This window comes from Gymnogyps californianus, chromosome 2 (assembly GCF_018139145.2).
Source record: "Gymnogyps californianus isolate 813 chromosome 2, ASM1813914v2, whole genome shotgun sequence".
In the NCBI taxonomy this organism is placed as follows: Eukaryota; Metazoa; Chordata; class Aves; order Accipitriformes; family Cathartidae; genus Gymnogyps; species Gymnogyps californianus.
Genome location: NC_059472.1, coordinates 149015662 through 149304019, shown reverse-complemented (window position 1 = coordinate 149304019; position 288358 = coordinate 149015662). Strand labels below are relative to the sequence as shown.

The window sequence follows — 288358 nt, the reverse complement described above, 5'->3', positions numbered from 1 at the left end:
AGCAGTCAAAGACAAAATTCTGTGAGAATCATTAATCAATTATATGGAATGGAAGGATATAAGACAAATCAAAAAGCACAGAATAATGACTTTGACACTTTATCACATAAGACTGGTATATCACTTAATAGAAAAAATGAAAAAAAAAAGAAAAAACAAAGAGAAGGGTCATACTAGCACAGTTGACTCCCTCTGTCACAAACTGTGAGGACTGAACAAGGACTGTTCCTGCAACAGGAAAATGGGGCTGTTACAGCTGTCTGGGTGGGCAACAGTGGAAAGCTCTCAGCACATGCAGGTTTCATCAGTGGTGCAATACCCACAACAGACGGTGAAAGTCAAGGCTTTGCAAAGTTGTGCAAGGGAATTAAAATGAACGAAAGGTGTGTGTCAGAATCCTCCGACGCCTGTGAAGAAGTTTCCAACAAATTGATATTTCTGCCGAGATGACAGATTGCTAATAGAATTATGTGTTTTAAAGGCAGAAAGGGACCATTATCTTCCTTTGGTTATGACTTCCTGCATAATATAGCTGCAAACTTTCATCCAAGAGAATTTTTTTTAGAAAAACATGCAGTCTTAAAATTTCAAATAATGGAGAAACCACTACCTTTCTAATGCATTAATTTGAATCATTAACTGCCACATACCATGAAGGATACTTATCTTATCAAGTCAATATTCTCCAGTTTTAATTTCTCACTATTAGATTGTATTGTCTGTCTGTAATATGACATTTTGACTAAATATCTTTACTTCCTGAAAAAAATGAACCTTGTACTGTGAGAAATCTTCCTCCCCTCCAGCTGCTTACAGACAGCAGCCAAGTCACAGTCAGTGATCTATAAAAGGTAACAAAAAACATTTCTAATATATTACTGTTCCACATTGCTTATCTGATAACTTAATTGACAGTGTTCAATTCCCAGATATAAAAAAGCTTTTCTGTCTTATTTCTTCTTTCTCTTATAAAAGTTCTCTTTTTGCCTCCTATACAGAATTTCCCTATAGAAAAAAAGGTAAAGCTAGATTATTAGTGCATCATCTTGTCAGCAGACATTGAAAATTGCCTTTTGTCAAGAAGTTTCTGGGTGACATTTCTCTCGCAGTCTGTAACAGTCCACTAGCAAAGCCTTCCTACCTAGGATGCATGTTATGAGAACACTTTCTATGCAGAGAGGGTAAAGGCAGGGATGTCTTTATAAAGTGAAGTAAACTCGTATGTTATCTAACACTATTCTTTTTGCTTTTCCTAGAAAAATCCCCTTCTCCCCAGCTTGTTGCATCCATTAGAGACACAAACAAGCCAGGAAGCATCTTTGCTCACTGATTACCTTGTTCTTAAATCATCTTTGAAATAGATTCTCTGCCTTAAGCTGTCTCTGTCTCCTTAGAAGCATCAACCACAGAAACTTATTTAATTATATTATATAGGAGGACCCTATACGAACCTCCCCTGCCTGCCCTGTCTCGCATGGGGCACAAGTGTGTCCCTGTCATGCCTCTCAAATATGCCTGCCCTGCTATCGCACCCTCCCAGTGGTACCCGAGTGCTGAAACATCCCTTCCTTCACAGCCAGCATCACCCTTCTCCTTCCCACTTTCTCGCCCGTCTCCCGGTGCCCTGCACCAACAGCCAGCCCTGGCCCCAGCCCCTGCCACACCTCGGCGCAGGCTGCTCCTGGGCCGCTTGCTACTGAAATCTCCCTTGAAAGTACTGGTTCTGCAACCAAAGAGGAGTTTGGTTGATTAATGATAGGTACAAACATAACTAAGTGGGTTAAAATAATATCTTCCCCCTAATAATTTTGTCTTATTTATCTTTCGAAAATGCCTAGAACAATCAGAAAAGAAAACCTGCCAGTGATATACCCTTAGCTGTCAAGGCTAACCCTCTGTGTATCCTCAGGGACAGAAGGCAATTCCATAGAGGAGGAGCTCAGACAAATCCTATCCTTCAAACAGGAATTACATTGAAGGTCTAAAGACCAAACAGATTTCTTTAGAACACAGTCTCAGATTGAATCTCAAAATACCTAAGGAAGACCTTTCAAAAAGTGTATGAGAAACCAAATGTCTGCATTTGGATTACAAGTTAAGAATGCAGTTTATTCCTCAGGGTAATTTAATTGCTTTGTTACTAGGGGACACCCAGTCATACAAATGCCCTAAAGCAGCTCTTTACAGGAGGAAGGAGTAAATATGATCGTGCAGCTGAACTTCTCCGTTTGCTGCTGCATGCCCAGAAACTAGAAAAGAGAACAGCAAACCCTATGTGACATACAAGCCCCTTTTGGTAAAGGAAAGCCCTTGTTTATGTAAATACCCATGTCTAGCAATTTAGAAGCAGCTGCTAACCGCAAGTGTTTTAATTGCCACTGCACTATTTCAATTACCAATCTCTGCTTTGTTCCTATCTCTCTATGGACATGCTGTAAATTATTATAATTTGTTATGATGGACAGCATTAGAATGGCATCTATTAGCACTTTTATAGTTGAGAGACCCTCATGTCTATTAGCAACCCTTGCAGGTGATGGCAATGATGGAGGGGCGGGACACCATCATATGTCTACTGTGAGCAGAAATTCAGGCAACTGAGTTCTGAATAATTACTTCTTTTTTGGGGGGCAGGGGGGCGGTCGGTCGGTCGGTCGGTCGGTCGGTCTCTCGGTCTCTCTCTCTCTCTCTCTCTCTCTCTTCCCTGCCCCCCCTTTCTTTGTCTCTTTTCCAGACATAAATACTGAAATATGTAAGTAAACTCAGTGATGCTAAAATCCCTATAATAAGATTCTGCAATATTTTACTACATTCAAAACTATTTAAAAATCTAGCATTTTACAGACAATTAGTTCCTTATATGCTTAATGCTGATTTTTGGTACTTTGCTTCAAATATTAAAAGCGAGTAAGTTAGCATTTTAAAAAGTAGCAGGAGGCTTATTATGCAGTGGGTGGCAACACAGAGTGGGCTAAGGAGAGAGACAGCTTCACTGTAACCTTGCTGCCCCCTGCAAGCTGTAAAAATCAATAAGAGAATCAAACCAATTAAGGGGTACCAAGAAGTTTACAGAGGCTGAAAATGGAACTAAGGGATGCAGTCATTGATTTATTGTCATGGAGTGATCCCAAATAATAGATTTATAATTCCATTGTTTGCCATTGGATTCTTTTTCTTCTTTAAAGCAATCAAATATGAGGCCCTCTTCTGATGCAGGTGCATTGGGTAATTATCCTTGTGAAAGGTGTTTTTGTCCTCCTTGCTCTTTAAAATACTTGAAGATTCACTGAGACAAAAAATAAATGACTGAAAATGGTTTATGGCTCAGTAGGTGAGAGCATCATTCTAACTCTTTCTGTTTAAGTGGGAGGAAATGTAAATATTAAAAAAAAAAAACTGTAAGAAATGGGCTTCCTGCTATCACTCCTTCCCTAGTGATAAATACTTTAGAGAGCAGTCTGCTGAGAGATGTCCTGGTCTTGAATCCACGCAGAGAAGAGTACAAAACCTTGCTCACCTCCACTGCATGTCCGTTCTCCTAACAACCCAGCAAGGTGTCACACCTCTTCCCTCAGCTGCTCTGTGCTGCTGCCCCTTCACAAAGCTCCTTTTTTCTCATATGTACTCAAACAAGATGGTTTCACTCTGAACTAAAGGGAACATTTTGCAGCAAAGCAGGTGCAAGGTTTTCAGGACTCCCTAGTTACAATGGTACAAGGCCAAACACTTGGTGAAGGTGTACTGGTCCAGGGCGCTGGCTGAATGTTCAGTTCAATAGCACTGGTACAAGGTGGTCCCCTTCGCTGCATGTTTGGACTGGCTTCACACTGCAGAAATTTAATCTCTTGAATTTTGCTGTTAAATAGATACACCCTATCTATTCTCCCTATTGGAGAAGCGATAGCTGCTTGCAGTCAAGATACCACAGCCGTTACACAAGGCAGCTGCCTCAGTTTGCTTTGAAATATCTCCAGATTTTGGGGAAATTTTCCAGAATTATCTCATGTTTCAGCCTCTCTGACATCCCTCCTGGGTAATGTACTGGCTGCCCTTTCTCATTTCTTGGAAAATGGGACACTCTAGCCCAGTGCAGGTACCCTCCCTAGGTGTGAGTTGCTCATGTGTAGTCCTCCTCGGACCTCCAAACTTGGAGACGCTGTGGGATACAACTGAGCAATTCAGGAGCACTTTGGGAATTGAATGGCTACATCCTTTGCAAAAAGCCCTTTCTTCACTTTGGATTACATTAAAAATGTATAGTTCTAACAAAGAGGTAAGGCACAGATGTGTGATCCATGTCTCACTGCCTTCATTGCTCTGGTATATGACCAGGGGACTCTATACCTGGAGTCCTACACCAAAAGGCAATTTCTCCTCTGAACTTTTTCTGTGCTCCATTCCTGCTACTGCCCTGCTGATGTCCTTTTTCTTCCCAAACAAGATCTATTTATTTGTGGTATGCAATTTCTCTGTCTTGTTAACACAAGCACAGAGGGTGTGTAGAATAAAATACAGCATAGCTGACAATCGCAGTACAGGCAAATTTAATTATTTAATCCCCCTCTAAGGGAGAGAGGCTAGGGAAGGTGTTGGAGAAGCAGCTGAACTAGGATGAAGGATTGGCTGGGTTTGGGAATGAGGAAAGAGGAAGAGTGAAAAGTCATTAATGCAATTGCTCTGCTGCTGCTGGTATGTGAAAGAGGGTAGTAAGTGCTTTTGGGAAAATGTATCAAAACTCTTCCGAAAGTAATTGCTTCTCTGCCAGTCTTCACCCCTTCCTTCCTCTGTGCCAGCAGTTACCAGGCTGGGTCCTAGGGCCCGGCATGGGCAGGGCAGGCAGCAGGGCCACGGCTGTGCGGCAGCCTCACACTGACCCAGGCAGTTACTTACCTGGTCTTTGGGGGTCCTGAAAGTTACTCCTAAGGACACAGACAGTTCACAAGATCAAACTGGAACTTGTATGTACAGAGAAATCCCTCGTCTTAATACAGTTTTTAAAAAAATCTGTCTGAGCTGCTTGCAGAGACTCTGAAATCTTGCCAAAATACATGGAAATTCTGCCTTGAAGGTCTAGAAAACATTTTCAATTACTTTGGCTATGCATGATGGGAAGTTATGAAGATTATTTAGTTAATCTTTGCAAACACTTTAAAGATTAAAAGTGTCAATTATATGTTACTAGTAGCATTAGTTATACTCCTATGTTGTTCTCTTTAGTAGAGAAACAGGTACTTTAGTTAAAACTGAGAAAGAGAAGGGAAGTAAGCACTGACAAACGGATTGCTATTGATCGCACCCCACCACTTTGTGTTTACAGTCAGCCAAGATTCATTGTCTCATCTGTTTAGTGATTCAACTATGTGACTCCTCCAAAGCCAGACATCATCACAATAAAATTCTGGTGCACATCCCTGACAAACTTCTCCTTAAATAACTTCTTTACCATTTACTAAAATACAACCATTCAAAAAGAGTCAATTCATCGATCCCAGTGACACTGCGCAGCTTCAGCCTTGCTAGCAGCTAAGTGGCACTAATGTCATATTGAATTTTGGAAGCAGCTTATTTGCATGGAAAAGCCTCGTTGCTCAGCTATATTCTGTAGACTGTGGAAATCAGGCAGCAGCTACAGGACGTGGAGGCCTATGAGCTTTGTATTTTGCAAAGCTTTCACTCTGAATGTGCTAGGGCGATACAAGAGCTAAAATAGATGCCATGTACCAGGTGGTTTCACAGAGCCCTTGTCCAGCAACTGACATCATCCTGTTTGTAAAAAGACAAATATATTTGGTCTCTTGTAACAAACAAATGAACTAGATAAAATAAAATATCCCACATCCTCCCAAACACACAAAAAGGATTAAAACCACCTCTTGAAAATAAATATCTTACAAAAATGGGGTTATGTCTTGTTAAAATAGTTCAGAATTATGACTTCATTCAGTCATATTATACAAAATCGATAGGCATAGCATATTCCTGGTGATGAACTATTTACTGTTTCGTGCTAGATACTAATAATGGTATGCATTTTCTTCTAATTAAAACAACAATAGCTATTACTTTAAAACTACCTTAACATGACTGATGCAGTTTCATATTGGCTAATAATATTCCTCCATTTGTTTCTCATCCATTTATATGCTACCACTTAGTGTTAGTGAAGCGTGACACTGCCAGATGTGCCTGCAGAACTGAAAGGAGGGCACATAAGCAGTGAAAGCCTTGCGAGCCCTTCAGCGAGTTGACGTTATTGTGTGTCCAGGAGGATGGAGGGGGAACAGCAGAACAGTAGTTTGCTTCTTGGCCAGACTTCCACTGCAAAGCCACAGTCACAGCATCCTGCTGAACTGAAGGGCCTTTGTCAGGAGACATTCCCTCTGGTTTAGTGTGAACTTTTAAAGATTCAAGTTCTTTATTGACAGGAGGATTTTAATCTTTACTATATTTACTTGTTTTATTAGAATCCAAGTAATTGTCCTGGGTGAGATTATTAAATTTTCCCTTATCTGGATAACAAGTTTTTTGAAAGAGTGAGCATAAGAAAGACAGTCTCCTCCCTCCACACACCCCCCCCCTCATCCAAAGGCCACCTTATGGGAGAAAATGCCAAATAAGACACACTTTTTAAAAACCAGTATGACACATAATTGTCTAACTTCTTGTGTTTTCTTTTTTTTTACTTCTTAAATACACAGCTGGCATCTGCTTTACATTAGAAATATGTGTGGGTACTGATACTGAAGTCCAGAGGGGTTATTCATGTTAGGTAGGAGCTCCTCACACAGGCAGTCCCCAGCTCCAAGGGTGAGAGATGGGTCTGCATCTACACCCGTGTCTCAGAGCATTGTGCTGGTACCACCTGGAAAACCACTTTCTCGGCTACATGCATTGCTTTGCTCTGGGCATCTAGCCAGACGATGCCACAAGGATGCCCTGCTGGCGAACCAGCCACGAAACCACCTAGTTGCTTGCAGAGATAACGCGCTGCCTTTGCTCTTGCTGTGGTGTTCAGGGAAAGGACCTTACTCCTCAGACTACTTTCTTCCTTCCCCAAAACTTCATGTGTTGCATGTGGCAGGGATGGCAAAGGCCAGGGGTGCAGCGACAGCCCATGCGTGAGCTGTACAGACACGGCTGGGGGCCATGGAGAGGAGCTGGATGGGGCAGCAGTGGGACATGGATGGGGGACCCTCACCAAGACGGCCCTGCAGCAATCCAGCACTAGCTGGCTGCTACAGGGATGCAAAGGTGAGCAGCTGAAGCTCAGCAAACTGAACAGATTTCAAATGAGGCCTTTTTAAAATAGGGAGAGTAATAAGCCATGGGAACAAATTGTTGCAGATGAAGTGTCCTTGCTGCCACCACTTGAAAATGTAAGCAAATCTTGAGTTTCTTTTTTAAATATTTGCCCTGCTTCCTCCAGCTATTGCAGGTGTTATAACTGGGTAGTACAGATATTAATGATGGGGGGGATCTTTCTGCTTTGTGATATCCACAGTCATACAACAGTGAGCACAGCAGCCTCTTTCTGCCCTTACAATAGACTGATCTGTCAGTCCCATGACACCCATCAGTTACCAGCCACGTCTCAAACAGACCTGTCAGTTGCTCATCTAACATAATTTTTTTTGCTGAGATGAGGAACGAGCGGATAACCGCTGTCTGCGTTGGCAGGAAGAGCGGCATGGCAGCGGCAGAGCTGATGAGCAAAGCAGTTGGTGCTGAGGGCCAGATAGCCACACTGCCTGCAGCTGGAGGCCTCTTTGGGCCACCTCCAAACACCCAGGGCTGGCCAAAGCACCCAATGTGTGCCTGCAGAGCCCAGCTTCTGCTTGGCTTCACCCAAAAGGGAGATGCTTTGCACGCTCTTGGATTACATCGCATGATAGGTGGTGATTGTGTGCTGAAACAGCACTCTCCTGATCAGAACCATGGTGGTGATGTGGACACACACCCACTAACATGTCACAGAAATGCCCCAGTCAAGGAGAAGGCCTGCCTATAATAATAATCAGCTCTGGGTCCTCAGGAAGCAGGAAAAATCACATCTTAGGATTCCCATGGCCAATAGTGTAACACTTTAATATGGACTTGGGCTTAATCAGCCTTGACACGGTAGCAGGATCTGGCTATCTGAATGAGGGACATGTGTCTTTTTGGATCTCTAGGACATACGGTTTAAGTAAGTCAGTTATGTAAAAAGAAAAATACTTACATCAGCAAAACTAGAAATGCTGAAATATATGGAACATTATTTCTAACAACCTGAGAGAAAATGTTGCCTAATAGCAGTTCTTGTCTTCTCTTTAGCAAGGCTAATCTTAGTCTTCATTTGTTTTCCAAATGACATTATTATTCAGTAAATAGAATATGAAGCCAAGGAACAGAAATTGCTCAGTTCCTGGCAAACTTTCTTCTCATCTTGCTCAATAATCATGATTATAATGATTTTATTCATAAGTCACATTAAGTTTTTCCCTATGGTAAAATTAAATGCAATGGGAAGTGAATGATCTGTTCCCTAAATGCAAAGCTAAAAGCAATACATCTTGCTCCTACATAAAACAACCATATTTATGCCCCAGATAGTCAATGACTGAATCAGAAATAACTATTCTGATGAACCCTGGCATTCAACTCTTCCTTTTCTTTTTGTTTAATAGCAGAACAAAATGTCAGTCTAATAAATTAAAGCATCGAGATCTCTATCTATGGAGACCCCAGAATGTCAGAAAGATTGATACTAAATTGCTGGATGCAGAGTAATCAATGTCATCTGAGAGATCAGGATCCAAGAGTCAAACACGACACTGAACAGATGGATTTGTGCCCTGTTTTATTCTAAAACATGTGCCATCAACTCTTTACATTTCCACCAGACTGAAGGAGACCAGCTTTAGGACTAAAAAAATACTTTGGTGTGAACATTTTGCTCAATTGGGGTATCCTATAAAAGCAGAGGCCGGACATAATTTGCTGAGATTTTGTTTTAGTAGAAAGTAAGTTCTTACAATGGGAGGGAATGCTCTGAAAACCACACACCCAAGGACACTGCCTGGGGTCTGAGGTTAGCAAGCAAAATGTAAAAAAAATGCACCCTCATAGTTCACTATTGCCTAGTGAAGGTATGTTGGGCTGCACCAGGACACATTCTGAGGGAAGCAGGATAACTGTACAAAAGCCAAATAATCTTTTTCCTTTGGAAGTGAACCAGGTCATTTTTGGAGGAGGAGGGCAAGCAGCAGCACACTCAGTCGGGGCTTGACACAATCCTGAACCCGACAAAGGACACAGAGAACAAGAAGTAAGAAAGGCTGCAATGACTCAGATCAAAAACTTGCAGCCTTGGGAGGTGAGTGACTGATGTGCTGAGAGATGAGTGACTGATGTGTTTGTAAAAGGCACGGCAATTGTTTTATATTTGCTTGGCATTTGTGGAGGGGCAGTCTTCTGGGTTTATACCTGTCACCTACAACAAACTGAGGAGATTTGAGGGAAGAAAACGTAATAATAAATCTGCTAAGGCTGTATAAGTATAAAACGTTCTGTAATAACAGTGGCAGCATTTACCTGAGCTATCTGCATTATTTTGGAGAAATGTTCACATCCAATTTATGGTTGTGATGTTCAGCAACTCACCAAACCTAGAACATGTTTGATTATGCTTGAATAATATATATTACTTTAATCAAGGCTATGGCATGTCCATGACACAACTCTTGGAGAACAAATGTCCCCACCAGTATTTTGAAGGCAAAATTAGTTAAATGCATGGGATTGTTAAGCATAAAGAGGATGTGTAGTCCTATTCAGGTTACCATAATACAGTAATAAAAGGAGTCTATTGGAGAGCAAAGCAATACACCTAGGCAGGCTACGTTGTGTCTGTCTCACGAAGCATATTTTCCATAGTATGCTGCGTTTTCCTGAAGTTTTGCCAGTGAGGTCCTTTTTAGGATTACCTTTTGTTAGCTTGGGAAAATTGATGGTAATTCCCTGGGGTAGTGTGAGACAGGGAGACTTACGAAGGCAGCGCAGAAGCGTACCACTGTGTCACCCTACCCTCCTATTAGTGAACACGGCGGACAAAAGCAGCTCTGATGAGGCAGATGTAGGCTAGCCTGATCTGAAACGCATAGGCTAGGAAGCCACGCTTAGTCCCTAAGGGCTGAAATGCCTTAGGTAGGCAAAAGGAAATTAGAGACCAAAACCATCAAAACCGTGCTGGGCCCTGAGCAGTACTGCAAAAATGTTCACTTGGCTTGCTCAGGACTCTGCTGCCTGAGAATAAACGTAAGCAAATAATGATATCTATTTCTTTATTCATTTCTCTGTCTTGTTTCCAGCGGACTAGACGTCAGGAATCCATGTCTGTCTAGTTTATGCTGAATTATTTCATTTTTATTGGTGGTGGCCAAAGGAAAATGCGATCAATGTTGAAGCCACATTCCCCCAAATAAAGGAGTTAATCACTTAGTTCAACATAGAGCACCATGGAAGCAGCACGTTTAAAAGAAATAACAGGTTTTGAATAACTTACTTTCATGTATGTGTATGCATATGTGTGTGTAGTACGTGTAAAAGCTTGTATTTATTTATACCTGGTATGCCTGTGGAGTACCAGATACTTCCCTGAAGGAAAGAATATGTCCTCTTTTTGTGCCATGAATTTACCTCTTGAACTACACATGGAAGAACATTAAGATTTACAAAGCTATTAAAACTGACAGATTAAATTTCATGGGGATATGTATTTTAATTGATAGCCATAAAGGCACTGCAGTAAAGGTTATCTTGCAACTATATTTGGAAATCACTTTCATAACATCACTTAATTCCTCTAGAAGTTATCTTTAATCAAAGAAACTCTTTGCTGATATTATTACATATATTTTATCTGAAAATGACCCTATTTTTTCTTGCTGTGACCTTATCTTATGCGTGATCCAGCAAGAATGGGAACTCACTTACTTCCCACAGATCCTTTTACTTCATATATCTTGTGTAGATTTTCTGTCCCCAAATAGACTAACCCAAACATATAACCACTTGCTACGATATACTGAAATCCCTGGTCAAAAAATGGCTGGCAAGTAATGGTGTCCTCAAGCAGCTGACTACAAAATGTTAGAAAATTGTGACATAAAGCTGTTTTTTTTTTCCCTCCTGCTTTTGGAAAATAAAGATTTTGTGGGGGGAGGTATGTTGACAGAAAACCAAAACAATATTGTAGTGTCGCTTACTACATATAACATAGAATCGTTTTCATCATTAAAAATAGAATAAAATAAAGACTCTAGTTTTTGTCTTGCAACACCGGGTCACGTCTCTCCCCAGCCGCAGGTGGACAGCCCATATTCCTCCATCAGCGGCACAGTTTGCCTCCCCTCGCACTATCGGGTATCCACAACCTGAATGACGGTATTGTGAGAAACAGCAATTTAAAAATCTCCCTAGGCTGTATAAGAGCATCACCATTTCAGGGAAACATAACATCTTGGAAGGTGATTTGACTGGCAGCTTTGGCGCTTCAGTCTGTGTTTTCCCTCCTCCCTTATTAAAACATACCGGCTGTTCAGCTCTGCGGGGCCGCGGGGGAGGCAGGAGCATATGGGGGCTGTAGGGGTGGCTGTAGGGGTGGCTGTGTGAGCACCAGGGAAGTCGGGGGAGCCCATTTCCAGCTACAGGACAGACAGGGGATCCTGTGGTTTGCCTTTGCTGGGGCTGTTGTTATCACACAGCTCCTGCTCTGACACGCGGCACTGAAGAAGAGCAGTGAGCAATAAAGACAGAGCGCCAGCACCCTCTCATAATGCTGCTGAAGAGGGGACAGAGAGGCAGACACCTGGGGGGTGTCAGAGGCATGATGGGCAACAAGACTGTGGAAGAGGTCTCCAAACCAGGAGTAAGACACGGCCCTGGGGTCCATGGGACGTACATGATTGTGTCCCAGCAGCTGGTGGGGTTCAGCCTGGTGGGTCTCAGCAGCAGCCAGGAGACCACCACTGACGTGCTCTCAGTAAGGCACTGCCAAACTTCACTTCGGCATTTCACAGCTTTTGAATGGTTTTTCCATCCCACCAATGTTCTGTCAAACAGACTTATTTGTGTGGGTATCAGCAGACACACCGCATTGTTGGATGTTTTTCTGCCCTGTTCAAAGGAGGACAGCAGAATTTGTACCATTTTCCTCACACTGTTTTTTTTTTCTTTTTTCAACATGACAGTTACTGTATTCATTAAATAACATATCAAATTGTTAACAAAGAACAAGTGTGCATTAGGGAGTGTATCCATATTGTGCATGAAAGGACAAGTGTAAGAATTACTTTCAGAAGTGAGAAGATGTGAAACGAGAGCCCTGGTAATGCTCAGGTTGTTTTACCTTCAGTGCTCCTGTACAGCATGTGTCCCATACAGCCTGTGCTCCCAGTGCTGGTTATGAACCATCAGACTGTACTAGAGACATCTAGTACCAAATACATGTGGAAAAAACATCCTGAAGGGTCAGTGGGAAAAGTTATGGAGCAAATATGAACAAACCGAACTGCAGCAACTTGCTGAGACCAGATGATTTCCAGCCAGCATCAACAGATCTAGACATCAACATACATGATGTCATCTATTTAGATATCCAAAAGTTATTTGACAAGGGGCTTGTAAAGTAGTTCAGCTGTCAGGGAGGAAGAGAGATGGCCCTGGCCTGAAAAAATTAATTGGTTAAAAGATAGGAAAAAGGGGATGAGAAAAATGGTCAGTTTTAACAGTCGAGGTGGTTACCAGTGGGGCCTGAGTGGTGCAGCATAGTCATAGACGATCTGGAAAAGGTGTGAGCAGGGAGGTGACATGGCCTGCTGGTGACACAGAGTTATTCAGGGAGAAAAAGACAAGGGCTGATTGTTAAGAGCAGCAGAAGAACCTGCAGGTGCTGAGGGACTGGGCAAAAAAATAGGAAATAAGGTTGAATCTAGATAAATGTAAAGCACAAAGAAAAAAGTTTGAATTGACTTGAGCAAAAACTTGGGCTATAAGTATCCCATTAAAACTGTCAGCTCAAAGTTCAATAGCAGTCAAAGAAATGCACCAAACATGAGGAGTTATAGGAAAGGAACAGAGAACAAATCAGAGAACATGGTTGTGCCTCTGTATAAATGCATGATGCGTTTGCATCTTGACTTGTTTATGTAGTTCTGGTCCTCAGAGTCCACCCCATAAGGGACATACTGGAACTGGAGGAAGTTCAGAGAAAGGGAGTAGGATGGTTATTGGTATAGTGCAGCTTCCATTTAAGCACTGATTAAGTACACTAGGATGCTTTTGCTTGAAGTAGCAATAAATGAAAAAAGTACTCTATAAAAGCATGAGTGACCTGGACAGGGTGAACGTAACAGTGAGGAAAGACTAGATGGACTTGAGGTGAAAAAAATCATAGGCTCAAAGTAAATCAAATGAGGTTGTTTTTCCCATGATGTACAGTAAAAATGTGTTACTCCTTGCTGCAGAATTGTGGCTTCTAACTGTTGTTTCCGTAGTACCAAGGAGACAAATTCCAGGAAGAAAAATCCACTGGCAGATATTAAATATAAAGTTATTTCTGTCTCAAAAGTGTCTGAGGTGCAAATTTTTGGAGGATGGAATGGTAGAGCCAGGATGCCTCATTCCAAGCTTGCCCTATGGTTTTACTGCTCTCTAGCTGCTAGGCACTGCTCAGGGCAAAGTCCTGGGCTGCCTGTGGTTGTGGTCTGGCCGCTATTACCACTCTTGTGAGAAAAAGTACTGAACAATAAATACACTTTTCCACATTTTACAATAATTATTTAAATACAAATAGAAGAAAAGAATTGAAAAAGTGGCAAACTGACAAATATCTTACAGTGCAGTAATGGGCCCTGTGGTAGTTGCTGTCCTGCTAGGGTCTATCTGGGAGATACATTTCTCTATATTTCTATATGTTTTGTCCATCTATGGTAGGCTTGAACATGTTCACCTTGACATGGTAGACATGATCAGACTGAAAAAACAGGGACTTTCTGTGGAGTAAACCTGCACTGTTCAGCCTGGCAAAGGAGTCCAAACTTGTATTTTATAACTGACCCAGCTCCACGACTCTGCTTTGCTGGTACAGAACTGATCGGAGGCCGGAGGACCACCATGCTCATATTAATTTACCAGCTAGGATAAATAAAAAAATTTTGCTTATATAAGATTACCAAATTAAATCATTGCTGGCCTTTATGCTACTGTTTGCAGAAAGTACACTGGGGCTTCACTATTCTTCTGTTATTTCTTAGCGTTGATTCAGATTAATCAGAAAGCTCCTGAAACCTTTACATAGTTTTAGAGAGATTATGCCAGTTCATCAGCATCTTTAGTCCAAGTTTTCTGACTGCATAACAAGTATATATCCTTTCACTTTCCCCTCCAGGAACTGCACTTTCAGTGAATTAAACGCAGGGAGACTGAAAAGTTCAGAAAAGTAGAGATGTATTAGGGGAAAAAAGAAAACAATCAGAAATGAGTACCTGCTAAGTGACTTCAGAAGCATTTAATCTCCCTTTGGTCCCTGGTTAAAGACCGGGCAGCCTTGGTGAAAACACATCTGACTTGAAAGAGGAACCTGCACACTGAGAAAAATCTGTTGTAAAGAAAGAAAGGAGGTGTTGCAACATGCCTTTTGGGGGAAAAAATGTGTGTTTTAGATACGAAGAAACAAGTGTTCTCCCTAGGCTGATATTTTTACTTATCTTTTGGCACCACGTACCATGTGGTATATTTAGCATATATCTTATCTCACAGATGTTGTGGGTTCAAAAACCCTATAGAAACACATCCTACTAAATTCTGAGGAGCTTTTCCATAAAATAAATATCTTCCTTTCCTAGTTGTTTTCTTTGTATATGTCTTCTTTAAAGGTTTGTGTTTGACTTGACTAAAGCTTTCTCCTTCGAAAACCAGGCATTGAGAAAACAGCACTGCCAAGAAATCCTAATCAAGATTTAGAAGAGCCTGTTGCTATGGAAATAGCCGTGGCATCGCATGTTCAATAGGACTTCTGCTGCATTAAAAACCAGGCTGAAAAAACCAGAAAGCTCTGGCCTGGGTAAAATAAATCAACAGAGTAAACCAATTGAGTAAATTATATCAACAATACATTAATGGTGAAAATTTAACCTTTATTAATTATGCTTTCATTGGCTCTTTTTACCTGCAGGCAGAGGGATTGCCTCCCCCCCAGGCAGGGGGATTGCAGCAGAAAGGAATTACTTGCACCCAAGCACCCAAAATGAGTTCACTATTTTTCTGAGTATATGTTTAGTTGGGGTGTTTGTATCTGCTCTCACTCAGCAGTGCTGACACCAAGGGTTAAGAAAACATGACTTAACTCTGCAAAAATGATGTAGTTTTTGGAGAGCAAAGGCACCCTGCTCCAGGGGAGCGTATGCATGCGGGCTGCAGTCAGGGCTGCCAAATATTCTCACGAACTGGTGGGGCCCCACAAAATCTCAGTCCCACAGAATCTCAGCTGCACAGAAAGCCTATGGCAGTTTATTCTACATCCCAAATTAATCCTGATGCACTGTCCAGGTATCATTTCTGTCCCATCAAAGTCCAAGACACAGTAGCCTGCATCTCCAGCCTGCCCATCTGACAAGCCCCCTGCACCAGTTTTGTCCTTTCAGCTCCCCCACATCCCATCCATTCACTTAATTTTGGCCTTCTAATATTCAACTGCTATGCCACTTAAATTGAGGCAAAAGCATCATGCTGTACTGCAAAAATTGACCACAAGTTCAGGAGTAACAGGATCTAATCCTAAGTCTATAGCAACATCAATTCTTGAGACTATAATGGCCCTCCTTTTGTTTAGTTTGATCCCTAGTTAAAAGATTACTGAAGTTGAAGATACAAATAGTCATTTGTGCCTGGAGAGTTAATGGCCTTGCAGGTGAATCAGGGTGATTTGCACCTCTCTCTGGTCCTGGCTCAGGGTGTTTTCCATTTCAGGTAGATCTCACCACTTTGGCAATGCTCAAGAATGTGGAGTCAATTTAAAGATGAAAGCTCAGATTGTGGAACAAGAGCAGAGTGGCTCCTGCCAAGTAAGATGAGTAGATGCACATCCATTTTAAGGCTGTTCATGGACGTATGGAGATTGTGGGTACAACAGTAACTGAGATCTTTACAGAAGTGGTTTTACAGCACTTCCACATGCTATGCAGGATTGCCCTGTGCATGCATAGCTCAACTGTATGTACAATGTGCAAACGTTGCTTTTCTGGGTACCCTGCGCCTGAATATCTGTTTTTAGATCTGACTGCTGCAAAACCTTGCTGCAAAACTATATACTTTTGGAGAAGGATGTGGTATTTGATGTACAACATGGAAAAGCCCATATTATACATGATGCCTAAATCTAGTGTTGGCAGATGGATCTTGAAAGTCTTTGGCCTGTGTGCTATGAATCCATGCCTTAACACCAAGCTGATCCAATGCAGCTCCTTGTAAGCCGTCTCATGCCAGTGATGACTGCAGTGAAACTACTTTTAAAAACTAGAACAAAATTGTTTAGTTATCTCAACCGAAATTCTGCACCTTTTAATTTAACCTGATATGGCCTCAGGAGAAAAAAAGAAACAGAAAGAGTTAAGTCCAATGTTGGTAGAAGGACATGTTCTAAAAGCCTGATTATCCAGATGGAACAGATAAATCTGTTACTCTTTCTCTAAATATCAACACTGCATAATTAGCAGCTGCTAAAATAATGGAAGCCAATTGAAGAAAAACATGGTATGCTCTACATTTGTTTATTAAATACCTTATGTTTCCAAACAGAGCTTTCCATATTTGCTGCAAAACTATGTAGCTTCGTGCTCTACACAACTGAGCAAAGATGACAGCACTGAAATGAGCTATTACTATTTCCATCAGGAAGATATGGGGAACTAGTCTGTGTCTTTGAGGTGAAAATATATATTCATCAAATGGAAAAGCTTTAAAAGGCAGCACTATCTAAGATATCAGCATCCCGTCTCCCTTGGAGACAGCTAAACCCCACATTTATCTAAATTATCTTGGTAATATGACAGAGTGATTGCTCACTAATGGTCAGTAACAGTTTTCTTTGTCATTTTCCTAGTCATTACCTCCTCAGAATGAACTCCAGAATAAACTGCTGATGCATCGTGACTAGAATGTAAAGCGTACCGTTACAACAGAGACCATTTCTATTAAACTCACAAACTCATACACTGGACTTCTGACATTTTCATTTATGAAAAATAATACCCCTCTATTACAAACCCCGATAAGCTTAGAGATATTTTATGCTTAAAACAGCAGTAAAGTAATATTTATTTTGCACAGCTGTCTTCTATTTTCTTCCTTTTTTCCCCACAGCTACTCATGCACAGGAGCCGCATTCTCTGCAAAGCAAAGAGCACCGTTCAAAGAAGGCTAGTTTTGTAGATACTGTATTTCATGGCCCATTCAGCTGCATTTTTAAATTTGGATGTTTAAGTCTATTTGCCCTCTTTCAGGAGCTGGAGAGAATCACTGATTACACAGTCTGCCTGAATCTCATTTCCCCTGCTGAGTCTGAGAAAAGCCCTCACAGAAGGCTTGTGTGTGTGGCAGCTGCTTATTGACTCCTTCTTCTCCTCTTGCAGAGTGGAAATTTTCAGTGCTAAGATCCATTGTCTTTATTTCAAATTAAATGGAGCTGATCTGTTGAGCTGCAAAGATGGAGGAAGCAAAAAACTCAAGCAGAAGTAGTAAAGGAGCCATGTGAAGCTGCATGATTTTGAAATACTGCATCAGCCTAGAAAAACAACATTAGGGTGACCATAAAGGAGGATCGTATCTTCCCCACTGTCACACCAAATAGATGCATACTGATCCTTCAGGCAGTCCTAAAGGCTGAAGGGTTGGGGAAATGCTGTGGAGCTCCTATGCTGCGTCGTCTGACCTTCTTTTCTGCAAGAGGGGATCCTGCCCGTTTGCTGTGCAAATGGGCATTGACAACATGGGCAGCCATAGAGTGACAGAGGTACTTCATCCTGTGAGCTGTCAAATGCTCTTCCAACCTTGCAAAAAACACGTGCACGAATAAGCTATACATACAAATAGCTATCAATACTTTTTTTTTTTAATCTCTGTTGTAATTAGGAGGGAGCAGAAGATCACAGCACGCTCTGACTCTGAAGAAAGAGGGACCCACCTGAAAAGGCTGATATTTCTAAATCATTAGGGCACAAGGACTCGAAGAGTTAGATCAAATTTCTCTTTCTCTTAAAACAGGCCACCAAGCCACATAATTTCCGTTGTTTTACAGAAAATGCCATGTATCTTTGCTAGCCTAGCTTGATCATGGAGTTCAGGTCAGGACCATGGAGGAGTTCAGGTCAGCTTGACCATGGAGTTCAGGTCAGGACCGTGGAGTTCATGACCATGGAGTTCAGGTCAGGTCCTCAGTTTAGCTAATCCAGAGGTGCGCAGCTTACAAAAGAAAAACAAGGCATAAGTTATGTAAAAGTGTGCAGAGCCTTGTGAGGTGCCTTTCATAGCTGACCCCCAAGAATAGGCAGTGGTTATTTAAATGTGTTCAAGTTCTTCCAAAAAGTGCCATCCGGCAGCATCAGGAACCCTCCTACCCCCGGAGCACCGGAGCAGAGAGCCCGGGGAGGAGCCGCCCTGAGCTGGGCTTCTGTGCTGAGCCACGTCCCAGGGCTGTGCAGCGCCCTGGGTTTTGGCTTGCTTGTGGCAGTGGATGACACAAAAAGCTCGTTGCCAGCAGCTTTCAGGCACAACTTTCCAAGCAATACAGACGTATTCTTTCTCTTTTAAAGAGAGAGAAAAAGACATGGAGCTGAAGTCTGACCACGATTAGACTTTTTGAGTCCAGGCTGCCTCATTCCTCTTGCCTTCCCTGAAACACAGTGTTGAAGATTTGCATATTCCTGTGTATATGCAAAGAGTAGATCTCCTTGGCAGGCAATGTATTTACCTGAGAGGACAATGAAGGACTGGCACAGAAAGGAAACATTTTTCTCTGCCAGTGTCAGTGCATCACAGCTTGTCATGTCTATTCAAATTCTGTTTTCTTATTTTCAAAAAGCCATCTACCATCTGAATGTGATCAGTCTCCTTGAGGGCTAAGAAACAAAACGATGCATCTGTTCCACATGCTGAATGGGCCATGAGGCTAGGGCTGGGAAGTTGTCCTGAACCATGAGTCCTGCCCCCATGGGGTGAGGGAGTTATGCCTTCAGTGTATACTGTAAGAATTCCCACTACATCCATGGATTAGCATGGATGTACTTGTTGTCTAATATTCTGAAATTAGATTAATTTCTAAATTTTCTAGATGCAGGGTAAGAAACACAACAAGAACCTGAGAGTGTAAGACCCAGCAGGCTGAGCTGGACAAAAGCTCAGGTTAGCTCGTTATCATATCTCCAGTGCCCAGCATTGCGTGGGTATCCACATTTGGCATTCTGTGGCAGCAACTGAGTTCCACAGTTTAATTACGCATTCTGTGTCAAATTGCTTCATTTTCTGAGGCTTGCTGGAAATGTCATTTAATGCCCTTTAGTTGCTGCATGTGGGAAACAGTCACTAATTTTTCACCTTCTCTATACTTCTCTTATCTTCTCTCTCCCAAGTCAAGTTTTTTTAAGCTGATTTTATATGGAATGTATTCCCATAGACAAGATTTGAGTGTTAAATGACTGATTTGCAAATCAAGTAACTTAATGAAATGTTTTTAAATAAAGCTAATATGCTTAAGAAGAATAACTATTTGAAGATGGAGATCAGTTCAGATAGCACTGAGATGGGTAAGATTATTTTCACTGCTTAGTCCTCTGCTCTTGGAACACATTCAAACACTCGAAGATTTGAAAATATATATATTGCAGTAAAGAAGCAGTAAAAATATCAGCAGGAACCACCTAAGTATGTGTGGGAGAGGTGAGAGGAGGCAGGAAGAAAGGCAGGAGTTTAAGCTAGCATAGAAAATTCCCTCCCCCAAATCATTTGAATGCAATAAGAAATTAATCTATTCTATATATTTCCCACTATAATGAGCTATTTTTGCCTCAGGCTGCCAATCAGTTCTGCTGACAAAGACCCCAAACCTTCAAAAGTCTTGCATCACACTCTCACACGAACTAAAAATTTGCACTTAAATGTAACAGAGGGTTAGGAAAAGATATTGTAAAATGTTGCTAAATTTATCGACTAGAAAAGTGGCAATGGCTAATTTATAAGAAAATAATTTAGTTCTCCAAGGTGATTTAGTCTCTCTGCCTTTTATCACTGTGTCTAAGAACTTAGCAGGCTACGTAAGCAAAATAGCTCTTTTCAAAATGCGCAGTAGATCTGCAGACAGATGTTTTGACCCTTAAGGAGATTTTAATCCATGTTTGCCCAATCCTGAACCCAAGATTCCTGGTGGCCTTGCCTGAGGGGGAAAATAAGGTAAGGGAAATAGTAATACTACAAAGAAACACCACTATCCCAACTCGGCAAAAGCAGAAGTCTAATAAGAAACCAGCCACATGCCTGGGGTATGCCCCGCTGGTGTGAGACCAGGGTGCCAAAGGGGATTTTCACTCACGAGCTGAAGGCTGGGGGTACCTCAGGACATCCCCTCTGGAAGTGAGAGCACAGAGTAATCACTGCTGATTGCATGCGGGATGCTTCTCTTACCAGCCTGGCCTCTGAAGTGGACAAAAGATATCTTAATTTTCAGCATTACACATATGGTTGTATTTGCAGGGAAACTGAATTTTTAGGAAAAGAAGTTTTGGTATTTTGAAAATGAATGGGAGGCCTTTTTGACCTTAAATGACATGCACAATTCTCTAATCCTCTCAGAAGCACCCTCGTCACGCCACACGAACAATTTAGAGGAACTCCAGGCCACTCTAAAATCAGGGGGCATATGATTAGCATTAAACCAAAAAGCATTTTAATCCTGCTGCAAGATTAAAAGGGTGCTGAAAAACAAAGTGGTGTTCCTGTTTCCCTCTGAATGAAATATTTCATTTGATAACAACAGGAAGCTCTAGAGAAGAAATGTCTGCACACTGGGGTGCATGAGAGTGTGGCTGGAGGGCTTTTCAACATTTATACATCCAGCTATTGACTTCAGGGAGGTTGCTTCAAATCTGCATCGGTGTCACTGAGAGCAGACCCTGGTCTCCGGCCCTCAGACCTTGCTCAGTTCACGAATGGCTTATCTGTAGCTCCCTAATAGAGAGGCTTACAAATAAGTGGCTCAGCTTGGTGAAAGCCACTTTACAAGCTGCCTGCTACTATACAAAGCTTCCTTCTTTGATTAAAAGGTACTAGATTTATAGGAAGACAGCAGTGGTAGGCCTTCCTGTCGCTTAATGAGAGCACACTGTTTTATGAGAGCAGAGAAGCCCATAAAAAAGCATAGATTGAGTCAAAAGTACTTTGATGGAGCTGAAAAATATGATTTTATATATTTGTAAATGATGAACTACATCCTGGACCTGGAGACACAAATTGAGCACTTTTAAAAATCTCTCCATACTCAGAAACTGTGAACATGGTGCTGAAGTTATCCTGTTTAATTATGACCACTGGCTGACCGTCATCAGCCTGGGCTATCTCTTGGAGCAATGGCATCAAAAGTGCTCTGAAGGTGACTATTTCTTTAGGCAGGACTGAGGGATCCTGGGTGATGTGGCTTCTAATTTTTGCAACCCAGAAAAGTACCTGAAGTTCCTAAATCCAGGCCATAGGCTGAAAATATGAGGAGGTATTACTGCCATCCTGCCATTCCTTCGTTATTTTATCTGTTTAATTGGGTCTTCAACCAAGACTGGACAGGGATTTTCCCTTACTATCTATGTTTGTGCAGTATCTATAATACATGTAACAATAAGAAACAAAATCCAGAGTGCTGTGCTAAGATGGAGTACCTACATTTATTCTCCCATCCATTTTCCATAGTTCATGGCAAATTTCCATTCCAGCTAATGGAAATTATAGTATGTTGATGGAAGATGATAATTCAACATCTTGCAGAAGAGGAGACAGAAAAATAAAAGGGAAACTTGCAGATTCAGCATCCTTATTACAATATAATAATAGCAGAGCATGTCTTTTCTTTTTAAGGCATTTCATTAACATGTTACTTGCTTTGGATTCTTGGATTTAAGAAAAAAAAAACTTAACTAGCACTTGATGGGAAATGTGCTGCAAGAGGAGCCCTGATGCTATGGTAACAGAGCTGCACGCCTGTGTGAGCCGTACTGATGCAAGAGCCATGAAACACTGGCTTTGCTCCCATGAGTTCAATGGGAAGAGCCTCCATGATTTCAGGTGTCATGAAATCACTCCTTTTGTTTCTACGTCAATGCAGGATAGTCTTTCTCCAGATAATTTCCCTTCAAGGTGAAATTTTTAAAGGAGCATGTATACAAATGATATATGTTAAATTGACTTCTTTGAAAAGACCTCCTTTATTCAGGGTTGAGCACCCAGATACCTACTTCTGCTTCAGCTGCATCTTAGATTTACTCATGATTCTATTACCCTACTTTGCAAATAGTTCATGAAAAGTAGGGAACTAAATATATATGCCTAAGACCTGAAAAAGACATACACACCTTGCCCTGTATTTGCCAAGTGGCCAGTGGCCTCCTGAGTTTGCATTTTCAAGGTCTGATTTCAGGCACCATAATAGGTGTGTACAGGCAGATAGCAATTCCTTCATATTAAGCTTCAATGATCACTAGTCATTTCTGAAAATGTCAGCTGCTGACTGTGTGCATGGAAGTGCTGGTGGGATGAGGGTCCGGTGGTGACTGACAACAGGTATCTTGTGAACAGCCCCCAAATCCTTAAGGAGATTGCCTGACTTGAACTATAAATCTCTTCAATTATATCTCAATCTGCACTTACTTTCAGACCCCGAGATAGTTTTACTGAAAACAAACAAAGAAACAAACAAACTGAGGATGATAATTTTAAATTGATTTGAAATGCAGCAGTACAACTAATCATGCCTAATGTCATAACTCGATAAATGGGTCACGGCAGAGAAGGGGAAGTGTGTCTGGCAGCTCAGTGTTTCTAGGGTAAGTGGGAGGTAGACTTAGCCTTTACTTTAGGAGTTTAATTTGGGAGCTGTGTCACCAGAATTTTAGGGGAGGGATTGCCAACTCTTCCTAACTTCTGTATAACCATGGAGAAAGGTGCTGTAGGTAGAGACCCAGCCCACCCTGTGTGGGAGCCTCGCTCCCTGCACCGGCTGGTTGGGAAGGTCTGAGGGACCGCAGGGGTCCTCCAGGCCATTGCAGTGGGGGGATTACCCCTTCCACCAACATAAATAGACAGCGGGGTATGGTAGGTGCCATAACCCCCCATGGGTTTAGTCTGCCTGGACCTCTTGTGAGGGCTGTGCACTAGTTAGAGTGTTTCTCCAGGGCTGCAGGACTTGCTCAGCTTGGGAGGGATGAAACTCTGTCTCCCACATTTTAGGAGAGTGTTGAACCCACCAGAACAAGGGATGCACTGATGAAATGACTTTTCTTTTGAGTGTGATCCCCTACATGGGAACCCATGAGCCACCTAGCCCGGTGAAGCCTGCAGGGGAGGATGCCTGACTGAGGACGTCTACTGCCTGAGGCAGGCGGCTGGGGCCCTGTTCCCAGCTGTGCTGGTTTTGGCTGGGATAGAGTTAATTTTCTTCACAGTAGCTGGTATGGGGCTATGTTTTGGATTTGTGCTGAAAACAGTGCTGATAATACAGGGATGTTTTTGTTACTGCTGAGCAGTGCTTACACAGACTCAAGGCCTTTTCTGCTTCTCACACCGCCCCACCAGCGAGTAGGCTGGGGGTGCACAAGAAGTTGGGAGGGGACACAGCTGGGACAGCTGACCCCAACTGACCAAAGGGATATTCCATACCATATGATGTCATGCTCAGCATATAAAGCTGGGGGAAGAAGAAGGAAGGGGGGGGATGTTCGCAGTTATGGCATTTGTTTTCCCAAGTAACCATTATGTGTGATGGAGCCCTGCTTTCCTGGAGATGGCTGAACACCTGCCTGCCACATGGGAAGTGGTGAATGAATTCCTTGTTTTGTTTTGCCTATGTGCGTGACTTTTGCTTTCCCTATTAAACTGTCTTTATCTCAACCCACGAGTTTTCTCACTTTTACTCTTCCAATTCTCTCCCCCATCCCACTGCGGGGGGAGGGAGCGAGCGGCTGTGTGGTGCTTAGTTGTCAGCTGGGGTTAAACCATGACACCAGCCTGGCTTGCTTTTCATTCATTCACAGTCCCACACAGTCTAGGAAGCTGGGACCAGAAGCTCAGCAGAGGTGAGCAGGGGATAAAGTGTAACTTTATTGTTGCTTTAACACACCTTGTTAAAGAGAAACTTACAGCCTCATGATTTTAAAATTGCTGTAGAGTAAGCCTTCTTTCATCTTTGGCCAGACAAGATAATGATTGTGGTGCTCGTTTTTCCCCTTTAAAAGAAGAAGCCAAATGGAGACTGTGCAAATAACACTATGGCCCTTAAAAAAATGAAGGCATAAATATTGAACAGATGTAACAGCACTTCAGTAAAGATCTCCAAGTACATGAAAACCAGCCCCAGCATAATATTGGGGACAGTAAAGAAACAAGATTAATCTTTTTCAGAGAAGTTCTTTGAAGGAAATTAATATTTTTTTGTTTGCAAATTGATCCTTGGAAAGTTTGACTAGGCCTGCATGCAGCAGTAGTGCTCAGGGTATCATCGGAGCATTTTCCTCAGAATGAAACATAGTTTGAAAGCAATTCAATTTGAAAGCAAAACATTCAATCCACAACACAGCAAGTATCAATGCAGAGATGCAAGACGATAATAGGGTGTTGCTTGTGCAACTCCCTTCAAGTGTTTTTGCACGTTATTAGAGAACAAAATTTGAGCTCCAAGATCTTGGTGGGACTTTTCACTTGCTAAAAGTTAAGCAAGTGCAAGGAGTGTAGCAAGAAGTGGTCCCACGTCAAGATAAGAATATTATAGGGCATCTTGAAGATATGTGTAATGACTTCCAACCCTGCCCATGTTTACAGCTAGGTGCTACCCTCGCTGTCTTCAGTACCCCTCTTGTACCTCCCTCGTTTCCTCCTGTAGTGCTCAAGCAGCCATCCCTCTCCTGCCTCTCAGGAGTGAGAAGCCTAGAGCAGGCATTGTGGGGAGGAGTACTGAGCTACTTCAAAAAGTGACTTTTTGAAGGAGCAGCTGAGAGCAAGTTCCCATCACTCAAACGCGTGTCTGATGTACTGATCTAAAAATAAACCCATGCAGTCTGCGAGATATGACAGTCCATTACAGCCTCCACCTTGCCTTTGCTTTGTCCTCACAAGTTATGGAGGAGCACAGCTTCAGAGGATCACCTGAGCTGATCAGAGTAATCCTGCCTATGTCCCAACAAATAAAACAAGTAGCCACTGAAAAATGAAGGCAGATCTTTGTGTGTGTGTGTGTGCGTGCGCACACGATGGTTCAATGCAAATAGTTGTCTAGACAGCAGCCTAAGACAAATCAATACCTGTAATAAGGCTCATCATGCTCCAATAACTGCTGCAATCTGCATAGAAAGACTTGTGCTGGACAAAGAGGAAGCCTGCGCTCCTGAGGGAGAAGGCATTTAAGAGTAAGTTCTCATTAACTGAAAATTATTTGCTGATGAAAGATTAAGCCAGTTGGCAGGTGGACAAAAGATGGGTGTATGGCAGGGAAGGAGCACATAATGTTTCCTAATAGATGCAGCCAAGTTTGTGGTGGTGGTGTTCAATGTAAGCAGCAGAAAATACTGCAGATTTGCTCCTTTTCTGTCAAGCACAGCTACTTTTAAATTCCTTTTTAAGAGTTTGCCCACTATTCCTACAGAAGAAATGAAAGACAGATCTATCAGAAAATAACTGGAAAGATTACTTTTCTATCTTTAATTAAATATTATAAAGAAGTACATTTCTGAGAGAAAAATGTGCTCGTATTATCGTGTGGGGTTTTTTTCCCCAAATGTGTGGTTAGGCTATTAGAGATAAGAGCATTGATGATTTTCTATATAGATCTGATGGAATAGATTTTTCATTTACATTTCAAAGAAGGAATTGGATGGGTGAATCATGCAAGAAAAGAAAATAAGACAGGAGAAACAGAAAGAAACCAAGGAAAGAAGAGCATCATACAGCTACAAATACCTCCTAGAGTTACCCTGGAAAGAAGAGTGTTCACAGCTCACTGTGGCTTCATGCCTGACAAAGGGCAATTAAAATGCAACAAATTTTGACCATTTTACTGCAGGAACAAGAGCACGCATCGTGTGTTCAGGGTGTGAGGGAGAGGGTTTCAAATGCTTTAATTACTGTTGGCTTCGTGCCGCCAGTTAATGCCTCTACGTGTGCCCCTGGCAAACAATTCTTCCTCGCCAAACCCAGGCAGCGGTAGACCTGTGCCAGACGGAGCCCGACTCTCATCGATGTCCATGGGTCCCATCGATGTCCTTGGGAAGCTGGACCTGACATCCCCTGGGACCTTGCAGAGCTGATCACCTCTGGCACTGCACTTCTGCATTCAGCGGAACTCTGTGCCGTGATTGCTGGGGGAGCTGGTGCAGAGGAAATATTTGCATTCCCTCTGCTTGCTCTTGCCACAACTAAATAACTGAAACCCACGGTGGGGAGGGTGTCTGTCTCCGATGCTCTGCCTCCTGCCACCTGATCTCCCAGCCATTCAGTCCCTCACTCTGCTTTCCAGCCAGCAGCAGGCGAGAGCCAGCACACCCCAGCCAGAAAGGGAACAGCCTGGCTGAGACAGAGTGAGTACGATGATTTAAATGGAGAAAGTTGGACAGTTGTCAATGGAAAGGAAATTAGTTGGAATCTAAATCTAACTAAAAGAAGCTACCCAGATTACCAACACTGTAAATTGGATTAAAATTAAGTCCTACAAGAAAATCAATGGAAAGCGATAAGGAAGTAAGTCAAAATGACAGCAGAATGAGACAGACACTCTCTGAGAGCTTATTCATGAGAACCGGTCAGAAGTAGAAAAGAAAATTTAACTGAGCCAATCCAAATATAAATGGTAGAAAAATAACGGGAAATTGGAAGAGACTAGAGAGAAAGCCCAAGGAAAATATTTTTGAGAAGGTTATAAATAAGTATGCAAAACAGAAAATGGGGAAAAAAATAAAAGAAAAGAAAGAGGCAATTTTAATTATGTCTTAGAGCAAATGAAATTAAGTGCCTGGGAATAATTTCTTATACCATGCATTTGTTTACATAGAAGTAGACTTTGATTGACATGCAGATGTTGTTTTTCAGAAAACTGGCTGATTTCTTTTTGCCCTGTATGTGCAGTTACAAAGCCTCTGAAATGCATGTGTTCTCACTCCATGGTGTGAAAAACGCCTTTTTTTTTCCCCTCTACTGTTTTACAGGTTCATCCAGCACATTACAGAAGTGCTGCCCAAGGCTGTGGGCAGCTGGAGCTGCCTGAGCCCTGCCGGTCTTCTCCAAGGGGCCAGGGCGCAGGGAGCCTGTCCCAGGGTGAGGGAGCCTGTCCCAGGGAAGGCTTTACCTTTCCTCGGCTACACCTACAGTACCACTGGATGTCACTGTTGTTTCATGAAAGACAAAATCTTACTGACAGCTTTTTTTACAGATAATATTTTGTAAATAAATATATATGTATTTATATTCCCTTCCCCGCAACTGTTCTGCACAAGGATTGAAATCACAGAACGACTGTGCAACCCCCTGGCTCTCACTCACATATTTGATAACTATTTTACAGTGATTGTGTTTATGGGTCCTTTTGTGGCACCCTAAGAGGCATCTTTTCCGTAAAGGATTGCTTTCTGCTGCGGTAGATGTAGAGTGTGGCAGAGCTGCCATAATGCATTTCAGTTGTATTTTTGATTTTTTGCTTCCATTTGTATTATTTCCTGGGAAATTTTTTAACTCGCCTCAGCTGGACTGATTGCAGCTGTGTTCGGGTGGAGCAGTGAGCTGCCTGCAGGAGCAGCAACATCCACTGGCGTCCGTCTGCAGCCCTGGAGAGCCAGGTGTTGCCGGGGGGCCGCGCTGCCCGTAAATCAGGGTTACCCTGGAGGTGTCTGCTTCTCTCCACCATTACAGAGGAGTGTGCAGAGACTCTGCCCCTAAATCAGGCACCTCCTGTACTAAGAGGCAGTGAGAAACTCAGACCTCATTTCTTACAAAGGGAAAAGCTTTTTTTTCCCTGCCAGTTGCCTGAGGTGGTATTCAGCCAGCCAAATGAAGATATATAACTCTCTTTAAAGTCAGTGGAGAGGAACAGGCAATTCCAGGAAAGTGATTCATCCCATCTGAAAGAACACTTCTAGCAGATAGGTCAGGTAGGTAAAGGCTTACAGGCACCTATTTCTGCCGACTGACACTGCAGGAGCCTTCGGTGACCAGCTGAAGGGTAGACCAGTCAGACAAGAAGAATCCTACCCATTTTACCTGGTATAGGCGCCTCTACAGCAGGGTTTCTTTGAAGCAGTATGTAGATCCTTCCTACATAAACTTCACGCCACTATTAATGATCTTTGAGCCAGCTTTCTACGTATTTCCCTAATGCTAAACATGCCAGAAAAGGCACGGGATGCCGAGTGACCCACCCCCAACTGCCCTCCAGGAACGGTGCTATCCCCCAGCCCCAGGACTGAGAGTGGTTCAAGAGGGCCCTTGTCAGCCCCCATTCAAAACACACCAGGAGCTGATCTGACAATTTGGCAGCATGGACAGTGGCATTCCCGTGCCCAGCAAGGCTCCCAGCGCCATTTCATTATCAGTGCTGCAGCCTAGGTGTAAAAAAATATTTCCTGTTGGCGGCAGGTACATAAAACCCAGTTTCAGCACAGTCCCCAGCTCCCAGAGGCTTATCTGGTATATTGAGGACAACAAAACTGTTGTTACCTACAACAGGACATGAAATACAATGCTAAGGATGTGGTCCTCTATTTGCATGAAAATAGACTGGCTCTGTTAGCTGTTCTCCATCTCACACCTACATGAATTTCAAGCAACGCTGTTATAGACTTCTTTAAGACTTCAGTGACCTCACCGAGCACGAATGGTCCATGCAATGAGATAGCAGCTGTGGACTTCTGTATAGACACAGAGTATCAGAGTCCAGCTCCTCTTAAGAGGCCAGGCAAGTATGAACAGCGTAAATAAGGACAATAAGAAATTTCTGACAGTTGCCTGAATCACTTCATGGGAGAGAACTAAAAGAAGAGGCAAACCTTGAGAATTAAAGCCTAATTATTCCAGCGAGGAGTTAACAAATTTGGGGCTAAAGGTCATGAATGCAGGATAGCCTAAGAGATTTGCCAATTTTAATTAAGAATGATGCCAAAACCACTACATGGAATAATGTGTGCTGTGCAAATTGAATAGGAGCAGTCTTCAGTCCCTGCTGTTTTTAGCAGTGCTCTTTTCATTCTGTATCCGTAAATAAAGGATTGTGGAATGACTGCCGTCATTTAATAGGGCACAGCAAAATGTGTGAATCATGCAAAGTTAGTTTCAGGGAATGAAAACAATAAGACATTTCCAAAGATGAGGCTTCCAGGAGTAAATGCTTGGAGTGGGGCTCCTCTGGGGTGTGACAGGCGTCTCCTCCATTTCTCCACAGCACAAACCTCTGCCATCACCTACGTCTTTGGGCTACCAGTACCTACAGAGACAGAGGAAGAAAACTTGTCTCCTCAGTGTGTGCACAGACACCCTAGTTCCATCTCCTGGGTCTTTTTTTGATTGCTATTGGTAGGCTTGTATCTGCCAGGCGGCCTAGAGCACTCCTTGGAGGTGTGCAGTGCTCAGGGGCTCCAGCTCGTGTTCCCCATAGCCGTGGGCAGGCCGGGCAGCTGAGTGTGCCCTGCTTGCCCGGCAGACGCTTTGCCAATCAGTGGCTGCCATCAAGCCGAGACTGCTGTGCTGCCTGCCCAGCCGCAGCCCATGCGCCTGACAGGCAGAGCTGCATGTAAATTATGTGTATAAAATTAAGCAGCATGCAGAGTGCTCAGAGAGATGCTGCGAGGTGTGGGGCAGGGTGAGATTACAGCCCTCTGCCTCCTCCAGTGCCACGGTGGTTGCATGAGACCCCACGGGTGCAGGGAGCTGAGTAACATCCCCGCACCCTCACTTCTTCCCCAGGTCTGGGGCTCCTCAGGGCAGAAGGCAAGGCTAAAAATGTCAGTTTTTCCATATGCATCATTGTATGCATTTTTCCCTAATTTGTTGCCATTATTCCCATCACCCAAAGCGTGACTAGTGATTTACAGAAGATGGAGCAAGCCTGATCCTGCCCGGGAGAGCTCGCATGTGTATGCTTCCTGAGCTGTTTCATGGTACGCGTCCCCGTGGCAGCCGTGGAGATCTGATCGGCTTCACACTCGTGGCTCGGGCACTTGGAGATTGTCAGGGGCAGGGAGCTGAGAAACGTTGTTCTTTCACGCTGCGCAGCACAGGGAGGCTTGGAGACAGACACAGCCCATCCCGGTGTGAGGGCTCACGCCGACACGGGAGCTCCTCCTCGCGGCCCCGAGCACGCCGAGAGCCAAGCGCCAGGGAGCCCCGACCCTGCTGGGAGCGTTTCAAGGGGGAGTGACACCCCAAGCGGGAGTGGGAAGCTAGCAGCATCGCTGTGTGGCATCCTTTCAGAAAGCTTTTTTGCATTTGCTGTTATCTCCACGAGTTAAATGTATGCAAATTAAACATGGCTGGTAGCCGCTAAATAGGTATTTCTTGCCAAAAATATCTGCTCTCTGGGGTCTCCACCTCTCTTGTGTTTGCAGACTGCATCAGATGCCACATAAGTCATTCTCCAAAATGTGCTGACACTGATACCAATATCAGGCAAGAAGTTCCCAGCCCTCCCCGCTTTTTCCCTTTAATCTTTTTTTTCATGATTTTAGGCTTTTGCTTGTACATTTCTAAGCAATTAATTTTTTGGCTCCCACATAGGAGCAACAGGTGTGGAATGACTGGCATGGCCATGATACGCTCCATCTGGTTGCTGCTGATAAGGTAATCCTGTGGGCTGAGGGGCAATATCTCCAATAAGCTTAAGAGGCAGCAGCCTAATCTATTTGCAAGAGAGAACAAGCCCTGCAGCCAACATTGTTATTCCACAGGAACAATTGGGCACAGATAGCACTTTCATAGGTGCCGTGGGGAGGCTTTCACCCAGCTATTTTTCCCCTGGGAGTGATGATTCACCTGGTGCAGTTTTACCCCCTTTCAGAAGAAGGAAAAGCTTTGCTTTCTGAGTAACTTGCCCCCCAAACCCATGATTTCTGAATCAAACCAATTATCACTTTACTTTACCTCCATAAACTCTTGGGTCCTTATTTAATCTTCCCCAAAGCAATGGGAAAAGATGACTGTTGGCTTTGTGTTGATAATAAATATTTTTCTTCTGTAACTTTCATAAAACTATTGCAGCTGTTGGGTTCTGAATGTGGCGTGTGATGAGAGCAGTGGGTGTGTGCTTGGGGTGCCCTCTGCAGATGAAGGGCTCTGTCATCTCCTCCATGCAGGTTTGGGTCTGTGGTCACAGCCAGGACAGCCGTGCAGGCACGCTGAGAGCTGCTGTGCCTCCCCTTGATGTGTTGTCCTGGCTTGTGGCATGAACTACGGAGTGCCGTGTCAGGAGCATCACAAACCCACGCCTGCACCTTTCAGGGTGCCCATTTTGTGGGATTTCAGCCAACAGCTTTGGGGTTTATTTTATTGATGATTACTGTTCTTAGCTTTCACTGTGTACTTACCCTGTTTAAATACATCCTGTAGCTTCCCCCCAGCAAAACATGCAAACGTGTGGCGCGGGTTCAGCAGGCGAGCCGCCCCACCGAAGGCACCCAGGCACCCAGACAGCTCCGCTGTAGCTCCTTGGGGAGCCACGGGAAATAACAGCTCGTGCCCTCTCCCCTGGGCTGGGGAAAGTGCGGAGGGCATTTTTAAGCCGGTCACCACCTAGAAAAACAAGTGGGCAGTGCTCTGGCAGACATGTTTCCCCGTGCGCAGGACGGGGTTATCCCACTGCCATCACCCGAGGGCAGTGGCATGACGGAGGCACCTGGCTGCAGAGCCGCCTCCCTGCGCTGGACTTTACGCTCCAGTAATGAGCACAAGCAGCGTCACTGGCAAACACGGCGCTGCTTGCAGCGACGGGAGTTACCGCATCATTGCATCAGACTTTCTACCTTTGCTTCTGTCAGCTACAGTCATTTCTGCTACATGTGTGCACAACGAATACGCTTGCCTGTGCCCGAGAGGGCAGCAGCCAGCAGCAATCCTTCAAAGCGGGGGGGAAGCGGGGAGCATACGGGCTCTTTTGCAGAAATAATCGAGCTTTTCCTCTTTTATACCTTAAGCGGCTGCTGGTGTCAGAGACTACACCATCTGCTGGTGAGCTAAGCAAAGGAGCTCACAGCAGCAAGGGAAGATTTCTGCCATCAAATCCCCTCCCATGGGAAGGAGGTGTTGCGGGGGTGTCTCGGCCATTTCTGGTGCCTGGGGCTCCCTGGGGGCGCTGGGAGCCCCTCGCCCTGCCAGCCTGCTGCAGGGGATCCCTGTGCCTCCACCCGCTGCACTGGAGAGGGGCCAAACCCAAATGCACCCCAGAACATGCTGGGGGGACCACCGCTGTCCCATACAATGAAGGGACCATGATGCCAAGGTGATGGCCTTGCTGCGAGATCCCAAAGTGAAGAGTCGGGGAAGACACCACAGGAGGAGGGTGGGCAGGTGATGCGTGGTGGGAGATGAGTCTGCTCTTTGTGAGGTGTCGTAGCAGCAATACTGGGCTGCAGCTGGTGTTCAGCCCTTGGCTGGGGGCGGGGACGAGGCCAGGAGCTTCAATTTTAACCAAATACACTTTTCCTGCCCCCATGGTTTATGGCATTCATGGATTTACCAGATGAAAAACTAAGATTATCAGATTAAATATACATAGTTGATTCTCCACTCAGAGAGAGCTTTCTCTCTGGTGCCTCCCTTCTAGTTCCCCCAAGGACATCTGGGCACTGAGACAAGACTTCCAGCTTCGAGTTAAGAAACAGGTAGTGCCTCTGCCAGCACTTTTAAAACTGACAGCTTGGAGATGACAAGTGGCTCTTCCCCCTCCCAGCTCTCCCCCTGCCCAGCCCCAGGCAGCCCCAGGGAGAGGGGCTCCAGCTGCACCCACCTCAGCACCCCATTTTTCCAGGCCCCTGCAGACCCTCTGCAGCCACTGAGCCTGCGGTCACACTGGGTGCTCAGCTGAGGGGCTCCTGTTTGCACCAGAGACAGCAAGTGAGGAAGGAGTGACCGTCAGTAATTACATGGAACAGTTTACGCGAGGCTCACGTACATACCATTTGGGACAAGCACAGGGCACAGAGGTGATGGGAGAGGTCTGCGTGCTGTCATCCCATCTCAGACAGAATGGATTAGGCCAAAATTCTGATTACTTTTGCACCTGGGTAGCTTCACTGGTGTTAATGAAGTGGTGGAAATGGAGGATCCGTGTAAGCAAGATTCAAATCAGACACTGGTATTTAGCTCTGCTTCAGGTCCTCTCTATAGGGTTGCTTCTGTCAAAGTGAAGAATGAAACAAAGAGGGAAAAACCTAAATAGTGATTAATGAAGAACAGTCCGTATTTAATCACAGCTTTCAATTCAGACTTTATAATTTAAACTTCAGTAATTGTCTTCATGATTTTGGCATCTGCTCGTCCCAGCCTACACACTAGCTTTGAACTAACAGCATGGCTTATCTTTGCAATTAGGCATTCAGTGTAGCAACAAATCTTTAATTTGGTGTGAGTCACTCAGCTGCTAAATCAAACAATGTGTCACTAAACAAACCAGTTTCCTCCTGACCTCATACGATGATAATAACGACTTGTGAAACCATCTTGAGATTTCTTTGGTATAATTTGCTGGTACTTTCTGACACACTCGTTTTCATAAATATAATTGGGTTCTGCGTTAGAAATGGGATTCAGCAGTACACAAACAATTGATAGTAGTTATTATCACGGAAATGCAGGCAACCCACCTCGAAACCAGCTGCTAAAAAAGCAAAATAACTTTCTAAAAGTAAGAGCTGTAAGTACAGAGTGAGCCACAGTTGCAACTGCATCAGCTCTGACGGGTGGGTGGGGATCTGGACTACGGCTATGGGGATGGGCAACACTGGGAGCCCTGTGCCTCCATACGCGAGCTGCATGCCCGCTGCTCTGCATCACCAGTGTCTGTATGTGCAGTCATTATTAGAAGTAATCCATAACCTTTAGCTTAATGTAGCCAAGGAGACATTTGGTGCCAAAAGGTTACAGTACCTAGAAACTCCATCTCTGCACTCAACCAGAGAAGAGCAGTGCTGGGGTGGAAGTTGTGGTGTGCAGTCCCGGGGCAGACTGGGCTCCCAAAACACACACTACTATTTCACACAGCTGAAGTTTCTCAGAAGCTGGATTTGGAGTCTTGGTGGACGCAGGCAGTTGTTTACGCAGGCAGCACTGCCTCATTGCAGCCACGCATCCCTGAAGTCCATAACACACAGAAATTGGTAGTGTCCTTTTGGGTGCTTAGACTTTTAGTGCTCTGTCTCCTAGGCTCTGGAAGCCACCAGAGTTCCACCACAGCTGTTTCTCAACTGTAGCTGAAAACACCTGAGGGGGCTTTTACTTCAAAGGTCCAGCTGTGGGACATGAAAGCAGCTCTGTGTGGGTTTTGCTGTTAGCTGCTGACACAACATGGTCAGTGGTCATGCTCAATTCAGACAGCAGCACAGGCTGCAGCATCGAGCTGACACTGCTGCCTGCCACCTGGGTTTGTGTCTTCAGGGCTTCCTGGACCTCGTAGAGGCTTATCTAGCAGATACTCTATTGCAAAGTCTTTAGTGGCATACTCTCTCCTTAGCTGAAGGGACCCAGGTAGAAAGTCACTCACCTTCTTTCCCATTCCTACCTCTGATACAGCTCTTTGTCCCTTGGCATAAGCTCGTTCCCCTCCTGTAGTGAACCTAACGCACGCAGGCAAGTTGTCGTGTCCACATGTCAGCTGGTGTCAGATGAATTTTGCACCTTTTAAGCAGCACAAAATGAACTTGGCAATTTGAAAAACGTGGCCCAGAAGCTGTGCAGCAGTCAAGATGTCATAGTCATGGTGGCCTCCTGCATTCAGGCGAACATATTAATCTAATCATGGTATTTAATTAGCTTAATTGGATTTTTCATTGTACTGCACTGCTTTACTTCAGTTCTCAAAATGATTTCTAAGGGTAAAAATCCTCCTTTTGTCAAAGGAGGAGCTTGTATGAAGCAACAGAGGATTCAGCATTAGATATGGGCCATCGCCTGTCTGAATGAACAAATGAACCCTAATAAGTAGGCAGGAGAGCGCCACTTACTAACACAATTTCACATTTCAATCAATGCAACTAAGGTGAAATAAAATAAAGTCACTCAATTTTGATAGCAGTGCCAAGAGAAATAGGCTTCATGCTCTGTATTCTCTTTAATTATTGTCTTTGTCTAGCTCAGAAACTACATGAGGTGCAGTGAATGCTATTACCTACAGCAGAGCTGCCGATCTGTAAAAAAAGCAGTATGATCAGATGCCAGCAGGGAAAAGGCAAGAGTTAAAAAATCAGCTGTTTCTCATAGAAAGAAAACATTTCAGGATAGATGACATTCACCACAGAAAAGGCAACCACTTAGAGACACCCTGAAGAGATGACAAATCTCACTTGTTTTGATTATATGCATTTTAAAAGTTTGATTTTGCAAACCTTCACCTTCACTCGTACCACTGAGTTCACCAGCATCACTCCAGCAGCCCAGGCTTTCCTGGAACAAAGTCCCCTCCCAACCATTCCAAGCCTAGAAATGAGGCTACTGCCAAACCATATCATTAACAGACAAAAATTAAAATGAACCACCTTATTCCCTTTACAATGGAAGCATGATGGGTATTTTCAATTTTGTACCTACAGACTGCTCTTGCATCATGTTTTCATGTCTGTCTTCACAACTGTAGTAATTTTTTAAAAGGTGAAAGCTGAGATGTTTGTATATCCTACAGCTCCAAGAGCTGGAAAAAGCACACTGCATGTCACAAGGCTCATGGTAAAGACAGGTCACACAGCTATAGGAAAGTTCATGCCATTACATGTAGTCCTAAGGAAGCAGTGCTAAATAGATCATACCTCTCCCAGACATTTCAAAGAGATGATTGAAAGATACAGTTCCCTCCAAACTCATGTCAGGGGGTGTTGAATAGTATTAGCAGAAAACAAAGACATTTCATGCAACGCCCTCCAGCCAAAATCAGCTCAGCTTTGTGAGTGGTAGATTTGGGGTGGGAGGATGCTCCGAGCTTCACTGTTTACTCATCCAGGCCACCACATCTGGTGTGGGACAGGGGATCACAAGCAGGTGGGTGGCCGGGCAGTGCACACCCTGCCACCAAAGTCACATCCCACCTCATGTTTTCTCCATCCCAGCACATGTTTTCTCCATCACTTTGTTTGCCTGAATGCCTCCAGGAACTACCCCTGGTGGGAGAGCCAGCCTCGGGAAGTTTGCGTTCCATCCACACCAGAGACTGCATGGGCACCCTCTCTACTCATCCATAGCTGTAGCTCTGTGAGGAAATCTGCCTCTGTGTCCCCCACCTCTGGTATTCACTTACGATTTACTTATCGTAAATACCCCCTAGGAAAAATTCAGTGGCAGGCAGATTTCCTCGCAGAGCTATGGCTGTAAGCAAATGGCAGGCCCAGTGCAAGTAAGTCTTCAAAGTATCCCTTCAGTGTTCTTAGAAGAAAACTGGGTCAGACCTTGCAGCTTAAGTCTTCTGGGACTTCGACTTTAATTGAAGTGTAAGGTATCAGCACATGACCCTCACCCAGGCATACAACGGAGGGGATATGCTGCTATTACCGCTTACAGATGCAAAAGCCTGGGATGGGAGCTCCTCTTCCCTGTCCACCTGCCTCAAAACACACAGAAACAGCACTTTTGACATTATGAATCTGTTCAACTGATATGCAAATGATGTACCAGGCGGAATGACACCAACAGGGCTTTTCTTCACACCGCTGACCAGAAGGAAGCTTCCCAGAGGGAGATGCCATGTTATCCAAGCAGCTTTGCCTCCACAAAGTACTTGGCTTTGGCAGTGCATGAGCCTGGGAGGTCCCTATGGGGGCTACCAGGCCACTGCAGACCAGGGGGACAAACCGAACCCCCAACCTCTTCAAGCAGAAACTGGTGTTTCAGCACAAATTTCCATGGCAACTATGTAATAAATTGACAGTTATGAGAAACGTTGTCAAGAGTGAAGTGACTGAGGGCAGTGAAAGGCTGACAGGGAGACATGTGTGATACTGAAGCTGGTGGCAGGGACTGGAAACTGATGTCACAGTGTGTGGTGAGCTAATAGATTACCTTATTTTTACATTTCCAGGATGTGAGAGTGATATGGTAGCCTAAAAGAAAAGATTTTCAACTGCTCTGTGCAATTTATTTTAACTTCTTATCTTGTCAAAACAGCACTTTGCTCAGCCTGACAAAGTCAGTAAAACTTTATGCGGTTGTTTATATGGTGTCCTACCTGTACACTGTCAACTCTCACAAGTTTTTCAATTTTCTTTTAATATTTTCTGTTCTTCTAAAATCTCAGTTACTGGAGATAAGGAGCATCCTCAGCATTTTAGTTTCTGCTTTATTTTATAAATCTTAGCCAAAAATAATTCCAAAAATCCTCAACTCCAATATTTGAAATGCATTCTTATAATTTGGAGGATGACACTGTATTTTCCAATACTTAACTTTCAAAATATTACATTGATGCTGCAGAAAGGACTGAAATGCTCAGATGCTGTGACTTTCATGCCAAGTATGAGTTTTATGTTCTGGATGGCATGTACAGCCCTGCGCAAGTATTAGTCTGTATCGAACTGGTTTGCTCTAAACATTTGCGATACCATGGATAACTTTCCTCCCTTTGCAGTTTTTAATTATCCTAAAGTTCTGTTCATTTTGAAGACATCCATTAAGTCTATTCAGCATTCAAATGAAGCCGTACCTGAGAGTACCCTCAAGTACGCCAATAACTGATAATTTTTATTTCTTAGCCAGAGTGAAATGAAGTTTTCAGTAAGTCAGGACCAGCCTGTAGCAGTAGCTGAAAGGAAATCCACAACTTATAAAAACTGTATCATTAGGTGACTGTAAGTTACCCCATAACTATAAGTGCCCCCGTGCTGGCTGGACGGTTTCACTGCTGCCCAGAGGCAGTGCTGCCCCTCGCCCTGGGCACACAGACACAGCTCGGGGGGACGGTGTCACTCTGCCAGCTCTGCTGGGTGCTGCAGCGGGTGGGACAGCAGGTCCTGCTTCCCTGCCCTGCGCCATCACCCGCTGCCTCGCTCCTCCCCACCCAGGGCCACCTTTCAGAAGCACACACCAGTTTACACAGAGAGGCTTGGGTAACTCTAACTCAATTGCGGCAGATATGGTTGAACAAAAGAACGTACGCTATCCAACTTCAAACAGGTGACAAAAAATATAACGCTTATATCAAGCCATCTAGGTCTGAGGCACAGGAACTGCCCGTTGGGTCTGGTCTTTCAAACCTCACAGTTCACATCTCTTCCCCAGCCAGAGGGGAAGGGGAACTGGCATCTTCATGAGTGGTTACATCTGCTGATGGCTCTGCTTTCCTCCTTTCCCATGCATAAGCCTGAAGCAAAATGCCCTGGATATGGTGGACAGGTAGATGCTGCTTAAATATCAGCAGATGCTGCCTGGTGTACTGTATTGGGTTTGCGTGGCAAGGTTTTGGTAGCAGGGGGGCTACAGGGGTGGCTTCTGTGGGAAGCTGCTAGAAGCTTCCCCTATGTCCGATAAAGTTAATGCCAGCCGGCTCCAAGACGGACCCGCCGCTGGCCAAGGCCGAGCCCATCAGTAACAGTGGCAGCACCTCTGTGATAACATATTTAAGAAGGGAAAAGAAGTTACAGGGGAGTTGCAGTTGCAGCCAGAGAGAGCGGAGTGAGAATATGTGAGAGGAACAACTCTGCAGACACCAAGGTCAGTGAAGAAGGAGGGGGAGGAGGTGCTCCAGGCGCCGGAGCAGAGATTCCCCTGCAGCCCGTGGTGAAGACCATGGTGAGGCAGGCTGTCCCCCTGCAGCCCACGGAGGTCCACGGTGGAGCAGCTATCCACCTGCAGCCCGTGGAGGACCCCATGCTGGAGCAGGGGGATGCCCGAAGGAGGCTGTGACCCCATGGGAAGCCTGCGCTGGAGCAGGCTCCTGGCAGGACCTGCGGACCCATGGCCCCATGGAGAGAGGAGCCCAGGCTGAAGCAGGTTTGCTGGCAGGACTTGTGACCCTGCGGGGGACCCACGCTGGAGCAGTCTGTTCCTGAAGGACTGCACCCCGTGGACTGGACCCATGCTGGAGCAGTTCGTGAAGAACTGCAGCCCATGGGAAGGACTCACGTTGGAGAAGTTCGTGAAGGACTGTCTCCTGTGGGAGGGACCCCACGCTGGAGCAGGGGAAGAGTGTGAGTCCTCCTCCCCCTGAGGAGGAAGGAGCGGCAGAAACAACGTGTGATGAACTGACCCAAACCCCCATTCCCCGTCCCCCTGCGCCGCTTGGGGAGGGAAGGAGGCAGAGAAAATAGGGAGTAAAGTTAAGCCTGGGAAGAAGGGAGGGGTGGGGGGAAGGTGTTTTAAGATTTGGTTTTATTTCTCATTATCCTGCTCTGATTTGACTAGTAATAAATTAAACTAATTTTTCCCCAAGTCGAGTCTGGTTTGCCCGTGACGGTAATTAGTGAGTGATCTCCCTGTCCTTATCTCGACCCATGAGCCTTTCGTTTTATTTTTTCTCCCCTGTCTGGTTGAGGAGGGGGAGTGATAGAGCGGCTTTGGTGGGCACCTGGCATCCAGCCAGGGTCACCCCACTACATGTACAAACAGGAGGTTCATGAGCTTTGCAATTTTGTCACCAATTTCACCTGCTTGGGAATCCAAACACACATGTATAATCTGACAGAGCTCTGACATGTTTGCTGTGGTTTATCTTCAGCCAAAGAGTAAACGGGTAAATGGTATCAGAATACTGAGAGGGCAGCCAGCAAGGGCAGTGCTTATACACCTGGGTGGTATAATACAGGAAGGAAACACAAATGCATCATAAATCCATGTTTTAGAGCTGCAAGGCACCCATGCTCACAGCTGGCACATTTCAGGATGTTGAATCGCTTATATTGAATACCCATAAGGATAAGCAAATTGGTGATTACAGCGTCTGATTTACACTGTCACCATGCCACATGTCCTAGAACATTTAGTCACCTACTTTACATTTGTACAGAGATGCACCAGTTTTAGGAGCAAACATTTAAGGTGGAGCTTTTTTTAATTATTATTTTTATATGAGGCACAGCACAGCAGACTGTATTTGTGTTTTGGGCATTGCAGGAAAGGTCATGGGCTGTCAAAAGGAAAAGCTAACGAGGCTGGCTCCATCTTATTGGTAGCACAGAAAATATTTAAGATATGAGATGGAATTTAATATCTCTGGGGGCTACTTTAAAATACTTAACAGCTAGCACAATCCCCTTTTGAAGCCAAAGTACATCAGGCCTGAGGACTCCCTCTCTGTCCCATTAGCCCTGTGCAGCCCTTCACAATCCAGCCTTGTTGTTTGTTGAGCATTTGGTGCCATAGTGTATTTTGCAGCTGGGATCACTTACACTCGCTTGGCAACAGTGTTCTGGCACCGTCTATGATTCTATGATTCTCCTACATATTATGAAATGAGGGATGCATGGCTAGACCAGTGGGTGCTGCAGGTACCCATGGTGTCAGGGTATTGACACAAGGAAATGTGTGCATGTCCCACACGCAACGGGACAGGCATCTCTACCTGAGCACTCAACTTTAACTGGGCGTCAAAATCCGTGCCAGACAAGAAGATGACAACAGAGGACTCCAAAGGAAGCAACCTGAAACCAGCAGGAGCCTGGGACCTCAGCATTCACAGTGAACTGGGAACAGGCAGGACACGAAGCTCTGGCACAGCAGAGCAAAGCTGAGGTGTTTTCTCAGGTGACTCTGCCTCTGCACATTCAATTCACTGAGGTTTGGTGGAGTATACCAAATGACACGTAAGCAAATACAGACAAAATAAGCTCCACAGAGAGCTTCTTGGTCTTAATCAGCTGTAATTACAATATCCATGAGGCTGTGGCTGTCCCAGCAATCTCCAGGAGGAGCCTGATATACAGTTCCTAACGAAGAGCAAACATGACTGGCAGGCAGAGGGAGCTAGCCCTGAGCTGTGGGCAAACCTATATATCAAAGTGTGAAGCCCACAAACCACCTCCTATAGCAAACCTTAATGAAAAAACAGAGGAAAATGCATACCCAAAGGAGAAAAGTGCTTTACACACAAGGAAATAGAGAGGGCCCATGTCAGTATTTTCTGCAATAGGCACCCAGCAAGGGGGAAGGCAGCGGCTGTGGTGCAGTCAAGTATCCTGCAGCATGTGGGCTGGCAAGAGGTAGGCTTGTGGGCAGGCTAGAGGGAAACGAGTGAAGGGAAGGAGGAAAGTCCTGGGAGGTGGGTAAATCCACTGTCACTACTGCCCATGTCAAGGCAGATAAAACTGCCTGGAAGAAGTGAATGAACAGCATAAACCACAGTTGACACTACTGCTCCTTTTTACTAACTCAGACAGAAACTATGCCAAAAATCTGGGTTTTTTTTCAACAGCGCTCTTCCAGAGGTAACTTTTTAAATTTAACTTTTCTGTTTTTCTTAGCTGTAAACAAACACTTCTGACTCAACGGTGGAAGTTTCTGAGTTTATTCTGTCCCTTTCCGATTGTATCCATCATAGCAAAGTCAGACTCCATTAATCTAATACCCTTGCACTTCCCCAAACAGGACCACGTCAACCGTATTAGTGCCAGGAGCTTCCCCCTAGTGCTTGGCCAAAGATGCCCCAGAGCGCTCGGACTCACCGTAGCACCCCACATTACTGAGAGCAGCCTGCAGGAGGGCATGGAGGCTAAAGCAGACGTCTTCCTTGATGTGCACTTCAGCTCAAGAGTCATGCCAGTTTTCAGCAGAAAGGGGACTAAATTCTGGTCTCATTTACTCCACTGGGAAATTGGAGTCATTTTACCAGTCTCCTTGAAAATTTTTAACGTTTAATAAGAGATTTTGGCTTTGAGATCTAGGTCTCAGGTGTGGAAATTGCTGGTCTGATCAAAAAAGAAAGAGAGAGATGTGATATGTATCTCAGATGGATGAACTCACAAAGGTCTGCTTTTCAAACAAAAAGATAACCTTGCATCTCCATCCACATTTACACCTCAAAAAGATTAAGTTAGAAAATGCACAGAAGCTTGAGATCTTTAACCTTGCTGACAACAGTGTGGGTGCAGGAAGGATTTCTGTGCTGGGGCTACCAGCGAGCTCAAGCAGTGATAGCAAATGTCATGTTGTACAGTGGCTCGTGGACGCATCATGATCCACTTGTTTCTATGTCTTTCAAAGCTTATGTTGCCATCAGTTTGTTAGCTCCTGTGAAAAAGCCCGGGAGCTGGATTTGATGGGGTTTGCTATGCAGGTGAGAGAACTGGCTGTGTTCTCCTTCAAATCCCTGGGATTTGAAGCTCTGTGAATTGGCAGCACGGGCAGCCATGGCAGGCAGAACGGCCTGAGCCCTGGTCCCCCTCCATGGCCGCCCAGGCTCCTCCGCCTTCCCTCCTCGCTCTGCCTCTGCCTCTCAGATAAAAGATTATTCATGTTTTGTCAAATCTTAGGATGGGTCTTTCTTTGAGTAGACTGAAATGTGAATGGTTGCATCATTTTGAGAAAGTCTAGTTTCCAATGGGCCCAGTGTCAATCTTTTCAGGAATTTAAAAAAAAAAAAAATAGAATTGAGTCAGTGTCAGTAAAGAGTATTCCTGCACTACTACGGTTACAGTAATACTGTAACCTGTTTTAAAAAACCTATATTAGAGGAAGGCAGGAAATATTCTAGACTCATGTACTTTAAGATGTTGTCTGTATCTGTCCAGTCATCCTTGGTATTTCTGCTGTGTCCGTGTCTGTGCTGTTCTCCGCCTATCCCTGAGATTTCTCTTGTCTAACTTAGGCAAATCAAAATGCAAAGATTTCATCTGAAATAATCACCTAAGTGAAAATCAGTGGATCAAAACAGGACTTATAAAAAGGCAGTTCACTCCCACCTAAGGTAGGCATTTGCAGAGCTATAGAGCTCACTACAGAGGTTTCATTTTTTGAGGACTAGCATCAGGTGAGATGCTGCTCACTGTTCAAATGAGGTTCACCCTCTCCTCCGTGACTTTCTCTGCTAACCCACTCGCAAGGAAAACATCCTCCCTCTGCAAAAAGAAGAAACCAGAGAGTGCAACTGCACCTGAATTTTAGTTCCTTAGGAGCAGCTCTGGGGAGGGAAGGGGGGCAGGGGGCTGCTGCCCACTGGTCCCCCTTGGCTGCTGGGAGACCTGCGGCTGCGTGCCACCTTGGGGTGGTGAGCCCAGAGCCACAGCATGTCTGGGGGCCCGGACAGCCACTTTGTCATTTAAACTGCTTCATTCACAGCAGCAGGAGACAAAGTTAATGTTCCCCCGGGGAGAAAGAAGGTGGCAGATGTGCTACCACAGCTCATTGCCATCACCTTATGAGGGTGACGTCCACCTGTGATGACAAGACTGAATGAGGCAAGTTCACGTGTTATTATGCCAAAATCACATCACATTTGGCCAGACTTCACCTTCTAAAGTAGAATTTGTGGCTATTTGACTTTTGTCATTTCTTCACTACTGTATTGGGAAGGGGCAGAAGATGGGCACTTAACTGTGGGGGGCATAATTTTCCCCAGATCCAGATCAGAGACAATCCAAATGTCAAATGTAAACTAAAGGGGGAACAGGGAGAGGCAGCGGCTACCAAAGCAGAGCCGGCCCTGGCATCCACGCTCCTTCCCCTCAGGGACACCCTGCGATGCTCTCCCATGCCAGAGGAGAGAGGAAACCTGCACCGGGCACCCCAGCCAGCATTTGCTGTCTGGCATATGCTTCAGAGCATGACTTGTTTTGCTCACCTCACCCCATGGACCGATGGAGACTGGCTTTAGGGAAACACCTCACACCTGGGCACTCACACACGTTTCCAGCGCTTGCCCTGTCATGTAACTGCTTGTCTCTGCGGCTGTTATGACCTGGAGGTTTGGTGGTCTTTTAAAACTGCTTTCTTCCAGGTATTCTTGTTTGGCATCAGAATTTATAAGGGTGAAAGATGAAGATGAGAAATTGGGTTTTGGGTTATTCTCATTCTGGCCTCTCACTGAACTTCTCAGCTGAACGTCTCTTAGCAAAATCTTTATTTAAACTTCTTAAAGATGCTGTGATCTGCCTTGGCAACACCTTATTAGAATGCCAGGAACAAGACAGAAACAATTAAGACCAACGGCTGTGCTGCGATTTCCATTTCTGTGCTGCAAGCATATGACATTTGCTCGCTCCAGCCCTCCTGCCACCACACGTTGGACCTCTGGAGGTCCCTTCCAGCCTAAGTGAGGCTCTGATTTTATGGCTGCTCAAGCACAGGCTTTTATGGATGGTTCTGCAGCTTGAACTGAGTTACATGTAATGAGGGCATTTGTTAAACAACATGTCCTTTTGAGGTATGTTAATGCTTTTAGATTTCTCTTCCTAGATGTTTCCTTGAATAAAATATCCCACAACCTTTATTCTAGTTGCATAAAAGATTTATGCCTCTCTTTTTCTGAGATGAGTGAAGAGATGCAGTCTGTACAGGAAAAGGGCAAGCAATGCTTAATGTGTTTCCTCTTATGTATATTGAAATTAAATCTAAAAAGTATTTTACATTTAATTTATCACCATGTTACCTTCTAAATTATATGCGCATGGAAAATTTAGAGACTTCCTTTGCCCCTCTTAGTGTCTTCTTTCCTTTCTTCCTGGAAACTAACGTATCTTGGGTATTTCCATTGCTCTTTCCCCAATATAAGAAAATAACTAATGTAATTTTAACTACATTTTTGGTGCCTCTTTTTCATTATATGGTTTACAACAACTCGGGGGGGGGGGGGGGGGAATTTTCCATAGGGAGGCACTTCCACTGGAGGAAGCAGGCTCCAGCAAATGCCCATTTCCTGAAAGAAAAGTTCACACATTTATAGATAAACAAGAAATTAGTCATGACTAATTTGGTGGCCTCAGTCACTGTGGTACCTGGTGGGAGTGACGTGGGTGCGGGTGTCCCATGGCAGCCGCTGCCCTGCCAAGCAGCCGGCCCCATAGTGAACCAGGACTACACATCCCAGGAGACAACGGGCTGACACCACACGCTTTTGGGTCATCTCAACAAATAAAGACATTTTAATTCAGAAGTTTGATTTCAGTAGCAAATAATGACATGCAGGTTATTCAACATACATGTTGAAAAAATCTGTTCAAAAACTTGTTCTTGTGGGAAAACTGTTCCAAATTTTTCTCTCTTCTAAAGAGCATTTTCCAAGTATTAGTCCTTCAGGGAATATTTTTTATCTCAATGAAGAAAGGCAGTGACCTCCATGAAGAACTACTACCTGCAAGCTGGACTGGAGTCCCCGTGGACCCCACGGCATCTCAGAGCCGAGAAGGGAACCTGCTGGCTCTGTCTGGCCCAGGCATCTCCCAAAGGTATACATTTCCCTTGGAGGCAGGGGTTCTGCAGAAAATATGCTCTAGCCCCTCTTCACATACCTGTGCCTTCTTGCTTCCTCCTCTGACCTGTGGGAGAAGGAACGAGGCCGACCCCATGTCTCCATCCCGCTGTCACACAGCAACGGAAACGTTCCCAGAGTAAATATCAGCCTTTGCATAGCCACAAATTTCTAAAACTCTCTGTACTGTGTGGCCTTTGCTGGTTAATAAACCAGTTTTACAGGAAGAGCACACATTTTTTAAGCCTGTTCTCAGAAAGGAATAGAAAGTAATGCACAATTAATTGCAAGTCATAATAATTTAGATACTTAGGGATAATCAACAAAACAAACCGTACTGCGAATGCTATTCAATAAACCACAGACACTGAAGTAAATCAAACGAACTGGAGCTGTTCATAAATAGAGAGTTGAAGAAATTAAAAATTAGGACAGTGTCACAGAGCAACTAGCTCTTTGCAAGCATTTGGCTGGGAATAAACATTTTTTATGCACAGCAGAGGGCAGTTTTCACTGTGCCAGCATTAAGTAATAGTCTTCCCTCAGTGATCCCACCGAGAAAGGAGAATTGATCTGCTGAGAACGTTTTGCTTTGCAACAAAGCACATTTGGAGTATGACTTTGAGGGCAGACTGAAGGAAAGTGAATATTCTCCATGAATTTTCTGTGGAAACCTAACTTCAGAGGTGACTGGATGTGCTCATCCTAAGCCCACATCTCTCAAAACATGACTGAAATGCACATGGTCTCACGCCCTTCGCTCAAAGATAAAACCTTGAAGTCTAAACCAATATCCTCCCCTGGTCATCTGAAACCTTGCTGACCCCTGTGGCTCCCTTCTTCTCCCTGGGGGGACCAAAACCCCCACTGCCGGGGTTGTGGGCTTCCCCTTCACCTCCTACACCATCCTCATTCACCGCGCTTTTCAGTTGCTCCTTGTGCACGGCTCAGCAGCCAGCATCCCCGTGGCTCTGCCAGGGCCACCTCTGCCACCCAAACCTGCCCTTCTGCATCTTATATAGCATTAAAAATATTCTCATTTTGCTAATTTCATATAGAGTGCAGTTTTTAAAACTAATACGGAAAGAGGATGTAATAGCTATGAGAGAAACAGCAGCCACTGTGGAAGACACGGCACTGAATCCACGGGTTGAATTTCAAATATGAAGAAAATGTGTGTGGCTCTGAGGGCTTTGGCCATGGGAAGGAACGAGGGCTGCTCCTCCGCTCACCTGCACTGCCATTCCTGCAGTGGGGGAATAAAAATTTTTTTAAAAGCCTTCATTTTATTTTAAGTCCTTTGTGCACAAATTTTGCAGGGTGACTCCCAGCTCTTGTAGGGGGAGCCATGCCGAGTAACTGATTGCCTTGTAAAAACTGTAATTTAAAATAATTTCTAGTGTATCTCCCTTTGGTCATCATTTTTTTCAGGCTGTTTACTCTTTCTTCAAACAGCAGCTGTTAGATACACTGATCATCTTAAACATTACTTTTTTAGGCCTATTTTATGCTTTTATAGTGTGGGGAAAGAAGATGGCTCCAAATAATAACTCTGTAGTACTTACACCATGGCACGTGGCATTGCCTGCGTTAGTCACTACTCTCCCGCTGTTAATTCCCGAATATTCAGTTTTCCTCTTTGGCTGCTATTAAGAACAGGGCTGAGGTTTTTCTAGGACTCTGGGACCTTTTTCTCATTTATCCAGGGGCAATTTTACATTTGCAACTTGTATTTTGTCTCCTGCTCATCTTCCATCCCTGCTGCACAAGTAGCGCGTGACCACCTGCACCATCCGAGAGGATTATGTGGGCCCCTGCAAGGTCTGGCACCTTACTGCTATTGGCAACTTGGCATCACAAGTCAGCTATTTGTTGAAAATTAAATCCTCCATTTTTCAATGGCACACTTGCCCTCACTAACTTGTAGGCTAAATGCCCTCTGGGCGTAAGAGGATGACGTGGTATTGAAGTCATGAGGAGCTGATGTGTTCCAGGTGTGACATCCCCACTGTCTCTGCTCTACTTTTCATTCCTTTATCCTGTGCGTTTTGCCGAAGGCCAGCTTTTGCTTTTATGATGAGACCCCCAGAGCTGTATGTGATGCTCAGATAGATGCTTTTCCTTTTCTCTCTGCATCTGCCCCTGTTTGGGAAGATGGTTTTATGGGGGTGGGATACGTGATGCTCGTTAGCCTGTACTTTAGACAGATGTGGTTGAATTGTCCCTTCCTCCCACTGCCTACAACAAATGTGACTTTATGTCTGTTTGCAGACACGTTATCATGGATGTCTAACTTTTTTGCTAGCATTCTTTACTTGAAGGGACTCAAGAAGCACCGGGACATGAGCTGTAGATGCTGCTGTTTTGTTCTGTGTGATGAGCTCCCTTGAGCTTCACATGTCTCGCACCCAAGCAGGGCCCAGGAAGTCCACGGAGTTGCTCACAGGAGCAAAAGAAGCAGCAGGCAGCACCTGCAACAAAGCATGCTGAAGTTAATAAGAGCCTTTTAAGGCCCCACCTTCATTTTTTGCCCTGTTCTTTATCCTTTGCTCTTCAGTGCTTACAAACCCAGAAGTATCCAGTGGCGATTTGCTCTTCCCCTCCCATGCCTGCTCGGAGGAGGCTGCCACATGGGTGTGACGAAGTGCCTGTCCACGCAGTGCTCTGCACCGGGGCTGAGTGCTCGGCTCTCGGTGCCCATGCCTACCCGCTGCAGCCTGGGCCAAGGGGCCGCCCCCCCCTGCAGTGCGTTTCCCTTGCATGCTCATCTCCTAAAACCAAGGTGTAAAACACCTTGCTGGAAGCACAGGCAGTTCCTTTTATTCTGATTATCAAAACACTACCTAGAAATAAGAAACTGGACAGTATAGTAAAGAAGAGAGGCATAAATACTGCGTAGCATCCTTATATATTCACTCACCTTGCACCTCTCTTCTCTATTATTTTGTAACCATCATATAAATAAAGGCATTTTTCCTTCCACAGCCATCCACATCTTTTACTTTATGTTGCAATGGGCTTAGAAACCACTTGGGGGAACTTTTTCCATTGCAGTTAATTATAGATAAAGAAATTGTGTTGTCACAAATACCTACTGATCTGACTCAGCTGCTTTTATGAGCACTGATTATCATAGAAATCCAGCAGATTTCACTAAGAAATGTCAAATGCTTAGGACACTTGCAAATAAAGTGCTCTTTAGATTCCCCACTCTGATCGTATTGTTTGGGAAAGTTTGGATTTGAGTTGGTGCCTAATTAAGCATTGAACCAGCACTGAAAGACCTTTTTTTAAGTCTTGAACTGTATTGTGACCTACAAAAATGGGGAAATGTTATTTAGTTGCTAAATAGGATTTTGTAGTGCTGTAAGATAACTATTGTGAACAGTTAGATTGATGTCATGCTAGGAATGTCTCAACACATACCAGTGTTAATCTTGTAGGGCTTTTTCCCCTTAAAACTCCTTCATTTAAAATATTGTTTGGGCCCTCATAAGCAGAAGCTACGAGTGGAAGCTGGAATGAGCACCAAGAGCCTTCATCAACAGCAAAGAACTGCAAAACACTTGTGTCCTAGTCCCATCCCGGCGTGGCAGAGACGCAGCAGCATCACCAGGTGGAGCTCTGCCCCTCTGTTCGCCTTGAAAATCCTCCCTATAAATGTAAAGCCATACATCTTCCATATGCAAGGCCATACGTTTTCCAAAATACAGTTTTTAAGGAATGTCCTTTGAATGCAATTTTCAATGCTAAATAACATTGTGCTGCTGTGCGGTGCTGTTGTGCCCGTAGAGGGGATGCACAGTGAGTGGTACGGGGCGTGCGAGAGGGAGAATTTGCAGGGAGGCTTTTTGGGGAAGGGGCACTGGGGAAGGCTTACAGGTGGGAGGCATGGGGACATCTGTGATGGGCTTCAGGGGTTTGCAGGTGGGTCTCCCTTTCCCTGAAGGAGCCATAGATTTCATTAGACATTTTCAATATCTGCAGTGGATGTTTTCAGCGGGCTGATCCAGCTGTCGCGTCCCAGTGTGGGCACACGGCAGCCCCAGCCATGGGGGAGCCGCCAACACTGGTGGTTTCCTGGGGGCTGGGAGACACAGCACCCCATCCAGACAGCTCCAAGAGAGGTGACAAGGCCCCGGGGAAGGGCCCTGTGCCTCTCTCACTTATGGCCCTGTGACTCTGCCGACTGCTACTGGTTTCACCGCTGAACCTGTTTGCAGCCCGGCTGCCAGGCACCCAGCACTGCCCTGACGCCTTTTGCCCATTAGTCAGTTTTGCCCCTTGGATGCTCTCCTCCTTCCCGCCTGCCCTGCCGGTGTGTGCAGCCTTCTCCAGCCAGGCTGCCCAGAGCACTTCAGACACCAGGATTACAGCATTTCTCATGCTGTGATTTTTCACAGAACACCAACACAGTAATCCAATATGCTTCTAAGAACGGCAGAAATGAAAAATTACCCAGTATGGGGCCCAGTCACATCCCTTAATGCCTCAAACTACATCTAACTCCAGGAGCAGCTTTACTTAAAACAAATGGACTATTAAGGCCTTAATTTATGCATTTGAACAAATATCTAAATCCCTTTACCTGTGGCAAATGATAAAAAAATCCATGTATTTTCCAGTGAAATCAATGGAGCTAAGGTCCATGGCTGAGGTTCAGCATGCAGCTGGTTGCTGTCCAGAACTGAGGCCAGTGAACACTGCCCTGTCCCCCTCCACCTTCTCCTCCTCCTCCTCCTCCTCCTCCTCTTCCTCTTCCTCCTCACCTAGTAGGGCCAAGGGGAAATGCTCTAAGCAGAAGCATTTTCTTTGTGAGGCTGTTGAATTCTGTGGCAGAGGCCCCAGTGTCGGTCCCTGGGGCCAGTGCCCAAAGTGCAAGTGGCTGGAAGAAACAAATGGACTGTGTGAGAAAGAAAAAAGAAGAGAGAAGGGAAGGGAAGGGAAGGGAAGGGAAGGGAAGGGAAGGGAAGGGAAGGGAAGGGAAGGGAAGGGAAGGGAAGGGAAGGGAAGGGAAAAGAAAAGAGAAGAGAAGAGAAGAGAAGAGAAGAGAAGAGAAGAGAAGAGAAGAGAAGAGAAGAGAAGAGAAGAGAAGAGAAGAGAAGAGAAGAGAAGAGAAGAGAGATCCTGAGAATGTCCTCAAAGAGCCTTGTCAGAGGAAGTCAGAGGAACCAGCAAAGCTGAGGTCTGCTGCTCCCCGCTGCTGCAGCCCCCGAGGAGAGAACAGGGAAGCAAATACGTGCGAGGAGCAATAGTCCCAGAGGATTTTGTTAGAACTATGTGCCATAAGGCAACTCTCTAGCATTGAAAACAGGAGAATAAATGCAACACATACATGCAAAGATAATTCCAGAATTTAGATTTCATTTTTCTTCCTAGTTAAACACCAGGAAGTCCTGATATTAACCTGCAGAAATCATTGCTCCCCTGGGAACTGTGTACCCGCAGTGTAGCTGGGACCTTCATGGTCTTGTGTAATTGAACCTCAGGCACCTCATGGTGGCTGAGTGCTGCTGAATAATCTGGGGGTGTCATGTCAGCTTTTTAAAGGCAGGAGAGCATCCCTTTGGACTGTGATGAAAGTCTCTAAACCACAGCCACCGATGGAAAAGAGACCCACTAGCCACTAGGTCACCCACTAACAACCACAAGTGGGGCAAAAGCTCCACAAAGTGAGCAGGGAGGAGGCTGGGCATCAGCAGACATGTCCTTTGAAAGAAGGGAAGGTTAGAGAGCTCAGAGGAGGAGTATCTGTCACTTTGCTGCTATTTTAGCACTCTGCATCCAGAAGCCAAGCTGACCAAAAGCAATTAGGACACGGAATTGATGACCTAAACTGCTACTTCTGTGGAAAGTGGATTTCATCTATGCCTCCTGACTGCCTAGCTGTGGGAGATGCCTACCTCCGAGAGAGGGACAAACACATAATCACCATTGAGTATTTGGCCCTCCAGCCTGCTGCTTTCCTTGCTGAAGCCATGGCAGCACTCCTCCTCGGCACTGCCTACAACACAGGGCAGCACTCCCCAGGATGTGGGAGCACCCCAAGACATGCCCTGAGTCCCCATTTTAGCCACCTCCCAAATCATGACCGGTGCTGATGGCCTTTTCCTCTGTCCTCTTCTTTATTTTTTTGGCATCACTGACTCTTTTAACATTCAGTTTCTCACCTCTACCCTTTCACGTGGTAGTTTAGACAGGAATTACGCCTAACTTAATGTTTTATCTATTTTTTAGCTGCCATGTTTTACCATGGGAACCATGCTTTTGGAGAATCATGGAACAGATACAATGCCATGGAAAGGTGGCTTTCTCAGAGTCCACAGCATACATCCTCGTGGGCTCGATAGCAGATGTGTTCCCAGCTCCTCTGCAGAGGAAATCCAGTCTGGTCTGGCCTGGTAGGGCAAAGGGTTTCTGGAACAATGCATTTGATAGTTGTAGTAAATGTTACGCACTAAGCTGAGAACAGAGCGAGTCCCAGGAGAAGATGTGACAAACAAGAGACCTGGGAGATTTGCTTTTTCAGATGACAGAGAACAAACAGAGCACTTGGAGTTCCAAGACATGTATAAATAGTTATTTGTAAGGTGTTTTTTTTGTAATAAATATGATTTTGTGGTCTTTGTCAGGTCATCGGATAAACCTTAGAGACTCAAAGTACAGCTGGGCTTATGCAGCTGCCCATGGTGGAAGGTCATCATTGGGATTTGCGGGAATTTGCACTATAAAGGTTTGGCTTTGACCAGACCATCAGGGGATTTCTCCCCAGGAAAAGCAACAGATTGGCGCTTGGTATCTCCCTGGTATGACTTTACAGAGTTAGCAGGAATCAAAAGGTATTACCATGGGAGAGCTCAGAGGCCCAGCGCTGCCCGACCAGCTCTCGCCAGGGCTCTGGTTTGTCCATCACCGATACATTGGGAGAACTGGCAAGAAACCCCTCAGCTTCTGGCTGGGACATCTTGGGAGCCTGAGGATTTATATCACCCTTTAAAATGTTTGACTCAGAGCAAACATTATATCTATTATGACAAATTTCTGAATAGAGATTGAAATGATCAGTTTTCTTCTTACTGTAGGAGTACATGTTTTTCTTTGCCTCCTAGTCTAGAGGCTTAGGGTTGCCTGGTTACTCTGACTCAGAAGCTCTGTAAGGTGTCTCTTGATGAAGGAGCAGATACAATTTGGCAATTAGAGAAGCTTGATTTGTCATCTAAATGTAGAAATCCTTAGGAAAAAATAACCATTTGAAGAGCAGTTGTACAGAAACCGCAGTGAGAAACTCTCAGAATGTGCATTGGAACTGAACGTTGCTGTTTTGCTTATTGTAGAGGCATGAAGGTCATTAATAATATATGCAATAATTAGGATTTTTTTTCAGTGTTCAATTAATAGAATCCTGTTCATAGCATATATGAATTGCAAATGTGATCAGAAAAGCATTTTTGTTGAAGAATTTCCCCACGGACTAGTGCTATAAAAAGACTCCATTCAGCCAGCAATCTATTCATCTCGGGCTGGATTTAAAGGAACATGATGTATTCAGGTGAGGGCCACAGTACAGCTCTCACAGCAAGCTAAAAAGTGTCTTACCTGCTTAAGTGTGTGTATGTACATATATATTTATATATATTATATATGTGTATAAACACGTGCAGATGTTCTTACAACTGTACATTCATGCTGATTTGGGAAATCTGTGATTGCAGAAATAGTTTTATTTTGCAAAATATTTCCTTTAGAACCAAAGCCATGTTGTTTTAACAGTTGCTTCATAGATGCCCTTTAGTTGTTTGCATTTTGATGAATGGCAGCAAACACTTTAAGAACAAGGAGGGGCATTTAATGGTCGGGAAGGTGAGGAATGTTTGTGGAAAAGTGAGATCTGTGGACGGATGGTTTTGCTTGGAGGTCCAGGGAGCAGAAAGGCTCAGCCAGTGTAAACTCTAAAAGGTCAGAATTTGATTTAATGAACTTAGCCTTCAAGAAAACAAGCCTTTTTCATGTAGGATATCCCCTTAAGCTCAGTTTATTCAACTAGCAATAAATGCAGAGCAAACAGAATGATGAAAAAGTCCCGTTTTGTAAATCTTGCCATGTTTTTAATCAAGTGTTGCCAACTCATTTTATATAGCCGAAGATTAAATTTTGGCTACCTAATGCTGTATCTAGTAGGGGTAAGGTAAATCTATGACATTGTGATGGTTCCTTTACACTCTTGTGTTATGCCCACTACTGTAACCTACATCACCAAGGTCTGAATCATCATCTGTAACCTCTGCACCAGATGTGCTCTCATAGACTCACTTTGGACACTGCTCAGTTGCAGTGGGCTATCGGCTTAAATATCTCCATGCTGTTGGGATTTCCTACTTCTCACAGTCTGCTTTTTTCAGCTCTTAAAATGCAATGGCTGTAAGAGAGAAACAGAAAGCAATAGGTGTTTGTCCTCTTGTTATTAAAAAATAGGGATAACTCAGGAAAAACGTACATCACCCAGGATTATTTTCAGTAGTATGTAACTGGCTGTAACAATCATTTTAAGTGTGAAACAGTGAAACTGTTAGGTAGTCATGATATCATGAGGTTCTTCCCAGAACTTTGCCAAAGAAAAATTGTGCCTCACTAATCTCTTACCTAAGGTGTTAGGTTTTTTACCAGAATCAATTGCAGTTAATGAAGCGAACAATCAGAATAAATACATTTTCAGCATGGCACAAGGTGAGCCTGCAATATCCACTACAGGAATGATATGTAATCTGCTTACTAATTACTGTGGGAAAAGTCCAGTGAAATGAGATAATTTGCAGCTAACACTGCCTCCCCCCAAAAATTTGCATTAACATGTGAGAAATGGAGAAGAGTTCAGGAAGCTGGGTGAGCAGTGAGGTGGGAGATGGCATGCAGAGTGGTGGCTGGCAGGAATAATTAGAGATAATGGCAGTCTAAATTAGTACTGCCAGTAAAAAATAGGTATGATGTAGTTCAGGTGCCTGAGGTGGATGGTCAGCGGCCTGTGGTAGCTCCTCTCCTATGTGCTCCAAGTGGCCCTCAGAGCTCCACAACCTCCCAGGACCGGCAGGGCCCCAGCCTTGGCATCGTGGGGTTGAACCGCCACCCGCGCCCTCCCCACCGCTCAGCACGCATCGGCAGCAGGGAAAGGAGCAGGGAGAATCCGATTAAGAAGAAATGGCATAAGAGACTACACTGAGGGTTCGCTGCTGAAGGTCACAAATCAGCAATCTGTCTGTGACCGGAAAAAGGATTTAAAATCTGGTCACCACAACAAAGTAGGATTTCACAACAGGAGAGCGAACATCAGTGATACAGTTATTCTGAGTGAGTGGGCTACCTCCCAACAGGCTGCTTATTCTATAATGACCTATTAAAGCAATATTTGCATCTCCCTTGAGGATCCTCTACTCGCTTCTTTACTGAGCCAGTCTACTGGGTGAGAGGTGTATCGGAGCCAGAGATATATGGAAGCCAGTATGACAATACTCAGGATTCTAGATTAAGATTCACTCACATGTTTAACAACATTATTCCAACCACTGTTATAGTTTTGACTGATATATGTCTTATGTTCTATTTTCTGAAGATAATATCCGTGATAAGTCTCAGGGAATCACAAAATAGAACGAACTTCCTTGTTTTCACTGACCTCATGTATGCAATATACTTTGTCTACACAGGTAGTTTATTGTAGGAGGACTTAAAGAGAAAATTGCAAATCAGAGATGTATTATATTTTTATTCCTGTCTGTAAACCTTTTTAGTTATTAAGATCTATATTCGCCTTTAGTCAGACCTATGGTCTTTCACATCTTTTGCCGGTGATGTTTTGGCTTACGGAAGTCACCACAGTAAAGAGATATTTTGCATTTCCAGGTTGTCTTTCTCCAGCAAATGACCCAAACATGGTATTCATAGGATTTCAGTGCTCCCTATTGCAGGGCAGGAAGGACGCAATAACACTGAAGTGGAAAGCCCAAGGATAAGAAGGATCTGCTTTTACCCACATCTCTCGCAGCATTAAGTGCTTCTTTGTAATGCTGCAAGTACCATAGTACTCCAGGAAGATTCATTTAACAAAACCACCTGAAATATACACAGAGACAGAAAAACCTTTCAGATCCAAACCTGAATGTAACAAATTTACAGAGAAAAAAAGAAAACACAAGATAGAGGAGACTGACTTCTCAAGCCCCGAGGGACCGACTCTCTCCTACCAGAATTAAGTAAATACAGTTGCCGCAATGTTAGCCTAAACTGCAGCCCTCAGAAGGATCAGGCTGGTGGCAGGCTGCAGAACTAATTTCTGCACTTTTGTTTTAATTTTAGTACAAGGAAAAGGATTTTAATATTGCTCTTTCTTGCCTAACGAATGATCAAAGTTTTCCACATCTTCGGATGGAAACATGCTGGGCCCAATTTTTTTTCCTAGTCTATGCCCACACGATGCATTCACAGCCTCCCAGTGGAGTAACATTACTTGAAGCTCAGAGAAAGAATAAATAAATTAGTAAGAGGCAGTTGTATGAAATATACATCCACATATATAGCTGTGAGGTTCTGGCCTCATACTTGGAACTCCTTTTTCCAGGCTAATCCACAGCCTGGTACACTTCTGGCTTCCTACTGTGAACTAGTTTGCCCCTTTTTAGTCAATTCATTACATATCTGGTGCATAATATTAATGATGTTCTCAGCAAATGAGAAGAATTACAAACACCAGTGATGACAGAGAAATAATCAAGAAGGAGAAGGAAGTTTCTAATGGGAAAATGGAGCTTCCCACAGAGAATTCTGCTTAAAATATCATCTTTTACTAATTGATACGGCCACTGGTGTTGGAGATGTTGTTGTTTTGCACGTGATTTAAATAGAGTTCAAGGAATACTTAAATCAGACATGGAATTTGAAGTGCTTATTGTGTTTTTTTCTGAAGCAGTGTTGTAAAAAGAGTATTTTAGAGACTCTGGAAACTCAGCAGCCAGCGCCAGCGATGCCCCAGCTGTGTGGGAATGGGCAGGGACAGTGCAGTTTCATATTGTTAGGTGGCCTACATACTCACCCAGGTATATCCACCTCTGCATGAAGGAGAAACTGTGATGATTGCCTGGATCCTTACTCCCCAGAGACCAGTGCTGCTGGAAAAGGAGGAGGAGCTGAGGAGAATTAACTCACCTGCCCAGTGAAGGGCTCTCTATGAAACCTGCAGTGGGGCAGGTATGGATTTGTAAGATTTCTGAAATGAAGAGTGTAACAAAGTCCAGGCTGGGTTTCCCAGGCTCCTCTGAAGGCTTAAGTGCACATTGCAGTGGATTTTCTTGCACCTGAAGCTGTGAATGCAGAGTGGCAGTGTTCACGCAGGACCCCTGGGGACCCTTGAATCCATTCCTGACAAAAAGCAGGCTGCATGTATGTGTTGCTGCATGTAGGAGTGAGCTGCTCCTCTGCCATGAAAGTATCCTCCTCAAAGTTATTTTTGTGTAGCCGCTCTTTCTCTCAGTATGTGCAAAGCCTCAAGTTTTAATTGCCTTCTGATGTTTGAGCCTTTAGGATTCATGTTTTTATGATCCTCTTTGCAGCTATTTAATTCATATAAATTGATATAAACGAAAGCTGATTTTTTCCACCTAATAAAGACCCTGCATTTAAGTAAGGAAACTAAAGATACACATTTCTATCAAAGTACTAACTATTGATTTCAAATGTTTTCCTGCATTATTATTTAAGAGTGTAGGAGGAGGGGGAGAGGGAAGAAATGCATTTCTCTCTGATTCAACTGCAGAGGTGCAAACCATGAGTGAAGCCACTCCTCCAGCTCCCTTCCTAGCAAACAATGGTTCTTAGATGCAGCTTAAGATCACTTTTTCATCTTATTGTTGACTTCCTCAGCATTAACTTTGAGGAAGAGAAGTAATGCCATGCAGCGGTCTGGCTTAGTGGGAGATGATAGCAGCAATAGCTACAGGAAGCTTTTTTAAGCCTTTCTGAAAGCAACATATCAAAGGGCAAAAGCTAAGCTACAGAGGACACTTACTGTGCCAGGACAATAGCACAGATACTGTCACTGGAGCTGGTTAAGATTTTTTTTTTCATGAAGCCTTTCATATTGCCGTCAGAAAATGCCAGCACATTGAAACTTTTCATGGCAATGTACTGATGTACCTTTCCTCAGTAAGAGCTTCCCTAATTTGTAACATACACCTGGTCAAAGAAAGAGAAGATAACTCTCCATGATGCACCAACGTTGCCATGATCTCCAAGCTACAGTCACTCTTCCTAGATTTTTTAATTAAACTTGAAAAGAACCACATAGGCAAGCAATGACACTCTCCACATAACAGGGTTTTTATTTTTCCAGCTCTCCTTAGTCCTCCCCTAATGGCAACGCACTGTGTGTCGGCTCAAAGAACATATGTCTCGGAGAAGCTCTGCCAGGAGCAAGGAAGTTAGATTGCTGTTGCTAGAGGGGCAGAGCTGGGGTTTCCAAGGTATTTTAGCTATGCATTTCCTTACTTTCAAAAATGCTCCTATTTCTTTTAGATTATAAATTGTTGTGGTTTAACCCCGGTCAGCAACTAAGCACCACGCAGCCGTTACCCCCTCCCCCTCCCAGTGGGGTGAGGAGGAGGAAAGGAAAAAAAAAAAGGTAAAACTTGTGGGTTGAGATAAGAACAGTTTAATAACTAAAGTAAAATATAATACTAATAATAGTAATAATGAAATATAATAATAATAGTAATGAAAAGGAATAGAACAAAAAAAGGAAGGGGGGGGAAAGAAAAAACCAGTGATGCACAATGCAATTGCTCACCACCCGCTGACCAATGCCCAGTTAGTTCCCGAGCCGCGATCTGCGCCTCCCGGCCAGCTCCCCCCCATTTATATACTGGGCATGACGTTCCATGGTATGGAATACCCCTTTGGCTAGTTCAGGTCAGCTGCCCCAGCTCTGCTCCCTCCCAGCTTCTTGCACACCTGCTTGCTGGCCGAGCATGGGAAACCGAAAAATCCTTGGCTTAAGATAAGCGCTACTTAGCAACATCAGCGTGTTATCAACATCATTCTCACACTAAATCCAAAACACAGCACTGTACCAGCTACTAAGAAGAGAGTTAACTCTGCCCCAGCCGAAACCAGGACAAAAATTGAGGCTGAATTCATAAGTTACTACAGGTTTTCTTGTAACTTAAACATTTTAGTTCTCTTCAGGCTGCTGCCATATATGATGAACCTTAACCATGTTCAGTAAGATACAGTAAGAACATAGTATATTGCCAGCATCAATCAAGACTACAGCTGCAATAACATAGTCATCTATAACACTCATGTACAGAAGGTAGAAGCATTTTGTACATTGGAAACCTCTGAATGGGAACGTTAACACCACCAGAGCATTCCTCTGCTCTGGGAAAAACACTGCCAGATAGTAAACCCCAATAAACCGAGACAGAAGACGACTTGGATTAGCATCTCATGTCAGAGTAGGTTGGAGTAGATTGGCTTCTTTTTACATAAAAGGATTTCTAGAACAAGGCTGATGTTTCAGAGCTTCTTGATGTTTCACAGTCTCTTGTCTAAAGGTCTGCCTGCAAAAAGCAGCAGTTCACTCCATAGTGACTCACTTTAGTAGATATAACACAGAAAACCTCCCCAACGGCACTTTATTCTGAGTCACATTTCTCTGAAGTAGCATCTAGTCAATGTACATGGACTGACTGTCATCTTACTCGATCAATTAAAATCTGGAGCATTGCATAAACATTACTGGAGGAAAGGTATAGCCCAATGGATTTGCAGCTACAATGGTGATGGAATACATCTGCATAACAATAAAGTTAACATACAGTACTAGCCTCCGGCTTTTAGAGATTTTGTTTGTATTATTTGAATAACTGCTTTTATACGTGTCCTGGTTTCAGCTGGGATAGAGTTAACTTTCTTCTTAGTAGCTGGTACAGTGCTGTGTTTTGGATCTAGTGTGAGAATGATGTTGATAACACGCTGATGTTTTAGTTGTTGCTAAGTAGCACTTATCTGAAGCCAAGGATTTTTCAGTGTCCCATGCTCTGCCAGCAAGCAGGTGTGCAAGAAGCTGGGAGGGAGCATAGCTGGGGCAGCTGACCCCAACTAGCCAAAGGGGTATTCCATACCATGGAACATCATGCTCAGTATATAAACGGGGGAGTTGGCCGGGAGGGGCGGATCGTGGCTCGGGCATCGGTCAGCGGGTGGTGAGCAATTGCATTGTGCATCACTTCTCTTTTCTTGGGTTTTATTTCTCTCTTTTTTTGGTTTCATTACTATTTCAGTACTGTTACTACTATTTTTTAAATTATTATTATTATTGTTAGTATTATATTTTATTTTACTTTAGTTATTAAACTGTTCTTATCTCAACCCACAAGTTTTTCTTTTTTTTTTCCCAATCCTCTTCCCTGTCCCACTGGGAGGGGGGAGGGGTGGGCGGCTGCGTGGCACTTAGTCGCTGCCTGGGGTTAAACCACGACAATATGTCAGGGTCTTTAGGCAGCACCTAGGAGATAAATCAGGGATAGTTGGATATAGTTGTGTATGCGTGCCTATGTGTGTATCTAAATGCATTATATGTGTATACACATGCACCACACATACACACATTTATACATACACACATTTATATACATATACATTATATATATACATACACATGCAGAAACTATTTTGCTACATAAATTACTTTGGTTGGCTATTCATGAAAGTATGGTACAAGAGAGAGCTCGAAGACTCGTAGCAGAGTTGTGGTACGCTGCTGGCCGCCTACCATGGATGGTCCCAGAGGGATTCTGGCTGAAGTCAAAGCAGCCTTCATGGGGCAAGAGAGCACGTCGCAGTGAAGAGCCAGGGTGGCCGGCAGGCAGGCGCTGCAGGAACTGTAGGCACAGGGGTAGAGTTAAGAATGAAGACTTCACTTGCCTCCTGACAGCAAACTAATTGAATTCGTGCAAACTTGAGACTCCCCCAAACTTCTATTAAGTGTTTCAAGCTTATTCAGGATAAGAAGATTAAAATGGATAATTATAATTATGGAATATTAGGGGGAAAAAATTACAGTATACCCACAGAAGTTAAATGAAAGCTTAACAATTATAGTTATTGACAAACCTGACATACACAGGTTTTGTTACTCATAATTAAGTAGTAATCCTGCTTAACAGTATTCTGGGAAGGAAATGTGGCTTTCTCAGTAAAGACAACAGTGGTGGCTCTTACCCCAGTTATACTTTAGACATGTACATGGTCAGCATTGATACTTGAACTTGAACTTGAACCTTAACTTCCCTCATGTTCAAAAGAGAGAAATTAGTATAGAATCATAGAATCATTTAGGTTGGAAAAGATCTTTAAGATCATCGAGTCCAACCGTTAACCTAACACTGCCAAGTCCACACTAAACCATGTCCCTAAGCACCACATCTACATGTCTTTTAAATACCTCCAGGGACGGTGACTGAACCACTTGCCTGGGCAGCCTGTTCCAGTGCTTTACAAGATATTTTGGGGTGTGTTTTATTTGATGTCTTAGATGTGGAGTTTAGCAGGAGACTAACTGTGTTCCAGACTCCATCAGCTGTATTGATTCGATCTCTGTAAAGGGGACCTAAGGAGACTCACAGATAGAGATGCTGGCTCTTTCTTAGATGGATACTATTTTGGGTAGTCTTTGCAAAGAAAGTTGGTGATGCTTCCCAGGTTTCCTCAGTTCCCTCCCTCATCCCTCCCACAGACCTTTCATGATGGAATTCTCTCTCTTGCTGCTTTTTCTCCCCAACCCCTGCAGCACAGGAGAATCACGGCTCCTCTTGGTTCCCAGTATGGGATTTGGCTGGAATGTGGTTTGAAGGGTGGTGTCTTGGTGAACCATTGTGATCTGTAGAGCAGGTTTGACAGAAGGCTCTGGTGCTCACAGGCACTATTTTGACTGCCTGCACTGGGCTCAGCCCTTTCACCAGGACATGATGCCAACAGCCCTGGGCTAGATCTCCAAAAGAGATGAGAGGAGCCTGGGCAGTTGCAGTTGAGCACTGTGGTGAAAGAGCACGCCCCAAGGCTGTGGAGTTAAAAGCTGTGCCATTACTGTGCTCCTGAATGAGGGAACTGACACAGGAGTACTGTCCTTGCACATTTAAACAGGGTTTTAAAAAGGGTTTAAGTAAGAAAGCATTTGGAAGGAGGCCAGGTCTCACCTGCACGTGGGTCCTGGTATCTGTTTCTTGAGTTAATGAGGCCATCAAGGGGAGTATGGAGTTGGTGCTCCACCACAATGCATTACTGATGCATATAGTTTACTACACTGATGGTTGCTATGGACCGCAGAGTTACAATGCAGGGCAAAACACAACATGCATGCGCAGAGAAATGTATGGATATTCATTTCTCAAAGAAAGGGTATGATATTTAGCTGAGTGGTGTAAAAGATTGGCTTCAACAGCAGGCAGGCCAGCTATGTATCTCGGGAGGTGTGATCACGCTGCATATATCACACCTGTGCTATGGCATATAAGTTTTTGAGGAAGAGAAAGAACTTAAATGGCTAAGTAGATGTGCTGATTTAGCTCAGTGATAAGCGTCATTTTGGGGGCAGAAAGAAGGGGTGGTTAGATTTCTGAGTGGGTTGGAGTGTGATGTACCATTTACACCCTCACCATTGACACAGTGAATCTCAGCTGCTCCCCGTAACTATACAGTAATTGTCCAGCTCTCTGCACTTGCTTGTGTGTCTTTTAAGCCTCACTTCATATTAAGCACGACCTGCCACAACATTAGCATTATGATCCATATCCACACTTCATGGATATCCATTTTCACTGTCATACAGATTTTCAAACTTGGCAAATTATAGACCCCAAATTCATCATATCCACATTTAATAGTTTCCAGTGCTGGAATAATTCTGTACTACCTAGCACTTCATACCTATGATTAATAGCCTTAATATTCACCTCGCTATACACACATATTTTACCTGATACTGATACTATGCTGCCACCCTTAATTTCAGTAATTTAAGGTATTCTTTCAATGTTTAAAAACTATATCAGTTTCAAGTGAAATTTCAATCCATATATTATTTAAGTCATTTTAAGCTTCAAGTCACTTTATATGACATCATTTCAATTACATCCTTGCTCAATATATAGAGCACTTACTCATAAAAGAGAATGAGTTAGTCAGATGTACAGAGTTTTCAAGGTCACTATATTGTTAATAAAACTTGTTAACTGACACAGGCATTAGTCATAAAGCTGAGTAAATGTAATGATTAAGCCATTCACAGCTCCTCACCATTCTGTTACATCCTGCCTTCTAAAGAGAAAATTTTTATTTTGGGGCCTGATTTAAACCTACTTAAGTCAGTGGAAAAACTCCCTGTGGCTTCACTGGCTTGGTATCAGACTGCCACTAAATAACAGAACCACACTCACGAAATGAGCAGACAACAGGTTGATAACTCGGGCAGACTCCTACATATCAGCTCCTGGCACAGTTCGTAGCTGTAACGTTCATCTCAGCTAAACAGATGGAGCTTGACCAAGCTCTAGGTGGAACTGTAATTACATTTTATTCCTTCAGACATCACTTACTGCAGAAAGCACAGAATTTCCCTGCTGCGGAAATCGTGGAATAATTATTGTTTGGACTTGATGGGGGTTTGTTGATCCCCCAATGGTAGGCTGTTATTCGTTTGCTGGGTGCAAGGGACCAAACGAGAGTATACATGCAACATGCAACCATACAAAGTGTGCAGTAAACAGAGTGATCAATAGCCAAATGGAGATGCCTCAATTTAATGAAATCCCCACTCAGCTCCTGGGAAAGATCAAAACAGATCAGCTCCCTTTTAGTTATAAGGAGTACATTATTTCTCTATACTTTACCACTCTATACTGAATACTAATGAGCACTATGTATTCTGTTTAAAAGTGAAGGATTTTGTCTAGCCTGTGTCTGCTCTGCCTTAGTTAGACAGTCACCCATGCTATAAGATTAGGTCTTTGAATGATCCTTGCCAGATGAAAAGTTGGGAGGCTGGAAAGAAGACCAAGGCATTGTCAGTGCCAATATGTACAATATAGGATGAATCAAGTCCTATGTGGGATCCCACATCTCACCTAGTATGAGACATCCTGGATACTTTTAAATCTAAGCTAGTCATCCAAATCTCCCTTGGAAAATGGAAAGATGGCAACTTTAGGGTGCCATTTAAATGACCTGTAAGCATTGTCTTTAGTGTGAAATGAATTATGCCATTGACTCCAGTGAGTACACTGAATAAATCTCCATTGACCACACAAAGGTCCAAAGACAACTCACTTATATGTAGGTTTCCACATGGTGAGATTCATTCAAGACAGTCCCACCCAAAAGCATCTGCTGCTGGGTACCACAAGGCAACAGAAAGACCAAGTTCCCAGTACACATTGCCACCAAGACGGGCAGAATCCCTCCCTGGCAAAGCTGAACCACTGCAATACACCCCTTAGGAAGCAGAGTCTGCCACAGAGACTAAGGGAGCACGGAAATCCTCTATGAGGAGACTGTCCACTGCAGTCCCATATAGAAGCAAGGGCCTGCATACAAGAAAAAATGTCTAGTTAAATGGACAACTTACTAAACAAAAACATACTTACACGACGTGTATATAAGGTGTCTACAGACTCCAGAGAGTGAGGCATTAAATACACTGGAAAGTAGTGGGGGACAGGTAGCACCTCAGCCAGAAAGCTGATCTGGTTAGGATCAGCAAGACAGCGAAGTCTTTGTCATTAGATGGAGCTGGAAAAAACAGAGTGTACGAACAGTATCATCAGAGTGTCACACAGCAGAGGGACAACAGCAGCAAGGTGAAAGGACTCCTCCTCCTGACAGTAATAATAATAAGGGAGCATTTAATTCAAAATCCAAGACACTTGAAAGATGTATCCAGAAGGTACAACAGAACAGCAGCAAAGACTTTGTCCTTTAGTGCGATTCATTTATCAGCACTACAGCCCCTGCTACAGCCAGCTGCCACTGAGACAGCTTTTTCTAAACAAAGCAAATCCTAATCCAGCATGGTCCTAAGAAAGGAAAATCAAGGTTTTGGGAGGTGGACCAGAAAGAAGCAGCAGTCTGTGCACATGGTTAGATTGCTGTTGGCAAAGTGGCTAGAAAATGGAGCTATAACATTCTCTTAAGAATTTGCAGTTTATATAAACAAGCATGGAGTCTTCCTACATTATTGTAGAGTATGTGGTTCACGAAACAGTATGGATACACGCAGACTTTACTTTAGTCAACAGAATTATTTTCACCTCTTAAAATTATTTTGATCTCTTTTTATCTTTTATTTTTGCCTGAAAATACTCTTAAGAAATCTTAAACAATATCTTAATAGGCAAATATAGCTGGAAAAGTGGTGAATAAATTTTTTGATTGCCAGTGAGGTGTTCATTATACTCACATGATAGTCACCCCTCTTCCTCTTTTCCTTTTGTCTTCGTCTTCCCATAATCCTAGGCTGTAAGGACTAAAAAAAAATAAAACCAGCACTCATTTTTGTATGTGCATTTTTGTACAGTGCCTGGCACAACCTAAATCGATGCAATGATACTGCCACTCCTACCTTGTGCTGCTCAGAGAATCCAGAAAGGCTCGGGGGGATGAGGCAGAGGGGGTGGTTCAGTCAAGTGGGCAGCAGTGTCTGGAGCAAAATGCATGTGTCAGCAGGGAGAAGAGAATTCAGAGCAGAAGTCAAGGTGAGGGGTGATGAATGTTTGGGATGTGAGGATGGAGCATGTGGTCTTTGCTAACTGAAATGATTTTGAAGCTGCAAGAATAGGAAAAACAGTGGGGTTTAGCAAAGGCACAAGCGCAGGCCTAGTGGAAAAGGCAGAGGAAAACTGTAACACAAAGTTTCTGTGTCTGAGACAAAGATGGAGAAGCGAAGAATCAAAGACAAGGAAACATGCAGGAGAGACAGGGTAAATAGGATTTTTGAAAACACCTAAATTCTTAGTGCTTCTGAGTCCCTCTTGTTTTCAATGTCCTACTTGGAAGCAACAGATAGAGCTGAAAAGTCCCACTAAAGGAGAAGAGCTCTAATCAGGCTGAGCAAGAGCTGGACATCAGGCATGCAAAAGGGGTTATAAAAGAAATCTGCAGCCATGGGTTACAGACATAAAGCAGCAAGTCTAGGAAACATCTGTGCATCTGAGCCTGTTAGTAAATGAGTTTGTTTTGATCACTCTTTTCAAGAGAAGAGAGGGGGAGAAAATACAGTCCTTGAAGGAGATCAGTAGAGAACGCTAGAAAGGAGGATCAGGAAATGCACTTAAAGCTTTCTTCAAGATCTGGGTTTACTTTGCATGAAGGCTGTGACAGTGACATTAAATACAAATAAACTGGATGCTCAGGACAGATTTGATCTCCACATTGTGCCACAACTTACCTTTCCTCTGAGTCTGTTTACAGAAGCCAGCTATTTTAGTTAAGGATGTAAAGAGGAACAGACTTTGATATTATTTCTTTGAATTTACCTGGCTCCATGGAATTGAACAGAGGTGAAGAGCTGCCAAAATTAAACAGACGTACAAAAGTGTACCAGATGTACCAGAGACGCAAATACCCAAGACCGTCCCTGTGACATTTGGATAGCATTTGGAGAAGCCTGGAGGATTTCTCATTTGCTCTTCATGTGTACACAGGAATGCTGCGATAGCACCAGCAAGCTGTGCAGGTGGGCAAGGGAAATTCTGGAGAACTCCTGATGCTGGTGCTAAAAACCAGCAAGTATTCATTTCCTATGTTTGAACAGCTCAGGAGACTACAAGAACTTTAATGTAGGAAAAGGTCAGGTCATTTCAACTTTGGGTTTGTCTGGGTTTTATCTGTTTTGCTAAGAAAACTTGCAAATTATAAAACAGCCAAGAGGAAATTTCACATAGTACAAAATTGCTTACATTAACCAAGCTTCCATAACTTGCAGGCTGATAATCACCTACTTTGTGAATCAATATGCATTTTACTGCCATTCAATGCTATATAATCCATTGTCATATAAAAGGTGAGGAGCAGTATCACGCTTGTGTTTCTTAGTGCTATCAAGGGTATCTGAAGACCGTAAGATTTTGACTGCATCCTTCTTCCTACCATCTTTTGAAAGTAGTCAGATCATCCCCACACAATGATGGAAAATTAAGGCACAGGGAGCCTGGGAGCCAGGCCAGTACCTATGTAAAAAATCTACCCTTAAATGATTTGCCAAACATTACACTGGAAGTTTACAGCTAGGCAGAAAAGTGAATGAGTGTGGCTTTGTCCCAGCTATCTCTGGTTTGGGGCAGGGGGGAGGTATTTTACCAAGACAGCTCTAGTCTGTATGGTAGCATGTGATTTAAAAATGAAGTGGGATGTTTGGAGAAGATGAGGATAATAGTGCTGCCATCTGCCCAGGCCTTGAGCTCGGGAAACTAACTTGGGTGATCAAAGGCAGCTGAACAGCCAGGAGAAAAAGCTGAAGAGAGCTTTAGTTTGCAGCACAATGCTTCTGGTCTCTGGCTGAAAAGAGAGCAAAACCAAGCGTAAGCCACTGCGACATTTCCAATGAAAAGGCGAACCTTTTGTACTACCTGCAGGGTGGCAAAGGGCAGTAAGCACCTGGTGGGACCACCAGCTGGAAAGCAGGGATGTGAACGGGCAGTGGCACCTCTTGGGATGATGAATGCTTTTTTGTTCCTTAAGGGTTTTGTATCAGGCTGTCCTGGTTTCAGCTGGGACAGAGTTAACTCTCTTAGTAGCTGGTACAGTGCTGTGTTTTGGATTTAGTGTGAGAATAATGTTGATAACATGCTGATGTTTTCGTTGTTGCTAAGTAGCGCTTATCTTAAGCCAAGGATTTTTCAGTTTCCCATGCTCTGCCAGCAAGCAGGTGTGCAAGAAGCTGGGAGGGAGCAGAGCCAGGGCAGCTGACCCGAACTAGCCAAAGGGGTATTCCATACCATGGAACATCATGCCCAGTATATAAACAGGGGGGAGTTGGCTGGGAGGCACGGATCGTGGCTCTGGCATCAGTCAGCGGGTGGTGAGGAATTGCATTGTGCATCACTGGGTTCCCCCCCCCCCCTTTTTTTTTTATTTTGTTATATTCCTTCTCATTCACTATTATTATTTTTATATTTCATTATTACTATTGTTAGTATTATATTTTACTTTAGTTATTAAACTGTTCTTATCTCAACCCACGAGTCCTACCTTCTTTCCCAATTCTCTTCCCCATCCCACTGGGAGCAGGGGGGGTGGGAGGGGGGGGAGTGAGGGAGCAGCTGCGTGGTGCTTGGCTGCTGGCTGGGGTTAAACCACGACACAGGCAGATGGCTGACAGCAGATTTCTGTTTCCCTGATATGAATGTGAACCAGATCCTGACTTAACACAGGGCAGCTCGTTCAGTGGCCTAGTTAAAATGAGCTTGAGGTCTCTCCATCCCAGTCTTGGTGAAAAGGTGTCTATGCTGTCGAACGCATTCTCTCTCCTGTTTGGCTCTAATAACTCATTGCTGGTAGTCCACAATGCATTAATTCTGGATATAGTCAATGTGTGGTCCCATGTGCTGTTCAAAACAGTTTCCCACACCAAGAGTCCACCTGGCTTAGCATCAGCCTATTTCTCCAAGCGGTTGTACAAAGGCATGGACTCTTTTGCTGACTTTGCAGATTTGCTATTGTCATTTGAAAAGATTCGTCACACCATCAAAAACAATAATCTAGTCTTTCTGACTGGAGTTTTCAAAGAAGTCATTGAATTCAAAGAGGACTGGAGACTAAATTCCTTTTCTGGTGGCTTTGAAAATCAGTAATTTCTATGCTAAGAATTAACCAACTAATAGTTTGCCTCTCATTCGGTAACTTGATACCTCCTGTCCTCTAAGTCTTCTTTTGGCTCTTCTTAAGTTACCCTAGAAAATGTGTTTCCCATGCGAGGAGACAAGAAACAAGGAGAGGAAAGTAGGAACTCTGCGTCAATAGCCCCTAAAAGCCGCATTGTTTGTTTTGTGTAAATGTATTTCCTTTTATAACCTACCTGTTTGGTACTCTGAACATGCACACACTTTTGAAGTGACAATATCCAAACAATTTACTTCCACAGAAAGGCAATTTACTGTGAGGTAAAAGCAGGAACAGCATAAAATGGTGCCTTAATATAAACACAATCATACACAGGCATGGACCTTTAATATATTCAGACGAGGTTTCTGCACCTGCTGTTGAAATCCATCCCCACTGGGTCAAATGCACCCCTAGCAAAAATTGAGTTTGGGGCAAGAACTACAAGATACGTACTTGTTTCAGCTGAAATCACAAGTATTTTAAATAGACAGAATGTACACGGCACTATTTGATGAATCAGAAATGTAGTAAAGTTTTCTCTAAGCTCCTTAATACTAAAAATAATCAGTTCTGAATGAGAAAGTAATAAACAAAATCCTCATTGTTTTGTTTTGTTTTCTTTCCCAGAAATGCCAGGGTTTTCACATTTTTGCTCTCATGTGTTTAACAAAGAATATGCAGTTTTATCTCATTGATTTTCTATTATTACCTGCTAGTCCACGATATTGAATTATAATGTTGTTCCCAAGGAATTAAGAATAATATCTAAATTTACAAGGTAATGCATAAAACACCAAAGCAAGTGGTTTAGCAAGTATTTAGCTTGTGTGTAAAAATGCTTGTCATACACTGATGAGATGGCAGATCCAAAAACCCCAAACCCTACCTAGCACTCTATTTTTGCCATACGACTTTGTAATTCCAGTTGTAATGTAGACAACAAACAGTTGAATGGAAAGGTCATGCAGTGCACGATTGCAATCTACAATTAATCATAAATCCTAGAAGCAAAAATACATCTAAATAACACTTAGAAAGTAACGAATGTAGCATTTTGCTAGCAGTTCTTCCTTATTGCAATTTTGTTGGTCATTAAAACAGAATATATAATTAATCAGAATAAAAATTGTCAAAGTTGTATTTTAAAATATTTAACTATTTCTGAAGGAAAATTCCATAAATTATGAAACCATTGCCTTCTGACTTCAAACACAAAGAAATTTGTGAGGATAATGCTGACCTTGCAATGGAGCAGCTGAGATGATGCAAATCAAAGTTTTGTAGCAAGTTCCTGTAAAACAACTGAAAAAAATCATCACGGAGATAACAAAACTGCTGCCAACAAAGGGAAATTGAAATACTATAAACCAAAAGCATTAAAATGAGTAGAAACATAACTATTAAAATACACTGCCTACAGAGGAGCACTAGACAATTTTGCTAGCTTATACAAATCAGGTGCATTTGCCAAGTACCTCATAAAACGTGATGTGGGAACAGAGCTGGACAGGTGTCTTCTCCAGTGCTGCTGTGATTTTCCCTTGGTGAAGTCTCCAAGATGACTGCTTGGAACCACACGGTTCTTACCACCCTGCAGCTTCAAAAAAATCTTCATGGAACAAAGACATCATTATATGATACTATTTTTAGCACTGAAGTATGTCAAATCAATCTGTTTTTCATCTGTAGTACTGCAGCCAGTCTAAACTCCCTGTCAACATCATCTGTCAAGCAGTACAGCTAATAGCGTTCAACTCCAAACAGATCCAGGCAGCCTCCAAAAGACTTACTCTGCCCTGCTCCAGCAACCCTGCAACATCCAAACCTATCTCATTGCCACTGCTCTTGTCAACTTTTGTGTAGCAGCAGGGGAAAAGGTACGACAGAAAGCCACTATTATGGGTGTTTGCCAAGCAGATCAACCAAATACAGGTTTTTAAGTTTACTCCATGATTCCCCATCGTGAAGTAAGGGCACAGCAGGCCAACAGCAAGCAGGAAAGCAAGAGGTCACAAATGTGGGCATGACAGCCCATGCCGTGGTGGGACTGGAGAGGGGTCTGCATTTGCTCTGCCTCAGAACATCTCCCCAACAGCCAAGAAGCAAACATGCAGGCAAGCCCTAATTCAGCACACATTTTATGCTGGTAGACCTGAAAGACACCCAGTGGTTTGAATTTCATTAGAAGACTTCCACTGAGCAGGTTTAGCAATCTCGTCTTTTAATTGCTTCTAGAGGCTGCTACCCATCTACTGGAAAACCTTGCCTTCTGCAACTCCAAAGATGTAATAATGATTCTGTACACTTGTATATAAGATATGTATATCTATATTATACAGAAGATCATAAATGCACATTTCAAAAATATATGGCTATTTTGGGTACAATGTAATGTTTTTCCATGCTTTGACACAATGAAAAATTGGACCTAACTCATATATCCAGAAATCTAAAATCCAGTGATTCGATGGTAAAATTTCCAGTGTTTGATTTGTTTGTACACTTTCCATGACTAAAAGAGCTAACTCATAAATGAAAAAAAAAAGAAAAATCACCTGCATAAATGGAGAGATAATGTTCAATTTTCCAAGCATCAAAAACCCATAAGATTGAATATTGCAACATGATGGCAGCCTGCAAAACCAAGTGAAACAATCAGTATCTTTTACTAATTTCTAGCACTGCTACAGCTAATTTCCAAGTTAATGAAAAAAGCTCCTTTAGAATTGGAAAAAGTTCGCTCCAACCTGTCAGAAATACTATTTTATTAAGAAATAACTTCTCTGCAGGCAGGCATGCAGCCCTGTAACCCTGAATGAAATCAACTGCCATTTTGAAGAACTGCTCTCACAAAACCCTCCAAAATTTAGAATTTCTTTAATGGTTCCTTCACAATCCAGTACTGCTTTAAAAAAATCCTCAAAGTGTTAGAGAAAAACATTATCCTTTTTTTAGGGTTTGGGGTTTTTTTGTGGTAGACATTCTTTCAACTGTGCACCAGCTCAAGCACTCACCCAACATCGGCAGCTAAAACTGTTCTTCCCAACCAGCTCTAAACAAAATAATTTCCTTCTTCACTTTGTCACCATGATCACTCCGGCCTGTGTGGATCAGAAGAAAAGCAAAATGCCTTTCTGTTACTGCAGCTGGTGTTTGTAAAGAGGGCTTGCCCACAGTTACGTATTGTATAAATGACTACATGTCCTGTAGTCTTAGGCAGGAGTCAAAGCTGCTTGGGGTATCCATCTGCAGGCTCTCAAAAGGATGACGTGAAGAACATTCTAGTAGCGAACACTATTCATAGGACGATAGGATCATTCAGGTCGGACCTTGGGAGGTCTCCAGTCCAATGTGCTGCTCAAAGCAAGGTCAGCTACAAGATCAGGGCTTTATCCAGTCGGTGCATGAAAAGCTCCAAGGATAGGAACTGCACAACCTCTGGGTAACCTCCGCTGCTTGACTTCTCATGGTGAAAAAGTTTTCTGAATATTCAGTCTGAGCCTCTCTTGTTTGAATTTAGGCCTGTTGTCTCTCTTCCTCCCACCATGCACCACTGTGAAGAGCCCATCTCTGTCTTCTCGATACCCTCTCCATGGGTGCCAGCAGGCTCCTGGTGGGACGCCCCCCCCAGCTTCTCATGGCTGGGCAGGCGCAGCCACAGTTTCCTCTCACATGAAATACATTTTATAATAGGAGAAGCAAGAGAGTATTGGAAAATACAGCTGTGGATGATTTCCAAAGCCACAACACTTTGGAAATCATTCCCTTACTTCTTAAAAGCTGTGACAATGTCAGAAGTGGAGCTCAGAAGGCCGCTATTATTTGACACCCTGCGCCTGAGAGAGCAAAGCTGCGCTAGGTTTGAGCTGAGCCCCATGAAGTGGTTCAGAGGAAAATCTCCAGGCCTTATTTTTCTGGTATCTGGACTTCTTGCTTGCAAAGGACTTGTACACAGTTCATTTACAGAACGTAAATAATTCCCTTCCCCTTCTCTCCCCCTCATGTCCCCATTATGCCTGATACCATGACTCAGACTGGTTACCCAAATGGCAGCCTTTCATCCCAGGAGGCACTTGGAAAGGTACAAGCGAATATATATATGCCTATGCAAGAACCTACCAGAACTCCTACATCAATAATGGGTCATTAAAAAAACAGGGATGACAACAGAAAATAAACTAATTGAGCCTAACTATCTGTATTTATGCGGACATAAGAACGTACAAAGGTTGTGCTGGATGAAATGCTCATCTAGCACCGTATCCAGCAGTGGGTGATTATGGAAGGAAAACTGGGTGATTATGCAAAGACAATTCTCCTACTTATCAGCCATCTACAGATTAGGGATTTAAGAGTTTTGTATCCACCATGTTCAGGGATCTTGATGAATTTCTCTTCCATGACCTCTCCAATGCTTTTTGAACTCATGATATCCACAGCAATCTGTGAAAATGAGCTCCACAATTTATTTATGCCATATGTAGAAGAAAACTTCATTTGTTTTAAACTGCTGCATGATGGCTGCCCTGGGTGTTCTGTAGTTCCTGCATGACAAAACCCAGCAACTACCAGTTTCCTAATTACCTTCGGACCATTCGTAATTTTATATAGGTCTCATCCCCCTCTCAGTCATCTCTCTCCCGAGCTAAACAAGTTGCAGTTCATTTAGTCATCCCTTACATAGCAGCCACTCTCTGTCTCTGATCATCTTTGTTACCATTCTTTGTACCTTTTCTGTATCTGTTAGACATATACTTTAGATGAGGAACCCAGGCGTGCACACATAGAGTACAGTTGAGCTACAGGATTTTACAATGACATCATAAAATGCTATCTATTTATTTCCTAATATTTTCTAACATTCTATTTGCCAATAAATTCAGGAGAATATAGTACGGACCCTACAATTTTGATCTCAAAATTGCAGCCACTAAGAGAGCTATTTCCTTAACCTGAAATCCTGAACACAGTAGACATGTAGTCTAAAGGTTGATGTCAAGAAAATATGAGGAAAATCCAGAAAATGCTAATGATGTGATCATATCATGTAAGCTGTAAAACTCATTGTTAGTTTTTTTACAAGTTTGATGATAAACCTGTTTAGTTTGGATCAGCAATGACTTCAGAAAATCACAACACAAAAGCCTGCAGACAGATTTCATATAAATGTGCTTTATTGCAGAGAAGTTACATTATTTACATGCTGCAACACATTACAACATAAATCTATCAAGTATTTCATGGTGGATGCTGTTTGTTGCCAGATATCATTGTTATAAGAACCACATTATAAAGTGAAGAGACTTACAGCTTTATATACTCTACAACTTGGAGTAGCTAAAATGTTAAAAGTCAAAAGGCAGTGTTTTCTCAGGCCTGCCTGTTGTCATATGCATGCAAAAGCCTAAGGAGAGCAAATATAAAAGTATTGTCCAGTTTCAGGTCTATGATGCCACCAAAGCTGATGATAGGTGTGTACTGATTTATATTTTAAAGCGTATAATCTTGCATAAATTATACAAGTCTAATAAGATTGGTATAAATCTAATTCTTTATAAACCATGGCTTAGAAATAAAGGAGAAATGCAGCTTGCACATGCATTTAAAAGGACAACCTAGCAAATGTTTGTGACCTTAGTGTTGATTATCTTTTCTCTTAACAGATCTGCTAGAAAACATCTTAATTCTAGAGTTGCACTTCTCTTGGCTGAATAATGACAATGAAACTCCAGAAAAAGACAACTAAGCAATCTAGCCAATATATGCTGGTGGAGGAAAATCTATGAAATACAGAACATTATTTATGTCTAACTTAGTATGTCTTCATTAAGCAATGTTTCTAGCAGCATCATAGTGAAATAGAATAGTTGAGTGAAGTTTGGCCCCTCATCTTCTTAGGTGCGAAATAATTTAAAGTCCCAATTGAATCTCTAGCCCAAATATCAGTTGCTAAATAAACTGGGGAAAGCTTTGTTGCTTTCTAAAGGAAAGTTCTCCAATTCTATCAGTCTTAGGAGATGTGACTACAACAAGCCTAAAGAACCTTAACAGACATTTTTTAAGAAGCGAGGGAAAGGGTCAGGATGAAAGAAAAGAAAACCAAACAAGAATATACAAGCCAGTGTCTTCCCTGGTAAATCAGCCATCGTTCTGTTGCTTGCCGTGCAGTTGGGCTGTTTTACACCAGCCAAGGAATGGGCTTTGTTTCTGTGTTTCTAATGAAGTTATCTTTTAAAAAAGAAAGAAAGGGAAAAGAAAACGAGCAAGGAATTGTAGATAGATAGCGGTGGCACAGGTATAGTCATGCATGAAGGGCTTGATCCTGCCAGTGATGCAAGGGGCAGTGGTACTGTGCGGACACTTTGCCGACGTGGATCCCCTTGCCCTTGGTGCACATTGCACCCCGTCACAGCTGCTGCAGAGCAGGGCACGGGCAGCGCGTCCTCACTCGGTCCCGAGGTAAAGGATGGAGGGCAAGACAAGCGAGGGCGCCAGGGCTGGCGCCTGCTCCTTCTGACTGTCTGTCTCCAAGAGGCAGTGAGTACGTACAAACATCTCCTTTCATGACTCCTCCATGCATGCCCACTTCTAACCTCAGCGCGGGGCTCCAACAAAGCGCTGACTCCTGTTAGTGAGTCAGGGCAACCTGCCATAAGCTGTCCCCCCCACCCCGTTCACACAAACCACTGCTGAGATGGGCTGCAGAACCTCTCTTCAGGGGTAGCAGAGGTGCGAGGTGGTCACCATACTCAGCAGGTTTAAAGTTGCGCATCTCTCTGCACACAGGGGCAGTGTGCTCCTGGAGGACTCCCAGAAAGCTGTGTTCCCATGGACACAGGGATGGACTTCTTCCCATGCAGGGAAATTTAGGGTTACTTTCTCTCTGAAGAGCTGATCAAATCCCACTGAAGTTGATGGAAAAGTTACTGACAAATCCCATGAGTGTCTGGGACTGGGAAGGGAGAATCTGGGCACACTGGGTCTAACCTCAGTGCTTTTCCACACTAAGCAGAGCTGGATTTGGGCTGCACGTAGGATGCCACTGGCACTGTGTGTGCAAAGTGGGTGCACAGATGTCCAAAGCACCCAGACTCAGATTCTTGACTCCCTTTCACAGGTGAACAGGGATTCTGGGTTGCAAGGGTCCTGGCAAGACGATGGGTGTTGAAGGCAAAGACCAGATCTCCTAGGCCGTAACTACACCCTACAAAAGAGGGGTGGGAGAGTCTGACAAGCCCAGGGTAGCAAAGACCTAAGTCAGCATGTCCCCATGGTGGAACTGAGCACCATCCAGGCTAACCAGGTTGGTTGGGGCAGTTCGGCCCCTTTGATCTGGAGCTAATGAGGAGAATTTATGAGCGAGGCCAATGTGTTTAGACAGCACTGAGACCTGAGCCGACTTGTCCCCAGCTGGCTCAGGTGTCGGCACGTTCCAGGTTTGGGCTTAGCAGAGGCAGTAGGAAGATCAGATCCATCTTGATCTGTCAGTGTAGACATGCCCATAGACTCCTGTCCTTTTTAAAGGACAAAAAAAGTCCTCCTCACGCCCAGCTTGTCTAAGTCCCTCTGCTCATTGCATTTTATCTTAAGCCACTTTTTCTATGATGCCACAAAAATCAGTTTATACTACATACGTGTATGTGCATGTGTGTATTAGATATGACATTTTATATATATATATATTAAACATATATAAATATCTATTTTTTATATATATTATATATATATTAAACAACACATTCTATTCAATCATCCTCATTTCATGTTCTTCCACTGAATCCCATCACTTCTCTCAAATTGCACAAGTTCTTTAGGACTGAGCTGTCTTTGTTTTGGAGTACTGTATGTATAGCCAATTCTAGTGAATAGCACTTTACTGGTACTGCATTTAGATGGCTGAGGGTTTTTTAGTATTAGTGATACTCCTCAGAATCTTTGCAATACGTCCTCAGGCTCTGATGGTGAACCATCACTAAAACTCACAGTTGTAAACGGGCCATCTATGAATTAAGCTCATATGCACGATGAGGACTGTAGCTATTACTGAAAATTAGCACTGTATTAAATGCTAACTTTTACTGTAAATGTATGTATAAATAAATTAAAAAAAAAAAATCAAAGCATTTTGGAGAGTGGGAGAGAGATGCCATCATTTCCATTCCCACTATCTCTTACAATTGCATATATGGGGGAAGAGTAATATTTTGGACTTCTCTCCTCACTCCAGAGGCCAATTTTTGAGGTTTGCCAACAGGGATAAACAGTACACTGTTGTTCTATATGAGCTAGCTAATATATTTCCCAGAGTTGTCTGGTTTTAGTAAAACAGGTGATCATTTCTGGGGTATATTCGTTGTCATTCTTGCTTGTCTTATTTAGCAGGATATGCTCAGTATGAAATACTGAACAAGATCATCACCGTCGATGTTTAAAGTAAGAATTCTGGTTTGTTAGATGATATTTTCCAATTAGTAACAAACAACAGATAAGTTGTCCTAAGACTTACCAGAATATGCAGCTAAGACGACTGAATTTCCACTATTAACAAAGTCTATGAGCATTAACAGGGAAGAGCATAACAAGTAACTTACTGCGTATAAAACCCCTGAATAATACAGTATCAAACTATAAATTTAAATAACAGAGAGTAAACAAAAAAATTCACTATATAAATCACAGGAAAGGAAAAAAAAAAAATCTCCAAAGCCCAAAGGAATTTCCCGATATGAATTACGGCTTCCATAGCCAGTGAAAGATTACTGCAATTCTATATATAAACAAAAAAGTCTACAGCAGGTATTTTAACTTGCAATTAGAAGAAAGTATCTGCAGATTGCATAAATGTGTTGTTGTGTCACATAATATCAAAGTTATTTGCAAAAATTATACAATCTGGAATGCTTTAATATGAGACACAACAATGTACTTAAACACACAGTAATAAGAAAATGAGAGCAATCATTATATAAAATGTATTTTTGGGATGCATTGAGTTAGCAGTGCTATCTAGATTAAATACATAAAGTGAAACGTCGTCATTTTAATAAGCTGCTCATTGATACCCCTTTTTGCCATCAGGACATTTTCTGTGCCCTACTTCTGCTGGATCTTTAAAGTCCCAAGGGCAAGTTAAAGCCAGTTGCGGCATTCAGAAATAATTCGGTTAAGATCTACACTGTGCGTTTGTTACCGCCATATTTTTTTTTCTTTTAAAAGAGAAGTGATTTCACAAAGGCAGGTTTCTTTCATTGACACAGTAAAATCCTTGGAGCAGGGACCATATTCCGGGCACTGCTAATCACATTGTTGGCACTCAACAAATAAATAATAACAACATTAATGATAATTTACTTAACTCCTACTTATTTGTAGTGCTGATTCCCTTGATTTAAGTGATGCTCCTTAGGAATTTTCAGATCCTTTTGGCCTAAGTCCCCTCTGTCTTTCCTGTTGTCCTTCTTCTCAATGTTGCTACTCTCCTCAGTCCAAAAGCCTCTTATTTTCGAGGTGTTGCTGTTTTATTTGCACTTATAGCAGAGGTGTTCGATAAAGCTACACTTCTTTCTGCATTTGGTAAATCTGGTGTATCATACTCCCAAGGGCAGACTTCAGCTCGAGACGCTAAAGGTTGCTGTAAGTAACTACTTGGCTTACGGGAGTCAGATGAAAGCACATTTTCCTCGGAAGAGGCATTTTTTTTCTGTTCTGCCAATTTATTGAGGTTTTCCTTTTCTGCTGCTTTCTGGGGTAGCTCCTCCCGCTCCCCAGCACAGGTATTAGGTGTATACCTATTAACATTCTCACACTTCAGCCCAGGGGAGACCTGAGACTTGGAATTTGACTGTTTTTTCTCATTTTCAAAGACCTGTTGCTCTTGTGTCTCCCGAGTGGCTGCCTCCACCTTCTCTGAGCTCTTTTGATTTGACTGTTGATACCCCTCAGGTGTCTTCACCTTATGATGCGTCTTCCCCTTTGGCTGGGAAGGGTGGTTTTTCTCTGGCTCTGAGGAAGCAATAGACACATGTTTTTGAACTTTAGAGTCAGAAGGCACAGGACCAGGAGTTTGGTCATATATCTCCCAAGGACAAACTTCTCCTATGTCGAAATTGTCCTTGTGCAGAGACTTACCTGGGCCTGTGTCTGGATTTGCAGGTGTTTGACTAACCCTTTGCTGTTTCATAATTCCAGATTTATGGGTTTTCTTTGTTTCCTCAGAGTGGGTAGAGTTCTTCTGGTGGGAATCCTTATGCTCCCCTTTATCGGAGGCTGAGTGCTTTTTGCTGGCCTCCTTACCCTTCTGTTGAGATTTATGAGATTTAGTGCTTTCTTCTAGACTTTGTGTTTTACCCGTTAGTCCCAGAGTCTTTTCCTTGGCACTAGCAATAACACTGAGGGATTTTTGTAACACGGATGTTCTTGGATGCAGAGGCTTCTTATCGGCACTTAAGTTATGTGCACTTACTGATTTGCACACCAAAGGGACTGATTCAGTGGAGACAGCTTCAACTTTTTCAGGAGTGTTTTTGGTTAATTTGTTACCATTCAAGGAGTCCAGAAGCGAATTCTCAGCAGCTATAACTTCTGCGCTTTCTGTAGTTAAGCTATTCGGTTCTTCTGTTTGATCCCTAACATGATCATAAGTGCTGTGGGACTTTTTTAAGGAAAAGACTCTGTTTTTCAAAGTCTCTTCTTTTGGCTTTGCAGAACTCATGGAATCCTGTGGGTTTTTCCTCAGTGTGGCCATGTTCTTCACAGCACTGTGCTCTATCAGGTCCTTCTCATCCCTGGAGCACTGCCTGGTGACCGTCTCGGGGATTTCTGTAATACGTCGCATTATCGAGCGCCCCAAGCCCTTTTTAGAGCACCTTTTTTTCTGGAGATGTGGGTTATTAGCAATCATCTTTTTCCTTTTATAGATTTCAAGTTGGGCATATAGTTTCTTCAGCTCATCCTGCAAAGCAAAGTGAATGGCAAAACTAGTATGTACAGAGCAAGTACAGTCAAACAAGCAGCCTGATGAATGCATTACCCATGGCTCTAAAAATGGCATTAAACTTATTTCACTGTCTTTTCTAATTCTTGAATATGCCATTTCTCCATCAACTTGAATCCCATTTTTTTCCACTTTTTTCCACAAAATAAGTTCAACCCTCATGCACAAACATGTTACCTACCACAGCCATGCATCATACAGCATGCACAATTCATATACATTCATGCTGTATGTTTCAGATTTCACAATGCTGTGGTGTATGCTTTCCTGCCGAACTCTAGCTATTCTTTGTTCTGGGAACATAAGCCCTTTCATCATGTAAGAGAGGAATAAAGTTTTTTTTTTTGTTAATCATGTGTTTTTAAAATTTTATCTATATAGTTATGTATAGTTCTGTATATGTTATGTACAAATGACTAATCACACTGATACCAAATGCTGTTTGCACTTCAAGATAATTCAAAGAGCCTATGTAAACTGATAAACAGCTCTTGCTGTGGATGATTCCTCCTCTTTAGCCTCCAGTATGACTTTTACTACAACTAGTAATGCAGCATCTCTTCACACTAGTGAGTATTTTCCATGAGATTTTACATGACCTGATACCACAATCATTGAGAGACCTAAGCTGGCCTGTTTCAGCTGATATCTGCAAAAAAAGTCAAATGGATGCAATTCAGAGTTTACTCGTAGGAAAAAGTGTTGTTCTTGAAAATAAATGCTATTTAAATGAGTTATATATACCCGAATATCTTCAGGATCCAAACTATGTTCACTCCATGCTGAATTGATACTGCTGTTCAGATAGGATCCAGATCGACCCATATCAAGCTCATCTTCATAAGCTTCTGTAGCTATATCATCTCTTGGGTTATTGCTTGAATGTGAAAACTGCAATAAGTATTCATAAAAAACATGTTGCCATCAGTGCAAAAGTTTACTTCAACGTCACTGTAAGAGTTTACATCCACAGTTTTTATGGCACAATGATCCTTCTATGGTTTTCATGTGATTTTCTGAACTCAAAACACTAGCTATAGGCATCATTGGCATAAGTACTGTCCTATAGAATATCAGTATTGCATGGAAGGAGGTCTTAATAATGATGGCTTAACTTGATAAATCTTAGAGATTTGCGTAAGGAAAAAAACCCGCACTGATTTTGATGCTTATTTGAACCTCTTTAAATTGCATTTAAATTAAGCTAGTATGGAAATAGACTGTCAGCCGGTATTTCCAATTAAGCTGCTAAAACCATATTCCATACAGTTTAATAATCCTGCAGAAAGCAATTCTCCCATTTTAGATCCTGACCCTGAAAAGGAAGAGATGAGGTTGCAAAAAAAAGAAAAGGAAAAAAAAAGAAGGAAACAAATAAAAAAGGAGACAAGTTCACTTCTCTCTTCTAAGTTTTAGCAAATGCTCGGATCAAGAGTGGGAGAGAGGTTGTCAGCTATTTTTTTATTCATATTGATTCACTCATCTGTAGTTACTATTGTCCACACAGTCATCTGGCCTCAGGACTTTATGAACGGAACTAAACCTTGTGAATCTTCTCTTAATTCCCTGAATTCTTTGGTGTGCTGGAAGAAAAGTCTGTGCAGTGTTACACAGATAATAAGCTAAAAATGGAAATGTTGATCAGTAGTTATGAGTCAGCTTCAGAAAGGTCAACAAATTTTCTAGGTTAGTCTAGAAAGACATCTCTGAAGATATGTAATAAAGTATAAGAATATAAAATAGAAAATAATAAGACTATTGCTAAAGACCAGAAAAGTAATTTAAAATAAAGCAAGGTTATTCAGTATTAAGGCTGCATCAATGTGTCCCCTTGTTACGACTGTTTAATGTATGTATATTTGACAGTTATCAGCATACCCTGTTCTGATACATAGGCTAAAGATAGGAATAGTAGCTTCATTAGCTTGAAAATTGTATCAACTTGAACTGCCTAATGTTCTTCCTTCATATGTAGCTGTCACCTTTACTGTTCTCTTTGACTCTTGACCTTTTGATTAATATTATTGGTCATTTCAAAAGCCATTATAAAATCATTAGCTTTGCTGGGGTACTGTGTAGGAAGAAAGCTCCATTCAAATCCTGTGGACTGGTGCTAGAGACAGGTGGAGCTGCCTGCAGTTCTCCTGCCCCTGGTGAGACTGACATATTGTCGCTTCGCTCCCGGCGCGTGACGGGAGGCGTGCTGCAGTGCTCGGAGTGCTTTCTCTTCTCTTCCCTGCCTCCTGTCATCCTCCATCTTCGCGTGTCCCACACACACTCATCTTCTTACCCAGCACTGCTTCTGGCTCCATATCATGGGCCACGTCTCCTCCTGGTATGCAGCATCTGTCCGTCCCAGGCTCTGACTCGCAAAGGGCTCTCCTTTTTCAGCCTGTAACAACTGCTCAGTTTAAATCCCAACCTCTCTATCTCACGGCTAGTCCAACCTCCTCATGTTAGTTTTATTTAGCAGTCCGTCGTAGTCTTTCTATCCCCTCGCCTAAACACTTTGTCTGATCTCAGCTAACTGGCAGCAGCATGGTCACCCAAATACCTGAAATAAGCATCGTTAGGCAGGATTCTTTCCTTCTTGTATTAATCACATCAAAATTTTAAGTACTTTAAAATCCTGGAATTTTGAAAGCTGAAAGAAAGAATCTTTGAAAATGTATAAGAGTTTTTAAAATAAAAAAAATATACAGCTTTTTAGGTAACATAGCCAAATTTTACATCTTCCTTTTCTATCAGTTGCTTGCTAATTTTATACAGAATTGCTTCTGCAGGACAATATTTATCTTCCTCAGTCCTGGCAAAAGGAAAGAGACAGGAGACTCAAATACCTTAGGGATCAGAAGTAGCCCAACAGTGACTGTCACAGTCAAGTGTGTGTGTGCAAAGAACAGCATCAGCATCCAGTCAGACTGAAGTCTTGAAGCAAGAATGAATCTGAAAATAGAATTCAGGGTTGCAATTCACTGCCTTTTCTCCAGTGCATTAGATTTAACATCTTAGAATTAACATCTTTTCATTGAAAGGCCAAACACAACTGGTTTTGTTCTGTACTGCTTTCATACAGACTAAAAATTACATCCCCATGCTTTACCTATATACCACAATTTCAAAAAAACTCAGAAAAAAACCAACCAACAAAACAAGCCAAAACAAAATGTAAAAAGAAACAACAGACCTTAAATGATATTGCTTATTCCATCTTTCTCGCTCTATTTAGCTGTCTTTTTGGATGGTTTATATTGTCACAGCTTCTTTGGCCTGAACTGAGTTACGGCAGCTTACATACATTAAGGATCTGAACAGATGATTTTAGGTTAAGTAAGCACATGTACTATGATAAATTGCAGTGCACTTCATAAATACAGGATGTCCATAGATCGGAGCTACAGAGTGCGGCTGACAAGCCATCAGAGAACTGAACTGAAATGCATTTTAGCGGGGAGTAGAGAAACCGTCTTGATTGCAGGACCGCTCAGCTCAATACTGCAGGGCCTTGCAAATGCTAGGAAATGAGTGGCTGAACCTCCCAAACGAAGCAAGTCCTTGCTGAGCCTTCTAAGAGTGGTAGAACAAGCGCTGCAGTTAAAGCTAGCATGCCTGGCTTATCTGCTTTAGCGAGCTCCCAAAGATAAAAATGGTAAGCAGTGCAATGGGTGAATGGATGTACCACTGGCTTGTAATTTGCAGGTTTACAAAAATCATTCAGATAGAAATGACATTTGCAACTTATCCAAGTCCACAGATGCACGTTTTGCAGAAGCTTTTGTTAACAGAAATAGTCTGGCATGAAACACTGGCTTAGATGCCGTAATAATACAGTCATCATTTCTTGTTTAATACTTCGTAAATGAAATGTTTCATGAACACAATAAAACATTATAATTATTTCTTACAGAGATGTTGCTGTTGAGATGTGCAGGGATATGAGGAGGCTCAGGCCTGAGGTTTAGCTAACCGAACACAACATGAGAACTATTGAAGATGACAGGAGAAACTGCTGGATATAACAAATAACAGAGTGAAAAGCGAACAAAAGTTACAGACAGTGCTGTGAGGCATGGCAAGATCTCACAGGCGGTTAACGGGGAGTCATTTGAAAGATGGCGAAACTTCACAGGTAATTCAAGGGAGCATTAGGGGTCTTTGAGGGAGTAGAACATGCAAGGCCAGCAGTACAGATGTAACCATATCAGTAACAGCATATAAGGCTGTGATTACCCAGCTAATGATATCAGAAATACCAGACTTGAGTACAGATGTAGCAAAACTGGGACCAATAGGAAAAAAGTAATGAGGGGTGGGTTGTTTATTTGGCAGAAGACAAGGACAGAGACATTCTAGTCGAATGAGATTTTTTCCATATAAATTTTGTTATTCTCAGAGAAAGAGCAATGCAGGAATTTAATGCTATGCTGATCTGAAGATAATCAAGAATCCTCTGTTTCTGAAATGGGAATAATACTTTTAAAGGAAAACAAAATGCAAACAGTTCAAGGTTTTATTTAATGCTCACATCAATCTTATATGAGCTTTGGGAGTTTTCAGACTGCATGGCTGCCTTGTAATAGTAGGTGTCCTTCAAGGCTCCAGGGCTTTCAACTTCATGACAGCTCAGATATGTCATCTAAATATGAGTCTTACATTTCCGCTCTTTCAGTTACATCCAGAACTTGGCAGGGAAGACAGAAGCAAAAAAAAAAAGTAAGGAAATGCGAATTTCAAAGAGACTGGATTAAGACTTGTGTATACAGAAATGGACATAATCTCAGGAGGGATCACGTACTTCCAGTGCATTTTATTAATTCCTATCCATAAACAGTACATGATATTTCTTCAACAAACCAGCATGTATCAGACAGAGGGCAAAGAATCAATGCAAAATGTACATTTTTTTTAAAAAGAAGGAAGAACAAAATCAGCAGACCTTAGGCTGAAGGAACAGGATCCTCACTAGGATAAACTGAAAGACCTAATCCTTTTGTGTCTTCTTCATAAGGCATGTATTAAAATGCCACTTTTTCCCCTTTTCCCCTCTCTTTAATCCAAGATTACTTTCATCCTGTCCTATTGTTAAAAGAAACTTGCAGCCCACATAATAGCTCTCCTAATGCACTGAACTGTATCTTCTAACATGGCCCAAAATATGGTTTAGGAACATTAACTAATGGGGGAAAATTTTGACTGAGAAGCTGTCATATTGGTTATAATCAATTCAAAGGTATTGTAATTGAATTTTATATCTATCAGGAATGAAAAGAAAAATGCTTCCATCAAATACAGACTTTAAACATTATTTTTGCAGATGTCTGTGTTAGGGTGTAAAGAAGAAGACATTGAGAATATGTGGATGTTGAGATATGGAGTTAGGAGAAGGTGAAGGAAACAAAAAGTTGCAAGCCTGAAAAGTGCAGCGAACTTTATAACAATGATAAGGGAAAAGAGCACCTGGAAGGAATAGAGACGAAAGACTTGCTTTGCTGATGTTTACTCAGAAAAAAATATGCCTCATGGAAGCAAACATCAAGAAGGCAGAGAGAAATGTGAGTTCCAAGACAGACCAAGGAACAGAGAAGAGTATTTGAAGACTGTCAATGGACCGATGTAGAAAAAAAAAATTAAAAAAAAATCTTAGTAGATAAGGTTTGTCAGGAGGCAAAGGAAGGTGTGAGAATGTCATAAGTCATAAGAATCTCTTACAGCATGAGATGAAATTCATGCTATCTTGCTATTTTGAATTCTCTAGGACCAATTCATTTTTACAGGGTACTCTGTAGGAAAGGCATATATAGTAATTTTCATGTCGCTCTGGCAAAGACCCTAATTTATTTGTTACTATTCTAATAATTTACAAGTATGAAATGTAGAGCTCATTATAAACTTTGTAAGAAACACGTGCTTTATATTACTGTTACAGCATCATATGCGTAACAATTTTTTACGTCAGCATATAAAACACTATGCTTCATGCACAAACCAGTACAATTATCTTAACATACACCTGCACCTTGCCAATCTGTTACACACCAGGAAAAGTTCATATAAACCAACGTTCTTACCTGCTGTTTTTCTAGGGATACAAACCAGTGAGCAGTATGCAGATGACTGAAGACAGAGAGTAGTTTTGCTATATCTAATTTATCATATATACTGAACTTTGATCCAAGAACATATCAGCTAGCTATGCTGAAAAAAAACCCTGATTATACAATTAACAAGTTGATTGTACATGTTCTTGAATCCTATGGGAACAGTTTTAAGTTCAGCAATCACTTAATTTGCAGAATTAAATATTTATGAGACCTTCCATTACGCATCCTCTCCCATTCACCCATTTTAAGTTGCACCATATGAAACCTGAAAGATAAATAGTTAATTACTAGATCTACAGATCACTTGCCTAATTGTATGGAATATAGCAGAGATAATGAGCTCATTGTGAACTGCAACAGCCATATAACGTGGCTCATGAAATGCTGATGGGACTGTCCGCACTGCGTAGCAGAGATAAACACCCCACAAGAGGAATAAAAATTCAGCTGTGAGAAGAACAGAAAGAAATAATTTGCAATTAGTTTTATATATGAAAAAGGAAGGAAATTTGAAGTACAACAGTATCTTCTGTATGTGTGAATATCTATGCAAAGACAGTTAACACTCATACATGTACATATGTACACACATAGGCATTCAAACTCTTTCAGATACTGTCACTGCACGATACATTTGGTTTTCATTTTACACACTTCTTTTTTCCAGATCAGGAACCTTTGCGTTCATGGTGTTTCAGTTTTTCAACTGACGAACTTTAAGACAATGTCTAATAATATCTTGCTTTTTTTTCAAATTGGTACTATAGAAGTTTTACATCACTTAAAATAATGAGTATTTTTCATTTGTAGCTCTGGTTCTTGTTATAGAGGCAGATACCAGTGCTACTACTAGACTACAAGCTTTTTAAGACAACAGTTTCATTTCAAAGGTTTATAACTCAGATATAACAATGTATTTTGGGTTAAAAAAATGCCTCTGTTCATGATAGTTAATTCTGCTGGTGCCCATAATATGATGAGTCATTTCTGAGGGCCTAATGTAATTATAACAAATGATGTGTTTCTCTCCGTTAGGAGAAAAATGAGTAAAGGAAGAAAGGAGGAGGAGTAAAGGCTCAGGATCACCTTAAACTATCCTGTTAGAGCTAACTCATCTGCACCTAGCAGTACGCTGACTTCAGTTTCCAGTAGACAGTCTGCTGTGACATCATTTTGCTTTTGATACAAATGAAATAATTTCATACCCATCTTGAAAAAACTCTCCTTCCAGAAAAAAAACCCCACAGCTCTGCCACGCAGCTATGAGTAGAGCTGGCGCCTGTGCCTCTTGCCTTGTAGTCTGGGTTGACGATGGCTGGAAGTTATTGAGCCTATCCAGCAACGTGCAATTCCATGACAGACCCCTGCAATGCCAGCACTGCTCCGGACCAGCTTCAGAAATTGAGTGTGATCCCGTTGTTACTCATACGCTGCTTTTGCCTTGTTGAATTTTTGCAGTAAAAACTGCAAATGCAGTATAATAGAAACTTAGTTATTTTTCATACTTATTTTTGCCAATATATGTTATTATACTGTAACTAGAGCTGGTGATCAGTGACATCAACCTATGGTAGTGATCAGCAAATCATTACTGGTCTGGTTTGGATAAGGACACAAATGCTTGTGAACCCTGCCATTAGCAACAGATTGAAACAAAACATCCGCACTGGATATCTCATGAGAACAGTTCTTCTGGTTCCTCCACTTTTAATAGTCCATAACTGCTGTAAATTACCTATATTATATTGTTACAGCATTTCGGAACTCTGCTATGAATCTCAGCTAAAATCAGTAAGAGACAAGTTTGGATAAAATGAAAATTAATTCAGTTACATAGATCTCTCTGTGCTCTGATAAGAGTTCAGCTTGAACTCTGAACAACACTTTGCACGTTTCTTACTTTTATCAAAAATAGATAGCCTAGCTTTAAGACCATCATTTTTACTAGAACATATCCTACATCAACTCAGCAGTTTTACCAGTTACATAAAAACAAACATGTGAAAAGGCATAATCCACACATGCTGCTATTTTTGTGTTCTTCCTCACCAAAATCCCAACAATAATAAACCTTTTGACTTTAATAGTTTGACTTGGGACCTTACTGAGCATCAATATGAAAAAAGCATGGTATGAATCTTCTGAGACTATGTGTCCCAGCCTGGTTTTGAGCTCTACAAAAGCATGTACGCAGGTGTCCTTCCCACATCCCCCATACACTCACCGCTTGGGCAAACTGGCTGCTACTTCCATTTCATTCCTAGATAATTAGCTATGCTACCAGTGAAGTCTATTACTCTGGTTTCTTAAAAACACCTACACAGGAATGACTTACCAAGCCATCTTGCTCCTGAAGTTTTCTCTGAGCAAGTGGAATACAAATTTTGCTTCAATGAAATAAGATTAAAGGCTCCTTTACAAATGCTAGCAGTTTTGGTTTTTCTCTTTAAGTACACTTGCCTCGCATATGCTGAATCATGGCACTGAAATGTATTGTTCTTCAAAACACTGTAATTTATTGCTTTAATTGCTCCATATTGATTTAGAAGAAATTGAAAAGGAGAAAAAGGTTAGAATTAGGTTGCTAAACCCAAATCACTGTATCTGACTGTCCTATGTTCTATGGAAACTCTTCTTATTAATACAGTTCAGCAGGTATTCCCCAGAACATGCTGGAGAGCCCATTTCCTCTCATTTTGCCTTTCATCCAAAGTTCCCCTGCAGTAAAAAACCCAACGTTAGCAGCAGAACTGAATAGATGAGCTAATTGTGAGATAACAGGCATACTCCACAAAACTACCCATGGTCCATTCTTCTTTCTCTTCCTCAACTGAAGTGAGAAGAGCCTCAAGTCTCTTACTGGTTGAAAAGATCAGTTACAAGTGCTAACAGAGGCTGAGAGTTTGAAAAAGTCTGGCTTTTAAAGGGATGAAAATACATGTATACAACTCCATGTGCTGAAGGTATTCCTACTTAAACTAAAGAGTGTCCACCAAATTTTGCTTATTTTTAGAAGAAAAAAAAATCTGCTCTAAGTTTGAGGATTTAGGAGAATTCTTTTTTTTTTGTATACAGATTTGTTTACAGGTATCTCAGAGAGCAAACGAAAACAAAAAAGCCACACCTTCATAATAAAAACCAATTTCAATGAGCTAGGCTAAGTAGGAATGAAGGTAGCATTTGATCTCCAGATCTGATTAATTCTGAAAATTTCACAGTTTTCAGTTTCACAATCACAGTTACAAGGAGTTCCTAAGACGAGGAGATTTCAAAGTAGTAATATACTGGAGCATAACAGTAGTTTGCACCATTTAATGCATAATGCTTTTATAAAAGCTTTACATTTAGAGCAGAGTTGGCATTCCTGTCTGCAGATAATAATTAGTGTGACATCTGGTATGCAACACAAATAGGGACTAGCTTTTAAAACATGAGGTAAAATAACAGTGTTCCTATACTTGCTAAGCCCAATGTTACAATAATTTCATTAGCAATAACAAACAAAACAGACTGATAGAAAACCAATTTATTACCTAACCCACTAATTACACAGCTTAAATGTATCATGTAGATGCTGTGCTTGAGGGGAGAATTCAAGTTCATATAATTAGCTACAGACTATTAGTGCAATTTGTAACAAAAATCTGAAGGTGTTACAAAATTTTCCTGTATTGTTTTTCTATATGGCCTTTTTGGTTTCTCAATATAAAATAAGATGACATATTAATGTATTTATTACACCGATGAAAAACACAGATATAACTAACTTCAAATAGATAGATTAGATAGCTAGGTAGGTAGGTAGGTAGATAGACAGATAGATACATAATGGAGCACATCTGGCCACCATGCAGCAAGGTTCTTATGTACCACTCATCTCTGAGATCTTTCTAGTTCTGTCTATGGCACACTAGTGACTGTTTTTCATAACTTTAATGATTAAAATCTGTGAGATGTGATATGAAATTTGTATTTGGCTTGCTGAATAATTTTCCACTAAAAGCCTGGTGTAGAAGAGTGACTTCCTGACCACTAAAGGAATATCTTAGTATATTGCAAACCTGCCAAGACCAAACTCAAAGCTCAAAACACATGATCTTGTTTCTTTAAGTATGATTTATCATGAGGCTTATAAATTAGCCCATTTTACATATTACGGACAAGAACAAGAAATACCTTCTTTTCCCCTTCTGAAAAATGATGGAAATTCCTAAGAGAGAGAGCTGTCAACAGCTATCTGGACAGAAAATGTGAAGCAAAAAAATAAAGCATAAAAGAGCTCTGAAAAAACTTGCAGTAGCTATTCTATAACTGTCTAAACCAGGCATCAGATTTTGGGTGCAAATCTCTGATAGATAAGAGAGTAAGAAAAGGCACAATTGCTTTAAAGGCATAAATGGATGTAGATGTGAATGGAAGGTAAGAGATTAAAATGTAATGTGACCTCAATATGTCATGTGCACAAATGAATTAATCTTTAAATATCTTTCTTCCTAGTCACTACCTATTTCTTATCCACATAACCTTTTATCTGGTCTTTGCCCTATCTAATCAACCTGCTTAGTTATATTCTTTGGTGTTTAAAAAACATGATTGTTCCTTTTGTTTGCAATGCCCATCATATTTTTGGAAAATGAAGCATTTTGGAACACTTAGCTTGGTCATCCAATACACTGGACCAGACTCACACCCGATGCCACTGGCCCGTTACAACTAAGAGTGCACCATGTCTGCTCACTTGGGATTTGTTTAGGCCGTTGCTCATATTCTGCATCTTCTGATAACGAAGGACAATGATACGTGTTCACAGTTTGTGATATATATCTGCTCTATAGAAAGGGACAGACTCAGGGTTGGTATTATTGACTTAATCAAACTTCCTCAGAAGATCTGGGTTAATATATTTACTAGGTTTTGCTAAACATGCAAATTGTCTGTGTTGCAAATTATTCTTTCATATTTAAAGCCAGTACAAGGCAAAGCCATGTCCAGAGACAGTCTCTGTGACATTTTCTTTCAGTGTCCATTAGCTGAGTTGTGTCATGCCTTGCACAGCACAGTGAATTCAGACTGACCTGCTCCCGCCTGTCCAGCCCCCAGCACAAGTACATTCCCGCGTTCATCCATACCCTCTCATTGCCTGTTCTGCAGATGTCTGTACTTCACCTGACTGCACAGAACTGAGAGCAAGATATGATGAACTGAAAGCAGTGATCAAAGTCACTCTCCTCTCTTTCAAGATTTGAAAAAGTCATTGAGAGCCTCCTTACACTTGAGTGGGTACAGGAAGAGAACACCCACAGGATGACAAATGGAGTAAAGGCAGTAAGGGCATGACTTCAGGAGAGGTATGAAAAAACAGATTCAGAAAAGCAAAGATCATATAAGGAAACATGAAAAATCAAGAAATGTGACGCTGGATTTTTGAACATGGCTTACACACCAACTCTTCTTAGAGGCCTTAGGAAAGTACTTCGTCCTTACTTCTACAGCTTTCCTGTCTCTAAGAATTGGACAGCACTAAAATAAAAAATACCACATATGCAGCCGTAACTTGCTCTCTTTTGCATATATAATCTTCAGTTAACTATATCATTTCTTAAGAGACCAGACTCATTTAATGCATGTGACAGAGCAATTCCAGAGATAAATCAAGGTTGGCTAATGAAGAAAGCTCTGTAATTTGTTGCAAATTACATTTAGATGTCTAGTGAAAGAGAGAAAAGACTGCAGGGAGAAAAAAGCGGTCTTGTGCGCATGCACAACTGAATTCTAACCTTCTCTGTACCTCAAGCTCCTGTGCATATGAAAAAAGTCCCCACTCAAGCCAAACTTTGCAGGGGTGATCACAGAGAGCATTTCTCTTGCTATTTGGGTGCCAACCTAGGCATTTTTGCTGCAGTTTGCAGCAGAACTAAGCACACAGGGCTGTATTTGTAGCCAGTGAGACCATACATAACGTTATATATAGATTTGACTAAGCTCTGTAACTGAGCCAAAGGCATTGCAAAATGGGCACCCAGATTAAATGGACCATATAACCCTAATCTTATTGTGCCTCAGCTCTGGCTGTGTAAAATGGGGATAATGCCACCCTGTCACTGCAAGATGACAGCACAAATAAATTTACCCGTATTTGTGAAGAGCTTAAATCCTAAACTGTGAGTTTCCTTCCTGCCATGGTTGGGAAAGGAAAGTGAGTTATTTCAGGCTGTCCTGGTTGCTTCTCAGCCCTCCTACCCTGCCAGGAATGCCTCTCTCTTGTGCTTCTTCAGGCTGGCCTCTTGGTGGAGATGGCTGTGGGCTAGAGCTGCTGAAAGGAGCTCCCTGGAGCCAGGATACCCATCCCCGTGCTCGCCTGCACTCTGCTGTCCAAAAGCTACCTGCAAAAAGAAGACACTCCTGAAGGATTAAAGCCCATTTTCATGACTCTGTATGATGTTCTATGTCTGACCACACTCATTTGCTTAAAAAGCACTGTCGTAGGCCAAGAACAGGCCACTGCGCTCCAGAGATGGTGACATGCTCCGTGTCCTTTCCTTACACTAATAAGGGAAAGCCCATTACAGCTGCACCTTGATTAAGTTCATTTGGTATTCTGAACTTTGCACTGTTGGCAACACAGTACTGTTCCAACAGTTACGCCATTTTTTCCTCAGGTTTTGGACACAAATTACTGATTACAACTCTACTTACACCCGTAACACAGCTACAACTCCTCAGCTACTTCTCCATCACACTTCATTTAATCAGACTAATATCTACATTTTAAATCCCCTTTACTGAAATGAAGTGAGCTATGTATCTGTAACCACGGTTCTTCCATCCGTTCATTCACTCAGGGTGCCAGCTGGAGCCGGGCATGCACCATTTTAAAATAGGAAAAAAATGGTGTCCTCGATTGCTCCTGTGTTACCAGCCAGCACAGTCTCTTTCTGCCTCACTGCGTCCAATCTCCCACCTGGAGAGTTGCACCATGTCATAGGAGAAGTTTTTTTCTTCAACTGAAAGGATTTTCATATATTTCAATGAACTGTGATTACATGTGTAAGTCTTTAGTGTTGAGTTATTCCTAGCAAATTATAAATTACCAGAGGTTTATCTGTCTCTCTCACCATATCTCAGCATCATTTTAATTAGCTAGGCACAGCAATACAGAGATCTACGTGTGGAGAAAGAATTAATGGTGCCAAATCCTGACTTTTTTTTCTACCAGAACTTCCATGGCCTGTGGCTGTGCAAGGCTGAGAAAGAAGAGCAGGGGTCCATGGGCTGCTGGGGGCACAGCACACTCTGTCCCCCACACAGCCACAAGACTGCCTTGCAGGTCCACTCAAAGTAATGCAAGGGACATGCTGACCCACAGTCTGTGGACCCCATGGCTTGAGGGTGACCTAGAGATGGCTTTTGCTGGCAATGGAGACATATCCACTGACTTGAGTGTGAGCAACATGCCTAAGAGTCTCACTGCACGAAACATATGCCAGCGCTCAGCTCTACAATCTCTAGGAACTCCCCTCATTTCTGCACTTCCCCTAGCCCTTATACTCATGGATTTTATTCCTTCCTCTACACAGATGTGCTGTCCTGCCTCATTCCTTCCACAGTCCACTGTTCTTATTAAAGTCAGCTGGCCACTCTTCTGTCTCCATGTGCCCCATCATCCTCTTTACTTGTGTGTGGATGAAAGAGAGAGAACAGGATCAGAAAGATCTACCACCAGCAGCTGAAAGCAAGCTGCGTGTGGGACCTCTTCTCTCACATCTTAAAGAGGACACAAGCAAATGCCAATGGTATCCAAAGTACTTGAAGGGCTGGAAAGACTTGGAGCAGTGCAAGAAGTGGATTCCAAAAAGGGTGGTGCAAACACAAGAGGAAGTCAGAGCATCTTCCGGCCTCTCCCAAAGCCATCTCCTCCCGTGGGCGGCTTGCAGAAGCATCTGAATACGGCATTTACCAATACATAAACATGCGGCTCAGGCAACCCAAATACGGTTTCCTCAGCAGAAATACTTTGTAGAAATTGTGCCTAAATAAAGTCTACAGGATTTCACCTGTGATGTAACAGATACCAAGAAAAAGCAATGTTGCTGCAGGGGGTAACGCAACCCAAACTGCTCAACCCAAGGGTTCCAGCACCACTCATCATCTTTGTTGCTCTTCCCCATACCTTTTCCAGGTTTGCCATATCCTAGAGATGAGGGACATAAACCGCACGCAGTGTTGGTGATGAGGACTGTGGAAGAGGTGTACATGATGGTGGGAGGAGTGGGTTACAAGCAGGAAAGGGACAGAGCTGAAGGCTCCTTCGTAAAACAGGATTCTTTTCCTATTTCTGCTGCAAACATTTTATACAGCCCTGGTCTTATCACTTAGAGTAAGCTTTTCACAAGTGATCACTATTTTTACATGATACATTTTCTGAGTATCTAATGTGAGACCTGAAGCCAGATCCTCATCAGTGCTGAATTCTAACAAGTGCCTCCTGGTTGTGCCTTCCACACAGAGGAGGCTATAAACAGTACTCTGAAGAACCAGTCCCTAGATGTCTCAAGACAGATACTCAAAATGGATAGCTACTGTTGACAATTTTGGCTTTAATCTTTGTACATCGATGCTAAGGAGAACACGGCTTAAAAACGCCCATTTGGAAACGAACAGTTCTTTATTCATTGCATGCTCGGAACAACACACCCCGAATATGGCATAGGGCCACATCAAATGGGGATAACAAAAAGAAATAATAATTACTCATTCACTAAATGCAGCAGAGGGCCTGTAGAAAATTTAATAAAGGGCCTCGTAAGGCTGTATTACAATGCCCTAGCTCAAAACTGTACAGGCAGTCTTAATGCCCAATCTGTCAGAGCCTGTCCTGGCAACTCATGCCCTCTTTAGATGCAAAGATTATATACGTTAAATATCGACAAATGAACAGTGGGAGGGAGTTCTTTTGGGAACAGTCTGAAATACTCACTCTGTTCCTTTTCCTGGCTGAGGGCATGCAGTAATCATGATGCAGCCTCATGTTTGAGATCCTCTTGATGCCCAAGACCCAAAGCATGACCCACCAATTAGTGGGCTATGGCAGCAGCTCAGGCCAGCTGCGCGGGAGCAGCACAGCTCTTGCCAGCCGGGAATCAAACAGGTGCTGGGGAAAACACCTCCCTGCGCTTAGTTAATACCTGTCATTTGCTTCTGCTTTAAATAAAACATTGAAAAACAGAAACGGAATGCATGGGGGGATTTTTAAAAACTACAGTTCAAATCCTATCCATGCTGGGTGAAACCCTGGCCCTGCTGAAGTCTGGAACATCCACCTGCCAAGATTTCACCTCTGCTTTTTATTTGTGTTTGTGCATTCATGTTTATCTCTCTGCCTGCCTTTCTCTCCTGCCTGGGGCTTTGTTCATTGAACTTATTATTTCACTTTCTTTTCCAGTTTCTGGGAGGTTCTTTTAAATCCTGTGCTGGTATCTGTTTCACTTATAGGATTTTTTTCCTCAGGATAAAGAATAATAGTTTGATTTGTGACATTGTGAGCCCTTAGGTACCAAAAGTTTATCGCTTGGTTTTTTTTCTAACTTGGAATCTGGCTGTGACAGGTAGAGGTATAGAATATATTCAGGCCATAGGAAAAAGGCTTTGTGGGTGAGTGTTTTCAAACCCTCAGGTCTTTCTCTAAAATCTCAGATTGTCAACCATGCCATGGCTTGTCAATGAGACAGATGCCCCAACCTTGAAAGTGATGCAGAAATGAACACAAAGGAAATAAAAGAATCTAGGCAAGTAACAAATAAGCTACCCACAAGTATCCAACCTCAAGGAAAATGCATACTAACTTACATTACGTTACGTAGATGAAATAAGATTTACTGAATGCTAATTTTTCTCATCAGCATATCACAGAGTACAGAGGCAATGCTAGAAATGGTGACAACCTTTGTGTCTAAGTCCCTATGTCTCTCAAAGAAAGCATCCTCTTAAACTTAATGGAAATGTAAATATAAAACATTCACTGCAATAAAAGTCTCCGGAGATAGAGCCTAAGTAGCATGATTAGTATGGAAAATGCTTCATAAATCCTAACTCCAATAATCTTTGGTAGCATAAAGGATTCATCTCATTACGACTTTCTAACAGAGCCTTGTTAATTCTCACTTCACTAATCTACGACCTTGAAAATTCCCTCTCTGCATTTCAGCAAAGCATTGACAGCCGAGTGAAACAGGGAGGTATTCCAGCAAGGGCTACAGGTGACAGAATATATTCCAAAACACTCACTAATTTTATATAAAATACTGTGCCTGACTAAATTAAATGAAACAGCAAGCCTTTCATAAATTATCATCCAGCATTTTTATTTTAGCATTTTAAATCAAATATCATAATCTATCAATTAATTTATCACATAGAATCTTTTGCAAGGCTGCTCCCAGTCAACTACAGGAATAAAAGGGGTTCTGCATTATGGGTATTTCTCCTGACATATCTCTGAGATGAAGTATCTAATTTTGGAACTAGTTCCTACTGGCTGTAAGCTTTTCAGACTGCTATTAACAATAAAAATCTTGAAGTGCATATACACACACATATATGTATAAAAATATATATACAGAGAGAAAGACACACACGTTAGTACAGACTTGTAGGCGTACATCTCCTGGTACCACTAATGTGGCTGCATAGTTTACTGAAGACTTGCACAAACATAACTCTGCTTATAAGGTAGTTTGGGTAAGAAGGCAAAATGACAGAACATAAGAAATTCTGCCCAATTTTGTTCAGGCTCAAGAGCTAGCTTTGCCTCTACTGCCCTTGAGTGTATTTTGAAAAACATTAAAAACCGCTTTAAATGTAAATATACCTTTAAAAATTATTCTTGTTTTTTCCAACATTAGGCAGACAGCAACTTATGCAATTTCTTACCAAAAGGAACTATTGATCATAATTAGGTATTAAGATCTGAGTTGTTAATCACTACACTACCATAGCTATAAAATCCAGAGAATAAAAACATTTGTTTGCCATTATGCAACAACCACCACTATCAAAGTTTTAATAAAACTACACTGTATTACTGGCTGTGAAATGCAGTAAAATTTTGATGCAAAATGGGTTAGTGCAGATGACATAATCAAGTGTTCCACATTTAATTCTCTTTTGTTATTAATTTTACAACATCTCTGGCGATAGTACTATTCCATTACTGCCAAGTATAGTTATATCTTATCAGTACATCCCTCCAAAAGGGCCCAAATCGAGACGCATTTCAAAACGTACTCTTTTATACTCCTCTCTGCATGATTTACCAGTGAGCATATTGACATATGGGGTACCAGTGTGCCTGACTGCCTCTGAGATCTTACATGAAGGAGAGAAGAGCAGAGCACAGGGGCATGTTAGAGTCACGGAAAGTCCTTGGTGAAGCTGGCAGCAGTGTTTTGCACTTTAAAACTGCTGTGCATTACCATGCGCTGGCTTTCTGTACACCACTCTTAGAGAAAACACTCCTCATACCCCCAGGCTGCTTCTATCCATCTTGTCTGCACTCTCATGTGGAGGAGCCACCATTACCTCTCCCTAATCCTCAGCAGCAGAGCTGTCAGTGGGATGTCCATGGGGGAAGCAGGGAAAGGGCAGAAAGGTAAGAATTTATTTCAGATTTCAAAACACTGATGTATTTGAAATAGTGGGTGGCACACCTGGGCTGTACTAGAAACAACGGCTCTGGGTGCACAAGCACCGAAGCTGTCCGGCCTTCAGGAGGAAGCACATTATACCGTATAACTGAACCCTGGCATGGGGAATCCACTGTTTGTCATAAAATTAAGGAAACAAAAATGAGTCATTTTTCTGCTTGATATGAGTTCTGCAAGGTGTCATTTTTTAGCTCCTGCCTATCCCAAACACTGAGAGCACATCTAACAAATACATTAAGTTGGGCGTTTGATGTGCATTTCTTATTCCCATTACTTTGATACTAATTTCTTTAAGGTTATGAACGAGTGGTCTTGCAAGTTCTTTCCCTCCTCACACAAGAGAGATCTGCCCAGTTCTGTGGTGCAGAAGCAAAAAGCCTCCATTAATCTAGCCACAATTTCTCACTTTAATAGTGTAGAAGAGCTAGATACCTCCTGCCTACAAAGATGAAATTTCTTGAGCACCCATCACTTTGGTACTACAATCCAAGTTACAAACCTTTGAAAGTCATAAAAGTCTCAGTATATTTTAATTCTGTTTTACTTCTCAAGCCATTTAAAAAATATACATGCTGATATTTTATTTCCCTAGAAACTTTTCACGTGATATTAGGCAGTCTGACAAAACTTTAAGATAATCTAAAAGAAGAAAAATGAAAAGGCAACCAAGCTTTATTTTAAAAATTAAAGATAAGCTAGGAAATGAACATACCAACAGCCATCATGTAATCCCAGCGGTCTATGAGGCACATATTGAAGATCAGGTGGTCAGATGTTTGCCCTTGGCCAATGAGTGGGATGTTTCTCTCCAAATTTTGGGTTATTGCAGAAGTCCAGCCAACGAGAAACCAAAAGACTATCAGGAGAATAACAGCCAGCATCCTCATCACTCGCCCACCTGTCATGTATGGAATACGCTGAGCAGTTCGGGACAGGAATACCTTCAAAACCCTGAAAAATTCAGACAGTGCAGAATTAAGAAGAGCACTAGCAGTTTCGCAGGAATTAATTTTCATTTTATTTCACTACCAGATTATTAAAAAAAATTATCAACATTCTTTCCCCTGACAGTATGTACAAGAGTGAAATTTGAAACATTATTACTTTCATATTCATCGTATTTAAATGGAACTGATTGCTGCCCAGAGAGTGCTACACAGCAATAATAGAAAATATTAGCTATGCTTATGTTAGAGACACGCATTCACATGCTGTGTTGTCAAGCTGTTTTGTACCTTCCAGCTCCCAGTGGAAGACTTCTGTCTTTGGAAAAGGGAAGGTCATTTCCATAAAACAGCAACCATGTGTGTGAGATTTCATTTCGTTTTGATGCTGTCTGTCTGCTCATCCCCAATCATGCTATTTCCAGAGAAAAAAACAGCACTTCTTGGATATTTTTCTCATTGAGTTTGATGCTTCTGAGACAATAACCTACTCCTCGTAGAAATAACTGTGGGAGGCACTTTGCTAATTAAGTGGTTTCTGACTTGTTTAGAGGCAACAACATGTTTTTCGAGCTGAGACAGAACCATCATAAGAAAAGCCACATCATATATCAGGCACATATACCATGTAACAGCCACTGAACACGTAACACTCTAAAAACATTTGCACTTACTATTAGGATAGGTTTACTCCTGCCAAAATCTGTTCAAGGAAATAACACCTGCATTTTCTAGCCATCGCCACCTGCTAAAGCAGACAAAGGTCCTGCTGGGAGCATGAGGGCAAGCAAAATTTGAGGAAATCACCTTGGGAGTAGTTTGACTCTTCACATAGCACAGAATATCTCTTCGTGTTGCCTGCAGTACGGGATCTGCCAGAAGCATCTAACCTTCTCCTAGTGTTTTCCTGTGAGAAAAGGAGGTTGCAGGGGCTGCCATTGCAGTGCTCCTGCCTTGACCCTGCCAAGCTACCAAGGCTGGGCAGTGAGGAAAGGCTATCACAGAAGTTTTCATGTACCCAAACCTTCAGAAGCAGATGGGCTGAAGTTTAAACGCTGCTTTAGAGATTGGGGTGAGGAGCCTTTCAAAGTGAAGGGGTGAGCTGTTTCAGTGATTTTGTCCTCAAAACCACGGTGGTTCCTGATTCCTGAGCATGAGCATGTCCAGTGAATACTCTTGATATCCATGAAGGGACAAATTATCACTGAGGTTTAGGGAACTTGAATTTTTTCAGAAAGTTGACTTTTTAAATGTCCTTGTCAGCTTTCAAGTCTTTTCAGTGTACCAAGCACCAAGCCACCTCCCAAGCCGTTCCACGGCCAGGCCCGCCTTTTCAGCAAAAAAAAAAATCACATTCCAGATTAATATTTATGCTTATATTTGTCTAAGAGAAGACAGAAGCAACTGGCGTTGCCTCTCAAACACTAGAGCAGTGTCTTTTAAGGCAGAAGCACAAAAGCTTTTCCACATCCATAAAAATGAATCATCGTTTGACTGCAAACACAGCCTTCACAGTGTGCATTAGGTGAAGTCAGAGATCTGAATATGTTCAACATTATTCAGCTGTTTCCCTCCCAACAGTTACTCCGCAGGGAGTCACAGTTCTTGATCTTTCCATGTTTGATAGATGTTCTACTCTCCCTTTAGAGATACTAAATGTTTTATGTTGGAAGCAGCTTCCCAAAGACTTCAGGCAGGATAGACAAAAAATTCCACAGAGGCAAGGCAGGCGACTTCCCCTCCACATTGCTCAGCTGCAGCACTACTGTTCCAGGGCAGCACTGGTAAATCCTCATTTTCAGAACACTAAAAATCAGTAAGCAAAGGCTTTCCTCCTCCCTGTTGTGAATGCCGATCAATACTTAGCTTCTTTGAAGGGAAGGAAAAGGTATTCTTTTTGTAGTGAACTGGAAAACACGATCTTTTCACAGCTATAGTTTGCATTTGAGAAAAATCTCATTGTACGTGTTTACGAAGGTTTAAGAATTAAAGAAATCATACAAACCAGCTGAGAACTACTAGAAACCTTTCTTTTCTTTGTATTTCAGCTCTCCAGAGTCAATTCTTGGTGATTCTACCGAAAGCCAACATGTGAGCCTCTTCTGGACGTAACAAGGTAGGACCCATTACATTTTTTCCAGTACCAGCTCATTAACTGCTGACTGTGAGACAGCTTTCTAAGGGAGAGGGGTGGGCTGCTGTTACATTATTGATCTAAGCACAGTGAAACAAATAAAATTTTGCAGTAAAGCAGTCAAAACCCCTCCAATTTGGATCAAACCACATTTCTTTTTTCTCCTCTTTTTCACAAAAATAAGCATCTACCACCACCACCACCATTTCTACCTTGGACATGTAGGCCTACATGTAACCCAACCTTTACACTTTTTTTTTCCAAAATTCTTTTTCTGAGAAGCTGTAAGGAAAGCTGGGTTAGATTTGTAATGTTGAAAATCTCCTTTCCAGAGGCTGTGGCATAAAAGTACTCAACCAGAACATGAGCTCCAGAGTTGCAATTCCCTCATCTGCCTGCCGCAACATGAATCCAAACCCACATTGCTCACCACCTCAACACTGGCCGACGTGCTCTGTCTCCTCTCATTTCTTATGTATTATTGAACATGTATCAAAGCAGACACAAGTGCCCAGGCGTTTCCCCTCCCAAGAGCATGCTTACTCACCAGGCTGGAGGGTCATTCTCCTTCCTATACCTCTGACTCATATACTATCAAAGCTCACCATAAAAAAATTGAATCGCTACAATATGAGACCAAATTGCCTCAGCAAACACGTATTGTCTGATGACTGGTACCCTCCATCAGAAAATTGGGGAGTTCTCGATTCAAATCCCTGCCCTGACTTCTGGGTAGACAATGCTCAGTCGCCCTTTTTCGCACTGTTCTATATCTATATATTGGGTTGAACTGGCTATTGAACAAATGAGAGAGATTTCTCACAGGGAGGTAAGAAGTGGAGCTGGGGGGCTGCATCTATACTAGGAAATGAAATATGCCTAGGGTTGTCCCTGGCACTGATTCCAACCGGCACAGAACAGCCGGCATCCATATTACTACCCTTTAACACAGGGTGGCTGCATGCAAACTGCCCACTGCAATGGCCTGTGCCAACTCCTGAACCATGCTGGGAAACAGCTTGAGAGCATTCAGATTAGCACGGGCCAAGGGCAGGCCAGGGACGACTAAAACAATTAGGACTGTTGATTAGAAAACATGGCCTCCAAACTATCAGCTGACTGCAAAAGCGGCAGGAACAGGACAGAGGATGGAGTTCCAGCGCCCAGGAATGTTCTCTGATGAACTTATGAATATAGATGTAGCCCTGGATTCAAATCCCCGAGCAAATTAATGTTTAATTATGAGTCTCAAGTAAGGCAATGTCAACTGGAAAGACTCCTCCTCTTGTCCTGTCTACCCGCAAAATGCCTGGTAGTGCCAGGCAGTGCCCTGGTAGAAGCTTAGGGCGCTGTTTGAGACGTACGGCCTCTGATCTAAGGCAGAAGAGGAAACTTAACCATCTTCCTCAGCATCTTCTAGCTCTTCTCCCAGCTAAAACCATTCAGCGCATGCAATCCACTATTATGTGCTGTTGTTGGATAATCAGACCATCATTTTCAGTGACATGTCATCAGCTCTGTTTACAGGCAGATCAGACAGAACACTGCAATGTGCTCTACCTGCTTTGCTGGAAGACACAGCTGCCTTCAAGCAAAGCTTTGACCTCTACAGACAGCTACAGGCAGCATTAAAGCTGATATGCAATAGCCATCCTTTTTACACAGTAAACAGAAGGCACAGTTCAGGCTGAATGAACTGCCTGGAGACCACTGCAGGTAACTCCCAACTCTGCTGGCTGCACTGCCAAGTCTGGGGAGAATTAAGTTCTATGGTCTGAGGGTTTTTTGGGGGGGCCTGGCTCCACATAAATGGACAAGGGGAGGGCTTGGTTGCAAACACTGAGAGCTGAGAGCCAAGGGAAGCCCAGCAGCTGGGAAGAGAAGTGATGCTGCAAGTGGATCTGAAGCAGAGGGACAGAGCATGCTGGTTCACAGGACTGGCTGGGATCACCAGCTTGGAAACAGCATGCAAAGCATGTGGCTGCTGCTGTAGAAGTTACATCCCGAGATATAATGTGTAATCTTAGAAAATAAATAAAACCATACTAAATTTTCATGTCATATCAATAATCTGTCCTGTGAACAGAAAACATGGCCCCCAAACTATCAGCTGACTGCATAAGCGGCAGGAACAACAGGTGAAGGATCCTGCTTTGACAGCGATGACCTCGCACAGTTTGTTTATTTTTTATTTCCAGCATCTGTCATTTTGTGGCTCTACTGAGTCATCCTGTCAAACTGTTCTGTTCCAGACTGATGATTTTTATTGTGATACGAAAGCTACATCAGAAAGATAACAGGTCAAGCTCTTATAAAGTATATTGCCCTCCTATGGTGCAGGGATTATGTCTTATCTGCTTTTTCTGGAGTAACAGTGAACGTGCCACTAGTTACTTCGCGTTTGTAAATTGATGTGATTCTACTAAAAGTGAAAACACATGTATGGCACCATGTCAATACAAAAGAGAGTCTACGCCTCGCACTTGACACATCGATACACACACACACAAATACTGAGTGCAGGTTTTATTTTCACATCAGGGAAGATGACTGAAGAAAGAACATCAACACTTAAGGCCCAAGACCTCACAAATCATATTTAGATGCACTCATGCCACCAGTTACTGGCTCTTGGTTGGAAAGGATAAAACCCAACTGAGAGAGAGAAATCACATCGCAGCTGAAAGTCTCCAAATTAGTCGTTGTCTACTTCCCAAGTGATTTCTCAAGACCTCAGCATAGAACAGACGTGAAGTCCAGCACTGAAGAAGATACTCCCTGAAATCGGGATGATCTTTTGCTTTATTGAGTCTGATCATCTTGAATCTGAGCAAACGGGGGCTGAGAGCCATGCCATGTCAGCAGCACGACAACGGCATGGCAAGACCTGCATCATATGCATCATTTCCTGTCCAGTGAAAAGGTACAACAACTAGAAAAAGAAGTTCTGGCAATTACTTGGGTGTATGAATACTTCTGAGAGTCCCCATCCTCTGTGTAGCCAGCAAACTTGGCCACATATCACTGATAGCCATCAAAATATCTCAAGTCCTTCACACCACACTTGCAATATATCAGAGTGTAGATAATAGGATAACTCCCACATTTTCCATTTCAGGAAAGAATTTTGTAATAGCAAATACACTTCAAGAAGACTATTGCCATGAAAGGCAACAAATTCTTAGAAGAATTGACTAACCCTTCCAAATGCACTGCATTTTGTCATCGGTAACAGACCACAAGCTAGTCTGCACAGTGAGACCATGAAACGTATCATAAGCTTGCTAGATAGTTACAAGGTAAACCCTAGGTACCTATGGTACTAGAAACACAGGGAGGGAGACTGTGCTGCAGGATTGTTTCCTCTACTGGAAGCGTGCCTGGCTTCAAATCCTCACCTGGGGGTCTGTGGTTAATAAATGGCAATATTTATATCTGAGGATATCCTGATGGTAGGTTAACAAATTACCGATCAGATAATCTTGTGTACTGAGTGATCAGGGAAACAGTGCTGTCCTTTTTCCTTAACAAATTACATTTACTTTCAAAAATGTGATTTTGAAAGTACAGTTTCCTTGATACCTTCCCTAGAGTTTTAAAGTGATATCCTATTGTGGAAAACCAACGTAATACAAATTTATCAGATGTATGGCTAGAAAAGCAAGCTGTGAAGAGGAGTTAGAAAATGTATTTTACCTCAGTGCCTGGTAAAAACTACCATTAGTAAGCAAAGACACATGGGTCATGACTTAATGCTAACCTACTCCATACAGTAGTTTCCTAGATTAGTTTTAATACTACGTGTATAAAGGTAATTCTACAGTGCTTAAATGGAAGTTCCCCTTCTGGATCAATGTATAGGAGATAAACCGTGCTGCCATAATTTCCAAGAGTTTGAGCAGACTGAGGAAGGTGGGAGGGAAATCACACGCTGTTCAAGGGAAGGCGCCGCGTATTGGGAGGCAACAGGAGTCCAATAGGTTTCCCACCGCAATCAGAACCACTCTCTCATTCCCATCTGAGCAGCACTGGACTCTCAGTCCCATTCATATTTAATAACATGGAATGAGTCTAAAAATATGACTTGCTTTGATGAAAATTTATTGATTTGAAGCAGCTTTTTTCTGTCAATCTGTAGGTAAGCCTGGAATGAGCAAACAAAATTATTTGTTATTTCTTTAAATGTAGCCCAGATTCTGACATTTTTGATGCTGTACGTATGCTTTATTTTCTCCTTTCACCTGCAAGTCTAAATTCCCACCTAGGAAAAGCTCAATTTCCTGGCGGACTATAGATCAAAAAGCTTTCTCTGCCTGCAGCCAGTTCCAAGGACTGTAGCTGGAGTCTTTTGACAGACCAGCTGAGGTTTGCTTTTCCCCAGTGCCTCCTCACCCCCCAGCTCACTGCCCTGCTGCCCGCATCTGTTCTGGCTGCCTGCTAGCTCCCATTGCAGGAGACACTGAAACTGTGTGTGTGTGTTTTCCTTTTTGAAGTGCTTTTGTTCATATCACTGTGTCATCCAGGTAGGTCTCATCAGAAATGTCTGTTCCTCAACTGGATTTGCCCATCCTGGGTGTGTGCTGATGGAGGTACCAAGCACTGGGGAGCTGAGAGGGAGCTGAGAGGTAAGAAGGCTCAACAAGGGGACTTACCATGTCAGGTAACTAGGTTCCAGTGATGCAGACCAAGTCTCCTTATTTATGAAATCCTCATCTGCTTTGTGCTAATTATCTCTTCTAATAAACCACTTACTGAACTAATACCCCCATGAATTCTGCTGAGATTAGCAGAACTAGAGTGTCAGTGAAACATCTGACCCTCTGCTGTCAAACTCTGACCAGGCAGAGCTCTTACAGAGCACACCGTGACTATGTAAACCATTAAATAAAAAGCCCATCAATTTGTCCCCAGACGACTAGCAGTGACATGTCTCCTGCTTGTCAACTATTCGGGTGCAAGGTTACATCACACAGTTGCTTCAGTGGCACCAAAATCAAGAGTTCATGACCAAAGAATCCTATGTAAGATCCTAAAATTCTGAAAATCCCGGGTCCTTGGGATAGGCACAAAGCCATCTCTTTCTGAGTCTGCTACCAAATGGTTAACATAGCCATTTCAGTAATTTCCTCCTGATAGATATGTTTAAACAGCTACATGCCTCAGTTGGTAAAAATGAGGTCAGCTCCTCAGACATTTTTCTCCATAAGCAAACCAATCTTGTTGAGCTCTTTTCTTCATTCAAATTTGAGGTGGTTTTGTGGTAGAAACCTTAATTCATAGATCCTTAAGATTCCTGCCGCTAGTAGTTTAGACTGAAGATTATAAATCCTTCAGCCTATACAAGCTTTGGCTAAGCTAATTATTTGCTTCTTAAAAATCATCAGGTGGCTATTATCTTTTTGTAAATCTAAAGCCATTCAGGTCTTTACCCTTATCAAAGACTTTCAGAACAGGCAGTACAAAAGATCTCAAGGTAACTATTTATCAGGAAGCTTACACTGTGAAAACAGATGCAAGAACTGCCTCCTAGTAATCCTTTCCTACAACAGGTCAAGAACATTTTCAAGGCTTTCATTACAAAATTTGCTTCACAAAGCGCTGTGGAGTTGAATGTACAAAAGCCAACTCCCCTCCTGATCCCGGCTCACAACATTTCATTTAACAAAGGCTGATGAGTAAAACCAGACGGGATGACACAAATTCCCCTCTTTGTTAGTGCTGCTCCATACAGGCATCCTCTCCCGCTGAAAACATTCACAGACAATTTCAACAACCTTTTCAAATGTCAGAGGCATTTTCTAGTGATCAGCAATAAGGTAGCTGGTCAAAACCTTAGGCCAAAGCTTGTATCTTTGTTCTTAAAATAGTCACACCACGGATAGGGAAAATCTTGCCACAGATAAAGCCCAAATCCAGGCCAAAGTAAATTTGGGGGTGGCTATATATCTTGATACAGAAAGATTTTCTTTCCTTTCTTCTCCTTCTTAGTTCACTGGCAAGCATTGTACTTCTGATCAGAGCATGATAAGCCTCACTTAAAAAAGACAGTACCTTTTCAGCATTTTTAATGTGGCCAGAAAACCAAAATACCTCCTTTCTTTTAAGCTAAAGACAGTAGATATTCTGATCCATTTGCATGATGTGAGAACTTGCAGCTTTAAAAAAAGCAATACACATGAAATTTTCAACAGGACCATAAGATTTAGCAATCCATAGCAGCTGCACTACATGTTTCACCACTTTTATAAACTTATTAGATTAATTTATTAAGGTACTATATAAGAAGAATGCAAGGCTTTTCTCTGGATCAAAAAGCAGTGAACAAAAATTTAGTGGACTTGAGTGAATCACAATTCACTCTGCTAGCAGTTGTTTATTGTGAGGACTGAACTATATATCCATAGCATATTTACAGATCACTATACTTTGCTTTTTGAGAAATGCACTAAACAGTAGTCAGCAACTGAAGGAAAACAACATAACCATAATTTCACAGATAAATGTCTTAATGTTCATAGATGGATGCTTCATTGTTTTCCCCTTTGTATCCCATTACACATGTGGTTAATATGATATTGTAACTGTTAGTTCATGTGTGCTACATTGTGGATTGAACAAGATAAAAAGATTTCAATAAAAAGATCTCATTAATTTACTTATTTTTTATCTCTAATTACATAGCAAGTTTCTATACTAAAGCAGCATAAAATGAAATGTGCTGTTATGTGATCTCTTTTGTCTTATTAGCTGCTTTAACAACATTAAAAACTATTAATGGTGCTCTTATAATGATACCACACAATTCTGCTACTGAATTTTCTAGAGCAGGATCTGAGACCCCACAGCTTGCAGGCCAGATGTAGCTCTTCATTTCACCCAGGCCAGGCAGTTACTGGCTGACATCCCTGGGACCCCATTAATGCACAGACCAGTACAGGTGTTTGCACAGTCTCCATGGCCCCAGCAACGAGAAGGTTCCCCATCCCTGCTCTAAAGGACCAAAGCCATTGTTTTACAAGATCTAATCACAGAGTTTGAGTTTGGATTTCTCATCACAGGAGCTTCAGTGACCAAATGATTTCTCTGAATACTCCACTTGGAGATGAAAAGCAGAGCAAAATTCATTGCTCCTTAGGAGTTGAACTGTGTTTTCCTTACACAGCTTCTCATGCCGATGAGATTTTCTTGCGGATCTTCAAACTCCATGTGACATCTGGTATTAGCTATATTTGTAAGATATTAAAGATACAATTCTTTAAGAAACGATGGTGTCAGTAGACTTCTCTGACAGAAATGATATTGCCCTGTCTGTCAATGGACTGCTGAGCAAGCTCAGGAAGAGGTCTGGGAGACAGCAGTGGGTGACAGTAGGAGACCTGGAGCAGATCCAGGAGCCTGGAAACAAAATTCCCAAGAACCAGAGAAGACTGTGGAGAGCTTGATGTAACTTCAAAATTCACTAAGCTGGATCAAATCAAGACCTGCCCTGCAAGGGCATGGTACACAGGTGAAGAATTAGGCACAAACACTGCTATTTCTGGTCTGATATATCTAGTTGCCCTGAGTTTTTTCCATTAAAAAAATCAGTCACCTTGACTGGTCAAACAGATGCCTAATTTTCTGAGTTTTCTCTTTGCCTTTTTGGAGGAGATTCCTGCAGGAGACGGTGCATACAGCTCAAAGCTGTTGCTGACTGTGCGTCTAGCCGCATTGTCAGAGGACGCTCAAGAGAAGTATTTTTCAAAATAAACTGGTTTAAGTATATTGCCTTGAAAATATTCCAGTGCAAAGAAAGAGACTAGGAGAAGTACTGTAACTGTGGAGCACTCACTAAAGCACTATGCACAAAATCTTTTGGCACAAAAGTATCCTCACAAATTTACTTGCAAGGGCTTGTTTCCTTTTCTGCTGTGAAATTACGTTCCTACACACTACTTTAAAATGGCAATCCATTATTAAAGATGCAGGAAGCAAACATCAGCAATTGAAGGGACAGGAACCTCTGCCATCTTTATAAACTGTAACACATCACCATTTTTATGCCCTTCTATTTCTTCCATATCTTTTGGAGTGTGATTTTTTCCTTTCACTTTTCTTCTGTCAGAATGTTTCAGTGCTGGAAGTTACTGTGAACTGGTTAAGAGAGGTTCATACAGCTGCTTCCATATTGGATGACCAGAAGCATGTGCACCTTTACATACCCAAATAGAGCCATATAAACAGTCACATTTTTTTATCACGTCATCCTCCCAATCTTATCTCTTCATTGCTAATCATATGCAGATATGGAAGCCTTATTTTCAACCCCCCCCCCCCCAAATTCCTGAATTTCAGCTAACATTGATGAAATTTACACAGTGGAATTTCCAAAATTCATGCTTTTCCCTCAAATTAATACAGTTAATACTTGGAAAAATCTCTTCTACTAGTCCATATAAATTAACCAAGCAGAGTTCTCACATATCAGCCCTCAGAGTTATCTACCTTTTTCTAACAAAATAAGAGTTAAGTAATCATGAACAAGAACAATCCAAATCTGCATTTCTTTTCAACCACGAGGACACTGAGGAGGAGGATACACTGAAAGGTCCAGTCTTTGATGTGTTCTGTTCTCATTTACATGCATTCATTACCATGGCAGATAATCAAACAGCACAGATGTAACAGAAAGAACTTGTCCTACTATTTTACTTCCTTTAGGTGTAAGAAAGAGTAATCACACCCACTGGATACAATCCTCCTCTCAGATCCACAATGCAGACTTCCATACTTCAGCACAGCTGAAGAAGAGGTGCTGGGTTGCCAACACCCTTATTATATAATGCAAAGCTGACAGGGGTTAATGAAACGTGGTACAGAAAGCTGCAGAAAGACACAGAACTGTAATATTTAGTTATAATATTTGTTGAGGGTTTTGTGCCCATTTTAATAAAATAAATGTTAACCACTTTATAACGTGATTGACAGGCAGCAATGTTTTATATCAACTCTACTGAAAAAGCAGCTCTTTATCAGCATTGTGTTCTCCTTCCACTTGTGGAATAAATATTAACTTTATCTCATGTTTGTGCATGCAGGTATCATGGCTAAGACCTTCAGGTGTATTTGAAAGGAAAGTTTATTCTTCAGCTTGTCTGCAAAAGATAAGATTCAAACTCTTACAACAGATAAAATCAGGAACATCTCCACCTGTCACGAGACACAGCAGTGTTACCACCAATAGAAACTGAGACCATAAACAATGCTAACTTCTTTGGATAAAATGTCCATGTGATAAAATATTGTTATTATTAACAATATTCCTCTGCAAATGTGCACCTGGAGTAGATTACACTGAAGGGAATGAAAATCCTGGCAAGGGTATTAAAGTTCATCAGGCATCTGGGGAGTTACTGTGTCTCTGGTCGATTAATTCACAGAATGCCAGAATATCCAAGGTTGGAAGGGAGAGATTAAGAAATTGCCTAATCCAACCCTCCTGATCACAGCTGGATCAATGACAGCAGGTTACTCAGGACCTTGTACAGTTGGGTTTTGAGTTATTGGTCTATGTTAAGCATCTCCTACAGTGAGGAAAGGAAGAGGCCAGTTGCTGGCATGGAGGAGCAGTGACCCCCTCGTAGAATAAAAAGTCCAACATGCAAGTTAAATACCAAAGGCTTCCACAGAAGCTTCATGTCTTTCAGTGCAACTTCCAGGCTCACAGAAGATACTTAAGATGCAGGAACAACATCACATATAAATACACCTCTATCAATATAGAGGTGCAGATATGGCTATTAAAGGTTGCAGTACTACCTGCAGACCTGCCCTTGCTTTGGTAGTCTTATTTTACATTTTAAAATTCTCATTCTCAAAAGCAACAATGACAAAAGGTTCCAAGCCTTCATTATTTCAAACCCCTGTCTTTTCTTCTGAATGCAGATGACAAACAGACATTAGTTGGTAACCAAGCTGCTACGCACATAAATTCCCTCGCATATTGCCCAACTTATTTATGTTTCCTTCTTAGCATTCACTAAGAACTTTAGAAAAAAGGAAATTCTACAGTAAAGGTAAACAGACCAAAACAGAATTTTTTAGGTCCAATCTCACTCATACGCCAGTATGTCAAACATCTCTCCTGATGGAAGAACAAGTAGAGCAATGACCATGTAAGAAAATGAACATCAGTATGTGCACAGCAGTTTCTCAGCTAAAGCAGAAAACAAATTCTGGCCAGAGCAAAGTCAAATACAGAAGAACGAGAAGAATGCATCTCTTCTGTTTATAATACTATAGTAAAGGAACAAATAACTAAAAAATCCAGCAACCAAAAAGCCCCAGCTGTATAAAATCGACATCTGATAAACTGTTGAAGAGGGATGGATTCTTCTGCTCCGATTAGCCTCAGCTTGGCTCATGCAAGCAGCATGGTACACAGCAGTGCAGACCAGCCCCGTGTTGTCGCGTATGCTATTTCTGCATGGATCTGGCATGCTACTTACTATTGTTATTGAAACAGATCAGTTACATTTGTGCTCTGGAAGAGATAAATTGCATTCTGTATGTTCTTCTTCCGATGTTTCATACAAAATACAACATATAATTAAAGGAAATTTAAAGAATTGTAGTCCAGAATCATCATATAGTGTCAGCAATATCTGAATAAAATAAATCCTTTCATAAGCTTCCATGTTCTATTGCCAGGTAAATGCTCATTCAACTAAGTTTACTCTCAATATGTGTAAGCATGTGTAGCAATCAGAAAAAACTGCTAATTAGGTTAATCATGAGCACTTCTGAGGAAGCTACAGTTGCCTGGAAACTAGTTGTGAAAATAATTAAAGTTGCATGTCTTGACAAATACTTGCTGTTCCCTCCCTTGCACTGCATAATACCACACTCCTAGGAATCTGCCTCAACAGCTAGGACTACCCCCTGAAGTGACAGCACTAATGGTGTCCTTAAAAATAACTGCTGATCAGAAGACTGGAGTGCTCCATGGATGGGCACAGGCACTTTGGGAAGGACAGACTGGAAGGACAAGTTGCTCTGTTTGTGAGAGGGCAGCTGGGATGCATGGAGCTCTGCCTTGGGACACCGGCTTAGCCAGCTGAGAGCTTATGGTGACACTGTGGTGGGTGTCTGCTACAGACTGCTTGATCAGGAATACCAAGACAGTAGGTCTTGAGGTAGGCCTTCTTCAGACAACTGGTAGAAGCCTCATGCTCGCAGGTCCTCGTTCTCATGAGGGTTTTCAGCAACCCTTATATCTGCTGGAAGTGCAACACAGCAGGGCACAGGCAGTCCAGGAGGTTTCTGGAACATGCTGATGATAACTTCTTGACACAGATGACTGAGGAGCCAAGGAAGGGAGACACTCTGCTGGACCTCATGCTTACAGAGAAGGAAGAACTGCTGGGGCTGTGAAGGTCAGGGACAACCTTGGCTGCAGTGACCATGAATGGTGGAGTTCAGGATCCTGAGAGAGGGGAAAAAAGCTTCAAGCTCCTCCATGCTCGGGAATGGACCATACCAATGTGCAGGAAATCAAGCAAAGGTGGCAGGAGGCGTGCATGGTTGAACAAGGAGCTCCTGACTAAACTCAAACATAAAAAGGAAGCGTACAAGAAGTGGAAGGAGGACTCAGGTGACCCAGAGGGGATATAGGAACACTGTCTGAGCATACAGCAATGGATTTAGGGAAGCCAAAACCCACCTGGAGTTCAATCTGGTGAGGGCAGATTCAACTGGCAACAACAAAGACTTCTACAGGTGTAACAGCAGCAAAACCAAAAAAGCCTAGGGAAAATGCAGGCCCACTGCTGAATGATGCAGGGACCCGGTGGCAAGTGACACAAAAAGGACCGAAATACTCAATGCCTTCTTCACCTCAGTCTTTACTAGTAGGACTTGATGGAGAAGAATCAGGTTAGGGAACACTAAAGTGAACTGGATATACTGAAGTCCATGCATGAGATGTGACAAGATGTGGCCAATGTCATTGGGAGGCCACTCTCAATACTCTTTGAAAGGTCATGGTGATCAGGGGAGGTTCTTATTGACTGGAAGAAAGCGAATGTCACTCTGACCTTCAAGAAAGACAAGAAGGAGGATCCCAGGAATTACATGGTGGTCAAACTCATCTCAATCCTTGGGAAGGTGATAGAAACAAATCCTCCTGGAAACCTTTTCCAAACACATGAAGGACAAGGTGACTGGGAGTAGTCAGCATGGATTTATGAAGATGAAATCACGCCTGACTGACCTGACAGTCTTCTGCAAGGAGATGACTGGCTTGCTGAGGGAAGAGCAGTGGATGTTGTTTATCTTGACTCAGGAAGACTTTTGACGCTGTTTTCTATAAAATCCTCATAGACAAGCTGATGAAATACAGGTGACATAAATGGACAGTGAGCTGGACTGAAAACTGGCTGAACTACCATGCTCAGAGGGTTGTGGATTAGCAGCAAGAAGTCCAGTTTGAGGCCAGTCACTAGTTGTGTACCCCAGAGGCTGATACTGGGGCCAACACTATTTAACCTCTTCACTGACGACCTAGACAATGGAGCAGAGTACATCCTCAAGAAGTTTGCAGATGGTACAAAACTGGGAGGAGTGGCTGATAGACCAGATGGTTTTGCTGCCATTCAGCGGGACCAAAACAGTCTGGAGAAATGAGCAAACAGGAATCTCAAAGTTCAACAAAGGGAAATGCTGAGTCCTGCAGCTGGCCAAGAACAACCCCATTCAGCAGTACATGCTGGGGGCTGACTGGCTGGAAAGCAGCTTTGCAGAAGATGACTTGGGGATACTGATGGACACCAAATTGATCATGAGCCAGCAATGTATCCTTGTGGCAAAGAAGGCCAGCAGCCTCGCGGACTATATGAGGCAGAGTATGTTCAGCAAGTTGAGGAAGGTGGTCCTATCCCTCTACTCAGCACTGCGGAGGCCACACCTGGAGTGCTGTGTCCAGTTCTGGGCTCCCTGGTACAAGAGAGACACGGATATACTGGAGCTGAGCCCAGTGAAGGGCCACAAAGATGATTAAAGGACGTGAGCATCTCTCGTAAGGGGAGAGGCTGAGAGGGCTGGGACTGTTCAGCCTGGAGAACAGAAGGCTCAGGGAGAATCTTATCAATGTATATAAATATCTGATGGGAGGGAGTAAAGAAGACGGAGCCAGACTCTTCTCAGTGGTGCTCTGTGACAAGATGAGAGGCAATGGGCACAAACCGAAATCCAGGAAATTCCTGGATTCATTTAAACATAAGAAAAACCTTTTTTTCTGTGAATGTGGTCAGACACTAGAATAGGTTGCCAAGAGAGGTTGTGGATCTCCGTCCTTGGAGAAATTCAGAACCTGACTGTACATGGCTCTGAGCATCCTGCTCTGGCTGAGCCTGCTCTGAGCAGGTGGGTTGGACTCTGTGATCTCCAGAGGTCCTTGCCAACCTCATCTCTTCTATGGTTCTGTAATCTTTGTGTAGTCAGTATACAGATGTATAGATAGATGGAAGAAACTCAGAAGTCACTAATATTTTCTTAGTATGCTTTCTGCAACAAGCTTTTTATTCAGACCTTAAACCTTAAGATTTAATACGCTTTAGAAGTGTATTAGCATTAAAAGTATAGTTAGCATTAGAAGCTCTTTTGTATAACTTGTTCTATGAACTTCTTCAGAGCTTTGACTGAATATTCCACAAAGTATCACAAATTCTGCTCTCAGGGGCCCACTAAAGTACACCTTTTCACTTTTATTTTCCAAATTTATTACTAGACAACACTGTCACCCATTCTAATGAAGAGGATAATGCAATATTCACACTCCCCTGCAAGGTTATATATATCAATGCAACATACGACTTCAATAAATAAATGAAACATACTGTTCATTTGTCATTCTGCAATAAAATATTCAAGTTTAAAAAGTCAACTGCAAGGAACACTAACTCTCATCTTCTGTGTTTCCTCTCATATGCACAGCAAGAAATAGCATCATCTGACAACCTGAATTCTGAAAAGTGTTGCTTTGTGTGTTCACCATAAAATAATGAAAAAAATGACAATTTAAATTACAGTCAAAGATTTAGTTGTCAAGGTTCTAAGCCAATCTAGAAAAACAAGAATAATGTGTCTATTTAAAGGATAAACTGAATTGAACTAAAATTATTCTGCCGTTCTGAAGGAGCATTAAGCAAGCACACAGGAGAGCTAATCTAAATGCCACAATTTTCAGGAAGAAAGAGGAAAGGTTTATTGCTATGAGAATACATAAAACACTCAGAGATTCTCATTGAAATCAAATGTAAAAGATGCAAAAGATGCAGACCCAGGCCATCTACCCGTATATAGGAATGAGACCCTACTGACAACAAAATGGACTGATCAGAATGATAGGAAAATGCAATAAGCTCGAAGCTCCGTAAAATCTGCAAAGATGAAGTAAGGAGGAAGAGTCCCAGCTCCACTTTGAGGCCACATACACATTAGAAAAGTGTTGATAGCCATGAATTTTTTTTAAAGACTGGTTGTTTAAACAGAAATATTCCAATCAGAGAGACATCAAATAGTGCTAAGAAATGCAGTGGCAATGACCTTGCTTCACAATCAAATAACCTAAAGAAACAAACAGGGAAAAAAGGGGGAATTAATAAGACTCCTTTCTTATTAATAGTCAGACATTGACCCAAATTCAGACTTGGTGACATCCATGCAACAGGAGCTAATCACACAAGAAACAGATTTGGACTTTTGAATATAGCAAGCAGCTTAAATGTGGTGTTTCACATATGCAGTCTTCATATAGCATGAAGATGAAAATAAAACAAATTAGCCAAGTCTAACTGAACACGGAGACAAAAGGGAATGGAAAACATGGTTTGTTTTTACTGAAAATAGTCTTGAGATACATCATTTGGTTTCTGTATTCGATCTGACAAGTCTTGCAAATGACATTGATGACACTGACTTTGCATGCTAATGCAGAGGCATGATGACAGACCTGAGGCTTTCCAGGGCAGGGTGAGCTGCCAGCTCTTCATACATCAGAGCCTACTAGGGCTGCATCCAGGCTGCAACAAGCTAGGAAACAGCTAAGCTTAAATGCTCTTTGCCTTCTGAGAAGATAACTACAAAACCCCTCTCACTAATTTTGATTTCCAATATCTTTCAGCTTACTCAGTTTTGCTATTCTCAACAGTCTTGTGGTCATTCCAGAAGTTGGGAAGCCCACCCAGGAAACACTTTTGGGTTATGGGGTAAATAGTATTGTTTGGGTTTGCAGGATGACCGCTGTCAGTGGCTTTAATACAGAGTCACTATGCTTCTAGTAACAAGGTGCAGAAAACAACTACAGAGTTCACTGACTTGATTTATAAATTCTACCTTTCTTCTTACAAAAAGACTCACAGCCGAAGTCTAAAGGGCTTTGAGTTGGGTTTTTTGTTTGTTTGTTTGTTTTTTCCAGAAAGCCTGTGCACTCTGGTTGGGCCGCAGGTTTAACAGACATCGCATTCTGGCCACTACGCGACTCCGTACAAGAACGCGCTCGCCAGCAGTGGGGAACTGCACCTTTAGGAAGGTCTGGCAGAAAGCGACTGCAGCTGGTGGCTGTGCCCCTCCTGTCGTGCAATGCTGACTGGATTGTGCCCACTGGATAAAGCAGACTTTGGCTCTGCATGATTTCTGCACACTACAGAAGGAAAACAAAAAAAATACAGACAACTGACTGGAAAAGGGGAAACATAACCCCCATTTCTAAAAAGGGAAAAAAGGAAGACCCGGGGAACTACAGGTCAGTCAGTCCCACCTCTGTGCCTGGCAAGATCATGGAGCAGATCCTCCCGGAAACTATGCTAGGGCACATGGAAAATAAGGAGGCAACTGGTGACAGCGAACATGGCTTCACTAAGGGCAAATCGTGCCTGACAAATGTGGTGGCCTTCTACAACAGGCTTACAGCGTTGGTGGATAAGGGAAGAGCAACGGACATCATCTACCTGCACCTGTGCAAAGCATTTGACACTGTCCCTCTCAACATCCTTGTCTCTAAATTGGAGAGACAGGGATTTGACGGATGGACCACTCGGTGGATGAGGAATTGGCTGGATGGTCACACTCAAAGAGTTGCAGTAAATGGCTCAATGCCCGAGTGGAGACCAGTGACAAGTGGCATTCCTCAGGGGTCAGTATTGGGACCAGCACTGTTTAACATCTTTGTCAGCAACAGGGACAGTGGCATTGAGTGCACCCTCAGCAAGTCTGCCGATGACACCAAGCTGTGTGGTGTGGTTGACACGCTGCAGGGAAGGGATGCCATCCAGAGGGACCTAGACAGGCTTGAGAGGTGGGCCCGTGTGAATCTCATGAAGTTCAACAAGGCCAAGTGCAAGGTCCTGCACATGGGTTGGGGCAATCCCAAGCACAAATACAGGCTGGGCAATGAGTGGATTAAGAGCAGCCCTGAGGAGAAGGACTTCGGGTTGTTGGTTGACGAGAAGCTCAACGTGACCTGGCAATGTGCATTGCAGCCCAGAAAGCCAACCATATCCTGGGCTGCATCAAAAGAAGCGTGACCAGCAGGTCGAGGGAGGCGATTCTCCCCCTCTACTCCACTCTTGTGAGACCCCACCTGGAGCACTGCGTTCAGCTCTGGGGCCCCCCACGTAAGAAGGACATGGACCTGTTGGAGCGAGTCCAGAGGAGGGCCACGAAGATGATCAGGGGGCTGGAGCACCTCCCCTATGAGCATAGGCTGAGAGAGTTGGGGTTGTTCAGCCTGGAGAAGAGAAGGCTCCAGGGACACCTTATAGCAGCCTTCCAGTACTTAAAAGGGGCCTACAAGAAAGCCGGAGAGGGACTTTTTACAAGGGCATACAGTGATAGGACAAGAGATAATGGCTTTAAACTGACAGAGGGTAGATTTAGATTAGATGTAAGGAACAAGTTCTTTACTGTGAGGGTGGTGAGACACTGGAACAGGTTGCCCAGAGAAGCTGTGGATGCCCCCTCCCTGGACGTATTCAAGGCCAGGTTGGATGGGGCTTTGAGCAACCTAATCTAGTGGAAGGTATCCTTGCCCATAGCAGGGGGGTTGGAACTAGATGATCTTTAAGGTTCCTTCCAATCCAAACCATTCTATGATTCTATGATTCTAACTCTTAGTTCTCTGTGGTCAACCTATCTTTCTCAGCTCAAGAAGCAGTTTATGTGTTTCACGGTGCCTGGAGTTGGAACTGGCAAACCCTTCAAACCCAGGCAAGCTGCAGGCGTGCAACCAGGAGCATTGAGGAGTGAGCAGCAGGCAGAGACAATCACGGCTAGCTACAGAACTGCTACACTGAAATTTGAAAGTACAGGACTTTTCTTCATAAAAGTGGTATTTTAAACAGACACCCAAAAGAAGGTGGGAACAAGAGAGTTGTAACATATCTACGGTGAAGAATTGGTCTTGTCATTTGAGGTGGAGCAGCTGAGTAACAGACTTGGTTGTGGCTGACATCTCATCGAAAAAACTCAGAAGACAATTACTGGGATCCCAGAATTAGCCCTTTAAAAAGCCACTAGGATTTATCTAGCAAATAAATTACCTAAACAGAACTTGGGATCAGAAGACCTGTGGGACAAAAAGGCACGTGGAGAAATCTACAATAAACACTGCATTGCACCTGATGGCACTAGACAAGGCATCTATGTTCTTCAAACACTATGCCTGGTGTTTGAAGAACACAGATGTCTTGTCTAGCGCCATGCCTGGTGTTTGAAGAAAGGCTGAAGAATGACACAAGTCTGCCCGCTCCAGCTGAGCCCTCACACCCCGCACAGGACTAAACCAGCAACGCTGCTGGCTCCACAGCAGTGATGAATGAACCAACAAAGTATCATACCATTAACCTTAAGGCAGCCCAAGGCAGACAAGCCAAAATGGCACCTGAAATAATGCCTAGTGCTTAAAGTAAACGCACAGCTAATGAAAAATAAGTGTGGTTTTGGAGTTAAGTGGTGAGCAAATAACCTGTAAGCTGATAAGTTAAATATACATCTGGATAAATAGATAATTGGAAAAGACTCAGTTCATAGCTTTTACCAACAAAAAATGTGTATGAATTAAGAGGATAAAAGCATGCCTCACTCTTGGTTTCACTCAGCTATATCTTTCTTTGGAGAGGCAAGGAACAGGCAACTGAGGAACATCCTGGCAGAACATAGCAGTGTCATAAGAGTCCAAAAGACCTATAGTTCTATGACGTCAGTGATTTATGCTGCTTATCACATGGCAACAGCTTAAGTGGAGCGAGAGTCACTTGCTGCTCTGACAAACAAGCAAGGGAGTAGGTAGTTCTGGTTCTCCAGAAGGGAAATGGAGACCAGCTAAAGGTGCAACCCTGCCCCTATAAGGCTACAATATAAGTAAGAATGTGAAAGAAACATTTGGATGCCCTAACCAGGGAAAACCTGGAGGACATGGACTAGGCCAAATGCTGAGGCAACTGTACAATACTCTCATCTTCAGGAGACATTATGGGACATGGCACAGGGATGATGTATTAGTACAAAGCACACCAGTGTCAGGACTGGAAGCACCATAACTATGTTAGTGAGGTGCACACCTCAGCTATTTGTTAAGAGTTAGTTTTTTTGTTCAAGTTGGCCTCAAGTTGCACCAGGGAAGGTTTAGATTGGATATTAGGAAAAATTTCTTCACCGAAAGGGTTATCAAGCACTGGAACAGGGTGCCCAGGGAAGTGGTTGAGTCACCATTCCTGGAGGTATTTAAAAGACATGTAGATGTGGCGCTTAGGGACATGGTTTAGTGGTGGACTTGGCAGTGCTAGGTTTATGGTTGGTCTCGATGATCTTAGGGGTCTTTTCCAATCTAAATGATTCTATGATTCTATGTTTGGCACGCTGTTGCAGGGCTCTACTGCTTTCAGGTACCTGCATGACATGGTACCTTGTGGGAGAAAATCAAGTGTCAGCACTTGTTTGGTACTCCTGCACCATGCTTCAATGCATGGCACACGCCCACTGTCTCCTCTGGGTGAGATATAGGTTATCTTGGGCATGCCTAAATTTTCAGTCAGAAACACAAAAGCCGTTTGTTAGCACAAAAACCATTAATCTATGTAAGTGTCATTTTGGTACAGGAAGAACTCTGGAACAGTTGTCCAAGGGTCTAAGTATCTTTGATGAGAGCTAGGGGTTCTGGGCAAAGATAAACAAACACCAGAATGCCACATGAGAGAAACAGCAAGCACAGGAACAAAGTTCAAAGAGGAGTATAAAAGGACAGTGGCCATCACCATTATGTTTCCCCTAAATGAGAAAAGGATATGAAAAAACATAGAATGGTCAACAAGGATTTTGTGTCTTGCCCATATCAGCGATCCTGATGGTGCAGCTGTGCAGCAGATGTGAGCACAAATCCGAATAAAGAATATGAAAAACAGTACGAGTCTGTTCATGGGGCTTCCAGCCCTGAGGTATCATCATAGGAAGCAAACAAATTGAACTGAGTGCCAGCCAATATTTCTGAGGAGGAATACTGACAAAGTTTCCTTACAAGAGACTGAGCCACAGACAAAACTGAACATTACATAATATATGTCCTTGCAAAACACTACATTTTAATACATTCAAATGGTAAAACGGTCAATGTCTCTTTTTCATGGGTATAACAGGTTTTTATTCATCAGAGGCCAATGCTAGCTGATACTCACCAGAAGCCATCAATTGCTACTTCTAAAAAGAGTTTGACAGTCACCACCTACAAGGTTGCCAGAGCAATACATAAGCTATTTTCTCAACTAGCAAAGTATGATTTGCAAATTGAATACAAACTTGGAAGAGATTTGGTCATTGCAGCCACATTCTCCAAAGCATTTGAAAAAGTGCAGAGGAGCAAAGTCCAGAGCTGGATTATGTTAATCCCATTTAAAAGAAAAAAAAGCCTGTCCAGTCTAAGATAGAAGGCAGACTTACCGCTGAGGAAAGATCCTGCATAAAGTAATTAAGGTTGTTACTAAGGAATGGCTGGGACAGTGTAATTCCAGCCCTTTTATCAGTTTCAAGGCTTTCAGCACTATACGGAGTTTTGTTCAAAGCCAACAAGAGAGTGATTTCTGAGGTGCTAGAGAAATATGTCAGAAGGAATATACGATGGTCATTTACGGACTGAAGGAGACCACAGGAGAGCTAGAAAATACACGGTTTAATAAAAAATAATTTCAAATATAAAGTTCAATACACAACTTTATAAAACAAATATGAACAGTAGCACGAAAAAAGCTCTAAAAGCTTGTCAAATGCCAAAACTAGAAAGACAAGTCAAGCAGAAGAACAGAAGATCTGCAAAAATGTGTGCACAAATTTGACTGCAACATCTGGAAATAAACAGTTCATAGATTGTTAGCCTTATTTCAGTGAGACGATGGTACCAAACACTTCCACGCTTATACATATCAACTCTTTTTACTAGCCCTGGTGAAACTGCCACGGTACCTTCTGACATTGGCCCTTGTTTAGAGGCCATGAATTTACGTAGTTTGAACTGAAGTATGATTTCAGACATGTAATGCCAATTTACATTATTCACAATTGAATAGTAGAAGACAATGTCAAAGTAATGCTGAAAAACATACCAGAGAAAGACCCTGGTCCACATACAGCAACAAGGCAGCACCAATGAGTCCCTGCTTGCTGCTGCCTGATGTTTTTTAGAATAGAAAGCTGAAAACAAGAACGTCTGCACTGGTGAAAACTGATGCCACAGTCAGAGGGGCTTAATGGATATATAAAAAGACAGGCAAGGAGAAACAAAAAGCTTAGGAAGATTTGTGGTCACAAGAGTGGCTGCCACTTCCCAACAACTCTGTGCGAGCCAGTGCTTGAGGCAGAGGCTGCCAACAGCAGGGGCTTCACCACCAGCAGCCCCGCACTCACACAAAGTTGTAACCTCCCCTAGGCACACCTGGGAGGAAGAGCTGGCATCTCCCTGAAATCCCAGCAAAGGGGAGAGAGATTGTTTTGCTCAAGAAGATCTCAGAAAAATAACAGATGTTGCTGTTGCAGAGGCCAAGCGCACCTGCCTCCACCAGGACGACTGCACTGCTATGAACTGCCAGAGCAGAACAGTGGTGATGGCTGGGAAGAGACCCAGAGGCCCTTGAGTAACTCAGCACTGCTAGCTAACTTAATTCACACGTTAGAAATAGGCACTCAAAATTTTACACCGATTATTAACTGCTAGCATTTTTAGATTTGCCCAGAAACAGAGGCTCCAGCTTGAACTGTATACAACTAACCGCAATTATGTACAGAGGCTCACATTGTGCACATGAAAGAGGTAGGACTCAAGTCAAAAAAAATCCAAAACTCAGCTGCACGTAAAACCTGCCAGTGCACTGTACTGTAATACTCTGCAATAGCAAAAGAGTTTTAATTTTTAATACAAATTTTTTGTGGTAATTTTTAATTGAAAATATTACAGATTACTCTAAAAGGAATAGCTTGATACTTGCAACTGAATTAATAAATACTGAAGCTTTCTTCAGGACCTACTGTCTATGTATTCCTGAACTTCAAGCAGCCAAGGCAGCGTTGTCTTGGCCTTTCCAGTTCAGATCATGGATCTAATACATCGCATCTAAAATTCTTAGAGCATCTTGGACATCTTTCAGAAAAGCATATATGAGGATAACTCACCAATGTGCACACAGGTACAACGCTGACAAGCTTCACCCCTGTGTATGTTACAGCATGGCAACGCAGCATTTTATGTCACCAGTGGTTGGTTACCACTGGTCAGATAAAGACTCAGTTTTTCAAGAACATAATGGCAATTTTTGGCCTTCACAATAATCCAGAAAAGAGCAACTAATATCTGAGAATCTTTGGTCCAGGCACCAGTTTTCCCAGTACTAAAGATCTGCACTAGGGTAAGTGATCAGGACTAATTTCAAAGCAGCTGGTGCATCCCATTAAACAGTACAACTATAAATATGTCATTTCAGTTTATAAATATGCTTAATTTCTCAGTAGACCCATACTAACATGAATGCTCTCATTTCTATTGCATGTTCGTAAAACAAAGGCCAAATATAGGACTAACCACTAAATTATATAGCTTGATCAGTTGCATAACACAGACCATTACATTTTTCTATAGAAACTCCTGTAATTTGTAGTAGTATTTAACTATAGAATATCTTCCAAGAAGGGATTCAGTCTTGATCTGAAAGAAGCACAAAAAAATTCCTCATTTCTCTTGTTAGGTTTTTCAATAGCTAAGCACCCTTCTGAGAAGAATTTGTGCCAGATTGCTCATTTGAATTTCTCTGGCTTTGGCTTACAGCTACCAGATCTTATTAAACCTCAGTCCAATAGATTAAAGAGTCTTTTGTGACTACTTTTTCTCTCCCTGCTTGTTTATACACCACATAAGAAGTCATCTCTCAGTCTTCTTGCTGATCTAAAAAACAGATTAGGTTTCACAGTATCAAGTGCTTTTCCCAGCCGTCAAATACTTTCTGAACCACATCCATCTATTGCACACCTCCTTTAAAAATGCATCTCAGGAACAGGACATAATGCATTTGTATTAGTCTCAAAGATGTCTCCTGCTGCGAAATCAATTCTCTACTGATAACCTTTAAAACTCCTCCTCAATTTTGTGTCTTTAACTAGTCCCTAACTATAATTTGCCTGTTGGCTGTATTCAAGTGTATCTCTTCGACCAAGCCCAAGTTACCAAGTAATAAAGATTTCTTTTCATTACTATCCTTTCTGAAACAAAATTTACCATTTCACCAAGCTTTGTGTTATCCACAAATTTTATGAGTAATCATTTTGTGCTTGGTTCTGCACTGCAACTGAAAATGCTAAATAGTATCAGGCTTACTCCTGATCCTTCACAGTAGCCCACCAGAAGCCTCCCCTCCAGTCATGATTTTTCACTGACAATCAGTGTATGTGATTTGCAAATCTCTGCTTCCTCTTAACTGTGATCAGCCCCTGTGCATGGAATGTGAGTCACTACTTAACTCCCTCTTCACACTCCTCCACAAATAGCCTATAACTCATGTATTGCAGTGCAATGCCTGGTTTCTCTTTCATGCCATAATCCCACCCAGCAGACAGCTGGGCAGCAGATACCTTGTTCCACCGACCAATTCTGTCCTTCCCATGTAACGAGAAAAAAAACCAGTCTGTAGAGCTACATTACTTGTATTGCAAATGCATGTGCAAATGCATGTCTACCTGGAAGGAAGATGCTGTTGTATTGCACCACAGCACAAAGTTTTGCCACCTGAGGGAGTCCTGGACTTCGACAAGGTCTCTGAGAGGACGGGTTCCAGCTCCAGTTCTGAAGCCCTTCTGCTATCATGTAATCTGATGTGCAAAACCAGTCCTTTCTCCCATTATCTGCCATGGTGCTCTTGCATGCCATCAAAAGATATCTGAAAGGTCTTGTGATAACTGTGGATCATTGCAGAGGGCCTTCCAACCCACTGTTGTTTTTTTTTCTAATCATGATAGCAATATAATTTAATATTAAAACACCAGATACTTCGTCTTCTCTTTGAACTTTCCTAGCCAAACTTGGTCTACTATGATAAAGCAGAATGTGTGCTATATTAAGGTGATTAAAAAAAGCAGCCCATGGAACTGTACAGTTGTATCTACAATATTTTATATAAATTAAATATTAATAGGAATATGGATGAGAATATTTTCAGGATCACAGTGCTCTAATAATCTTACGTACTTCATATGCCGCTGATTTTTTTGCTTAAAGATAATGTTTATTAGTCCCACTTCTACACTGTGCTCCATCAAGATTAATTCTGCACTGTCTTTGTAACAGTTGTGCTACATTTTATTAGTTTATACATATGAAAGTAGATATTTTATTCAGAAATATGAAACAGAACCATTATGCTATCTAGTTAAGGCTAGTTATTGCTTGAGAATGGCAGGGATACAAAAGAGCTAAATAGGATTTTAATAATGCAGATTTTAGTGGGAAAAAAGCCACAATAAAACAGAATGTGACTCTTATTTAATCTAGAAGAACTACAAAACCAAGAATTTCATCATGAATGTGTACCATGCAGGAATGCTATATGGAATTTACTAAACTCGCTAAGTTGTTGTCTAGAGCCCTATTTTTTTGTATACCATAAAAATAAATAAACAAACTAGCAAAGGTTTGGAGCAGGCAAGAGAAACTAATTATACTCAGGAAATGAATTAAATAGGTTAAGACACGCTAACAAGAAAACAGATTTTTCCATGACCAGTCTAATTAGTGAAGCTTCATTCCTTATGAACTCCTACTGTATGTGTATACACTTTTGCAGCAAGTCCAACTCCCTTCCTCCCTAAACTGTATCTCCCAGCCTTCCACTCTGCCCCCAGCCCTTAAAGCCCCCGTTTCTCTGCCGTTTCCTCCACAGGCATGAGGCACAGCGTGGGAGCAGCCAGCAGCACGTGCCCACTGACCGCCCGGGGCACTTCAGGCAGAGAGGGACCTGCTGATGCTGCGGGTTTCAGCCTTCGTTCTGCGGGAACATTCATAAGGTCTGTTTTCCGCCTCAACACTGTTTTTCACAAACCTTTGTAGGACTTAGTGCGTACAACCTCTTCTTCACTGCTGTCTTTGAACTATGTCTTTTCATCAAAAAGAAGCATCAGTGATGTGAGCTTCAAACAACGCAAATGACATAGGAATCCATGTACGTTTTCCAGGTACTGCTTCCCTTCTTGTTTAAACAAAGATGGGTAAATGTGCTACACGTGGAAAAAGCAGTGGAAGAGGACAAGGATGCCCTGCTCTCACGGAAGATTTACTTTTTCTTAATTCAATTAAATTCATAATAAATACAAAAAGTACCCGATGCCTTTCTTTTTTCCCCATGTCTCTTTTAGCCGAAACTAGGTACCTCCCTCTTATCTGAGTCATCACTACAAGAAAATGAAGCTGATGATAGTGAGGTGACAGTAATGCAGGAAGGCTCTTTTTTAATCCTTACGGTTTCTGCACTGCTGCTGGCTCTGATATTCAAAGCAGCATCATGGAGCTCTCGCATGAACACAAATTGAAGAGAAGAGGCAGAACAAGGAGCTACAGCTGCAAGAGCATCAAAAAGGCATGGAGCTCCAGCAGCCCACAGCAAAACGTATATGGTTGTGAGCCCTTCTCTGCCAAGCACTGGCAAATTTTGGAACCTTCTTGAGTTAATTTTCCTTGTAGAAGAGAAACTGGCAGTACAAAACAAGTATCTTCTCAGTGCAGGATGTTTATTTTCAAAAGTCCATCTGCCCTTCTTCCTGAAGCTGGAACGATAACAAGCAGTGCTCAGGCAACAATGTTCGGCCAAGGCTTCAGACCGGGTATCTCTCCCCTCTCCAGAAAAATGTCTCCACGTCTTCATCTCCCTCTCTCCAGGGATCTGCACAGACTTCTGTGCCAGACACAGCACTTACTGCTTCACTGATGGCAGCTTTATGTCTGACCACATACCCCTTCCCTTCTCCTGCTTAAGACAATGCAGTCAGACCAGGGAAACTGCACATCGAACCTCCTTCCATGAGGTTGCACGGAAGATACAGAAACATGGTGTCACTGAGCTCTGTTTGCATTATCAGGAATTAAAGTTAATAAGGAAACTTGAGATTACACCTTTGTTACGTAACTGCACAAAACTAACATGAGTTTTTATCTGTTTTATCTGTTAATTCAAACCCAATTCCTACAAAAAGCCATCTCACCCAAGAGAGGAGTACTTTGAAGTTTATGAGTCTTGGGGTCAATTCTAAGTCAAGTTGCAGCCTGCCTGCTTTCAGGAGGAGAGGGGAAATCACTGTGGTGGGTTGACCCTGGCTGGACACCAGGTGCCCACCAAAGCCACTCTATCACTCCCCTCCTCAGCTGGACAGGGGAGAGAAAATAAAATGAAAGGCTCATGGGTCGAGATAAGGACAGGGAGATCACTCACTAATTAACATCACGGGCAAAACAGACTTGACGTGGGGAAAAAAAATTAATTTATTACCAGTCAAATCAGAGTAGGATAATGAGAAATAAAACCAAATCTTAAAAACACCTTCCCCCCACCCCTCCCTTCTTCCTGGGCTCAACTTTACTCCCGATTTTCTCTACCTCCTCCCCCCCATAGCAGCGCAGGGGGACGGGGAATGGGGGTTTGGGTCAGTTCATCACATGTTGTCTCTGCCGCTCTTTCCTCCTCAGGGGGAGGACTCCTCACACTCTTCCCCTGCTCCAGCGTGGGGTCCCTCCTACGGGAGACAGTCCTCCACAAACTTCTCCAACATGAGTCCTTCCCACGGGCTACAGTTCTTCATGAACTGCTCCAGCATGGGTCCCATCCACGGGGTGCAGTCCTTCAGGAACAGACTGCTCCAGCGTGGGTCCCCCGCAGGGTCACAAGTCCTGCCAGCAAACCTGCTCCAGCATGGGCTCCTCTCTCCATGGGGCCACAGGTCCTGCCAGGAGCCGGCTCCAGCGCTGGCTTCCCACGGGGCCACAACGTCCTTCGGGCATCCACCTGCTCCAGTGTTGGGTCCTCCACAGGCTGCAGGTGGATAGCTGCTCCACCGTGGACCTCCATGGGCTGCAGGGGGACAGCCTGCCTCACCATGGTCTTCCCCACGGGCTGCAGGGGAATCTCTGCTCCAGCGCCTGGAGCACCTCCTCCCCCTCCTTCTTCACTGACCTTGGTGTCTGTGGAGTTGTTCCTCTCACATCTTCTCACTCCTCTCTCCAGCTGCAATTGCTGCTGTGCAGTAACTTTTTCCCCTTTCTTAAATATGTTATCCCAGAGGCGCTGCCACCATCACTGACTGACTCGGCCTTGATCAGCAGCCGGTCCACCTTGCAGCCGGCTGGCATTGGCTCTATTGCACATAGGGGAAGCTTCTAGCAGCTTCTCACAGAAGCCACCCCTGTAGCCCCTCCGCTACCAAAACCTTGCCATGCAAACCCAATACAATCACTCATTTGTAGACAGTTCCACAAATCCCTCAGAAGGAGAGGCAGACAAATTCTCCTTCCAGGGCCTGGGCGAGATTTATATAAAGTTTCAGCACAAAGAACCATGGAATAGATCCTATAACATACACCCATAGTGTTCACAGCAAGCTGGTCTTGGGATGGTTGGTCTTTAGAGGGGAGTTCACAGTGACAAGTCACTTGACTTTCTTGCAGCTGATGCTGTGATTTATTTTGTGGGAATATAATAAACAGGAATAGCTGCCCCTGAGCATTTATCATAAGATCACGGGAACTGGATTTACAAAATGGACAGAGCTGCATGAATATAACAAAGATCAAACTTCTCAGGTGCTAAAATACGCTGCTTCCAGGGAAGAGAAAGACAAATGGTCAGAATGATTATAGTAAGCCCCTACAGTGTAATCATCTCTACAGCTTAACTAACCTTTTCCTCCCTTGCAAACAGACTCAAACACCTAATCCTGCCAGTCAAGTTAAAGCAGTAAAAACCCAAACAATTCCACAAGGCAGTATCAGACCAGAGCTCAGGACACTGCATTTCTGCAACAGCAGCATCTGCCTCCAAAACAATTTTTCCCCTTTTTGTTTCACATGGGATAACAACCACTACAGATCACATCCAGTGGCAAAATCCAACAGTGAATGCATCTGCCTGAAGCCACTTCACACTTGCCTTCCATAAGAAAAAAGCAAATAATTTGATAGAAGTTAAATCTCCCACTTTCTGGAGTGTTCAACAAAAATAACCACGAGGCCCTGACTCATTTCAAAAACAAAGGGTAGCTCACTACTACAGCCAATGCCCATCTCACTTTCCTTGCCCACCTAAGCTGAGGTTATGCAGTAACCGCTACTCCAAGACAAAACTTCTCTCTGCGGTGCTTCATCACTAGTGTCCCTTTTCATGGAAACATTGAGTAGTGGCATATTGGCACTATGGAACTATCATCTATTGGCACTATGAACTGTGAAATACTGGCCGAGGGACCACCCAGCTGTACAGGCTCCAGCTGCGAAGGTACCTTCTGCCCCTTTCTCCACCGTGTTTCCACCAGCTACTTCTAGATAGGATCATCTGTATGTTCTTTCCCTCCCCTAGCTACAAGAGGAGGTTACGCCATGTCCTCCTCTTTCACATTCTCACCTTCAATGCACACCTCCACCCAAGTGCTTCAAGAAGCAAACTGACATCTTCTTTGGTTTCTCTGCTAGCACGAGTCTCCTCTTCTGTAAGATACTGAACCACAACACATGACACGCTGCACTGCACTGCTCTTCTCCTTTCTTTATCACCTACAAAGATCTGTAAGAAGGGCCACTACTTGCTCCGACTGTACCAGATGGCAAGGCGCAGCAATGTAATCTTAGCACAGCATTTAGATGAAGTGCAGAATTGCCTCATAGTGTTAACATCTTCTTGTCCCCCCACTAACATGCCCATCCCACCATCACTACTTACAAAAAAGCCATTGTATGTCATTGTCTTGTTTTCCATACCTGAAACATTACCTTCTCCATACCTTCTCATTCTCCTCACTTCCACACTCTCCTCTTTTTCTCTTAGTAATATAATAAATGGAGACTCCCACAAACTAGAGATCCCATTCCTGGGTTTCATTGTCATAAAATGTCTGTAAGCTATCCTATGTATATACACATACACATATACATATGTCTGTATGTATATACCTACAGCTTTCTTCCATTCTTATGCTTTAATCCAGAATTAAGGATTCTGTATTAATCCTGACACCAAGATGGTAGAAGTTCACAAAATATTAAAAATAATGAGATAACCTGTTCATAAAATACAGGGCTTGAAAAAGGACACCAAGAGTCTTCAGTCACAGAAATATACTGAAAGGTGCAACAACAGCAGCTCTTTTAAACTCAAAAGGTTAAATTTGAAACATCATTATTTCTTGAGAGAATTATTTTGAAGAATTCATTGTTGAGGAAAGTATTGAGTTTTATGTTCATGGCTCTACAGCTAGATTTCTTAAATTAAGCTCATTTCCTTACCCCCATCCTTCCACCCCCATAAACATCAGCTCATTATTTTAAAAATGCACAATGAATAAGAAAGAGGCAATTTAAGATGAGGCACTGCAGGAATTGACTGTGACGGGTGTTCAAAGAATGAATCAGTACGTGACTTCCCTGTTCTTTTACTCTTCCTTAAGCATCTGCTTTTGGCTACTTTTCTGATTTCTCCTTGATGCTTGACCCTAATGAAACCTCAAAGACCTCCTTGGGAAGTGGGGAGCTATGGGAAAAAAAAGCCACAAAGAAAACAAGTGTTTCCAGTGCCTCCTACCTGGCTTTGGATAACCTTCATGCTCCAGTGCTACTCAAAGCACCTCATTTGTTGAGAAATACAGCTTTAGACTTTCTGGTTATCATTAATAGCTGCTTTTACACAATATTGGTTTTCCCATTAAACTCAGAAAAATCACAAGTTCCTTCCTAGCAATCAGTTCTTCCCCCAGGCAAGACACAGGCTACCTGCAGGAGGGAACCAGTGCTTGTCATGAGTACTTGCAGTGTCTGCAGTAAGCCATTCTTCAACCCTGCAATGACTGTGGATTAAATTAGATCTGCCAAAAATTTCTACCCAATTTCTATTAGCATCACACTATTCCTAATTAGCATAACTGTCACAAATGTATATAATAAAACATATATCTAACTTCACTCAGTCTTTTGCAAGGCACACTCCCTGACTGAAATATTCAGTACTAAAAAAAGACCACAATATAATGAATGTAGGAAATGAATGGTCAGGATACCTGGGTGGAAAACAAAGGCAGATTCCTAGAGAAAGGAATTCTAGATTAATATACTAAATAGGGTTTTTTTTCTCTTCACTTTTCACAAAGAAATATAGAATTATTCAGGTTGGAATTACCTCAGAAGGTCATCCAGTGCTCACAGCAGGCTTAACACTGAATCCAGACCAGGTTGCTCAGGGCTTTATCCAGCTGGGTCTTGAAAACCTCCAACTATGGAAATTCATAGCCTCATGGACAACCAGCTCCACTGCTTAATTACCCTGATAGTGAAAATTTTTCCCTTGTATTATATTGACCCTGATGCTAATTTATATTGTATAAAGTTGAAATCTCCCATTTCAATTTGTCATTGTCTTTTACTCTCCCAATATACATCACTGTAAAGAGCACGGCTCCATCTTCTCAGTAACCTCCTTGTAGGTGTCGGATAGGTGCTGTTAGGTCCCTCCAACGCCATCTCTTCTCCAGGCTGAATAAGCCCTGTTCCCTCAACCTCTCCTTGCAGGGCAAGTGCTCCAAGCCCTGACCATCTTGATGGCCTTTCACTGAACTCACTCAAGTTCACTGATGTCTTGGTAGAGTCCAAAACTGGACACAGCATTGCAGATATGGTCTAAGGCATGCTGAGTAAAGGAGAATAATCACTTCCCTCAGCCTTCTGGCTGCTGTCTTGTTGATACAGTCCAGTCTGTTGCTAGCCTTCATTGTTTTGTGCTGATCAAGGATGAGGATGTAGTTCAGTCTTGGTTTCTTATTCAATCTTTGTCCCATTTGCTGACCTTGTCAGCACAAGTGCCAAGTAACACCAAACAGCTGAATGAGCAAAGCAGAAGTGCAAGATTTTCTGCCCAATTTTGCAGCCTGTCCTCACTTCATATAAATGGAAGATCAACTACCCTGTCAGGGTATTGCTTCCTCACATCATGTAAAATCATATAAACAACCTGTTAGGGTAGCAGAACTGCAATGACAATGTGAGTCTTCCATAGTCTTAGGCTGTTTCTCTATACATCTGAGCTACAGATAACAAACCATCCAAGCAAAGTCACCAGTTCTGTTATATCTTTTCTATAGTGCTCCAGTTTTTATTCTTTTTGCATCAGCAATTGTTCATCCCAGAAAATACCACGAGGGTGTGGGATTTTCTGGATGAATTTCAATGCAAAGATGTGACCAGACATAGCATTATACAGTCAAAGTTTACCAGCCAAAGTGTACACTTGTAAACAGGGACACAAATAAAAGGGAGCTGCAAGAAGAGGCTCTATTTCAATGGGAAAGCAGGGTTTTCCACCTAAAATGCGACAAGCCAATAGCGCCACATGAAACACAAGATACTCTCAGTCCTCATTCAGTTTACGAGCACAAAACCTCCTCTGTCTAACATGCCAACGCAGTAATGAAACTAAGATAAAAAGATGAGCAAGCCTACTTCATCCAAGATGTCCAAGTACCAATATACACATACTGCATATCTCTTTGCTTCAATAAAAATACTTACAGAATGTATCAGTCATTTTTTGCACTAAAGTTTAAAGAGGAAAAAGCATCAGGATTTTATCCAGCACACCCAGAAAAGGCTTCAATTTTTAAGGGGACCGTAGAAGTGAGATTTGAAGTTGGGTCTCTTAATCTCTGAATCGCATGTGAACGCACTGCCAACCCCATGGAACCCAGAATTTCCACACGTTTTTGCTGGCTGGCACTGATGTTTGTGAGCATGTAGCCTGTCTGCTGTGATTGCCTGAAGAAAGCAGCCCTTGACTTATGAGCCATAAGAAAACATAGTAAGTATATACGCCATAGCGTATTGTTTTACCCACCATCGCTGTATCTAAACACTTAGAAAGCATCTGTCTAGAACACTTTACAGGGAAACTTTTGAACACTTTTCAACACTCTACAAACACTTCTGTATTTTCCTATATTCAAGGAAAATACATTCACCTTCTGTGAAAAGGGATTCTTGCACAATTTTACAGCTGATGTATATCTTTTTCATCAAATCCTGTCTGCATTCATCGTTCTCTACTGGGATTAGTAGCATATAATTTGAGCAGGAATAGTGAGGAGAAATACACAGTGGTTTTAAAAATCAGAAATGGCGCTTGTTTATGATAATATTTGCAGCTCTCCCATCTAAGTACCCACACAGATTGCACATACTCCCACAGAGATGGAAATTAATAATATGTGAAATACCTGTGCAGCTTGAGCGTCACAGTTCCATAAACAGTAGCAAAGCCCAGAAGACGAACCCATCTTAGGAGAACACAGCGAAATACACTTGGCTCAAAATACAAAATGACAACCTATAGAACAGAAAGATAGAGAGAGCTTCAGTACTGCTTTAATGTGAAAGTAGTTCTTGATTCAAATGCAGAATAGTTGCAAAACAGGACAGCAGACATATTTCAGCTCGTACTGCTGTATATTTAGATTTTCTAGTAAAGTGACGGGATGATCAGATCAACCAGCTGGCACAGTTCTAGGCACCAACTCCTTTTGAAGGCAGCTGGCAAAAGCCCTGTGACAGACTGTGAAGTGACAACACTTTTAAATGCAATTCCACTGACTTTTCTTAACCAAGTGAAAACATGTACCCAGAGAAGAGGATAGAACAGACAAGGACATTTTCCTTGAGCTATTCCAGTAATATGCAGCTGGCCTAATTCTGGTTTGATGGACTGTATTTACTAGGTTACACTTCAAAGCCACTCCTTCTAATAAACCTAGGAAAATGATAGTTGCTCATTTTTCTCTGCCAACTATTCTGCCACACTAAAAATTATTGCACTAGCCTCTCTCTGTCCCAAACCCCAAAATCTCGATGTCATATTTGACTTTCCTATTCTTCCCCATATATTTTCCCTAAGCTATACCAAATCTCCCTACGCATCACCACTTTCTTAACGAAAATAACCTTTTTGTTCACTTACGGATTTCTCTAATCACAACAACAGAAAGGTCCTACTGGCCTTTTGCTCTACCTACCAAGTACCATGCATGAGGACAACACTGAATGAACAGTAACATAAAGCTACTTCTGCAGGTATAGTGTGTATAAAACCATCATTACCAAGTAAAATGCCACCCTTATCTAAAACAGAGCTGCTCAAATGGTGGACTCAGTCACGATCTGAACCAGGAGTCCATTTCTTCTCGTTCCAACAGATGTTGTCCCTGGTGTTCTGAGGGATGATCCCATATTCCTTTCCACTCATCTGGCCCCACCAGGAGCCTGCCGTCCCAGGGATTTGGCTGTATGCTGCCCTTACCCGCCTGCAGACCCTGCTTGGTCCAGCGAAGCTAGATCCAGTGCATCCCACCCATCTGACCAGAACCTGGTAAAACGACCCAATGCACTGTAGTGCAAATTAATTGGGTAATCCTGGTCTAGAGGAAGAAAGCACTGAAACATTTCAGGCCATCTGCCACTGCTTCATTTAGAGTCAGTACATTCTGGCAGTAGAGGTAGTATTGTGCCTACCGGCTGCCACATGATATTATTTTCCTAAGTAAAAGCTTTTCTATGTGGGAATTCAAGCCCAGGATATTGGCCAAAAGCCCAGGACTACGTCCTTTGGGTGACATAGACATATTTAGGAAAGTGGGGGCAAAAATGGCAGACGTGGGCTGAGAGAGAGAGAAACTGCTGTGCTTCACTGGCATGTTTTTTTACAGCAGAATCAAGCAATTTCTTTTAAAAACATGGTTTGTTGAATCAAACCATGGTGCAAAATTTAATCTGTTTTTTTCACTGTTATTGGACTGGCATGTTTCAAGGTAGACATTTTCTGGGAATCTGACAAATTCTGCATGTAGGGAAGGGAACAGCTTGCAGCAAAAGGCCCACTTCTCCTTGGAAAATCAGCTGGAAAACCAAAATGCATCCACACACGCATGAACATGCTTGTGTAAATAGAGCATCCAACAAGAAGTTTCTCAGAAAGACCTGAATGATAGTAATGACCTCTTATCCTAATATACAGTTAGACACATTAGGACAGTTGCAGAACCAGAGCAAAGTCTGTAGCAATAACCTGCCTTCTGAGGTTTGCCAGGGGGTAGAAAACACCCTGTTTCATCTTTGATTCTTCCAAACTAGAAAAACAATGTCAAAAAAAGACTGGCATACAGAGATTCCAAATATTTCAAAGTTGATCTCAAAGCAGAATTTTTCAGATGATTGAAACGGGAAGGTCTAAAAACTTTCCAGGCGTAGAATTTTCTGAACAAGGGCAACAGCTCTCTTTGCCATGCAATCTGACACAGCAATTTTATCTGCAGTTGCTTGTTGAAATATTAACTGCTTGTGTCTAGAAAACCTCATTGATTTGCACTGAACCATTTGTATGAGCAGCTGAGGCATTTGGCTAGCTATCAACCAAGAAAACACCACTTCAAATGCAGCATGGTGTGAGCTGGCATGTGGCAGCTCACCGTGAAGGCTGCAGAGGCAAGGCTCTGTTGGCGAAAACTGTTCTCATTTTCCCATTTGAATGTAGACACATTTTAACTACTCCTTTGCCCAGTGGTCAAGTATGTTACGGAAGTAAGACTTGATCCAAGTTTGATTCCCTTTTGGGTCTTCCTGGGTTTATATGATGGAGAATAGTTACAATGCCCCCCAAGGGCCAACATCCACTTCTACCTATTCTTCCATAACTTGCATGTGGTCTCGCATGGACCAAGGCTTTGAACAGCAAGAACTGCTATACTTATGTTTTGCTTGCTTCTTAGGCTTTCCAAAAGGTTATTCTAAGAATATGTCACTCCCATTCCCATCAGCGCTCACCGGGATGTTCAGGTGACTGCCCTCTCTAAGCTCTTGTCAACATTAAGTCTCTATAAGCACAGTGAATTTTAGTGGCACAATTTTTAAACTGAATAATCTTTAATGGATTGGAGCCAAGGGGCTACAGAAACACTGCCCTGGAAGCTCAGTACACCAAAAGCCCTGCTCAAGTTTTTCATCTTAGTGGAATCACATTCTTGCAAAGAATATATATCTGGTGAAAAGTATGGCTGCTGCACTCCATCCATCACTCTCTCTAGCTAAAAAACAAACAAACAAAAGAAACATAACAGAGAAGTCTTGGTTTTGTTTCATATCAGCCTCTTCTACTTTCTGGTTACCAAAACCCCCATTCCCTACTGTTATTCCCAGAGATAAGCCTTCCTTAAAGTGACAAACAATATGCAGCAAAGGGTTGCTGAGCTCCAAGCTAGGAGTGTAGGATGAGCACAGGATTCACCCACATACCCAGGCTGGTCTCAGCAGAACAAGGGAATCCCTCTGCAGTTCTAAAAGACTACTCTGCCCACCAAAAATCTGACAATAATTCATTTTCCCTTTTTGCTTTTATAATGCATTAGACCATGACAGCAGCATTAATCTCATTAAAAATGCTTAGAGGTTTTGCTGATGGATGTCACAAAACCTATTTACTGTATGTAAGGAAATGGGGTATCTTCTGTTTCATCAGCTCCTGAAATCCATTTAAATACTAGACATCAGTTTCTGTTCCTTAAACAACAAAGATCTGGGGAAAAAATATTTGGAAACCAGAAGAAAAGTCAAACAGTGCCTGTTCATGTACCAGTTACTGCAGCTGTGCGTGACACTTCATAAGCTGGGGCTCATCTTTGTCATTTGGACAAATGCATTTAGATGTTTGCTTTTAACCTCAATGTGTTTTAAGTTATTATTACCCTTGCCAAAACATTGTCCCAGTAGTCACGCTACCAGATGTGGAGTCAGAGATGAAAAGACTTTCTAAGGTCACCAGTTAACTGTCAAGTATGTTTAGAGCTGGAGAATTACGGACATGGAAGAGAGACTTAGCTTGCTGACACAGCGATCAGCCAGCTCAGTTATTCAGCTGACATGATGAACAGACACACACGCTCTCTAAAGACAATGGCTAAAGTTGGTACAGGCACCTCGCCCACTATGGCAAATTTTTGTTACCAGGACAGGTAGGACGGTAAAAATGCAAAAAGAACTAACATTGAACAATTTAATGTTCAAAAGCATAACAGACATTGTCCTCACAAAAAATGAGTAAATAATGAGTTTTATAGCCTCAGTGCCATTGCTTCTTAAAAGATATACAGCATTTAGAAGGATTCTTTAGAAGAAAAAAAACCCCATCTTATCAGAGCTCTATGATGTTAATAGTGAGCAATACTTCCATGCAACACAAAATATTCTTTTGTTTTTCAGATTAACTTTACTGTGCACATTATAAGATGATTAATTTTGCCCTTCACCTTGGGCACCAGATCCAGGCGAAAATATTTTAATTAATACTGTGCAGTTCCCCAAGGTGCATTGAATGGGATTCAGTCTGCCTAAATCAGGCATATAATTTCTACCGACGTGTTAGGGATCTAGTAAATCAGCCCTACTAATGCGAGTTCCACAGATAACCCACAGATAAGGCAGGTACCTTGAAGAACCCTGAAGAAGTTCAGGACTTCAGCTATTTGAACAGAATCTTGGCCTGAAGGCTTCAAATACGCATCTCCACTGACTAGAAAGGTACTTCAGCATTTATTTGAGGGAATTTGCTTCACTGTATGTCAATTAATAATCTGCATTAGGAGGACTAAGCTAAACACTCTGTAGCCAGCTCTAACAATTTTATAATGTATTTAAGACAAGTTGCTTTTTACTTCAATTCTTAAACCACAAAAGTCACATGAATAGATCAAAAACTCATTTTCCTTTTCAATCATCAAATTTCTATACTCCACGTTGAGAGGGAATGGGCAATGCTATAATGTCTCAAAAGATCAGAAGTCAAAGAACAAATATTTAAAAAAATACGTGGAATTGTCAGTGCTACAAATCCTAAACCTAAACATGAAAAATTTTGAGCAGGTCCTTAACTCAAAAAGCCCCAAAGTGTTCACTTTTGAACTCATCTTATTTTTGCCCTCAGTTGTAGAATCATAGAAGGGTTTGGATTGGAAGGGACCTTTAAAGATCATCTAGTTCCTAGTGCCGTGGGCAGGGATGTTATCCATGTTAGATACATGGAAATGAGATACAGAGTTTAGAATTTGCGCATCAGCATCATCTGGTTATGGATCCAAGGTGAAAGTCACCTACTTTAGATAAAAGCGATGCAAAAGTATTAATTCTTTTCTCATTTTCAGGCAACCAAATTTCTCTTAAAATTGTGCTCAGTTAACCCAAAAAGCTTTACAGGAAAACTACCTACATTTTTATTTAACTTCAGAATTTGCTGCAAGTACTCTGCACGGTTCAATGCAGGACATGACGCAGCCATTTAAGATAATGCCTTTTGGGCTAATTCCATTAACAAGCATCTAGGAGATATTGTGAAGAGATCCATCTGATCTGTTCCACTGCCCAACACCATCTGCCCTTGCCTGACTGCAATAGCTGTCTTGGGCTGTCTCTAGGCAATTCTGCTACAGAATAAGCCATCAGACGCTTCCTCTCAGTACCCTGCTGTGCTTTGAGATGGGCAGTCTTCTTTCTTCTGCTATGTTTCAGTAGTTTCTTTCAACACATAAAATATCCTCCAGGCTAACCTAGTCCATTAAGTCACCTTTTAATGCTTCAGTCCTAAAACTGAGAAGGGATTTCCTGCAACAGAGATGCTGTTTGCAATGTTAGATAAGCTTGCCATCCAAACTCGTAACAGTCTGGCACTATGCTTTCTAGAAAAGGGACCAATCCACTTGTATGTGGGCACACTGCCATCTTCGCAGATGGGCATGAATGAAGGCATTCATGAGCCTGTGTACACTACGGGCACCACATACCACTGTTCGAAACATGATTCACAGCTCAGAGCATCTGCTTAAATATTAGTGAATGCACAACTCATTATCCAATCCTGTACTACCAACAAATATTTCCGGTGCAACTACACAAAACGTTTTAGAGGTATGGTAGCAGCTGAATATATACTTGGGCTAATTACATAAGAACACTTCCTTCCATCTCCATCCCATTTTTTTAAACCACATGTGCTTTTTAAGCTATAACATCTTATTCTAATAGGCCTATGGACACACAGTACCATTAAATCCTGTTATCCTTGCAAATCTCACAATTCTAAAGCAGAGTTGTGCTGGATCATTAGCTCAATGCCTCTATAAAGCACACAGTTGCTGCAGGAAACCACAGTAACTACTCAGTAGGTTTTAGTCTTGCCTCTGAATTGGAACGGAATCAACTCCCCAGTACACAGCACTGGAGGCACTCTGCTGCTGGGGGCAATGCATTTCAGATAAGATGTATGTCAAAGTCAAAATACTTACAGCCACTTAAGATCTTTTGGGTTTCTTCATAAAAGAAGACAAGTTTTTCCTAGCCGCCCACACAAAGTCCAGCTTGAAATTCTGCCTACTGAAATCCTCTTTTCCCTCCTACTATACTTTCAATTGCAGATAGGTTTTCTCCATTGCCTGTCTTAAAGCACACATTAAACCTCTGGCTGTGTTTCAGCAAAGACATGTCTTGCCTGTAAAGTCTTTTGGAAGTCCACGACACAGTATAAGTGCATAACCACCAGCACCTGTGTAAAATACAAGGACAGACTTCTAGAACTTGATTCATCAGAATGCTTTGCCATCACTAAGTTTTATTACACTTTGGATTCATCCCCATCAGGCAGTAACAGCAGATCTCTAAAGCTCTTTATGGAACATATTTTTTACAGTAGAGCTCATTTAGCCTTCTGAGAGATTTATCTGGTGATTAAGCAAACAGAACCTTCAAGATCACTCTGGTTTGACACAAGACTGCATACTTAGAATGCCTTTTTATTGATATATCTTCAATTATTTTCCCTCTTTTTTTTTCCCCTGTTCATAAGGCAGATCTCAGCTAATGCTTGACAGGGCACCTCTGAATAGGTTATTTTGAGGAAAATAAATGTCCATGTGACTTCCAAGATGCCATCATGTCTTTCCTCCAATTTGAAGAGAAAAAGTGATATGTCACAGATCCTACCAGCTCTGGAAATATTCATTTATAAGTGACCTGAACACATGGCCTGAAAATGCATTTATTTGCCAGAAATTGTAGCCTCTACTTAGAGTTACTAATGATCCAGCTTCACTGTTCCTATTTATGTTGGCGTAATGAATAGTATTCTAAAGTCAAGTAATAAAAGGTTAACATATAATCCACAATGTCTTTAAAAAGAGACATGCTTGCACTCTGTAAACAGATTTGTTCACAACAAATGAAGTGTTATGCCCCACAAGATCCATACAGTAGAGAAGGGCATTCCAGGTTTTTTCCTAATAATGGCTAAAACTTTGTTAGAAAACACTTCCTTAGCTTATGAGAGACATGAATTGATGCCCTGGCTTTATCAGTTATAAATGCTAAGGATTGTAGGGTTCCCCAAGGGTGAATTCACAACCAACAAGAGAAAGGGGATACAAAGAAAGACAACACACTAAGCCTGTATCCTCTTTGGGGCAAGAAAAGCTTAAGAACTAGTATTACCAAAAGGACTAGACCCCTGCCCCAGGCAGCTGTGGGGACCATCTGGGAAACTGAAGAGAAACAGAAATCACCTTGAAACCAAGCTAAATCAAGAGACAGGTTATCACATACATTCTCTGTATCCATCTCCAAACACAGAAATTAATGCCTAGCTTTTCACTGTAATAGAATAAACTATTTATCTTTAACTGTAAACTTCTCAAATACAAAGAGAAATTTCAATGGCACTGGCCCAGGGAGTGGTGATCTTAAAACAGTAAAACATGGTCATTCAGGAAGTATTAGGTGCCCCAGCCTAAGGGGCTATAGGCACTGAGCTGCTGGAGGTGGCAAATCCAATTTCTTGGGGACAAATGTCTGCCCAGGAAAGGTGTCTTCCTGACCAATGTGAGTTATTGGATGCTTCTGCAGTATCCAGTACAAGACAGGGAGAAGGTCTTGAAGCTCAGCATTTCCCTTGAGATCACGACAAGGTATAGCACAATGAATAAAACACCTAACACAGAAAAACCCAAAACTGAAAAAAAAAAAAAAAAATCTATACAATAGCTCTAGAGAGAATAGAAAATAAAATCTGAATTGTAAACTACTCTTTCCTTGTTTTCATTCAAATGTATTTCTGCTCCACCACCACCATAAAGCAAAAGAAGCAAATAAATACTTTTCTGGGAATCCAAACAGGAATGGGCTTGGTTGGCCCAATGGATCTTTTTATCCATCTGCTTTGATGTGCCAGTTATTTCTCCGTCTTTGGTATGTAAGTATCCCTCATACATACATTGGCTCACTTCCAACAGCCTCACATTCTTTAATACAGTTACCCTAACAGCAGCCTGAACAGCCTCAGAAGTCAGTCCCTGAGGACTTGAGAGTTGGCTGATCTCAGCAGTTCAGAGACTTCAAGCTGGCCAGATGTGGACTTGGCTGGACGTCAGAAGTTTCCACTAAAATCAACACAGTACCACAGAAGGTTTAAAATCTGTTTAAACAAGATTTTTAAAAACAGAAACAACTGTTGTCTTTGAAAATTTAAAGCCCACCAGAATCCATATAGCTAACTGTGCACAGGGGAAAAATGTTTTTCCTGACTCATGTAGGTCACCAGCCGCAGCCTTGAAGCACAAAATTAATGTATAGTCATTGATCTGATTTTAAAGATACTTAGGAGCTAGCCAGGGAGTTAGGAGCCTTTGACTTCACTAAAAGGCAACTACTGAAATATTTAAAAAAAATCTGGCTCCCTGTCTTCAAAAAGAGCTGCAAGTGTTAAGAGCAGTATAGATCACATTGATGCTCTGCACTCTTTCATTTGATGTTTCTTCTCCCTAAACTTATACACAAAGGAGGGTGGTGAGGCACTGGAAGAGGTTGCCCAGAGAGGCTGTGGATGCCCCTCCCTCGGAAGTGTTCAAGGCCAGGTTGGATGGGGCTTTGAGCAACCTGGTCTAGTGGGAGGTGTCCCTGCCCATGGCAGGGGGGTTGGAACTAGATGATCTTTAAGGTCCCTTCCAATCCAAACCATTCTATGATTCTCTGATTACTTTCCAGTTAAATATTGAAATATATGTGAAAATGTGGGTCTCCCGATCAAGCAAATGGTCAGGTTTTGAGTGGAGATTATTAGACATGCTCTGCCAGCAGCAATGCTAAAAGCAAAGATGAGCAGGTGGAACATTCAGGGCTCCAGCCACATGCACGCTAAGGATGAGAAAAGAACCACAAGTGAAGTGTAGAGGAGAAGCTGAGCTCCTCAATCATTCAATGCTTCTATTTTCATGGTTTACATTACATTCAAAAAACGTAATTCAAAATTAATAGAAGCAATTTCATCAGAATGTTTTATCTAGGCAACAGGTATGTACACATACGCATACTTCAAAAATTGTTTTGTTGTAAAGTCAAAATATCTTCTAAAATATTTGCTTCTTCCATCAGCTAACTTTTATAATCCAACTATTTCTTTCATCTGTTCATATACATTTTTTTCAGTGTGACATGCCACTTGGGTAGATGACAACACTCAACTGAATGTCCTAGTTTACCTATTTCATATGTGAAAAAAATAAAAAACTTTCTTATTGGATGCACTGCTATTATCTTTTCTTAATAAAGATGTGGTCACCCAAGAAGCAGAAAGAGAAACATTTTAAGGAGCTGAAACATCTCTAATGAAAAAGATAGACATCTATTCAGCCCAGTCATTTGCCAAATACTTGACGCATTTTAACAACAGGGTTAAGAATATGCTAGTTTAATTTTATGAATAAAGAAGTGCACTATGCAATACAATATTTTATTAAAAACAAGGAAAATCTAACAATTCTTTTTAAGACCACGTCTGTGATTTTAAGAAAAAGGAACCTTTTAAAAACATAATGGTAAAGTAGTCTATATTAAAATAAATCTTGCAAGAGCTGCAGCTAAATCAAGACATAATAAACTAAATTATTCAGAGCAACTTGTCAAGTATACTTAATGCAAGACACAGGTCATAAAACAGACTCACAGAGACTTTTGCATTTCATTACAACATGGCTGAAATCCCTACAAATATACAGTGCAGAGAGGGAGTTTTATGTGAGTATTTTCAAACAGTGACTTCTACCTCGGAAAAAGAAAATATGCAGCTATTCAGAGTTCCAAAAATACCTTATCTCCTGGTCTTAATCTAACAAAGCCAGTGAAGTATTTAACACCAAGTTTGTGAGAAAAAACTACCCGATGGTTTAGGTTCTTCAGGAATACCTCCTTCCTGGCTGCATGCTTTCTCTGAACACGTTGGGCAGGTTCATGAACCAAGGTAGGAATTTTATTGACACCAACTTTTAAGATGGTTACTTGGAAAAGATAATAGGGACAGACTGGGTCTTCGAAATATCCTGTTAAACCACAGCAAAGAGTAGGACAGAACTGGCTGTTACCCTCCATAGGAAAGTTTTTGTTGGTATTTATTTTGACAACCAGTAATTTAGAAAACCTCTCTCCACAAAATACCAGCCAGACATCTCAATCCAGCCAGTGCTGACTAGTTTACTGCAGACATCACTGCTGGAACTATCGACTTTTCATTTTCAGCTTATGTACCTGTAGCAACAACAGCAGCGGCGACAAGCCAAAGGCCACGGTGTGACAAACCTCCAGAGGAAGTGGTGGGAACACTCCCTCCACCTCTTAATGCTCCCAAATCAAGAACGGATGCCCATCTGGGAAATCTGCTTTAGGTAAACTGAAGCTATTGGCTTCAGTAGAGAGGTAATTGAGTGAATTGTGAAAATGAGTGACATACTCTGATGACATGATCTATGATCCCACTGGTCTTAAATCTACATTAACCATATTAAGCAAATTATGTCATTAACATAATTAATTAATTATGGGTATTTAACAAAGTCCAGAAGAAACCGGCCACAGCTGCAAATTCAAAATTCACTCCATAGTAGAAACTACAGAAATAGGAAAGAAACACTATTTCTCTTCCTACTGACATTCTTTTAGTTCTCATCACACAGATATGAACATTGTTGCCTTCCAAAAAAATTGTGCACAGTTTACTTGGCTAAAAGGGCCAGAGTGCTCATGCTCTTTGGTTCTAGTCAAAAGAAAAAAAAAATGTTTTATATAAATCCAGGCAAGAAAAATATTTATGCAGTGTTGAACAGATATTGATAAATTATTATGACAGAGAAATTAAAACTAATTTAGCAAAATAAATTTTAGCAAAATAAATTTCTATAGTAAAAAAGATCAGGCTCTTTGGAGATTTTCTCTCAGTCACATATGATCTCTAGGTGATTTTTAAAGAACAGCATAAATCAACTCCACTCCCCTCTGCAGCACTGGAGCAGAGCAGCCTGCAGAACCAGCCCTCCTCTGCGCAGAGCATAGGCACATGCACTATGGGTCCTGGAAAAACAGACACATCCATAGGTAAGCCACTACTTACCTATGGATGGCTCAGGGATGCTGCAAAGCAGTAGTTCAATAATGGCCTAATAAAGGCAAAGTGAACGTGATAAATGTGTGAGTGGGATTACTACCATGGTTGCCTGGAAGAGCAGGGGACTGATCTCAGTGAAGACCTTTCTTCTTATATGTCTTCTTATATCTCAGACCTTTCTTCTTATATGTTCCTAAGACAACTCTTTTCCTCCAGATTTTCATTACCAACTTTTTCGTCACAGAACTTATATTTTGTGATGCATTTCTGCCATTCTGGTTCTTAAGCATGGACAGAAAAGAAAAAACTCAATCACCTCTATAATTAGAGAACAGCTGAGATTATTGCAAAGATTATAGACAAGGAAACATGCTTCTTATTTCCTCACTGCATTTAGGCTCCAAGGTGCAGGCCAATGAAGACTATAGCACAATTCCTGTCTTCCTATTTTCATTGTCAGTTGGCCATTGAAAACATACTAGAAATAATTTCTGCTATTGCACATTTGTTGTCATGAGGGCTGCCATTTGTCTAGGCTTGTAAAGCATCCACCATATTTCTGACCACTGCTCTTGCTACCTAGAGAAGTGCTGGGAGTTGAAGACTTTAGAAAAGCATCTCTTTCAGGTAGGAGCTCCCAGCTCTTGGCATCTGAATTTGAATTCGGTGGTAGCTGGGCCCTTATATTCCTTGCCATGCATGTGCAAGATACTGCCAGATCAATTCATCAATAACATTTTTACTCTTTTAGAGATAGGATTTCCTACCTCTCATGGAATTTAACCAGCGCACTTAACCCTTAACTGGAGAAGTCTGACTCGCCAGCCTTTCAAGTCCTTGCATTAAGGTGAACTAGGTCTCAGGAGACATATGAATTCTACTTCTCCTGTCACAGAGCTTCAGAGGAGGAAAATATTTTTAAATAAATAAAAGCAGTACAGAATAGATACTTGGATGGTGCAAAAATGAATGCTTTCACAAAACTTTGAGATCCTGTAGACTATAGATATATATTGACACTATGGTGCTGCAGAATTTTATTCTGTGTTTATGGATATATGTGTGCATATGAGGGGATAGTTGTAAATAAAACATCAAACTTTTTTTTAAGTGTAAGTTCTACATACACAGACATTCCCTAATCCCTTCTCCATGACATGCATGTATGTGTGTGTTTGTATGTATAAAATTAATTGCATGCTTGTATGAATATTTATATATCTATACATTTATATACAGAAATAGATTTGGTGCTTTCCTTGTGATTTCTTTTTTTGCCTGCAAAATCATGATTCTCTTTCAAAAGTTGGCTACTTTTCATACCAATTCTGCAGCACATTGATTCCAAAATAGCAGCATAATTCAATGTAAGTATATCTGTGCTGATGTTTTCTTCTTTATGAAAAGCTACACAGAACATCAGTATCAGTCTCCTGCAATCCTAAGCAACCCTGAAATACACTTTTAGTGCAGAAGGGTTCACAGGGCATCTCCATGAGCCACAAAACACTCCTTCACGTGGTATGTGAGAAAGTCATATTCTCTACATTCACTTTCCTTCACCACATTCAACTAGGGTGATTTGATACTATAATCCCTATATTTCTATAGGGAATAGTAATCTGGAGTGGAGCTTCTACACACCTGAGCTAGCGAAGACAAGTGAAACACTTAGAGTCACCCTAACCTCCCTCTGTATCCAATGGGGAGCATCGTAGGCAGAGGGCAACTCACATCGTCCTTCTACAGGCACCTAGGGAGGGTTATGAGCACCGTCCTCCAGAAGTGCCTGCTTTTCTCCACAGGCTATAAAGGGAGCCTAGGGGTAAAATGTGATGTTCAGAGTTAAAATGAATTAAAAAACCCCTGCACTGCAAATAGCCACTCCAAAGTTTTACTCACAGTTCTCAGCACTCTCAGCACTCTCTCCTTCTCAAATGAGTTCACATGCAGCTCATAACCTGGCAGACCATGTAAAGCCCATCCTTCAACTCTGAAATACTATAGAGGAGAACAAGCTGGAAAAGGCTTCAGAACTACTTACCCTAATTCAATATTTACTACTATTTTAAACTGGGGGTCTCAAAGGAAGCAAAGAACTTTAGGACAATTCGACTGATTTGGAAAGAAATGGGCCTAGAACACAAGGTACGTTTTGTGGATTTTAAGGTAACTATCAGGGAATGCAGAAACACAGAAATAAGATGGCAATGAAAGTAACACAGACATTAGCTCATTGAGGGCTATGTTCTGAATGGACGGGTGTCAGTTCCATTACAGAAGAAAAATGCAAAAGTCTTAAAATGAAAAGCAATGATCTCAACTAGCCATATAGAATACAAGCTGTCAAGAAGCAATCTCAAGCAATATATCAGCAACATAGCTGGACGAACTCAGAGAAGCCTGAGAAGAATTCTTCTTTACAGATCTCAGGAGGAATATTTCTTTAATAGTACAAGAACAACATACTCAACTCTGAAAGAGTTCAAAAGCTTCAACACATGTAGGTGGCAAACAACTAAACAGAACAACAAATCAGAACAGAAATCTCCCCTTGGAAATGCTGCATGGAAGTAGAAAGTAGGAGGGATGGATCTTGGAGCAGATCTTCAGGAAACTGAGTGTGGACTTGAAAAACTTTAAAGAGTCTGTGGAGGTCATTGAGCAGTTGGTGAGAAGTCTGAAGTATAATGGTGCAGGAAAGAGAGGAGTCAGGTGAAAGGGGAGTTACACAATGTGAAATCATTGACTGGGGGAAACTAAGGGTAATAAATTCTCCTCCTCTGGAAAAGAAGGTTTCATGACACCTCAATGATCTGTATTGCTGCTCATGACCTGAAAAATCAACAACACTAAAATCCCTACGGGATAACAGGCACATGTCATCTTCCAAATATCGCATTTGCGATATATATATAACCTTTGCATACATTCTGGGTTTCCATAAAACTGCATTGGCAAATGCACAAGCAAACATATTGATGAATTCTTAATTGTCTGACATGGGCAATTTCTTTTTCATAAAGAAACAGATAAATCACAAAAACATTTGAGATGTAAGGTTGTATTGGATGGGCACATCTTTGATCTTTAATGTCTTTTTCAGTTGTCATTAAAAACTTCAATCCTCTCTCTCACATGATATGACGTCTTTTCAGGTCCTAAAGATTTGAACTCAAACACCCAGAACAGCATTAGGACTTGCAGTTTGTTTTGCTAAACTATGCTTTCTCTGTAACTTAGGGTTTGGGGTTTTGTGATTAAAATTGCCTTTTATTTCAAACGTAAAATAACTGTAGAGAAATAAATTGTGGATAAGGAAAAGAAACTCAGAGGAGCCAATTTTTTATTATTTTGAAAATTTAGTGGGATTACACAAAACAACACCCCTGTCCTCAGTGCAACAATTAGCACATTTCTGAGGAAAGTTCTTGACAGTTAATGCTTTAACCTGGAAAACAACCAACTTCAAGCTATGTTTTTCCAGTGATAACAGTTGAAGTCCATATGGTACTCACTGCTCACACCTAAAAATAACTTAAGCATTCATTGGAGCAAGTATCAGAAGCCAGGTCTCCCCCTTCTAACCAATAGGTAACCTAACCAATAGGTAAAATACCTTCCCTACTACACTGTAGAGTTAGATTAATATTTGTGCTTATACTCATTTACTACTGCTTAACGAAGAAATGTGAAATAGAACAATAGCAGCACAAGAGGCTGAACACTTCTCATGCTACAGCATCTTAGAGCCAAAGCGCTAAAACTTTATTCAAGGTGGTACAAGTTTGTATTTTCTGAGCCAGAGAGGGGAACTGAACCTGAGTGTCACATCCAGAATGAAAACATTAATAAGTGGGACACTGGATAAAAAAGCTATCTATAGGTTGTTTTTTTTACCACCTATACTTGGTAAGAAAGTAAGGCTTGCACAGTGCACCTGAAGAGAGGGTTTAAATCTGCAGCCCTTTGTGAAGGAAGGCATTTTCCCACGCACAAAAACTAGGCAGATCATAAACCACAAATCCCTTTCTCTTCAGCACATCCAACTGCCTAAGCTAGCAAAGCAGGCGTGCTGGCTTCTGTGTCTCTGACTGTGAGCACACAGCCCTCTAATGTAAAGAGTACCTCACTTGACCTCAAGGCACCAAAATTAGGCACTGCAATCTGGAGTTGCAATGCCTAACCCTATGGTAAGTTGAGTCCTTACAAGACTTGCCATGATAAAAATTGAAGCTATGTCAGGAAACTCGTTCCCTGCTAACGGCTTAACTATCCAGCCATCTTTGTTCTCCTCCTTTCAGAGACACCGACCAAAATAGCTATAACCAGTACCTGCTGGTTCCCTCCTGTTGCTGCAGCTGTAAAAATAAAGCATTAGAAATACCAGTCTTCCAGGGCGAGATCTCTGATTTGCATTCCTGACACATCTCACTTGCACAATCCACAAAATGTGTTCATTAACAGATCAACAAAACAGCAGAAGGAGGCTTTCTTCAAATGTTCCTCTCCTTTCTGAGCACAGGGGGAGTCCTCCAAACATTTCACAGATTTATCAAAGAAAAGACCCACCCTCTACCAGAAGAGACATTTTCTACTGCATTTTGTTGCTAGGCAGTCCTCTGCATTTAACAACAATTATTTGCTTATATGAACTTCCTTCTCCATCCTCCCTACCAAGCTGCTTGGGGTGTTGGATGCTTGGGGTGTAACTGTGCAATAAAAACAGCATAAAAGCAGAGGGACTAAATATTTAAGAGCAAAACAAACAGTTGTCACCAGAACTAAGAATGAGATGGTAAACAGAAACCAAAATAACCAAACTCCAGGGGGTCAGGGAAAAACACAGCAATTTTTTAAAAGAGAAGTCAGGCTGGTAAGATAGATAGAAAGACAGATAGCAATGAGACAAAACACCCAAGCAGTGAGACCCCATATCTGAGACTGGCCAAAACAAACACTTCAAGACCCACATTTAGATGAGGAGCTGAGAGTACTCAGAAGGCCATGACCTTCTTTTTCTTCAAGGTTCTTGAACACTTACTATATATATCACAACCGTTCATGATTTAAAACAAACCCATTCAGGCAAATTTTGACAGGATTACTTGTGACATGTCTGAGAAAAATGCATTACTGCAGACGATCTAAGGAAATGAACCTAGCAGATTCAGTGTATCATGCTACAAAATTCCATCTACTTTATGAAAGACACACAGGGAGGGAAAAAAACCCCATTTCTTTGAACTTGCTTAGGTAACTACAAAATCTCAAGAATGTCTGCCATGCGCTCCAGACCAACAGAGTACTCAGAGACTGTTTAGCAACAGGGACTTCTCTGTCTTCTATTTCTTTTCTCTCTTTCACTCTTGAGTGGTTTCAACTTTCTTTTTTTCCTGTTCTCTAACCTATTTCTTAATCAGTTAAGACTAAACATTACTTGAAGTTAGAGCAAGGTTCCAAACTTCTTTTTTTCATTTGTTGAAAATAACAGAGAATGACTTTTCTCAACTTTACTGTCTTCTCAATAATTAATTCTCTGTCAACTTGCTTGTTTTTCATCTGATCTATATCTTGGGCCTTGTCATTAATATAAACAATAACACATGCTAATTATGGCATAAAAATATGATTAGTTATCTATTATGAAATTAATTTCATGTCTACAAGTTCTTGATCACCTCTGATGTCTGCTATACACACTGGAGAGTCAAAACAGAAATGAGTGCCTTTCACAGCTACATCATTTGATATGAAAAGCCTTTGATGTTATCAGGTTAGCTCAGGTTATAGACCCTTGAGGAAAGCCTAAAATACTAGAGGTTTCTTTTCCAAATGTAGTAAGCACTGATGGCACTTACCCTAAATAGAAAAGATATCCTGCCTGAGAAAAGAAGTGCTCCTTATTATTTGTGTTACTCCCACAACAGCAGTACCTATAACCCATAGAAAGTCATCTCAGGTTGAGGTCAAAGCAGATCAAGTCTCTTTTCCCATAAACCTAGTAGTGTTGCATATTTTTTGATTCCATAAAAGTTACATAAAGAGCAGCTAAAAAATTAATTTAGATTTTTTTCATATTCTTGGTGATTTTGGAAATTGGCAGATACCTTATTGTTACTAATATAATTGGCAAATGCCTTTATGTTACTAAATCTATTAATCTTGCTGAAGACTTACATTGTAGGTATTTAGGGTATTTTCTGATTCAGCTATCTTACAAAATTCCTGGGTCTTCATAAAATAGAGCACATGATTGTCTAACAGAGCCTTATGTTGAATTAATTGTTGATACAGATGTTCCTTAGGGTTTTAAAAGACTTGTTATGACAGCATTTTCCTTTCTCTTCTTGTAGCAATGACTGGTGATTACTTGAACATGAAGTGCCTGCTATTATGGCAGTAACTTATTTGGATTATGATTTCAAAGACGTAAATATGCCTTGAGGCTTGGAAAGTAGATACAAGTTTAATAAATATGGATATAAATAGCTAACTAAATAACCCAGCACACAGACTTTTACAGATTAGTTCTTCACAGATTTCAAGGCAATGCCATCAATAAAGACAGAAAAAAGTATGAGATGACTACTTGGGCCAGGAAGCTCTGCCAGAGTTTCAAAACAATGTTTCAATGGTTGAGCATGCTGGTGATTTCGGATTAGGAGTTTTGGGAATACTTGCTCTGTAACCCAATACATACTATATTTGAGAAAGAATAGGCTAGTTAAGAAATCACGCAAGATTAGTAGATTTAACAACATACTACTGGAATATATAAAATTATTTTGGACTCTGACTAATGTGACAACTTGCACACTTGGATTGACATGGAAGAAGGGATCTGAAGATTAAATCATAGCTCCAAGGTTTAAAAACAGTGGTTATTTTAACTATTTCCTATAGAAAATTCCCAAATTTAAAAGGAAGATAAAACTCTGAACGAGATACAATACTTCAAGGAAAAGTGGAAAGAACTTCCTTATACCAACAAAACTTCCTTTACTTTTCTTCCTGAATGTCATTATAGTCTGCATAAGTACCAGCATATGCTATACAAAATATACCTGTTGGATATACATGTAACGAGATTAAAAATTTCTTTCAGTGAAAATGACCAAAACAGTTTTGATCATACAGGAAAAGCAGTATCAATATGCATTTAATAGAAAAAAGTTAAATGAAGAACTATTAAGATTTCTCTTTATCCAAAAATGTTTCTTCACCAAACTTTGTACACACACCACAAAGTAGAACCAAACCTCTTTGTAATACACTCTCAGACAGCAAATGCCCGCAGCAGCGATGTGCTGCTGCCTGAATGGAGCCCAGCCATGGCGGCAGCAGAGGGCATGCTTTCCCGTGAGAAATTCAGAGCACAACTTTACTCCATCACAAAGCATCAAGATTTCAGCACACCCAAGGAACATGCTCTGCCTTCGCGGTGGATCTGCCCATGTGCACCCATCTGACACATTCAGAATATGTCAGAATTAACATGTGTGTACATTATGACTATGTTTTGCATTTTCCAGTCGATTTGGCCCTTCAGATTACTTTTAAAACCAATGACCCTGACACTGATAAAGTTTCCAGATATTCCAAATGACAGCTTAGACTTACTTTTGCCTGCTTTTTGGCTTACTGCCTTTCTCACTACCCCTGAGTCAATCTCACACTGGACATACAAAGCAAGGACTTTCTATTGTCTGCAATATGTAAGAGGAGAAGACAAGACAAGTAACAGGCAGTCCTTACTTGCCAAGGGGACTAAGGCATCTAAAGGATTACATTAACTTCAAGACTTATGCATTGGTGTTAGTCACAAAAACCTTGCCTAATCTAGCATGCATCTGAACCCCCTCCAGCACTACCACTCCACACAAACCAACCCACCTAACTCATGCCAGTGCCAAACTATGCAATGCCTAACTCCCTTCTGAGCCCTCTTCAGCTGTTAGCATGTAGGAGCCAGTCTCGCTGGCAAGGCCAGACCAGGAGACTGAGTAACCTCACTTAGACCATGGAAAAGCAGTTTTCCTGATCAGTTTGAGAGAGTTCAAAGACCCTTATCTGTAATAGCATGCCAACCGTGGTGATCTGAAGCTGGCCTGTTCTCAACCCACGCTAGCAGAGCTGCTCCAGTTTACATGGAATACTTGAATGCATTCACCGGCATAGTCTTTACCTCAGGTCAGTCCCCTAAAAATGGACAAATCTGAGTTACAAATTCATGGTTCCGTGACTATTCAGTAGAAGACTGAAATATTCATGAGTAAAATTGGGACCTCTTCTTGCTCTTGCCCCTTGACATTGCAAGCATTCCCACTGTTCCCCCTGTTATCTTAAATCCTGCAGATTGAGGCTTTCTAGTGGGAGTGATGGATTTTCTTCTTACTATTCCCCGCTGCTTTGTTTATCATCTAATGTCTTGTCATGCAAGTTGGGTGCAGCTCCATAGAAATTAGTAGAGTAGTTCTGAAATACAGTCCACGTAGGACTGGAATCAGGCTTTTTTCTGTTACTATTTTTATGGCTTAATCTTTTCAAGCCTAAATCAAATATTCTCAGATCATTCTCATAGAGTACCTGTCATCTTTAACAGTACAAAAACAGTTGCATGCTACCAAACCTTTGAGAAGATGAAAAACTCACCATCAAATGTGTCCTTGCTCACACCTTTAATAAAATATTTTTATACACTTTCATTGTTATTATTAGTAACAGCCATTTGTAATGTGATTCTTAGTCATTGATCGGGACCCTGCTGGGCACGGTACAGCTATGCCAAACATCCCTGCACCAAAGAGTTCATAACTTAAATATGAGATGAGAAACCACACATCAATACAGAGGAAGCAAAAGGAAAGAATAAAAGATTTATCTTTGACAATTATGTAAGTGGTGGTTTAGGAAAGAAGAAGAAAGCTTGCAAGGAATAATAAGAAATAACTGTATGTAAGCAAAGAACAAGCACTGAATGTACAATCTGTGGTTTTACAGATATCTTGTATAACATGTAATCGTGACAACGAGAGAAAAGTCAGCACTATATCAAGGTATCAGACGTCACTTCTGTCTTGTTTTCATTTCTATACTGTTTGGTTGCTCAATTTTGGATTATTTTTCCTGTTGCTCTATTAGACTTTTTGCTGTGTTTTAATTCTCAGGGGCAAAGCTCTCTATTCTTTTTTCTCACTATCTTCCTTTCCTTTTTCTCTTTACATCGCCTTTACTAAATAAACAATATGCAGTAAGGCTTTAGCACCCTGGCTTATTTAAAAGATTAACATCAAAGAATAATGAAAATTGTGGATGATTTAAATAATTTAAGTTTGATAAATGATACACTGTAAGAGAACTGTAAAAAATGTTATTTTCTTCCACTTGCAACATTTTGTGTGATGAAAGAAAGTCTCATTTCATCCTCTTATTTTCTGGTTTTTGTCCATATATATTACCTTAGAATTGCTTAAAATTTTTTTTAGCTTTGAAATCCTCCCATCCATTTCCGATAAGAGTTTTGATTGAATTGACATATTTCTCTCTTTGCTTCTTTTTTTTTCAAGAATGTGCAGAACTTACTGAACTGTATCATGCCACTACAAGAAATCTAGTTTGGATTCAGATTTCAAAGAGAGATCAGCACATGGATCCTGTATATTGGCTATGAAGGACACGATATTCCTCAAAACTTGCATATATTTGCAGATCCGTGCTTAGTCCCACAAAGGCAGAGGATCTAGAAATCAAATAGTTTGTATAAAACACTGTTTGCTGAAAATACTATTGCTTTTTCTATGTGGTCCTAATATACAGAGTTGTACGCAATAACTCAGAAGGTTTATATCACATAGGAAAAACCTGTTTTTTGTAAAGACTAATTGCTTGCTCTAGTGAACATCTTCTGTTCCATCCCCAGTACTACTGTTACTTCTAAGAACAGAAATCTCATCTCTCCCTATTTGATGTGGTATAGATTTAGACCCAGGCGCTACTCTTTTGAATGTCTCATTTTCAGAAATCAAACTGGCTAGTTTCATGGTGAACTTTTTACCTGCTGGCCCCTAACTCTTCATTTTTTTAATCCTGGCAAACTAAAATTTTGAATATTTCTGCCAGATGACTCTATTATTGTAAATACGGTGTATCATATACACTAGTACTTGTTGATATGTTTGGATAATTTTATATTGCAACTTGTATTTTATGTTGTAAACTTGTCTCTGCTCTCATAAGTATTTACACAGTAATGAAAACTTTCCACTATCACTATTATAATTCTGTAAGATTTTTCCAGTGCAAAGATTTCACTAGTTATCATACCATTTTGCCTGTAAACTGAAAACTGCTTAACAACGTCTAGCAGTTGGTATTAAAAACCATAGAGATATCATTGCCTGCCTCTTCTCAGTTCTCAGCATGTAGAATGACTGAATAAGGGCAGTCTCATCTCTGATGGATGATATCTCCTTTCTTAAGGATCTCTTCGAAAAACATCACCTTTTCTCTTTCTCCATCGTAATGCTTTGAACTTTTCACCTCTCCTAATCATTAACCATTAATCATCCTTCATAGAGTGACACTTAAAGTTTAAGTAGCCTAATGCATTCATACATAAAAGAAGAGGGACTGAGAAGAAAAACCGAGTGAGGAAAAAAGCATATTTTAGCTCCTGTATTATTCACAGTGAACAGGCTTTGAGATGGAGATTCTGTCTTTCCCTTTTCCTCTGTGTTGATGCAGAGTACTCTGTCAAGTGACATGAAAGTTGATAGGTAAGATACCATGTTTTAGCACTCAGCTGTACATTTTATACCAGTCTGTGTCTTACCTTTAATACCTCAACCTTGTATTCGAAGGCATGGTGAGTTATCACACTGCCCGTTTCACTCTGACAGCATTGGCTTACAATTGCACTCAATTTCGTATCAGAAACAGCTTGGTAGTATCAGATTATCTAAGTCAAGTCTTCCTCAGGCATGAACTGCTTCTGCTTTCATTTTGCTTCAGATTCTTGTTGATGCAGATCACAACAACCCGGAACTAAGGAAACAGGCAACAGCTGAGTCTAGCAAGTTCAGCAAGATTTAACGACAAGCTACGGGCCTTTCACTTGACTACAGTTGTTGCTCCTTCGGTCTCAGGTATGAAAACATGAATAAACAATGAGAAAAGACTTTTGGTGGAAAAACACAAACATACCCCTAGCTTTCACTGAAAGACACTCAGGTAAGTGAAAAAGAATGACTGAAATTTATCTCCCACCAACATGCAGTCTCTCAGGTGCTAAACTAATTAGTGAAGGTAAACCATTGACGTCAGGACTATGCCCTGCTGAGAATATGTCAAATGTTGACTGCAACTTTTAATATTTTCCTTTCTGGCACAGTTCAATCTTGGCTCATCTATACTATCAAGAACTCTTGTCTCTTTAGTTCTACAGTTTAATAAAAATGTGGTATATGGTTTTTCATTATCTTTCCTGTAAAAGTTCTATCACATTTATATTTTGAACTAATACATGAGAGCGCCTTTTTTAATGTGTTGATTTTTTCATAAACTTAAGTCACTACAGTAAAATTTGAACATATTCTAAAACATCACGCATATCGACTCAGTTGGTCAATGTGACCAATGGTCATCGACCCTATGGTCAATGTGATCATCGAAACATGTTTGGCTGAGAAAAATATTCCTATCCTTTCTAGCTTATACGCCACTGAGATCCAACAAGAGTTATATAAAATAAAGCACATAATCATTCAATAAGACTTTTTTCCTGTTTTGTTACTCTAATTCAGCAGAAATAGTGGGGCCAAGTGAAGACATTCACTAATTAGATTTTTTTTTTTAAACAGGTGTTCCTCGGTAATTCCTTGGTTTGCCTATGGCACTGCTGTGGTCTCCCACTCAAGTGCTAGCCAAGCCCCTAATGGTTTAGCTTTAGAGAGCAGAGCAAAGAGGATGAATTATTATAGCATGGTTCCAGGCATTAGTAAGGACCATACCATGAATATTTCCAGCACTACTTTCTTCCATATGAATGTACCCACATTTCACCCTTTGATAATTTTTGTGTGTCAATGCTCTCTACGATCAGAAAAGAGCTCCCCAAAACTTTTACTTTTCAACTGTAGCAGATTTTTAACTTGTGCACATGTTATTGCTCACGCTGTACCAAAAAAGTTTAAAAGCCCTGGCTAAATGTTGTGCATTGTTTTTCAGGATTGTGGTCTGGTTTTATAATACTACTTTGAAAAGAAGATGTTAATGTAGGGTCTTTATCTACAAATTCTTGTATATGCAAGTAAGTGTATTCATGCAAGTTACTTCAGTGGAATTATGAGTAAACAGGAAAGACCACAAGATCTTGCCCTGCTCCCCTCACCACAAGATTAATTTCACTGAATGAAGGGCTGACAAGACTGTACCACATAAGTCCCTGCAAGCCAGCACTGCAAGACAGTCATTTAAAATAAAAAGGTCAATGAAAACCCAATGTGGCAGTTGGTTCAGGTCACCGACTGCTGTCCTTTTCTCTCCAGCTCTCAAGCCCCGCACGCACACATATACTTGGCTATTCAGTGAACCTAGATTCTGACAAATTTGTCCTTCAAACTCAGTTCTCAAAAAAGCTTTCAAAGTAGCAAAAATAACACTGCCCTCCTACAATCCTGTACTGCACCTTTGGATCTGTGGAAGGAGGAGATCGGGTTTTGTCTTGGTATCACAAGTAGTGTCACAAGTATGAGCGTAGCAGTCCAAGACGTGAAAGAATAGTAACATCAGTACCTGTTCCTTCACTGACCTATCTACAGCCCATCATTTAGAAACCCCACTATATGTTCCAACAACATCACATATTTCATCACATGATTCAAAACCTACAACCATGGGACTTTATTATGTGCCTGCACACTGCCTGGTTGCGTAGTCTCTATCCTTGCAGGTTTTTGAGACCTATCTGGATAAAGCCCTTAGTAACCCTGTCTTATAGCTAGTCTTATAGCTGACCCTCCTTTCCACAGGAGGTTGGACTAGAGGCCTCCTGAGGTCCCTTCCAGCTTGAGGTATCCTCTGAACAGAGCACACAGACATACACAAACGCACAGAACAATCTCCTCACCAAATTCCACCTGTATAATTTCTTAGAATTTATGTCATAGCTCTACTGAGTTTTCAATATCCCGAACATTTGTCATATACACAGAGATACCAATATCTAACCAAGGTCAGGAGACATACAGCTGTGGCTAATCATAGTTCTAGACGTGGATAATCATATATACAACAGCTTCTAGTTATCTTGTTGATAGTAGCTACTAGATTTTTTAGGATAGCTATGTAGATTAGTGACAACAGAACCATGAAGAACGATCACACTGTGTATCTTGTTTTTCTGCTATTTCAAATACACCCATTCAAAAAGCAGAAATTCTTCAGTGCCTGCTTCCTGTTAATAAAAATAGTCATAAACATTTTTCTTAGTATGGTTCAGGGCAAGGACACAAGTGTTCCCAGTGCCTATGAGGTTTCTGTACTTTGAAGCACAAGCTTGTAATGCAGAGGCTACACCAGCTTAGTTTTGGGTTTTGCATTCAAAGCAAGCTGGCTCTCAAAAAAAGCTATTGGTTTACTGGTTGCATGTTAACTTCAAAAAGCATGTTCGTCTGACAAGGACATTGACTGAGAGAGACAAACTATTGCATAATCTTCTGCCCAGTTCCCTCACTTCTCTGCCCAAGCAAGACAATGCACATATAAAATCCTGGCAACACGGTATTTAAAATCTGCCTTTTCCATTGGCTGGACGTCTAATCCACCATGATCCAAATAAAATGGGAAGACCCTTTTCTAGAGTACTAGAGAAATCTGTAGTGATTATCTCAGAGCAAATAGCTACACTGTGTCCCTGGACTTCAGTGACATGAACACTATACTGAAGACAGGCATGTTCTTTAGCTACTGTGAAACAAGAACGATAAAATGACGGGTGTTCATTGTAAAAGCTTTAAAAACTATTTCATGAGCAAAGAAGATGTAGTTATATGCTGAAAAAGAATCAAGCTAAAACATCTGGGGTATCAGAGCAGGCTTGCAGCACTAAATGTGTTGGAAAAAGCAAAATCTTTCATTTGGCCTCAGTGAACATCAACATGTAAGGAATAAACAGTGACTGAGCTCTTGTAATGCATCCCTTATAGGCATACTTGAGGGACAAATGCATAAAAGTATTATGCACTATTCCATTTTCACATTCATTAATGCCAAAACCAGAGCTTTCCACTGACCTTCTTGCTCTGCTCAGGGCTGTGACTAATGGAGCTACCACAGCCTAATCCTCCCAACACTCATGGCTCACTTCTTCCATGCTAATGTACATACAGATCATTTGAGGGAAAAAAGCCTGCATCCACATCTGAGCTCCACTACTCCCCACTTTCTATTCCTTCTAACACAAAAGGGTAGGTCATTCTAGCTTGAGTGTGAAAGAGGGAGTAACACAGTCCCAGAAACAGATCCTAACACCTACTACATGCAACAAGATGTCTGAGCACAAAGTTTATTCCAGGCTTCACTACTGAACTGCTTCATGAGCGTTAGGAAGTCAATGCACTGCCACCCAGCAGCTCCATTTCTCTAAACTGATAGCAATATTGCCTCGCTATAATTAGAGGTTTGGAAAAACAAGGGATAGCAGTAAAGACAAAGAATTTGGATCCTTTAGCTAAAAGAAGAGAAGACTGAAGGGAAAAATCCTAACAGTCTTCAAAAAGATACTCCACAGCCTCCTAAGCTAGTTCATCTTATGGTCTAACTGACCTCACTGTTATAAAGGTGTGTGTGTCCCCCCCATCTACCATAACTTTCACTTGCTGGAATTTAAACCCAATACTTCTTATCTGCTATATCAAGAACATGGAGAAGAAATTATCCCTTTCCTCTTTGCATCATGGTACTTTTATCGCTGGCTGTAGAAATTATATCATAATATTGCATGGATTTTGGAGTGGATTTTGGAGTTTCAGTTAAAGTAGACTAGCAGTATGGAAAATGTTTAATATATCAGATAACCCACAGTTGCCTAGGGTGGAACTCTTTATCATTTCAGGCAAGTACCCCAGGCTTCCTTTATAGTCAATGAAGCCTTGGCCATGATCCACCTCATCTTCAAGTTCCAAGTCTAAAATGAGTCATAAAAGGCCCAGTTTCTCTTCACTATTTGGTGAGCGTAGGATGACTGTTTCAGCTATGGATACATATATAAGAAACACAGACTCATAGAATAACTTCATCTGCAAGGGAGCTCCAGAGGTCATCTAGTCCAGCCCCCTGCCCAAAGCAGGTCTAATCAGGTCCGGTCACTCAGAGCTGTGTCCTGTCAAGTCCTGATACCTCCAAGGATGTATATTCCACAAACTCTGGGCAACTTGTTCCAGTATTTGACCACCCTCATGGTAAAAAAATGTTTCCTGGTATCTAATCAGAATTTCCCATTTTTCCAGCTTATGTCCATTACAGATGTCTAAAATCAGCTGAGATCTGACCCCTAATGCAATTAACAGGCTACTCTTTTACAATATTGTGCTTGTGCTCACTTTATTTGAAGGTCTTTGCAGCATGCAAAGAGTTTTGAAACCTGTGTTAATGCAAGATGTGTTTCAAGCATTAGCAAGACAGGGAGTTAGGAAAGGTCTAAAAGCTCCACCATAGTCAGTATTTCTGGAAGAGGAAAGTAACGAGAATCCTCCCCTCAGATGCCAAGTATAGAAGTTAAGAGACTCCTCCATAAGACAGTCGGGTTTTGGCTCTCTATTCAAAATCTAAGAACAAAGAAATATAAGCAAAATCAATTAGAAAGTCCAGCATTCATTTGGAGGAGGTCCATCAGTAACTGGAAAGACTAAGTAAAGGGAAATCAGAGATGTTACTGTGAGAACTAAAGAAAATATAAGAAATGAGAGCCTCAGAAATGACAGCTGCTCAGTAACTGCTGGGTAAAATCTATGCATTTGTAATAGACAAAGCTCATCTGCCTGCTTATAATTCAGGAAAGATCAGTGTGTTGTTATCAGTACAGCAGAATTTGAATAATAAATTTTGGTGGAGACCATCATTTGCACTTCCCATTTGGTTCGAAGGGCATTATAACAGCTGTTTTTCTCACCAAAAGCAGCTGGCTGGTGATATTATTTTTCAATTAATGATGCTACACTATGAATAGATTACTGCATGTAGATATGAAAACAATGACAATTAGTGAAAGAAATTAAGCAATGTAACAAAGTAGGTTTTGGTTTCCATTTAATTGGAGGGTAGGGAAAGTCAGAGATGCAATAAAGCCCTTCTGGACACAGTGAAATTTGTATGCTGAAGACTCTCAAAACAATCCAAGACAGACTGGGTGAATGGATCTAGAAAAAGCGAGAATTAGGAAAGTGTAGAGAAGCAGAGAGTAAAGATGCAAAAGACTTAAAGCAGTGTTGAGAAAATCTAAGGGGATTTTGATTTTTAAATAAGAATGTAATTTTGCACTGAATCCTTAAATGAACAGAGATTTGAGTTATTTAGAACTGAAATGCTGTCATTTTATCTCTTTACATTGTACATCCACTAAGGCAAGCTGTGTAATCACAATAGAAGAAGAGATGATACGAAAAGGAAAACAGCCTTACGTTAAAGGAGAACACTTCACTGCAGTGATGCTTGTCTGGCCCAAACTGGTCAACTCCATTCCATATTTTAACTTGCATTTCATGCTAGCTGTGGAAAATATAGCCTAATTCAGGTGTATAAGAGGTGAGATCTATATTAATTAGTCTTAAAGCTCTAATGTACTCCTCTATCATAAAATGAGGACCAAATCAAATAGCTGAAACAACTCTACCTCTGTGCGCATGTTACTAACTCACTGAGTTACAGAATATTCCCAATTCTTCTTAGAAACAAATAAAACCACCAAATAACAGGAAGATGTAAATAAACAATGGATATGACCCAGGAAAAAGAAGATCTGCTTTGCAGGTATGTGACAAATAACCAATATGATAATTGGTAATCTATGCTCTACACCTTGCTATGAATGAACACATGTGTGAACGTCAGCTGGTGCAAACGAGACCTTCCATTTAGAGCTCGGGTTTTCTTTCTTTCTCATGCCATCCTGCTCTGCTTTGTGCTCCTTTTCCAGTCGGTAAGTAGGTGAGCACATTTAGATACTGTCCATGTACAGCAAAATGTCAAGAGTTCACATTCCAGGGACTCACACCCCATAATTCACATCTTGCAGAAACACAGGCTTTTCTTTCTTAAAGATTATATAATAGACCTCTCTGGCTATGCTTTATAGCCTTCACACATTTGTTGTTCCACTGTCTTGCCCTGGATCAGAAATTGATGAAATCTTCCTTGTAGTGAATTGAGGGACAGGGATATTGAAATCCTGATATTTCTGTATCAATCCCAATCTATTTGTTTTTTACAAAACCATATTCTTGCAGTTGGTGAAATCAGGATTAATTTCTCTGTCGGAACATTAATATGACCTCCCACTACCACACTCTCTACATCCCTCCCCTAAGACCTTGAAAACAGAAACGATAGAATTTCTCTCTTTTTTGTTTCAGCCTGTAGGAGTAACAGCCTGATTAGTAATTACCTGTGTAAGAAAGAAAGAGAACCCCAGCAAAGAGTGTGGGAGCATAAAACTGCTATAAGAGAGAAGTCAGGTCGTACACTTTGCATACTAGTTTCTAACAGAATGTGTTCTCAGTGAACAGCTTTATATAGTATGAGAATGAGATGTGCAGAGAAGGACAAGCTCTAGTCAAGTATCTGCATCCCAACTGGGAGAGAGGCTAATCAGGAATTTTCAGCAAAAGATTTTTCCTCAGAATACGCCAAATTGTCATTTTTCGACTTGCTGGACATTTAACATATTTAATGTCAGTGAAAAAAAAGGGGGAAATGTTTAAACATCAGCAAAAAGCTAAGGGGATGCTTTGGTTATTGAACCCCTCCCTCCCAGCTCCATTTCCTTTCCTCTCTTCTCCCTCTGCATTTAAAGGTTGTGGATGGCCACCTCTTGCATCTAACAGTATCGTTCTTCTTCAAGTCAACTGCTGAGAGGGAAGTCTTTTTCCACTGACAGTATCTCAGTATCCCTGATGCTGAGCACCTGAAGCCTGAACATAGACAGCCACCAAAGGACATTCGTCCTTTGTGAAATACAACAATCAGAGGATCAAGACAAGAACTGGGAAAGAAACTGAAGAATCAGTGACAGGTGAGCAGACTGCAGACACAGCAAGAGCTATGATGAGGCTTCTGGCATACTTCGGAGTTGAGGTTGTACAAACACTACTGGTTCGTATGGACCCTCTGCCTGGGGAAGCCACTACCTGGCTCCAGGGTTCTCTGGAAAAGCAAAGAGGAGACAGCCATGGAAAGGAAACCCCTCGCCTTATGCTTATGCTATGAATTTCTGTAAATGCTTCACAGCATTTCTACACCAGCTGAGGAAGCAGTGCATGGACTTTCTGTTCTGCTTACTGGAAAAGAATATGAAAGAAGCTCTGAAAACCCTGGAGAGAAGTATTGCAAGTTGTAAAAAGCATTTATACAATATGGAAAAAACCAAAACGTCTTTCTTCCTGACATCTGTAAAGTGAAAGATGAAAAAACATATAAAACTATCCTAGAAATGCACACACTTTTTCTTTAGAACTTGAAAGGCCCACATGATTCAAAAAATAATGTATAAAAATTCCATTGGGATTTGTGGTTATTATAGTATTCTTCACACCTCATTCTACTACAGTTTATTTGCTACTTGTTCTGCAACTGCTAAGGAGTTTTGTTTTCCAGCTAGTCTCTCAGTAACTACACAATGGTCTGTAAAACACAGAAGATTCTGACTACTGAGGAAAAGAGAACGTCAACATATTTTAAAATAATCCACAACTCCATCTTTGTTTCTGTCTCCTGATCCGCACGCTTTCTATCAACTTCATTCAATTTACACTTTGATGTCTTGCTTTATCTAGTCATTATATTGGGTTTATGTGGCAATTAACAAACTTGGGTTTTCTGGGATTTTTGAAAAGAGGAAGGATCTACATTTCTATGAGTTTTGTGATATATTCCTCATGCGACTGTGAAATTACTTTTTTTTTCCCACTTACAGCATAGGGATAATACTATCTCATTTTCCCAAATACATGGTATTGCAGATGTCATGTAGCTTCAGAAACATAAAAATATGTGCCATTAATACACTGAAATAATTACTCTCCTTTGTACTACATTCCAGAGAAATACTTGGTATAATCAGTGACTTCCTTTTATACACCTTGCATATTTTTCCCATAGCGTAGTTTAGAGGTATCGTCTTTCAAAGCAAAAACTCAGCTTAACTCAGAACACCTAAAAACTTCCAAGCAAAAAATCACTGGAAAGTTCCCTAAACTGAAAATAGAGAATTATTACAAATATAGTAAAACATTCAATTGTTCTTAAGAATATTTACAGAACACAGCACATTTTATAGTCAGTTAAACTAATCATTACAGAAACAGTTTTGACATTTATATTTTCACCAAGGTGATTCATACAATGTTTTAAAATGTCAGCAAGGATATAATTTTTCAAAAACGTTATAGTTTGACTTACCGGAAAGTACAGAAGAAGTGATCCAAAAAGAATGGTTTCCAACAGCACCAGCCCTGAAGCCCTGACACTCTAGAAGAAAAAACAATACAAAATATTAGAAAGTTCTCTCTGTGTCCCATTTAGATGCTGGGTTCTTTGCAGAAGGCACCTTCACTTTTGTCAGTGTAACGCTTCCACGGTAATGCTTATTAAAGCACAGTATTAAGCTGTCTGTCATATTGGCATGCTCCACATTCTTTAATTCACAGACCCATTACAATGGTTGTGTTTTACAAAATCCAATTTAAAAAATCACTCTTTCCTATGTTAAATACTATTCAACACACATTACCTGGATACGTTTTGAAACTGCTAAAATTGCTCTCAAGTGTGAAGAATTATGGATCATGGGAATTACAGATATGCATTTAACTGTAGAATTTGTTCTGTACTATTTAAATTTCAACAAGTCCTTTGAACATTTTGACTTATTTAATATTAATGACTTGGCTTCTATAATACATATGAATAATCTACAATTTTACTGAATACAGAGTGTGCTCTTAGATTGAAAGTGCCTTTATTTTTCCTGAAATTTTGTACAAAGATGTTGATTCAGACATTAACTTGTCAGGATTGTAAAATATCATGCCATTTCCTCACTGATTCTAATGCAGTCTCTCCATCATAGTTTTCTTACATTTTAAAATAAATTTTTAAAATTAAAAAAAAAATTCTTTTTCCTAATATAAAGTGTATTCCAATAAGTTTAATGATTTATGTATAGTGCATCTGTGCCTTATCTTAAAGACAAAACATCAACACTGCTTCCCATTTCCTTAACCATTATTTGGTACCAGATATTGTTTCATACACTGTTCTGGAAGAACACAGTGCTTTCCCAACTGCAAGCAATGCAGGCAGATAGGACAGCAGAACAGGCTTTGCCAAAAATCTTTTGTAAAAACCCCTTCTTGCATCATAAAATCCTCTTGGGGGCTGGAATCAATGGTTCATGGTAATCTCTCTAATGGTTTTAGATGGGAGAAGTTTATCTTTCAGGAGTAAGGCAATCATAAAAAAAAAAATCTCTATCTGAATGGGTTTACAGACAAATTTCTGGTGCCCTGGGGTCCAGTTTCTGCTTGCAAAAGACTGGTGGAATTTTCTAGATAAAAATTCAGCTTTTCAGTGAATATATAATCTTACTCAGATTTCCTATTTCATCATTCATTTTTTCAACTGGTCACTTTTACAACATCTAATGTACTGGACATAGGTTGAAAGACATGGAGAAAATTCTCAGGAAGCCTTTTTAATGAGACAATTATGGAGCTACCTAATTTCTAGCAATGGTGAAATTTTGCAGCAAAGGTTGTCTAAAGCATGTGTATCAGCTGAGACATCATCAACATCCTACACAAGTGTCCACCTGAAAAATTATCATGAGAAGTTACTGCCAATGGGTATTCACATCAACAAAGCTTCCGTTTTAAGGAAAACACTTAATATAACAGCTCCAGGGGCATCTTGGTGCTACTGATGCTATTTTAGTCACAGTTAAAGTCTGGAGTGAGGATTATGAATGGTTTTCCACTGGTCTTAAAGTGATAATGGTGGCTATTTGGTTCAACCACTGCAAGATTTTCCCAGAAAAATCTTGGGAGCACACCTTATTTCCTTATTTTTTGGCCAGAATTTTTCATGTATTCGAGAATCATTATTATGGCTCCTCTTTTCTAGACTTTTCCAATTCTTTCACTTTTCCTTGTGGATCTTAACCTTAGACTTTCATATCAAGAGTTTCATATTAAGTATTGCAAAACTGTTCTGCTACGTCTCTTTAACATTGCACCCTGAAACTGAGACATATATATTTCTAGCAAAATTTTCATGGAACTTATATGCTTCCATGAAATGTTTCTTAAAAAGCAAAGCAAAACAAAACAAAACATCAACAAATAGCTAAAATACTGTAACCATCTTTCTGAATAGAATGCAATGCCTGCCTTAGCAATTGCTGAAACTTGAATATCGACCCACAAGTGCAGCTTATATTTACACTGGGTTCCTGCAATGCAAGGCATTTGTTTCAAGAACCCAAATTTCAGCGTTTTGGTTTTTTTTTTTTCTCTATTATTATGTTGGGTGAAGCGTAAACACAATCCCAAATGCAAAAAGCTGGGAAACTGGTAACTGAAATGCCAGTGTCAGGTTTTTTAGGTTCAAGTGATCCCATTGTTCAATGACATATCAAATTCAACTGAGTCAGTACTTTCTATCATTTATTTCTGTCAGTTGGATAGATGGGCAGCCTCACCCACTAGTCTGCAAATGTAAAGATGGTCCAGCACTCCTGTACTGCATTTCCCCATCTAACAGCCCTGCCTCACTTCATCTAGAAGGATGCTCCAAGAGAGACACTCACAAAGCATACATATCAACAGACAAAAAATTGCCCAAAACACATTGATTCTGTATTTGTGAGACACTCATTTGTTATAAGCATCCCTAAACAACAAACAAAGACCTGAAGGGATGATACTATCTTTTATGGCTGCTGTAATAAAATTGTTTATGTACCCATATTTCTGTATTCAGATGCATTCAACTTTTTCAAATGTCACTATAAAAATCAATCCATAGACAACTTTTCAAAACTGCTTTCTGCAGACACTTCTGTTCTGATCTAATATAACACCAAAAAGCTGGAAGTAAATGTTTAGATGCCAGTTATGAAGTCATTAAATGGAATACTTCCAGGTTATTTTAATTAACAAGTGACTAGACTCCCAATTATTTTATAGCTTAAATGTTTGAAGCTATGGATCATGCACACTGCTTTGACATGTATAACAGAAAGCGCAAATATTTTTATAAACTATAAATGGCAGTATGAGTTATTTCACACTTCTAATGAACACATAAATTTAGCCTGAGATGTAAATTTTGTGCACAGCAGATGAAAAAAAAAGCTTAGAAAGCTTAGAAAAGGTTAAAATCTCCTCCGATAACACAGGTTTCACACTTTGTGATGTCAAGTTCCCAGCACTATATCATAAATTTAAAAAAAGCATTATAGGACCATGCCCACAAGATTCCTTTTGTGGCCCTGACTCTGCCATAGCTGGGAGCTCCACACGTTTTGATACAGTTTTTCTTCACGACATCTTTGTAAGACAACGGTACTTTACTCATTGGGAATTAATGCAGAGGGGTCTGCCCAACAGCATACAAGTGTACTGGATTTGCGTGGCAAGGTTTTGGTAGCAGGGGGGGGCTACAGGCGTGGCTTCTGTGAGAAGCTGCTAGAAGCTTCCCCTATGTCCGATAAAGTTAATGCCAGCGGGTTCCAAGACGGACCCGCCGCTGGCCAAGGCCGAGCCCATCAGCAACAGTGGTGGCACCTCTGTGATAATATATTTAAGAAAGGGAAAAGAAGTTACAGGGGAGTTGCAGTTGCAGCCAGAGAGAGAGGAGTGAGAAGATGTGAGAGGAACAACTCCACAGACACCAAGGTCAGTGAAGAAGGAGGGGGAGGAGGTACTCCAGGCGCCGGAGCAGAGATTCCCCTGCAGCCCATGGGGAAGACCATGGTGAGGCAGGCTGTCCCCCTGCAGTCCATGGAGGTCCATGGTGGAGAAGATATCCACCTGCAGCCCGTGGAGGACCCCATGCTGGAGCAGGGGGATGCCCGAAGGAGGCTGTGACCCCATGGGAAGCCCGCGCTGGAGCAGGCTCCTGGCAGGACCTGTGGACCCGTGGCCCCGTGGAGAGAGGAGCCCATGCTGGAGCAGGTTTGCTGGCAGGACTTGTGACCCCGCGGGGGACCCACGCTGGAGCAGTCTGTTCCTGAAGGACTGCACCCCATGGATGGGACCCATGCTGGAGCAGTTCGTGAAGAACTGTAGCCCGTGGGAAGGACTCACATTGGAGAAGTTCATGAAGGACTGTCTCCTGTGGGAGGGACCCCACGCTGGAGCAGGGGAAGAGTGTGAGGAGTCTTCCCCCCAGAGGAGGAAGGAGCGGCAGAAACAACGTGTGATGAACTGACCCAAACCCCCATTCCCCGTCCCCCTGCGCCTCTCAGGCGGAAGGAGGTAGAGAAAATCGGGAGTAAAGTTAAGCCTGGGAAGAAGGGAGGGGTGGGGGGAAGATGTTTTAAGATTTGGTTTTATTTCTCATTACCCTACTCTGATTTGACGAGTAATAAATTAAACTAATTTTTCCCCAAGTCGAGCCTGGTTTGCCCGTGACGGTAATTGGTGAGTGATCTCCCTGTCCTTATCTCGACCCACGAGCCTTTCGTTTTATTTTCTCTCCCCTGTCCAGTTGAGGAGGGGGAGTGATAGAGCGGCTTTGGTGGGCACCTGGCACCCAGCCAGGGTCAACCCACCACAACAAGACACTGGCAGAGGTCAGTGAACTCACATGTCTCATAACTGATCAATTCTCAAACTACTGAAGAATCTTTTTTTTCTTATTTGATACAACGCATCTGTATATGACAGAACGGCCAAGAAAGTAGCTGAAATGGGTATCATAGAGGGAAGATGGAAATGATCTAAAAAACTGGTCTTCAAACAGCTTCTGTGTGAACATCCTTTTCTAAACAAGTCTTTTGCATCCTGATCAGTCTTTGCTTATCGAGCTTTTTTCTGGGTGCCATGATCATAAGATAACCTGCAGGGGCAAAGAACTTCAGCATTTCCAGCTCTTCTTCCAAAACAATGAATAAACCCATGATTTTCTTCTCACCTGTGTTCCGACAGGAACCATTCTCTGTGAATTCTGTCTGTGCACTTCTGTTTCCTGCCCTAAAAGAAGTGTGGCTTACAGAGCAACACTGGAATTCAAAATGAGCTTGAATCCAGGTTTTGACTGTGCTTTTATCTCAGTCTTTGACACCTGGAGAATGGGGGTTTTAACCCAACGTTTACAGATACCACAGCTCCTCTTAACAAGATTCTTCAGCAAATAGCGTAGACATTCTGGCAGAGATGAATGCCAAGCACAGCAATGAAGAAAAGCACAAGACTTCAAATAAGAAATAGTACTACCAAAGAACTATTTTTGCATAAGTGTAGAGAAAAGAAAAAAATGGGATGGAAATGGAAGTATCAGAATTCTCCCAAACTACATTTTTGAAACTCTAATTGTTAATTTTCTCTACTGCAAAGAAAAAGAGATATTTTAATAACAAAAAAGTAACATGAAAGCTTTTGGTTTAGAAAAAACACATACATTGATTTAAAAATTATACGAGACTTTTTTTCTTCCAATAACCCCCATTATAACCCAAGAGGTAAGGTCCAGGAAGTAAAGTCTTCATGCAGCACTGAGGCTTTAATAACAGGGAATAGCTAAAGAGGAGAAAACCAAAATTAAAGCAGGATGTTTTAAAATTAATTTATTAGATAAAGATATTCTATATTAGATAAACGGTATTTCCACCAGTCTCTGAGCACCAGGTTTTCCACCAAAAGTTGAATCCTCCACTGTACAGACTTTGCAAATACAGGCCCCTAAGGCATGGCTGTGGGCAGCATCACAAATACCTGACTTTATGGGAATCGGCAACATACACAGCAGTGAATATGCCCACATACCTCAGGAAAAAAGCCTTTGCTGTTTTAAGAAAACAAAGGAAAGAATGGAAACAAATGATAACCCAAAGCCTCCACCAACTGGTGTCCACCTATACTGTCTGCACAACTAAATTCTCTGATGGAATTCACAGAAATCAGGGCATTTTAGGATATAGCCCTGAAATTCCACACAGCGGGATTTTCTTCCACTTGCATGTAACGTTTGCTCAATTTCTTTTTCTCTTCCTTAACAGCTGCTTGGTTTTTTGCATCTGCCTTGCTTGTTGGCATTTATTTTGGTTTCTGCCTATTTATTTCTCTGGCTGTTCATCTTGTGTACAGTTTGTTTATTGCCGCTTCATCTGTATGCTCATTTCCCTTTCGGATTTTTATTTCTATGTTTATTTATTTGTGTCAGTAAAACTGTCTTTTCTGTTTTTCCCTGTCTCACTTAATAGTTACACATTGCTGACACCTAAGTGATAACTGCGATTTATTTTGCTTCTATCTTCATACTAACTTTCATAGTTAGCTTAGCTACCTCTACCATACATTTTCCACATTCTCTAGGTTTGTTTGCTTTTTAATTAACTGAGATCTTGGTTAAATAATAATAATAATACTATGTTTATTTATTATATATTATCTAAATATTATATATAAATTATATATTAATTTATATTAAGCATTACAAATTATTTTTACTATGCATAAGTCAAAGGAAGAAAAATAATGATTGAACTGGGCATTAACTTTAACCCAGCCTCCATCCAGAAATACTGGAATCAAACCAAAATGAAGGATTTAAATAGTACAGCACATATTACATTAAAGGTCAAGACCAGGTATGTACTGGTCTCTACCATCTTCTTCATCCTGAGCCAGCATTCTTTTAGAGAGTAGCTACCATCCTTCAGTTCTGCAGTGAACAATAAAGTCCACTAAGACAATTCCAGCAAATCTGATGCAAGTTGTCGGCCATGAGAGAAATTCAAGTGAATTGCTATCAGGTGTTTCACAGGAAGCTATCAAAAGGGCCAGCTAGCAAAATGCAAGGTAGGTTTAGGTACGTGGTAGCAAATGCAAATAATGAAGTAGTGTGAGGACACAGGACATAAAGGCCCCTGTTTGGTGGGCTTGGTAACTTCTGAATCACTGGGTATGTAATACTACACTCACACAGAAAAATCAGCATACTAGAACAGTAAAATGTCTTGCATCTGTATGTAACGTACGTCGAGAGGTGTTTATGGAAAAAGTGAGTTCAAGTAAAGTAGTGTGATGTAGGCAGTGGCACAGGACTCATAGCTGAGCACATACCCTCATGTCACACAGCCACTACAGACTGGACCAGCATTCCAACTCAAGGAGGAAGACACTAGAAATATTCACAGCAACTCCTCTCAGCCGGGATGTAGCTACTAACAGTTGTGAGATGCTATTGACTGTTTTGCATTTCAGTGACTACTCAAAGTTAAATGAGTGTTGGTGATCTAAAGTAAACTGTTAAAACTGTTCACGAAGTCAAGAAATGCTCACAGTCATTACCGGCTCAGAGGTTAGTTATCACCTCCGTGTGAGATTCAGGATTTGATTGCAACTCTGCACCCAGGTATAGGGTCAGAGTCACGGCACATGACATCACGCTACATGATGTAGCATGTTCAGTCTATAAACAAGTTCAGGAGCAGCTATACTGAAATTGCCTTTGTAGGCTTCCCCTTGGAAGACAAGACATAACAGTGGGTCATGGTAACCCCACGGCAGATTCTTTTGGTCAGTCAAGCAAGATGGTCTGATGGAGAGGAGACAGAGCCTTGGGGCAAGGGCAGGGAAAGCAAAATCAGGGTGCTGGGGTCCGAGGCATCCCTGTGAGAAAGGAGACCTTGCCGGACCTTGGTGTGGTCCAAACACATAGACAGTCAGAGGCATTTTTCTTATTAACTGTGTTTTCAATACTGAAATCTCAGTTCAGCACATACAAATATTCTGAATTAGGAAGACAAGGAAATAGAGGCTGGTTCATTACTTCTGCTCTCCTGTGAAGCAAGCATAGTGGTCTCTCCAGAGCAATTCCTTTACGGAAAGCCTCATTCACTGTTTATTAGAGAAATACAGCTATTTTCTAACTTTCTCATATATCTTTTCTCATTAATAAAAACAAACCAAAACACTATTACAGGAGGAAAGCCATTCACCATAGGTCTGTGCTGTTCTGTGAACAGCAGTCCAGCTGAGACAGAAGCACCCCTTTAACATGGAGTAAATCACTGGACTCATCCAAACCAGCAGGACTGGGGCCAATGCCTGCTTTGAAAACTGAAGACATGAACAGAAGAAGGAACAATGAAAGAGAGAGTGTGGGCCCAAGTGGAATACGTTAGATTCTTTTTATATACCTTTACTAGAAAAGGGATAAAAACCCCAACATACTACTGCAAAATACAGAAGACTGTGTGACCACTCATCTGTGCTTGAACAAAAGTAAAATGACTGAGGTGCAGCTGTTTCAATACCATGCAAGTGTTTAACATGTAGATCATCCTGATTCCATTATGAATTTGATGTCTACAGCTTTTCTAGGCAAGGAGCTAGCATGTAAGAAATATGCAGAGAGAAAACACAAATTTATTAATCAGAAAAGAACAAAAAAAGTGAGATGGAATGGGCAGGAATAATAAGCCAGAAATAATAAGGGTCCTAGGGGTCACATCTGCAAACAAACATTCATTTGCAAAGTCTTGTGACAGGAAAAATGACCAATGAAACTTGAGACTTACACAACTTTTCATAGTAATATCACCACCCTTTATTCTCTTGAATATATTAGAAAAGGAGATGTCTGGGTAGGGTGGCAGAGCAAAAATACTTACTAATCTACAGAATGGATTTGGAGAAACTGAAAGAAAATGAAGTAACACTGCATAGATAGTTAAAGCTGTAACTATGGACAAAGGTAAAACATCAACTAGCTGATTTAAAGCAATATTATTCACTACAATGGATTAAAATTATGTAAAGGAAAATTACCAGAAAAATGCTTCTAAATAAAGATTTCTTGTTCTAATCTACTTTATCCAAATGAAAGTAAATAAGGAAAGTTCCAAGTCTTGATATTCTCCAGGATACCCTAATAAAGGGAATACGAACCTTACAAACAACTAATCATCAGCTGAAAGAAGACTGAGATGCTCTTTTCTTTTCACAGTTCCTATTATCATGCATGTTTGTATCTAATCAAGAAACACTCTAATATGCCACAATGTGCATAATAAAATCTAACTAGTTTCACACGATCACTGACTCATAGAAACATTTGTTGGAAGGGACTTCTACAGGTCATTTAATCCCATCCCCTGGTCAAAGCAGGAGTACTGCCAACACTAGATCAGGTCAGCCATGGCTTTGTCTATCCAAGTCTTAAAAACCTCCAAGAATGGAGCTGGGTAACTGATGTGTTACCCAGCTGACTCTGGTCTGGCACTTCTCTGCTAGTGAGAAAGTTTTTCCTAATGCCCAGCTTAAACCTCCCAAGCCATAATTTATGACTGTTGTCCCTTGTCACTTCCATCACTTGCCATTACTAAGGAGAGTTTGGATCTGTCTTCGTAACCACCCTTGAAGTAGGCTGCTACCAGGTTGCCCCTTAGCTTCCTCTTTGTTGTCCTGTCCAAGCTTAGCTCCCTCAAGCTCTACCGGTAGGTTATATGCTCTAGTTCCCACTAGTAGTCATCCACTGGACTCTCCAGTTTCTCCACACTCTTCTTGAACCACGGAGCTCAAAACTGGACCCAGTATTTCAGGAGCAGCCTCACTAGCGCTGAGTAGAGAGGAATAACAGCTTTCCTTTGTCTGCTGGCCATCCTCCTGTTGCCCAGTGTACGGTTTTCCTGGATTGTGGTGAGAGATCACTGTTGGCTTTGTATTCAGCCTGACTCCACTGGAGCTTCCTGGTCTTCTTCAGCCGGGCTGCTACTCAGGACATTTGATTAATCAAAAGATCAGGACAAAATAAAGACTTAGACATACAACATATGAACAGATGTCTTTGTTAAGATGCTAGTACGAAGGCAAGGGGTTTTCATAGAGCTTCCTCATCCTTCTCATTCCAAGACTGCATTTCAGCCAGAGTTTTTAATCTATCTGACTACTGGTTCCAGTTTGGATCTGAGGGAGCTGGAACTGCATGTATCTGCAGCACAAAATTGGAATTTCATTCTCTATTCTTCGTATTACCTTCAGCTACTTCATAAAAAACCTGACCAAAACAAGAGGGCAGCTGCTGAAGAAAAACTGAAATGGTGACTACAAGAGCTGAGGAGCAAGCACGCGTAGTCTAACTCTCAGATGTCACTGGAGAAGAACAGGTAAAGCCAGATCATGTTCATGTCACAACACTTCAAAAGCGGGATTTCAGTGTTACTGCACTGTTTGGTTTGCTCCTGAGGCTTTCTCCATGGTAGGAAGGAACTATTCATCAGCTCCATGCATGCTATTGCCAGTCCACCTCTCACCTTAGAGCTTTACTGTAGATTGCCTGTGAAACTAATGTGGGGGTGGGAGTTCCTAGGTAGCACAGGCCAAATATCCCCCACCTTACCTTCTGTTTCCCCCTACCAATTGCCGTACCGGAGCACATTTACTTGACTAGGCCTGCAAAAAATATTGTTTGTGAAGGGCTGCTTTATGCCTTGGGATTTACTCAGTCTTCAGTCTATCTATACTATCTAGACCACATTAGTAGCCTTTGAGATAAACAGTCATTCCTTATCCCTGGATCTCAGAAAGTAATGCCATTTCTGTGGCAAATCACATTAGGAAAGGAAAGTCATACATGCCTCTTGGGCTCTGCTAAAGGGTCATAAATAAATGCTTAACAATTATTTGCATGAGGGAAATTAAAAAAAAATTTAGCCAGCCAAGTTGTATCAAGTGTAACAAAACAAAAAGCTAAAACAAGCATAGAAGATACTGCATTTCAATTCTCTGTGGTTCTAAGCAACCCAGGAAATACAGCAGCATTAATTAGCATTGAATTTCTGAATGTCATCACACAAAGTCAGTGATATGAGTGTGAAAGTATTTTCAGAGAGAAGAAAAAAGAAGAAATTAAAAGCCAAAATAAAATTAAAGTAATTCTATATCTGCTGCATTGCATATTACTGAATTAACAAAACTGTAGACTTTTGGTGTCAGTCCAGGAAGACTGCAGATTTCTCCAGGGCCACATGTCACTGTGTATTATACGAGCATGGTACCATGGAAACCTAGTGAGGGGAAAAGGTTGGCATATTTTGATTTTTTTTCACTTTCATTAAACAGTTCTGCCACTTTTACAATATAAAGAATGACCAAGTTGGGCTGTGATTTAAAGAAAATTTCCTTTTGAAAGTTGGCTTATCACCAGAATGTGAGCTTGCCTCACAGATAAACGAGGCCTACAAGAAATTATTAGAAAATAGTGAAGACAGATTTCGTCTTTGACCTCAACTTTGAATAGAACACATTCATACTTAACTAAACTGTAAAGGATATCTACCACTCAATGTATAGCTGAAAAGCACATATGGATACATGACAGAATGGTACAGAAGCAAGGAAACATAGAGAACAGATACAGGTTTGCTCTGCTGTGCTGAGCTGATGTATTTGAAGTGAATAGATAAATTACTACAAAAAACTGTCTCAAAACAAGTGAAACAAAAAGCTTAGCTAAAGGTACATGTGATGGCACTGCGTTGGCTCTCCGGTACTCCCAGGAGGAGTAGCTCTGGTGCAATCCTCATGGTGCAGCTCTGGCAGATTCATTCTACTCTACACATGACGACACAGGAGATGCGATGAGAAGTTATTGGATTGTATTCCCAAATCTGTCTCTTACTTCTCTGAAAACCCTTCCTGTTCAAATTCTTGTTTCCTGGTATACATTGTTCTTTACTTCTATCAAATGACAGAAGGGAGAGGAGATTTTGTCAAGTTGAAAATACTTGGTTTGAAGTGGAGCTAGTTGAAATGTTTTATTACCAGTTCCTTTTCTTACTAAAATATGCCTTCCCAGCAAACAAATTTTTTCAGTATGACTATATTTTTGCTTTGATTTTCATGTGCTATTTTTCTAAAGCCCATTGAACCTTTTTCCTGCCTCTTATCCCATATAACTTTTCCCAATTACAAACACATTGTTATCTTTTTCAGTGAAGAAGCTGTGTGGAAAAATTAAAGTGCTAAATTTCAGAAATTTTATTTCACTTGAAATTTACCTTTAAGAAATAGAATATAGAGATCTTTCTTTCTGTCCGTGAGGTTGAGCTACAGTGAGCAAGATGTTTGGCTTCTCTGTTAAGAGACAAAAGCTGGACCTGCCAGTTCCCAGACAGCCGCCGACATCAAGAACAGCAGAAAAGAGCGGAACTGCATGTCATTGTGGTGGTTATCTTAATACTGTTTGCACCTGGATGAGGACTACTAGGGACTAAAGAATGGGCACAAAAGCAACTGGAAGGAGTCCCCTGAAGCCACAGTTAGGTACCCTGGAATGGTGCTGTCATCATTTTTTTATTTTCTTGATAATAAATTCAGGGACTGATTAGGACTGCTACCCAGGAAAAGGGAAATTTCAAATGCCATAACAAGGCTATGCTTTCATTATACTATGGTTGTTTGACGTACAAAATTCAAGCAACTCATTCCCAGCTAACTGCAGGAAACTTCACTTCAAGGGAGAAAGGGTTGTACCTCTTTTGAAAATGTCTTTGTAAAATAATCAAGATGAAATTCTGTGTCCTGTTCAACCTCTTACCACACTGACAAATACTTTTAATGATAATTGTTCTATTTGAATAATAGCCTCCTAATAGAATATGGATTGCAAATACAGTAAATTTCATAGCAAAGGCCAATTTTCCAAAGATAGGCCTACAGTTATGTGCTGCCACTTAAGCTATATTGGCAAATTGTCAGAATTTTCTGGCATTTGCAGATTTTGTGCAGTATTCCTAAACCAAATAAATATAATCCTCATGTTTTTTCATTTCCCTTTAAAGAATACTTACACAAAGGTCAAATCTTTTTTTCTATTACTAGTTATAGCTGAGCTCAAATAGAATATAATTATTAAATTTACTTTTTACTTGGGAAAAAAATCAGGAAAACAAAGGTCAAGCAGCTATCAATCATAAATCAATTTCATTAAAAGTGCACCAGATGTCAGGGATCCAAGAAAACCCTAAATACTTTATTTTTCAATTCATGAGGCCCTTGATCCTTTCTGTTATACAAGTAATGAAACCCATTACGATATGTCACGATGAAGGTAAGGTGTTCTGCATTTTGGAACATGGGTCCTGCTGCATAGAAGTTGCACTACACCACCTACAAGACAGACACTTGAAAAAACAGTATTTGTTGGTAAAGAACCCTCACAGTGAAAATGGTTAATGACCCAGGGACATCTTTTCTTATAAGAGCAGGAATTCCTTCCTTGGGGACATACTGCTTAGATCAAGATACCTGGTTCTCGCCAAATAGTGATGAATATGTAGATGAATGAAAATCAGTAATGAGATAAATAATGCCTAAGTTCAGTTTCAGTCTATTCACATCCTTACAGTTAATTTAAAAGCCGAATATGTAAAATGACGATCATCAAAATTCTGGATCACTTCAAGTGCTTGTTTCAGTAGGTTATGCATTCAATTAATGCAGAAATGAAATGAAAGGAAGATGCAAAGGCATTATGGTCTTCAAGAATAAAATGCACTTTAATATTGATAGTTGTTTAATCAGCAAGAGATCAAACAGAATATACAAAAAATCTGATGGAATACAAAACCAAATTTCATGAGCAGGAGGTGGGGCTCAGTTAGCATGTTCCCCTGATTTAGTTTACAAATAGCTTCAGAATACCTGAACTGAATTTCAGCTTTCTTATTCAACATAGCATCACCTATTACAGAAGATAATACCACAGCTCACTAAAATAGTCTGTATAAATTGTAGTTCAATCATGTAGAAAGAAATAGTTTATGGTAAATTACAGGAGAAAAAAACAACCTGACTGCAAGGCTCAAGATTTGTAATATCTCAGAGGAAACAAACTGAGAATGATGTAAGAAGAGACGGGTTAGAATAAATCTGATAAAGATAAAAAAATCTCATTATTCACATGACTGAGAAGGCAAATGAACTATAGATGAAGATCATTATACTAATTTCAAATCAAACAAAAACTCATAATTCTGAAGATTTTAAATCCAACTCCAGTTTATTTTATTCACTTTTACTTTACAAAAGCCAAGTGGCTAAACCACTCCAAACTAACAGCTTATGATTTGATCTGAGAAATGCTGATCCCAAAAATGGTGAGATTTTTCAGCTCTTCAGAATTTATTATGCTAAGTAATCTCTCATTAAGTTTAGATCATGGATTGTACGTTTCACTGGAAATAAAAGCACATTTGCCTTTGAAAGAAATATTGCTATGTATAACTTAATTATTCTTCCTACCACTGTATTGCTGAAAGCCCCAGCCCCAGGTCAGCCTCAAGTTATTGTGGACCCTGCACAAGGAAAAAGTAAAAAAGACTGTCCTTCCTCCACAAAGTTAAGAGTTTAAGATAAGGGACAATAGATGGATAAGGACAGATGGGAAGAACAACGGAACAACAAGGCAATGTCACATATCGTAACAAGCAATCAGTAGTCCCAGCCTATCAGTATCCCACCTGTAGTCACACACTTTGTCAGCACTTGAATCTGAAGACATGATATGGAGAGCAGGGGATGCTCTCAAAAAGCCTCTACCAAGCATGAGGAAAGTATGAAGGGAACAACGGCTGCTTTTTGAAAAATGTAACAAGATGATGATGATGGAGGCTGGTGTTGACACTTCTGCATCAAAGAAATGGTATGAGAAGAGAGAGAAAAGCTCGTGTGGGAGTTCAAAAACCAAGAAGTATAGCTCATGTACGATGTCAACAGGGAGATGCAATGAGGACAACACAAAGTGGCAGGACAGAAAATTGTTTGCAGCACCATTTTGAATAGATGGGAGCAGGCCATGACTGCATTTGTCACAGCCAGCTGAAAGGACATTGCAGTAGTCAAGACACAAGATAACAAGCTGAGACAAGAATTTCAGGTCTGTAGACCAGCAGAAAACATGTATTAAAAGGGAACTCAGAAGGAGTTCAGTAAGGCTTAGACATAGCTGGAGGCAAAGTGAGCTCCAGAGTCCACAATTATGTTAGATAACAAGCAGGTTGCTACTGTAACTAAGAAAGCAGTAGCTGGGATGTCTTAGAGGGAAGCAGGAGGAGATCAAGGTTTCTTTTCAGCTACATTGATATTGATGGGAAGATGTCAGAGAAAAATGTCAAGATTTTATTCCAGAGGGAGGCACGTCTGGGACAGGGAAGGCAGAAAGCAATCTGACTGTGTTCACAGCACGAAGTCCTAAAGAAAAGCTGACAGCATAAGGCTGCTGCTTGTGAGCTATAAACTTTCAACTTTCGCCCAAAGAAATGAAGAAAGGAATGAAGAACAGGCATATGTTTTATCTGAATGATCTGTGTTCAGCTTCTACCACATGATACAGCCAAAAACACACACAAAAAGCAGCACATAAAGTTTCTCTAAGGATGCTACCCTTAAATAAAAGTTTTACAATAAAAAAAAACTCAGTAAAAAATGCAAGACTTTTCCTAGAATAAGGTTACCAATACAGTTTTATTTCTGCTATTTGAAAGTTCTCATGCTACATTTTTTTCTGATATTGTTTGTTTTCCCAGTTTCTTCATTTAAGCTATTTCTTCCTTCTCTTTGAGTGAAACTTTTTAAAAAATTTTCTCATCTTCAAATGTGCTTCTCCTTAATTATACTGGTTTTCAGTGTCAAAATAGGGTCCAGACACTGGCACACTGGAATGCAAATCCCAGCTGCATCAAAAACCACATTTCAGTCTCCAAACCTTGGCCCTGTCTATTGGCCAAATGCTTTTCCCAGAGACAAAGAGCTCATCAAGCAAATGACTGTCACTATGAAATTCTGCAAGCCTTCCCAGTTGAAAACTCCCTCCACTACAAATTGGGCTCACACTTGGAATTGTTCTTCTGAGCTTACACTTAGACCCTTAAAACAAAAAGAAAGGCCTACTTCAGACAGATGTCTGCTCTTGGAAAGAGAGGCACGCCAAAGACCTTGCGCAAGCCACCAGGGACTTTGTTATTGCTATTGATTGTACAAGGAAGGTTCACAGCAGCATACAACTCCAAGACAAATAGCAGGATAAATAAATAATGTCACTGTTATTCTGCTGACATGATAGGAAGTCCCTTCCCAGCAAATCTGTAAATGCTCATTCACAAACCCAAATGAAACTTCAGGCAAATGCAACTGTCCTGAAGTTACTGCATCAAAGAATCAGTCGGGAAAGCTTATTATGTGACAGACCATTTGGTGTACTCAGCTTCCCTACAAGGGCCACAAATAGAAGACTCAGCAAGAATCAAAGACAGAGAGTAACACACGACCAAAAATCTTAGCAGTTTGCTCAGTTTAATTTCTAGCTCTGAAACAGCTTTAGGAAAATTATTCTACGCTGTAATAGTTCTCGTTGTTGGAAAATATATGCTGAAATTCAAGGATTCAATTACCTTTATTTTACATAATTTATTTTAAAAGTGAAATCACAGTGTAATACAATTAAACTTACACATGCCTTCAAGGCTACTTGTCCTGGTTTCAGCTGGGATAGAGTTAATTTTCTTCTTAGCAGCTGTTACAGTGCTGTGTTTTGGATTTAGTGTGAGAATACTGTTGATAACGCTCTGATGTTTGAGTTCTTGCTAAGTAGCGCTTATCTTAAGCCAAGGATTTTTCAGTTTCCCATGCTCTGCCAGCAAGCAGGTGTGCAAGAAGCTGGGAGGGAGCACAGCCGGGGCAGCTGACCTGAACTAGCCAAAGGGGTATTCCATACCATGGAACGTCATGCCCAGTATATAAACGGGGGAGTTGGCCGGGAGGGGCGGATCGCGGCTCGGGCATCAGTCAGTGGGTGGTGAGCAACTGCATTGTGCATCACTTGTCTTTTCTTGGGTTTTATTTACCTTTTTTTTTGTTATATTCCTTTTCATTACAATTATTATTATTATATTATTATTATTAGTTAGTAGTATATTTTATTTTACCTTACTTATTAAACTGTTCTTATCTCAACCCATGAGTTTTACCTTTTTTTTTTCCCCTCCCTCCTCCCCATCCCACTGGGAGGGGGGAGGGGGAAGCGGCTGCGTGGTGCTTAGTTGCTGGCTGGGGTTAAACCACGACACTACTACAGCCTTGTCTCTAGTGACAGCTATCTTCCTGGCCAGCACCCTACACTGAAAGTGCACTACTATCAGCTCCATTAATTTGAACTTTGTGGCTCTATGTTGTAGAGTTTTGTGTAGTATTGGCAGAACAGAAGATGATAATGATTCATAGACTGCAAGGTCTTAAATAGCAAGACATTAAGGTTAAGAAAGTAAAGGCCATGAATCAGTCTCAACGCCAAAGTGGAGCAAACGTGTCATAGTCCATGGCTGATTCACATCACTTCGAAGGCAGTGCGTTCCCCGATAGACCATGTATGTTTTCCAGATGGGCCCTAAGGTGCTGTGTAATTCGACTTTGTGGAGACAAATGTTGGTTTAATATAAAGATATGTAGAGAAGACTGTAGCTTTTGAATCCTTAGAGCTACCGCTGAGTACTGATGAAAAGTCATTTTTAAGACCTACCCTGTCCATTAGGGGTAGACTCTGCCTAGTGAACACTGTAGATAGCCTTTTTGTGCTTCCTACTGCCCTGCTCTTCTCATTATCTCTTCTTCATGAGACTGAACTGAAATCAACCAACATATTTTATATCTAAATCTTTATTTTCTTCACACTTCAGTTCTTCTTTAGGCCTAAAGTGTCTGTAGTGGAACTAGGTTTATTTGTCTATTCACAAGTACTTAATTCCTCTAAACCATATATTAGAATGCAAATATATACAGATGTGAAACCTTTGGGCTTATGAAGTGAATGCCACAACACCCTGAAAACAGAGGGCAATACCACTGTTGCAGCCGTGCCTACCAATGCCAGCTGTCTTTGGGAACTCGAGCAGCCAGTACGCCATCTCCAATTCTCAACTGCTGCCGCAGGCTAACAGCCCCTGCACTTCCTATATTTTCAATATGGCACTCTGCAATTATTTAGGTGAGAGTTAAAAAAGTACAGCATCCCTAAAGGCAAATCTTAACTATGCAGAAAAATGGGAAAGGACATTTTATGAGTTCTGTTTTATGAATAAAGGAAATGAGCATTCCACTAAAAACAACATCACCACCAATGTCTTTAAAGCTGCACACCTCACGACTACAATAAACTTCCCTGAGAAATCACAAGAAACTAGGTTCTCACTCTAGGATATGATGAAGAAAGGGTGTATAAAGCACTGCACAGAATGTGTATGTGCTGGGTGAACTGTCAGGTATGCCCACCAGAACAGCATGTAAAGGCAGCTGCTCCCTCTGCGCAAGATCTCTTCCCTCTATCAAGTTTCCACTTCAGCTGAAATGTCAGAAATTGGTGTCTAGGGAGAAGAAAGCAGAATGTGCACCAAAGATGAAAGGCATCCAGGCATAAGCACATCAAGATGCCACTGTAGAGTTAAAAAAAAAAGAAAGGATTGGTTGATTTACATTAGCAAAAAAGGTATGTTTGCAAAGCCAGCATGCTTTAATATTTAAAGATGTATCACACATCAATAGCCTATGATTATCTCACTCTGAATTACTGCATCCCATTATGGTTGCAGTAAGGGAGAAAAGACATTCTTGATTTCTCAGTATTAGAAAGGGGAACTACAGCATTAATTTGCATGTTGCTTTTCCATCTATGTGCAGTTTTGTGCACTGTTTAAAATTGCATTGTTTAGGGACTATCTTCACAGTTTTGAAATCATATTTAGCAGAACACTTAAATGTATTTACACTAAATGGAAAAATAGGATATTGGTGGCATAGAATATCTAGCCACCCTGAACTCAAAACACTAGAAATCTGTATTCAACAGAGAGTAAAAACCATATAAAAACAGTCAGTTGCTGTTATTTGTCACAGTTCCCTCAAGAGAGGTAAAATGATTTATTCTTGTTAGCCATGTGGTCTTGTTAACTGTGAGTTTTTTCTTTGATCAGTGTACCAGATATATATTTTTCTCCTCTCATTAAAAGTATCTGTATTTCCATACTTCCAGCAGTTCTTGAATGTTCATAAATGGGGGGGTGGGGGGTGTGGAAAAGACCAGTACAATAAAAGGTCATTTAGTTATAAATTTCTAATATTTGGGATTGGAAATGGTCTTGAATAGGGCAAAGCCCTTCATTTCAATGGGCTCTATCACAGTCCTTCATCATTGTTAATGCCATACGACAACACCATTCCAAACTGCTGTTTTGAAGACTCTCCTCTAAGCATTTTTTCCATTATTTTTCAAAGCTGAAAACAACCTTTTCCAAGTGTGCTGGTTGCTGTCAATTTTACCTTGAAGTGCTGGATTTACATCCAGAGATGCTGGCCACAGATACGTTAGGAAGACAGAAAGACCAGATCCCCCAAAGGTTTCCTCCCGCGCACCCACAGTTCCCCTACCCACATTCTCATCTCTCCTTCATCACCGAAGTAGCAATTAGCTTCTTCCACACTACAGCTGAGATCAGCTTCTCTGGTCTCTTTGCCAGTAGTGGTTCTTAGCATTTCTTAAGGGCACTTACAATTCCTCACAGCAGTTGTATTCTACCCGATAGCTCCATGTTTGAGCTCGTATGCTGCTATGCAAAGGTCAGTTATTTTCAGCTCTTCTTTCTGATTCATTTGAAAAGGCAGCCTGATAAGTGATGAGCTCTTTAGGTTCTTTGCAGGTAATGTCCTTCCACGGTCTGGTACTTTTACAAAAATGTGTTTACAACACAGCTAGTTTCTTCTCTAAGGCTCTGGTAGATCTTTAGCCCTTGAAATCCTATGTTAATTTTGAAATCTAAAAAGAAGTCTGGTTTTTATTTATATTTATTTCAACATTCTCTTTCTTTACGGTGCCATATAGCTTTGCTACCCTTACACTGCATGTACTCAATACTGCAGTTGGTCACTCCCTGTTTGAGCTCTCTATTGGTTCATGTAACACTACTCACATAGATGAATTCTCCTATTTTGCTGATGCTTTTTCTTACAAAATCACTGTTCAGCTTCTCATTTTTGAGAATATTTGTTTTAGCATCTGTGATTTCTGTCCTTGCCTACCCAGCTACTTTTGTTAGCTTAGCCTCATAATTTTTGGACGTGTTTTTAGTAGTAATGTCTGCATTATCCAATCAATAATAATACCACAGTACACAGGGATGTTTGCTAGTGTTCACCTTGAGCTGATTTGTTTCTTAGTTGTTCAACTTAGAGAATGTTTTGCACCTCTGTATACAGCCATGAAGATCTGACTCCGTAGGGCTGAAAGTTGTTGTGCCAGATCCTCCCATAGTCTGTCAAAGCCTTTTGAAAACCAAAGAAATGAGGAGCCTGTTCCTTTATACACTCCTCCACAATTGCTAGGACACATATCTAGTCCATCAAAAGTGCTAAGAGCCTCAGTTGAGCCTGTGCCTTGTTTTGCATCCAGTGTCCCTTTACCTCTCTTACACTGCAGAATCCTCAACATCTCCCCAGCGGCAGTATTCAGCAAGATCACCCTCTCGGGGCAGTCTAAGAAAACTCCAACGTTTCCACTATTGAGGAAAAATGTCTTTTTCCCAGGCTTCATTGCACAACTCCCTCAGTGTCATTAAACTGGTGCTGTCAGGAGCCGTCAGCTTTTCTGATGGGATTTCATCCATTTCCATCTCCCAGGAGTTTTTCAGCCTCTTGCAGCTTGTGTTAATGCCAGGCTCAGGGTTTCCAGCTTTCACTAGTGCTTGGCATGAGGGTTGTCTAGAGTAGCTAAAGATTTCTTTGAAGTGATCTGCACATCTGCTTTCCCTTCTGTATTAGCTGTGAATAATTTTTCTTTTTTTCTTTGGCACATTTCCTCCATTTACTCTCCTGCTGAAATGCTTTGACTTTTCCTATTATAGCAGTGGCATCTGCTTTATCTGTCACATTTTTCATCTTTTTCTGTCTTTCCCTACAATGGTTTTCACTAGTGGTTTAGCTTCTGCTACTCCTTCTGTGCCTTCTTCCAAATTTTTTTTATTCTTATCATTTTGGAGTTCTCCCTTCTCTCGGCAAAGGGCCACATTTTCTGCCTGTGATTTTCTCCAGTTATGACTCTTGCAGTTTAATAACATTGCTGCTGAGCTAATCTTGGGGCTGCTGAGTCACTTTCACCTGTGTTTGACAAAGCCTTAAATGAATTCCTCAGAATCGAACTGAGCTTTCTCACAGTATCTTTCTGCAGTTCCATTTTGTACTGTTTGCCAATGCTGACTACTGCTTGAAGTCACTAATTTGCAGTTCCATTTACAGGTTGGCAATGCCAAGATTTTGGTCAGTGGTACCAGTGATAGTTTGAAGTAACTGTGTCTTGGACAAATGAGTTGAATTTTGTTTTGCCACCTATCAAACAGGCAAGTCTATATGAGTAACTACAATGCTTTCAAGAAGAGGCATGAAATCTAACTTAATGACTCTTTGCCAAGAGAACAAAAGAATGGCTTTCTGATTCAGTCTCTAGTGTCCTACCTCAGGTCATGGCCTGTGCTGCATTATTAAAGAAGGAGACCAGTAGAGAGTGATCCTTCCTGGCCTATCCCCCCAGTTTCCAACAATAAAAATTATGGACTTCCTGTACCAGATGTTGCACCAAAACCACTGTGTTTAAACAGCCAATAATGGAAATATCCTTCACGATTCCTTCTAAACTCTAGTTGAATTGATTTATACTTTGGGATCCATGATATTCTTTGCCAATGAGTGACATAAAGCAATTAAAAGTCGTGTAAAACACCTACTTGACTTTTTTAACCACTTGAGAGATCCCTTGAACACCCTCTAGTGATATCTTAAGAGGAACCATGAATATTTGTTCACATGTCAACATCTCCTTGTCTTACCATATTTCCTGCACTGTCTTTTCCTCTGTCATCTCTTGGTTACCTACAAGAAGTGTAGTTCACCTAGTCTCTTGAGATCATAATTTTTAAGAGCTTTTGGTGGCAGACCTTGGAAAAAGTACTCTCATATCCACATGCTCATAATCCACCTTCACAGAGCTATAAAAACATTTGTAGGGCATCACATTCTCACAAAAGCCCACTTCCCACACTTATCCACAGACCTAGTAGCTCCATTTTTTATTGCCATTTCTATGAATTTGCAAGCGTGTAAGTTGGACCTACTGCTCTTTAGTTCTTGTCACCATTATGGGAAGTCTTTATAAACACAGATGTCACATTTCCTATCTTCCATTCCTCCTCTACTGCTATTAATGTAAGCAGTAGCTTACTCCACAGTAAATAATTCAGCAGTTTTGTAGAGGAGTTCTTTCAGAAGTCTGAAGAGGATTCTTTAGAGGAACCTTTAGAAGTTCTAAAAGAAGAGACTTAAAACTTCAGAGACTTCTAAAAGTTCCTCTAAAGAGAAGCCTGGCTTTTAGAAGCCAGTCATCTGGCTTGCTATAGGCTTTGCCTATTTATTACCATTCATTTTGTCAAGATCTTTCACTAGTAGAACCACTTTGGTTGATATTTACAAGGTTTCCCTGTAGATCATTATTATTACATCCTAGGTCAGTAATAAAGATCATGTCAAAATGAAAATTGTATCGTCACATTCTGTCAATAACACTTTGGCAGTAATTGTTGAAAACACCTCTGTTCTCATTACTATGTTCTTTGGAAGTGGAGCAGTAGATCTTTTACCAATGGTTGATCTTTAGTAACTGGCTTGGATCTATCATATATTCCGCATTGTTGATGAAACTAAGCCGATGAGTGACTCTTCCACAGCAGTTTCCATTATAAGTACCGCTTGGTCATAATATGTGTAACCACTATGATCTGAATAGCTATTTCTTCTCTTCTCTAAAATACTCTGAACTGCATCTGCTCTTACTGATATGTTGATTTTTTTGAGACCAAGGTTGTCACTTCCATCACAATGTAAAGAGTCCTTATGGACCTTTATCATTCTTTGTCTGAATTATTATACTCACAATAGCAGAGTCAAGGTGCCGGGGTGTTTCTTCCCAAGGTGTTTTCTGTTGGCAGACCTTAACTTTTCAGAATCTTAGCTTTCTGAAGTGAATATTTACCAGGAGCTTCCATAAAGTACAAGCATTGAGTAGTGTTTTGCACAGTCACTTTTACTAGAGTAGTAACCTGATCCCATTTGCCTTCTCATTTTACTGAGCTCATTTTACTGATCAACAACTGTACCAAAATGCCACATATCTACTCTTCATTCTTATCAGCACTGGGGCCTTAATTTAGCACTTTTTATTCTTAACCCCCATCTTTTGCTCTCTTAAAGACTTTGAAGATTGTTTCTTGATATGGTAGCAGTACACAGTTCTTTCTGTTAAAATGCTATATTAAAAATTACTTTTTGTAACTATTTGAATATTGTAGTGCCATACATGGGAGAGAATCCAAAAAGTGCTCTTCTCTGACACCCACCCAGAACAATGGAAATGACCGGTTTAACACAGCAACTTTAATCACAGACAGCTATACTAACCTAATTGAGGTTTGTTTCACTAACAGCTGCAAATTCTCAAAATGTAGATATTTTGAATATATTGCAATATCTGTTCTTTCATTTTCATGACTTTCCCCCCTTGGCGGAGAGTACACAGTGAGTTACTAGTTTTCTTCCTTCAGTCCCAATTTCTGTCATTATCCAATGTAACCAGCAGTTTTCTTATGCAAATACTCATTGTTCTCAGTATGTTTGCCCTTCATACAGCTTCTCATTTCATGGTAATCACACAAGATCTTTTTCTTTTTAAAATCATGCTGTACCAACAAGATAAAGAACATAAAAGGAATCCAAGAAAAAACTCAGCTGAATGACATGAAAAGCAATGGAACATCTATTTATCAGTTTCTGTTCCTTGAAAACATTGATCATAAAGGAAAGGATTGTTAATCACCATATTACTTTTTTGTCTCATTTTTCCTCCCCTTTTCCTTGTGAGATACATATTTAGAGCAAAGTCAACTCTCTTCTAAGATAGCAAAATTATAATTGAATCCATCTCTGTCCAACTAAATGAAATGCAATGTCTCAAAGGTATCACTTTTCTTTCCGGAAAAAAGAACGTTTTGTTTTATGTCTGGTTCTCACTCATTCAGATGTCATGATGTCTAATGGTAAGAGGCAATCTGGAAAAAAATAAGCTCAAACTTTTTCATAAAGACTGAAAAGTTCTTTAGAAACAAGTAAAGGTGTGTATATGCCTCTTTGGTATTGCTTTGGTATTAAATATTCAGATCTCATCTGGTTCTTTACTCACAGCCTACTTTGGAGAAATGACTAATCATCACAAAAGTAAAAATGCACCTTTCGTTACTAGCAGGTTTTGTGAAATACAAGATTTCTGTAGTATGTTTAGTAAAGATGTGGGTTTTTTTACTGAAGTGGATATGTATATCAGAACATATGTAAGTGTACAAGTGCAAGAGTGTACGCAATTTTACTCATCTCTGATTCTCAAACTATTTATGAGAAAATATAGAAATTTCTTATAAAACAATCAATACTTCAGTCTGGAAAAAAAAAAAAAATCAAGCCAAACTTGCAATAGCTGTGTATGAAGTAATATACTCTGTTCACTTTGCAGGTCTAGAGGGTGAAGTTTTTACTCAAAAGAAATGCTTCTTTCATGATGTTGTCTATGACATTAAAAGCGAGTAACATTACCATGCAGACTAAAACTCACAAAATTGGAATGAAGTTCTGCTAAGTTAATGTTAAGCAACTAAACAGATGCCTACAACAGACTTTTCATAATGAAAAACTTTATAAGTACAATTAAGTCTGTAATTTGAATCATTTTATGCAATATCATTAAATACAAAGACTCTGTCAGAAACAGAAGAGGAAAAAAAAGAATGTTACTGCTCGTTCTGTGATTTCCTGCCAGGATATTAAAGTCTTTCAGAATGAGCCACGCATTTGTAACACAGACACTGTAGGATTAAGAAGACTGTGGGATCGAGTGTTCCAAAAACCAAAATGGAAATGCTTATCTAGTTATGGAAAGTGCATGAAGCTATTAATTTCAACAATGCAGCATACTGTGTGCACACCTACGTCTCCCAAATGTAGGTAGTGAATATGTGCCAGCTTCAATTAATTTTTTTTTTAGTAAATTGGAAGTTTCAGAGAATATTCTGCATTTACTGAGGCAACAGTGAAATTCCATGAGATATTACATGTTAAAAGATTTTAAGTGATGTAAAAGCAGAAAGTTCATTAGGTTAGTACATAAAACATAACCATAGTCTGCATCAGCAATTTACAGACACTCCTTAATATATTCATACTTTAGAGAAAAAAAAAAATCTTTAACCATAGAATCAAGTCTAAACTTTCTAGGAACTAGAATTATTTGGAAAGATTTCTCTTTGATATAATTATTTTCCAGCTAGTCTCTCAAATATATTGAAACCAAACATCATTCCCAGCAGCGGTAAAACAGAGACTTTCGAGATCCCGAGACTATAAATGCCTCCTTAGATACCTGTGTAATTGGCCTGATTTTCCAAAATTACTTTGAACATAACAGGTTTCCTTGATTTTTGCTGACCATCTATAAATGTAAGCAGATTTCACTGGGTGACACAAATTGCTCAGTGTTTTTTTCAAAAACTACATGAACAATTTAGGTACCTCCACACCTAAAGCAAAGCATTCCTGCTTGGAAATCCTATCCTCTTCTTGAGTTGAGCTCCTTACCTGAGAAATTGACTGTCAAAATGAGAAGCTATACACCTAATATAAATGAGTCTGTACCACACAATGAGCAGGAATATCAAAGTAAAACATGTCTGCTTACCTTTGCCTTACGAAAATGGTAGACTACCAGCATGCTTATGAAGTCCAGCAACATACAGAGTGTTTGGAATGAGATGATAGCCAGCCGTAAATACTTGTCCTCCTGTGCATAGCAGGGACTATCATCTGTACAGTAAGAACATCCTTCCCTGCAGGGTAGGCAGGTGTAGACTTCCTCCGACAATTCACCGCCAGAAAAGCGATTTTCTGCATCCTTTCCTGAAAGTATCAGAAGGGTAAGGGGAGACACCTTTAGTTGTACGGGATGGGCAGTTCATTCATACAGGAGTAAAACAGTCCTCTGCTGACTCCCGTTCCGGCCCTGTTGGCCTCTCTCATTAAGTTACAAAATGGCTTGCCAGGGCTGCTTTTCTCATTTCACCCTCCTTTGTCACGTTCAGAAAATGCAGACCAATTTAGACATGAGGGAAAGTGAGCTTATTAAATGCCAAATGCTTTCCCATTGTATTTAAAGTGGGCTAAATCTGCACAGGAAATTCTTTGAAGGAGAATTCTGAATGGGGAAAAAATTACATCAAAGATTTGGGAATAAGGAAAGGATTTTACACAGACACATGAAGAGCAGACCCATTAACTACTTAATGTTCACAGTACTCTGATCCTATTTTAGATTGTTCCTCAATTTCATAAAGATGCTATCTAGTTAATTAATTAGCTTCAAATTAGATAAACCCCTTCTTAATTAACATTTGTTCAGCATGCTGTTGCATGATTGCACTACTCTGTCCCCAAAGTAAAACCAGTGCACTTACACTAAGTATAATTTTCCATTGTTCACACAAGTACACCAGGAAATCTGGAAAACCTATTGGCAAGTTAATATTTTGTCTACAAAAATCAATGATTCTTGAGCTGACATCTCGTCCATCAAAGTGAACCCACCAACAGAGCACACAGGAGGATTCCTACTTTTTCTGATCCATGAACACTTGCCCGTAATCCCCTGTAAGACTGCTTACCCTACAGGCAATTAGTGGAATAAAAAGGTGAAAGAAAAAGGGGGTGAAAAAGAATATTGTTAAATAAGAAGGAAAATTGAATTTGCTGAAAATATTTAATATAAGCAAGACAGGTTGAGGAGGTTCCAGAAACAAGAGAATGTGGCTGAAGCCAAATCAATGGTGTGTTAAAATGTGTGATAACTTCTCTCACTTTTCACAAGACTAGAGAATTGCTCCAATATCTTTGATCAAAACTCTCCTGCTCTGTCAGTGAAAGTAGTAAATCACGCATTGTTCAGTCTTAATTCAAGAGACAGCCTAATCCACCGATGTTGCACATGCATATTGCTTATGAAACTCTCTTCAGACTGTTAGCTTGAAATGTTTGTAGCAGAAGGTTATCTACAAGGGTAATTATTTCTTGCTTTCTCAAATCTGTGTATGAATGCACATGAGCACACATCTGCTGACAGGCAAAACCTGGGAAAGGGACAAAGAGGCTGTATACCCAAGTCTGTTTACTTGGCATGCCGTTCCAGCAACCCTGTGCTCCTCGTCCTCAGTGTAGGACGCTTTGCTCCTGCATCCCGCAGTGAGCAGAGAACAGGCTGATATTTCTCACGAAGACTGTGGATTTCTCTTTGGAGCTTTATTCTAAACAAAGATGTTGGAAACCTGAATAAAGCAGAGTAGTGCTGACTCATGCTGGCAGCCGGATTTTCTTAGATACAAGCAGACAGTAAGAAGAGATCTTGTGTCTTTTTGACCCAGGCTGTGGGAGGCAGGAATGGAAATGTTGGAAAATAACCGCACTTGGGCATCCCAAGAAGGTGGAGAACCTCTAAGGAACACTAATCCTGAAGATATCCTAGGACTGGAACTTCTTTTCAGAGCAAACACCCATGGACCTCAGCCCATTATCATTCCAAGAACTTTGCCAGAAACCACCTTCTCCATATCTAACATTACATTTCTGTTTTCTAAATTTCAGCTAAAGCAACAGGCCCACAATGTCCTCTGTCAGAGACAGAAGTCACAGTCTCCCACCTCCCATCTCCATATCCAAATCAAGAGTGCACTACCTACTGTCCGAGTTTTACACTTCGTTTCCTCAACATTTGCTCTCATGTCAACCTGCTTTTCCACCACACACCTGTTCCTTTATCATTTCTGTAGTCACCCTTCAATTAGCCCATCTCCAAAAAGATTATTTAATCTCTTTAAAACCTCACATTTCTGAGCCACATATAAGCCATCTGTTAATATGTTTTTATTGTGGTAACTAAATAAATTATTTTCAGTGTAAAAACTTAACCACTGAAAAAATATCATTTAAAACCTAAAGTTATGAGATTACTTAAGTCACAAATATCATATGAATATGGCTTGATAATTTTGCATGGTCCTAAACTTGGTATTCTTACTTTACTTCTGAAATGTTCAACCTTGAAAGTTGTGGCAAATACATGATAATCCATTTTATCAAGCATTTTCTTATCTGAGTCATGCATGGAAGTTTCTTCATGTGTATGCTTGTCACACACTACAGGGATAACAGCCAATAAACAGTTGCATGTCGCAGTAAATATCCCAAGGATATGACTTCATAACACAACAGCAAGCCTTTGCTTAGATGTGTCTGGTGCCACGCTGCCTGCTGTATACAAAGGAAGATCATCGATACACATCTCCTGCACTGCCAGCTATGACTGATTATCTGGTGAATATATTTTGACTTTGAAATGATTCTTCATTATAGCTAAGGTAAGAAAGATCAAAAAAATTCGATCTACTTGAGATTTTACACAATGTGATAAGGAATTATTATCAATCCCTATCTTTTTTTTTTTTCCTCCTTGCCAAAAAGAAAGAACATTTTTCAGACCCTCTAAAAGAAGTTCTTGGGAAAGAACTGATCATTGTATTTACCACTGTCTGGGAGCTTGTTTGTCCACCCGCACCCTTGCCCTGACTGTATGTCTCCGGGCACTGCTGCCCACTGCATAGTTGAACATTTCTGCCCTTTATGTCTGGCCCTTTCCCCTCACCAAAGTCAATGTAATGTCAATTCAAACCATAGACAGTCCAAGCCAAGCATGAAGTTACTGCCTCTTACAGCACTGCTAGATATTTCACTGTGCCATGCCTTCTATCTCAGCTGCTCTTTGGGATTACACATGCCTCCTCCAGTGAAGAAAACCAGTTTTTCCTCCCCAAAAGATGGCAAAAGATTTTAGACACTGGTAAGGTAGATGGACAAGAAGCCAATTCTGCTCCATGTAAGGCAGCAGCAGTTTTAGCACTGACACAAATGAGATGGAAGCAAACACTGAAAGACTGACTGTGCTGCAGGAGTTCAAACTGAGGATGAGGAAGGTGTAAAAAAGTACTGTCCTCAAGGAAAAAAGAAAAGAAAAAAAATGCAGTAACAAAAAAAAAAAGGATAAAATGGCAGGAGAAAAGAACAAAGAATTGGTGGAAAGGAGGAACAGGGACAGAAACTAATATGAAGTATAATAAGGAAAATGCTTGAGTACTGGAAAAATAAAAAGCTTAAATGCTCCAGCTATGTCCCCTCTACTATATTTTTTTTCCTAGTTCTTCCCTCTTCTATCCCAGTCTTATTTTTCTGTCTGATCAGTCCATCTGTTTTTGAAATGGTCTCCTGAGGGCAACTCTTCAACAGCTTTAGTTCTCCTAAGCACACTTTGCTATACAACAGGTGCCTCAGCAGCTGCAACGTTGCCAGCTGAGATCTTCCTGCAAAGAAAGAATGGCACCACAGACTGCTAAGTGCCAGGGCAGGGATTTGATACTATCCCAAACAAAATCATCCCAGACCTCAGTCAAAACTCAGCAGATGAACACAGAGCGCACAACGCATGCTGAGCACTGAGCAGAACAAAACACTGATTCTGGTCCTGTTCTATAATAGAGTAAATTAGGAACAACACCAGTAGCGTCAGCGATGCTGCAGTAACGCAGTGTGTGTGAATGTAACTGGACCTGCTAGCACCAAAACCTGGTAATCAGCCATGGTCATAATCCTCACCCCAGAAAGGGATCACTAAGGTCAATGACAGCCTTCATATGTGCAAAGATCTGCATGTGCAAGTTCTGTTGAAGAACCAAAGCCAAAGGGCAGGTGTAAAAAACGGGAATGCCCGTTGAACTGGAAACCCCTCTTGGGACTTTTTATGTGATCATAGCACCATTAGAGACAGTAAAGTCCCATATCCAGACAAAAGAGCCACCTCTGGTGCAAGCACCTTTTTGCACAGGGCAGGTTCCACATCCGAACAGCAAGAGCTGAGCAGAATCTCTGCAATATATGGATGATGCATTGCTAAAGAATGAACTTCTAGGTTGAACAAAGCAATGCTGTTCTACTAAGGATATTCCAATGCAAACCTGATTACCCCGTGAGGCAGAGAATGCAAGTGCTTTGGAGAAGGGTGTTACAAAATTGTTAAAATGTAGGTAGTCAGCAGTTAGTCTATTCTAACTATACTAATAGTGCTACCTAAAAATGAGCAGATACTTACAGGTTAATGCAACTTGCGTACATGAAATACATTTTTTTCTAAAATCAATTTCTGTCCTCAAAAGAGACCCTGTAAATATGGCAATAACTCTGTGCCCCACTAGTACCCAGGGTCCTCATTAACTAATGCAGAAAAAATAGAAAGGTTTTACATATTTTGGCACTGTCAGTTCTGAAGAACAAACTCAGCCTTGGAAGAGAAATGCTCTGCTACCTGGCTTCCTAATTCAGTAAGAGCACAGCCTAAATTTCAGCTGTGCCCCTGTCCCAGACACACTTTGGGAACCTGCAACATGTGTGATCTCCCTGGGAGCAGCAACGCCGTGCTGCTTTAAGTCAGAAAAGCAACCTATTTGCAGAATCTTTCCTATGGAGGACGCTGTTTATGCAACATTGCATCTTGGCATTCAGGGCCCCAGCTGAGTTTGCAGAGGAGGCATATAAGCAATCTTTTAAGCCTTCCCACCAGCAAACCATGTAGAGTGTCCAACATCCCTGCAAAGTCATTTTATACAGCTATCTTTCAGACTCAAACCAAAACATTCATCTGGACCTAAAGCAGAACCTTGCCCCCGCTTAAAAGTCTGACATCTCAGGCACAATGTGCAACTGTAGTTAACCATATTTTGCTGCGGTGCAGAATCCCATTATCATTTAGAAATGTTCCCATTTCAAGACACAACACACTCAATCCAATTTTTCAATCCACAGAAGTACAAAACTGGTCATTTTTTCTATATATCTGTCTATCTATCTGCTTACTTACATCTCATCTTGAGACCTGCAAATCTTTCCTGCCTCTTTGTTTTCTTCCACTAGGAATACTTTCAAAATGATTAACATTTCTACTCAGTTTCACCTCTTTTATCATCAGACTTTACCAACCTATCTCCACAAAGGGATCTTCAGGTCAGACAGTTTCTGTCAAAACTGCTTGCAGGATTCATGTCTAGAATTCCTGTATTAGCATCATTTTGAACCTCCAAATACATACTACAGCCGTTTTAACCATGTCATCTTTTCCTTTTTTCTTTTTACAGAACGCAGTTGGGTGACAGGGCTAAGTTCCCTTGAACCACTGGTTTTTCTCCCATTACTTCACAGTCATTTCCAGTCTCACACTAGCTGTCTCACTGTTCACTTTTTGAAATCACCTATAGAGCTTGGCAGATTGAGCTGCATCTCGATGAATTAAAGCAGTTCTTTATTACTGACTGTTTCAAAACTCATGTTTATGTTAGCTCACAGTAACACACGTTCAGATTGAAGTGGCCCCAGATCATGTAATTACACACCCTAAAATATCAGCATATGCAAACACCTCCATGAGACAAATTTCACTCTATGTTAGCTATTTAGAAGCTAAATATCCAATCTAAGGTAGCTATATAGGCTCCTCCTTCTATAGTAAATGGAGAAAAAAAGTTATTTGCCTGAAGAGTTACTTCTCTCATCTAAAGACAAACTCTGCCTTTCTAAAGCAGCAGAATTACCCTCCAGGGGAGCCACGCTCTCGATGCTGACTGCAGTTGAAACCTAGGTGACTAATACATACCAAGCATATACATTTTAGAGAGCTGATATGAGAAAAAATGAATCTCATCCCTAATGATCAATGCTGTTATGATCTCTAGCCACATTATTTTTGTGTGTTCTGTGGCATTTGGTACGACAAAAATCCAAGAATTATTTTTCTTATATGCTCATTCAAGGAGCTAAATCCCAACTCCACCGTAACTCACTGCACTGCAGGAGCAATCAAACAGCATCCTTACTCTATCAAAAGATTCACATAGCCCAGAGAAAAAGCACTATCACAAGGCTGCCTTCTGCGACAGTCCACAATATGAAAAGAGAAGGGAAACAAACACTTACCAGGTAAACTGCTGAACAAACCCACTGTGCTATTTATGCTACATATATATATACAGGAGACATGATACGTATATATCTCTCATATATATATATATATATATGTATATGAGATATACTGAGTTAGGGGTAAGATATCTTGGCCAATCTATATGCAAACCAGATCAAGTCAATAAAAAACGGGCCAACCCATGACACAGGTCAAAGAATTTAATATCTGGAACTCAGGGCTGCGAACAAATAGGGAATTCTAAAGCTTTCCTAATATTTAAATTACTCACCTTTCATCTGTAATCCTCGTCACTTTTTACATAAGAAAGCAGAGCTCAAGAGTAACTAATATAGGAAGCAACTTGGAAGCTTTATTTGCAGCTCTGTAGCAAGGGGGCATGCTTTGACAAGCACCATATCATATAATCCTGCACATGATTTACCAGTACAAAATACCTGAATCTGTATCTGTGAGTATCACAGAGGTGCATGTTAAGTGATGAATACTACCAGAGGTATTTCTATAGTGGAACAGAGACAGCTATGTTCACACAAGGCAGGTGATAATACACTCGGTCCTGGACCAAGCTTGGTGAAAGCTACTCATCGCCATTCCCTGGGCATCTCATACAAACTGCCTGCAGCAGAGAGCTGACGACATGAACCTCTGGCTAAAGGATGGTTCGAAGAAGCTGGGGATGGTATTCACTCGAAAGCAGGAGGCAGACAAGGATGCCCTATTACATCTTCAAGCAACTGCTTTACATCTGTGACTGCAGCATGAGCTCCACTAGTATAACTGCAACAATTTTGGCACAAAATCTGTGCAGAGATTATGCTTTGGTCATATGATGAAAGTAATAGACATCAACTTTGGGCATGCAGTTTATATATTTTCCCTGCTGAGTATCAGCCGAGTTCTGTTTCCCTTACTGTGAGCAACTCAGTCTAAGTACCATACAACGTGTGTCCTGGGCAAGTGTAAGCTACATGTCATCCATATCATACAGCCAACCAGACTCTCAGGCCTGACCCATCTCTAATACCTCATCAGCAGGTACTAGAGTTTGGATGCTCCTTTGGATTCTCCGTTGCAAATGAAGTAAAACAATTAAAGCCCACACAAAGCCAGAGGCTAGGTTATTCTAGTATGCCCTGTCCAAAGAGAAAATTACTAGATTAATTTCCTTAATACTTGTGCTTGAGCATAGATGCCAGAAATCTCTACTTCCCCATAGCAAGACTTCTTTTCATGTTTCTAAATTTATTTACAAATCAAATATTCTTCAAGCGGGTATGTTTTACAGGATCCTCACGAGTATCGTGAATGACAAACCAAAGGCCTAGAACTCCTTAAGTGATTATATAATCTGAGAGTTGCAAACCACTGGGATTTTACTGTATAACCCTGATGAGGATAAAAAGGAGCCCTGCATTATTAATGCTAGCTCTGTTTTCCTTTTTCTTTTTTTTTTAAACTCAAGCAAAGGCACTTACTCTGAAAGCTGTTCACTGAGAAGATGTTGGGATGATAGAATCCAGCCTTGCAAATACATTTGTAGGCTCCGAGCACAAATCCAAGGCCTTTAATTGGCATGCACTGTGAGAAAGGAAAAAAGAAAAGTCATGCAGATGATCATACAACTGTATACTCAGATGTATATTCAAGCATAAAAACATTACAAGACACTGTGAGCAGACTTCTAAGAATAAACAGGCACCCCTTCCAGTCTGACAGTATTTTCTCAGTGACTTTTCCCATAGTCATATACCACTCCAATTTTTTTTCTTGTTGTTCATCACCAACAAACAGCAAACGCAGCTATAATCAAGCCTGTCCTACTGATAAACCAACCAAGTGCCAAATTTGGCTCTTATACTTTGGTTCTAGGTGGGACATCAGATGGCTGTGGTTTTTCCTGGAGAGTTTCCAGCACTTTTCCCCAGCACAGCAGGTGGGTTTCAGACAGCTGGAGCTCATGCTACATGAGGAAGAACATGGACACCCGCAGCCAAGCCACCAGTCTTCTGCAGGCAGCACGTACTGGTGCTAGTGCCCCTGCCACAATGCTACCCGTGCTGGAGTGGAGATTGACCCAGTCAAAACAAAGCAAACAACTGGTTAGAGAAAATGGCTGTAGACCTAAATCTGACCTAGGTGAAAGAGAGCAAACCTACACCAATGGGAGCCCCATACTTCTAAGCTCTCTTGTCCCCTTTCGAGGAAGTAATATGTGAAACAAGTTTTGTTTTAACTTAGCTTCACTTTTGCTTAATTTTGACATCAGGACAACCACAGGAAATTTATTACAGTGACAGAACATCTACTGTCAGACCGTTTCTGTACAACAAATAGACTCTGCCTAGTACAGAGGGAAGAAACAGTTCAGCAACATAAAGGTAGAAACACTGGTAAAATGATTTTCCCCCGGTATAGCTTATTTCACTTTATCAGATCAAAGTAGGCTACTGTATTAGATGCCTTTCCCATCAGTATAGGTGTACCTATAGTATAGGTGTACCTATACCAACATGCCTCCACGAATAAGAACTAGACACTAGTAGTTCCTCAGTGAGCAACTGAATGATTTAACTAAAACACCCTCTGTCCTCTCACTTCCTAATGTTTCACTTGTTTGTGACTGTCTGTGACATTAGAATATGCTTCAGTCTCTAACTGCCCGCTGCAGAGGACAGGGTTTAGTAAAAAAGATACGTGTTTCAAAAATCAAATGCACACCAAGAGAGGACAGTCTGCACTGACACTTAAGAAAAACTCAATTTTTTAATCTCAAATTTCAGCTTTGTGACATAATTCTGCCCGATGCTGGGAAAGCCACTTTGCTTTTCTTTGCCTCAGTTCCCCAGATGGCATCGTCTTTTCTCGCACCCTTTGCCAATCTGATGTCCGTGCACGCAGTGTGGGCCTGCAGGTGCTATTGGAAAACAACTAATAAGCAGGAAAATGGCATGCAAGAACACTGAAAATTCATTCTGCCTTTATATAAACATGAAAGCAAGAAAAAGCGGAAAGAGAAGGCACAAATCATTTTTCTTCACACTTCATCTTCACCCTACAGAAATGTGACTGTTAACAGGGTGGAGGACATGAGAAATCGAAGTGGGATGAGCGTGTGTGCAAGTCCAATGACAGCAAAACCTCTTTAACCAAGCACAAAAAAGTAAAGTAGTAAAAAGAATTTTTCAGAGGAAAATTCTGTTCTGCCTTTCTGGCTTCTTGCTTTGTAACAGGAAGGTACATGCTGCTATAGAGACTGCATTTTCTTTTTGAAGGCAAGGAAGAAAAGAAGTAGCTTCTACCATATTCTGCAAACACTACAGCACCCCTAGTACCATATCCATAATCCATTCCCACTGAACAAATTCTTCATATAAAATGTGTCACAGGCTCATGAATCTGTTCTGCATTAAAATAATGCTTTACTGATGATCCTTTCATACACATCCAATATTCACATCAAATAAAAGTCTGTAACTTTTATTGTTGCTGACCAGTCTAGAACTTGAAAATGAACAAAGTATTTCAGACGCTGTTATCTTGCATTGGTCTAGGATATTATCGTCGTTTCCAGTCTTTGGCAGATGTAATGCACACCTTAAAAACCATCGGTCAAATTCTGTTTTTTGCAGCCCACATAATCCCATGCAAAGGTGTAATAAGGATCAGAACATCAGTCTGTTGAAAGGAGTGATGGAGAGAAGGAGAGAAAGCAGCCTAGATCCCTTCTAGATGCAGTTTCAAACTCTGAAATTCCACTGTGCTCAACATTGCATGGAAACAGAACTATTTACAGCCTGACTTTTTTTAAGAAATTGCAGCAGCTAGGCAGGGAAGAACACTAACTATCATGTGGCCAAAAATGGGGAAAATACTTTTCCTGGAAAGAAAAAATTCCCCTCTTTTTACAAACAAATTAACAGTTAATATTATATTAACCAATGGTGGTAAGTACTATGGTGAAAAAGGTAATAAATAAACTGAGTAAGAGTTTGCTGGTTTACAAAAGGAGTTTAGCAAACAAAGTCCAGATTTGTTTAATCAGGGTTATTTTGTCAGATACAGAGGCTTTTCCTGGCTGTCTGTGGGTGAATCCACACAATACACAGCAGGCAACTTTCGTCCTTGCCCTGGCAAGTGGCACCCTGGTTCCAGCGACCCCAGTGGCAGACCCAGAGCCCGAGCCCTGCAAAGCTGTACTAGCTCAGCCACGGCAGCCCACAGGACTGGTCACGGGCTTCAGACCGCCAGGAGCCCAGAGACTGAGCAACCCACAACAGGCTGTGTAGACACAGCCAGTAAAATATTAATCTGCTGCTAAGTTACTTAAGATTTGATCCATATAGAACTTAGCACCGAAAAAAGCAGAAGTGTGAAAAATATCCGCCTCCACATAAGCAAAAAAAGGAAGCATAAAACTGACCTGGTTTCATATTTCATTATAAATGTGAAAGCAAAGTTCTGGGAATAAACCCACCAGATTCCTGAGTATTTTTTTCTTCATCAGTGGTCATCAGCTTTTTAAAAATCATGCTTTATTTAATTCATAAGAGCAGCTACCTTAGGTTAGATTAGAAGCTCCACTGAGGCTTGTATCACACCTCTTATGTGCCCAGCGGCCAGTGTCGAGGTAAACAGTGAAAGATGCAGGGTGGCTATCGAGTGAGCCTTACTCTGACATGCCCTTCAGGACATCACACTCCTAAATGGAATTTGCATTGCTTTAACTTCCAGCCATTACTTCTTATAGATGACTTGGTTACAATTCAGATCAGCTTTATCATAATATTTGCTAAAAGAAGAATAATAGGCATCTGTACAATTCACACAGCACACTTATTCCTGCTGTCTGTTCCCTGGTTTGCAAGTTTGTATTTTAAGCTTTACAGTATTTGTATAATGTAACAACTCCCAGGTTTAACACAGTGTGCTTTAAATTATACAGTCAGTGCAAAAAAATAAGATATTCAGTGAATATTTATCTTGAAATTATTTATAAATAAATAGCTCCTGAATCAACACAGACACAACATCTAAACCACTTAAAAAAAGGTTGTATTGGTTTAATTTTATGCTGCTTGCTGTAACAGACAAAGCTGGAAAAATCTAATGCGGTAAAGAATATATCTGTTGGAAAGAAAATAAATCCTTCGAATAACCTGTGCAATTGCTTTGGAAGTCTAAGCCAAATCTTCTGGCATAAGAGAGGCAAAGCCCTTCATCAGGTCTGATTAGCCAGAAACCAAGTGACAAAGTATTCAGCAGATACACAAAGCAGGTGCTACAGCCACACCAGAAAATAGAAGGGGAGAACAGGGCAAAAAGAAACTAGTTATTTAAAAGAAAAGGTGTAGCATTATGTCCTACATGTAATTTAGAAACTTACATAAACCACCAAATAAATCTGTCCTGTGGCATTCTGGAGCAGAGGGGTTAAAACAGTAATTTTAGGATTTAAAAAAAACAAAGACAAAAAATGCAGCCAGCCTTGACTTGGGTATTTCAAGTTTTTCAAAGAGCAGCTTTCAAAATCTGTATTTCCACATGCATACAGCAATAAGGACATCTCCCTTTTCTAATGTCGACTCCTTGTTCAAAGGACGGAATAAGAGCGAAGTCATGATAGAAAAAGCTTAACAGAAATAACACAAGTAAGCCCACATTTCTTCACTCTGGTTAGGGGCAGCACATAGGGAATTTCTAGAAAACGCTACATATGTAAAAGTCATTTTGTGCCTGGCACATGATGGCAGCTGGAGCAGGCCGGTGTCCTGCGAGACCCCAAGAGCTCCTTTCTGATCCTGTTTACCATGTTGTCAAGCACGCTCACTCATAAAAATAAATGAAAGAAGATAAAAGTCAGAGTAAAATTCTGCCTACCGAAGTCAATGACAGCTCTGTCATTGAAAAGGCTTTACCTATTATATTTTCTCACTTCATTTACCCTTCAATAGCAGAGTTTTGTGTTAAAGTGTGTTTGCAGCCCGCTCAGAAGTGAACAGTGAGCACACCCACGCATCCAAGGGCCTGGTGCATTACCCAGGAGTCCCCTGCTTGCCTCCGGACAGCTCAGGAGGCAGCCAGCCTGCCAACAACGCTACTCAGAAGCTTTTTCTCTTCAAATACAACATTTTGCTTCAAAAGGATAGGACAGGGCTGGCCACTCCATAATTTACACCACAGGGTTACTTGGTAGGCCCCTGTAGCTTTTCTCCTCCCTTCCGAGTGCATCGGTGGACTTAATTCTTTTTTAAATTCAAGTTTTAAAACGTGTTTTCCAACAACAAAGTACTTAAAACGACACCAAATTGTTTAAATTCTGAGTCAGACAAAGCATAGCAATAGCTGATCTGATTCAGCTTAGAGCAAAGGTAGCCGTCAGGACAATATTTGTCTCTATAGTTTGAAGCTTTGCTAAAAACTCCCTACTGCTTTTTAATATGATTTTTCATTATTCTGGTCTTGTTAAGCCATGGAACCAGAGTAAATACTGATGGTAAGGAGTTTCAGCTCATTTACACAGATAATTATAAACTACATGTGATTGTTAAAGTTAAAATGTCTGATTTTTTATTAATCTTTTTATTAATCTCAGTCAAAATACTCAGAAAATGAAATAAGTTATTCAAGTTATGGTTTTATGTTAGGATACCTTTGTTACTACTGACAAACCACAAACAGAAAAGTTAATGTCAAATCATCCTCAGTTCGAGCAGGAAGGTATTCACTAAATGTAAGAGTCTGCAGAGTCTTTAACTTCTAATTAACCGCTTTTGCAGTGTGAATCAGTTCAGTCACCCAGCTGTATGTCTGAGGAACCCTAAAGGATTCCCTTCTGATTCTCCGTCACTCCCAAGATGCCAATGTTATCAGCTCATTACTGGACAAACATGACAAAAATTCAAGTGCTACTGAAAAAAAAGAAATCGTGGAAATGGAGCATTTTGCAAAGAAATGGAAGAGAGGAGATCAGAGATATATACAAATCATGGTACTTGCTTAGAAGACAGTGAGAGGGGAAAAAAGGTGAATTTAGCAGTGTTTGAAAGCAGGTTACTTGGCGGGGGGGATCAGCAGCAGAAAACTCATCATCAGCTGTAGTCATGCATATAGAGAATCCAAGGTCAGCTTACAAAGTATGCTTCCCACAGTCGAGATCCTTTACGGAAGGGTGAAAGCACAACAATTACAGCAATTTTCAGACGGTGTGTAGCTTGGACACTCAAAGGTTCTCAGCAATGACAAGTGTTTAAGACAGATTTTCATTACTGCTGAAAATATCTGTGCAGGCTACAATCAGACTACTTTAAAAAAAAAAAGAAAAAAAAAGAGAAACATCTCTTTATATGACAGATTGGAATTGTTATTGGTAACCTGAATATCATTTTAGAACACATCAAACTTTGCTTCTGATTAATGTGCTAAACAACAAAATTACAATTTCTCCTCTCCTAGAAAACTGCGCAGCAATTACAGGGGAACCTGTTAACAGACACCAAAGGGACTGATAATTTTATAGCCATTAAATAATGCAGTGTGATTAATTTGAAGGCACTTTCTCAGGGCCAGAATTCCTCGGCTTTGAGGATAAATTAAGACATTTTCTACTATTAGCACAGGTTAAACTGTATTAAGAGGAAATTCTAATTCACTTCCTTAGTGTCTTACCTACATTAGAGAGAATTCTCTTCATACTGAATCTCTATCCTTTTTTTCCTATCACTAGGATAATTTTGTGCTTTACACATGGGCAATACTGGAAATACCAAACATTATCTGCAGAAGACCTTCCAGAAGCTGTCGAGGAATATGCCAAAATACACAGAGGTCCTTTACCGCTGGACGTCTGGTTCTGCCAACTACTTCTGCATTCATCTGTGACTTGGCAGCAAGTGTTGCAAAAGTTTGCCTGGAAGATGGGCCACACAGTAAGACAGGGCATTAAAAAAACTTGTCAAAAACTGCAAGAATGTGAGGCATTGCCAAAACCATTCAGTGGGGGGAAAAGCTGGATCTATTCCTGATCCCCATGAAGGGTTCAGTTCTGAGTAGTGGAGTACTCGTTCTCACTTGTTCATGTTTCCCTGAATTATTAACAAACGAGCAGAATTTTGCAATGTTTTAAAAAATGTAAAAACCCTCAGTTTCGTATTACTTATTGATGTTAAATTTTTTTGACCAAATTTTCACAGTTGGCCTACCTGTGCCAATAAATGCAATTATCCGCACTGTGACAATACAAATGACTTTCATTCTGAAATCCATTTTGCATGTTTATAAACTTTACTAAAAATATTTACTTGCAATACTAAGAACAGCCATTCACATTTTCTTCTAAAGGCCGATAGGAAATACTAGAATAGCCAGTCTAAGCCAGTAACTCATCAAGAGAATTGTGGAGCTTAAGCAAAGAAAACTCATTCAGAATAGGAAAGAGTAATAGAAGGTGCATGGGAACTGCACAGCTCATCTCACAGAAGGGCACGGCTGAACATCTTGTAGACCGCACCGTTCTTTAGAAAGAACCTGACTGTTAAAGTACCACCAGCATGGATAGCCTGCTGGCCCTGCTATTTGGAAAGGGAAACAATTTCCTATAGTTCATCCAAAAGCTAACAAATACCTCTTATAATCAATGGGTAATTTAGATGCATAATTCAAAGAGGGGAATAAAATGGTGGAAAACAGTGCACAATATTTTAATAAGTTAACATGGACAACATTGCTAAACCAACATTTTCTAGCCAGCTGCTATATCTGTCATTTCTATTGCATTTCCCAGCAACCATTAATGTAATTACTTCTTGACTCTTAAACATTATTTTTAGGCTGATGTCACACACTAGCAAGACATATGTGATCACACTGGAAAACGTGTGTAACAGTTTGTGTCTGTTTTCCCAACCCACGGTAACTTTTTGGACCTACTGGCTGGTTTCAGACAGTGCAGTAGGGGTGAGAAACTTGCTAACTTCCCACAAGCTTCATGAAAATATCATCCTGGTAGAGAAGAGATACCTTATCAGTGTCCCCGCTGAGGGAGAGACTACATCATGAGGACATACCTTTTATTAGACACCAGAGAAAGCTCTTTGAAATGCCACAGTCACAAGAAAAGCTTTAGCTGGCACTGGTGCCTTCTTAAACATCAGCTAACAGCATAAGAAAATGCATTAGGAAAACAGGCTACAATAATCTGATGTTCCTGTTCCTTGGCATTCAGTCCATCTTTAGGACAAGTTGGCCCATTTTTCCAGAGGTTTTTACTACTCAGGACTGCCAGGAGTCCTGAGTGGAGTCCAACTATGCGAAGTTGGATAACTGATGCTTCTAGTCACAAAATCATTTCTTACTGAAATTCTACTTGAGTATTTTGTGTGAAACATGATTGAGAAGACGGCTGCATAAAGGATCTGAATTTCAATATCTTTGCTCAATTTTGCAGTATTCTTTCCTTTTATATTAGTGCAACATTAGACAGCAATTGAAGGAAAATACCCACCTCACTGGTACTTGAATGAAGACACAGCATCTTTTATCACAAAACAGTCTGACATGGTCAACTAACTGAGTCTTTCTGTTTACTTGGTGGTCATTGGTAAAACAAAACTCCCAGCTAGGTTCTGTCCATCAGCAGCATGCATTTTAAAAGCATATTTCTTTCATTCAAGAAGACAGTCAAGTCCTGCAGCAGAGTGACTGCTCTGTCCCCAACTTGATCAATATCCTTTTATTAATTTTTCTTTATTCTGGATTGTAGCCTCTACAGTTTGACAATGTGTCAACTCGTCAAGGAAGTTCATCTTGCTTACTAGATAGTACCAGAATTTGAGTTTTTCTACTTGTCAGACATATCTCCATGTTCCAGCCGCAAGTCTCCCATCCTCAAGGCTGGGATGTCCCTCAGAACCGCAGTTCAGAGCACAGTTTCTAGGTTTAACCTATGATCTGACCTCTGTTAAACTACAGATTCTTCTTGATTGCTTTCAATCTCATCACCTAGCTTCTTTCACAATTTCTTCTATCAAAGGAAACAATGATTTTGTGACAAAGCCATCATTCCTCCTCTTGCCCAAGAACACTGCACACCATGATCTGTCAGATTGCTGTTCAAGCACCATCATGAGGGTTATATCACAGTCAGAAGAAGCACCATAATTGCTGTCAGAAAAAATTCCTCCCAAACTCCCATTACTTGACAGTACCAGTTTCATACTGATCTTCACAGCCTGCAGCTGTATACTCACTCATTACAAGGCAGAAGTCCCACAGAGGTACTGCACATCCTGCTAGCACCATGAAAATACAACACGCACTGTTTGCCAGCTATTTGCTAGCTCATTCAGCCTCTTCTTTAGCACCAGGCAAGCACAAGGGTTTTAAAAAATGCATTTGGGCAAGACATATAGTTATACTTTTGGGTAACAAATCAGAAACAAAGGTTCCTGGAATGTGTTGATGATAACTTCCTTCTCCAAGTGCTAGAGGAGCCAATGAGGAGAGGTGCTATGCTGGACCTTGTTCTCACCAACAAGGAGGGGCTGGTGGGGAATGTGAAGCTCAAGGGCAGCCTTGGCTGCAGTGACCATGAAATGGTGGAGTTCATGATCCTTAGGGCAGTGAGGAGGGCGCACAGCAAGCTCGCTACCCTGGACTTCAGGAGAGCAGACTTCGGCTTCTTCAGGGATCTGCTTGGTAGAGTACCATGGGATAAAGCCCTGGAGGGAAGAGGGGCCCAAGAAAGCTGGTTAATATTCAAGGATCACCTCCTCCAAGCTCAGGAGCGATGCATCCCAACAAAGAGGAAGTCAGCAAAAACGCCAGGAGGCCTGCATGGATGAACAAGGAGCTCCTGGACAAACTCAAACACAAAAAGGAAGCCTACAGAGTGGAAGCAAGGACAGGTAGCCTGGGAGGAATACAGAGAAATTGTCTGAGCAGCCAGGGATCAGGTTAGGAAAGCTAAAGCCCCGAGAGAATTAAATCTGGCTGGGGACGTCAAGGGCAACAAGAAAATCTTCTATAGGTACGTCGGTGATAAAAGGAAGACTAGGGAAAACGTGGGCCCTCTCCGGAAGGAAATGGGAGACCTGGTTACCCAGGATATGGAGAAGGCTGAGGTATTCAACAACTGTTTTGCCTCAGTCTTCACCGGCAAGTGCTCCAGCCACACCGCTCGAGTCGCAGAAGGCAAAGGCAGGCACTGGGAGAATGAAGAACCGCCCACTGTAGGAGAAGATCAGGTTCGAGACCATCTAAGGAACCTGAAGGTGCACAAGTCCACGGGACCTGATGAGATGCATCCGCAGGTCCTGAGGGAACTGGCGGATGAAGTGGCTATGCCCCTATCCATCATATTTGAGAAGTCGTGGCAGTCCGGGGAAGTTCCCACTGACTGGAAAAGGGGAAACATAACCCCCATTTCTAAAAAGGGAAAAAAGGAAGACCTGGGGAACTACAGGTCAGTCAGTCTCACCTCTGTGCCTGGCAAGATCATGGAGCAGATCCTCCTGGAAACTATGCTAGGGCACATGGAAAATAAGGAGGCAACTGGTGACAGCGAACATGGCTTCACTAAGGGCAAATCGTGCCTGACAGATTTGGTGGCCTTCTACAACAGGGTTACAGAGTTGGTGGATAAGGGAAGAGCAACGGACATCATCTACCTGCACCTGTGCAAAGCATTTGACACTGTCCCGCATGACATCCTTGTCTCTAAATTGGAGAGACAGGATTTGACGGATGGACCACTCAGTGGATGAGGAATTGGCTGGATGGTCACACTCAAAGAGTTGCAGTAAATGGCTCAACGCCCGAGTGGAGACCAGTGACGAGTGGCATTCCTCAGGGGCAGTACTGGGACCAGCACTGTTTTATCTCTTTGTTGGCAACATGGACAGTGGCATTGAGTGCACCCTCAGCAAGTCTGCCAATGACACCAAGCTGTGTGGTGCGGTTGACACGCTGGAGGGAAAGGATGCCATCCAGAGGGACCTAGACAGGCTTGAGAGGTGGGCCCGTGCGAACCTCATGAAGTTCAACAAGGCCAAGTGCAAGGTCCTGCACATGGGTCAGGGCAATCCCAAGCACAAATACAGGCTAGGCGATGAGTGGATTGAGAGCAGCCCTGAGGAGAAGGACTTGGGGGTATAGCGCTGAATATGAGGCAGCAATGTGCACTTGCAGCCCAGAAAGCCAACCGTATCCTGGGCTGCATCAAAAGAAGCGTGACCAGCAGGTCGAGGGAGGTGATTCTCCCTCTCTACTCCGCTCTCGTGAGACCCCACCTGGAGTACTGTGGTCAGCTCTGGGGCCCCCAGTGTAAGAAAGACATGGACCTGCTCAAGCGGGTCCAGAGGAGGGCCACGAAGATGATCAGGGGGCTGGAGCACCTCCCCTATGAGCATAGGCTGAGAGAGTTGAGGTTTTTTAGCCTGGAGAAGAGACGGCTCCAGGGAGACCTTATAGCAGCCTCCCAGCACTTAAAATGGGCCTACCAGAAAGACAGGGAGGGAGTCTTTATCTGGGAGTGTAGTGACAGGACGAGGGGTAATGGTTTTAAACTGAAAGAGGTTAGATTTAGATTAGATATTAGGAAGAAGTTCTTTACTGTGAGGGTGGTGAGACACTGGAGTTCTGCTTCCCTTAACTCAAATCTAGATTCTTACTTTTTATCCAAAGCCAATGTAGCCTTGATGACTCATATCTCACTCCTCCATTGCCTTCTGGAGCTGGAGGGCTTGGCCATGAATGTAAATTCCTTGGAAGGCTCTCTCTAAATGACTGCTTTTGATATTTAATGATGCTTCTCTCTGCCCATCATTACTTTTCCCTCAGGTTTACACTTAATCCAACAAGGCCATTCCTGTGCCCTGGCGATTAAAAGCCACTTTTCCCTGTTCTGCTCGACTGCCATTTCTTGCCCAAGCTGAACTCCTTTACACAAAGCTACAGCCAGCCTCCATTTCACGTTACAAAAGCCACTCATTATAAAGATGTTCTCTGAAGCTCATGGTATAACACCAGCTTTGATACAGACCTATAAGAAGCATTCTTATTTTACCAGACTGAGAATAAACTATTGTGTATAGACATGTATATGAAAGCAAATATTCCCTTGTCGTGTCTCTAACAGAGAGTCCCTGTGTTACAGAGTCCTCTTGTATCCACAGAAATTTTAGTTGGGTGTCTGCTGGAGTGCATAGCCCATAGCTTAATGGGCCCCAGAGCACTGCTGGGGCTTCAGGTCAGTCTTATGCCAGGGACCTCCATGGAGCAGCTCAGACTCACAAGTGTGCCAAGATGGCTTAAAATCTTGGTAGTAGCCCTCCTCCATTGTGAGAGCTCCAAGCAGGACAGCTTTCTTCTTGTATAAATCGGAACTATAATCTTTACTACAGAAGTATAGCCACATCTAATTAATCCTCCAAGATGTGTAACAATACACACACCAAAATGAAGGTTAAGTTCAAATCTAAGCTGGAAGGATGAAATACCCTTTTAGTTTTAATTTGTTCAGTACTCTGCTTTCTCTCGGTTCAGCAACACACCGTTTTTGAGCCAAGGTCCCAGACCAGCAGACAGCTTAACCAATTCTAAAATGAGTTCCCTGCTAACCTCAACGGCAGATGGCAACACCACAGAGACACAAGAAAGATGATGTTGTTCCAGCTTGCAGCAGAAAGCCAAAGCAAAGCATCAAACAATCTCTGGAACCAGAAACTCTGGAACTTTGTATTCCTTTGCCTGGCAGGGTAACTACTGATAACACTATTTGAAAAGCATGCGACTGCAAATTTGGAAGCCAGTTTCCTAGGGATCATTAAGAATGTCAGAAAATTCAGCAAGTTCACCTGCACTGTAGTTATTTCTTCCTTAAGTACTTGCAAGTATACAGTGGCAGAAGGGTAACACTAAAACACAGGAATGAAAGTGGCCTTCAGGCAGTAAGGTACCTATCACCCACCAATTCTATTTAATTAACTTGCATGAAAACAGGGCCTAATGAATAACAAGTAACATGGTACATCCACTGGAGAGGAAGCAAGCTGGAGTTTTCTCTCTATTATTCAGCAGCTGCCAGGAGCTGGTTCACAAAGCATGATGGACTGGATCTTTTCTGACATTGTTAAAATTAAAAACGAAATTGTTTTCTATTATTAATTATAGAAATGTACCTCTTGTTCTCAGAGCTCTCAGAAATGGTGAAACAGCATCTGGTAGCAGTACATTGTAGACATATAAACCTCAGCAGACAATAAGATGCTTGGAAGAGTTTGCCTCAGACTCAACAATATGTCAAGTTTACTTTCCGTCTGACAGAGCAAACTCATTTTATTGGAAGCCACTACAGAAATAGCACCAAAGACCTGCCAGCCTTAATGTGACACACATATGCACACACAAAAGCCCACCCTCACTCCATATCATCTCACTTTTTAACTCTCACTTTGAAATCGCTTGAAGAGGTTGCAACACAGTTATCACTTCTATCAAGTGGCAAAATCCATGAGACCCAGCTAAAGCCAGGACAAATGAAGGCAGAACCAGGTCCTGTCGCATATGCATAGATTTTAGTTGGTAACATGTAGATATTATAAAGGTGACAATGGAAGAGGAAACAACTTTCAGGTTAAGAGAGAAATGTTTGGTTAGTAACTTCATTAACCTGCAGTTAATGGCATCAGATTTTGTTTCATATTTATAAATAAATAATGCTCACCTGTCTTCCTGGGTTAACAATTCCACAAGAACAACAACATTATAGCAAACAGGCTTGTAAAATTAACTTACTGTTATGTTTTGTGTTACTGCGCTCCCCTCTCTGTCCTTTCTACTCTTATTCTTCTGCAAAATGCAACACTTCACCAAGGACATGAGACTTGTGACCCACCTCCCCAGAAAAGTCTCCCGCCTCACTCCAACAGACTCTGATTCCCAATGCTTATGAAGCAAGAGGCAAATCCAGGCACCAGCCTATTCAGTAGTCTGAAGAGCCTTCCCAGTTCAAATACATTGACCAGTACTTTTCCAGATCTTCTAACAGCACAAATGGGACACAGATCGGGTCTTCCAAATTTCTATTCTGAGACTTGCAAAATTCCACCTCGACCATTGACTTCATTAAAATAAAAAAAAACCTCCTGAAGGTACATTGTATTAACATGTTTCTGTATGGTAAGTGAATGATAAACCAGCCAAGTTTGAAGACAAGAGTTTCTGCTGAGTTTTCTTGAGGCTGAGGCAAACTCTCCCAAGCACTGTCATTGCTTCATAGATTCCAGGAAGTTTCTGGATTCTATATACAAAAGTTATAATTCTATAATATAGTGAATACAATCCTATAATATGATAACTATATCCAAAAGTTAAAAACTTATTTATCATATTATAGGACTGTATTCACTATATTATAGAATTATAAAGCTGCATGAATGGACCATAGCAGAAGCTTACAGTGAAATCCTACTCTCATTCACACCAACCTTCCAGAGAGTCAGCTGCAGAAAATGTAATGAAAACCCTAAAACCCAGAAGCAATGTTCTGAAAGCTCAAAAAAGTCAGAAACATCAGGTGAAAAAGCAAAGCACTCTCTATTAGCAGCATTAGAGCCCTGCCGACCTCCAGAGCCCACACGCTTCCGGGTCAAGTTTGGAAGTTCTTGATAAGGTTCGAAATGCTCAGAAGTTCACAGGCATCTACATGGTCACTCCAGGCCAAATACTTCAGCAGACTGTCAATGTAACTTACCTACTAACAATCCTTACCTATCTCTCACCAGGAAATGTTTCCTTTGCTTATCTACAGGCTTCTTTTTTGCTTGTCTTGCAAATGATACATCTTTTTCTTATCTATGGACTTCTCAGGGGTGGGGGACTTTCTTTTTTGATCCCACTTCCAAATCCTCAAGGCAGCTCAGGATTAGGCATTCCATACAGCTTTGTACCATGAGAAGTGTTTTGGTGAACTAGTATAAATACAGGGATATTTAGTCAGTATCATACCCATATGGAAATTCAGAAAAAAAAGAAAAAAAGGATCTTTGCTCTAAAAAGTAGTAACTCAGTCACTATAATATTTATATTATTAAAGTATTCCTGTGACATAGAGAAGGTTACCTGACAAGCTAAATTGTACTTGGATTTTGCTATAACTCTTTGCTATCTTTATTAACTCATTTGAGACTGGTATGCTGCTTATAATTACCCTGACCTGTAAAAAAAACCCTGTTAATATTGGCAGCGATACTGATACTGGCAGAGCAAGTTATAGACACTGAAGTTAATTATATTCACACTAAAGTAAATTTGGGAAACGTATTGGGATGCACTCAGCATCTGGCTACTTTTCAAATTACAATCTACTGTAAATGCACAACTTCATTTCCCCAATGAACTTTTATAGGCTTGTGTTAGAACAATTAGCAGTTTTGTGGAGGAAAAGTTCCCTGGGTAAGGACCAAACGTAAAGAAGCAAGCGGGCAATTAAACACCTCCACCTACAGAATGCATCCTTCCACCAGCAGCCAGGTGAGTGCCAGTGCCCCTTCATCTGCCTCCAGCTGTCACACAGGAGAGAGGGGAAGGATGGGCATTTATATACTGCACCCATCATGCTTTTTCTCATTGTAGTTTCCACAGCTTCAAGACAGATGATTTAACACAGAAACACTACTTTCAGTGGCACTCTTTAGCACCTTACAAAATTTCACCCAGGTATTCACAGAAACTATTAGTATCCTGAAAACTGTCTCCCTTCCTAGAGATACGTTACAGGCTCCTCAGCCACATCTCATAACTAACTCCTATTTATAAGACTCCGAAATAAAGACACAGAAATGGGGGGAAAAAAAAAAAGAGACATCTCATCTTGCACTAATATCTTAGTAATAAAAGTAAATACTACTGTTAATTTAGAATAATAAATATGAATTATGTAAATTTACATATCAACCATATAAAGTTAATATAAAAAAGAATACATAACTCACACTTAGCTACCAAAGAAACATGTTTGCATGTAAAGCTGCATTGAAAAGAACAGAAATAACAACTAGAGTGGATATTTAAGATCTCTGTTTGAACTACAAGGAATTTAAAATACTTTATAGTAGAAATTATCAGATCTATTAATGATATTAATACTAACATTATTTTATTAACAAGTCTATACTGCAATGTACTACAGCAGTCACTTTGCAACATATGTCCTTACTGAATCACATCTTAGTGCATATAGTCTATATATTTTTCATTTAATAACTCTAGGTTACAAATCAGTAAATTTCAAAATTGTTGTTCTAATCGGTAACTGCTGACTTGCTCAGTCAGTACCCTCATGGATTCCTTCTTATACTCAAATCAGAATTTGGATTAAAGGATGGTTTGGCAATGAGAAATTTCTAACTGTAAGAGTGTAATATAGAACAACATCAAGAAAAATTCCAACAAAATGTAGATACAATCTAATATAAACATGTAACCTGGGGGGGGAAGATGGGAACAAGTCTGTAGCCAGAAGGCAGCCCGCTGGAGGAGCAGACAGGGGCTGGAGCCCACCCGTGTACAGGGGTGGTCTCTTTGCCTTTCTGCACCAAGTTGAACAAAGCTGGTACGTGCCCTCAAAAAAATCACATCAGTTGAACTAGCATTTTTACGAAAACCTCCTTCCATCAGAAAACTAGCTAAGCTCCTCTTATTTTAGTTTCTCTCATGTCAAAATTAATAGTGGAAGGGGGGGAAATTTAGTATATCTTGTTATCCCAAGGACCCCATCCAGTATCTTCCTCCCTCATACTCTTTCCCCAACCTTGTAATCTCTAGATCTTCCAGACAAAGCCATTTATCCTCACAGGCAATTGTGCTGCTGAACCTCAAACTACAGCTGAGGAAACACATTTGAAAGGCAAACCAGCTTTTAGTGGCATAATATCAAAAGCAGCTGAAAATACACAGCGGTTCATCAAAAAGGACAATTCTTCAGGAAATGATTAGTGGTTATTTTCAGAATCACAATAACATGCTCAGAGCTGCACAGAACAAAAGACGTCTATGGTCTCTGTCACACGAAGTTTATTGTAACAGACACTTGAAAGACAAAATGAGAAGGATCCAATTCTGTTCTCATTTGCCCTTATTTTAAATAAAACAAAATTCCAGTGACTCCAGTGCTTCCAGTCACCTCATTGAAATTACTGGCTAATGATGCTAGAATCAAATCCACTTTGCTTTGTTCTGCTTTTATACTTTAATTTATACTCAGTTCCTTTAATATAAATTCATTTGTTGAGACTAAGAAGTTATAAAACCTAAAGAACGAAGACCACCATAGCCTCAAGTGCCACCCGCAATGCCGGCTTCCAGCAGATTCCAGAAGGACCAGAAGGTAGGGCAGCCTTGCTGCTATTGCCAATTAGCAAATAACACTCATTAAGCCACATGATTTCCCAGATCCTCATCAAATTCCAGCTTTATCAGTGAATACTTCCCTAAAACTGTTTAATCCTCAAATCCTGTTTTTCAATCCACAGTTTCAGCAAGCCCCTCTCCTTGCTGTAGAGTAAACTTGCCTTGAGATGCCAACCAGTTGCCAAATTTTACCACTGAAACAGCTGGATTTCAGTGTTAGCAGGTGGAAAAAATCCCTGAGCTATTCTTGAAGTCAATAAAGTGGACTGTGGGATCTTTGAGGGAGGAAGAGAGTTATATGATTGTATGATTGTTAACAGGACTTGAATTATTTTTGCTGAACACCCTACTCACCATAATCAATGCCAGAGAGATTATGGACACAGCCTGAACTTCAGTGATAGGACTAACAAAGATATGCTCTTTCCAAGAAAACAGAAGATCCTTTGGAATATCTATTTGTAGCATTACTTGAGACTACAGAAAAAGCTGGCTCAGAACATAGTGCTGTGCCATGGCCTAACTGATTCACATCTTTATGAGGCAACCAAAATAGCTATTAGGTTGCAAAAAGCCCCTGTCTCAAAAAAGCAGTTCCACTGGCAGAACTGCTGACAGCCCAGAGACACCTTTTCACTTTCAGTAAATTAGCCGATTTTTACGCAGCAGTAACTCATAGCTGAGCTATGAGAATTCCACTGTTTCAATAATCACCCAGATCTCTCTACAGACAGCATCCTCTCCCTTTATGGTGTAGACCCACCATACTTTTCATGTCCTAATTTATCTTTCATGCGAACTGCCCGCTGGATTGGAAAGGCCGTCTGCCGCAACGCACAGGTTGGGTTTGCCCTTCCCGCCTCCTGCCTGCAGCCCCGTTTGCTTCCTTGGGAGGTTTCTCTACCTGTGCAACCTGAAATGGCGCCAGTTAAAGCTCTCTCTTCTCTGCCCTGCTTCACATATCCCTTTATTCCACTTTTCTTTCTGGTCTAAGACACGCTTCTTAATTTGTAGAAAAATTGGGGGAAAGTTGCTAAATGTTTTTAGGCCGTCATCCTGGTGTTCACATTCATTACACACATCTCCTTAACTGAATGTGTCAGCAGCTCCTTAGAAATGAAAATCGTTAGAATATTATTCCTGTTAAGATCACACAGATTTCAATCAGGATGTTTATTATGAAATTTCATCCTTTAAAGTAACTTTGCAGAATTCTGTTAACTTATTGTCCAAACAAATTACCTCTTTCACAGATGTAAGAGGCACTCCCCACTTGAAGACACTAACTTCAGATATATTTTCTCCTCATTTGCGCTCAGAGAAGTAGGTGTGATAGCTGCATATGTCTTAAAGCTACAACAGAAATTCCTTCTTTGCATGGGAGATTCTGTCACCTTCTCTATCCTGGTTTGTTTCTTACTCTGAAAGCCTTAGATTTTCGTGGTTGCTTTGCTGGAGTAAGAAACTACCAAAATGAGAGCAAGACAATCAAAATAAGGTGCGTAACAAAGCTGTTATCCTGTTATCTGTGGAGATGTCAAGCATTCCTCAGCTTTTGGAAGAATCATTTATACAAATATTTAAGCCCTCAAAGCCAACACATTTACCAATCATTTAGACATAATCATCTTGTCACTTACATACAGCTCAACAAACATGTCATTGGGGAAACCCTACAGTGTAATTAACATTGGGTTGAATGACAACTGAAGAAAAACATTATAAGTGTTTTCATTCAAACCTGAAAGGCAATATTTAGTACGTCAACACTCGCTTCACCAGGAAGATTGATTTTCCCCATTATTATTCTTAATTGTACACACGTAGCTTTCAATTTAATTTCACTGAGTATTTTAATCATGGCTTGGCTTGAAGGTTTTCTGTTTAGCAGTGCAGTCCGAAGTTTTACTCTCAGGAACACAAGAGATCAAGCCATGCTGCCTGATAGCACAGTTAAGAGATCCAATAGTCAGAGAGGAGAGAAAAGAAAAAGAAAAACTTACTGTAATTTTTATGAACCTTCAATTTTGTAGGTAAAATTTTTAAAAGCAACAGTAAGTGGCAGTTCCACTCCAATAATCATGATATTTTCCTAAATATACTGTCCAGTCTTCTGAAGGAACTGTGGCCTCAAAAGGTCTTATTTTGCTGTCAGTGTTGCAAAATTTCATAGAGCAAAACAACTTGCAGTCATGTTTACCTATGTCATAATATATTTCCTCTACATTGACTGCAGAGATGTAAGCAGAGCTATCTGTCAATGTATCATTTTAAAATACACACACAACTGTTCTCTAAGCAGCACAACAGCCCAAAGCTCCGAGATGCAGCAAGGTCTCACCAGCGCATCCGAATTCTGCATAAAGTGCTATTAGTGTCCGATTAAATATTAATTACAAGAATGTAGTTGTACAGCATTTAACTGGGGAAAGGCCATTAGTGAATCCAATTTTTCTGCCAAAAAATACCTAGCACAGCACAATGTTACTTTCTGCCCTATTTAATATGGATCACAAGGAGGTTAGTAAATGGCCTGAAAGCATCAGTCCCACCCAGTGGCAAAGGCTATGGTCCACTGTCCTCCCCACTTTTACCCAGACAAAACCCTGGCTAAAAAACATGCCTGGGAGACTTGAGTACTATTTGTTTCAACAGGAGCAAGAGGAAAATGTTCAGTTTCAATGAGAAGCCAAGCCTGTACGTGGGGAGCCAACGCCATAGCTGCTCCCAACCTCCCCTGAGCTCCCCCTCCCCTCCTGCCTGATGGAGGTTTCGGGCGCCTGCCTCACGCCCCAGCTGCTAGCCATGCAGGGGTCCCCACTGACCACACATGGACCATGGCCATCCTCCTCCAAGAGGGAAGGACCATCTCCAGCTATCCACACGTATTTTTTGCAGTCATCTTAACCAGCAGATCAAACTGAGAACCCTTCCCACACCCCTTGCCTTGCTCAGCTGCTGCCTACCCTATCCTGGGTAAGTGCATCAGCTCTGCCCACGAGTGCTGCCAGCAGCTACACAGCTGTGACACCGCTTTTTGCCCTAACAAACTTATCTCGTGTGATGGATATATCACAAAGACTTGAATTCTACCAACTGAGGAGAGCAGAACTAGTGCCTCCGTTGAGAAATTGGGGTTGTTCCTATTTTGCTAACTTACAGTGATGAGATATGGGCTGAAGGAAAGCTCTAGCACTACCACAGGCAGGGCTGAACAAATACTTTTCAACGATTATTTGCAAAATAAGAATTGTTTGGGTCATATTTAAACTATTTAACTGTCTGAATCCACTCCAGTGAAAAATACTGGTGAGGAGAGGGAGAACTTAAATTCTGTATGATTAAAACATGGGTTCAATAATGGCTGCAGAAACGGTAGTCTCCCACTGGGCACTGAAAAACCAGGAGTACCTACACCTACCATGGTGCAGTAGGCATCACAGGTCCAAGTCCTTCCCTTGTGTTGAAGGACCCAGACTTGCATCTCACATCCCCAGAGACTGCTCTAGCACTCTGAATTGTTCTGGGAGTAGTTTATCTCAGACTCTGCCAGAACAGTGCAAGATACTGATCTCTGGGCATTTTAGTTTAAGCCTCTGAATGTGCCTTAGAAAAAGCATCTCACCTCTCACGCGCACCCTTTAGCTACCAGGCTACTGATTCATTCATACCTCCTCAGTGCTTCCATGCCTCATGGCAGCACTTTAAGTGATTTATTAAGTGACACTAGTGGGGTAGAGTCTAAGTGTAAAATTTACTTCCCATTTCCTCACACCGAAACACCTCCCCTACATTTTTTTTCAGACACTTCTCTCCTGTTCAAGGTGCCCTCTAGGTTTTCACATGTTTCACTAGAGCACTGAAATATTTTATAGCACTCACGAGAGCGCCGGATGGCAGAGACACATGATCCCTGCCCAAGGAACTCACAGCCTGGAGAAGCAGGCAAGGGCGAGGCAGCAGGACAGCGGGAGCAGTTCGGTGTCACAATTTCTGCACTCTGGGAGATGCCCTTCCTGGGCTTTCCCACTTAGTGAAGGGTCCTCTCCTGTCTGCCTTCTAGAGAGAGCCCTTTGCCTTTCAGGAGGCACCTTTGCAGCCCTGAGCTGCGCCTGCAGGAATTGCTCTGTTGATCTTTCTTTTTTTCCCCTTTTTTAATTTCCTTCAGAGTCTTTTTTGCTTCTGGCTTTTCCTTCCTTTTCCATTCCTTTGTTAGACCAGTTTGATATGACTAAAATCAAACCTATTATCACTTCTGATTAATGAATGAAAGACAGACCCAATCACACTGTTCTTCCCCGTAACACAGAAATGCTGTGACATGTGAAATACTTGGAATTAAGAAGTCATCAAGCAGAGGTTTATGTGAGCTAACTGTTTTTTCAGAGAAACCTATGCAATCAAAAAAGGACACTAACTCAGAAGCACCTTTAAGTTGGCTGGAGAAGCTGGGCATCCTCAGTCAGGATGAACCAGCTCCCTACAACCCCGTAACACTTCTGTCAGCTTCCCAAGGCACTTCCTCTCAAGTGATCTGTATTACCACATTTTCAGTACTTTTTGTGTCTTCAGAGCGATTGCTAATGGAAAGCTGGTAACCTCCAAGAGGATTAGAAACGAGGCACGCAACCTGGTAGAGCACCATCACATTAAGAGCTCCCAAGGGCTCTGTGGGAAGTGCTTCTTCCACCTGGGGCCCATAAGAAACAGCGCTGCAAATAGCACCACGTGCAGAAGTATGAAACTACGCTTGGGGACAGAATTTGAGAATGTTTTTTCACTCCGTTCATTCTTTGCCTGCAGCTGCCTTAAATACACGTGAAATTGCTCCAAGTGATCCAACTTCCTCAGTTTCTACATCAGGTTTTAGAGTAACGGAACAGGCTGAGCTTGTGATTTTTTGCTTTAGTTGTTGCCTCTGCATTAAATAGGTTATGCTGAACGCTGAGGGAGCATGAAGAAAAAAGATTTCTTCTTTTTAAGTGTTGTCAGTGTAGGATTAGCCTACTAGGAGATGAATGCCAAGGAACCTCTCACTGGGCAGCCTGGATTCAGGCACTCTTGAGCTGCAGACACCCTGGGAGAGCACAGCCTTTTATTTGCAGATACACTTGATCCTAGCTTACACTTGTAATGATTTGTCACTGCTCATCACCATAGAAATGAAAGGATTTACATCATTTTAAATAATTGGTTTAGAATAATAGGTAAGGGTTTGATGAATTTTCAAACGTATCTTACAAAAAGACAATTAAAAGCGTTCAGTCTGCATTATCTAAAAAGCTGCTAGAGCAGAGAAGCAAACAAACCAGTATTATTCTCCCTTCTTTTACTAATGCATTTTTATGTTATGTTCTGCATACTTCGACATTTAGCTATACACTTTTTAAATTGATAAATGGAGAGCTGCAAGCACTATTTGAATGTTACATCTAGGATTACTATGCCATTTCTCAGGAGTCACAGGGAAGACTTTTAATACGTATTTTCTTCTGTAGCGTTGCCCTCCTTTCCTATGTTTTCTAACTTTCTACTGCAGTATTTGAAAACAAAACTGACCAAAAAAGCCCAACAATTAATTCCAGAAACAGTGATTGCAACAAAAAGTTGGTATAATAGATTTAAAATAGGCTAGTGCTCCAATGCCCCTGCCTTCCACAGTCAACAGTCTTAAATCCCAACTCCTTGTTTGAAATCAGAAGCAGGCTGCTGATGCAGACAGCTCCAGTTTCACCTGGGAGGTAATGAGGTGAAGTCATTGCATGGAAGAGAAGAAAAATAGAGCCAGCTGACTATGCACCATTTAACTCAATGACTCCCTGGTGGGAAGCATCAACAGCAGGGGTGCAGCTGACAAGTGAAATGCTGCTTTGTATAACACTTTACTACCCATTTGTGTGCTATCAGAATAGCAAATAGTTAAAAGGCCACAGAGGAACAGAGCCCTATCAAAGCAATCTGCAGAGATACCCTTTGTGGTTAGTAGGCAAGAATTCAGCAAGCTCATGGGTTGGTGCAAGGCTTTGTCCCTTGAATTTTGTTAGAAATTAGTTTTCTCAAAAATGCCTGCCCAGACTGTGCAGTGCTTTATAGTATTGACAAGTCCCTGCTTTTAGACCTTAGACTATATAAAGGGTGGGTGACAATAGGATTTAACATCTCTCTTGCTATTCTGGATGCCTTTGTTACCATCTAAAAAAAAAATTCTATAGGCAATACTATGAAGGAAGTCTGGTTTCTTAACAGAGGTACCTCATGTTTCACTGTGAGCTCCACTTAAATCATCTCACATGGTTGGGACACTTACAACATCTCCTGCACTTGTGCGACTTCCCCTGTCTGAAACAGATGAAGTCACCCCATGCCTTTCCCCTCATGGAGAGCTTTCACTCTCCTCTGCTCCTTTCTCTTCACAAAACATGCAGGACTGTAACATATTTGTGACCTCCATCCCACTGTCAATTGGCCAATTGGCTCAAAATTTTCTGTGTGAGAGACAACCCAACTGTCACACAACACAGTCATGAATGCATCTTTTCCATCGGAAACCAGGCTAAAATTAAAATAGAAATATATCCAACAGTAACACAGCTTCCTCCCACTCCGGTCACTCGCAGACCCCAGATTCTGTGCTCATTACCTACTGAGCTGCAAGATTGTCCCTACTTAACCTGGATGGCTGGCCTCCAAAACACTTCCAGCCGATTCCCTGTTTAGCAACACTGGGGTCTTGGAGTGTGCTCATAAATTTGCCAAGGTCTGACTCCCTTTATCCCAGGGCAGGACTGCACACCATTAGAGAGCGCTCAATTTTAGCACTTTTCTGTTGTTGTTGAGCTTGCACATCTCTACAGTCACACCTGTATGACCTAGATAGAGAGGTGACTGTAGAAATATAGGAGTTTCCAATATATTTGAGACTTTACTGATTAAGAGTAGAAAACATCAGAAAAATCACTCTTTGCCTTAGAATTGTTTACCTCCACCATAGCTTCCACGTTTCTACAAGCACTGCCACAGCTGCAGATACATTAATCTTGCTATAGCTATTCAAAAGCATGTCTCTTCTGTCCAGTGCCACTATTTGAGTCAAGTACAACAGATAAAAGTCATGACATTAGCATGCTAATAGCTTCTGTAACCATCCAACAGCAGAAAGAAGGCGGGCTCCTAGTGACTGACAGTGTCTTGAGAAGAGAGAGAACCACCCAACACTTCATGCTTTCTGAGCAAGGGGAGTATAATATCGGTTCCAACCAGTCCCATCCACTTCTCAGTCAGCCATGAGGAAGCCAACAGCAGCAGCCGACTACTGACCCCAAGCAGCTAACCATCAGCTGCTTTATTTGACAGCGCTCTGAGGCACTCGTGCTCACCACCGCTGCCGTGACTTGTCCTTCCCAGTATGGCTCCTATCCTGTCCTGTTCAAAGCAGCAACTAAGCAAGGACAATGATATAATCCTAACTGCTTATTGATCAATAATTAACTTGATTATCATCAGCAGAAACCAGCTTCCTGAGCAAAACTTACCCAGTGGCCTCACCATCAGATACTCTACCCTTCCTTCCTAAAAAACCAGCATTAATAATCGCCATAAGCAAGCGTATAATGGTTTCTTCATGGACCTTTCCCAACCAGAGAGGTCACTTGTCTGCAGCCTAAAAGAATCTGCCCCAAAAGCCAAAAGTCCAAAGATTATATATACAACGCTGCCTAAACAGTTCAGTAAGCACCACTGACCTACATCCAGCCAGAAAATGCAGTAGCATTTGATCCATCATCTGCCACATTTGTAGCCTTGATAGCAAGCTGGGCAGCCTTGACCTGCATCATTTCAACTTGAGAATCACTGGAAATTTCCTCACAGCTGGGGGGCCGCTGCACCTTGTTGACACAGATGTTGTTAATCAGACTGTCCTCAATCTTAACCAAGGCTGCAGTTGCAACTTTACGGATATAATACAAGGATGGACTACAGAGAACTGCTTATGAAAAAAAATATACTTTCTAATCTTGTTTTCCCAATGGATTCAATAAAAGACATTCTGATTTGCTACGTACAAAAGCAAGCACACAGCAAGAAACCTATATTCTTTCCCCACATACAAGGAACATGTCTTTGCTGTCCCCTAAGCCGTGCAACAATGGTGTGAAAAGATTTTTAGGAGAAAGAGGAGTTCGAGTCTAGGACACAGGCAACATCTATTTTCTTTTTCCTCTTAGTAAGTCTCCAGAGTTTTAATAATTATTAGATGCCTTTGCTAAGAAGGAGTTTCAGTGTCAGAACAGAAATGTATAGATAGCAAGAAAATGCAAGAATTGAAGTGTCAATTCACTAAGGTCATTTTTTCATTTAAAAAAATAAAATCAAGTTCAAGGTTGAGTAAACCACTATTGGGTTTTGCCATTATCATTACTGACAGATAAAAATGTCTTTGATTTGTGTGCTGCTACTCTTCCAGTGAAAGCACATTTGCATTTGTGCTTACCCTTCTGTTTGAATTTAAGCTTTGCTTTTTGGTATATTGGGAAATTCTAATAACGCTCTAATAAGATTTTTAATTAGCACATATGTGTTTACACTTTCGGCTAAATCAAGGATGGTTTTTTTGTCTAGGAATTACATGATTTTTCATTTCATTTCTCAGTGGCTGTGGACTGAAAGCACACAATGCTGATACTTCTCTCAAAGTGACTTTCCTCAAAAGATTTAAATTTTATATTCCTTCTTCATTTGCAGTTGTTCGGTTCAAAAACGCACTTATCTAGAAACTAATGAAGTGTTTACATTAGGATCATTATATTGCTTTCATAAATAAGAAATCATGCTTTCTTTAACTATCTAGCAATATAAGTAGCTGTCATTCTAAATATGCATTATCGTCATCATCCCTAAGAATTTAAACCATTAAATGCACATTTTGATATCTTTTCATTGTATTTTTCACATAATACTCTGGAATGATTAAAAGTTTCAGTGAATCTTCCCTTATCCAAACTCGCACATGTAATCAGCCAAGCAGTTTACAAACAGAAATAATGGTGCAAACAATGAAATGCCTAATAGGTAGGCATTTGTAATATAAATAAGGGTACAGAACATATGTGACAAACACGTTCTAAGAAAACCAAAGGAGATGGCTTGAATTTGGAATATTAAATTGTGGAGAAAAGCTAAGGTAAACCAAGAATTAGCCACCAAAATATTTTGTGAATGTCTGAAAAAAACATACCTAAGAAGTCAATTTCTAAAACCCACCTGTGCATTTTTCAGTTTTCTCAGTTCTAACAAGTATACATGAAATAAAAGAAAAAAACGAAAATACCAAAGTTGTGCAATAAAGAATTTAAGTCAAATACAAAGTGAGTGGAAAAATTCCTCTTGCCTTATTATGGTGTTTGAACCAAGCTTTAAATAAATATCAACATGAAGACACTACATAGATTTCTGAAGAAATATAGTCCATAGCATTCTAACTGCATTTTCTTTTTGCTTTAGTAGATAAGTTGGTTGTACAGCATCTTTGCTGTTTGTCGCTTACTCCTTCCCCATTTCATCACTCCTTTACACCACTAGGCTAAGGTTACTCGAGTAGTGATAGTTTCCTCCTTTTTTTTTTCCCCCCCCTCCTAAGATTAATTGCATATTCATATATTACCACAAATCTTCCCCAGACCATATGGGAATAATTTCAATCTGCCCCAGGATAATTTCTGTCATTATCAGCTATTAATTCCCATTAGAAGCTGCTACCCATCCTGTTATTCAACATAAACATGAAATCCTGTATTATCTGTTCCCTGCATCACAATGATGCCAGGGTTCACCTCCTGCCATTTGAGCAGTTCATGACAGCAACAAGACCACCACCACTCTTAGAAAGTTTGCAGAGGCAGCTCCTCTGCTCGTTCAACAGATAGTGCAAACCAAGTCATCTCGCTCATGGACATAACGCACATAATTCTACCAACTATATTATTAAGCTATTAGGAGTGGCATTATGCATATAAACCATTCTGTATTTGACAGCAAAGACACAGTTGAAGAGAGGTCAGTGTTTACAACTCCTATAACAGTAATAAATAATAAAAGAAAAGGAGGGTTATTTTAAGTTTCTCTGGTACAAATATGCAAGCGTTCAGCATGGTGAAACCTGGCAATGACATTGCTTCCCAGTAACTAACTGATCCTGGAGTGTGGAAACCTGACTTACTTTCTGCAGGAAAAAGAAACCTGACTTTCTCTCCAGTGAACAGCCAAATGACCTTTATCCACAGCAATTCGGGAAAGCAGAGGCTGTAGTGAGAGTTCCAGGTCTATCCACTGCTCTGGACTTCTGGACAGCATTAGGAGAGGACCATGCAAGGAGAAGTGATCGACAGTCTCTATGCCCCCACTTCTAAAGAAAATCTTCTTCCCATACTTTGAATCTTTGCTCATGCTTTACTTGCAGAAGACATGAGTCTGTCTCAAACGCAATATATACCTAATAGGTTGTATTTCAAAGGACTACAGCATAAACCGTGAACTGTCTGCTCCAAGTTCTGACCAGCTCTGCCGCAGCTTCTGACTGATGGGAAGGAACAACAATTCAGGATGTGTTTTCAGCCCCGGTCCTGCACTGTACCATGGCTCCCAGGAGCCTGCTTGCTCAGTCACAGCTCCTCCCTACAGGGGACATCAATCAGAAAGGTTGCCCTTGGTAAAGCTGGGGAGAGCAAACTGCAGCCTCGCTCCCCTCTTGTGGTTCCCTTGGCTTTCTGACTTTTCCAACACAGCTCACCAAGACCAACACCATGCCAGGGGGTGGAGGCCATTACTGACCACTGCCCTGTGACACTCCTGATGACACTCCAGCCTTGGTGAGCCACATGCACCTTTCTGTTGCAGACTCCCTGGACTGTCCTTGCATGGCCATGTCATTAGCTGCATTTTTTAATGCCCTGCACCAGCTCCTTTCTCTACCATTTTCTCAAGCCACATACCATAAATATTACAGTTCTACTTGCCTCTGAATTGATGTGACTGATTTTTCCATTTTACAAATCACATCCAGCTTCATTCTGGCACCATTTCCAGCTAAACCACCTGGCCTTCTTTTCATTTATTTTTGAACTTAGCAATAGACTTTCTGGGATGACTTGTCTGACCTTGTCTTCTACCTCCACCCCATGGCCCTGAAATTCGTATTTCTGAGACCTTTGTAGCACTACTTTATCTGGCACCTGCAGCAAGGAGAGGAACTTAAGATGGCCCAGCAAACACTGAGACAAAGAGAATGGCAGGATACTGTCGGTAATTGTATGATCCAAGGCTGCCGCCCCTTCTTCATTCAGGACACAGGCTAGATTTGGACTTGGGACAAATCCCAGTGCTTGCTGACAGTGCCTGGTGCCTGAGTAACCCTTGCTTCATTTGTTGCAGTAGCTGAGCAGTGCACTGAAAAGGAGACAAAGCATTAGAGGACTTGTGAGATGATTTCATGATTCAGATTAACTATATACTTCCCTGAAGAAGCTGTTTCTCTCCCTGCCCAGGCTGCCAAGGGTATGTGTAGTTGATCTGGCAGACTTCAGCTCACCCTGCCCTTTCTGCAAGTCAACATGAACTCACCCTGCTGGTGAGCTGATCCAAGACCATGTACATCCATAGCACAAAACCCAGGCTCATAGGCCCTGCTTAGGAAGTCAGGCACTAGGCTGCATGTAAGATCCCCGAAGTCAGTAGAGTGAAGTATTTACTAAGGAAGAGAAACAAGAACGTGAGTTTTTCTACTGAGGTCCGTTTGGTTGAACCCCATCATACCCAGGGATAGCTCATGTCCTGTCTCAACAGCTGCCGCAAGGAAGGTGTGCTGCTCAGGGCAGCACTCAGAACTCCTGAGTTCTCCTGACAGCAATCCTATCAAGACAGGAAGCAAAAAAGAGTTTTCCAAGAGGCAGAGATCTGCTCAAGCCTGGGCACAGTGGACTTTGGTTAAACCAAAATCAAGAGAAGCAAAGCAGCAGAGATCAGAAGAAAGAAACAAGCGCCCAGCAGATGACATTGGACTCACACGTTTTTGCTGCTGGGGAGGGAAGCCAGCTGAAGCAGTCTGATAACCACACGTGGTACGATCAGCAACTTCCATGGTTAGCCAGATGGGAGCAGGAAGAAGAAAAGATGGCATAGAAACAAACCCCGTGAGTAAATAATGGAAAATAATACCAGCGAGCGCTGCCTTAACAGTGCCTCTAAAACTTCTGTGTAAATAGTCCTCCAAGGCTGCCTCACAGGAAATCTGAAATAAATGCTAGTCAGAGCGCTCAACAGCCTGCGGCTATTCACAGGCTGGAAGCACCCCACGCACCCAGCACTGGGGCTTACAGACTCACGAGGTGCTTGTTCACCCTCCCAGCCACACAGCAAGAGGCACAGATCCTGACACCACTCGGCCCCGGCAGCAGCAGCAAGCTCTGTTGGCTTCACTGCACACCCACCCGGTCCCAACCACCCTGCACACATCACCTATGTCTTGCATGGAGGTCACCTCTGTCCCTGGCTGCCGCCTTTGTCAATGGATAATACCTGCTGCAGTTCTTCGTATATATTTGTATGCAATAATACTACTCCACATATTTCTGCATGGCCTAGCAAACATAAGGTGTGTTGCACACTTAGTTTTACTTGCATAATGCTACATCTAAACTAGTATTCCCAACGGTGTTTTATAGTTGAATTAACCTGTAAATATTCCAGGAGTCAAAACACTAAAAGGATGCAGACTGTGCTGTTTTATTTTTAAACAGGCAACTACTGCATTTCATTTTAGCAAACATTTCTCTTCATTCTCATTAAAGGGAAAAGCTGTTTTCACAGGGGTTGACAGAAACTGAGTAAAGGATGCTATATGTTCTATGAATCCTATGTAATTCCCAGCTTTCACAAGCCTTCAGAGTTAACAAAAAATACGAAACACCCAGCCAACATTTCATAGAATTTAGCCAAAAAAATCAGAAACAAGTGTTGGGGGTTAATATGCTCTGAATGACTCCAACAATAACCTTAGAATAAAGCTCTAAACAGAATTTGATGATCAGATGGCATGCACCAAGGAGACAAGAAGTAAGTGTCCTCAGACAGCACGAGTCATTGTTTTCCTTCCCCTTCCTATGATCTCTGACCCTGCTCTGCAGTGATCATACGCTGCAGCTTTTCTTTTATCTAAAAAAATCCTTGAGAAGGTTACAATAGGTGAAGTGATAATACTGTAGACATAGCCTACTTCTCCTTTTGTGTGGCAGTTCTCTGAAATACTCATAAAACATGCATGTTTTAAGCTTCGTGGCACTGACTATTGCACTAGTTAGCTTGATGGAAGCAGCACAACAGCAAATTTAAAGGGACACCGCCAACTGGTTTGAGGCCTTAAAAATGGTTTGACTCAAATTCAGCATGTGTGTTTTGAGGTGTTAGATGTTAAACAAGTCTAATAACTACAGAAATGCATGTTGCAACAAATATCTTAAATTTTAATTCAGAATAATTTGAATTCTTTCAAATTATCTTCCATAAAGTTGTGAAGCCCCTTCCAAAACATGACTGTGCCAAAATAAGAATAAAGGAGAAAGAACTCTGCAAACTCTGTAATATAATCAAAATGATGTAATTTTTTAAAATTACTTTAAATGTTTCTCTATTTTTGCACATACATCCTCAAGCAAAGATCTTTGCCTATTCTACTGTTGCTATCTTCTGAAAAGATGGCTCTAAAGTAAAGATAATACCGCAGGGAAATTCAAGCACCTTGGTTAAGTCTGAAAACTTTTCAGTCTCGGTGACAAAACCTTCAGAGAAGGTAATCCCAGCCTTCAGCTCTGAGTATCCATTACCTCAGTCCACTCAGGAACGCATCCAAAAATGGCAGGTGGACTTCAGCCTTAACACTTCTTCCATTACTAGCCTTGATGACCCACACACCCATCCCCTGCAAAAAAAGCGCAGAACTTGGGTCATACAATACTGAAGGCCCTTAACAAGTGTCCCTTAACAAGAGCTAACCAGGCTTTTACACTCTTTGAACAGATGCTGACATCTGAGGAAGGTGCAGAAGCTAAGTACTCCTGACCTTACTCCCCCGTACCTGGTGTGCAGCCTGGCAGGCAGGCGAGTACCGAGAGAAGCAGGCCCCCTGCAGAAGGCAGCTGCTGCAGTTGCCTAGTTGAGCATCTGCCTCGCCCCCCCATTTTTGTAATAGTTTTTGGGTTACAGCAGTTGCACGGGACTTGGAAAGACATAGGTTTAGGTCCCTCTTGTCTGAAAAGGTTCAAACCTACACCTTGTAAATCCCAAGAAAGAGCACTGACCACCAGACTCTGGACTCTGCGCACGTGAAAGGAGACTAAGGGCAAGAGGAGGTGGGGAGTGCTCCTCAGCCATGTAGCTGAAGCATTATCAAACACAATTAAAGATTCATTGTCCAAGACAAAGAAATTATGTATGCAGCAGGAAAAAGGCAAGTCTCCATATCTAGTGAGGTCCCTGACCAGTTGGCTACAGAACAGTGCTTTCCCCAACCCTTTTCTCCTGTCTGATTCATCTTGAATCCTTGGTTACACAGTGGCATCAAGCCAACAAGAAGAGAGGTGAGTGTCCCAGCTAAGAACAGCATTAGGCTGGTGACATGTTACTCCTCTGATCTGAGTGGCTTTGTATTCACTCAGAAGGAAGAATATTGGAATCTGGTCTCCTTCATCCTGGGTGAGAGCTTTAATTACTGAGCCATTGCAGAATGAAGATACCAGCAGCAGCTCTTCCTCCAGCTGTGTTTTAAATTAAGAGTGAGCCGTGGTGAGTTCCATGGGAAAAAATAAAAAAGGCTGCCCATAATGAAGGGGGGGCTCAGCAGCATGTAAAGAAACCTGTCTGCTGCCTTCGGTGACTTGCCAGAAGTCACAGTATAGGTCAGCTGCAGAGCAGGGAACTGAATCTAAATCTGCTTCCTAAGTCAGTGCCCTTTCTGCTGCGTCTTCTGAGCTCCCAGCTTCCAGCGTTGAAGTAGAGCTCAGCTGCCCAAGATTCCCCAGCTTTACATGAGTTTGCCTTGCAGAGTGCTGAAGCTCATCACCACATTTCCTCTTGGACAAATCCAAGACGACATACACACACTACTCCTGCCCTGCTGTTTTTATGTCTAGGTGCCGTTCCCCTACTTTGAAGAAAAGGACAAAGCAGAGAAAAAGCCAAATGGGGGAAGACTCAGAGAGACAACCTGCCCAGCCTCTGGGGAGCCTTCTCAGAGTGCATGTCTACGGTCAAATGATCAAAGCAAAACCATTTTTGCTGTTACCATTCTTCTCTGGGTCCTTTGAAGAAAAGACATAACAGCTCACAAACGAAGTTAATATTTACTCTGGCAGTTTACATAGCACGTGATCGCTATCCAGCTTCTTTGGCATTTGCTACAGCTGCTGACATGCTTCCTACAGCTACTGGAGGGGCGAAAGGCTTCTTATTTTCAGACATCAGCTATTTCAGCCTCTTAAAGACTTCTCTCTCTCTTTCTCACCGTTAACCAGCAAAGAGTCTCTCTCTAACACTGTCTCCCAAATTGCTGCCCATGGAACTTGACAGTCAAAGGAATAACATCTGCTAATGTCACCAGAATAATCTATACTTTATCACCATCACCTTCTTCCACTTTCCCCTCTCCCCCAAAAGGATAAATCAAACTAACCATCACTTGCTGAAAGATTTTCCCTCTCTTTTGTTACCCCTCTCTAATGTCTACTTACAACTGTGTGGCTCAGAACATTTCTCAGTGTACGGCAGATAACACACTGATAGACAGTAGGACAGTCTTAATGCCAGAAAATTTGGAGTGACTCATCTTCCTGAAAGCAAGCCATGTGAGTCACAGCCATGATGACTCAGAAGCCTGAGGAGAAGGCACCTTTCTGGGACAAAGAATTGAAATTGTCCTACTTTTCCAAATACATAGCTTAGAGAGGAGCTTCCCACAGGGGTAGATTTGGGGGGCAAGGAGTGAGGGGAATTACATCATCAAAAAGTAAAGGGACAACATGTATATTAATAGCACAAAAGAAAACCACCAGTTACATTGTGACTTGCCATATTTTCATTATTAGACCTCCTGTTTAATAAATAACATCCTTCTTTTCTTGTTATGGCAAATTAAATTGTGTTAGGCTTTTTGTTGAAGTGCTTGATTGCCTGACTTCATTGACCATTCAGTAATGATTTCATGAGTGACCACAGGGAAAATAAAACTTAGAAGACCTACAGTTCATTAAAGCTTTCAGCAAAGTGGATAAATACGACACATTGATAACAAATTGTAATGTTTCTAGATGTAAATGTGATAAGGCATTTATCCACCGTGCTCCACTTGATGGTAGCAGAAATTACAGATTGGATCATCTGAAACAAACAGTATGAACTTATAAGTATCATAATATCATGTCATAATTTATATATGAACTATAAATTATAACTCTGCTTATCAGAAATTGTGCAAAGATCTAAATTAGCAAGCACTCAAATGTGATGGCAGAAGTCATGCAAATTGCCATCTATGGACCACATGTGGTCCAGGCTACGTGAACCACAAGGCAAAGCAGTCTTTGTCTACAGAGGTTATGAGGCTTTTCTTTAAGGGTCTTACACAGAGCTACAGAAGGGAGAAAATTCATTAAATAGAAAAATTCAGTGACTACAGAGACAGGTAAGTTAGAAAACTCCATCTAGTTATCTGGTTTGATCCATCAAATTTCAGCAAACCTATCCACCTGGTGCTGAAGCAGGTGCCTCAAAATGGTCTCTCATACCCAGGACTTCACTGCCAGGATGGATGGCTCTGTGCCAAAGCCGAGGGCACACCAAACCACATCGCACAGTTGTTCATTGTTCCTTTTGTTGCCTGATTAACGCACTCCCCTCCCTCATGCTCTCTATCTGTCTTTTTTGTCTGTCTTTTCTTCCTTGTATATGTCCTTAAACAACTCTCTAGGTAGTCTCTTCTGTGATCTCACCTTCAAAGTTTCTAGTTTCCTTTTCTAAACTCTGGAAAGACAGTCTTGTTCTTTTTTTTTTACTGCTGCCAATAGGATCTGCACTACTGTTGAGTAAACTGTCCTTTGAGTGCTTCCAGTGTCAGAATCACTTTATTCTTCAAGTTTCAGCCCTTGCTGCCAGATTTGGCTTTAGAAATCTGATTTTTTTTCTTGGCCCCTCCCAGCCAAGTCCCCCCTGTTTATATACTGGGCATGACATCATATGGTATGGAATACCCCTTTGGCTAGTTTGGATCAGCTGCCCCAGCTATGCTCCCTCCCAGCTTCTTGCACACCTGCTTGCTAGCAGAGCACGGGAAACTGAAAAATCCTTAAGATAAGCGCTACTTAGCAACAACTAAAACATCAGCGTCTTATCAACAGTATTCTCACACTAAATCCAAAACACAGCACTGTACCGGCTACTAAGAAGAGAGTTAACTCTGTCCCAGCTGAAACCAGGACACAAACTGACCATCCTACCTGTGGCTGTTCTGGCCATGTCCTTTAAGTACACTGCCGCATGGGCTAGACTAATCAATGGCTGTCTCTCTAAATACCTTCTCTTCTAACCTGCTTCCCATTTCCTTGAATTTCTTTTTATATTTTGATTCCCCATATTTGTCTTAGAGTTATGAAGTAATGCAGCTTCACTTAAAACCTCAGCAAAAAGGTTTAAGCCAATACATTTTATTCAGGAAGACCAGGAACATGCAAACAAACTCCTGAGGTCCCTTCCAATCTGAAGTGCTCCGTGAGTCTATCAGATGGATTGTTACAGTGCCTTAAATAAAAAGCAGCAGTTTGTTACTCCACCTTAACTTCGCTATTTGTCTGACACCGCATCACCATTTGAAGATACAGCTTACAGTGCATACCTACCTCACGTGCAGTCACACAAAGAGCTGCTTTAAAAGGCTGTCAGTGTTCAGATACTTCATAAGGAGAGGAAGGACGTAAGGATGCAAAACAGACAGGTTTTGCAGATGGTCCTTGCAGAACCCACCTGTTGTTAATTATTTTGACTATTTAGCCTGACAGCCAGCAGGGCTGGCTCTAGCTGCTGCTGCTGAGGGCATTGCTGCCCTGGGTGTTTATTCTGCCCTGGCCACTGCTGAATTACTCAGCTCACACTCTGGGCTCACCATCATCAGCTGGTAAAGGTGGGTTTGCATTAAAGCTCAGGGTGGAAAACTGATGCAGGTAAGGTACCTGCCCATAATGCCTTGTCGGCATCCTGCAGCAGGGGCGCAGGTCTCTGACAGCAGGGACATGCAGAGGGCTAGGGGCAGCAGTGTTTCAATCTACCACATGTAGGTTTGCCAGCCAACATCTGCCAGAGCCTGGAATTTCCCTGGACTTAAATTCAGATAATTGTTTGTCTTCCGATGGGTGCAGGTGGAGCAATGCTCCCTTCCCACATTTCTATTACTACCTCAAAGGTATTTATAGATCTTGGCAACATTTTCCACAGCAGCCAGCTCTTGTACATACTCTGATTTCAGGATGCCTCAGCTCAATTCACCTGAAAAGGCCCAGTTACCAAACGCACCAAGTGCCAGCTCTCTCCAGAAGCAGGTCATGTTGAGGAGGCTGAGCTCCCTGGTCCCTCTGCACAGCCAAAACACTTGATCCGTCTCCCTGACTCTTCCTCTTCGTCAGGCTAGATCTGTGGCGGGCGTGAATCAGCAAAATTGCTGCTGGCTAGTAGAAATTTTAGTACCATCTTCTTACAGGTTTTCTACTTCAGTTATCACAGACATATTGCCCTTCAGTTTTCTCTCAGTTTTCCATATTTTTTGGTCACCTCTTAGAAACAAACTTGAGGTCACACCACAGAGTACTTGTCTTGAAGCAGCAAGTAAAGGCAGCTTAGAAGAAAAAGTATAAAACAGAAGTACAAATCAAGCCAAAGTGACTTGCTAATCTGTGTGTATATATGTGATTATATGGGGTATTGCTACTTTTTCTGACGTACATTACTAGAGTGAGTGGTTTGGGGGCTGCCTTCAGAAAGAGAAGCAATTGATTAGAGATCCACAAAGTCCTCTGACACAATTGTGTTTATATTTATAAAAGTCCTATTTCCCTGAGCACAGGAGGAATCAAACAGCAGGAGACAGTGGGTGTGTTGATGCTGCAGGACGCAGTGCAGCATAGAGATACCATCTTTAAACAGGCTGGCTTGCACACTGGGAAACCGTGCTGCCGCAGCAGCACAGAGCTCCAGTTTGGACCAGCACATCCACCCAGGTTTGCACATTAACTCCTTAACACTTTCAAAAAAATTTTCCTTTGGTCCCTGGCTGCCTGACTGTAGTGTTAAAAGTCAAAGAAAATGTGATCGGAGCAGGCTGAAGCAGGTTGCAATGGTGTTGTTCTCAGCCAGCATGCAAGCCCTGTGGAGCTGCTCGGAGAGCGTTTGAGCCGTGGCAGAGGCAGGGAGCCACCTGCCCAGGCTCTCTGCAGAGCAGCCAGGCAGCACACCCAGGACTGAATTCCATTAATGGAATGCTCCAAGAAAGCACAAAAGTTTCCCAAGCCAGAGTGACTCTTCCCTAAATCGGGTGCCCTTATATTTAGACGTCTCCAGTGCCACTGCATGTCTTGCTGCTATTATTTCTCTTGCTCACCCAGAATGATTCACATGAGACTTCAGGAGCTATCACAAGGTAAGATTGGATGTGGGAACAGTGTAGTCACTGTAGCTTAGAAAACATATTTACACCTTAGACAAGTACACACATATTCTTAAGGAGTACCAATAAAGGGATCTTCAGCGGCTCCAGGAGCTAAAATCTGGATTAAGCTCAGGCTTCTCCATACTCTTGGCTCAGTCCGTGAGCCCCCCCCGTCTCCCAGTGCCCAAGCACCTTTGCTCTTTCCTTAGCTCTTGTCATTCCCTTTGGGAAAAATCACTCAGAGATGCTGAGTGAACAGTGAGGACGCTTATTATCCCCTGCACCACACCCCACCTTCACAAGCTGCTTCTGCAGGCAATTGATAACATCCTGAATTACATCAACAACAGAAATGGGCGTTGCTGCATAGCAGTGTTAATGCCTCTATTAATTCACAACCTCCATGAAACCAAGGCCAAAATTCATGGTCATCGCTTACAGAAGACTCCAGACACAGCCCAAATCAGACATAATTAGCAGACCGTATGTCTAATGATAAGGTATTGATACTATTTGACATTGAAATTACTTCACAACTTCAACTCACAAAGGCTACATATTTTAATTATAGAGTTATTTATAGCCTTGATAAGAGGATAAAACTAAGTCCCTTCTGCCTATCCCTGGTTGCTGAGCACATGGATGTTAAAGATCACCCTTGCATTCAGGGATCAGGATAACCCATCTTACTTCTCCAAAGTAACATTGCTCTCAAAACTAATTTCACAAGTGTTGACTCTGTGCTTGTCATCATGTTTGAAGAGAAATAAATAAATACTGTTAGGGACAATTGCCTACACCTTAAGGTACTAGAGCAGTATGATGTTAAATTGTAAATAAAAGTAAATTGTTCAGTTTTCACTAGTTAAGAACAGAATATAACAGTTATATACTCAGAATACAACAGTTAGTACAACATTTGTATACATAACATATATATAATCTTAAGTATTTGTTCTGATCTAAATAAAATTAAAAGTAATACTTTTTCTAAAATGCTGTTTACTACAAGAATAGAGATGCAGAAGTAGATTATATTGTGCTTTTTCTTGTGTACACAGCCAGTTGAAACATAATGCAAAGTTATACGGATAAAGGAGCAAAATATTTGAATTTACCTCTCAACATCCTAGACATAGGGTGGACCTGTGGAAGGACTGGAAACGTGGAAACGAGCAGTACGTCAAATTCAGAAGTTATCTCTATAAAACCACTTGTACAGTTTATTAATCCTGACAGAGTAGTTGGCTGTACCAAAAAGGGTGCCACCATATTGCAGGCTGGAATTACAGCATGATATTCATTTGTAATCAGATTTTCATATATAGAGAGAGGTATGAGAGAGATGGGTGGCATTAGGAAAAACAAACCCCCCAAAGTATTTTCTATTGCAAAGCATTCTTGAGTTCAGTATCCAGAAATTATAAGCGCTTGTTCCAAAGAGTTACCAAACAGGCAGATAAGAGTTAGGGAGAAAGCACAAAATACTGAGCATAGCAGAAAAGGAAGAATCCTGCTAGATCCAGAAGTCAGAGATGTGCCGTTCAAAATCCAGCCTTGCTAAGCGTTCCTGAATTAATAAAGAGACAAGCTACATACCTTCCTATCACCTTTTCCACAATTCCCAGCTCAAAATATAGGTTGGTTGTGCGGTCTTGAATTCCCACTTACTCTGCAAGGACTAACGTCTTCCTCCCTATCCAAGAGTTTTGCAAACAGACCTTCAAGAAATACCCTGCACGACAAGCAGAAGTTCCAGAACATTTGGACGGGTCTGCTCAAACAAACATTAAAGACATCTGTTCTGAAAACTAAACCAATCTTTGTGGTTTTATATGAGTAATACGCTAAAAATGGATCATAAGTGGCTAAATTCTGTTCTCAAACTTAAACAACTTCAATGATTTCAACACTACTACCCTAATTATCTCAGTTGATATGTATCACTTCTGCCCGTTGGCAAAGAAGCTGCAATATTCACTATATTACAGGATGAGGTGCTTTCTGCAGTTGAAATTCTCTCCTTTCATTGTCTCTTCACTGGTAATTTTATTTCCCGCTACTCTTCGGTCTACTATAATTTAATTTCACTTTGCACATTTTTCATCAAGTTGAGAATTCATTTGAAAAAAGTGCGCGGGTAGAAAGGCAGAAATGGAGAAAGGCTAGCATTAGCATATATGTCATCCACTCAAATCACACCTCTGTTCAGTCCAACAGCAGAGTATGAGCTAGTCACAGCCATGAGTAACACAGTGCAATAGATTACCAGAGGAACTAAGGAATTTCTCATTGATTAGAGTCTTTAATTTCAGATTGTAGGTTTCTCTCAAAGATACCTGAGTTCAGCCACAATTTATCAGACTTGACAGCTTTTACTTACATCCTAGAAAGATTAATTTCCTCCACAGCAGGAATTACCAAGTGACATTTTGTGCTTTGAATTATGCAGGTGATCAGACCAGTTATTCGTATCTTCTCTATGTGGCCTTGAAATCGGTGAGTCACAGCTGAGGCTACGATATCTGATTTGATGTGGCCTAGACGTTCCAAATGAATATTTCACTTTACAGACTAGTTTTTGCCTGAAACAATTGTAAGGTGGCACAGTTCATCAAGTTACCAGGTCCTGGCTGATTCCAGCTCTTAGTATACTTGGACAGGAACGTGTTTCTCAGCTTTGGTTTAATCCAAGTCCAAAATTAGGAAACATTTCATGTATGCACAAGCCATAGCCCTGAAGTAAATTAATAATCAGTTTTAGATTGTATGGGGGAAAGAGAAGAAAACCCACCAATATTTTCTTTCAATAACATTAATACATTAATTCTTATCACTGCTAACTTGCAGTAATTTTGAGACAAAGGAATACTAAGTGATTTTGTCATCTTTACTGTATTCTTTTTATGTCTTTGAAGAACTCAAAGAATAAAAATTACACTAGTGCAAGACTCAGTGAATTCAAATTTCCAGAGCTCCCCACAGAAAATCGTTCGAGGCTGCGGAAGTTAATATCTCACGGGCCATCATCATCAGAACATCCCTTGTGCTAAGGGAACACAGCAATTCTCAATTACCAAATGGTAGAAAGCATTTTATTCTATTCCTGGCAAGTGGCACAATATCAGACATTAAAATAACATAATTTCATTTTTATAACATTTTAACTTTCCTTCCCCCTCATTTCAATTTGGATGTGATATTAGCAACCAGTAATTCAAGAGCAGCCAGAAATAGAAATCAGATCCTTGAACTATCCAATAATAGCTTAAAAAACATTTCAAAGGCTATGAAGCATTAACCTTCTCCTTCAACTTTTAAAAAAAAGTATTATGCACTGGATCCTTAAGTCATATCTGAAATGGGAGGAGGCAAGATTAGAAGCAGATATCAAAGGGTCACATCTCACAATTCACAGTAAATAAATACTTTGGCAAACGCATAAATAATACAAGGTTACATAACAATTTCCAAGCATTATTTGTACCCTATAATCTCTTTCAGTAGCAGCACCATAAAGCACCCTGCAACCGACTGCAACGTATTCCTTGTCTCATTGCTTTTTACACTGCAGTAACCAGTGTAGTGAAAAAAATATCATTAAGGCTAAATTTGACCAGGGGAAGTAAACAGGGACCAAACTCAGCCCTTCTGTGAGTATCACACTCCAGTGGCAGAAAAAGGGGATAAATATGAAGCTCCATTTGGTCCTGATCTAGAGGAAATTGAATTCAGTGGAGTTAAATAAAATTTTCCTACTTTCTGCCTCACTCTAAAGGATTCTCAAAATTGACACAAAAAGATTAGAAAATTTTTAAAAATTTCATAGAAACAATACAGAAGATGTAGCAAACTTCCAGTGATACCACTACACATAAAATTTGAAGTCTCTAGTGTTTCAGTACCTACACAGAGATTTAAAAAAAAAAAAAAGACAATTTTTCATTTAACACCTTGACTTTAACAGTCTCATTTTGTTCCACCAGTGGTCTAAAATGATATTGTGAATTTTGTAGTGCTACTATCCAATCCATGCTACTGTGAGAAACCATGTTCAAGTCTCCTTTCAAACACAATGCAAACCCAACACCATAGGAGAACCCAGAGCATCTCTCCATAGCAGAGAAAGGATCTGTCACCACTTTTACATTACTGCAAGAACCATCGAAGGTCTTATGATCTATTGACCATTTTCATCAAAAGAAACCACTTAAAATGATAGTGGGATGTCACCAGCTGAGAATATGGATATCAAACAGTGGGATTTTTGGCTGTGTTATTATGACAGCTCAGCAAGGTCTCAGACATCTTGATATTACATGCATTAGAATAACATATAGTACATCTGCCGACAGGCAAAATTGCTTTACACTGAAAAGGGACTATGCTAATTGCACAAACCTGTAGATGAGTTAAACACTAATAACGATGATCCCAGTAGTACTGACAGGGTTGTGTAAGCAGGTAACACTAACAAAGCTAACAAAGAATAGGACGCTTTCAATTAAATTGCTGTATTTGTGGTTTTAACTGAAAATAACTATATCTGGAATCAGGGTACATATTATTTGCATACCATAATAATTTGAAACAGCTACAGACCTGTGTACTTTAGGTGTACACAAAACATGAAGGAATAAAAGGGGCAAATTTGGCACCTTTTTGCACTGTGCACAGATATGCAGGTAGCGTATGAAAACTTTAGTTAAAAAAACAGTAGCAAATGCATGATACAATATACTGGGATGTGTACTGGGTAAAAAGGGAACTATAAATCAAGTTGCTGGATAGTTAAACTGAACCTGTGTGGGCTGCTTGAGGTGCCGCGGGTGTGAGCGGTAATTCTGCTATTGAATCATGTTCATGGCTTAACGGTCCTGAAATTGTAAAGGCTAGAAGACAAGAGCAAGCTCACACCTTGCCGTGGAAAGCTGTATCGTGTAGAGTTACTGCTCAGCTCCAGAAAGAGAGTATCTGCATGTAGCGAGTGTTGCAGACAAGTTAGTAAGCCCCCTTGTTGGCAGGAGTTACTAGCTTAGGACAGCCAGCCGAACAAAAATGCAAAGAAAGAGAGAACAAGAAACTGTCATCTTCTCACTTGTTCACCCTGGAAAACCAGGCTTGTATGAAAAAGCCTGTATCACCTGCGGCACAGCCCTGGACCGAGCAGGCCAGCGGGCCAAGCGTGCATTAGGAACCACTCCCTGCTTGAGGAACAGCACAAATTGTCCATAGCAGAACTCTAGAAGCTGTTAGCCATCCACAATCAAAAGATAATCACATATAAAGTAGACTTAGCAGAAAAAAATGTAACCGCACTCAGCAACGGGATAAAATTTCTTAGTCTGCCTGTGTATTTTTCTGGGAGCTGTAGTGTAGATTTCCAGTTTTAACACAGGTCTTTAGTTCTTCAGCTTCTAGGAGATCACTGTACAGTTGTGTGTGTCCTGTCCAAAATGATGCTTGTAAGAGGATCTCTTAGGAAAAAAAATTGCATAGGTTTAGGACTCTGTAATATATGGTGATAGGCAGAGAGCAAGGGGAGACTTCAGAAAGCTAAGCAAAACAGAGACAAATTCACTACTGTTTTTAACCCTTCCCATTCTCCATAACACTAGAAAGCTGCAGCTACGTGGTGCCAGCAACCACTCCCACTTTCTGTTTTATACAGCTAGAGACCTCAGCTGGTTTTCCTATTATGAGCATCCTTTGAAGAAAGCCCTCAAGAGCACAGGAGAGCCACATGAAATCAGACCAAAGGTGCAAAGGCACCTAGCATCCAATCTTGTACTGTGGCTAATAGCAAATGTAGGGAAATCCGTAAGGACTGGAATAATATACAGTGATACTTCTCTACAACACTCTCCCAACTTCCAGGTCAGGGGTAATAGGTGGTATCATTGGATTTGATAATCCCCATTTGATTTTGCCTCCCTTCGTGTGTCCAGACATTTTTTGAACATATATGAACTGTTAGCTTCCATGGTGCTCTCTGTCAAGGAATTTCAGTGCTGAATTATTCAGTGCACAAAGGAATCCTTTCTTCTTTTTGTCACCTGCTTGATGCATTTGGTATCTTCCTTCCCAGAATGTCTTTATTATGGAAAGAGAAAGTATCTCTGGTACCTAGTCACCACTTGCAGGGGAAAGAATAAAAATAAAATAAAATCAGACAGATCTTGACCTCCTTCTATACAATGAGAAACCAGTGCTGGAAGAGAAGGCTGATACAGGATGGTGTTCTCCTAGCAACCTGAGAAACCAGAGCCCTCTTCTCCAGGAGAGAGCTGTATCCCAAAGGCCACAGCAGACCATTAAAGCTGGTGGTTGTAACTGTAGTCGGTAGCAGAGATTGCAGGGCTCTGCCCCCAGGGCTCTTCAGAGGAAGGCAAGTCATTGCCACAAGTATCATAGCCAGTGAGGAACCTGAATTGTTTCTGGGTCTGCCAGCCTGTTTGGGAGGGATGGGAGGCAACACTGAATATATTTAACAGACTAACCAATAAAATTACTCACATTCAAAGGAGTTATGTGCACGCTCCAGTGTGTATTTATATCCAGCCATTTAACAAGATTTTTATGTAAACGTTGAAAGAATACTCCTGAGTGAAACAGAAATGTACAACATAGCTAGTCCCAAGGAAAGGAGCTGAAAGTAATGAGGAAATAACCACCCTACAACAAGAAGCAAAATTGCAGAGGTTTTGTCACCACAGGCTTCCAATACGGTCATATAATGGCATATAATGCTGGGAGACAGATAGTAGACCCTGCTTAAAAGTAACCACTGCTATGAATATACAGCAAGCAGAGCTGATCTGTACCAGAGAGCCTAGGAAAGGCGCAGTCTTGTCTGATGGCACTGGTAACAGATAACACACTTTGGGCTCAGAGGCAGATGTCAGCCATCACATGCGTTCTTCCCCCATGCCAACAAGGAGTGCAGCCTGGCTGCACTTCTTACACACTCATACACAAAATCCCCAATAAACATCTAGTCCATACTGTACAGCACTATTTTAAAAAAAACCTCTGAATTTAAGAGATTGTCACCTATTTTAAACAAAAAGCTCCACTTTGATTCTACTACATACCATGTTTTAAATGTTTTTGCATTTTTCTGTTTCATTATTTGAGGAAAGGAGTAAATGTCCTTTTCTGTTAACCTTTCTTTGAACAACTGTTTCTCCAAAATAAAATGCATATCTTCAACAGCTATATTATGTACACATATATACACACACAAAGCCATGCCTTTTCACATCCACTGTTTTAAAAGACAGCCGTCAGTCAAAATTAGCCACGTTCCCAAACTGATTTTCAACACTCTATCCATTTAACGAAAAATCAGGCTGTTTTCACTAATACAAACAAGAACACAGATATATTTACTAAGGAATCCAAGATCTCTTGCTTTTCCTCTTACACACCATCTCACTTGGCTATTAATTTACTGAGCACATCACACTATGTGCTTCATCAACATGAAATTCAATTTAACACTTAAATAAGAAATAAACATAACCAGACATTCATAACTAGAACAACTTCAGATTTTTCATTCCCATTTTTTTTTTTCCATTTGATTTAGTTCCGATTACTGTTTACCTTTTTAGTAGTTGACTGAATTTGGGAATGATGCTTGCTGACAAATTGTACATTCTGCTTTTCAAACATTATCCAGTGGGTTCTGCTGGTGTTTACCGTACCAGACGTGTGTGTTCCATGTAGTGTTTTCATTGACTTGTTTTTAAACTAGAAAGATCATTATCTGAAAAATGGATTTAAAAAACAGTGCTAAAGTACTGGTCTTTATATTGTAAGTCCTTTTAAACATTAGTTTAAAGATAAACAACGGCAGAGGGTTTGGAAGGGACCTTAAAGATCCCTTCCAACCCAAATCATTCAATGATTCTATGATTCCATTCTATATACTCTGTGCTGTATACTGCCACAGTGGACTAAGGTGTAAGGGTCAAAGTGAACTTCAACGCCAGCCAGCCGCCACCACACCACCTGATGCTACCTACCACTCCAGGCAATGCTTTCTAAGAGGCAAGGGGAGGAGGCTACAACCCTTTTAATCTTAGTTCTCATGTACGTCCATGGTCTGCTACTTGGGTAAGGATGCTAACATCTGCCCTAAAATTAGAAACACTTAATAGCTCAGATTATATTTTCAAGATTAAAATGAACTATGGGATAGCTACTTTAATTTAAAAGAAAAACAGCTGCCATAGGGATAGGCATTGCCTCTCTACACTGTAGTCTATATTCTTACAGTAGAATACAGTTGTCGTGGTTTAACCCCAGCCGGCAGCTAAGCACCACGCAGCCGCTCGCTCACTGCCCCCCCACCCCTGGGATGGGGGAGAGAATCAGGAAAAAAAAAAACATCGTGAGTTGAGATAAAGACAGCTTAATAGGACAGAAAGGAATAAAAAACAATGATAATGATAATAATAATATGACAATAGTAATACTAAAAGAATTAAACTATACAAAGCAAGTGGTGCACAATGCAATTGCTCACCACTCGTTGACCGATGCCCAGTTACTTCCCAAGCCGCGATCCGCCCCTCCCAGCCAGCTCCCCCAGTTTATATACTGGGCATGATGTCATATGGTACGGAATAGCTCTTTGGCCAGTTTGGGTCAGCTGTCCTGGCTGTGTCCCCTCCCAGCTTCTTGTGCCCCTCCAGCCTTCTTGCTGGCTGGGCATGAGAAGCTGAAAAATCCTTGACTTAGTATAAACACTACTTAGCAACAACTAAAAACATCAGTGTGTTATCAACATTATTTTCCTACTAAATCCAAAACACAGCACTATACCAGCTACTAGGAAGAAAATTAACTCTGTCCTAGCTGAAACCAGGACAACAGTGTATTGATGTATACCCTGAATAATACCACAGTCATCAAGGAAACTGCTGCCAGTTGCAGCTGAACCTCTACAGTTCCTAGCCTCCATAAACACGGAGCCAACACCTCATGGAAGCCAAGTGGTTAGCACAGGCTCCTGGTGTCTTCTTAGGTGAGGCACAACTGTGCATCCAAGTCCAAAGAAGAAAGGAATGGAAACACTTTGGCTCCTGTGGCCCTGCTGCCTCCAGGCACTGCTCCCGAAGGAGAAAGCTGAGAGTGCTTCTGGCCTGTGCTTCTCATGGGACCGTCAGCTGACAGCTCCCTTGCACCAAAAGCAACGCTGACCAAGCAAAAAAGAAATTACAGAGAAATGTGTATGAGTGTGAGGAACTGAACAGAGTGGGACTCTCCAGCTTGGAAAAGACATGCTTCACTAGAGGCATGACTGAAGTTTATAAAATGACAGCCACGGAGAAAGTGAACAGAGAGGGACAATTCACAATTTCTTATAACACAGCTAGAGGCAGAAGAAAACTACTTATTCCCCACAAAACGTAGTATACTAAGCCAGGGCAGGGAGCTGCGACATTTTACCCCAGTCAAGTCAGCATTTAAGTCTGATCAGCCTTGTAGGATTTTGTGTGCGTTGGCTCTCACAAAGGAATCACGGACATGAATCTTAATTTATTAAGTTAGTGGTTTTGTTGTTTTCAAGACAGCGGAGTATCAATTCTAGGAAGACTTCTCCAGAAGAGCAGAAACAAAACTTCACAAGACTAAAGGGCTTTCATTTGTTCTACAGAATTATCTTTCTTCTGTTAGTTAGTGACAGCCTAAGTGTATCGTATTTTGCTTTCCTGAAGCTTTGAAATGTGTCTATCAAAATCCATTACCACAGCAGCAGCCATTCTTACTAGAATCCATTAGCCAGCAGGAAATAACAAAACTGTTCAGACACAAGCAAGAAAAAAGAGCAAAAATCAGAAATGTGCTAAGACAAGAACAGGCTAAAAATATCAGTGAGCAAGTTTCCAGATATAACTGAAATACAGTCATAGGAAACACATCCAGCTCCCAACAAATGCTGATGCTTGCTCTACATGGGCAACGGTCACTAACTTGAAGCAAAATACTACACTATATACGAACAGAGTAAACTCCCAGACTTGGTTGAAAAAGCTAAGAATACTTTTGAAGATCACAGATCTACTTTTTCTGTGCTAATAGAGGAAGATCTGTTTCTCCCAGGCCAACAGTCACATCAGCACGAAGAACTGTCCTAACTGTACAGACTGAAAAGGATTCACCATTTTTCATAAAGTCTTCACTTTAAGTTTATTACAGGATTTATTTTGACCCAGCAAGTTAGCTCTTTGGTAATATTTAACTGTGTCACAAAGAGAGGGAACCATTTTACTTTCTATTTGGATGACAACAGTAGCTCAGGGCAGAAGCAGATCAGCATCTTCAGGGTAATGCAGACCCAGCTACTCTATTTTGAGTGTACTGGGCCAAGACACACAGAAAAGTCACTGGAAAAAACATAGACCTAACCACCCTGTGAATCGTTCCTACTGCTGACCATGAATGGTTCAAACTGATGGGAGTTTTAACTACTCATTGTGATCTCCACACTCCAAAAAGCTCACTGCAGAAAAACACAGGCACTGCATAGCAATGCCTGTGGGTGTTTCTAACACAGAAGAAAAGGGTTGTGATACAGGCTGCAAAGCAGACAGAGGAACAAGACAGCTCAGCCTTGCCGTGGCGCTGCATCTCTTTAATGGGGCATTCATTTGACTGGACCTTACTAATTTGTAGGTCTTCAAAAATTAAGTGCTGTCAATTTTAAAAGGCCACAGAACATGTGATAATCAGTTTTATCAAGAAAGATTTATAATGAACAGTAACAGCTAATATTTAGATGCAATTCAAGCCTTCAATGAATAACCTCGGTAATTTGCATTAGGAACACAAAGTCGTTTCTTCCGTATCTAAATACATGTGCTTTTTTTTTTCTGTTTGGGATTTTTGTAAATTTTTCTTTTTCTATATTCTGTATGGCCACTTAGTGCATGTGACAGGGACCTGCTCTGTGTCTGGTTCCGTAACCCAATGCAGTGATCACATTTCACAGCCAAGGCTCAGAAACAGCTAATTCCTACAGCTGCAGCTGGGAGGGGGGAGTTTGTAGAAAGAAAATCTCATGGCCTGAAAAAACATCAGGACAAAACCATCCTGACCGTTTCCATTAGGATGCCAGGACATTCTGTTTTCAGAACTGTCCCAGCCAGACAGGGATGTCTAGACACGTTATGTAGCTACTACAAACCTGAAGCTTCATCTGTACCCCAGTTGCTCATGCTGCCAAGCTACTGCTGAAACTACAAAGGAAAGAGTGTATGTCCAATAGGCTACACTGCCCTTCTGGTACAGAAACATCTGCAAAAATTTCTCATTTATATGAGCAGAACAAAATTTTACCCAAAATGATGATGCCAAATGCTTCAGTTCTGGATAACAAAAGGCATTAACTCTTAGTAGCAAGAAACCCAGGGCCAACATTCTGGGTAGGGTTACTTGAGTCTTCTGACACCCAAACTAAAAACAGGCTTGGGGCAGGTAACTCAGATAATATGTCGAACATATCTAATTTGAATGAATAAATTCAGTCACCTTCTTCACCTAATATCAAATGCATAAGTAGTTAACGTAAAAAAGCATTCACTTTGAAAGAAGAACAGAAACATTTTCTCCCTTTTTAACATATGGGAAACTCTTCCTGATGTCCTAGGAAATGGAAAGCCAAACTTGGAGAACCACTGTTTAAAAGGAAGGCATAATCAAGAACAAGTGCTACTAAGATTACATAGGAAAAGTAGGAATTTCACAGCCAGTTAAGGAGGTTCACAGAACATGCAATTTAACGTAGCTCTACCTGAAATTTTATACCTAAAGGAGCAAGGAGCTAACATAGATGAAGGACAGTCTTACGGAAAGCAGTTACGCAGAACATGACTGAAGTTCAGATCTTCAGAAAATACTTAGGAGTCTGATAACCACTGAACTTGAAATCAGGGAAAGGAAACTCTCAAGGACTTCTGAAGGATTAGAAATTAGTGATCAAAATTCATCACCAATTACTCTTGACTGGTAAGACAGCAGAGTCGATCTTGGCATATATCAGGAGGGGAATATTGCAAGAGTGAAGAGACAACGTTATATCATACTACGGCATTCATGAGGCCATAATTAAAAGACAGTGTCCTGTCTTAGCTTCCAAATTTCAGAAAAGATATGGACAAATAAAAGGAAGAAGTCAAAAACAGCTATAGGAATGAGTCAAAGGTTGGGAATATGCAAAATGATAGTCTAATTTATTAAAAAATAAAAATCAGTGAGTTTCATAAATACTTCCCTGCCAGACAGACTTGTAGTACTGGTTGCCTCTTTATCCAACAAAATGGCCTCACTCATTCCAATTATTAGAAACTGAAGTTACATAACCTCAAAATGGAAATAAGTTTATTATTTTTGCCAATTCAAGTCACAAACTTTTGGAATAGCATGTCATCTCATGTGGTTGGTTACAGATCACTGGAAGAAATTCAACCAAGATCAAATACCTTTATAGAAATCTTGTTGAAACTGAATGAGTAATGACAAACATGCTGTAGAGACAAATTAAATTGTTCAGCTGGAATTATACAAAGACAGTGGTTCCTCCCACCCCTAGTTGAAAAAGCCGTTTTAAAAGTTTCAGATTTCAGTGCATCAGGGCAACTCCATTGATTTCAGATAATTTATCCAAGACTGACTTCAATAAAGCTGACATTAAGCACTGGCACAGTGACTCCGAGTAACGCACCAAAGATTACAACATTCAGTTCAAACTGAAGTAAATATATTTGGAAAGTTTTAAGGAAAACTGGTACCTAGTCATGCTATATTGTTGAATATTGCCTCCAAAGGGTGTTAATTAAAGCCACTTGGTATTACACCACCTGCTATTTTCAGTGGCATGTTTTAAGTGCTGTAAGATGTAATAGACATACTAGCAACAGGCCAACCAAAAAAATAATCATGGTTGGTTCAAGTAAGTAACCCACTTAGGGAAGCATCCTAGGTAAATACTGAAGCATCACAGATCTGCAAGCACAGTTCACTTCAAATTTCCAATTCTTTTTCTTTTTTATATCAGTGACAGATATACAAACACACTACTTGCATGTATTTCACATTTCAAATTGTTAACAGCAGCAAAAAACTGAGTAAAAATATCAATGCATACAAAATTTATGAAAATCACCTCCTATTTCACTAAAGGGTACATTCAGTTCACAGTTTGGGTAAAGATACCAACCAATTTTTTTTTTTCCTTCAAAAGTTTTGATCCACTCAGAAGTCTAAACATATTAAAAGAACAAAGGCAAACATTCCAGTCACCTGAAAGACTAAAAGAGAACATAATCTTTGAATATAATACTAGGAAAACTATCAAATAGTGAAGTAGGGAGATTATATCATCTCTGAATTCAGCAATGGTGAAGCACATTCTGGGATATGTGTGCCCATTCCTGGTGTATACATTCTGTGAAGGATCAGTGGTACACTGGAGTAAATTCAGAAAAAGATCCATAAAAATGAGCTGAACATCAGAAAATGGGCTTTACAGGAAGACTTCTTCATGATAAAAAAGACCAAGTTGTTCAGATTGAAACATATTTTCACAAAGAAGGCAAAAGTTAATCAGTAGTAAAGGAGATCTTTAGATACGTGGTGTGACGAGGCTGATAGTTACATGTTATCTCTGAATCTGCATATGACATTTATGATGAAAAACAAACTGAAGCTAGACAAACACAAATACAGAATGAGACTTACTTTCACCGGAAAACCTATCATGCCACCAAACAGATTATTTACCATTTGAAATGTAAAAACAAGAGGGCATCTCCAATATCACCTTGTGATGTACCAATTTCATGCAGGAATTCCTAAGTAACTCTAGGTAACCTGTGCTGCACAAGGGCTTGGTCTTTTTATTTCTTTTCTCAGGAAATTACTGCACAGAATTGTTTCACAAAAGATGTAACAAAGCCTGGGGTACTCTCTTTGAGTAATAACATAAGACTGGAAGGCTTCTTGTTCAGTCCCTATGCCTGCCACCACTGCATGATTTTTGACTCTATCAGTAATTCAGCTGGTGCCTTTGATTTTTGTTTCCTTCACCTTGAAATACTTACAATCTTGGCATTCTGCAAAGGTAGAAGACTGTGAAAGAGCAGCTGCAGTCTATTACAATGATAATACAGTGAACACAACCATGAAGACTTTCCTGAAAGCAAGGGAAAAATGATATGAAATAAAAGTAACAGCAGACTGATGAAATATGGCTGTTCTTTCTGTAAAAATGGATGACAGAATCCCTTAGCTTTTTTTGAGTTAAAAACATGACTCTGCTTTTAATGTTCACAGTATGTAGGGCTAGTTGGGACTAGGGTGACAGCGAGAATTATTTCTCCCAAGAAATAAAGAATTACTCAGCATCACTATTCATTTAAAAAAAAGGAAATAAATTATTTTAGATGCCAAAAAGACACACATAAAACTATGTATTTTTCTTGCTCTTATGAAGCCTTAATGAAAAATGCGTCTTTATCCAATGGCAAGCTAAATGATCTTAATCAGAACAAGCTGTGGATGCAGAGGGTGATGGCTCTTACCTGTGTTAACTGCCCAGTAAACATTCCTCTTTCCCTTTTAAGCAAGGAATCCCTTGGAATCAGCTAATACCAGACTTTGCAAAAAGGACTGTCCAGACTGAAATGTTTCTGTATTGTAAGAAACCTGGAGATTGCAGAGATGGGGACTGAATGTGGAAGGACAAAAGAAAAAAATGCTTGAAAATAGCTTTTAATAATTTCTGATTAAATAAAAATGGATGTTTTAAAACATATTTTATAGTGGGTGACAAAGAAATGAGGATTCCTAGATTCTGCAACTTTTACATTAAATAGCACTTTTTTCCTAACATCATCTCACTATACCCAGTAGAGCAGCCTGTGAAGTGAGGTGTAACTGAAGTAGAGAAGGGTAATAAGCATCTTTCTCAGAGAATGCAATGGGGATGGTCCTGTATTTCATTAAATTTATATTCATCATGCCTCTAACAACAGAGTTGTGATACAATTTGCACATCATTTCATCTTTCTACTGACATAAAAAGATTTCCCTATTTCTACTAAGCACTGGTAGGGACCTATACAGCGGTCCACATAAACAAGAAAATTCCAGTATTTCTTTCTGGTCTAGTAAAACTAATAATCAGTTCTACTGCTGTGACAATGCTGACAAGTTAAGAAATGTGAATTTTACTCAGTAGGGAAATGATCATTTTTGCAAGAGAACTGAGATTGAAGAGATTCTTAGTAGATAACAAATGAGATCCACAGGGCTCAACCCATCTGTTTGATTTCCCCACACCTCTGTTGTTGTGCCTCCCCACCATGAAACAAACCCCACACGCTGTTTTCTTTGCCTGGGGAGTCTCACCAAGCTCACTAGATGATACATAAGCACTCTTAGCATTCTTCGTATGCCTTTATCAGTCTTCAAATAAAAATGGCTTGCTTTGTGTCTGTCAGACCAGAGAGGTTTCTAGCGTTCAATTACTTGGACAAATGCTGACACATCCTTTTGATTACCACAGGCAAGATTATGCCATCCGTCGTGGCATTTTCCTCAGCTTTTTTTCTCCTCATACAGTTCATACTTTTTTGACACGACTTATGAGTTACGGTGTCCTATAAGTATTTATGCAACACTTGGGAAATCATGTCTTTAGCATGAAGAGGAAACAACTCAGCTACCTGTACCTAACCATGCAACATACAGACGTGTAAATTGGTGTAATCTGTCCCAAACTCCGTGTCACCTATCTTTCTTCACTACTACTGCTACCTGGGCTGGGTACATGAAAGTTGTCTTATAGACCAACTTTTGTCGCTTTTATCCTTATCTAAGTGTGAAAATACCTTTGCCAGAAAAGAGTGACACAAGATGGACCTATCAAACAATCCTTTTCAGTATTACAAGTCTCCTCCCAGAGGCGTGTAAAAAAATTCACTACAAAGATGGGCAGCCCACACATCCAAAGAGGGTGGTCTTGTACCCTTTTCTGATTGAAGACAAGTTTTACAATGTACTGACTTCATTTCTTCAGTCACTTCCAAGCCATTCATATCAGGAATGCATTTAGGCTTGTGCTGAAAATTAAGATGGCATTTCAGTACCACTGAGGTTTAAGTCCTTCTGTCCTGTTCCTGAAGTTTCCCTGACCTTGAACCAATATGCGAACAGATTCACAATCAGAGTCTTCATTTGAGGGCAAAGGACTTTAGACAGCCAACCTTATTGTTGGCTCCTTTACTGCTGGTTCTTTTATTGTTGTTTGCAGAGTCACACAGAAACAAGGCTCTCAATCCTTTCTTCACAGCATTGCTTTTTGAAAATAAGGTCATTAAGGTCTAACGACCCTATAGGCACTAAAGACAACACAGGTGTTGTCATTAAATTCCTGAGAAATGTAATTCCTCAATTTTTCACTACATTCTTAGGAAAAAAAACTTTATAGTGCTCAGCACCTATCAGTCACAAGAGATTTGAACTTTCGAAGTCTCCAAGAGCTGAGCTCTGCTTCCAAAAACAGCTTGTGTATTTACAATCATGCTTTTTGACCTACTTTTCTTATTTTCCAGTGGGAAGACACAACCTAAAAAAATTGGAATTTAATTATAGTAATGGTTCATAAATAAAAATTCCATTTTGGTACAGTCAACCATACAGGGTAAGCCCTGGAAGTCTTTTCACAGACTACACATGCATACTAGTTTGCTTACCTTTCAGTATTGGCATTGCTACCTACTGATTAATTGACAAATATTGTAGACAACATGCATACAAATACTTGGGAAAAGCAAGGTCAAAACAACATTTCAACCTGAAACATTAAAATGCTGAACTGGAAATTGTTTAAATACATACTTGCATTTAACACTCAGTGTTAGACACAATACTGAATTGTTCAAACTATTCGTAAGTTTGGTCGTGCTATAGACCTGGACGGGAAGAAGGATGGCACTTCCTTACCCAGGAAATTTTTTCCCCTAATTTTAGCAGTAACACACACACACACAACTTCGGAGAAGGGTGCTCCTCAAGTACCTTAAAGACCAAGTAACTTAGTTTCAAATGGATAAACGAATTTCATTATTTCTGAATTCAATCATTGGTATCTATATGATACACTAATATGGTCAGACAAACATGAACCTGATTTTGTCTTGTATAAAGAAGCAAGCGCACATATTAATTTTGAGATTTCAAGTTGAGTTTGTATGGGTGGAAGCTAAAGTGAAAACATCTGTAAAATCGTGAATACAGAAATTAGGTACTAGCCACAAATATAAAACAGAAAGGAAGGGAAGGAATAATAATTAAAAAAACCTCTGAGTCATGTTTTGGGACTTTTGGGGGAACTAAACACCTTACATGTGACAGTTGCTAGAGCAATGCCTCAGGTTGAAACTGTTCAGAAACGCAAGGCTCAGTGATAATTTGACAGCCTAACTCACAAGCAGTTCCTTGGAGTCTATGCAATCACATTCACATAAACCCTGTGTAAGCAAGAGGAAAAAGTAACCCTTTATTAACATGTCAGTATTAATCTTCGATAATCTTCAAGTATTCTATTTCCTGCCAGGGTAAGAGTGAGATGTAAAACAAGCAGCAAGATATGCTCCCTACCTGTGGGAAAATAATGGAAGATTCGTGAGGAGGATTGTAAACACGCTCAAGTGACTTGCAGCTGCAGTGTCGAAAAACACATATATCATACTAATCGTTGTTTAGTCTTGTGTGCTTGACAAGTAGAACACCTGTGTTTAGATAACATAGGCCTGTGATACACTCAGAGGCACCCTCTCCAACATGCTTGAGATTCCTGCCCTGCTGTGGGAAAGATCAAAGCACAGTGGAAAACTATGCCTCCGAAAATCCTTGATATACAAGCAAAAGCAGCAGGTTCAAAATCTCTCTCTCTAGCACGGACCAAGCTTCGCAGTGCCTGCGTTCCCGTTTGTGTGCCTCTGCCCAGGTGCTGCTTTGGAGATCCCCCGGTTCGCGAGGTAATGAGAATAAATTTACTCTTTGCATTTCATCTCTGGTTTTGTGGTTCTGCTGCGTCCTGCCTGTGTCAGCTCACACGCTCCCACACAGTATTTCAGTTGAGCTCTTTCTTAAAATACCTAGTTCTCAAATCAGAAGTTTTTCTCATCCCATTCAGGCATGCAATTATATAAAGCAAACTCAGTTACCAACTGTAACAGTAAAACAATTCTCAAAAATGATGTCCACTGCTGGAGTTTCCAATTTTAAAACTAGGTCCAGCCTTTTCACTTTGGGTAAACTGGACACTCTGACCCTGATCTCTGGCTTCTTACAAGCCAGCACGGGCAAGAACATTGTTAAAATAAAATTAAAAAAAAAAAAAAAAAAAAGAGCTACTTGGTGCAGGATCAAGGGGTTTTTTGCTTCTTCATTAAATGCAAGGAAATAGATCATATACAAAATGCATGAATTGGGAACGACAGAGATGAATAATGTATCCGTTACTTGTTTGCATAATGGAGTTATTTGATCTACTGACTTCTCAGGCAGAGCAAAAGCAAAAAGTAATGGTTTTCCCACCTTCTTCCAAGAAAGTCCTCAGCAACTCATGTCCTCCTAAAGGCCACAGGATGCTATAGAATACTAATAAACTTCCAGCTGTTGTGGGGACACCTGTAAAATAGCATAGCAGATTTTCCCACTTGCATTGGGAACATACCAATCACTGGGCATCTGCCTGATTTAATGAGAAGCTCAAGCACTCATGCAGAAGGTGGCAGACAAACGTCCATTTGTGCTCAGATGGCAAGAAGAGAGAATTTGCACGGGGGAGCGAAGAACAAAGGTATTTCAGAGAGGTTATTTTACTGGATGTAGGGTCCTTTTACCCATAAACAACCCATACTCTTGTGAACTTTTAATACAGTAGTTTCTCCCCAAATAAGCATTTTAGAAAGCTTTGGAAACTTCTGAACACTTTCAAAAGCCTTAATCATTACTTTCTGAATTCAAAGGCCATCTGGTAACATTCAGTCATTTGTAGGGCAAAGTTCTGCAGGGAGAAGTTCAGTCCTAAACTGAAGTCAACAGCAGCACTGTCCAATGAAGAGCAAAGCTGAACATCTCTACAACCTACACCAGACCAGCTTCTGTTGACTTTACCTGTAGTAGCCATACTTGTGCAGGTACACATGGCACTGCCAACTCCTATGGTCTTAGTGCAACTTTTACACAATTGCAATGGTTTTAAAGCTACAGGTCTTGGAGCTCCTGCAATTAGATCTCTCCAAACACTTTTTCATTCCAGTGTCCGAACCAAAAGTATTTTGCTTGGATTGGCTTGAAATCTTCTTTGGGCTGTGGAGGGCTAAAGGAGGATGGGGAACACTGATTTTCTTGCTGAAAAAAAGCATTCCCAGTTTCCACCACCACCCCAAGATAAAGAAAATGTGTTACTTTTGTTTGAAACACCAAAAATGAAAGCAAAGCACTATCCACAAAAACAATCAGGAAGATTGTTATGTCTGGGATTTTTTGTTTGGTTTTTTGGGGGTTTTTTTGTTTTTTTTTTTTTTTAATCTTTTAAACTACTCTTGAAAGGATAACATTCACCTCAAAACCAAAAGACACACTTCCTCTGTGGCTCTTCTGCAGTAATATGCTGCTAGGACATTCTGCAGAGGGGAAGGGATTTTCAGCTTCTCAACTAAAGTTACTCCGCTTTCATATAAAGTAACACAATATTTATGCAGAAATCTGTCAGGAATACAAAGGCACTTCTGAATACAGAAAGACCCTTTTTGGTAAGAGGAATTTCCTCTGAAATTGCAACTAGTTTTTCTACCCACACTCACTTAGTTCAGTATCACTCTCTTTCTGGAACTCCCTACATGATACTTGTTGTGGGAACTATTCCCCCCCCCCCCCCCCCTTTTTTTTTTTAGATTACTGTTAAAATCAATGCACAGAAATAAAAAATAGTTTTCAATGTTTTCCAATTCAAGGTGCCCTTAAGACAAAATATCTCATAATCTGAGTAATAATGCCAGGTTTACGCACTAAGAATAGTTTTTTGCATTCTTTTAGACTTACACAGTTAATTCCTTGCTCCTAGCATCTTCAGCCACAAGCCCCAAGATTTATAAATGACTTAGTAGTATGAACTTTTACAGCCAAATGTCAGTGAGAAAGAAGTGAACATGACATAATTCTTCAACCATAGCAGGTTTTTTTAATGCTCATTTCATCCCAAAATGTAAGTTAACAGTTGCCAAATGTCTGTGGTCCTTCAAATTGTGCTTAAAGTCAGTACCAGATCCCTCAGAAGGTTTGGTCCAGCAGCTGAAGAGGACTGCCTGGCCTGCCAAACTGTTACCATGGCTCTCAGGTAGGTATTTAGGGTGCAGGCAGATATAGTGTACTTGACGACCCTGAGATCACCTGTGAACAAACTAACTTTATAGGTGCTCATTATCATCTCTATGGGAACAGCTCCTTGCTCTGCTTTTTCTGAAAATTTCTTAGGAATCCTTGTCTCCTGTAATGGCAGAACTATACTCCTACTGGGTAAAAGATGTCTTATTACAGAACAGCTTTGGCATTACTTTCGTTCTGGATAATCTAAAATTAACATTAAAACCAGGGATTTTCCAATTAAAAAAAAGCCTGATAGAAATTTATATACAAGTGAAGTCTAAATTTAGAGTCTAAAATATAAGTTAGTTCTAACTTACATTATAACAGCTTCCTACATAGTGCTCTACTGAATAAAAACAGTTCACTTACCTTAATGAAAACAATTAAATTAATACAACTGCATTTTTCTCAGTGTTTACATATTTGAAATTTAATAAAACAGCTTTTTTCCCCATCTGATTTGTTTAGTTAATATCCTCACTATGCTCTCTCAAATAATTACATCCTCAAGTAAGAGACTCCTGTTATTTATCTTTCATTACATTTTTTTTTAGCTACAAAGCCTGCTGATCTCTTTTCCTCATTACTTCTCATACCTAAAAGTACCTTTTATTTTATAAATAGAATATTGTTGTAATTTTTAAGTTCTAGGAGGAAAAAAATAACTAAGAAAGGATCTTCTCATTGTGACATAGAAGATGCTGAGCTGTGTTTTACAAAGCAATAGCACATAGCAAGGTGCACTGGCAATACGGCAATAGCACATGGCTCCTCTGTCAAAATTCACTTGGGTGTACTGACAAACTGGGCATTAAAGCTTTAATCACTTCAACCATGACTGTATACAGCCAAATACAATCCCACTTTTAAACTACTGTCCTTACACAACAACTAACTTAATGGCATGACTTTCACAGACAGAGGTTGACAAAGTAGTTCAATGTCAGCATTTTGAGAGAGACAAGAAAAAGCAATTCTTTGTGAGAAAGGGAAATAGATAAAAACAACATTATTTTGAAGGAGTGCTGAAAAAATACTCATTTTGGAATCTACACTGTAAATATCTTTACGTTTTGACAACTCACCATTCCTCCAATGTGTAATCTCTACCTTTCAGTCAGAGCACAGTTTCTTGAGTCAACTCTCACAAGATCAGTGTTAGCATTGGTTTAAGGGAGAACCTACTTTATACAAGTAGGGAGAAAAAGAGAAAAAGACAAAGTTAAAGAAGTCTAATGGCCGCAGATCTGAACCTGGACTTTTTCCTCACAGATGTCTGGCCACAGTGTTTTGAGGTGAATGTGCAAACTGTGCAAGTTGCTTTAAAAAAGCTGTGCCGTTTCTTTAAAAACCCGTTGTCTTCTGCATAAAGATTGTCTAAGACTGTTATTATGAGGCTCCACACTTCTTGTGTCTATCCTGAACAAGATTCACTCAGTTCACGTCTGTAGCTTTTCCTCTCCAAAAGCCAAACTGGCAGTCTCAGGCAAGCATCCAAAATCTAGTTGTTGTTTTCCTTCTTACAGACTATTTGCAGGGAGAAAGAGATGTGACCAGTCCAGTGGTCTCAAAATAGAGACAAGCTGCTGATCTGGTGAGCCAGATGCTGCCATTTCTGCATTTTCACCTCTCACAGGAGAGGCAGAGACCTTCGTGGTACCCACCTGCAGCCACTCGTCCTGCGCAGCCCTGGGAACGCACCAGCCTTTGCTCCACAGTCCAGCAACCAGGAGTTTTACAGCAACCACATTAACTCCCATCTTCTTGAAATTCATTACAGAGTAGTAACATTTTAAAGTTTTAAAGAAGTTTTGGGTTTTTTTCACATGCATTATGCTGTTAATGGTAAAAACTTCACAAATGTGAGTGGCTGAAGCAAAAAGGAAATGAGCTCTGAAGTAGAAAGCTCTCTAATGGGTTTAGACTAAATAAAATTGTACCTGACTTGTACAATTGTCTGGGTTTGGAAGACTCTCAGCCAATTCAGTTTAGAAAAGACATCAAAGGGGGAGGAGACGTTTACTATACTTCAAAAACCCTCAGCAATTGAAAGAGTAACAGGACCAAAGGTACCTATGATGAAATGATTCAGCACTTTTGTAACTTTATTGACTGTATTTTAAGCCAAAGGGGAGTATTAGACAATATAATCTGACCAACTATATAACACAGACCACATCGCTTCAAACAAAACACCTCTGCCCAGATCCCAACAGCATATGAATGGCTAATAAGGGTCTTCCAGAAAGATATGTGGGCTGCATTTGAAAACCAGAGAGAGAAGAGGTTGGACTATATTTGGATTTTATTTTCCCGGTTAACAGTGCAAATATCACCAGCCTACAATGCATTTGCGCTCACGGTCATCAGGGCAAAATAAACACCACAAACAAATGCATAATGATACCTTCACACACACACACACCCCCCCTCTCCAGTGCCCCAGCTATCAGATAGCAGAAGGGATTTCACGCAGATCAGAGAAGAGGAAGGCCCAGGACCAAGGGAGGGTGCAGCAGTCTGCTGCTCCCCGCACTCCTCAACACTCGCACACTTGTACAATACACAAGCTTCTGCCCGTTTCAAAATTCACTTCAACCCAATGCATTCCAGCATATTTACTAGATGTGCTACATAAGCTGGTAAGAAAACCAAAATAATAGGAAGAGAATAATAGAAGAGATCAGAAATATAGTTAGAAAGAAACGCTGGAACTCCAAAGCATTTCACTGGATAGTCAATCTAGAGAGGAGAAAAGCAGAAACAGATTTAAGGCAAACAGTTGCACACAAATAGCTTCATTTACATCTGCATACTTCCCAAAACCAGGAATACAATCTAAAACTAAGGCTAGGCTAAGCTAGAGACTCCCATTTAAAATAAGACTGCAAACTCAAGAGCACAAATTTATACAGCTGTTTGGGGTTGTTTTTTTCCAAAAGGGCAAAGTGTGGTGTGGGAGTTGGTGGGGGGAGAAGGTAAAAGAGAAAGGGTCTGATTGTTCCTATTATGACACTGTATCAAAAGGCAAAAATAATTTTTGGTAACATCCAAGATGGCCAAACAGCCCCAGGGTCCCATTGCACCAGGCGCTAGACAGAGTCAGATTTCACCTCCACTCAAATAAATTGCTAATGAAAGAAAACATTAAAAACACATCACTACAGTGGTGGCTATCAATACAAAGCTGCTTCTTGAAAGGTAAAATATGACCACTGTGATGTCTGCAGTCATTCCAAAAATGAAGGGAAATGCTGCTAGTAAGGTAAGTGGTTATTTTATTTCAGAAAATAAAAGGGTTCTCCTTTCCAAAAGAGGAAGCAGAAACGAAAGACTTTTTTAACCTACACAGAGGTGCTCTAGAAGTCAGAATGAATGCCTGCCAAAAACCGGTCTGACCTCAACGATTTGGACCACATCCACAGAGCTATACTTACTAAGAGTATGTTGCTTGTACTGATGGTTAAATTGAACAAGATCAATAGTACCTGAGAAGGTGATAAAGGGAGAATAATCCACTAAATGGTGAGCTGATCAGCCTTTGTTGCAAGAGGGAAGAACTTATCCCATTTGCTTTCATTCTCCCTCCAAGATCTAAAATGGCTCACTACAGACAATACTCGAAAAAGCTGGTCATAGAACAAAGCACAACAGGGGCTCTGAGGGCCAGCGCAACAGGGCAGCAGCTCTGCTCATCTTTGCAGAGATCACAGACTACTGCCTCTGTTCTTCAGGATCAAACAAGGATTAAAATCTTATTAGTAAGAACTGTTTGCATGCTCCAGACTGAAACACCAGTTCCTAATGTAAAGCTATTGCTATGAAATCATACCGCTATGGAACATTTGAACGGATATCTATAAACATACTCACACTTGCAACCCAAAATTATTTGGGACTTAATCAAGGCAAGAAATAACAGGGAAAAAAACCCAAGGACTGTTCTTTGTAACAGTGTTTATATCTTCGGAGAAAACAGATAGAGTGGAATAAGGGCACAGATAAAGTCAGATTTTTGATGTTTGCAATCGACAAGTGAGATGCTATTTCATTGTAAATAAGAGTTAGTTAACAATGTTAACAGTGTTATTCTTGTCGTGTAACTCTTACTAAGAAGGTAAGTATTCAGCTGTTGTATAGAATTTATCCTTTTCAAGCCCTCCTTTTCTTCCATCACTCTTTTCTTAATCGGGCATTGAAGCTTCTAGCTCTAGCTTAAGGGGAGCCTTCTACGGCCATAGGATCCTACTGACATACGTGGTGCTTCACATACACACCAACTTTGCTTTCTTTCATACATCTGCGAGACATGACAGTCACTTCTTGTGTAACATAAATATACATTTAAACATAGAATTAACTCAAGGGCTATGGAAAATTCAGTGAGAAGTGAAGACTTCAAAACTGATGCATCTCTTAATTATTCCAGGTGTTCCAACATTTTCACCATTTAGCAGTGTAATAACAAAGATATACAAATAGGGAAAATACTTTTAAATTTGGTGCAGTAAAATACAATGATAAAGATGCAAAATGTGACTCCTTATAGTCATGTAATCACTGAAGAAAATATTTTTAGGTTACACTTGTAACAAAAATGACTGCTATAACGTATCATTTTTGTTAAGCAATGTAAGAAAGCAGCTAGAATAATCCACTGATGCGTAATTAAAAGCAACTCTCAATCACCTATGGAAATGAAACACAACTGAAATATGCATTAAACCTGTAAAAATAATTCTTCTTTAAGTGGCTTACTGAGTAATACTTCATAAAAATTGCTTTTTATAATTACACAGACTATGTAGCAATAAAGCGGTCCATTAGAAAGCAATCATTATTATGGAGTCCTATCCTGCAAGAAAACTCAAACTTCAAAATTAAACTTCATTCCATTACCAGGAAAAAAAAAAAAAAAACCAGAACAAAAATCAGTCTTGGAGTTTTTCACAAAAATATTCCAGAAGATTCGTATCAGGCCGATTGGAGCATTTTATTTAGACATTTATTTCAAACAAGCATCCTATTAGTTATCCATACAAAAATTCTGTATAATTGAACTACCAAGAAATGCCTCCTTCAGCTAGTATAATGCAGTATTCAGTTTGAAGGGCTCTGGAACAATATGAATTCAGGAGTTTAAGCTCTACAGGGAAAATGTTTGCTCTTACATGCTTAAAACCAATTTGTGCTGTGTCTTGTACATATTGGAGTATAAAGATGCTTTATCATGTCCTGTAAAAGTTTACAAGTTCTGGAGTGCTGCTTTATTTGACTTCCTTTCTTGGAAGAGAGAGAAGCTGTTTTGGCTGAGCTAAAAAACACGACGACTATCCAACAGCATAAGATAGATATGACTCGTGATGGAACTGGACAAATGGTATAAAAAGTTGATAAACCTTTCAAGAGGAAAAAGGGCATGTTTTTGGTGGGGCTTTAACTGGTTAATAGGTTTCTAGAATTGCTCAAACTGTTATCACCAAGCCATTTTCCATTACCATACAACAGGACTTTCTCAAAATGTTTTTTTCTCATTTTTTCCCCATAAGGATTAAAACTAATGCACATTTTAAATCAAGTTTTATCAGTCTTTCAAATTATACAATTTCCTAGAGCAGCTCCCTGAAATACATATTTTCATATTTCCAAATTAATACTTTTTTAAAATGTTAATTCAGGAAAATGCACTGCTGGTGTGGGTTTCACTCCATTTCAAGATGAAAACAAGTATCAAAATATCATAATTTCAAGCAAGCCAATAACAATTTACTGAATAGCCCTAGCAATTCTCCTCTATCTCTAGGACAGTATCCTATACATTGTAGACTAATTTACTCTGTTTAGAAAACTCACATTTTATAATGCAGCATATGTTATCCAGATGAATCCCACTATCATATCTATATTACAGATCTTCCCTCCTTTCAAAGCTTTAACCATTAGATACTTAGATAATATATATGAAAGAATAAAAATATTTCAACCCTAGCCCAAGCAGCAAGCCAGTATCATCATTCAAAATCTTAGTGTTATCTCTACTAAATCAGCTTTTGATGTTCTGAAAGCAAATAAGTAGATATGTTTGCAGCTATCAACTAAAAAATAAAAATCTGAATGTACTTACTCCATTTATTCTACTGTAATAGGAGAAAGAAGTGTTATAGAAAAAGTACCAGAAGTAAATGATTTCTCAAAAAATTCACATGCACATCTTCACACACTTATGAGAAGTTTAAAAGAAACAACTGGTGAGCAATAGCAGCTGGCAATGGAAAAGAATCTTGACGTAAGCATGAATAAGAGTGGAAATACAAAGCTCAAAAGGGATACCATATTCTCCAGATATAAATCAGACAGGAAAAACGAATCGTGCCAAAGATGAAAGAAGAGCTGATCACAGAATCACACAGCAGCTCAGGCTGGAAGGCACCTCTGGAGAGCATCCAGTCCCAACCTCTGCTCAGAGCAGGCTCAGCTAGAACAGGTTGCCCAAGGCCATGTACATTCAGGTTCTGAATATCTCCAGCAATGGAGACTCCACCTTATCTCTGGGCAACCTGTTCTAGTGTCTGACCACCCTCACAGTGTGTAAAAAAAAAAAAAAAAAGTTTTCTTTTTCTTTTTCAGTTTGTGCCCATTTCCTCTTGTTCTGTCACTGACTACCCCTGAGAAGAGTCTGGCTCTGGCTCTTCTGAAAGAAGAGTAAAACCCTTAAAGAATATGAATGAGAAAGAAAAGCAGTAATACAATGAAGCTCAGTAATGGCTTATAAACTAGCCAAAACATAAAAAAAGAAAAGAAGAAATACTCAAAAAGATAAAGATTAAAAATCAAATGTTCTGCATTCCCATGTTAGTACTGATGCTTAATATATTCATGATCTAAAACAGCACAGGGCGACAAAGCAATGAAGAAACACAAAAGAAGATATTAAGTAGGTTAGCAAAGACTGAGAAATTTCTAGACCAGCCCCTGCTCAGTGAATGGAGGACCTGATAGCTATCAGTTTACAGTACTGGCAAATGCAAACTAGAACAACAAATCATATTAATTACTTGGATCTAAACACAAGCATAGGTAAACCAAAAGCAGTTCTTTTTCATTTGCAAAAAAACCCATTCACCTCCTACCAGAAGTCACCAATAAAAATGATGGTATTTGAATGCCTAGTGTTATAAAATTGTGCTCCAAAAATAAAACTAAATGAGTTTGTTTCCATTAAGGCTATTACTATGGCTCAGTACATTGCTTTGAATATGAAGATTCAGCAGCTATTCTCTCTAGTTTTTCATCTTGGGATCTTTAATATGTTTTCAATCTAATTTTAATTTGTTATAGAAAAAGAGGAATGAACTTTCTTCTCAAGGCTAAATTAAACTTATCTCTTGTGCAGGTATCATGAAGTATAAAAAAGAAGAAACAGTTGCGACATTTAATAAAAGCTTTTTTAAAATAAGGCAGACAACAAGTTAATTCCATTGGTTTACTGTTTCTCAAGTCCATGTTTTTTCAATAAAAATAATTAACTGTAGAATATGTGCATGAGCAGAATTTTCTTTTTTTAACAACCAAAAAACCCTCTGCAGTATATTGCCTGAGTAAGCAAATAGCTAAGTATGCAAGTCAGGAACAGAGTCTGCACAGTTCGTAGGAAGCTGTCCTTTGCAATGACAGCAAGTGCAGCAACAGTGTGTTTAGCTAAGAGGAGGTTGGGTGGCTTCATTTTTGACCAGAATGCTATCACAAATCAAGATCTCCAAGAAAACTACGAAGCTGGTCAGACACAGGTTTCAAAAATGTATCAGGATGCTTAACTCTTCCTGGAAGTATCTGAAACGTGGGGTGGACGCATCCTGTAACGCACCCCAAAATCCCACTCTGAAGATGATCCAACCTGGGCCCTGGCTGGAGCACATCAGAACTCCCCTGCAGCTCACAAGCTTGGCGTACCTTTCTGCAGAAACCAAACTGTGGAGAGGGTAATTTGCACGCCTGGAGATCACACCTCAATTTGAGTCAGGGTGTCTATCAGTTTAGAGATAATCATTTTGCCACTTTTTAACTTTGGGGGAAGGAAAACAGCAGCAAATAGAGCTGACCCAGATGAATTTAAATGCTCATGTTAACACTGCTAACTAGGATTAAAGGAATTGTTGCAAAGGTTTTCTTCTTTTGAAGAAAACACTGATAACCAAGATTAGCTCCTGCAAAAGACAGAGTCATTTAAGATTTTTTCTAAAAAGGCAAAGACGCTGTAGCTAAGCAACCTGGCTCTTCCTTAAACTGAAAGTTGGTTTTCATAGCACCTTGTTTATCACTGAAAGCTCTGACAAACCTCCACCTTATTTTATGTAATTGTGTCTGGGGGAGTGCCAGATTAGATCCAGCATACTGTCGTAAAGGGACTTTTCCCATGAACACAGATGATGCAAAGTTATTTTTAAAATAGCATCCGAAATGTTCTTTGTGTCTACTGCATGCTCTTCAAATACACCGAGTTGTGTGAGCAGCCAGTCTGAGAGAACAGATATGCCTGTCTGCTTTTGGATCCAAGAAGTGCTGGCTATGTTTTCTTTATCTGTTTACTGAACTGAGCCACTGCCCTTTGTCTTAGATTGCCCCTTTAGCCCAGGATTTGATACAGCGTTTAGTATTTGTATTCTATCACTAAAGATCTTGTTTTCTTCTAAGAGAAAATATATCCTGACATACGCTCTCTACCCCGGTTTGGGTAGTTCTCTTGCCCTATCTTGGATGTAATCTGTAGCTCCAAGGATGATGATTATTTCCAAATTAGAGGTTAACTATATTCAGTAAACCCTGTTCACTCAGATTGAATCACCAACAAACAGCTTTCTTTTCAAATTTTTCTCATTCTGACTGCATTTTTCCTAATGGACAGGACAGAAAATACATGCAAGTAATAAGCAAAACGGATGATACTGGGTATGACCCACGGGGTTATTACTTTGGATGCTAATCTCTTGTCATGCTTCCCCTCCCACAAAGTGTGTGCATTAATAGCCTTTTCCCAGTTTGACAAGGGCACTGGAAAGCATGTTTGAAAAACCTGAAAAGCACTGGGTTTTTCCTCTCTCCCGACTCAGATCCCATTACAATTTTATTTTTAACCAGCCCCTGCCTCCCCCTTTTTCGGTTGGTTGTCTGTAACACTATGTACAGTATAATAAAATATGATGGTCCCAAATGCTTTGCTTAACAATAGAAAAAAGATTTTGGCTGTACTACTCATTTGTTTTCCTTTCTCAATTGGTTTTGTGTTTGTGCAGAATAAATACACACACAGTAGGCCTATGCATCTTTCTACAAACACAGATAACACACTATATACAGACAGCAATGCAGCTTTTTTGTTTACTCTGCCTCTCTCATTCCCTCTAGATATTTTTGCACACTGTCATTTGTGGAATACTGTTGAAACCCAAAGGGATGTCAGCTGAGCCTGCCTTGCATTGCAAGCTGTTGGCAGTCTCATTAAGGATGGGGGAACAGCATGGAGTCCACTGCCATTTTTCAGACTGATGCTGCTGGTTGGAAGCGTTCGGCCGAGCTCAACAGTTTATGCTGGCTGATTTCTTCAGATGCTCTTCAGCCTTGATTTTATTGTTGGTGTCTCAACAAGGACTCTAAAGTTGTTACTGAAAGTGCCAGCAGCTGCTGCCAGCATGTATGGGGAAGGAATCTAATACATTAAAAGAAAAATCTTCGAAGGTTTCGAACAGGGTAAAAATGCACGTTTTCTTACCCCCCATAACCAGCCTTGCCCGTACAATGAAATTACTTTGGATTTGTTATTCGGTAACTATTTTTTCTATGTTTGTTAATCTCAGAATTATCTGCATTGTTTTGCTCTCTACCCAACTCATTTTAATTATTTCTAACCCTGCAGATATTATCTACCTCATCTGCTGCAGCTCCACAGAATCCAAATCTCTTGCCCATGTATTTTTGGGGGAAACTGTTCCCTATTTGGGTGTCAAGGTAGAGGCAGGAAGGAGAATGTAGTGCTCTGTGCTTCACCATGAGTTGTCCCTTCTTCCCCCAGGTCAAGAAAAGAACATCTGGCCATCAGCCTCTTTTTGGCTGATACAATTTAAAAAAGAGAAAAAAAATCACAACTGAAAGACTTTAGCCACTGCTGCCGTTCGGCTTTCCTGTGTCAAGTCTCACCGAACTTCCTGCCTGATTAGACTGGGCAGTTTCCAGTCATCCTGAGGTTGAAGGGCACTCTTGTTCTCCCTGTTCATCTAGGCTGCTATGAAATTAGGGATATGGGTCCTGTGCACAAAAGAGAACAAATCAGGAAAAAATGACTATATATTACAAATTTATGTAGTCAATTTAAAAATGGGGAATCTAAAGTTTCCAGCACTTGCTTTTGTTTTGTATTCAATTTGAGGGCACCTTACATAAAGCAAGATATTTAAGAGTCACCAACCCACCTTCTGAGGAACACCTAAATCTAAGGACAGATGGCAGTTAAAGGAGGAATAGTATGTCTAAGCATTTTGTATATTTGAATTGTAATATTCTTTAATTCCCCAACCACACACTATTTTTCTTTCAAGCATGGACTAGCACTACAACTATTCCATCACATAATCAGGTTACTCTTGATGACCTTCCAAAGCCAAATCCCCATGTCATAGTTAGCACTATCTCCTAGTGATTCTGTGCCAGAGCACGTGAAGGCAATACAGTACTTTCAACAACAATCTTTATTTTCTGGTAGAAGTTGGGTCCCATCCATTCCTTCCTTTTCTGTCTAGCACATACAGACCACTGGTTTACTATATGTTTACATTCACTGTAATGCACCTCCATCTCCCTCCTTTCAATTGATTTTTATTTAGAAGATAAACACTTCAGGACAGCACAGAAAGTAGGAATATTTGTCTGCTATGTGTCTAGTAGATTTTAGCCACTATAAAATTAACTGAAATACAAGACAAAGTAAAGAGCATTTTAGTAACCCATAAGTTGTTTTTTTCTCCTCTTGTCCATTCCCTAAGTCACTCCCTTCCCCTTCTCTGTCACTTGCTATATTTTCATAGTGTTAGGGAAGAAGGGAGTTGTATCTCTGAAATGCTGAGCTTTATGCCTCAGATTTAATGCACTGGTAGCCCGGCCACATAGTATGGGCTATGCAGTAAACAGACTTTCAGAGCAAAATCAGAAATTCACTATGGCAAAGGCTTACCAAACAGTCTGCAGAAAGGCTATGCTGCACTAAATACTCAAGTCACCTAACAAAACTAGAGGAAGGGGGGGTCTAACTTAAGCAGAACTGGAAATCCAGAGATCTCTGTTCTCTTCCTTAATCTGCTGGAGACAGACTTTGTAATCTGGGGCAGAGCATTCCAGCATCAGCATGTATTTCTGTATCTGCCTCTAAGAAGATAAGAGAGGATGGGGAATATCATTTCATAAGCATTTATAAGGCAAACTGTGTAGAAAGCATTGTCACACAACTATGTAATTTACCCTTATTCCACATGGTAGATTCCAATGAAACAAAGCGTGAAAAGCAGCATATGGGACCTGCTTGTAAAGAAAGAAGTCCCCATCAGACTGAACTTTCATAAAGTGGTGACCATAGGGTAAAAGGAGAGAAACCTTCTCTATAGATTGTTCCCAGCAACTCCCCATCCCCAGGATCACTGTTAAGCAAGGAGTCTCATCCTCTTCAGGTGCAATAAGGAAAGGCACTCCCTGCTTGCAAGTTTCATTTTGGGGGAGGTTTGTATTACCTATATATCCTTCTCTTAGCCATGAGAGCCTTGTTGATTTAACACTTTAATAAGTGCCATGGAGAAGGAAAAACAGCTGGCAGGTTTTTGCTCTACATACAAGTTGAAAAGCCATTCATGAAGCGGCATTCATCTCGTTACCCATGTTATTAACACCTTAAGGTGTGAATATGAGCCACTCATTAAAGAACTTCTGCCCTAGAATGTATATTTTAATTCCTTTTTGCATCACAGGAACTCACTTACGGACTACAGCATCACAGTAGGCTTACTAAAACAAAAACATGCAACTGTCCAGTATGAAAAATAAAACATCCTTTGTAACATCACAACGTAGTGCTTCCTATTGTCAAAACAGCACAAAGCAGCTCTGGTTTTATACTGATATATCAGGTTGGACTCAACAGTAGCAGAAGTGCTGTATAAAAAAAGAAAGATTATTGTAAACTATGTAGAGCAGCCTTTGTTAGCGCTAAAGAACAAGGAAAACACTGCAGAATAAACAGAGACAGAAAAAAACAGTGCAAGTGAGTCTGGTAAATAAAAGCTCTGCAAAGAAACTTACTTGAGCACAGCCAGCATTACAACACACCCCAGAATCCCAACATAAAGAACTGATCTGTAATGTACATTTTAAGTAAAAGAAATGTTATTCTCTCCTTCAGTAGACAGGAAACGCCCACCGCCCTCTCAGCAGGAGAGTGAAGCCCAGAACACCAAGAACCCAGTCCTGGCTCAAAGCTGGTGGAGACACTGTCTCTGCATCAGTGGTCCATGACAGCCACCTCAGTTTCTCATGCACAGTAAGAGAGCAAATCATAGAGTGGAGATTTTCCAGCTTGCCCACTGAGACACTAAAGACTGTAGAATTAAAATGTTTTGTGCAAGTCATAGAAAACTTTCTGTAACCCTTAAGGTTGTCTTTCATGCAGAATTTCATTCTGCACTCAGTTTCCTAAATGACACTCCACTTGACTCATGTGCAATAATAAAATGGAAGGTAGATTTTACTGAATGTCATATTCATGAAGAAAACCCCTTCATAACCAGAGTGAATTCTAGAGAGAAATAAAAACTACTTTTTACTCCCCTGAAAATTAATTGTGAGAGTGCAAAAAAATCCTTTTATTTCCCCCCCTTCTCCAACAAATTCTTCTAGAGAGAGTAGCTTTTTGCATTGTTCTCTCCAGGACACACTCTTAAGGACTTAGATTTGGAAGGGAAGTGTAATTGTGGAATTATATCCAGTTTGGTTTGACTGAGATTCTATTTTCCTATATATAAAGAATACAGAGCGTGATTCAGAGCCATTACAGCAAACAATGGGCTTTGACCAGACCAAAGGTGCATTAAAAGCCCACCTTTGATCTTTCTTCATTTTCTCCATTTTACTTTTACCTTCGTTTTTCTTAGTCTTCTCATAGGGATTTTTTTTTTTCCCTTTTCTTCCTGGTTGCAGGAAGAGATGCAACTTACAATCCCACCCCTCTGCTGACAATTTTGCTCATAAGACTTTAGGAAAAGGAGGAGCACTTGCCAAAATACCTAATCACATTCAGGATAACTAGCATATATTAAAAAACAAGGTTTACCAGATCTCATGGGAAACAATGTTTTCTTCTAGGAAGAAATATGAGATATTAAAAAAGTGTTCCCTTGAATTCAGAGTCAAAAAGTACTTGACAAAGAAAAAAACAAACCTTTTTTTTCCATTTGCAGAAATATTTCATTTAAAATTAGTCTTTATCAAAGACTACTTGATTTCTCATTTCAAGTTTATTTTAAGAAAAAAATTCAAGTGAAAAATATCAAAAAGGATGTTTACAAAAACTCTTGAGTTTTTCTTGCTCAAAACTGTTAGTAGATGAATTCATCAAAACCAACTCTTTTCCTAAATTTAGATTTGGCTTTGATAAATCGACATTTTTATAACAAATTAGGCAAACATTCCCTGACTTCTCATAGAAAACCATCAACTTTCACTGCATTTTAATTGTCCTTTCTGAAAGCACAGAAGTGCATGAGGTGCCTACTCTCAAAGAAAACATATGGGTGCCTTTGAAAACAACATCATATGCCATAATAAAAAGAAAAATCATTGAATGTATTTTGTTTTAAAGTTTCATTGAACACATATGACTGGCCAGGCTGAATTATCTACGATATGCTGACAGACGGAGCCAGACACAGACCTTCAGAAGAAAGGGGAAGCAGGAAGGAGCTGAACAGAAACATTTAGTCAGCTCTGTCAAAATGTTGGTGTTTCAATTAAGAAAGAATTACAGTATCCAATTCTGCCTGTTATTCTGTATCATTCTACCAAAAGCCCATGTTTTTCTGAATAATTATTAGTAGTAGTTGAGCTACTTTTACTGTATTTTGCAAGGCTGTCCAGTCAAAAGCGACACTGACATTAAAAGCCTATTTTGATTTTGAGCGTAAAATAATTGTTTGACTTTCAAGCAGAACTTCATAAATCATTTCACTGGTAATATTCTTTTTCCCGTATAGCTGTTATTTCTGCACAATAACTTAGTTTCTGTTTTATTTAATGCCAATATTCCTGAAATGCAGGCACTCCTGACACTCACGCATACTGTAACGCCTTGCACAAAGATTTTTTCAGCCTACAAACCACATTTAAAGTCCATAAAATAGATAGCATTTATACTACAGAAAATTATTCACAATGGAAAGACTTGTTATTGAAGTGTAGCTCAGTCCCTTAGGGACAGACATACCTCAGAATTGTTGAGATGACACCTGTGTGTCCCCGAGAACCATCCCTCACTCGAACACTGGTCAATGTCCACCTTCTGCAGATTGATGTCGACTTTGACAACACCTCTGAAAATAGAGAAAAACAGCCTTGAACACAGCAACTACAGAAATAGGTTAAACTTCTTTATAATGCTGTAGCCTGCAAAGTGGAACTACATCTTTCTTCTAAATACGGAATTTGATGAAAAGTCTGAAAACAGAGAAGTTTTGTGTTCCCAAAGCCACGATTGCAGAGACACATTCTTATGTCAGACCTTAATGAGATGTATTACAACAAGAGCTCAGTAAATCTAACGCACTGACTAAGTGTAAGGTAGCAGGTAAGGCCACTGATGTCTGTGAAACAAAACAAAAACACGTTTCTGACACACACAGGTCCTCAAGGACTGTCTGAGCTGTATTAGTTCTACGCAAGAACACTCAAGTTTTCATCATCAACAGTTGCCCTTAGAATTTTTTTTGAATGAAAAGCTAACAACCCAATTTCAAAGCCAACACTATTTTATAAACGACTTGGAAATTACCAGAAGAAGACAAGCTGTAAGACTGTAGTTGCATATCTTAAAGCCTTCAAAAATTTCCTTATTGTCTCTAAAATAACCCCCAAAATTACTTTGGACATAGAACATTTATAGCATCATCTTGTGATAGCACATATCTGTGACTGCTTTGCTGCTGTCTGGACTTCGCAAAAATGTCAGTATGCAACTTCTGGTAGTTAGATCATTACACGGACACAATCGTAACAGATGAATGCTCTGTACCGATTTCTTAAATCTAGGGTACCATTCCTTTTAAGTCAACTGTTTCAGCCACTTTAGACAAAAGTTTTGATTTCCATAGTCTGAACTTCCACAACTGCAAAGACCACCATCCCTCCTTTCAGGCTGCGGACTACCAAGGGCATGGCCCAACTTCTATCTCAAGAACACCTTGCTCACCTCAAAGTGTGTTGCCTCTTTGAATTAAAGCTCAGTATATATAAGAACGCTAATAATAATAATAAAAGAGCTACAGAGCCATGTATTTGAGAGGCCGCTTATGAACAAAATCAGAACAGGCATAAGAGTGAGCTTGATCAAAATCAGGACAATACTGCTCCCTCATACCTGGCCCCAGTACAACCAAGTGCAAAGTGTCCACAACAGCTATATTTGGACATTCATCTTCAGACATGCTCTATAGTCATTGGAGAAACACAAGCACATCATTTAAGTGATCTGAAGAAGAATGCATTAGGAAATTATATAGGGTAGCCAGTAGGAAGTTAGACAGTACAGGTGCACTTCATCCCCCTCCGTCTCCTGCCTAGAATGTAAATAATCTGATGCTGGGCACACTTAGAAATGACCTGAAATAAATTTAAGTGCTGGCTCTAGCAAGTTCAAATTGAAATAGCACACACCACGCTTCTAGAATATTCAGAAATATTCTTAGTTTACAGCTTTGTGCCTTTCCACTCGTGAGCAACAGCTTCTCCAGGGACTGCTAAAACTACACTTCCACCCCAATGAACTGTTTTTCCCATGTTCCAGGTGACCAATGACCTCAAGGGAAAAACTGCCATACTGTACAGACTAACTCTTTATAAGATGTTGATGTCAGTGGATTACAAGCTTATCTTAACCTGATAACAAGGTATCTGTCTCAGGTGCTCACAGGAGTAGAGGTAACTAATTCCTCATCTGGTCACATGCAGATCCCATCAGGTAGGTTTCTAATATTTTCTGGACCTTTCTGAGCATAAGTATTAGTGTGTGGGCTGGGGACAGGACCTGTTCTGGAAGTGAATAATCTCACCGTGGCTGCATACAGGTATGAAGCAGGCAGCAGGACCAGGACCAACACTACTCTTTGCTCTCCTAGTTCACATTATATACCAGGCACCTTGGCAAGGGCCTCTCAAGCATCAGTATCATTCTGACTACTCTAAAGAAATCAGTTTATACAGTAGGAAAAACAGTGATGATTCATCCTTATTAGGACTGTAACAGATTCACCTGGGAGACTCTCAAGCACCTTAGGGAAGCAGGTCTTTATTTCCTTTACATGGAAAGCTTTTCCCTTGTGTACATTTTGTTTTTAACTGGTAGGAGAGGAAATTCCCCTTTCCCTCTACAAACACTTCTGCGAGGAGAGAGGTACAGATTGCAAATTAAGGGTAAACTAATCAGTGCTAGGAGAGGAGAAAGACCTTAAGAATTTGCTGTGTGGTTTCATAAGCCAGCCCTGTAGAAGCACAGTGTTAGTACAAAGGGATATAAAAATTTTCAAAAGAAAACTTACCTAGAGGTTACTTGTGAGAAAGACAACACATACAAGCCAGAGGAATTAGGGACAGTAAGCGCACTGAGAAGCATTTGAGTATGGCCTTGTACCAGACATGCTGCAATTTGAAGAATTAGTGGCATGTTCCGGTGGGCCAAGAGGCAGAAGTCAGGATAGCATCCTAACGCTCAGAGCCACGCACTGGAAAGAAAGGAAATGTACTTCTGGATTTTTCACATCAGAATTGATTAAATAACTTGTATCCTTTGAAAACTCTTTGATACTATTACTTTGTTCAAAATAGATGTGAAAATCATAGATTCATACAGCAGCTGTCATTGGAAGAAACCTTGTGATCATCCAGTTCAACCACCTGCTCAAAGCAGGCTCAGTTCAGCTGGGTTTTTTAATACCTCCAATAATGGAGACTTCACCACCTCTGGGAAACCTGATCTAGTGTCTGACCACCCTCACAGTGTAAAAAAAAAAGTTTTCTGATGTTTAAATGGGATTTCTTGTATTTCAATTTGTGCCTCTTGTACTTTCTGTCCTTTCACTGACTACCCCTGAGAAGAGTCTGGCTCTGTATCCTTTACACTTTTCCATCAGGTATTTACACACACGTTAAGATCCCCCTGGAGCCTTTTCTTCTCCAGACTGAACAGTCCCAGCTCGCTCAGCCCTTCTTGTCTGTCACATGCTCCAATCTTTAATCATCTTTGTGGCCCTTCACTAGGCTCACTCCAGTACATCCATGTCTCCTGTACTGAGGAGCCCAGAAGTGGACACAGCCCTCATGACGGGGCCCCATCAGGCTGGGTAAAGAGGAATGATCACCTCCCTCAACCCATTGGCAATGCTCTTCCTCTCACAGCCCAGGAGGCTGTCGGTCTTCTTTGCCACAAGCGCACATTGGTGGTTCACATCAAACTGGTGTCCACCAGGACTCCCCAGGCCTTTTCTGCAAAGCTGCTTTCCAGTCATTAAGCCCCCAGCCTGTACTGGTTCATGGGATTATTCCTCCACAGGTGCAGCATTTCCCTTTGCTGAACTTCACAAGGTTCTTGTTTGCTCATTTCTCCAGCCTGTTTTAGTCCCCCTGAATGGTAACACAACCACCTGGTCTCTCAGCCACTCCTCCCAACTTTTATCATCTGCAAACTTGCTAAGAGCACACCCTACCCTATCATCCAGACCACCAAATGAAAATGGTAAACAGAATTGGCTCCAGTATCAACCCCTGGGGTATATCAATAGTGACCAGCCTCCACCTGGACTCCAGTCATCTATACACAGAAGGCTATCGGGTTGGTTAAACACTATTTCCCCTTCATAAACCCATGCTGACTACTCCCAATCACATTCTTCTCCATGTGTTCCAGAAGTGGTTTTCAGGAAGATTTGCTCCATCACCTTCCCAGGGATTGAGGTGAGGCTGATCAGCCTGTAGTCCTTGGAAGACATCAAGTACCTTGGCCTTTTCCATGTCCTCTGTCACAAAGTCCACTGCCCCATTCAGCAGCAGGCCCACATTCTCCCTAGTCCCAGTTTTGCTACCAGTGTACTTATTTCTTGTTGCCCTTCATGTCCTTCACCAGATTCAGCCCCATATGGGCTTCGGTTTCCCTAACCCCACCCATGCATAGAATCATAGAAACATAGGTTTATATGTTTTATATAAACATCATTTAGGTTGGAAAAGACCTTGAAGATCATCAAGTCCAACTGTTAACCTAACACTGCCAAGACCACCACTAAACCATGTCCCTAAGCACCACGTCTACACGTCTTTTAAATACCTCCAGGGATGGTGACACAACCACTTCCCTGGGCAGCCTGTTCCAAGGCTTGACAACCCTTTTGGTGAAGAAATTTTTCCTAATATCCAATCGAAACCTCCCCTGGCACAACCTGAGGCCGTTTCCTCTTGTCCTATCGCTTGTTACTTGGGAAAAAGAGACCAACACCCACCTCGCTACAACCTCCTTTCAAGTAGTTGTAGAGAGCGATAAGGTCTCCCCGGAGCCTCCTTTCTCCAGGCTAAACAACCCCAGTTCCCTCAGCCGCTCCTTATAAGACTTGCTCTCTAGACCCTTCACCAGCTTTGTTGCCCTTCTTTGGACACACTCCAGCACCTCAATGTCTTTCTTGTAGTGAGGGGCCCAAAACTGAACACAGTATTCGAGGTGCAGCCTCACCAGTGCCAAGTTTAGGGGGATGATCACTTCCCTGGTCCTGCTGGCCACACTATTTCTGATACAAGATGCTCATGTTCACGGTCATGCTCGGATCGCATCTCCATATTCCTCCCAGGTTACCTGACCATGCCCCCACCTCTTGTGCACTTTCACTTTATACTTGAGTTTTGTCAGGAGCTCCCTATTAAGCCATGCAGGCCTGAAAATTATCTAATTTCAAAATATTTTCACAATGCTTCTTCCAGAAACACTACAAAACTCTTCCATTTGAAACTAAATGTGTTTTCTCTTTGCTTCTCTTGTGTTAAAAATTCTTACAAGAACATTTGCATTTCACAAAACCCAGTCTTCACGAACTTAATACAAACATTTCTACCTACACTCTTCTCCTGTCTGCAGCTCTTATGTCACACAACCTGAACTTCTGATATGATTAAGTTGTTCTGCTTTTTCCTTTTCTCAGCTTTATGAATTTCTGGGGTGAAAATCTACAGGAAGGAAAAACAGCACAGTCCAGAAGCAGGCACATGAAAACAATCTCTCCTGACAGTTACAATCTACCATAGGCTTTCCATTTTTTCCACCATGGCGCGTATTATTCTTTTTTCACTAGACCTCTGCAATATATGTTCATGCTTCATGGTAACATCACAGTTCTGCTGAGGTAGTAACAGGGTCTGCAGCCACTTGAGGATATAACGCTTTCAAAAGAAAAGTTTCTTTAAGCATACATGTGGCATTTACAGAAAGTATCATGATGGTACAAGACTTTTACTGCATTCATTTGGGATGCTTTGCCATTTTAAAACACCATCTCAGACTTTTACCCCACTGTTATTACACATAGAGTACACATACATGATGATATATTTCTGAAATTCATCTGTGATTAATACAGTAGCTGGCACAGCCTGTTTAGCCACCCACGTTTTCAGTTATTTTTGATTCAGCATTCGGAAAATGGAACATATGGAAGAACACATCCTCCTAGAATGTATATGGATGAACTACTTGTAAGTGTTATATTTATTGAACTAACTGGGAATAATTGCAGCTCTGCTATCTTGATAGAAGCGATCAAGACAAATATCAATGGTATAAGATTAGACTCAGCTTGTCAGCATAACACATTCATCCACACTGACAAGGCTGCCTGGCTGAACTCAAGCCACAGTGCTAAGTTAATAACAATATTACTGGTAATTGTGGACCATCTGGCAAGTAAGTATATTTTGTTAATCTCCTTATAACAATAAATATTTGTTTTCTGCCACGATTTTACAGTCCCTACATAAAAAAGATACTTAAGGATTGCACATTCATGTTTAACAAGTAGTTAAGAAAGAATTAGTTGAATTGTACATAATAGATAATCATTGAAGAATGATGTCATCAGGGATTTTCTGTCGGGTCAGAGGTTTGATTTAAGAGGCTTTCATGTCTGTCTTAATTTCCAGTACCACTGTTTGTTGGCATGCTGTATGCCTCGAAATCTGTGCCAGAAATTGATTTAAGCTTATTTTCCCAACCTACTAGCTATCTTGATAGTTTCAATACTTATAATATTTCATTGTAACAACATGTTGTAAAACCTGTATCTACAGAAGAATTTTTTTGCCTGTACTGTTACATCATAAAAAAGCAGAAGGTGCATGTTCTCTTCCTCCAAGCCAGCTTAAGCCAGAACTGCACAGAATAATAGCCTGCCAGCATTTAAATGGTGATAAACAATATCTTTGTCCTCTAGATCTTCAGAAGCTTTTTGGCACAGAGGTCATCACAGCTCAGCTAAACAGGCATTCAAAGTTTGTACACTTATTTTTGTACCTGTAAGCATTGCAAGCAGCCATAATTAAGGTATAAGGCACAGTTATCATATGCTGAAGCAGACATCATCCCCCAAATCTAAATGCCTGCCTAGATTCTTGCTGCCATATTCATTCACCTCTACATGTGTCCTTCATAAATCCTCCTTACCACAAAACAAGGAGATAAGAAAAACAAATTCTCTACAACCATCTCAAATCTGCATATGCCCACACCTCTAGATAAATGCATACTGTAATTAGTATAGCCAGCATTTTCAGGGCAGATACCTTTTCTGACCATTCTCATTTTGGAGGCTGACACTTTCAAGAACATTAATTTTCAAACAGTGCATGCTACCTGACACCTGAGGCTCCTTCAATGTACCATCAACTGAGCATCCAAAAATAATCCTGGTATCAAATTCACAAGTGACTTTCAGCCGTAAGTCTTACTGGCAATCAGCAGCTTCTGCAGGTTCAAGTTGTTTTTGAAAGTTAAGATTTAGGATTCCACATCACTTAGACGTTTTTAAAGCTATTACCTCTGCATATCCAGCCAGATTCACAAAAGGCTACTGGGACATTACATACAACATTATTTTGATCTGGTCACGCAGTTACCACCAATTTCTTACCAAGAGGACAAAGACAGACTTACCTAATTCCTCAGCCATAGCATGACTGCTGCTTTTCAGCACACATTTTCACAGGAGAACCAGCATTCACTAAAAATAAACTTAACTGAAGAGCAAGGTATAGCAGTGTGGGCACATGAATTAGGATTCACCTGCAAAGAAAATCTCTCTAGGCCACAGTACTACAAGGGCAGAATACTTAAGGCTGAATCCTATGTTGTCTGAAGAATTGTTTCAGATTTAAGTCTGCCTTCAGATTTATGGCATGCAGTGCTGCCTCTCTGGGGATTTCCCTGCAGTTTAGTCAGAGAGCTTCCTAGATACTTCGAGGGGCGTGATTTTTTTTTTTTTTGCTTGAGGATGTTCAAGTTGCTGCTAGCATCTTAACTGTGTCACAAAACATCACCTTGTATAAGCATGCAAGGTGTCAGTGATGGTGGGGTACCACTTACATTAGATTCTCCCTATGAAAAAAGGTCTTGAAGCCAAATTCAAGCTATTTAGTAAGAAACCAGTATTTTTTTTAATGCTCCCACTACTATCCATGGGGTCAAAGAGACAGGTGGAAAGAAAGGGCCTCAAGGAACAGTATAGAAAGTGATATAAGAAAAGAGGTTAGGAACAAGAAAAGCTTTTGAATTAGAAGGACCCTACACAGGAGAGATGGCCTCAGCCTATATTGGGTATAACTATACCCAATCCTCTGACACTGAAGATTTAAAGGTAATAACGGAATTTTAAAACTGAAAAGGAAGTGGAAGCCAACATTAGAAAATAGGAGAATGGAGAGGCATAAACCTGGGCAAGGAACATACAAAACTACAAGAATGTAAGACAAAACCAAAAGACATTTTTAGAAGCAGCATGTTAAAAGCATGGGCTCTGCTAACTAAAAACTTTTCAAATACCTCAGAAAAAGGAAGCCTGAAGTAGAATCTGTAAGGCCAACAGACAACCAAGATATAAAAATTGCTCAGAGTAGAGACAGCCTTTGCAGAAAATGAATTATTTTCATCACTGCACACTTTAGAGCCAGGAAGGCTCCAACCTTTGAGCCACTCTTGAGTGTATCAATGTGACAAAAGTCAGCTTTCACATGCAGGGAGGTTAACAAGCTGGGCACCACAGCTATCCCTTCTTTGTTCAACACATTCACAGATTACCCTAAATGGGTGACCAGTGACAAAGTTTGTGGGTGATAAAAATACTTAGTATAACCCACAGCTAAATCTGACTGACACAGAGAAGACGAATGAGCACTTTCCAAAGTGTTTTTTTATCACAAGAACCTGAGATCTCCCAATGAATTTAGATTCATGGAGCAAATTTTAAAACAGAAAATAATTTTTTTTTTCTCTAAACAGTTCATAATTATATTATGGAATCCAATGACAAACTATACTGCAGAAGACAAAAATGGGTTAAAAAGGAATTAGAATCATGGAGGTCAGTTTAATCCATACTTACTATCAACACTCATTCAGATAGAGTCTGAAAAACAGGGTTTTTTTTTTAATTGGTTATTATTTCTAAATAGGATATAACCAAGATAGGAGAACTTGGCACTTCCACTGCTTTTACGTTTTTCCCTAAGTACCTGCCAGAAGCTGCTTTTGGAGAGAGGGCTAGGCAAGCCTTTCATCTGACCTAACACAGCAATGCTTTTGTTCTTACCTTTAGGAACATTTCTCTATCTCAGCTCAGGTTCATGAATAGGCAGAATAGGAGGTGACAATCCTGGAGCTGAATCTCAGATAGTAAGGACTGTCACATGTCCATTCCCTTCAAAAGAGCTTTGATAATCTGCTGTGCTGGAAGCCTTGCCCAAGGGCAATGGGAGCAGAGAACAGAGGAGTGGAAACAGTAGTTTGACCCAAAAAGCTAGTTCCTTTTATTGCAACTTACCATGTGCTACATAACTGTAGGCATAAATGCAGTATGTGTTTCAATCCTCTCCTGGCCATATTTAACTTCTTTCTTCAAAGACCCACTTCTCTTTCTCCAATAGTGAAGAAAGCTGAATCATGTTTCCAAAAAAGAAATCTCTATTTATTGTTCCTTTTGTTTCATCACCATCCAGTTTTCTATCCTTATCCATGACCTCGTACGAAAAAGGCAGAGACATAATTGATTGTCTAGAGAATACTTAAAAAATACTGGGGGTTTCTATAAGCAGACAGTAAATCATAGGAAACATTTGTTTGTTCTCACCTCTTTTCAGGAATATAAATCCAAGACTTTCAGAAGTTCTAGGAAATAAATTATTCCTTTTCCTTTTTAAAACCTGTTCTAAATCCACCCACACCTTCAATCACGTTATATGGGCCAGGGCATGTTATAGAAAAAATGTCAGCCTCACCATTTTAAAATATTTTCAGGATTATACAACTAATGTATCACGTCACAAAAAATTAGAAAGCCTCCTTAAACAGTTAAAATGAATGTTCTTTTGTAGTTCAGTACTGAGACTAAAGAGAGATTAGGGGGAACTAAAAAAGGAGGCTAAAGGAAGAAATTAAACCATATTTAAAAGAAAAAAGTTACTAATTTTTACAATCTCTCTTTCTTTATGTCTACATTTATGGTTATTTTACCAAACAGTTTAATAGCTGTGAAATATTTAGCAGAAGATGAAATCATGTATATTCCCTAAGAAATTACTTATTTGTCATATACACTTCTACCTCCATGGTTTAATTTTCCTTCAATAATGTTTCCTTAAATAAGAGCCCCATTATGGCCTAACACTGGAGTGGTCCGAATCATTGTTAATAGTACAGTGGAAATCACTACATTACTCTGCCTTTAGGGAAGAAACAGCTAAATTTAACTGTGCAATAAAGATTAATCTTTGCACCAAGGAATACCTTTCTAATAATTAAGAGAGAAGTAGCAAATGACAGGAAGACAAAAAATATTAAGAAGTAGCACTTGATTCAGCCAAACTTCAGAATGAAGTTATCTGCAAATGCTCCAGAACACATCATCATTCAAAATAAAAAACCCAAACTTACTCAGCTTGCTGATTGTGCACCTTTCTGCCTAAACAGTCATTATTCCATTGCACTCTCCCAGTAGTCCTTAAAAAAGATTGCAAATATTGCCCTGGATTTGGTGAAAAAACTACCTGGCCTTGCTGGAACATGGTGGGAGGGAAAAAATGTCCCTGTATCCTAAAGATATTCTGACCTCCTAGACAGAAAACAGTGCAAGAGCAATGACCAGTTCCCAAAACACTGACGTATTACAACACAACATTAAAGAAAATGAGAACAGCACGCAAGAGAACATTTTGAACTGCAAAAGCAGCAATTCATTCATTAGAGTTTGGGGATAATTGATGTCATTGCACAAGGCTGAAACATCGCACGTGAATCTGACTAACCATGTTCAAGAAATACTGGAACAAGACTTGAGAAGAGGGACCATGGCAACAGAGAGCTTATAACAGGAGACTAAGGCGGCTGGTTTGTGTAGTCTAGTAAACAAAAGGTGGAGAAGGGACTGCTGGCTATAAGTAGGTCAGGGCAACGAAAATCAGCAGAGAGTGCTATTTCAGATAGAAGGCAGTTCTGGAACAGGAATAAATGGATGAGAACTGACTGAATAAATTTAGATCAGAAATCAGAAGAAACTACCCAGCCATTAGACCTGGCATGCCACTGGACTGGAGAGTCAAGAGGGAAACCCACCTACTTTAAGATGGAGATTGGTCAGCTGATGACATTAAGTGGGCTTGTGACAGCAGGAGATTGACTCAATGACCCAGGAGGACTTTTTTTTTTTTAAACTTGGATGTTCCTAGCAGCTGACTACTTGCACATCTTTCTTCCAGATCAAGGAGTGATCCTCCCCCCGGCCCCCTAGACTGCTGAAGCAACGAAAACCTCCCATTTCCTCTCCAAGGGCCCGCTTCCACAGTAGGGCTGCAAAGAGACTAGCTGGATCACCATGTGCCATGGAATATGGTTCACTCTCACCACGTAATAGGAAGTAGCAGAGGAGGGTCACAGAAGATCGGCAACAAATACTATTGTGCTCTACCCTCTGCAGCACTAGAGTTAGAGTGATTAGGCACATTAGATGGTGAATTCCAGCTGCAAACTGCATCAGCTTAGACTTTAAGAAAGGAGAAGGGAATGGTTAATATCACCAAGCAATTACTTCTAGTCTCTGTGGATCCTCATTTCTGAACAAGAGCCTACACTGTATTTGGTAAGCAGGTGGTAATGTTCTCTCCCTGTGCTTTGGGCAGACCAAAGACCAATGAATACAGACAGAACATCAGCAAGCACTGCTAAGAAGCTGTGGACAATCAGTGCTGCTAGCTTAGCATTGCGCTGGGCTAACTGGGCCTGAACAGCTTCTCGTACACTTATCAGCACAATCAAGTTGTCTTTGGTTTCTCCACTTCATCTCAGTGCTGGCCTACAGTGCTAGCCTTGGCAAGACAGCTTAACCATATTCTCTTGCCTTCCTTGGCCTTCACTTTGGACAGTTTGGCTGTCATCTCTTGGGAAGAGGGGGAAAGGGGGAGAGGTGAAATTAAAGACAGAAAGCAAGCTGTTTGCGAGAGCCCCCCCTGCCTGTAACACTCAATTCCTCTGGCAGAAGGCACTATAACCCTTCACAACCTGAAGAACAAAGCTTTTTTTTTTGCTGCACTTTCAGAAAGTCATTGACAACAGCATTGCAGTAGTAGCATGTATTGAACATAACCAGTAGCAGTTATTAGTATTGCCTTCAATAAACTCCTTCCATTGCTACATCACATGACATACCCATCTGTTACTGCAACAGAAGAGATACTAAGAAGCAGGAGCAATGACTTTTCCTTCTGTAATCTGAAAGAACTCTCTTCCATGGAGATAATGTGTTCCTGAATGTCTCTTACCCTAATGTACCATGCCATAAACCTACTATCAGCAAAGAAGAAAGTACATAAACTGTTTGAAGAATATTAAAGGGGCATGCACTAAATTGCCATCAATGACCTCTTGCCAAACTATTAAATGGAAGAAGCATGTAAACTGATCCATTAACATGTTCCTAACAGATGGTTCAGAGATACTTTCTTGGGAGAACCAACCTAGCTTTCTCAAAAGATGGAGGTTAATACCTACTGCTTTTTACCATACAGGCCTTAAACAGGCATTTAAAGTTAAACCATTATGTCACTCAAAGACAGACGGTGAGGGGCAATAAAGCTTATTTCAAGAGGCACCTTATAGTAATTACTACTAATGTTCTAATAACTACATTAGGTTTTACATATTTATATTACATGTTTATACTTTAAACCATTTCTTCTCTTAAAAACCCACACTGAGGCTGTGTGCCTATCAAGTATAGACAATATGGTCCAAATATTAAGACATCGCACAAGTCTTGGAGAAGTGTATTTTGTTTATAGTATTTCCTACATAGCTGCAGTTACTTTTTCAGTATCCCAAATAATGAGCTTTTATTAGAAGCCCATCTTTCATGTACCATACCTCAAACTAGGAACACAGGAGCTATCATTTAGCCTTGCCAGAATATGTGCATATATATATGTACCTCTTCCACCTGCTTCCTTATATAGTTACCAAAAACATACTGATTATATAGATACCAAAAACATACCAAAACCATTTTCTTACAAATGCTTACCAACTCGTCTCTGGTTTTGACACAACAAAACTTTATTAGTTTTGTCCTAACTGTTCAGTACAACAGCAATACAACGCTTTGAACTTGCACAGCATACCCCATCACAAGATCTTCTAAATAAGAAGAGGTTCTCCAAGCTTACATGTGCTTAATGGATGCCCTTTGAAGTATCAGAGTTACAACAGGTTATTCTATTTCTTCAACTGAAGTGACTCCCACATGGTAAACAGAGGCTGGGAAGATGAGGAAGTGAAGGTAGTGCTTTGCACTGCACCCAGGAGGACCTCTACTGGTTGCCTTGGTTGGCCAGGGTTACTTCAAAATGGACCTGGTGTGTTCTGCACACCAGAGCTACCACAGCAGAAACCTACACCACTGAGATGCTTCCTGGCATCACAGGATCTCGGCATAGAGATGAGACTGAAGCTTTAGACCCATTTGCTTAAGAGACATGGGTTTTTTTTCCCTTAACTCAAAGAAGCTTCAATCCTGACTTCAGTGAATCTTTATGTCAAGATCTATATTCTCAGATAGCTGGTTAGTGGCTGCCACCCCACCCCCAGCCTGGTGGTTCTTCAGGTTATGTGAACCTCTACCCCCAACAAGATAACATCAGCCTACACTAGCTTTCATCTGCATCCTGAAGTTCATGAAGTGTGAAGCACTGCATTTCAATGATCTACGAGAAGTTTCCTGAACTTTTCTGGACCTCCTGCTAGGGTCCAGAAGAGCTCTGCAGTAGAGCTATTCTTGGGTTTTGGTTTTGAGAGGAATTCAGCAACAAACAGCCTGCAGATGAGCTCATTTTACCTTAACCCTACCAGTCCCATAAGTGTGAAAATTTCAGGGCAAAAAGTAATTCAACAGAGAAATAAGCAGCCGCTCTCTATTCAACAGATTTTATCTTTTTTTTCCCAAGGATGCATGACTGCATTCATACCTGTTTGATCCCACTGGATTTCAGACTAAGCCAAGAAAAGCAGTGTTCACAAACACTATTGCCTTGCTACCTAGGTGTCGCAAAATCTCTTTGGTGTCTGCTGTATTCTTGTGTATCTTTACCTACTACTGATTCGCAGCACAAAGCAAATTCTGTGCTCCCCTCTCACCCCCTGACAAATGCCAGCTGCTCCTGGGTAGTGGGCATTTCCCAAAGGATAGAGCTACCCCTGAGACCCACCACAGACATGCCAGCGGGAAAATCTGGCATCTCATACCCCACAGGTTGCTCTCATTCTTTGGACAAATCCCTCTTTACTGTCAAAATACAAAGACACAAGAATAGGCCTTTTCATATCTTTCTCTCTGCTAGTCGCAGCCCAGTGGCAAAGTCCTGGGGATAACAGCAATAAAAAATAAGCAATTCTTTACATGTGCCAGGTATCAGCTACACAGCTATGTAACCAGGAGGTGCCCTAAGGAAAGCTTTCCTACTGCCAGTTCAGGTTGTAGCCACATGCACTATGACAGAACTGCAGTCACAAACACTTATTTGCCTACAAACATACTGACCGCTGACCAGGCTCAAGCGCCCCACAGTGGATGTGCTCTGGAGACCAGAAATCACAGTTTACCAGCACAACAATGTTGTTCCCCAGCTGGTTAAAACCACAGCTGGGGTCAAGCTAGGTTTATTTATGCAGTGCAGTAAGAAATAACACCTCAGTAAACATCTCTCTTGCAGTCAGAAATAAACTACAGCTGGCAACTGCTGCTGTCCTCTCCCTACCAGAAGCACACCAGGAACATAACCCACTGCACACCTGTTTCAATGGGAGCAGGTAAAGCAAATGCTGTCTTACAGATGGAGATGAAAGCAATTCTTTTACTGAGCAACAGCTCCCTAAGGCACACGAAGGTAGAGCTCAACAGGAAGGCCTGAGGTTGCTCTGTGGAGTGACTGAGCAGTCCGTCTGGCAAGGGTTGATCAGGTCACTCCAGAGACACAGCATGCCCTTCCCTAGGCGGGGAGCAGAACCAAAACCCCATCCTACCCCCTTCCCAACAGAAAGCAAGCAGAGGAACACTCCTCCTACCTGAACTCGGGGAGGAGGTTTGGCCGCAGCCCGTAGAAAGCCGCTGAGAGAGTCACTAGCCAGCCGGGTTTGTAATTCCCATTCTCACACTCCAGGTAAGGCGAGGACCACCTGATATGGTTTTTATCAGCAGTGAAGCTCTCCCGCCTCTTCCAGCTGTTCTCCAAAGTTTTGGGGCCCGTGTTTAAGACCTTCCTGTGCAGATGTGGCCTCCACTTGCGCTTCAAGCTGTGGAACCACTCTGTTTCCACAGAGGCGTTGGCCAGGCGGTGAGCCGAGGAGGACAAGTCCTGCAGGAGGACCTGGCTCTCGTGCCTGCTGGCCTGGAGGAAAACCTGGGGGGTGGAGGAAAAAGGCTCCGTGCTGAAAGTGATAGCTGCCCTGGAGATGTTGGGGTCCCCCTCCAGGAGGCTCCTGATCAAGGCGCGGTACCACTCCAGGTCCTCCTGCAAGTTCTGCTCCCGCGACTTATTGCTCTGGAGGATCATGTTGAGGAAATTGGTGGCGTGGGTGAGGGTGTCCAGGGCCCCGTGCAGGGAGGGGTGGGAGGCGAAGCGCGACTTGCCAGCGAGGCTGGCCAGCTCGTACCGCCCGGAGCAGTTGGCCCGCCGCAGCTCCCGGGAGTCGCCCGTGTAGAGGAACGAGGCCACGTCCTGGGGCACCTCCTCGGCGAGCCGCTGCGCCAAGATGGTGCTCTCCGTAGAGCGGCTCCGCGGGGCCGGCGGAGGCTCCCGGCTCTTGATGTGGTTGTAAATAGGCTGCCTCCCTCTGAGAGCCCGCTCCCGGCCACGCACCGCCTGCCCTTGGCCGGCGGCAGCCCCGAGCCCCCGCTGGGCGAGGAGCAAGAGGAGAAGGAGCCGGAGCAAAGCCATGTCCCCCGGCGCTCCCGGTCGCGCAGGCACGGCGAAGTGGCTGAAGATGGGCTTCGCGCAGGCGGCCGCGGCGCAGGAGCACGAACGCGCAGGGGCGGCCGAGCGGCAGCGGGACGGAAAACGGCCCCCGGCCCGCGAGTCACCTGTGGCGGCGCCGCCTGCGCCCTCCCCAGCGCGGGGCGCCGCGCAGCCCCACCGCCGGCGCGGAGCGGCTCGCAGCCCCTCCGGCGACGGCAGCGGCTGCAGCGAGCCCGCCTGCGCCTCCTCCCGCCGCGGCCACCGCGCTCACTGAGCTGCTGCCCAGCGCAGCGCGCAGGGGCGGCGGCGCCCGCGCCCGGCGCAGCGGCGGGTCCCCCCGCGGCGCCCCGCCGCCGCCCGCGCTCCGCCGCTCCGCATCCTTCGGGCGCCGCTGCCGGAGAGGGGGGCCCGCGGCGCGGGACTGCCACTTGCTGCGGGGATCAGCGGGGCTAGGCGGGCGGAGCGGCTGCCGAGGAGCCAGCGGGCGGGCGCCCGCCTCCGCGATCGCTCGGCTCTCCGGGCGAGGACCCCCGGCCCCGGCGAGCTGCTCACCGAGCGGCTCTGCCACGGGCGACCCCTCACCACCCGGTACCCCTTCCCCGCCGGCCCTTATAGGTGTACGCCAGGCAGCTGCCGCCCTGTGTGGCCGCCTCGCCTGTCAGTCAGCCGGCAGCCATTCACGGGGCAGGAGGACGGCGCCGTGCGGCGCTGAGAGAGGCGGTGCCGCCGCCGCGGAGAGGCGTCGAGGCACCTCGCTTCACCTGCCGCCGGGCTCAGCTCGGGGCGGAGGCGGGGGAGCCGCCCGCCGCACCGGCAGCCGCTCCACTTTCCCCTCGGCCGAGGGGCGGGGGTCGCGGGCGGGGAACCGGTCCGCCGGGGGCTCCACCGCGCCGCCCCCGCCGCGCCCGGGCCGGTGCGCGGGCGGCGCGGGGCTTGCCCGGGGAGTGTGGCAGCGACACCTGCTGGCCGGGCGTGGAGCGGCGCCGCTGCGCTCTGCGCCTACGCGCCGGGGGCGATCCGGCGGGAAGCGCCGGGCAGCGGCCGTTGGGGCTGAGGGGAGGAGGAGGGTGCCGGGTGGGACAAGTTCTCCGCCTCCTACCCCGCCGAGGGGGGGACGGGAGAAGCCTGGCGCTCTGGGGGCAGGCAGCTAGAGCTAGATCCGCAGAGTGTGGGCTGATGCCTGTCAGGGCTGCGTGCCGCTGTGAGAAAGGCGCTCTTGCCTCAAGCAGTTCTGGGGGTGGGTGGCAGGGGGGGGCACAGGCCTGCTCCTCGGCTTCCCTCGGGACGCATGGGGCCAGCCGGGCTGCCCTGGGAGGGAGGCTGGAGGCATTTGGCGAGGGCACGACGTTTGGGTGGGAATCGGCAGCTTTGTCTTCTGGGGCCTCCAGGCCCACAGCCAGGATACCCCCATCATCTGCGGGTGCTGTTGCATTCCACAGGCTCCTCGTGTGGGCTGCCCCACATGTCTCCCTCATCTCACGCGTGCCCCAGAACGGCCCAGGCATGGAGTCCATCCTGCCAGAATGGGAACTGAGCCACTTTCCTCTCCCTTCAACTACAGTGGCTGGCTGATTGTATTTCTGTAACCATAATCTTTCCTCCTTTTTTTACTTGGTGTTTTAACTCCAGGATGCTAGTTCCTACTGCTGTCTTCAAAACTAAAAGCCCTTAATCCAGTGGCTTTCAACGCTGACCTGCAGAGCACCTGCGTGGAGCCAAAGCAGCGCTGGCTGATCACCTCGCATTCCTCCTGCTCTGCTGAAACCGCCCTTGGAAACAACACAAATGCGTTGAAGATGTAGTTAGGATTTTCCAGATAAGCCAACAGTTATGGGGCCATCATGATCAGTAATACGCATCTAGTTTAGCAAAGCATTTAAACATATGTTTAACTTTATGCATTTTCTTTGGCAGAAGTGTTCACTTGCTCAATATCTTACTGTTGGATGAGAGGTTCGTGACAGGAGGCAGTTAGCAAAGGGTGAATTTTAGAGGAGGTGGTCCACAGCAAAATCTCCTAATTATAATTAATTCCATTCTGGTTTAATATAAAACTCCATTTTGGAATTCAAAAGTGCAGATGAAAAGAGTAGTAAAAAGAGGATCCTTTTTTTTTTTCTTTCTCCCACACACACATGTGCATGCACATCCTATAAGGAGCAGATTTCAGTCATGCAGAATACATGATCTAATTTTAAACCACTGACAAGATATATCTGCTCCTTAAAGCATACTCTTATTTCAGAATTATTTGAAACTATACTTAAAGGAATATCATTGTAATATAGCTAAGTGTCAATTACATTTGCAGTCCATATATCCTAGTGATGTAATGCACTTCTTTTTATCTTTGCCTATGGTCACCTTTAATAATAATTATACCACATGTGGATAAGAGAGAAAGTTATGAATACTTTTTTTGTTTCTCGTTGCATGCAGTTGAAGAGGATATTCACTGCTTAAGAATAATTTACTTGTACTGAACTTTCCCCCAAGTGAATAGCCTGTGAGATTATTTAGAAACCGCATAGACTGAGAAACTCAGAAGCTGGTATTTACGGTTTAGCACAGCACAGGGAGTCTGTGCTTCCAAGTCTGCACTGAACAAATACCTGAAGATGCATCGTTTGCTGTGGATAAGCGAGAACCGGGGCTTTTGACAGGAGCAGCTGTCAGGACTGAGCTAAGCTAACATGGGATCAGTTACATGGGGAGATATTGATGGCAACATAAATAAACAAGCATTTTTTTTAACAGTTTGCCTGTGCTGATTCTTTTTACTGACTGTCACAGACTGCTCTAAAGGAAAGGTCAGTTCCCTGATGGGAATTCACTTCCCCTACTGTAGCCTGACTATTAATACCTATCTAAATTGCACTAGGCCTGCTAAATGGCCACGTTCACACGTTCTCAGGATAATCAAATATCCCTTTAATGTACTCGCATAGTAAGTAAGTTCCTTCTATTTCCTGATCTCCTCATAGTCCTTCCAAATACCCAAATTCCAGCAGCGCCCACAGCTCCTCCACCCCCTTGTCCGTCACTAACACCCCCAGAAGCTGTTGTTCTTAACCCAAAGGTTTGCCAGGAGCAAAGACCCGAATGGGTCAGGGCACAACTCCAGCCACTGGAAGTCTCTCCCTTATCTCGGAGTCAGAAGGCTCTCTTTTTTCCTCTCTCATCGGTTTGCTCTGTGTTTGTGCTCGCTGCGCTACCGAGGCAGAGGGAGAGGATGAGAGGTTAGCTGGAGGACTTTCTCATTAAGGGTGCCAGGTTCGTCGTTCAGTCTTGTACAGCTGCATCGCTGAGGGTTCAAAGAGCCTTTCTCTATCCTCTAGGGCTTCCTCCTGCAGCCAGTTCAGACCTGCTCCCAAACAGCTATTGTGTACAGCCAGGTCCAAAATGAGACACAAACAGATTTTAAGCCACTGCAAATGTGCATCTCCTTACAGCTTTTATGCTGCGGGACCCAAAGCCTACCATTCATTGCCCAGATCCAGGGAACTGGCGATATGGAAAGACAGTATCCTCTTAGATTAAATAAATCCACCAAATATTTTCTTTACATTATGTTACTGAGGATTGGAAGAGATGTAGGAACTTCTGATCATTGTATTTTTATTTTAATGTTAAAATGCACTGATGATTCTGGCCTGTCGTTTGTAATCAGTTGACTGTGTCAGAAATCTGTTCAGCTGTGACCAGTACAATGCGAAAATGGACTGGCAGTCCCTGAGACACAAGATTACTGTGATTGAATAATGTTTGCTCTGCTTCTGCCTCAGTTCTGCCAGAGACGCTGCTTCAAGCCATCCACCAGCGAGGAATCAGGAGGCATCTGACCACTGTCCTGCATATTTCTGAGTTGTTACAACTATCGCAATTGCTGCGTGCAAAGTACCTGTACATGAAGGGTCTCGATTGTGTTACCTATCATCAGGCTAGAAGTCTGCATTTAGATGTCGCATGAGCTCAACCTGAGTCTAATTACAGTGTAGAAAAAATAGCAGTGCAAAATGTTAGCAGTTTTTAACAGACTGGTGTACCTACTTTCTCCAAGTATGGCTTATACAAAAAGATCTTGGTTTGTCTGAACTATTTGAAATGCTAGAAGCATCAGAATCACTGCATT

The 288358-nt window shown here is 41.3% G+C and overlaps 1 protein-coding gene across 1 annotated transcript; it reads right to left on the bottom strand.

Annotated features, from left to right (window-relative positions):
- Positions 1 to 76863: 76863 nt before the first annotated feature.
- Positions 76864 to 284208, bottom strand: GPR158 (G protein-coupled receptor 158). The gene is made up of 11 exons (XM_050891873.1): positions 283337 to 284208; positions 268700 to 268805; positions 197072 to 197174; positions 189207 to 189424; positions 163569 to 163637; positions 132658 to 132767; positions 98276 to 98514; positions 86170 to 86308; positions 82601 to 82706; positions 80505 to 80651; positions 76864 to 79718 (listed from the first exon to the last, which is right to left on the bottom strand). The coding sequence occupies exons 1-11, from the start codon at positions 284206 to 284208 to the stop codon at positions 78264 to 78266; spliced, it is 3564 nt and encodes a 1187-aa protein (XP_050747830.1). The 3' UTR covers positions 76864 to 78263.
- Positions 284209 to 288358: the final 4150 nt, after the last annotated feature.

Bases quoted from the DNA above. Each gene is read 5' to 3' on its own strand.
- GPR158 (XM_050891873.1), bottom strand. From the start codon at position 284,208: ATGGCTTTGCTCCGGCTCCTTCTCCTCTTGCTCCTCGCCCAGCGGGGG. The intron at 189,425-197,071 runs GTAAGTGCCTTT...TGATACTTTCAG, and splicing joins CTCAGTGAACAGCTTTCAGA to GAAAGGATGCAGAAAATCGC. The intron at 163,638-189,206 runs GTAAGCAGACAT...TTTTTCTTCTAG, and splicing joins ACCATTTTCGTAAGGCAAAG to AGTGTCAGGGCTTCAGGGCT.